The sequence below is a fragment of the Balaenoptera physalus genome (genome assembly GCF_965194825.1).
Source record: "Balaenoptera physalus genome assembly, chromosome: 5".
In the NCBI taxonomy this organism is placed as follows: domain Eukaryota; kingdom Metazoa; phylum Chordata; class Mammalia; order Artiodactyla; family Balaenopteridae; genus Balaenoptera; species Balaenoptera physalus.
In genome coordinates, this window is record NC_138884.1 from 2808321 (window position 1) to 3052113 (window position 243793).

At 40.2% G+C, this 243793-nt stretch overlaps 4 protein-coding genes, 1 long non-coding RNA gene and 3 pseudogenes across 11 annotated transcripts; 6 read left to right on the top strand and 2 right to left on the bottom strand.

Moving 5' to 3' along the window:
* Positions 1 to 85148: 85148 nt before the first annotated feature.
* On the top strand, positions 85149 to 85672 carry LOC309660800 (large ribosomal subunit protein uL14 pseudogene; annotated as a pseudogene). Its single transcript has one exon. The product of its transcript is annotated as a large ribosomal subunit protein uL14 pseudogene (transcript).
* Positions 85673 to 88022: 2350 nt separating this feature from the next.
* On the top strand, positions 88023 to 168301 carry RXFP1 (relaxin family peptide receptor 1; the record flags this gene model as incomplete). Its single annotated transcript, XM_082463171.1, has 18 exons — positions 88023 to 88296; positions 92016 to 92153; positions 115518 to 115616; positions 119611 to 119797; positions 125662 to 125733; positions 128818 to 128889; positions 134196 to 134267; positions 134357 to 134428; positions 135016 to 135090; positions 143678 to 143749; positions 145629 to 145700; positions 149543 to 149614; positions 152644 to 152715; positions 153716 to 153787; positions 155613 to 155842; positions 157970 to 158380; positions 159078 to 159296; positions 163494 to 168301. 18 exons carry the CDS (start codon positions 88023 to 88025, stop codon positions 163793 to 163795), a joined length of 2583 nt encoding a protein of 860 aa, XP_082319297.1. The 3' UTR covers positions 163796 to 168301.
* Positions 168302 to 168602: 301 nt separating this feature from the next.
* On the bottom strand, positions 168603 to 171853 carry LOC309660806 (renal cancer differentiation gene 1 protein). Its single transcript, XM_082461933.1, has 2 exons — positions 171502 to 171853; positions 168603 to 170125 (listed from the first exon to the last, which is right to left on the bottom strand). Exons 1-2 carry the CDS (start codon positions 171679 to 171681, stop codon positions 169970 to 169972), a joined length of 336 nt encoding a protein of 111 aa, XP_082318059.1. The 5' UTR covers positions 171682 to 171853; the 3' UTR covers positions 168603 to 169969.
* Positions 171854 to 172115: 262 nt separating this feature from the next.
* On the top strand, positions 172116 to 209540 carry ETFDH (electron transfer flavoprotein dehydrogenase). Of its 2 annotated transcripts, none has more exons than XM_082461740.1 (13): positions 172116 to 172332; positions 186834 to 186974; positions 187524 to 187753; positions 189735 to 189816; positions 190255 to 190373; positions 192625 to 192702; positions 198923 to 199069; positions 200257 to 200397; positions 201585 to 201728; positions 205181 to 205349; positions 207061 to 207243; positions 207516 to 207737; positions 209163 to 209540. In XM_082461740.1, the coding sequence occupies exons 1-13, from the start codon at positions 172299 to 172301 to the stop codon at positions 209324 to 209326; spliced, it is 1854 nt and encodes a 617-aa protein (XP_082317866.1). In that variant the 5' UTR covers positions 172116 to 172298; the 3' UTR covers positions 209327 to 209540. The 2 variants fall into 2 exon arrangements, with proteins under 2 accessions (XP_082317866.1, XP_082317867.1); XM_082461741.1 differs by lacking the exon at positions 172116 to 172332 and adding an exon at positions 172397 to 172628.
* On the top strand, positions 182049 to 184290 carry LOC309660796 (protein Hikeshi pseudogene; annotated as a pseudogene). Its single transcript has one exon. The product of its transcript is annotated as a protein Hikeshi pseudogene (transcript).
* A 344-nt stretch (positions 209541 to 209884) lies between the features above and the next one.
* PPID (peptidylprolyl isomerase D) lies at positions 209885 to 239651 on the bottom strand. 3 transcript variants are annotated; one of them, XM_082461829.1, is made up of 10 exons: positions 230186 to 230412; positions 228371 to 228511; positions 225666 to 225772; positions 223203 to 223391; positions 222215 to 222337; positions 221944 to 222050; positions 220143 to 220284; positions 218388 to 218474; positions 210989 to 211031; positions 209885 to 210263 (listed from the first exon to the last, which is right to left on the bottom strand). In XM_082461829.1, exons 1-10 carry the CDS (start codon positions 230268 to 230270, stop codon positions 210175 to 210177), a joined length of 1113 nt encoding a protein of 370 aa, XP_082317955.1. In that variant the 5' UTR covers positions 230271 to 230412; the 3' UTR covers positions 209885 to 210174. The 3 variants fall into 3 exon arrangements, with proteins under 3 accessions (XP_082317955.1, XP_082317956.1, XP_082317957.1); XM_082461830.1 differs by lacking the exons at positions 225666 to 225772; positions 230186 to 230412 and adding an exon at positions 239177 to 239651; XM_082461831.1 differs by lacking the exon at positions 225666 to 225772 and having other exon boundaries at positions 230186 to 230631.
* LOC309660831 lies at positions 230631 to 239154 on the top strand. Its single transcript, XR_014263658.1, has 2 exons — positions 230631 to 236190; positions 236987 to 239154. It is a non-coding gene; the product is annotated as an uncharacterized lncRNA (long non-coding RNA).
* Positions 239649 to 242222, top strand: LOC309661478 (mitochondrial carrier homolog 1 pseudogene; annotated as a pseudogene). Its single transcript has one exon. The product of its transcript is annotated as a mitochondrial carrier homolog 1 pseudogene (transcript).
* Positions 242223 to 243793: the final 1571 nt, after the last annotated feature.

Genomic DNA, 243793 nt, shown 5'->3' on the forward strand with positions numbered 1-243793 from the left:
TTATGGGATGGATTTGACAGCAATTGACGGCTGGGGGGGACCCCAGGGAGTGAAAAAAACCAAAAGAGTCAGGAGTGACTATCAGATCCCTGACTTCAGCATAGAGGTGATGCTTCCCCTGGGTGACGCCAGGACCACAAGAGGAGGAGCAGGTGGAGGAGGAGAGATGGTGAGCGGCTCTGAACGTGCTGACGCTGGGATGACGTTGGGATGACGCTGGGATGACGTTGGGATGCTGCAGGACAGGGCTACCAGGCAAGAAAGGAGCTCCAAAGAGAGGTCTCAGCCAGAGATCCTGACTCGGGACTTATCAGAAAATGGGTGGTAACTGAAACTAGGATAGGATGAGATTTCCCTGAGACCCTAAAAATACGATGTGAACAAGACCTAGGAGAGCACCTTGAGAATGAAGGTAGAACCCATTCAGAACATTTGCATTTTAAAGAGGAGCTGGTTGGGATAGGGGTTGGGTAGAAAAGAGTTCTGTTTCACACATACAAAGTTCATAAAGACTGAACATTTTTTTAAAAAAGCCTAGGTTAGAATTAGGTTCTAGCAGGCATCTTCCTGCTTCAGTAAAGGCCAGAGTAACGAAGGTCAAACTGGAGGAGTGACCACAAGTATTGATCTCTGCTGTTTATCAAGACCCTTTAAAATTGTTATAAAGGAATGAAATAGTTATAAACTCACTATAAACCTTGTAGCTGGAAGATACAGAGTTCCAGGAAGAAGCTATCTCAGAAAAATATTGCAGATTTGATATTATTCTTGAGAAATTATTAAGAACTTGTGAGTGTAACAAAAACAAATGCAACAAATTAGAAACACAAGTAAAATCTTCAGGAAAAAAAACAAAAGATGCCTAAAAAATGAAATATAATCAAAGCATAATGGGAGCCAGAGCAAAAGTAGTTACATAGCCATAACAAAGTAAATAGTATTTGCTGATTTTCAAGTTTCAGAATCCATCACTAAATAAAAGCAGAAGAATTAATTATAATTACTAAATACAATTTATGTCTTATCAACCTTAACAATTTAAAGTGAAATGCCAGAAATTTGGTGAAAGAGAGAAATAAAAGTTGAAGGAAAGTCACATTCCAATGTGGGGAGTCAAGAGTTATTGCCTATAGTATGCAACAAGAATTTAAAATACATTATTTAATTAATTATTTAAAACAGGCAGAATACTCTTTGACATAAATTGTAGCAATATTTTTCTTTTTGGATCTGTCTCCTAAAGCAAAGGAAATAAAAGCAAAACTAAACAAATGGGACCTAATTAAACTTAAAAGTTTCACACAGCAAAAGAAACTGTGAGCAAAATAAAAAGACAACCTACTGAATGGGAGAAGATAATTTTGCATTTTTCCAAAGAAGACATGCAGTTGGCCAACAGACGATGAAAAGATGCTCAACATCTCTAATCACCAGGGAAATGCAAATCACCACAATGAGATATCACCTCACACCTGTCAGAATGGCCATCATAAAAAAAAAAAAAAAAGAACACAAAACAAATGTTGGCAAGGCTGTAGAGAAAAGGGGACCCTCCTACACTGTTACTCTTAGCGGGAATGTAAATTGGTGCAGCCGCTAAGGAGAACAGTGTGAAGACTTCTCAAACAACTAAAAATAGAGCTAACATACCACCCAGCAATTCCACTCCTTGCTTTGTATTTATCCAAAAGAAACCCCAATGTTCATAGCAGCATGATTTACAATTGCCAAGATATGCAAACAACCTAAGTGTCCATCAACAGATAAATGGATAAAGAAGATGTGGTATATATATATATATATATATATATATATATATATATATATATATATACAGACATACATACACACATAATGAGATAGTACTCAGTCATAAAAATGGATGAAATTTTGCCATTTGCAGCAACATGGATGGACTTGGAGGGCATTACGCTAGGTGAAATAAGTCAGACAGGGAAAGACAAATTCTGTCTGATATCACTTATATGTGGAATCTAAAAAATACAACAAACTAGTGAATATAACAAAAAAGAAGCAGACTCACAGATATAGAGAACAAACTAGTGGTTACCAGTGGGGAAAGGGAAAGGAGGAGGGTCAATATAGAGGTAGGAATGTAAGAGGTACAAACTATTAGGTATAAAATAAGCAACAAGGATATATTGTACAATACAGGGAATATAGCCAATATAATATATAACTATAAATGGAGTATAACCTTTAAAAATTATGAATCACTATGTTGTACACTACTATACTTCAATGAAAAAATACATAATTTAAATTTATCTTGAGGAACAAAAGTAAAATAATAACTATATTGGCATAAAGTAAAAAAGAAATTGAGTAAATTACGTAAGTGAGCTGAATTTTATCTCTTATAGCAGAAAGCCGTGTCTAAAATTAAATCAAGTGTCTAAATCGTATTTAAAATTAATAAATCAAGTATTAATGGTATGTGTATTCTATATGCAGAAAGGCTGAAACTTCAAGAAGAAAGCATTGAAAAGTAGCTTCCTCTGGGAAGGAAGAAGTGTGACTGAGAGCTTTTCATTACAAACCCTTAGCTACTCTTTGATTATCAACTGCGTGCATGTTTTGTTTTCCATAAAAATTTTTTTTAATTTTACCATAATGAGGACTGTAAAATTCTACTCCCAACCTGTTTGTCTCACTTTATTTCTCATTTTTCTCTCTCTTTCTCCTTCTCTCTCATGAAATCTAGCTGCAACCAAAATTGACTATCCAACAGAAACTCATCAATCAGCCTATGTTCCCTCATATGTGCCGTGGAGGAGCTCTACTTGGTGCTGAAGACAATTAAATCCAGCTGGAGCACCATTTCCTTTGCCAGCAGAACTTGTCTGGTCCTCTTGCTTGCAGCTGCAAACACTCACACCACCACCACCACACCGCCACCAACTGTAGCAGCACATTTTTGAGAGCTGATGCCACTTGGTCTTTGGCTTAGCTTAGATCTGTAGCTTTGAAACTCTCTGCTACTTCTCAGCTACTGTGAGGTGTCTCCTGGAATTCAGCTCTGTGGAACCCTCTTCCCCTACTTGAGTCATGGTCTCCTCTGCTAACGTAACAGCCCACTTCACGTGACTGGTCTTCCCCCAACCCTCAGATGCTGCTGACTTTGCATAGAGGTCACCGTGTGACTTGGTGACTTCTTCCCCACCTGTCAGAATCTCACACATTCTCCCAGACCCACATCAAATACCAACTCCTCACAATTTCTTCTCTGTGCTCCACAGAACTTTGCTTCCTCTCTGTAATAGCAAAGGTCACCATGACTTATCACAGTTATTATTTATGTACATTTTTACACTTCTCTCAGTTTTAAATTCTTTGAGGCCCAGGACTATGTCTTGCTCATCTCTTCTCTAACATAGTAAATGGAATAATTCAAAATATATAATACTCATTAGATGAAAATTTAACTACATTTCTTTTGGTGAGTCAATTTTCACGGTTATGCTTTGGGCAATTGGGAGTTATTTTCTATAAGTTTTGTGGGGAAGCCTCTTTCATTTCCTTTGCAAGCATTTATTGTATGTTACTACATTATTATATTATGGCTCATGAAATAATTAAAGATGGTTTGCAAAATAATAATATTTAATGAGGTTAATAAAATGGAAAATGTAAGTGTGAAAAGGAATCATATATGCAAAACATATTTTCCCTGATTGAGCCTCAATTTTGTTGGGTTTTTTTTCAGCTTTCTAACACCCAGAAAGGGAAATACTAATTAATATCAACGTATATCTCTAAATATGCTCTAATCTGAAGATATTTGGAAACCTGGTAGATTTCTGAGAGAACTTTCCAACAGAATGAAAGATATATCAAAAGGTCTCACATATGGGTAATTGCAATCCCAGAAGCAGAAAATGGGGCAGAAAAAATATTTGATGAAATAATGAATCAATAATTCCCAAATTTAATGGAAGACATAAGTTAACAGTTTCAAGAAGCTCAGAAAACTCCAAGCAGGATAAATTCAAAATAAACGAATCTAGGCATACCACAATCAAACTGCAGAACCTCAACGTAAAGAGAGAATCTTAAAGCAGCCAGAAAAATACATAAATAAATAAAGAACAAATTACATAATTTGAACAATGATTCTACTAATTGCTGACTTCCCCTCAGAAGTTATGGCAACCAGAGTGAGTGGGTCAACATCTCTAAAGTGCTGAAAGAAAAAAATAGACAACCCAGAACTCTAAATTCAGTAACAATATCCTTTACAAATGAAGTGAAATAAGCACATGTCCAGATAAAAAGAAAAGTGGTGGAATTCATGACCAGCAACTGTGCACTAAAACAAAAGTTGAAGGAGATATTTTAGGCTGAAGAGAAATAATACCAGGTGGACATTCCAAACTTCAGGGAGGAATGGAGAGCATCAAAATTGTAAACATACATTCTAACATAATAGATGATTATTTTATTTTAATTTCTTTAAAATGCATATGATTTTAAAGTGAAAACTATAACACGCTTCTGAGATTTACAGCATAAGTAGATGAAATATACGTGACATAACACAATAGATGGGAAGGTAGTAAATGGACCTATAGAGTTGTAAAATGTCCCCATTTTACATGAAGTCAGACAATATTAACTCTGGGTAGACTGTGAAAGTTAAGGATGTACACTGTAATCCCAAGAGCAACCACTAACACTGAAAAGGGGTATAACTGAAGACCAAATTTATAAATTAAAATGGAGTTCCAAAGAATATATATTCAATTAATCTAAAAGAAAGCAATAAAGGAGGAACAGGGGAACAAAAAGAAAGAGGACAAACAGAAAACAAATAGTAAAAGGGTAGACCTAAGTCTAATCATACCAGTAATTGCATTATCGGACTAAACACCCCAATTATAAGACAGAGGTTATCAGAATGAATTTTTTAAAGACTCAAATATATGTTATTTTAAGGAGACACAATTTAAATGTAAATATGCAAATCGATTGAAATTAAATAGTTGCAGAAAATATGCCATGCAAAACTGTAAGCATAAAAAAGCTTAGAGTGTCTATACTATTTTTAGATAAAGTAGACTTCAAGACAAAGAATATTATTGGAGATAAAGAGGGACATTTCTTAATAATGAAAGAACCAATATATCAGAAAGATATAACAATCATAAGTGTGTATGTGCCTAATAACAGAGCTTTAAGATACATGAAGAAAAATATGAGAATTAATGGAGCAATGGACAATTCCAGAATCATCGTTACAGATTTTAACTTTTAACTCTCAACAACTAATAGAAGAATTATTCTAAATTTTTCAGTAAAGAATAAATGATACGATTTTTGAAAAAAGGCTAACACCTGATTAAGACAATAAAAAGACACGTACTAATGTTGTTGCTAATATCAATCTATGGAACAGTATTTACCAGTGATTAAAAAATGTGTATTATTGCATTTGTTTACACTTATACGTGTGCTGGTGTCTAATTACTTACTGCTGTTTTATTCTTAAAGCAATGAAGAACCATTAAAGATTTTTTTATTGAGATATAACTGACATATAACATTATAGTAGTTTTAGGTGTACAGCATAATAACTTGGTATTTGTGTATATGACCACCACAAGAAGTCTAGTTAACAATCAACACCACACATAGTTACAATTTTTTTTCCTGTGATGAGAACTCTTAAGATTTACTCTCTAAGCTACTTTTAAATATGCAATATAGTATTATTAACTTTAGTCATCATGCTATATATTGTATCCTCATGACTTATTTATTTTATAATTGGAATTTGTACCTTTTGACACCCCTCACCACAAATTTCATCCACCTGCCACCCCCTCCCATCCTTGGCAACAACCAATCTGCTCTATGTATCTATAAACTCAGTTTTTTTGTGGATTTGGGAGGGGGTTGTTTTTTGTTTCTTTAGATTCCACATAGAAGTGAGATCACACACTATTTGTCTTTCTCTGTCTGACTTATTTCAGTCAGCATAATGCCCTCAAGGCGCATCCATGTTGCTGCAAATGGCAAGCTTTCTTTTTGTTTTTCATGGCTGAATAATATATTTATCACATTTTCTTTAGCCACTCATCCATGGATGGACACTTGGGATGCTTCCATATCTTGACTATTGTAATAATGCTGCAATGAACATGGAGGTTCATATACCTTTTCAAGTTAGTGTTTTTGTTTTCTTAAGGTAAATACCCAGCAGTGGAATTGCTGTATTATATAGTAGTTCTATTTTTAATTTTTTGAGGAATCTCCATACTGTTTACCATAGTGGCTGCACCAGTTTACATTCCTGCCAACAGTGCACCAGGGTTCCTCTTTCTCCACATCCTCACCAACACTCGTTATCTCTTGTCTTTTTGATGATAGCCTTCTAACATAAGAGGTGATATCTCATTGTGGTTTTGATTTGCATTTGCCTAATGATCAGCGAACTGAGCACTTTTTCATGTACCTGTTGGCCATCTGTATGTCTTTTTTGGAAAAATGTCTATTCAGATCCTCTGCCAATTTTTAAATTAGATTGTTTTTTGTAATTGAGTTGTATGAGATTTTTAATATATTTTCGATATTAACCCCTTATCAGATATATGATTTGCAAATATTTTCTCCAATTGGATAGGTGACCTTTTCCTTTTGTTGATCATTTCCTTTGCTATACAGAAGCATTTTAGTTTGATGTAATCTCACTTGTTTATTTTTACTTTTGGCATCATATACAAAAAAATCACTACCAAGACTTATGTCAAGGAGCTTACCTCTTGTTTTCTTCTAGGAGTTTCGTGGTTTCAGGTTTTATGGTCCAGTCTTTAATCCATTTTGACTTAATTTTTGTGTATGGTGTAAGATGGTGGTCCAATTTCATTCTTTTGCATGTGGCTGTCCAGTTTTCTTAACACCATTTATTGAAGAGACTATTCTTTCCCCATTGTATATTCTTGGCTCCTTTGTCATAAATTGATTGACCATATATGTGTGGGTTTATTTCTGGGCTCTCTATTCTCTTCCATTAATCTATGTGTCTGTTTTTATGCCAATACCATATTGTTTTGATTACTACAGCTTTGTAACATAGTTTGAAATCAGGGAGCATGATGCCTCCAACTTTGTTCTTTCTCAAGACTGCTTTGGCTATTGGGGGTCATGACACCTTAAAGGCTTTTAATCAAGAGAGTGATATGAAAAAAATAGCATTTAAGAACAACCACTCAAGCTGCAATATAGAGAATGGATTGAAAGAGTTAAGACTGCATAGAGGAAGACCAACGTGGAGGCTGACACAATAATCCACACAATGGATGAGGTGCCTTCAATAAGAAAAGGGCAGTGGAATAAAGAGTAGATAAACTCAGTATATTGATAGGACAGAAAACTAACAACTTGTACAAAGAAGGGAGGCGTCAAATACCCAACTTCTAACATTGGCAGTAGGTGAGTGATTGTGCTATTTCCAATGTTTTACAGAAGAAGAGGCAAGCTAGCACAGAAGATGATGTCATCACTCCAGGACATGTTGACTTTTAGGAGCTGTGAACATAGAAATGTAAATATTTAGCTGGCTGTTGGATATAAGTCTCTGAAGTTTAGGAAGAACACAGGATTGTAGGTAAAATTTGGGGAGCCATCTGCATATGGAACCAGTTTTTAGCCATGGGACTTAATGAGGATTATATTACATAAAGAAGAGACTTACATGCAACCTAAAGGAATATCAACCTTCAAGAAATGGGTGGAGGAAGAGAATCCTCAAAGGGACTCAATAAAAAGGTAGAAAAGCAGAAAGGGACCAGGAGCATGGGATGTCACAGAAGACAAGGGAAAGGTGAACCGAGAGAGAGGGAGGGGTCAACACAGCCATGCTGCTCCAAGGTTTAGGGGATTCTGGAAGTCAATAAGGACTGCAGTGGGGTGGAGAATGAGTTGAGGGTGGATGTTTGAAATGACCACTACAGAGAATGTGAGAGCAAACTGACTTGGAAAATTTTTTTAATTGGAGTAGCTCTGAGTATCCATGTGAAGTTGGAGACCCTGAATATGTCCTGGTGCAAATCTACATAGTTATGCAATATTCTCCAGCAGCGAAGAGTAGAGACAGAAGAAAAGTAGTTACATGGTTAGAGTGATCCAAAACTGTGGTTTTTCCCAGCAGGTGAGAAATAAGGATGAAGGTTCACCTGGTTCGAGATTACCAAGAAAATGTTAGCCAAGGAATCTAAAATGAATAAAGAAAAAAGTGAAGAAGATGGACAGGGGAAGATCAAGGAACTAGATATTTAGTTATTAACAATAATCAGAGCAATACTGGCTGCTGGTAACAAACACCAATATTTCTTTTATTTTTTTTTAATTTTTATTTATTTATTTATTTTTGGCTGTGTTGGGTCTTCGTTTCTGTGCAAGGGCTTTCTCTAGTTGTGGCGAGTGGGGGCCACTCTTCATCACGATGCGCGGGCCTCTCACTGTTGCGGTCTCTCTTGTTGCAGAGCACAGGCTCCAGACGCCCAGGCTCAGTAGTTGTGGCTCACAGGCCTAGTCGCTCCACGGCATGTGGGATCTTCCCAGACCAGGGCTCGAACCCATGTCCCCAGCATTGGCAGGCAGATTCTCAACCACTGCGCCACCAGGGAAACCCCCTTTTTTTTTATTTGTTTATTTTTGGCTGCATTGTGTCTTCGTTGCTGCGCGCGGGCTTTCTCTGGTTGCGGCAAGCGGGGGCTACCCTTTGTTATGGTACACGGGCTTCTCATTGCTGTGGCTTCTCTTTGTTGCGGACCATGGGCTCTAGGCACACGGGCTTCAGTAGTTGTGACACGTGGGCTCAGTAGTTGTGGCTCGTGGGCTCTAGAGAGCAGGCTCAGTAGTTGTGGCTCACGGGATTAGTTGCTCCATGGCATGTGGATTCTTCCCAGATCAGGGCTCGAACCTGTGTCCCCTGCATTGGCAGGAGGATTCTTAACCACTGTGCCACCAGGGAAGTCCAAACACCAATATTTCAATGGCTTCATACAGTTCCATCACTTGAGTGTTCTTGATTAAGATAGGTGAGGGGTTCTACTCCAACAGTCATTCAGGGACATAGTTTAACAGATGACCTAATATTTTCAACATATGCTTTCCAAGGTCACCCCTGAGTAAGACATTCAGCCAGCACGCTGGAGAAAGTATGTTTGCTTCTTACCACCTGGACTTGGAATTATCACACATCATTACACTCTGGGTCCTTGGCAAGAATTAGTGCTGCCACCTAAAATGCAAGAGGAGCTAAGAAATATAATAACTTGATTGGCAGCCATTTGCTAGCAAAAAATATATATTAAGGAAGGGGAACATGAGTCTTTGGTACATTTGTCTCAGCCCCAAATTCCCCATAAGGTTGAAGGGTGTAGACTGAGACCATGTCCATAAGATGTCTAGCAGGATTGGTGGGTTGGTCCAAAGCGGGGTGTTTGTTTTTAATCAGAGGTGAAACAATTCATGATGTCCCAGATATATCCACAGAAGGCCAGCTAAAATGAAGTGGAAAGGAAGGTCAATGGAGGTGAAAAAGTCAAGAAATTTCTAGGAAATGGTACGGGTTGTCCATGTGGATGTCACCCAGGATAAAGGTGAGACTTAGGGTGGAGAAAAAGACAATAAGCTAGTTGGTTAGTCTTCACTGAATGAGAGGAAGGAGCAGGAAGGAGGTAAATGACAGCAACATAGAGGGACAGAGAGAGGAGTAGATGATAGGGTGAGCCTTACAAGGGCAGAGGTAAGATTCAGTCAGAAGGTACGATAATCAGCAAGTGGCACTAGAAAAAAGGAAGATGCAAGATGGGCTTCCAATGCCTCCCTGAAGTGAGAGGGTGCACAGGATCATTTCAAGTGGCTGCAGGGGAGCAGAGGCCACAAAATGAGAGTCGGTTTCTATTAAAGAAAAGAAGAGGGGCTTCCCTGGTGGCGCAGTGGTTGAGAATCTGCCTGCCAATGCAGGGGACATGGGTTCGAGCCCTGGTCTGGGAAGATCCCACATGCCGCGGAGCAACTAAGCCCATGAGCCACAACTACTGAGCCTGCGCGTCTGCAGCCTGTGCTCCGCAACAAGAGAGGCGGCGATACTGAGAGGCCTGCGCACCGCAATGAAGAGTGGCCCCCACTCGCCGCAACTGGAGAAAGCCCTCACACAGAAACGAAGACCCAACACAGCCAAAAATTAAAAAAAATAATAAATAATAAATAAAAAATTTTAAAAAAAAAGAAAAGAAGAAAGTAAAATATTCATTAAAGAAATAAAATATTGAGGACAGCTAGCAACTAAGTAATCTATTACCCCCATGCTGAAATTGTGGAAATTTAATGCACTGATTTGTTCATATTTTTTGGATATTGATCAGCAAAGTGTTCAAAACATGAATGAATACTCAAGCATATTTAATGCAAAATCTATACAAATTTATGTGAAAGATTTAATTTTCATTGGCACTCAGTGTCATAACATGTCGTGGACCAGTGCCTTTTTTGAGCCTTGGATATGACATCTATAAGATGCAATTAATTATAACTAACCCACCAAAGTCAGAAGCACGGCCCAGATGTTTCCTTGGGGTTTTTTTTCCCACTGCCAAAGTCTATGGTTCTACAAAATTATAACTAGGAAAAGTAAAAGGAGTCTTTCACTTGAGACCCAAACAGTAGAATCTTATAAACCTTTGAATTCTCAACACAGATGCATCAGACAGTCATGTAGCAAACATAAATAATACTGTCTATAATAAAAATTTTAACATTCTGATTTTTGACAGAAGAATCCAAACAATCAAAAGAATATTTTCAGTAGAGAGTAACTTTATTCATACTCCATAACAATATTTTCCTCTTTTTTCTTTCCTGGAACTCCATATTAAATGCAATCTAACAGAGAAGGCAAATATGTAAAGCAAAAGAAACCAGAAACTATCCTGTGGAAGTGAGAGGCAGGAGCCCCGATTTCATTCCTCTTGGAGGAAAATCAGAGCACAGCTTCTCACTCAAGGGGGTTCCTCAGAGCAGAGCTGAAGAAGGAAGCAAAAGGGGAAGAATCGCAGGAAAAGAGTCTTCTCAGGCAGCATCCTTTTAATTGCAATAATTGTTTCCCACTAAGACTTCTCTAAAACCATAAATCACTGATCTGCATATTACCAAACCTTAATCAATAGTTTGTGGTTGGTCTCACCTTTTTCTACCCATCTCAAAGCCAGGCATATCGTGGCTTAATCACATTTTTTTTGACCCCCTTATTTACATTCTGTATTGAATTGCCTTAAATTGTTTTGCCTAATTTTATCATGTGTAAATCTAATAAGCTTCTACCATAAGATCTCCATTTATTGAGGATGAAAAATATATAATTGTTGAATTGACTGAATTACCAGCATCCAATTTTCAGTTCTGAATTAAACATTACTATGTATGAGGAAAATATTGAAAGGATTCAAAAGATAGAAATACGGATGGAAATCGGTGGAAATTAAGCAAAGTGAAGCTGTTTACTTGGTCAATGAAAAGACAATGAGAAAATTAATAACTATCTTTGGGTGAGGGAAAAATACATTATTCATTAATAATTTTTTATTGAAGTTTAGGGTTAGTTTAGTTGATTTACAATATTGTGTTAGTTTCAGGTGTACAGCAAAGTGTTTCAGTTATACATATTATATATTCTTTTTCATATTCTTTTCCATTATAGGTTATTACAAGATATTGAATCTAGTTCCCTGTGCTATACGGTAGGTCCTTATTGTTTATCTATTTTATGTATAGTAGTTGGTATTTGTTAATCCCAAACTCCTGATTTATCCCTCTCCCGCTCCCATCCACTTTGGGATAAGTTTGTTCTCTATGTCTGTGAATCTGTTTCTGTTTTGTAAATAAGTTCATTTGTATTCTTTTTTAGATTCCACATATAACTGATATCATGTGGTATTTGTCTTTTTCTGACTTACTTCACTTAGTATGATAATCTCTAGGTCCATCCATGTTACTGCAAATGCCATTATTTCGTTCTTTTTTATGTCTGAGTAATATCCCATTGTATATATGTACCACATCTTCTTTATCCATTCCTCTGTTGATGGACATTTAGGTTGCTTCCATGTCCTGGCTATTGTAAATAGTGCTGCAATGAATATTGGGGTGCACGTGTCTTTTCTGATTAGAGTTTTATCTTTTCTGGATATATGCCCAGGAGTGGGATTGCTGAATCATATGGTAGTTCTATTTTTAGTTTTTTAAGGAACTTCCATACTTTTCTGAATAACAACTATACCAATTTACATTCCCTCTAACCATGTAGGAGGGTTCCCTTTTCTTCACACCCTCTCCAGCATTTATTATTTGTAGATTTTTGATGATGGCCATTCTGACTGATGTGAGGTGATATCTCATTGTGGTTTTGATTTACTTTTCTCTAATAATTAGCAATGTTGAGCATCTTTTCATGTGCCTGTTGGCCATGTCTATTTAGGTCTTCTGCCCATTTTTTCATAGGTTTCTTTTTCAATATTGAGTTGTAGGAGCTGTTTTTATATGTTGGATATTAACCCCTTGTCAGGTGCATTATTTGCAAATATTTACTCCCAGGGAATTCCTTTTTAATGAGAACTGACTGGATGCTTTAGTGCTACTCAGAAATCCCAAATCAGCAAACCCACCCATTTTCTGAATGGCTGCTTTCCCACTCCCACTCTAATAATATCCAAGAAAGAGACTAAAAGGCATAGATAAAGGGAATGCGAGGGAGATTACAGAGCAGGTGTGTCATTGGGAATGAGGAAAAGATAATGGATGTGGCAGCTCCTTGGAACAGGAAAGGATGTTTGATTCAGAGTGTACAGAGAGGGACAGAAATGCAGGGAGACACCCAGGATTCTAGAGAGCCCGGCTCAGAGAATGGTGCTGCCATTCACCAAGACAGAACTTGTAGGAGACAGAGGTGGAGGGGAAGAAATAAACAGTGATATTTGGGGGATAAGTGTGTTCCCCGTTGAACATACTAAAGGAAGGTGACTTTGGGACATGCAGTGGAAGTATGTGGAAGGCAGTCAGATATACAGAGCTGAATCTGTGCTGAGGACACAGACTCCAGAGTTCCTGGTGTGGCTAATGCCATAGGTGTGGTTGAAATTGACCAGGAAGAGCGGGTGAAGGAGGGATCCTCAACTTGGGGTCCATGCACCTCTATAGTTTCCAAGAGTAGTTTCAGTGGGTTCTTTTAATTCCCTAAAAATTTTATAAGATTTTGTTCATTTTATCAGGGAACAGGACCTATACCTTTCTTCAGATTCTCAAAAATCCATTACCCAGAAAGGTTTTGAACCAGAGATATAGACTGAGAGATGAAGATATCTAGGAATCATACCCTGAAGCTATGATGTTTATACACAAAGAGAATCAGGAGTCAAGATGGAGCCTGAGAAGGAGCTGGCAGCAAGAGGGTAGGAGTGGCAGAAAGATGCAGGGCTGGGTCCAAGGGAAGGAAGAGTTTCCAGTGTGAGGATACTCCATCCTGCCATTCAGGTGTAGCTGGAATGTCAGCTCTCAGCAGGGTCTTCTCTGACCACTCAGCTCAAGCACACTTGCGTGTGTACTGTATGTCTCCACCACTAAACAGAGAGCTCCTGGTGGTCAGGTACCCTGAGCCCCAGAGCCTGGTATAAGGAACATATTATAATTGCTGAGTGATCATTCAACTGACTGGTATTGGAGACCATCTGAAATTTTTTAAATTTAATTTTTACCTTTCCTTGTTCCAAAAGCAGATTACATTCAGTTGGTCTATAAACATTTTTTGATTGAATGACTAAATGAACAAGAGAGCAAACATCTTCCCATTTATTTCCTAACATTGCAAATAAAAACACAGAGAATACAGGGGGAAAGGAGGAAAATAAAACAGATAACTGAACAATAAAGTACCTAAAGGATTAGTCACTGAAATTTATACACATTAGTCAGGGGTTTTTAGTTTTGTTCATAAAATTATTATTATGTATGTGATGTCCACCTACTTTAATCTATAATCTATAAAGCTAGGAAGGAATAGACACAGCAGTTGTCAAAAATTAGTATAAGCCAAACTGTTTAATTCCAAAAGTCGTTATTATGAGCCATATACTGTGAAACATAATGTCCTAAGGCAGTTAGGCTATAAATGTTTACTGAGGAAAAATAAAGTCTGCTTTATCTGCCAATTTGAGTTACAACAACATTAAAATCATTACAAAATATAAAGTCATTTCAACGATATTTTTTCTCTTTTTATTAGGGTATAGTTGTTTTAGAGTGTTGTATTAGTTTCTATTGTACAGTGAAGTGGAGTTCCCCGTGCTATACAGCAGGTTTTTATTAATCATCTATTTTATACATATTAGTGTATATATGTCAATCCCAGTCTCCCAGTTCATCCCTCTGTCTGCCTCGCTTTCCCCCCTTGGTGTCCATACGTTTGTTCTCTACATCTGTGTCTCTATTTCTGCCTTGCAAACTGGTTCATCTGTACCATTTTTCTAGATTCCACATATATGTGTTAATGTATGGTATTTGTTTTTCTCTTTCTGACTTACTTCACTCTGTATGACAGTCTCTAGATCCATCCATGTGTAAATGACCCAATTTTATTCCTTTTTATGGCTGAGTAATATTCCATTGTATATATGTGCCACATCTTCTTTATCCATTCATCTGTTGATGGACACTTAGGTTGCTACCATGTCCTGGCTATAGTAAATAGTGCTGCAGTGAACACTAGGGTGCATGTGTCTTTTTCAGTTATGGTTTTCTCTGGGTATATGCCCAGTAGTGGGATGGCTGAGTCATAGTGTACTTCTATTTTTAGTTCTTTAAGGAACCTCCATACTGTTCTTCATAGTGGCTGTATCAAATTACATTCCCACCAACAGTGCAAGAGGGTTCCCTTTTCTCCACACCCTCTCCAGCATTTGTTGTTTGTAGATTTTCTGATGATGCCCATTCTAACTGGTGTGAGGTGATACCTCATCATAGTTTTGATTTGCATTTCTCTAATAATTAGTGATGTTGAGCAGCTTTTCAGTGCCTCTAGGCCATCTGTATGTCTTCTTTGGAGAAAAGTCTATTTAGGTCTTCTGCCCATTTTTGGATTGGGTTTTTGTTTTTTTGATATTGAGCTGAATGAGCTGTTTATATATTTTGAAGATTAAGCCTTTATCCATTGATTCATTTGCAAATATTTTCTCCCATTCTGAGGGTTGTCTTTTTGTCTTGTTTACAGTTTCCTTTTTGGTACAAAAGCTTTTAAGTTTCATTAGGTCCCATTTGTTTATTTTAGTTTTTATTTCCATTACTCTAGGAGGTGGGTCAAAAATGGTCTTGCTGTGATTTATGTCAAAGAGTGTTCTTCCTATGTTTTCCTCTAAGAGTTTTATAGTGTCCAGTCTTAGATTTAGGTCTTTAATCCATTTTGAGTTTATTTTTGTGTATGGTGTTAGGGAGTGTTCCAATTTCATTCTTTTATATGTAGCTGTCCAGTTTTCCCAGCACCACTTATGGAAGAGACTGTCTTTTCTTCATTGTGTATCCTTCTCTCCTTTGTCATAGATTAGTTGACCATAGGTGTGTGGGTTTATCTCTGGGCTTTCTATCCTGTTGCATTGATCTATATTTCTGTTTTTGTGCCAGTACCACACTGGCTTGATTACTGTAGCTTTGTAGTATAGTCTGAAGTCATGGAGTCTGATTCCTCCAGCTCCGTTTTTCTTTCTCAAGATTGCTTTGGCTCTTTGGGGTCTCTTATGTCTCCATATAAATTTTAAGATTTTTTTTTTGTTCTAGTTCTAGTTATTGGTAGTTTGATAACGATTGCATTGAATCTGCAGGTTGCCTTGGGTAATATAGTCATTTTCACAATGTTGATTCTTCCAATCCAAGAACATGGTATATCTCTCCACCTGTTTGTGTCATCTTTGATTTCTTTCATCAGTGTCATAGTTTTATGAGTCCAGGTCTTTTACCTCCTTAGGTAGGTTTATTCCTAGGCATTTTATTCTTTTTGTTGCAATGGTGAATGAGATTGTTTCCTTAATTACTTTTCCTGATCTCTTGTTGTTAGTGTATAGGAATGCAAGAGATTTCTGTGTATTAATTTTGTATCCTGCAACTTTACCAAGTACTAGATTAGCTCTAGTACTTTTCTGGTGGCATCTTTAGGACTTTCTATGTATAGTATCATGTCATCTGCAAACAGTGACAGCTTTACTTCTTCTTTTCTAATTTGTATTCCTTTTATTTCTTTTTTTCTCTGATTGCCATGGCTAGGACTTCCAAAACAATGTTGAATAATAGTGGCGAGAGTGGATATCCTTGTCTTGGTTCCTGATCATAGAGGAAATGCTTTCAGTTTTTCACCATTGAGAATGACGTTTGCTGTCGGTTTGTAATATATGGCCTTTATTATATTGAGGTAGTTCCCTCTATGCTCACTTTCTGGAGAGTTTTTATCATATGTGGGTGTTGAATTTTGTCAAAAGCTTTTTCTGCATCTACTGAGGTGATCATATGGTTTTTATCTTTCAATTTGTTAAAATGGTGTATCACATTGATTGATTTGCATATATTCAATAATCCTTGCATCCCTGGGATAAATCCCACTTGATCGTGGTGTATGATCCTTTTAATATGTTGCTGGATTCTGTTTGCCAGTATTTTGTTGAGAATTTTTGCATCTATATTCATCAGTGATATTGGTCTGTAATTTTCTTTTTCTGTAGTATCTTTGTCTGGTTTTGGTATCAGGGTGATGGTGGCCTCATAGAATGAGTTTGTGAGTGTTCCTTCCCCTGTAATTTTTTGGAAGAGTTTAAGAAGGATGGGTGTTAGCTCTTCTCTAAATGTTTGATAGAATTCACCTGTGAAACCATCTGGTCCTGGACTTTTCGTTTGTTGGAAGATTTTTAATCACTGTTTCAATTTCATTACTTGTGATTGGTCTGTTCATAATTTCTGTTTCTTCCTGGTTCAGTCTTGGAAGGTTATACCTTTCTAAGAATTTGTCCATTTCTTGCAGGTTGTCCATTTTACTGGCATAGAGTTGCTTGCAGTAGTCTCTTAGGATGCTTTGTATTTCTGCAGTATCTGTTGTAACTTCTCCTTTTTCATTTCTAATTTTATTGATTTGAGTCCTCTCCCTCTTTTTCTTGATGAGTCTGGCTAAAGTTTTATCAATTTTGTTTATCTTCTCAAAGAACCAGCTTTTAGTTTTATTGATCTTTGCTTTTGCTTTCATTGTTTCTATTTCATTTATTTCTGCTCTGATATTTATGATTTCTTTCCTTCTACTAACTTTGGGTTTTGTTTGTTCTTCTTTCTCTAGTTCCTTTAGGTGTAAAGTTAGATTGTTTATTTGAGATTTTTCTTGTTTCTTTAGGTAGGATTGTATTGCTATAAACTTCCCTCTTAGAACTGCTTTTGCTGCATCCCATTGATTTTGGATCATCATGTTTTCATTGTCATTTTTCTCTAGATATTTTTTGATTTCCTCTTTGATTTCTTCAGTGATCTCTTGGTTATTTAGTAGTGTATTTTTTAGCCTCCACGTGTTTGTGTTTTTTTACCTTTTTTTTCCTGTAATTTACTTCTAATCTCATAGCGTTGTGGTGGGAAAAGATGCTTGATATGATTTCAATTTTCTTAAATTTACTGAGGCTTAATTTGTGACCCAAGATGTGATCTATGCTGGAGAATGTTCCGTGTGCACTTGAGAAGAAAGTGTAATCTGCTGTTTTTGGATGGAATGCCCTATGAATATCAATTAAATCTATCTGGTCTATTGTGTCATTTAAAGCTTGTGTTTCCTCATTAATTCTCTGTCTGGATAATCTGTCCATTGGTGTGAGATGTTAAAGTCCCCCACTATTATTGTGTTACTGGCAATTTCCTCTATATCTGTTAGCATTTGCCTTATGTATTGAGGTGCTCCTATGCTGGGTGCATATATATTTATAATTGTTATATCTTCTTCTTGGATTGATCCATTGATCATTAAGTAGTGTCCTTCCTTGTCTCCTGTAACATTCTTTATTTTAAAGTCTATTTTATCTGATATGAGTATTGTTACTCCAGCTTTCTTTTGATTTCCATTTGCATGGAATATCTTTTTCCATCCCCTCACTTTCAGTCAGTATGTGTCCCTAGGTCTGAGGTGGGTCTCTTGTAGGCAGCATATATATGGGTCTTGTTTTTGTATCCATTCAGCAAGCCTGTGTCTTTTGGTTGGAGCATTTAATCCATTCACATTTAAGGTAATTATAGATATGTATGTTCCTATTACCATTTTCTTAATTGTTTTCGGTTTGTTTTTGTAGGTCCTTTTCTTCTCTTGTGTTTCCCACTTAGAGAAGTTCCTTTAGCTTTTGTTGTAACACTGGTTTGGTGATACTGATTCTCTTAGCTTTTGCTTGTTTGTAAAGCTTTTGATTTCTCCATCAAATCTGAATGAGATCCTTGCTGTGTAGAGTATTCTTGGTTGTAGGTTCTTCCCTTTCATCACTTTAAGTATATCATGCCACTCCCTTCTGGCTTGTAGAGTTTCTGCTGAGATCAGCTGTTAAACTTTTGGGAATTCCCTTGTATGTTTTTTGTCATTTTTCCCTTGTTGCTTTTAATAATTTTTCTTTGTCTTTAATTTTTGTCAATTTGATCACTATGTGTCTCAGCGTGTTTCTCATTGGGTTTATCCTGCCTGGTACTCTCTGCACTTCCTGGACTTGGGTGGCTATTTCTTTTCCCATGTTAGGGAAGTTTTTGACTATAATCTCTTCAAATATTTTCTCGGGTCCTTTCTCTCTCTCTTCTCCTTCTGGGACCCCTATAATGCGAACATTGGTGCATTTAATGTTGTCCCAAAGGTCTCTTAATCTGTCTTCATTTCTTTTCGTTCTTTTTTCTTTATTCTGTTCTGTGGCAGTGATTTCCACCATTCGGTCTTCCAGGTCACTTATCCGCTCTTCTGCCTCAGTTTTTCTGCTATTGATTCCTTCTAGTGTATTTTTAATATCAGTTATTGTATTGTTCATCTCTTTTTCTTTGTTCTTTAATTCTTGTAGGTCTTTGTTAAATATTTCTTGCATCTTCTCCATCTTTGCTTCCATTCTTTTTCCGAGGTCCTGGATCACCTTCACTATCATTATTGTGAATTCTTTTTCTGGAAGGTAGCCTATCTCTACTTCATTCTCTTGTTTTTCTGGGGTTTTATCTTGTTCCTTCCTTTTGGGACATAGTCCTCCGCCTTTTCTTTTTGTCTGTATTTCTGTGATTGTGGTTTTCATTCTGTAGGGTGCAGGATTGTAGTTCTTCTTGCTTCTGCTGTCTGCCCTCTGGTGGATGAGGCTACCTAAGAGGCTTGTGCAATCTTCCTGATGGGAGGGAGTGGTGGTGGGTCGAGCTGGGTGTTGCTCTGGTAGGCAGAGCTCAGTAAAACTTTAATCTGCTTGTCTACTGATGGGTGGGGCTGGGTTCCCTCCCTGTTGGTTGTATGGCCTGAGGCGACCCAACACTGGAGCCTACCTGGTCTCTTTGGTGGGGCTACTGGCTGACTCTGGGAGGGCTCATGCCAAGGAGTACTTCCCAGAACTTCTGCTGCCAGTGTCCTTGTCCCCACAGTGAGCCACAGCCACCCCCTGCCTCTGCAGGAGACCCTCCAACACTAGGAGGTATGTCTGGTTTGGTCTCCTATGGGGTCACCCAGGGTGCATTCCCCTGGGTCCCAATGTGCACACTACTTTGTGTGTGCCCGCCAAGTGTGGAGTCTCTGTTTCCCCCAGTTCTGTCAAAGTCCTGCAATCAAATCCCGCTGGCTTTCAAAGTCTGATTCTCTGGGGATTCCTCCTCCCATTGCCGGACCCCCAGGTTGGGAAGCCTGACATGGGGCTCAGAACCTTCACTCCAGTGGGTGGACTTCTGTGGTATAAGTGTTCTCCAGTTTGTGAGTCGCCCACCCAGCAGTTATGGGATTTGATTTTATTGTGATTGCACCCCTCCTATGGGGCTTCTCCTTTGTCTTTGGATGTGAGGTATCTTTTTGGTGAGTTCCAGTGTTTTCCTGTCCATGACTGTTCAGCAGTTAGTTGTGATTCTGTTGCTCTCGCAAGATGGAGTGAGCGCATGTCCTTCTACTCCGCCATCTTGAACCAATCCTCTCAACAATTTTAACATGATGCTACACACTCATCTCCAGTAAAACATATTATTTCTCAGAATTGTAGAAAATTACATTATTGAATATACATATATTTCCATACTTTTAATAGTTAAGCCATGCTTAATAATTGCTCTAAATAAACTACAAGACAAGAAGAAATTCCACCTTAGGCAAAGTATTCCACACTCTGCTCCCAGATATTCATAACAACACGAGTTAAATTTTAAAATATTATATTCACCTCTGAGATACAGATGTAACAAATACATCAATCTAACCATAAGGTAAAGGACCTGTACCTATTAATCAGTGCAGGTTAAAGATAATCTCTGCAATCAGTTTGTAAACCAACACATTTTTTTAAAGATTCATCTTGAATGAATAGCGGGGAGAGGTGGACAGCTTTATCTTCAAAGTGGCTGCTGGGTCCTCGTTCACATACAGACTCATAAGAGCCAAGAAAGGAAAAAGGAAAGTGAGCATCTGTGCAGTTTAATGTTGGTACAGGTACAGGGTCAGCTGCAGAATCTGCAAGGCCTGGTGCAAAATGAAACTTCAGAACTCCTTTTTTAAAAAACAGGGAAACCTCACACCAGTCAGAAAGGCCATCATCAAAAAGTCTACAAATAACAAATGCTGGAGAGGGTGTGAAAAAAAGGGAACCCTGCTAGACTGTGGGTGGAAATGTAAATTGATACAGCCACTATGGAGAACAGTATGGAAGTTCATTAAAAAACAAAAATAGAACTACCACATGACCCAGCAATCCCACTACTGGGCATGTATTCAGAAAAGATGAAAACTCTAATCCGAAAAGATACATGTGCCGCAATGTTCATTGTAGCACTGTTTACAATAGCCAAGGCATGGAAGCAACCTAAATGTCCATCAACAGAGGAATAGATAAAGAAGATGTGGTACATACGTGCAATGGAAGATTACTCAGCCATAAAAAAAGAATGAAGTAAAGCCATTTGCAGCAACATGGATGGACCTAGAGATTATCATACTAAGTGAAGTAACTCAGATAGAGAAAGAGAAATATCATATGATACCACTTATATGTGGAATCTAAACTAATGATACAAATGAACTTATTAGAAAACAGAAAGAGACTCACAGGCATAGAAAACAATCTTATGGTAACCAAAGGAGAAAGGTGGGGAGGGAGAGATAAATTAGGAGTTTAGGATTAACATACGAGCACTACTATATATAAGATAGATAAACAACAAGGACCTACTGTATAGCACAGGAAACTCTACTCAATATTCTGTAATAACCTATATGGGAAAAGAATCTGAAAAAGAATAGATACATGTGTATGTATAACTGAATCACTTTGCTGTACACCTGAAACTAACACAACATTGTAAATCAACTATACTTCAATAAAAAATTTTTAAAAATAAATAAAAAGGGCTTCCCTGGTGGCGCAGTGGTTGAGAATCTGCCTGCTAATGCAGGGGACACGGGTTCGCGCCCTGGTCTGGGAAGATCCCACATGCCGCGGAGCAACTAGGCCCGTGAGCCACAACTGCTGAGCCTGCGCGTCTGGAGCCTGTGCTCCTCAACAAGAGAGGCCACGAGAGTGAGAGGCCTGCGCACCGCGATGAAGAGTGGCCCCCACTTGCCGCAACTACAGAAAGCCCTAGCACAGAAATGAAGACCCAACATAGCAATCAATCAATAAATCAATCAATCAATCAATCTTTTAAAAAATAAATAAATAAATAAAAAGCAGAAAAGAGGCGCCATTAAGGGTAAAAACATATAAAGGCTTTTCCTCTCTCTCTCTCTCTCTCTCTCTCTCTCTCTCTCTGTGTATGTGTGTATGTTTTATTTGCTACTTGATGTTGTTCTGAATCAAGAAAAATTAATTTTTTAATTATTAGTATGGATTTTGCCATCCATCTTTATACTGTATAGTGCTTTTTTTAAACACAAATATAAGAACCTTTACCTTGTATGCAAAGTCACCAAAATTACATGATTTGTATTTCATAACTCATACATTAATACTTATCAAAACAGTGGAAACACTGCACAAAACTAACTGAACTGTTTTTATTTCACTTCTTGATCCAGCACATTCTACAGGTACTCTCTACCTTTGAATGCCTGACAAATCAAAAAGGACTGGAAAGAAAAGGAAGAGGGAGTCGCCCTATTTTTCACTTTCCTACTCTATCGTGAATTTCAGGGCACGTGGTCAGCTAGTGCATGGAAGTAACAAGAAGAAGGAAGGACTTGCTGGGGCCCCGGGTCATGGGTGCTTCTTGGAAGCCATTGCCTGCTTTTGAAGTTCGCCTGGTTCAAAAGGAGAGGGAGCCTCTCAGGGCTGTGTCCTCAGCCATAGATGTGACAGGTCAGCTTTGTCCCCCCTCTGAGTCTCACTGAACTCCCTTTTCCTAAATAGTGACCAAACCTTTCTGTTCTCAGTCTCTACTTGATTGGGGGAGGGAGAGAAATGACCTCCTTGTGTTTTAGAAACTTCTTTTTAAAAAAGACTCTCCGGGCCTATTCGAGAAATGCTGGGGTTCCAAGGTCCCTGAAGGAATGTCAGTAGACCAGCTACTCTCCACCAGAAGAGGGACATAGCTCAACGTTCAAGTGAGGGGTTTGCCTTCTGCAAGATGGGGGTTTGGTAGGATGGCAGGTTCTGTGAGTGCTGGACACACCTCGTCATAACATCTCAGGAGGGAGGAGAAGTTCTAATGCAGAAAGTAGACAGCTTCCGGGTTCCAAGCCTTACACACCTGTGTTTAAGAGAGACAGCAAATGTCCCCTGTGTTTGACCTCACAAATGAGCTGGGCTCTGAAAGCCCCATCACTGCCTCAAGCAGCAGTGATGATGCCTCAAGCATTATCAGCAATAATGTAGCAAAGAGCAATGGTAACTATGGTGACCACCCTGGTCATCCAGGGTCAGGAGGATCCCTGTACCATCCAGTGAAGGGAAGAATGGAGCCAGGTGGGTGTGGACATAGAACCATATTTAATTTATTTAGAAAAATAAAGGAATGTAACATCTCCTACATTGCTCTCATAACCACTTCTTACTTGAGCTAAAAACAAAAAACAAAAAACTCAGTCTATTTTTTTTGTTGAGATACAATTTACATGTAACATTATGTAAGTTCAAGATATACAACGTGTTGCTTTGATACATTTCTATATTGCTATGTGATGACCACTGAAGCTTTAGCCATGTGACCTCTATCCTGTCACATAATTACCATTTCTTTTTCTGTGGTGAGAACATTTAAGATCTAGTCTTGCAGCAATTTTGAAGTATATAATACAATATTATTGACCCTAATCACCATGCTGTACATTATTCAATCTCCAAAACTTAACTTATCTTCCAGTTGCAAGCTGGTACCCTTAAACATCATCTCCCCACTTCCCTCACCCCCCTAGACCCCAGACCCTGGTAACCACCACTCTACTCTCTGTTTCTACAAGTTTGGCTTTTTTTAGATTCTACGTATAAGTGATATCATACAGTATTTGTCTTTATTTATTCTTACCTTTTCAAATTAGACAATTTCAAATTAAATCCCAAGTCACACAAATTCTTCTAAGTGCAAAATTCTGAAAACTCTTTTAAATAGCATAGGTAGGTATTTAAATTAAAGTTCAGAACTCAACAAGGACACACCTCCTTATACACTAGACATACAGTAACTATTGCTTATATCATTTGCTGCTAAACAAAGAAAATGCATTCAGCTAGTAATCACAGCCTATTTATACAAAAGAAATCACTTTTAGTAGTTCAGTGGAAGAAGCCACACATTAACTCGGAAATGCCTTAAGACCTATGTACATTATTTGAATAAAGTAAATCAGTTTAGGTAAATTTGTTTGGTAAATACTTCACCGGGATGCAATATGACCTTTGGCAATATTCCTTGCTCCTATAATTATTAAAGTCCTTCTACAAGACACCTTCACAGTGACATTTGCTTCACTGCACTTAAAAGTGGCAATGTGACCTAAAAACAGGTGTTTAACTTGGAATTAAAGACACAGCAGGTCCAGGCTTGGATCCAACAGTAGAGCTTGGCTTTACATCTTCATAGCAGAACTTTTTAAAATCACTGGGCCTCAAATATTCCATTTAAAATGCAAGGTTTTCTTGTTAACACCAAAAATAAGCGATGTAAAATTAGTCTCTTGTATACATATGTAGTTTCTCCCACTGGTCTCTATGCTGCTGATTGAAAAGAACATTTAACATGCTTCACATCCCTTCACAGATTCCTAAGACATGTTTTCCCCAAATAAGCAATTAAAGATAAAATAGTTTTATTTTATGTCACTGATTGATCTTCTTCTAGACCACCTGGGTTTCTGGTTAGCACCTGGCACAAAGCCCTGTGACAATTTTTAAACACTTTCAAAAATTCATTTTTCTGAAAATTAAATAAACATACTTTTCCCCTGAGATCTTCTTGCATTATTACTGTGGCCTGTTTTCCAAATTGCCAACTTGAAAAGCTACCAGATGAGGAATTCCTATTGTTTAGTGCTCCATGTTGATGGGTTTTTTTAGCAACTGGGTTTTATCCACTCAAAGAAGGAACAGGCCCAGTGTTTGAGGACATAAATTCTTCATTATTTTTTCATGTCTCAAATGAGCCAAGAGGGGACTTCCCTGGTGGTCCAGTGGTTAAGACTCCACACTTCCGGGCTTCCCTGGTGGTGCAGTGGTTGAGAAACCGCCTGTCGGTGCAGGGGACACGGGTTCGATCCCTGGTCCGGGAAGATCCCACATGCCGCGGAGCAACTAAGCCCATGCGCCACAACTGCTGAGCCTGCGCTCTAGAGCCCACGAGCCACAACTACTGAGTCCACCTGCTATAACCACTGAAGCCCGCGTGCCTAGAGCCCGTGCTCCACAACAAGAGAAGCCACTGCAATGAGTAGCCCCCACTCGCCGCAACCAGAGAAAAACCCGCACACAGCAACGAAGACGCAACGCAGCCAGAAACAATAAATAAATAAAATAAAATCATAAAATAAATAAATTTATTAAAAAAAAAAAAAGACTCCACACTTCCAATGCAGGGGGCATGGGTTCAATCCCTGGTCAGGGAGCTAGGATCCCACATGCCGTGCAGCATAGCCAAAAAAAATTTTTTTTTATTTTTTTTTTTAAATGAGACAAGAAAGATCCCACTCCTTCTAGACCAGTGGTTCTCCAGCTTAAGTGTGTATCAGAATCACCTGGAAGGTTTGTGAAACCATAGATTGCTGGGCTGCACCCTTAAGTCTCTGCTTTGGCAGATGGGGCTGCAGCCTGAGAATTTGTATTTCTAACCGGTTCCCAGGCCCATGCTCTAAGAAACACTGTTGTAGACTGTTCTAGAGGTCTAATAAGAAACAAAAGTTGTTACAAAAAATAACTTTAAATTACTGCTAAAGAAATAAAAAGTCATACTTTTTTTTTAGGTAGTATTTTTTTTTATTGAAGTATAATTAATTTACAATGGTGTGCCAATCTCTGCTGTGCAGCAAAGTAACTCAGTTATACACATATAGACATTCTTTTTTTTATTCTTTTCCATTATGGTTTATCACAGGATATTGAATATAGTTCCCTGTGCTATACAGTAAGACCTTGTTGTTTATCTATTCTAAATGTAATAGTTTGCCTCTGCTAACCCCAAACGCCCACTCCATCCCTCCCCCACCCCCTCCCCCTTGGCAACTGCAAGTCTGTTCTCTATGTCTGTGAGTCTGTTTCTCGTTCATAGACATGTTCATTTGTGTCATATTTTAGATTCTACACATAGTGATATCATATGGTATTTGTCTTTCTCTTTCTGACTTACTTCACCTAGTATGATAATCTCTAGTTGCATACATGTTGCTGCAAATGGCATTATTTTGTTCTTTTTTATAGCTGAAAACACCCACATTTCTGACTCTAAAATTTATCTTATCATGACCTCACAATGTTTCTTAAAAGAATTTTAGTAAGTAATAATATTATAAACATCCATTTTTCAATTGTCAAAAATATGTCTCATGTTATTATACTGCATCTATTTTTACCTTCATATTTGTAAGTTTAAGCACAGCTATTTATTTTATTTTAGCTTATAGACAGTTTTCCAAAGAACATATGTGTATTTCATTTCAGAATAACACAAAATTAAAGACAATGTATTAACTTTAAAAAACAATTAAATTAAAATTGAATTGCATATGTTTACAGATTTTCCAAAAACTGCAAACTCTGACTATATATAGAAGTTACAATTTTCTAAAACCATACATGATTACATGGGTGTGGTTTGCTACCAATTATTTGTACTTCTTGTTAAAAACAAAGCCACATTTTTTTAAATTTCCAATTTGCACCATCTATTGTTATATCACCATTTATGTGATAATGTAAGAAATAACATTTAATCAAAAAATCAATTTCCTTTGGAGTCCTAAATGCACACAATATATTAGAGAATAAGTAAGATTAGCTCTTGTAATAAACTAGTACGCCACATTAGTTTCCTAAATCTTATGGTGTTAATTTTAAATTAACCTCCAAAGGAAATATTTTTCATTCATTAAGTTAAAGATTTGAAACTGCAAACTATTAAACATGTGTGCCTAAGAACTTAATTTTGATTGACTTTAGGCCCCGTATATTATGTTTATTTGAAGCACTTTAAAAAATTAACAACATATATCTGTTAATGCCTTTCACTGTTCAGCTCTCTGAAAACTAGGTGCATACTGACTAGTGTAGATAAAAAGAATTTTGCGGTGACAAGGGTAACTTCAGACAAGTTTACTTTTCAGGACTTTGGATTGTTTCTCTTACTGTGTCATTGAATAATCAAGCATGGTCTTAGTGACAGCTCTGCTCAGAAACTCACTCTGATGATGCTGGGAACACCAATTCTCCCAGTCTTTCAGGAGGATTTAAGGGACTACTATGAGTGTAGACTTACAAAGCATTTGGGCAAAATTAACAGAGATGAATAAATTGCTGAAGTTAAAGAAGAGTTTCTATTTATTTCAGAGAGTAAAAAAGGTGAATCCAATAATGGTCATCGAAAATATGCAAGTAAGTAAAGTTTGCCATCAATTGGCTAATTCGACATAATACACCTGAATTCACCATCTCTCCAACCCTACCCTTTCTAACCCTTTAATCATCACTATCTTCCCAGCTTCTCCCCTCCAGGAAATCCCCAGGCACCAGGTACCAGGTACCAGACAGTGTCTAAGGTGTCCCATCAGCTGGCTAACATCAGTCTCAGGACCAGAGGTCCAGCACACCAGGTGACCCATTCAGGGTCCACTTCCAGAAACTCACCCTCCTCCTGTTTGCCCTTTTGTTCTCTTTATTGATCATTAGTGTCCAAGAGTCTGCTGCTTTTAAGTGCCTATTTGATTCTTGGTGTTTTCAATCTGAGTCTTTATGATTCCACGATTTGCCTCTCGGTGCCATGATTGAAGATGCCGTTGCCCTAGCATCTCCTTTGCACCTCCCCTTGGTTCCTGCAATATTCCACCCAGAATATTCCTTATCCCCTTATAGCACATCTGGTAAGACATTTGATCCTAATAAGTATATGACAATTTGATGTGTTTACAGATTGACAAACTGTGGACAAAACTGAACTTCACATTTCAAAAGGTGAATAGTAACCTATAAACATGATAGGAGTGAGAAGTTGCCAAAATACATCTTTATCTTTATTAAATGTTTTACACCCAGACCCAATCGTGTGTTATGTTTGATTAGTCTGTGGAAGATACAATAGCTGAGAAATTCCCTGTAGCTCTTTCATGGCACGCTAACATCAGCAATAGCCAGTTATCTGGGACATAATTTAGAAATCGCGGGAACTCAGATTTGAACTCCAGTAACTGTAAGAGAGGATTAAATGAGAAATTGGAGACAACTTTTTGTTTTCACATACACCAACTCACAAAGCCTGACAATATCTTCATTCAATGTATACTAGGTAATGATCATTTGTTTACCATCTGTCCTTTCCTTTGTCAGTCTTTCTTCTCCTCAGTTCTCATCCCCTCCCTTGCCCTATTCCCCTCTTACCTATCCTCACTAACTCTGAACATGTCCTACGATGTTGTCAGCCTTGGTACTATTTCCTTCTACACTTACTGGCATAGAACCTTCCAGACTGTAGTAGACTCTGCATCTGCCCATCAATCCTACCCATCCTCCATCTTCTGACAATGTGTCCTATACTACCTTCTAATCATCAAGATAAACACAAAATCTAGTCTCAGATAATTATAAGGTCCTCTTCCCCTAGATACAGTAGTTAACTCAGGGCTGAACACAGAACCTAAAATCAGAAACCTGCACCAATATTTCTCTCACTAGACTAGGACGTGAGTCCTTGCTTTGGGGGTCATGAACCTGCACCTGAAAAGATAAGGACCAGGGGATACCAGCAGCCATTATTTCAACCATATGGAGAAAATCTGTTTAAAGTAATAAAGCAAAGAGAAGCAGAGACAAAAAGTAGAGTGAGAGAAAGTAAAGGAGGAAGAAACAGACAGAAACAGAGACAGCTATAGAGAGACTGAGACTGATGAGCTCAACTGAGTTGGATTTATGTCACTTGCACCCAATGAGTCCTGACTAATACAAAAATGGGGGAACTGGGTTGTCACAAGAGATGCTAAATGTGGACATGACTGAGTTGACAAGGGGTGGAAAGGAATGGTAAATCCTCAACCCAGACTGGAAACTTGGCAATTGAATTATTCAGCAAAAAAAAAAAAGCATCTGGTTGAACTACTGCCTGCTGTGTCTTAGGACTGGGGTGTGGTTTGCCACCTTCCTTTTTCCCAGCACAACCAAAGACCAAGGAAATGTGTATCAGGATAGAATCTTATCAGTTTAGGTCCCTGAGTGATCCACAATATGAGAATCAAACTTTTGCGGGGATGGCTTTTTACTGCAGAGCAACCTAGCATGTACTGGCTGATTCAGATATTGGTATAAATTGGGAGACTGGGATTGACATATACACACTTCTACTTATAAAATAGGTAACTAATAAGAACCTATTGTACAGCACAGGGAACTCTACTCAATACTCTGTAATGACCTATATGGGAACAGAATCTAAAAAAGAGTGGATATATGTATATGTATAACTGATTCACTTTGCTGTACAGCAGAAACTAACACAACATTGTACATCAACTAGACTCCAATAAAAATTAACTTAAAAAGTAAATTGGTAGTTAGATGTGGTGTGCTGTCATAACAACCAAAAGAAAATTTGTTACCCAAGGGGAAGGGGGTGAAAGGATAAATAAGGAGTTTGGGATCGACACGTACACACTACTATATATAAAATGGATAAACCAACAAGGACCTACTGTATAGCACAGGGAACTATACTCAATATTTTGTAATAACCAATAAGGGAAAAGTATCTGAAAAAGAATAGATATATATGTGTATAAGTAAATTACTTTGCTGTACACCTGAAATTAACACAACAATATAAATCAACTATACATCAATTTAAAAAATGATTAGGAAAAAGATTTTTTAATTTGAAGAAAAAACAGGAAAAAAGTCATTAAATTCAAAAAATACATGTAATGAAAGATCAAGATTTAAGAAAATTAATAATTTTTCCAAAAAAAAGAAAATAGGTGGGGTTGGCTTAAAAGCCAGGGGGCAGACAGGAAGGAAACTGTTGTCAGAAGCTGTGAGGGTGCTTATCCAGGGTTGAGTAGTGGCAAAGCATTTGGTAATATCGTTACCAGTGATAACCCGCAATCAGCTAGTACACCTAATGAATGTATAATCCTAGGAGAAGAGATTCTAGAAATGTAGTACGATGTATTGGTTGCTGTTGCCTATGTTCCACAAGATTTTATAAAAAACACATGAGCTCAGTAAAGAATTTGCCAGTTTGCAAAAAATAAGTGAAGGGAACTAGAGTCCAGCAATTCAGGATTTGACTGATTAAGACTCTGTGCTTCTCAACCACAACTAGTAAAAGAGAAAACTGAACAATTCCCTTAGTGACAAAGGTCAATCAAAATCAGCCTTGTAGTAAGGATTAAATTAAGGGTGTCGCCATGACATCCATTGTTAAAATCTTTGAAGGCACTAAAATATCTGAGTAAAGGTCCAACTAAGAGTGCGGTTTGGGAAATCCTTCCAATTGGACAAAATGGATCAGGGAAAAGACAAAGGAAGTTGCTGGTAGTAAATCGTTAAATGGAGAGGGGGGGGCATGGGGGCAAAAAAAAAGCAGCACAGCAAATCAGGGAATTAGGTTCACGAAATCTTTCTGAGAAAAGAACTAATATAGAGGTGGCTGTCGACACATGAAATTAATTGGAATCCAATAAGTAAGAATACAACCAAGTTCTTGAAAGGTTTGAATTGTACTACCACAAGGACTACTAGTCTGAGCTAAAAAAAAAAAAAAAAAAGACAGCAATTGTCCTGTTTATAAAGCATCCTTGGGGGTACCCAACAAACTGAAGGCAAAAAAGAGGTTGTGACCTCTGCTCAGCCCCAGCTCTGGACATTGAAGGTCATGTTCCTCAATGCCACTTTAGATGTGGAGAAATCAGATAACGAGGAAGAGGGACTTTCTGAGTGCAGACCAAGGGCCACAGTGGACAGTGGAGTGGGAAGCCCCCGAAACTGGGAGCAGACTCGGCTTAGTTAAAGAACATCCCCACCCTCAGAACGAGGGACCCAGCAGGATTTCCAAATCGCTACACTCGATCATCTGCAGGGTTTCCCGCAAACATCCCCTTTCTAACGAGAATGTTTATGGCAGTTATCTTGCCCTGGTCCACCACTGCTTACTGGGGGCAGAGAGCTTGTCTTTTTCATTCATAGATGTTTAGTCAGGAGAACCCACAGCTAGATATCATGTCAGAACTACCCACCCTGCATCACCCAGAGACCCTGAACTGTGCACTTCATACCTTAACTTCTGGAATGTCTCCCTTGGGAAAGATATTAGTTTATTAAGCCTACAGGGGATCAAAAAGGCAGATGGAAGATGTCATTAGTGCTGTTCATCAAAATATTTCTGCTCTCCTTCCAGGAAGGAAGGGTTGGATTTTCCTTCCCTTACCACTTTGAAGTCAAGCCAATGAAATGCGAGCAGATGTGATGTGTATCACGTTAAGAACCAGGGTGCAATTTGCATGTTCCCTTTTTCCTGCCTTGCTGATCATGGATGGGTGTGTCAATATGGACCCTCCAGCAGTCTGGTGCCTGAGAGATCGTGGTGATCAGAGCCCCCTGCTGACCCACGATGGCCGTATAAAGTGAGAAAGAAATTTCTGTCAATTTAAACAACTGGGATTGTGTTGCTGTATTTTATCACAACATCATCTAGTCTATACTGACCGATAGCCCTTCTAAAAGCAAAAGGAAAAAAAACCAAATAATTTTGTAAAAAGAAGTCTTTTCTGCAAAGATCATTATAGGTCGGATAATGTTATTTTTTCTGGCTTTGCAAAAATCCAACTCTGCGTCCAAATCAAGAGTTGGTGCCCTGAGTAGGAAGGGGAAATAACTACCTGGAAAAAACCAAAGGAATTAGGAAACCCTGACTTTCCAGCTTTTCTCCAAGATGCTGCACAGGACAGCCTCTGAGTGACGGAGGTAACGATGGCCCCTCCATCAAGCGCCAATCGCTGGAACGTACGTACCCTGGAATGGGGTGACAGATTAGCTCTACACATGGCCCACCTGTATTTCCTTGCCTTGAAGCCAGGTAGCAGCCTTCGAACTAAGGGTCAGGGACTCCCAAAAATGCTAAAAGGGAAAGCTGCAAAGGCAGTGCCGTAATTCATCAACCAAGACTCTAAAACCTCTGGTTATTAGCTAATGAGTGGTCCAAAGCTAAGCCTCTGGCAGTCCCCCAGAGGTCTAAGGGACTTGTGCTACCAGAAAGCCCAGAGCCTGGACCAGATCAGTGGTTCCCAAATCACGATCCATAGATAGGACCTGGAGAAGTTTGCACTTGTCTGCAGTAAAATGCGACACATAAAGACAATGTCATCACTTTTAATGAAACTAAACATATTCTACTGAGAGAACTCTTCTGTGTTTGAACGTTATATCTTCCTTAATTTTGTAGTATTCAAATGTCCTTACATTTATAAAATGATGGTGAAAGATAATGGTAAATATGGCTTTTGTTGTTGTTATTAGTGTTTTTACTTTGCAAAATTGTTTGGTAACTCTATGCTGTCCCCACTGTTTTTATTAAAATTCTAGTTAATTATAAAAGAATTCTTTTTATGTGACCATCAGATCCAAAACCTCCTGAAGGACTCTAGACCTTTATACATGTAATACCCTATGATTATTTTTAATACAATAAAGCATAACCTGATGGAATCTTAAAGAAACTGCTTTCACCATCCTCTGAAGCTGCACAGTCAGGTATAACAGTCATGACCACACATGGCTGTTGAGCACCTGAAGTGTGCTGGTCCAAATTGAAATGTGCTGTGTTGCATGTGTGAAACACACACCAGATTTAAAAGACAGTTACAAAAAGGAATAAGATATCTGATTCATAATTTTTATATTGACTGCATGTTGAAATGGTGCTAGTTTAGATACATTAAGTTAAATTAAATGTATTATTAATATTAATTTCACCTGTTCCTTTTTTTTTTATATGTGGCTACCAGAAAATCTTAAACCACGTATGTGGCTCATGTTTTATTTCCATTGGACACCCCGGTTCTAAGTCAAAGTGTGCTCATGATTAGCCATGATAAGATCCTGCCCTTTCTGGCAGTGGCTTGTTTGCGTGCCTTTGCAGTCAACTAGACCACAAGAGCTGACGTACATCTGTGACCCAGCAGTGTCACCTGCCTCACTACAGCCTCTACTCCCTCTCATCGTCTACATCCCATGGTCATGACACTCGTCTTCCTTATTAGTATCCTTTTGATTTATATCAATTCATTGCTCAGATATTAATATCAACATACAATATAAATCCTACTCTGCTATCTTAATTAATCAACCTAATGTCTGACCCTCTCCAACAGCTGATTACCCCATGGCTCTCCACTACCATTTCTTGTTATTTTCTGGCATAACCCATCCATTGCTGCTGTTTGCACATGCTTATCCTTTGCACTCACTCGTTTTGACTTGAAATGTTCTTTCTAGCACGCTCTATTGCTTCCTTGTCTCCACACTCACTACCCAGGTATTCTTCCCCAAAAAACCTTTCACAGTTGACCCACCTAGCTCTCTTTTGTCGTCTCCTTCACACTCTCTCATATCTCATTTACTATATTGTGTTCATGGGATCAATTTGCATTCCTTGAGAGATTCGGTAAAAAATATACTTCAGGTAATCCATATATGTGTATTCTGTCTCCATACTAATCTACAAATTACTTCTGTGTGTATTTCTTTTTATTGGAGTAAAGTTGCTTTACAATGTTGTGTTAGTTTCTGCTCTACAATGAAGTGAATCAGCTATACGTATATACATATCCCCTCCCTCCCCATTCCACCCATCTAGCTCCTCACAGAGCACTGAGCTGAACTCTCTGTGCTATGCAGCTGTTTCCCACTAGCTTTCTATTTTACACGTGGTAGTGTATTTATGTCAAACCTAATCTCTCAATTCGTCCCACCCTACTGTTCCCCCCCATGTCCACATGGCTGTTCTCTATGTCTACATCTCTATTCCTGCCCTACAAAGAGGTTCATCTGTACAATTTTTCTAGATTACACATATATGTGTTAGTATACAATATTTGTTTTTCTCTTTCTGACTTACTTCACTCTCTATGACAGACCCTAGGTCCATCCACATCTCTACAAATGACCCAATTTCATTCCTTTTTATGGCTGAATAGTTTTCCATTGTATATATGTACCACATCTTCTTTATCCATTCATCTATCATAGGACATGTAGGTTGTTTCCATGTCCTGGCTATTGTAAATAGTGCTGCAATGAACATTGGGGTACATGTGTCCTTTTGAATTATGGTTTTCTCAGGGTATATGCCCAGTAGTGGGATTGCTGGGTCATATGTTAGTTCTATCTTTAGTTCTTTAAGGAACCTCCATACTGTTCTCCATAGTGACTGTATCAATTTACATTCCCACCAACAGTGTAAGAGGGTTCCCTTTTCTCCACACCCTCTCCAGCATTTACTGTTTGTAGATTTTTTAATGATGGCCATTCTGACTGGTGTGAGTTGATACCACATTGTGGTTTTGATTTGCATTTCTCTAATGATTAGTGATGTTGAGCATCCTTTCATGTGTTTGTTGGAAATCTGTATCTCTTCTTTGGAGAAATGTCTACTTAAGTCTTCAGCCCATTTTTGGATTGGGTTGTTTGTTCTTTTGATATTGACCTGCATGAGCTGCTTATATATTTTGGAAATTAATCCTTTGTCAGTTGCTTCATTTGCAAATATTTTCTCCCATTCTGAGGGTTGTCTTTTCATCTTGTTTATGATTTCCTTTGCTCCGCAAAAGCTTTTAAGTTTCACTGGGTCCCATTTGTTTATTTTTGTTTTTATTTTCATTACTCGAGGAGGAAGGTCACAAAAGGTCCTGCTGTGGTTTATGTCAAAGAGTGCTTTTCCCATGTTTTCCTCTAAGAGTTTTATAGTGTCCCATCTTACATTTTGGTCTTTAATCCATTTTGAGTTTATTTTTGTGTATGGTGTCAGGGAGTGTTCCAATTTCATTCTTTTACATGTAGCTGTCCAGTTTTCCCAGCACCACTTATGGAAGACACGGTCTTTTCTCCATTGTATGTCCTTGCCTCCTTTGTCATAGATTAGTTGACCATAGATCCGTGGCTTTATCTCTGGACTTTCTATCTTGTTCCATTGATCTATATTTCTGTTTTTGTGCCAGGACAATACTGTCTTGATTACTGTAGCTTTGTAGTATAATTATAAGTTGGGGAGCCTGATTCCTCCAGCTCCATTTTTCTTTCTCAAGATTGCTTTGGCTATTTGGGGTCTTTTGTGTTTCCATAAGAATTGTAAAATTTTTTGTTCTAATCCTGTGAAGAAGGCCATTGGTCGTTTGATAGGGATTGCACTGAATCTGTAGATTGCTTTGGGTAGTATAGTCATTTGCACAATATTGATTCTTCCAATCCAAGAACATGGTGTATTTCTCCAACTGTTTATGTCATCTTTGATATCTTTCATCAGTGTTTTATAGTATACTGAGTACAAGTCTTTTGCCTCCTTAAGTAGGTTCATTCTTAGGTATTTTATTCTTTTTGTTGCAAAGGTAAATGGGATTGTTTCCTTAATTTCTCTTTCTGATTTTTCATCGTTGATGTATAAGAATGCCAGAGATTTCTGTGCATTACTTTTGTATCCTGCAACCTTACCAAATTCATTGATTAGCTCTAGTAGTTTTCTGGTGACATCTTTAGGATTTTATACATATAGTATCATGTCATCTACAAACAGTGACAGTTCTCCTTCTTCTTTTCCAATTTGTATTCCTCTTATTTCTTTTTCTTCCCTGATTGCCATGGCTAGGACTTCCAAGGTTATGTTGAACAAGAGTGGCAAGAGTGGACATCCTTGACTTGTTCCTGATCTTGGAGGAAATGCTTTCAGTTTTTCACCATTGAGAATGATGTTTGTTGTGGGTTTGTCATACATGGCCTTTATTATGTTGAGGTAAGTTCCCTCTGTGCCCATTTTCTGGAGAGTTTTTATCATAAATTGGTGTTGAATTTTGTCAAAAGCTTTTTCTGCATCTATTGAGATGATGATATGGTTTTTATTCCTTAATTTGTTAATATGGTGTATCACATTGATTGATTTGCATATATTGAAGAATCCTTGCATCCCTGGGATAAATCCCACTTGATCATGGTGTATGATCCTTTTAAAATGCCGTTGGATTCTGTTTGCCATTATTTTGTTGAGGATTTTTGCATCTATGTTCATCAGTGATACTGGCCTGTAGTTTTCTTTTTTCGTGATGTCTTTGTCTGGTTTTGGTATCAGGGTCATGGTGGCCTCATAGAATGAGTTTGGGAGTGTTCCTCTCTCTGCTATATTTTGGAAGACTTTGAGAAGGATAGGTGTTATCTCTTCTCTAAATGTTTGATAGAATTCACCTGTGAAGCCATCTGGTCCTGGGCTTTTGTATGTTGGAAGATTTTAAATCACAATTTCAATTTCAATTTCAATGCTTGTGACGGGTCTGTTTATATTTTCTATTTCTTCCTGGTTCAGTCTCGGAAGGTTGTGCTTTTCTAAGAATTGGTCCATTTCTTCCAGGTTGCCCATTTTATTGGCATATAGTTGCTTGTAGTAATCTCTCAAGATCCTTTGAATTTCTGCAGTGTCAGTTTTTACTTCTCCTTTCTAATTCTGTTGATTTGAGTCTTTTCCCTTTTTTTCTTGATGAGTCTGGCTAATGGTTTATCAATTTTGTTTATCTTCTCAAAGAACAAACTCTTAGTTTTATTGACCTTTGCTATTGTTTCCTTCATTTCTTTTTCATTTATTTCTGATTTGATCTTTATGATTTCTTTCCTTCTGCTAACTTTGGAGTTTTTTGTTCTTCTTTCTCTAATTGCTTTAGGTGTAAGGTTAGGTTGTTTATTTGAGATGTTTCTTGTTTCTTGAGGTAGGATTGTATTACTATATACTTCCCTCTTAGAACTGCTTTTGCTGCATCCCATAGGTTTTGGGTCGTCGTGTTTTCACTGTCATTTGTTTCTAGGTATTTTCTGATTTCCTCTTTGATTTCTTTACTGATCTCTTGGTCATTAAATAGTGTATTGTTTAGCTTCCATGTGTTTGTATTTTTTACAGATTTTTCCTCTAATTGATATCTAGTCTCATAGCGTTGTGGTCAGAAAAGATACTTGATACGATTTCAATTTTCTTAAATTTATCAAGGCTTGATTTGTGACCCAAGATATGATCTATCCTGGAGAATGTTCTGTGAGCAGTTGAGAAGCAAGTGTATTCTGTTGGTTTTGTATGGAATGTCCTATAAATATAAATTAAGTCCATCTTGTTTAATGTATCATTTAATGCTTGTGTTTCATTATTTATTTTCATTTTGGATGATCTGTCCATTGGTGAAAGTGGGGTGTTAAAGGCCCCTACTATTATTGTGTTACTGTCAATTTCCCCTTTTATGGCTGTTAGCATTTGCCTTATATATTGAGGTACTCCTATGTTGGTGCCTAAATATTTACAGTTGTTATATCTTCTTCTTGGATTGATCCCTTGATCATTATATAGTGTCCTTCATCTCTTGTAATAGTCTTTATTTTAAAGTCTATTTTATCTGATATGAGTATAGCTACTCCAGCTTTCTTTTGATTTCCATTTGCATGGAATATCTTTTTCCATCCCCTCACTTTCAGTCTGTATGTACCTCTAGGTCTGAAGTGGGTCCTTTGTAGACAGCATATGTATATATGTATCCATTTTGCCAGCCTATGTCTTTTGTTTGGAGCATTTAATCCATTTACGTTTAAGGTAATTATAGATATGTATGTTCCTATTACCATTTTCTTAATTGTTTTGGGTTTGTTTTTGTAGGTCCTTTTCTTCCCTTGTGTTTACCACTTAGAGAAGTTCCTTTAGCATGTTGTAGAGCTGGTTTGGTAGTGCTGAATTCTCTTAGCTTTTGCTTGTTTGTAAAGCTTTTGATTTCTCCATCAAATCTGAATGAGATCCTTGCTGGGTAGAGTATTCTTGGTTGTAGGTTCTTCCCTTTCATCACTTTAAATATGTCCTGCCACTCCCTTCTGGCTTGCAGAGTTTCTGCTGAAAGATCAGCTGTTAACGTTATGGGGGTTCCCTTGTGTGTTATTTGTTGTTTTTCCCTTGCTGCTTTTAATATGTTTTCTTTGTATTTAATTTTTGATAGTTTGATTAATATGTGTCTTGGCGTGTTTCTCCTTGGATTTATCCTCTATGGGACTCTCTGAGCTTCCTGGACTTGATTAACTATTTCCTTTCCCATATTAGGGAAGTTTTCAACTATAATCTCTTCAACTATTTTCTCAGACCCTTTCTTTTTCTCTTCCTCTTCTGGGACCCCTATAATTCAAATGTTGGTGCATTTAATGTTGTCCCAGAGGTCTCTGAGACTGTCCTCAGTTCTTTTCATTCTTTTTTCTTTATTCTGCTCTGTGGTAGTTATTTCCACTATTTTATCTTCCAGGTCACTTATCCATTCTTCTGCCTCAGTTATTCTGCTATTGATTCCTTCTAAAGAATTTTTAATTTCATTTATTGTGTTGTTTATCATTGTTTGTTTGCTCTTTAGTTCTTTTAGGTCCTTGCTAAATATTTCTTGTATTTTCTCCATTCTATTTCCTAGATTTTGGATCATCTTTACTATCATTTCTCTGAATTCTTTTTCAGGTAGACTGCCTATCTCTTCTTCATTTGTTGGGTCTGGTGGGTTTTTACCTTGCTGCTTCATCTGCTGTGCATTTCTCTGTCTTCTCATTTTGCTTAACTTACTGTGTTTGGGGTCTCCTTTTCACAGGCTGCAGGTTCATAGTTCTCATTGTTTTTGGTGTCTGCCCCCAGTGGGTAAGGTTGGTTCAGTGGGTTGTGTAGGCTTCCTGGTGGAGGGGACTGGTGCCTGTGTTCTGGTGGATGAGGCTGGATCTTGTCTTCCTGGTGGGCAGGACCACGTCCAGGGGTGTGTTTCAGGGTGTCTGTGAACTTATTATGATTTTAGGCAGCCTCTCTGCCAATGGATGGTGTTGTGTTCCTGTCTTGCTAGTTGTTTGGCATGCGATGTCCAGCACTGGAGCTTGGTGGTCAATGAGTGGAGTCAGGTCTTAGCGTTGAGATGGAGATCTCTGGGAGAGCTCTCGCCGATTGATATTACATGGGACTGGGAGGTTTCTGGTGGTCCAATGTCCTGAAATCGGCTCTCCCACCTCAGAAGCTCTGGCTTAACACCCGGCCTGAGCACCAAGACCCTGTCAGCCACCTTCTGGGAAGTCTGAGGTCTTCTGCCAGTGTTCAGTAGGTGTCCTGTAGGAGTTGTTCCACATGTAGAAGTATTTTTGATGTATTTGTGGGGAGGAAGGTGATCTCCACGTCTTACTCCTCCTCCATCTTGAAGGCCTTCCTCCTCCCTTGTTGCTTTTAATATTTTTCTTTGAATTTAATTTTTGTTAGTTTGATTCATATGTGTCTTGGTGTGTTTCTCATAGTGTTCAGCCTGTATGGGACTCTGTGCTTCCTGGATTTGGGTGACTCTTTCCTTTCCCATGTTAGGGAAGTTTTCCACTATAATCTCTCCAAATATTTTCTCAGACCCTTTCTTTTCCTCTTCTTCTTCTGGGCCGCCTATGATTTGAATGTTCATGAGTTTACTGTTGTCCCAGAGGTCTCTGAGATTCTCTTCAAATTTTTCATTCTTTTTTTCTTTATTCTGCTCCTGGGCAGTTATTTACACCATTCTGTCTTCCAGCTCACTTATTTGTTCTTCTGCCTCAGTTATTCTGTTATTGATTCCTTCTAGTATATTTTTCATTGCAGTTATTGTGTTGTTCATCTCTGTTTGTTCTTAATTCTTCTAGATCTCTGTTGAACATTTCTAGTATTTTCTCAGTCCATGCCTCCATTCTATTTCTGAGATTCTGGATCATCTTTACTCTCATTACTCTGAATTCTTTTGCAGGTGGGTTGCCTGTCTCCTCTTCATTGATTTGGCCTTGTAGGTTTTTACCTTACTCCTTCATCTGTGACATATTTTTTTGCTGTCTCCTTTTTTTTTTTTTTTTTTTTGTGGGTGGGATTGTGTTCCTGTCTTACTGGTTGTTTGGCCTAAGGCTTTAGCACCGGGGATTGTAGGCTGTTGGGTAGAGCCTGCTCTTGGTGCCAAGATGAAGACCTCCAGGAGACCTCACTGTGATGAATACTCCCTGGGGTCTAAGGTTCTCTCTTAGCCCAGTGGTTCGGACTCAGAGGTCCCACTGCAGAAATTCTGGCCCAGCGCCCAGCTTGTGAGCCAAGATCTCACAAGTTTTCTCTTAGAAAACTGAGAGATATGTTAGAAAGAATAAAAAAATAAAAATATAGATGAAACAACAACCAGAAGGTAAAACGGAAACACAGTAGTAAAAAAAAAAAAAAAAAAGGAGAAGAAATAAAAAGCAGGAAAAGGCCTTGGCTGTGGGAGCGGGACTTAGGCAGAGGCCAGTGGGCTAGTGGGCAGGGCCTATGCTTACAACCCACAGGGCTAGAAAATGCTCTGGGGGAGGTGGGTGTTGGAGCTTAGGCTCAACACAGCAGGAGAGGCCCAGGTGTGCTTCTGGCCTTGGAGGGCAGAGGACCAAGTCCAGGACCCCAGCAGGCTCACTGGGCCTGAATGGGTTCGGGAAACACCCATGGCGCCTCCCCTGATCCTCCAGTACTGGAGGGTTCCCCCCGCACTCTGCCTTTCCTCCTCTCCCCCCACCAATGCGGCCCAGAGGGGGACTTGGAGGGCTGGGGACCCAGCCTGGGAGACCAGCAGGCCTCCCAGGGCTGAGTGGGTGGGGGAAACGCCCACCATGCCTCCCCTGATCCTCCGATCCAGAGGTGGCCCCCTTCCTCCTACACCCCCAGGACCAATGTGGCCCAGAGGGGACCCCGGAGAACGGAGGACCAGGCCCCGGAGCCCCACAGGCTTTCCACCGTCGGATTGGGCAGGGGAAATGCTAGGCGCACTCTCCCCGATCCTCCAAGCCCCCGAGGGTCCCTCAGGCGTGGGAGCCCCTCACCCCTCCAAGCCGCCCCCTCAGGGGCACTGGTCCTGTCCAGCTTCCATATCTCCTCCCCTCTTACTCCCCCCATGTCCTACCTGGCTGTTCAGGGGTTCCTCCCGTCCCCTTGGGCACTGAGGCCCACCACCAGTGTCAGGCAGTTGCCCTCGCTGTGGGAAGACACATACTCCACGTCCTGCCCTGCCGCCAACTTGACTCCACCGCTACAAATTACTTTGAAGCAGAGTATTACATTTCATGAAATGACACAGCTCTATTGCATCTAAAACGTCAACTATTTGTTTTCCGAATGAGGCAAGTAAAGACCAGAGCATTTAAGTGACTTATCAGAGATTACACGTCTCATCAGTGGCAAAACTGGGTCTCTAACTCCCCATCTTCTACTGGTCCTGCTGGAACAAGCTGCCTTTACTCTTCTAATTTACTCTTCCTTCCAGCATGTGGGAGACACCCCTTGCATAAATCAGGTAGTCTCAAGTGCACCGGGCAGAGGTAACTGCCACAGACTGGGATTCTTAGGCTAGGGCTAAGGGCACTTAATCTCCTGTGCTGCTGACCCCACGGAGTGAAAAGCAAGCCAAATCACAGGCAAGTGAGCTGGGGTTAGAGGCAAGGCTGCTATGGTTGCAGGGGAGCTGAATGGAATCTAGAAACCTGAAGCTGGACTCTGATGACTGAGCATGTACAAAGGGTTTACAGGAAAGAGGCGAGGAGGAAGGATGCTCAGGGAGAGGGCAGGTGGCCAGAGAGGGAACAGCAAGTCTAGTTTCCAGATCCCACCCCCTCGCTCAATCAGCTGCACTGTACTGCTTCTTTCATTCTGTTCATCTTGCACTAGGTAGGCTCAATCTGGGTAGAATGAGCCTGAAACTTGAGTGCCTTCATTTACAATAGTGTGAGAGAACTAAGTAAGGCAAGGTTAATAATACTAAACTCTGGAGATAGTTTGCATTTAACAAATGCCATCAACTGGTATTTACTGAGTAAGATGATAGATAGATAGATAGATAGATAGATAGATAGATAGATAGATAGATAGATAAGATAGAGAATAGATTAGATAGATAATAGATTAGATACATTAGATACATGATAGATAAGATAGATAATAGATAAGATAGATAGATTAGATAATAGATTAGCTAGATAGATCAGATAGATATATGATAGATAAGACAGATAATAGATTAGATAGATAGTAGATTAGTTAGATAATAGGTTAGTTAGATAGATTAGATAGATACATAATACATAATAGGTGATATATAGATTAGGTAGATAGATAATAGATTAGAGACAGGATAGATGACAGATAATTAGATAGAGAGAGAGAAGATAGATGCATGGTAGATAATAGATAATAGTTAACTAGGTGTCGAGCTAGCTAACACTGTCCTCATCTTCACACTGTCAGTTCAGCAGAGGGTCACTTAATTCTGCTGTGTCCCTATTACATCCCTCAAAGGCAACACATGAATCCACATGGGACTTGGTTTACCATTTAATCATTGATTCTCTGCTAAAATGACATAATAGCTTCAGATCACTTCCATCTAGGGTGAAATTGTTTAGATTTTGTACAAAATATATTTTGAAAGACCTGTACCTATTCGTTGCTCTGTCCCTGGTGCACATTTTGCTTGATATCATCCCCCAGAAGTCATTTCATTCCAGAATTGTTTAATTAATGCTAAATTGAGACAGCTAAAATTGTCTTTTGATGTGGCTTAGCAATGATGAGTATCTCAAAAGTGTTGCCTGATTGACAGCTGTCAATTAGAAATGGATCCATAGGATGAACAATGTGACGGCATACATTTTAGCTCTTGGATTGCACTTATTTTTAATGTATGGGTTGGCTTACTGTTATCTGAATATCTCGACATCATGAGGCCCTAATTAAGATTTTTACCAACCTCTTTCATTGGGACTTTCCCAGGTCTACAATCAAACAAACATTTAATAAAATGACTGTTTCTACTGCTGAAAATGATGACGGCAAATAGGTTCAGAAGCATGGACCAAAGCCCTTAAATATCATTATCTAATTGTAAAATATGATACTGAAGAACATTATAGTGTATTTCAGTAATAGCGGGGTGGAAAAACCACAAGATTAGAAACTCGAATCTACGTAGTACAGACAGGTTAATAATGCTCATCTGCCTTGACTCACTGGGTTGTTCTGAGAAGTAATTTTCAAACAGAAGATCTTGTTACTATTCAGAGAGCCGCAATAAGGTTTCAAGAAGAAGTTCCAAAGTAAGAAAAGTTGTTGACTTCTATAAGCCTGTGTCAGCTACAGATGTGCAGTGGAAGCCAGGACGCACTCAGCCAAGCAGAGGCAATGACATCACAGATTCCATGGGGCTCACACTGCAGGTTGATCATTGAACACGTGGGCAGGAAGGGAAAGCAAGGCAGGGACAATGTCTGTTTGGGTTTTTTGTTTTGTTTTGTTTCATTTGTTCTCTATTTTTTTAATTTAATTTTTATTTTATATTATAGTTGATACAATGTTGTGTTAGATTCAGGTGTTTCACAGCAAAGTGATTCACTTATACATATACACATATCCATTCTTTTTCAGATTCATTTCCCATATAGGTTATTACAGAGTATTGAATATAGTTCCCCGTGCTATACAGTAGGTCCTTGTTGGTTATTTATTTTATATATAGTCGTGTGTGTGTGTGTTCATCCGAAGCTCCTGATTTATCCCTCTCCCCACCAACATCTATTTGTTTTTAAAACTTTTTAAAGTATGTCTTCAAAACTGCAAAACAAGAACTAACACAACATTGTAAATCAGCTATACTCCAATAAAATTTTTTTAAAAATAAAATTAAATTTTTTTAAATGGCAGAACAAGAAAATGAGAAAACACTTTAATTTAAATTTAGGTAAGAAGAATTCTGTTTCAATTATCTGGTAAAAATCAATATTTCAACATTGTTCAGGGAAGTCTTTTGCTACAGTGGAGTACTTCTCAAGGAGGAGCAAGTTTGCCCCCAGGGGACATTTGCCAATGTCTGGGAACATTTTTAATTGTCACAACCTGGGCGTGCTATCGACACCTAGTGGGTAGAGGCCAGGGATGTTGCTTAACAGACTACAGTACAAGGCAAAAGACAGCCCTTCACAGTAAAGAACTCTCTGGCCCTAAGTAAAAAATAGTGCCTGCTGCAATGTATGAAAGGGCTACTCTGATACGCTCGGGTTTTTTCCACCAACATGCCTATATAAAACTAATACTCCAGATTCACCGTCTTTGCTAGAAATAAGAAAAAAGTGTTATCCTGAAAAATCAAATGTCTAAAACTGTTCCTCAGGGTAAATAGCTATGTTACCAAAATCTAATATCATCTTAATGAAATGAGAAATTATCTTGAAGTTTTGCAGGGATAATTTGAGATTAAAAATACATTGCAAGTATATGTTGCTAAAGAGTACTTCCTGGCTGCTGGTCAATTGTGTATGTCTGTGACATCAGGCCAAATGTTCAAAGCTGACAAAATAACATCAGGATTGCATTGAAAACCTCTGTATTAACAGCTTACTTTATGCCAGACACTTCCCCAAGCAAGTTCCTCAGCTTTACTGTTGAGAAGCTTCTGATGGGTCTGCCCTTGACATGTCCCACAGCATCCTTCCAGGAAGCACTATTTCTAGAATAATTGTTTAAATTATTAACCACTTAAAACAATTCTAGTATTATTATAAACAATAAATATTTAAGAAACACTTATTGAACATGAAATGAGCACTCAAATCCAGTTAACCATAAACATTTCTACCAAAAGAATGGCATTTTCATTAAATAAATCTGCTGAATGAATAAGGAATTGTGAGCATTCATATACCTCATTTCTCATTTCATGGTATTAATTACTTCTACAGGAAAAAAGAAAAACAGTGTCAGTATAACTGTATAGCCACCATTTAGAAATAGGAGTCAATGATATATTGGAGTCAATGATAAAAAGTCAAGTAATTTAAATAGATTCTACATGAAGAGTAGTTAGGAGACTAACTTCAGAAACAAATTTCTCATGTCAAAGTGCTACCCTTTGTTCTAGCAATAAATGATCCCGTTGCAAAATAAGAATGACATAGCCTAGTTTAAAGAAAATGCATTCCTAATGCCATTTGCAGCAACATAGATAGACCTAGAGATTATCGTACTAAGTGAAGTAAACCAGACAAAGACAAATATCATATGATATTTGTCTTATACGTGGAATCTTTAAAAAATGACACAAAAGAACTTATTTACAAAACAGAAATAGACCCACAGACATAGAAAACAAATTTGTGGTTACCAAAGGGGAAAGATTGGGGGAGGGATAAATTAGGAGTTTGGGATTAACAGATACACACTACTGTATATAAAATAGATAAACAACAAGGACCTATTGTATAGCACAGGGAACTCGACTCAATATCTTTTTTTTAACATCTGTATTGGAGTATAATTGCTTTACAATGGTGTGTTGCTTTCTGCTTTATAGCAAAGTGAATCAGCTATACGTATACATATATCCCCATATCTCCTCCCTCTGGCGTCTCCCTCCCACACTCCCTATCCCACCCCTCTAGGCGGTCACAAAGCACCGAGCTGATCTCCCTGTGCTGTGCGGCTGCTTCCCACTAGCTATCTATTTTACATTTGGTAGTGTGTATATGTCCATGCCATTATCTCACTTCGTCCCAGCTTACCCTTCCCCCTCCCCATGTCCTCAAGCCCATTCTCTACGTCTGCGTCTTTATTCCTGTCCTGCCCCTATCTGCTCAATATCTTGTAATAACCTGTAAAGGAAAAGAATATGTATGTATATACATATATACACATATATGTATAACTGCATCACTGTGCTGTACACCTGAAACTAACATGATATTGTAAATCAACTGTACTTCAATAAAAATTAAAATAAAAAAGAAAATGCATTCCATGCAAATGTTCTTTACATTTGCATGCTTTTCCCCCCACTGCTAAAAATAATAAAAGTCATCATCCTATGAACAGCTGCCACTTAGTAACCACCCACAATGCTCTAGGACCCATGCCAGACATTCACTGTGCTCTGTGCTGGTCATCACATCTACCTGGCTGGAGAGATGTTTTCCTCCCGAGAGGCGAGGCTCGGCCAAGAATTAGCAACTCCACAACTCTCAAGAAGCAGACTGTGACTCAAACCCAGGAAGGTTTTACTCCACAGCCAATGACCCAGCGTGGTCTCCACCATAGTAAAACTCACAAGTTTGAGAAAATTTAAGATGTTTTTGTCATTCCTTTAGATTGTTCTTTGAACAATATCCTGTCCTTCAAATGCCTAAACTCAGACAACTCATAAAAGATTGCTGGAAGTTACACTTTAATTCTTGCCTTATAGCTAATTCCACAAAGGCATTTTTGCCCTGTGTAGTTCTGTTCGTTTCCCAGTCCCACGTCGTAGGGGAAAAAACACTTTGGGCTTGTGATGTATCTCCAAGCTCGATTTCTGTCTCTCTGGATGAGTTTGATCAGTTCAGACATTTGTCAGAGCTCATACACACCCTCCTTTGTAGACTGTCGCAGGGCATGCAAGCATGATGTTTAGAGTCAACAAGAAGAGCCTGTGCGTTCTCTGTCTGAAACTTTTCATCGCTGCTCAGCTTTGTCTGTGCATGTGTGCATGTGTGTGCGTGTGTGTGTGTGTGCCTGTGTGTGTGTGTAAAGAAGGATATTAAGACTTTAGAGAAGGTGGGTGGGGAGGAGAGATTCTGAGAGAGGAAGAAAGAGAAAAGAGGGAATGGAAAGAGAGAGAGAGAGTCAAGGGGAGAGGAGGGGGGAGCAGCTGCTTTGTAGCTGCTAAGATTGCAGACAGAAATAGCACACAACCACCGTGAGCCGATGCGACTCAGAAGCCAGGACCAAATTGTATTCACTTTCATTAATCAGTTTCTCTGAGGGAAGGAAATGACATCTGGTCCTGTCTTCCTCTACATCTTGATATTTGGAAAATATTGTAAGTATGCTCAGCATTTAATTTTGTCTACCTTAGGATTTTATGAAATAATCAAAAGTACAAATGTTTATTACTGACATGTATGCTTTTAAGGTGCAACTGCTTTGTCTGATAAAACTGTTATCTCACTTCAGAATGATTCTTCTGAATACATTTCTGGTATTTATATTAAAAACTAGAATACTAACATGCCATGTAAACCTATGCTTCGTAACAACCAATTGGTTTGATATTAACAATTGTTTTATAAGTCATGGTATATTTCAAGAGGAGTGGTCCTTAAAGAGATTGTGTTCAAGGAATGTGCCCATTGACACATCCTGGGGAGGTCTGTACATTTGCTCCCGGCTCCTGTGTGTTTGTAACGCTTCAGTATCCTAGCCCTTTGTGATTTGTATCATAGGTACGCCTCCTTAGGGAAAGATGCATTCAGAAAACTCCTGTTTTTATTTAGCACGGTTTCTCACTATTCCTTGAAAGAAAAACCAGGGAAAGCAGAGAGTGGTGAAAACCACAGACACATGAGGAGCCCAAACGGACATTTTACTTTGGCTATCATGACAGTTATTGCTTCCTCTCCGTACACATGTTTTGTTTTCAGAAAATCTGTTTTTTAATCAAAGGAAAGAGTTGTTCTTCATTAAACCTTATTGAAAGTTTATTAGGTAAATAGAAATAAAATGTTTTTCTTTCTTAGGTAATACATGATGAGAAAAGTCAAAGCAAATCAAGAAAGAAAACTTTCTGGGTCCCTTTCATACCTTGTGATGCTGGGAATTATTAAGCTGTAACAAATTTAGAATTCACAAGCATGTTTCCATTTCTCTGTCTCTTAAAAGTTTGCAGAAGTTTATTTACACTAAAACATTCTATTGAAGAATATCTCAAAGTAAATTTCAGTCCTAACTCTCTCAATTCTGATGGCATGCACTGCCCCAAAGTGATTTTTTTCCTTTATCTCCAGTCTTCCTGACCTCTTAGTACACCTCACTTTGTCAGTCAAAGATGTGGGGTTGCATGTAACCAAGGAAATGACTCCAAATCCTTGAGAAACATTCTAGTTCCTAGCTTTCTCCATCTCTGATCTTACTGCTGACATTCCCATTTTTTAACTAGAGGATGAAAAGTCAAAGTGCACACCATCACCAAAAACTGAATGTTTCTAATATAATCCAAGTGTTTTGACTTTTGCAGCCAACACCCTCATAAATCTATAGCATATTTTTCTATCTCCTCTCCCATTTCAATAAAATGAGCAGACTGAATAAGCCAGAGGAGTACTTCCAAACAGGCATTCTAGGATGAGGGATTCAAGGGAATGTAAAAGGTATTCAGGGCAGGTAGAGAAGCAACTTGGCTAATGTGTTACCAGTCATTTGGTAAAAATGTTCTATGTTTAGTAAAAAAGTTCTATGTTCTCTTTTGTCAATAAAAAATTATCTTCATGAGGAGAAAATAGGTAACAGTGATGAAGATGATAATGTTCAAACCCAACTTTTTAAATTTATCTTTGGACTTTTCAAAAATGTTGATAACTCACTGTGAGTACACAGGAACCCCAAGTCCTCCTCCCTCCATGCCTTCCAGAAGCAGAATTGGGCAAGCAAGACTCCTGGCTACATGCTGTCAACAGGGTGGGTGGGCTTGAGGGGCATTTGACGGGGGCCCCCAACCCAGCAACCCACACCCATGACTCACCAGTTAGTTTATCCCATCATCAAGCCCCACCAATGAGAGGATTTCCTGGGCATATAGCAGAAGAAGTCTACCACATAATGACAGCGTCTTAAATCTCCGTAACTAACCCCACGGTCGTTGTTAGCGGTTTGTTTGTTAACCCGCTCTCCTGCTGCCTTGAAAGGACAGTGTGCTATCATGGAAGATTTAAGGTGCTTGACCACACTGCCCTGTACTAGCGCTATACTCTTCCACAATGACTTACCCTCTGAGCCTTAGTTTGTAAAATGGCAATAAAGTCTTCTACCCTATCTACCACCCAGAGCCCTTGTGTCCGGTTCTTTATTACGTTAAGTGACCTCCCTGGATCTTCAGAACAACTCTATTAGGTAGATACAATTAAGCACATGAGGAAGGAAAGACCAAGGACATTCAGTACCTTGCTACAAGACTCAAGCTAATAAATGCCAAGATTTGAATGCTTTCGTAGTCTACTCTCTTTCTCCCAGACCGTGAACATTCTCAGTAGATATAATGTATACCACAGGGCTTTGAAAACGGAAAGCCCTTTATAGACCTAAGCAATTATCAGTCATCCTTTTAACCAAAAATATTTATCGAATGCCAGTTACTTTAATTAGCAGTAAGACTAAAGGGTGTCTACAGATGGTCCCCGCTCTGAAGGGTTCGAGTGGAGGAGAGAGAAAGTTATCTCGGGTCACCAAACTGTGAGACAAGGGCAAAAACCTAGGGGTGCACAGAGAAGGGTGACATTAAGATGCAGAAAAGATTTCCTTTCAGCCTTGAGAATTTTTTATCTTAAAAAATTCCTCCATCTATTGTCTAATTAGCTGTATTGTGCCAATGTTAATTTCTGAGTTTTGATAATGTACTCTGGTTAGATAAGATGGTTCCGTTAGGGAAAGCTGGGTGAAGGGTATATGGGACCTTTTGTACTATTTCTGCCACTTCTTGTGAGTCTAAACTAGTGCAAAATGAAAAGTTATAGAACAATCCCCTGGAAGAATTGTATCCTAAGTCCTTATCAGCACATGCTTTACTCATTACTTAAATGGTATCATCAAGCAAAAAACAATCATTTTACTTAACACTTTGTTTAGGCAGGGAATAAGTAAGGAAATAGGAAACAGAAGGGCCCAGACATGATCTTGATCCATTTTAGTATTTTGTCAAGGCCCAACCCATCTGGGAAGGTCCTCACTTTTGGATTCCAAGTGGCTACTTACAAGACCACCTGGTCTTTGCCTTGGGTCCCGGTACTGGCATATCTTCTAGCAACTGTCTTCTCTAACCACGAGGAAGGGGACAGGAAGAGCCTTTCCTGAACTAACCATCAGTATGGAAAAACCAGACCTTTAGTACTTGAAACAGGAGAATACTGGCATATTTACCCACCTCCAAAAGATGGAAGAAAAAACTTTCCAATATGCAGACTACAGAGTATCTAACAGTTCACCTAATATTTTTTAAGGTTGCTAACAATTTTATGTTGTTCTTACTATGAATTTGGAATCACATCTTTACATTTCAAACAGAAAATTAACAAGTCTGTGCAAATGCAGCACCATCATCTGTATAAAGATAAACAAGTTATTACATTTGTGAACTAAATCGTTTTGCAAGCTTAATTTCACGCATTAGGACAAACCTGTTAAACTGAAATGCCTGGAGTTGGGCATTCTAGTTAGGCTTATTTTTTGTCTGAAAAAATAAGCATTTTTTATTATACAATTTTTAGGTGTACAACATTATAATTCAACATCTGTATACACTGCAGAGTGGTCACCACCCCACGTCTAGTTACCATCCATCACCATACAGCTGACGCCCTTCACCCATTTCACCCAATCACCCCCAGCGCCCTCCCCTCTGGCAACCACTCATCTAATCTCTGTATCTGTGAGTCTGTTTTTGTTTTACTTCATTTGTTTGTTTTGTTTTTTCAATTCCACATATGAATGAAATCATACGGTATTTGACTTTCTCTATCTGCCTTACTTCACTTAGTGTGATGCCCTCCACGTCCATCCGTGCTGTAAATGTAATCCATGGCAGGACTGCATTCTCTCTTTATGGCTGAGTAGTATCCATTGTGGATGTGTACCCCATCTTCTTTATGCATTCATCCATCAATGAACAAAATCTGCACAGACCAGTTACTAGTAAGGAGATTGAAACAGTAATCAAAAATCTCCCAACAAACAAACTGTACACATTGGTACCATTTTAATGTCAAGTTCTAGGACTGTGGTTATGGATGTGGTGGTCGTTATATCTACCATTTATCAAGAGCTTTCTATGGACCACAAACTGTGCTAAATGCTTTACAAACATGATCTGACTTTACCCCTGTAACAACCTTAAGGGATATTCTCACTTCACAAAATAAGAAAGAGAAAATGAGAAATATTAAGTCACAAGCCTGGCATCACCCCTTAGTAAGTGTTGCAAAAGAGTTTTCAATCCAAGTCTGTGTCCTTGAATGGCCTACGCTAGTAAAACATGATTCAGTGCTAATGCTTTCTAAAGTTACAATATCTTAGAATTAAAACGGACCTGAACAGATCCCCTCCTCTAGCCCACTGGCCTTTAAGCACGTTAGATATTTTTCCATTTTGGAGATTAAGCAATAGAGAACTATTGACAAGCCCAGGGTCACAGAACTGGTAAATCCAAACATAAACAAAGTTTCCACTAGAGCAGGCTGTCCTTACCCCAGGGAAGTTTGAGAAATCCATGCTCCGCATTTATGCATGTTCTCCTATGGGCCGTTACCATCTGCTTTACATACACTTCTCATCGTGCACCGGGGATTGATGAATGAGGATAGATGTGTAAATAATGCGAATGAATAGAAAATTAGACTCAACCTGTACTGGTTCCAGGATTTTGCTTGGAAAGCACTTTTGCTTACGGCCCATGGCACAGAGCTTTACCCACAGGAAGTAGCAGTACTTAGTGACTTCATTCTCATCTTAGCTCACCTCTCCCGCCCCCTGGATATTTTCTCCCCTCGTTGCATCCACAGTCGCAGCAGCCCTATTTCCTGTCTCATGCGCAGTGGTCCAACACTCTCTCCTCTTCTCAGCTCTGCATCCCCACCCATCACCCTGGTCGGAATAACTAGGCTCCACCACTGAAACCAAAAGCTGTTTCCTTCTTTGGAAATAAACAGGGGCAAGTTGTGAGTATTTCAAATTTAGTTTTTATTCTCTATCACAGCAAAGATAAATGTTGAGCAGAAAAAAAAGACAGTATTAAGTGGGATCTCTGGTTATTTGTGCTAGAAACTGACATTTTCGTGTAAAATAGTTGTAGTTTATAATAATTTGGAGATTTGATTTTCTGTTAAATAGATTTTATAATTATTTCAATATTACCTGAATTAACTAGAGCCACCTTATTTCTTACGTCTTCTATAATAATGAATATGTCTTTTTAAAATATTCAGTGCTCTCAAAAAATGTGAAGATTATTTTGGGGAAGGGGGACCCTCGGCCTTTTCACTGGCTGTTCCAGGCCACACGGAGCCCTGGGCTCCGGTCACCTCTGGTCACTCTGCCAGCTCCTCTCTCCCCCTCTCCCTCCCCATCCTTCCTCCTCAACCTGCCCCCTACCCACGTTGCCCCAGGAGCTCAAGTTCTCATTCTACAGTGAAGAACAGCACAGACCTCTCTCCTTAGCCCCTGTCTCTAAACCTAAAATCCAGGCCCACCTTTAGTCAAGGTGTCCACATGATTTGCTACGAAAAGGGACAACAGATAATCGGATACATTCTCTAATCGTAAGGTTCACCCCTTTTAGAAGGCGGTTGAGGTTTTAAATCATTCTTTTTGTTTTTTGGTAGAGGGTTGAGTGTCCGCTTGAAGGTCACACCATTGCATGCTCTAATGCACTGAAAAACCATTTCACTGTACTATTTTCTCCTAACAGTCTTTTCTCTTGATTCTTACCTAATTCATTTGAAGAAACATTATATGAAGTCTCTTCTTCCGTCTCCAGCAGTCTCGGTCCTCAGTGAATCGCAACTTGATGAAACAGTTTCCTCTTATGTCCGTCAAGTACTTTTTAAATTTAAGTTTTATAAAATTAGACTTTTTTGAGTTCAAAGGATATGTAAAGCTCACAGCGTACAACACCCTCATTTTTCATGTAGGAAGAAACTGAGGCCAGATACCTGTGCTCCCTTTTGTTTTCAGCTTTATTATCCTTTACTCACTTTTAAACGTGAGTCTCCAGTTTCATATGTAGGACAGGGCTGACAGGATAGGCAAGAAAAATCAGAAGGGTAAAACATCGCCTTTAAATAGAAAGAACCTAGACTGGGGTTATTACATTTATTATCCACCAAAATCCTAGCCTCAAAAATTAAGATTTGGCAATACACTGACCTGTGTCATCATGTTTCACACACCCTGCCTGGCAGATAAACATTTTCTCAACCAAGGATAGACTGGGCAGAGGAGAGAGGGGCCTGATGACACCTTCCCAAGTCCATGCTTGCACTCAGGACCAACTTTAAGGAAAGGGGCTTTTCAAATTGTCAGAGTAAATTCAGAGCCCGTGGATGTCTCCACTCTCTGCATCCCTCGCTCCCATGCTATTCCCCAGACAACTATCTTGTCTTTAAAGATAGAGCGTTTTCATCACATGCCATGCCGATGAATGAATGGGGCCCCTGGGGTGTCCCGCTAAAGTGAAAGAGGCCTTGGGCGTGTGCTGCTGGGATGAGACTGAGATTGCCATGCAGGGGTCCAGGAGAAAACCTTCTACGTCCCAGGACTAGTTGGTAGACGATCAGAATCTCACTGCCTCTCGTTTCAAGACAGGTGCTTTCTTTTCTCTATCTTACCCTCCAATAGCTTGGGCACCAAATACCTATGTGTTTAACCCCTCCCATAACCCCTTCCTCCCTTCCACCCCCCAAATCATCATGTCTTCTGTCCCTGCGTCTACGCCGAGGCTGGTACCAGAGCGACGGGGTGCAGGTGAGACTCTGCTCCTATGAATAGAGGCCCCTACACTGGCTTCCCTCCCTTGCCTCACCGCAGCACAGACAACATTTCCTGAGATGGGCTCACGCGTTTTCCAATATCGTGGGACTTGAAGGGACGCTTACACAAGCCGTGCAAGGCATCTTCGCTGTTGCGTGATGCTCCCCAAAGGTATTCACTATTCACTCTTCAGTAGCAAGTAAATCCCACGCTGGTAGTAAACTCTAGGCTACCAGGCCAGTCCGATGTCCTACTTATCATGTGGGTTGAGACTATCTTTGCATTTTGGCTCCAGGCATGGAGAGATAAAGTGGAAGGTAAGCAAGTTTCCTCAGGTGCTCTCCCACTTCCTTCAAGTTCTGGTCCTGCTCTGTGTCCACTTTCTCCTCCTTTTCATCCCTCCCCCGCAGAATCTCAGCAGCGTCTCCCCTCCTGGCCTCCGAGTGGCCCAGATATTGATATTAACTAGATATTAACTAGTTCTAATCGACCAGTTCCTCCTTCTCCCCTTTTTTATCTGAACCATCCTCTCTATTCCTTTGGCTCACCACCCCTCCTGACAAAATCCACACGAGAGAATCTCTTGGTTCCAAATCTTGCAACCAGAATTCTTATTTCTACCCACTTCTTCTCCCTAAGATGCTCTCCTCATGAATTCGCACTTTCACAGAGGACAGTTGCCTATTAAACACACAATATGCACATTATACCCCATCCTCCCACCCACATTTTGCAGTTAGTTACCGGAATTCACGGACATTTTTGGCTAATTCTTCAGTATTTAGTGAGATGGTTCCAATACCTGATCCTTGCAGTGTTAAGGAAGTTACGACCCTGCAAATTTCTGTAGTTGCGGCCATTTCAACAGATACATCTTTCTTTACAGATTTCAAATTAAAATGTTACAGACCAAGATACGCAAATGGACATGAACTGACACATTCTGAACAAAATTTATAAATGTGTGTACCTGGATCTACTGGGAGAAATCAGAGAAGCTGAGAAAGGCTTTTTTGGAAGCCTTCATGCAGGACACATACTGCAAGTATAAATTAGTGAAATAACTGATTAAGTTCTGAGGTGCGTCAGGCGCTGAGAACACCAATCACGCCACCATCGAGTTCACTCACAAAGCCTCTGACCCTCGTCTTTCCTTTTCAACCTTTTCTCTCATCCGCTGCTGCTCACCCCAGCCTTCTGATATTTTAATAGGTTTTTCCCAGAGCAGGCTGGAAATGTTTGACTCATTTTTAATGGTCCAGAAGATTTGCCATTTTTACTTTCTTAGCTGTGGCCGATTTGTTGGAAATTGCAAAACTGCCTCATGGTTTATAAATGTTTCTGCGTTCTCACACATTTCAAACTTAGACGAGAAGACGTCAGCAGTCAGGCTGTCTGTTAGCTTCTCCTGACCTCCACTTAACCCCCCTCTTTGTGTTAAGATCAGGAGAGGTGGCTGGTTTGGCTACGTTAAATATAGATTTTTATTTCTGCCCTTTTGATTGCTGTCCTTACCCCTGATCTTCTGAGCTCACAGCACAACAATTTGTGCTCCCTGGAAAAAGGGATAGTTTTTGTTCGTTGAATTCAACAACTTTTCTCAGCAACTGAGCATTCATCCCCAGTGTTGACCTGAAATAATGTGGCAACTCATTTGTTCATCAAATCCAGTTTAATCAGAAAAAAAAAAAAAAAACCTGTACAAATCTTTTTGTAGTGCTGCTGGCTCTTAGGCATCTTTTTTCAAAGTTTCTAAGCTAGTTTATGTAGCAGTTTCCATATAATCTCATGATCTATTCCAGTCATTACCTCCGAGTGCCTTAGTTCAGAATCTAAGACAGATATAATGTATATCTTACTAGAGACACATGCATAAACACGAGCTAGAATTATTAAATTAAAATGAGAACAGATAGGTCAAGGCCAAGCATGTTATTATTCCTGTATCCCCTCAACAGTTTGCCTGTGGAATAGTCATCATGAATGCCTGAATAGACAAATGGAGAATGAATGTAGGACTGATCAAGAATGGAATTTAACAAGGCGGATGTTATGAAGCAAAGAAAGAATGATGCCACGTGGTATTGAATAAAAATTGTGTTTGCAGACAGAGAGCGAACCCTCAGAGAGGAAACCACCCAGCTGGCCGTGATGTAGACAGGGGAAGGAACAAGACAAGGTGTATGTGTTGGTGATGATGTTAATATAACCCTTTAAAGCTGTTATATGTGGTACAGGCCTGGAGTGGGCTCGTAGGTAAAGACACTCATCTAGAACAAGGGCACCCACCTTTATTCATGCCTCTGAAAGGAGCTAAAGAAAGCCCCTTACACATGATCTCCTAAAAGGAGTCTTATCAAATCCCATGGTCTCCTTTCTTGTCCACCAGTCTTCCATCCCCAGGAGCCTTTGCCTCTTTATACCCCGATTTCTGTCCAATCCAAGGCCGCCTGGACCCCCATCTTCCTCTCATTTCCCCATCACTCAGCCTCCACTCCCACTACACTCCCGACACTACACACACCTCTGCTGTTCTTGGCCACAAAGTTTCTTTTCTATTCTGACTCATTTTTCAGGAGAAAACATTCTTTGCCCTTTTTTTCCCCTCAGAACACCCATGGTGGAGGAGGAGTTCATAGAAGAAGGTCAAAAGGCAATGCCAGCATTCTCTGTCATGAAGTTTGAGGGTGGTGGGAAATGTTATGAACTATTACACACACACACACTCCAACAGTTTTGTTCCATCATTAGTACTAAGTATACCCAAACCAGATATCGTATATAATATCAAATTTCCATACTTTTAGGCCACAAATCTCATGTTAAGAGATCAACTGAGGCAAATTAAAATTTTTAATAGTTTATGTGAGCAAAAATGGATTTGAATTGAACAGCACCAAACTGGAAAGGGAAGTGGGAGACATACAGAGAAAGTTGCAGAGGCCAAGTGAGGAAATTGTTGCTTGGCTACCGCTTAGAGGTTAGTCAGCTGTTTGTGATCGGTTGTCCCAGCTCTTTGGTTTCATGACCTTGAGGGCTTTATGGGTTTAGGTTTTGGTTTGCTTACCTCTGCTGCCATGGCTTGAGGACCACCTCCAACTAAGGGGCTTCCTTGTTTACTTAATTCAACAGTCAGATGTGCAGAAAATGAAATTTTATGTTTCTGTGACTCAACTCAGAGCTCGTGACTCCTGCATAAAATAACAGGACAATAAACTTGCTAATTCGAAGTAGCTTGGTTTAAAAATCAGGCACTTTTTCTTTAAAATACAAACTTAATCACTTAAGAATGGTCTACCTGCTCCACCCTTTTCCAATTCTGCCCAAAAAGCTTTTAGGTTCCAGGGCAACATCGGAAACATGTTGTGGGGGCAGGTAGAGAGATGAATTATCTACGTAACTTTGCCAGCTTCTCGTGAGATGTAACTCGTTCCTCTGGGCGTGGGCATCGGCACCTACCCAAACATGTAAACACTTCCACCTTCTCCGGCTACCCGGCCAGATAACCCATGTTTCCCACCCAAGCAAGAGGCCGCTTCACACGGACTGTCTGCTCCTAGCCAATCTTCTCGGGAGAGCCTAGGAAGCCTCAAGGGTCCTTCCTCCTGTGTCAGGAAGCAAGGGAGACGTGGGGCTGACTCAGACCCACAGCCATCCGGGCCCTGGTGCCACGCAGAGCACGTGGCTCCTGCCAGAGTCACGCCCTTTCCTTGGGCTGCGCGTTCTAACCACCTCTGCTTGGGCAGCCCCACTCTCTGGTGATCCCCACCTCCCCCTTCCCCTAAGGAGCTCTAAATTCCAAGGGGACAGGAGGTTGTCACACGCAGCCCTCACCAAGTTCAGGGAAGCAAGCTTGACCTTCCCTACAGGCTGTGGAAAGGCTCAATGCTCTGTGTCCTTCAGTATTTGGTCTTGATACTCAGGCCAAGATGCTCAAATTCAAAAAAGCATACCAAGTTTCAAAAATATTCTCTCTCTCAAGCATCTGGCTTCACCGTTGGCTATTTTTTGCAGATGACCCTTCCACAAAGGTTCTTCTGTGCTCTACACTCCCTGAGCAACCAAGTACAGTCTACCTGCCTCCTATGAGTGGGGAGGGGTTAAAAAAAAAAAGAAAGGAATAACCAAGAAGGAAGTATATTTGGATACATCCTAAAAGCATGCAGCATTTGACAAGCAGGAATTATAAACGCAAAGCCACAGACGTTTGACATAATAATTACAATGACATACATTAGTAAAATATGAACTCTTTTGAGAATACGCAAAATATATAATATGAAATATTTAGCTGTATTTCCAACCGTGTTACGTGGACATTAATGAAGATACATGTTTGCTCCCACTTTTAAGAAATTTCTAAGGAAAAACCAGAATTTGCAAGACTTTCATAATGGTAGTAAATATGGTTATTCACTTTATGAGAGTGGTATCTTTGTTTGAGGTTTTTTTTTTAATCACCCAAAAAGGTGCCCACCCTATTCGGATTCTGACTCAAAATTCTATGCTCTTTCTGTGCTATTTCCTCCCACTTTCCATTCTGTTGCCCAGACTGGTTCCTCTTATTTCACTTACACCTACCTTTTGGGTGATTTTTGTTTTCAATCTCTTTTCCCTGCATTTTACCTAGCGCTTTCTTTTCCTGTTGTTCTAACCTACATTAATTACAATATTATAGACGAAAACACCAAAATATAGAAATGTCATTCAAATTGTGAAAAATTGTGTTTATCTATTAACTTTCTTCCACAAATCCTTTCTGATGGAATGTCTAAAACAACAGAGTTTGTGATAAATAAGAGGAACAAAGAGTAGTCTGTCATGATTCTCCCATCCTACCTAGAAGTTGCACCATCACAAACACGTCTCCAATGCGTTCCCAGGAAGCTACACTACATTTAAATTCATCCTGGGGAAACTGTTGCAAGTTTTTAATATGACTGATAACGTGATTAGATACAAGAAATGTGCTAGGCCAAAGTTGCCATAGTCTGATGATTAACATGAATTATTTATGTTATGTTATGGCTAAAGTTGTGAGTCAGTTGCCGTATTGACGTTATGATTAAATGATAACACTTGAAAGTGTTGTCTAATTAAATCCTCCCATGAACCATGAAGGGCGATGGCTCCTCCCCTCACCAGAAGAGGGACTCAGTCTCAAAGAGACTTGGGAATTTGCCAAGATCACAGGATCCTAAGTGCTTAATGCAGGACGTGAATTCACGTTTATCTGAGTTCTTTCCACTCGCCATACTAACACCAAAATCATGGTGCAGAGTTATGTATATTATCTCTCATTTTACGGAACAGATGAGCAAACTGACCAAGCAAGTTGAACTCAATTCAGATCTACCACTTACTGCTTCCGGGGGAAGAGGCGGAGGCAGGGCAGGCACAGGTGGAGCATGGGCGGGGCCAGACCTGGGAAAACTAGGAGGAGTTGGGTGGAGGCATTAAGAGTAGGGCTCAGGACAGGCTGGGAGATCCAGTTGGAGGAGCTCCCTGGAAAGACCAGGAAGCCTTTGTGAACCTCACTCAAGAATGACTTCAGACTTAGTGCATAAGCAGTTGGAAGGGAGGTTTTGCACAGAATGATATAAAGAGTTTTTTTCTTTAGGAAGTAACTCTGGCAACTTACCCAAAATAGTCTAGAATGTGAGAAACTGAAAGCAAGCCCTAAAGGAGTGTGGAGGTTGCTCTCCATCTCTAAAGAGGAAGCGGCTACGGCCAACACAAGTTGGCTGCTGGTTTTGACATTGCTTTCCTAGAACCTGAGTACATTTTCTCTAGGAAATATACATTATGAAATATACAAAATACATGTGGAATACAACACAAAGTTTTTGTTTAATACCCACGTGCCGCAAACTACAGAGCGCATGCGCCCTGGAGCCTGTGTGCCACAACTAGAGAAGAGAAAACCCTCAGGCCACAACTAGAGAGAAGCCTGCGCACCACAACGAAGAGCATGCGTGCCGCAACGAAAGATCCCACACGCCCCAAGGAAGATCCTGCAACTAAGACCAGATGCAGCCAAAAATAAATTAAATAAATAAATAAATAATGAATAAATCTTTAAAAAAAAAATAACAGAAAACACAGTTAACAAAGGAGCGTACAATGATGGACAGTAGGTGGACGAAGTGTCCATATACATGGTCATTTGAATCAAATAGAAGATACTGACTATCTCGAGGTACAGTCCATCCTCTTCAATCAATAAGTAACTTTGCAAAGCAGGGCTGTCAACTAAGAAAGTATTAGTTCAGTCAGCAACTCAAGAGGGACTTCCCTGGTGGTGCAGTGGTTAAGAGTCTGCCTGCCAATGCAGGGGACACGGGTTCGAGCCCTGGTCTGGGAAGATCCCACATGCCACAGAGCAACTAAGCCCGTGTGCCACAACTACTGAGCCTGCGCTCTAGAGCCCGCGAGCCACAACCACTGAGCCCATGTGCCACAACTACTGCAGCCCGTGTGCCTAGAGCCTGTGTTCTGCAACAATGAGAAGCCACTGCAATGAGAAGCCCGCACACCGCGACAAAGAGTAGCCCCCAGTCACCGCAACTAGAGAGAGCCCGCGCGCAGCAACGAAGACCCAATGCAGCCAATAAATAAATAAATAAATAAATCTTTTTAAAAAAAAACAACTCAAGAGGTTTTACTCAGCAGCTGTAACCCCCCCAACAGTGGAGAAGTAGCATATATAAAAATAATTTAAAATACTGTGTTCATAGGTCCAAAACCTAATAACTATAAGAATATAATTTTACTCTATTTTAACACGTTTACATTTTAATCAGTAACACTACCCATGGTAAGTTTGATGCACAGGTGTACCCTGATGACTTCATTTCTAGGATTTTCCTTTAAGAATGGCACAATAAGGATAGGGTGAAATGGTGCTGAAAATTTAAGGCGCCTCATTGAAAATGCATCAAGATACTTTCAACCCTCAACACATTTTTAATCTCCTTAAAAACTGCAGAACCATAGTCATACTATCTAGAGAAATAGCTTGCGCAGAACGTCTTTGAAGTCAGAATACATTGTACCATTCTTGCGGTAATTATTAACTCAAGTACTAAATTTGAGATACATGACTGAAAATGGGCTCTTTTTGCAAATACTATATACCTTATATAAAAACTATGCTAATGGCTTCTAACATGACACGAAATGTTTTAACCACATGTCACAGAAAACTAAAAACAAATACATTTATGAAAAGACAAGTGATTCACCTTCAGTTGGACCAAGTAATGTCTTTCTACTGAATAAATTACTTTCTGGTGCAAATTAAATGCACATTTGGAAACTCTATTATAAACTCTTTAAAAATAACAGTCAGAAAATTATATACATTCTGGAGTTGCAATATTGGCATACTAAATAGGGTATGCACTGATGGGCTGAAAGAATTCCATGCATACGGAATGCACAAAGTTTTGTTTATTGTTTCCCCAAAAAAGTAAATCCCATGCCAATTTAATCTCTTGTCAATTTAGAGAAACCTAGCTAATCTAGGAAAATAAGTTTGTATTTACTCAGTTAATGCAGATGTGTATTCTAGATTCTAAATCTAAACCCTCTTTAGGATTTTCACCATCATTTGATAACAAAGTACAGCTGTGATAAAAACAGTATTATTCCACCAACAGCTTTACTGAAAAGCTAGTCTTAATTTAAAATATTTCTCTCTTTATCCCTTTCTTCCTTTAATTTTCTCTTTCTTTCCTCCTTTCCTCCCCTTGCCCTAAAAAACAACTAAGGCTCCTTAGTCTGGTGGTTCCATAGACAATATGTAGATCCCAGAGTTGCTATGGGACTGTAAAGGGTTCATGTCCTTTGAGGAAACAAAGATTTGGTGGCTGATTATGCTAGGATCAGGCCCAGGATGCTTTGGAGGACTTTTTTTTATCTTAAAACTGGAAGTTTGTACTTTCTGACCACCTTCATCCAATTCCCCCTCCCCTCACCCCGTCTCCGCACCTCTGATAACCACAAATCTGATTTTTTCTTCTACGAGTTTGTTTGTTTGATTGTTTTCGAAGTATAATTGACCTAAAACACAATGTTAGTTCCTGGTACACAACATAGCATTTCGATATTTCTGTATATTACAAAATGATCACCATGATAAGCTCAGTTAGGCTATGCCACCATACAAAGATGTCACAGAGTTATTGACTCTATTCCCCACACTGTGCATTTCACACTGACGACTCATTTTACAGCTGGAAGTTTGTACCTCTTAATCTCCCTGATCTATTTCTTTTCTACCCGCCCCCCACCACCAACCTCTGGCAACCACCTGGTTGTCCTCTGTATCTATAACTCTGTTTCTCTTTTGTTATGTTTGTTCATTTGTTTGTTTTTTAGATTCGACATATAAATGAAATCACACAGTATGGCTTTCTCTGTTTGACTTATCTCACTTAGCACAATACTTTCAAGGTTCATCCAAGTTGTCACAAATGGCAAGCTTTCATGCTTTTTTTATGGTTGAGTAGTATTCCATTGTAGATATGTACCACATCTTCTTTATCCGTTCATCTATTTATGGTCACTTAGGTTGCTTCTATAACTTGACTATTGTAAATAATGCTGCAATAAACACAGGCATGCACTTTTCTAATTAGTGTTTTCATTTTCTTCAGATAAATACCCGAGTGGAATTGTTAGATCATATGGTAGTTCTATTTTTAATTTTTTGAAAAATCTCCATACTGTTCTCCATAGTGACTGCACCAATTTGTATTCCCACCAACAGTACATGAGGGCTCCCTTTTCTCCATACCCTTGCCAACACTTGTTATTGTTTGTCTTTTGATGACTGTCATTCTGGCAGGTGTAAGGTGAATATCTCATTGTGTTTTTCATTTGTATTTCCCTGCTGATTAGTGATGTTTAGCATCTTTTTATGTGTCTGTCAGCCATCTGTATGTCTTCTTTGGGAAAATGTCTGTTCAGGTCCTTTACCAATTTTTAGTGAGGTTGTTTGTTTTTTGGTGTTGAGTTGTGTGTGTCCTTGGTATATTTTGGATATTCACCCCTTATCAGATATATCATATGAAAATATCTTCTCCCATTCAGTAGCTGACCTTTTTGCTTTGCTGATAGTTTCCTTCAGTGTGGAAAAGCTTTTTAGTTTGATGTAGTTCCATTTGTTTATTTTTGCTTTTGTTTCCCTTGCCTAAGGAGACATATTCAAAAAAATTGCTAAGACTGATGTCAAAGAGTTTACAGCCTATGGTTTCTTCTAGATTTTTTATGGTTTCATGTCTTACATTTAAGTCTATAATTCATTTTGAATTTATTTTTGTGCATGGTGTGACAGGGTACTCCACTTTGATTCTTTTGCATGTAGCTGTCCAACTTTCCCAGCACCACTTAATGAAGAGGCTGTCTTTTCCCCATTTTATAGTCTTGCTTCCTTTGTTGTAGATTAATTAACCATATAAGTGTGGATTCTTTTCTGGGCTCTCTATTCTGTTCCATTGATCTTTGTGTCTGTTTTAATGCCAGTACCATACTGTTTTGATCACTGTAACTTTGTAGTATAGTTTGAAATCATGGAGCACAATACCTCCAACTTTGTTCTTCTTTCCCAAGACTGTGTTGGCTTTTTGAGGTATTTTGTATTTCCATACAAATTTTAGGATTATTTGTTCTAGTTCTGTGAAAAATACTATTGGCTATTTTGATAGGAATTGCACTGATTCTGTAGATTGCCTTGGGTAGTATGGACATTTTAAAAATATTAATTCTTCCAATCCAAGAGCATAATGTATCTTTCCATCTGTTTGTGTCATCTTCAGTTTCTTTCATCAGTGTCTTATAGCTTTCAGAGTACAGGTCTTTTACTTCCTTAGTTAGATTTAGTCTTAAGTATTTTATTCTTTTTGACTTGATTGTAAATGGGATTGTTTCCTTAATTTCTCTTTCTGATAGTTTGTTGTTAGTGTATAGAAATGCAAAATATTTCTGTACATTAATTTTGTATCCTGCAACTTTACCAAATTCATTGATGCGTTCTAGCAGTTTTTGGTAGTGTCTTTAGGATTTTCTATGTATAGTATCATGTCATCTGCAAATAGTGACAATTTTACTTCTTCCTTTCCAATTTGGATTCCTTTTATTTCTCTTTCTTGTCTGATTGCTGTGGCTAGGACATCCAATACTCTGTTGCATAAAAGTGGCAAGAATGGACATCCTTGTCTTGTTCCTGATATTGAGGAAATGTTTTCAGCTTTTCACTGTTGAGTATGTTAGCTGTGGGTTTGTCATATATGACCTATTGTGTTGAAGTATGTTCCATCTATACCCACTTTGTTGAGAGTTTTTATCATAAATCAATATTGAATTTTGTCAAATGCTTTTTCTACATCTATTGAGATGATCATGTGATTTATACCCTTAAATTTGTTAATATGGTGTATCACATTGATTTTGTGTGTGTGTGTGTGTGTGTGTGTGTGTAAACTTACTTTATTGTGATATTTGCTTTTTTGAGGGGGTCTGGAACCAAACCCACAATATCTCAAAGGCATGTCTGTATTTTTAAATAAAATCAATTGTGTTTGATTTAATTATTTAGTAGGAAAAATGTTAGCTCTATACCCAAAAGACTTCGATTAAATCAGTTAAATTATCCAGTGAATTGCCCATTTAACTCACTTAACACAGGACAGTCCTTCTCAAACTGTGTACAGGGCTTATTTGTGGCAAGGATAGGAAAAGTCACCCAACAAATGTGGCACATAATACTGAAACATCAACCTTATGCAATGATGTGAGTGGAAACACGTTTAAAGCCAGGAGATAATACAGAATATAATGTAAGATATAAATGAATTAGACAAACCTCATGCTTGTGTCAGTCACCAATCCCTTCCACACGTGCCATCCCCACCTCTGTGTGCTCATATTAAGCTTCTTTTGTCAATAGAAGTACAAACACAGAAAAATTTGAACTCTCTACTCCAAGAAAAAAAGGAAAATGAAGTAGGGGAGTGATTCAGTTATGGAGCTTATCCTGGTTATATAGAATACTATGTTTGAACATCAGCATAATCGAGGTCAAAGAACTATAGTAATAATTGCTTAAAACTTTCATCTCATACACATGTAAAAAAACATAAGTTTCATAAATGTCAACTCCAATCTGTTAGTAGAAGAGCTGTTAAATTAAAATGCTCTCTCATGAAAACATAGGTGATTTCATAAACATCTTCTCTATTTCATTTTGAAAGCCAAGAATATAATAATGCAAACAGTGCTCATTACACACATGTAACACACACACACACACATGCTGTGCTCCAACTGCATTTGTAACAGAGTGAAAAAAATTGCTTTTCAACAAATAGACAAATACAAATGAACATACAGATCATGAGAACCAAACTTTCATTCCTACCAAATTTCAACAAAGTATTCAAAACTTTTGCACCAAATCTCTCAAATATATATCCTAAAGTCTAGTGTTTGAGGAATGATAAGTTAAACAGTCTGATATTATAAAAAGAGCACTTAAAACTTCAGAAAAAACATATCATTTAAAAATTGATAGTGTTTTGAGAATGAATCATGAGAATTATATTTACCTGTACAATATAAACCAACATGGCTCCAAATTCATGCAATAATACTGGGCAGGTGGTATATTTAAATTATTGAGGATTACACACAGTCAAAATTAAGCATCAACAGAAGTTATTCTTTTTGATGTTGGTTATGTAATCTATGTCTCTTTTAATTTTAATATTTTTATATGCATTCTAATTAATGAAACATTTATAAGATTGGCAAAGTAAGAAAATTGATAGTGTTCAGTATTGGCAAGGGCAAGGAGATACAGATGGGACTGTCAAATTTATAACACAATTCAGCAATATCTGTCAAAATTAAAAATGCACACAGTTTGACATAGTAATTTTGCTACAGGTATTATTCTACTGTTTTATATATTCTTTCATAGGTATAATATGAAATATATACAAGGATATTCATTCCAAACTAGTCATGATAGGATAGGACTGGGAAAAAAATTTTATTGCCCATCAATATAGCACTGGTTAATGAATTATTCGTTAAAAATAAATAATATGCAGCTCAAAAAAAGAATAGTTCTAAACATACTAATAGGAAATGATTTCTAATATATTAAGTGAGAATCAAATTTTAGGACAATATGTATTAGACATAATTTTGGTTGCATTAGCAAATGCACAAATAAAATGTCTATAAATTCACAGCTAAATTTGGAAATCTACTTAATTTTTTTTAAATAAATTTATTTAGTTACTTATTTATTTTTGTCTGTGTCGGGTCTTCATCACTGCATGCAGGCTTTCTTTTTAGTTGCAGTGAGCGGGGGCTACTCTTCATTGCAGTGGATAGTCCTCTCATTAAGTTGGCTTCTCTTGTTGCAGTGCACAGGCTCTAGGTGTGTGGGCTTCACTAGTTGTGGCATGTGGGCTCAGTAGTTGTGGTTCGTGAGCTCTAGAGAGCAAGCTCAGTAGTTGTAGCACACGGGCTTAGTTGCTCCACAGTAGGTGGGATCTTCCCGGACCAGGGCTCGAACCTATGTCCCCTGCATTGGCAGGTGGATTCTTAACCACTGCACCACCAGGGAAGCCCTACTTAAGAAATTTTGACATTCCTTTTGGAGATTATCTAGAGGGCTGCATCATCCTTTCCCCCAGGCCAGCACAGCTCAGTGCCAAAAGGGATCCCCCTCCACTGGTGGGTTCTACTGGGCGGGCAGGAAGGAAAGTAAAGCAGGGTGAACCTCCAACTCTCCCAGCCTCTCCAGGTGCTGCATGAAGGACCTGCTGCAGTTTCATCCCACCCAGACCACTAGGGTGATGGGCATAGCAGAGGCATCTGGAGACAGCTGTCTTTGAAGGTAATGTGTCTCAAGGAGCCACCCAAGTGGATGCTGTTCTGGTTAGAGCTCCTTCCTGCACATCCAGATTCGTTCACATTTCCCAGGTACAACACGTATTTCTTTGGACTCAACATGCTTTCATATTCATCATGCTCTGGTACCTCCTAGTGTGAGAGGGTCTCCTGCAGAGGCAGGGGGTGGCTGTGGCTCACTGCGGGGACAAGGACACTGGCAGCAGAAGTTCTGGGAAGTACTCCTTGGCATGAGCCCTCCCAGAGTCTGCCATTAGCCCCACCAAAGGGCCTGTAGGCTCCAGTGCTGGGTCACCTCAGGCCAAACAACAAACAGGGAGTTATCACATTGATTATTTTGAAGATATTGAGCCATCCTTGCATCCCTAGGATAAATCCCACTTGATCACGGTATGTGATCTTTTCAATGTATTGTTGTTTTCAGTTTGCTAATATTTTGTTGAGGATTTTTGTATCTCTATTCATCAGTGATATTAGCCTATAATTTTCTTTTTTTTTTTCTTTTATAGACTTATTTTATTTATTTATTTATTTATTTATTTATTTATTGGCTGCGTTGGGTCTTCGTTGCTGCACACGGGCTTTCTCTAGTTGCGGTGAGCGGGGGCTACTCTTCATTGCAGTGCGCAGGCTTCTCATTGCAATGGCTTCTCTTGTTGTGGAGCACAGGCTCTAGGTGCACAGGCTTCTGTAGTTGTGGCTCGTAGGCTCTAGAGTGCTGGCTTAGTAGTTGTGGCACATGGGCTTAGTTGCTCCACAGCATGTGGGATCTTCCCAGACCAGGGCTCGAACCCGTGTCCCCTGCATTGGCAAACCTGTAATTTTCTTTTTTTGTAATATCTTTGTCTGGTTTTGGTATCAGGGTGATGCTGACCTCATAGCATGAGCTTGGAAGTGTTCCTTCCTCTGTATTTTTTTGGAATAGTTTGAGAAAGATAGGTGTTAACTCTTCTCTAAATGTTTGGTAGAATTCACCTGCAAAGTCATCTTTAACTCTTCTCTAAATGTTTGGTAGAATTCACCTGCAAAGTCATCTGATCCTGGACTTTTATTTGTTGGGAATTTTTTTATTACTGATTCAATTTCATTACTGGTAACTGGTCTGTTCATATTTTCTATTTCTTCCTGGTTCAGTCTTGGAAGGGTGTACATTTTTAGAAATTTGTTCTTTTCTTCTAGGCTGTCCATTTTATTGGTATATAATTGTTCATGGTACTCTCTTATGTTACTTTTGTATTTCTGTGGTGTGGGAGATATTTACAGAACCTGAATCCTAACTAGCTGAAGCCAGAGTCTGGAGAGAGGGGCCACATGCCACAACCATTAAAGACATCTTCACAGCACCTGCATTTAAAAATACTATTCTAAAAGTTTCAAATACATGGACAATTATTCATTCTCCTTTTCTTTCAACTCATATTTTTTTGAGTTCCTACAGTATTCCCAGCACCAATATAGACATTGGAAATCAATGGTGGACAAAACAAGAGAAAGCCCTCACCTAAGGAAATTTACATGCTGGTGGCAACCTTTAACTCCAAGAAGAAGTAAACTAATTAATAAAATGTCTCAGATAGTAATAAGCGCTGTGAAGAATGAAAAAAGAGGAGTGTAATAGGATAGTAACTAGCTAGGAGTTGAGTATGAAGGACCTTTAAGTGGAGTCATCCTAAGTCTAAAGGGAAGGATATTTATACTGAGGCCTGAATAGTGAGGAATAAACAGCCATGATACCAGGGAAGAACAATCCAGGCATCTAGGTAGGGGGAACAGCTTATCCAAAAACCCTAAAATAAGACCACACTTAGCCTATCCAGAGGACCATAACTGTAGTCAAATTAAGTGAGGCAGGAAGAGTGAAAAGAAACCAAGTCAGTGAATAGGAGTTCTTCATCTGTGGGAGGTCCAAAGGTGAGGGTAAAAAGTTTGAATTGTATTCTGAGAATAAAGAGGTGACTGTAGAAGATTCGAGAAAGGACATTGTGTGATCTAATTTATTTTTGAAAGATCCCTAGACTGCTGTATGGAGAACAGGTAGAAAAGAGGCAAAATGGAAAAAGAAGTTCAAGTGGGAGACACTGGCACTAAGATGTGACAGTGGCTGACCCTGTGGGGGAAGAAGCAGAGGTGAGAAAAGTTGACACATTTGGGAAAGCTGTGCAGAGAAGGTCACCAGCCCATGCTGAAGGATCGCAAGTGGAAGGTGAGCGGAAAGAGAGAGAGACTCCTTTACCCCTAAAAGATGAAGGAATGCAAAAGGAATTGTAAGGATCAGAGAGAAGCTAAAGCAATTTTCTTTTAAAGGAGAGAAGAATTCATCTACTGCTTCTCTGCTTGATAATTCGATTCTAGAGGCCACAGGTGAGCAACCATCATTTGTTGGTCTAGTGAGCTGGGTGCAGGTGGGCAGGTGAGCAGGCAGCCACTCAGAGTCAGCCCAGGTGGCAATAGCAATTTCAGAGGAAAGCTGAAAGAAGAGAAAATGAATCCTTCCTCACTGCTTAACCTGCAACCTGAATTAGCAACCACTTCCCATCACAGGCTTCACACTTCTTTTCTTTTAACTTTTTTTTAAATTAAAATTTACTTTTTTTTTTACACCTTTATTGGAGTATAATTGCTTTACATTGTTGTGTTACTTGCTGCTGTATAACAAAGTGAATCAGCTGTACATATACATATATCCCCATATCTCCTCCCTCTTGCGTCTCCCTCCCACCCTCCATATCCCACCCCTCTAGGTGGTCACAAAGCACCGAGCTGATCTCTCTGTGCTATGCAGCTGCTTCCCACTAGCTATCTATTTTACATTTGGTAGTGTATATATGTCCATGCCACTATCTCATTTCATCCCAACTTACCCTTCCCCCTCTCCATGTCCTCAAGCCCATTCTCTACATCTGCATCTTTATTCCTGTCCTGCCCCAGGTTCATCAGAACCTTTTCTTTTTTACATTCCATATATATGTGTTATCTATGGTATTTGTTTTTCTCTTTCTGACTTACTTCACTCTGTATGACAGACTCTAGGTAAATCTACCTCACTACAAAAAACTCAATTTTTTTTCCTTTTATGGCTGAGTAATATTCCATTGTATATATAATCCACATCTTCTTTATCCATTCATCTGTCAGTGGACACATAGGTTGCTTCCATGTCCTGGCTATTATAAATAGAGCTGCAATGAACGTTGTGGTACATGACTCTTTTTGAATTACGGTTTTCTCAGGGTATATGCCCAGTAGTGGGATTGCCGGGTACTATGGTAGTTTCATTTCTAGTTTTTTAAGGAACCTTCATACTGTTCTCCATAGTGGCTGTATCAATTTACATTCCCACCAACAGTGCAAGAGGGTTTCCTTTTCTCCACACCCTCTCCAGCATTTATTTTTTTGTAGATTTTTTGATGATGGCCATTCTGACTGGTGTGAGGTGATACCTCATTGTAGTTTTGATTTGCATTTCTCTAATGACTAGTGATGTTGAGCATCCTTTCATGTGTTTGTTGGCAACCTGTATATCTTCTTTGGAGAAATGTCTATTTAGGTCTTCTGCCCATTTTTGGATTGGGTTGTTTGTTTTTTTGATATTGAGCTGCATGACCTGCTTGTAAATTTTGGAGATTAATCCTTTGTCAGTTGCTTCATTTGCAAATATTTTCTCCCATTCTGAGGGTTGTCTTTTGGTCTTGTTTATGGTTCCCTTTGCTGTGCAAAAGCTTTTAACTTTCCTTAGTTCCCATTTGTTTATTTTTGCTTTTATTTCCATTTCTCTAGGAACTGGGTCAAAAAAGGATCTTGCTGTGATTTATGTCATAGAGTGTTCTGCCTATATTTTCCTCTAAGAGTTTCATAGTGTCTCGCCTTACAATTAGGTCTTTAATCCATTTTGAGTTTATTTTTGTGTATGGTGTTAGGGAGTGTTCTAATTTCATTCTTTTACATGTAGCTGTCCAGTTTTCCCAGCACCACTTACTGAAGAGGCTGTCTTTTCTCCATTGTTTATTCTTGACTCCTTTATCAAAGATAAAGTGACCATATGTGCATGGGTTTTTCTCTGCGTTTTCTATCCTGTTCCATTGATCTATATTTCTGTTCTTGTGCCAGTACCATACTGTCTTGATTGTAGCTTTGTAGTATAGTCTGAAGCCAGGGAGTCTGATTCCTCCAGCTGCGTTTTCTTTCTCAAGATTGTTTTGGCTATTCGGGGTCTTTTGTGTTTCCATACAAATTGTGAAATTTTTTGTTCTAGTTCTGTGAAAAATGCCATTGGTAGTTTGATAGGGATTGCATTGAATCTGTAGATTGCTTTGGGTAGTATAGTCATTTTCACAATGTTGATTCTTCCAATCCAAGAACATGGCATATCTCTCCATCTGTTTGTATCATCTTTAATTTCTTTCATCAGTGTCTTATAGTTTTTCTGCATACAGGTCTTTTGTCTCCTCAGGTAGGTTTATTCCTAGGTATTTTATTCTTTTTGTTGCAATAGTAAGTGGGATTGTTTCCTTAATTTCTCTTTCACATTTTTCATCATTAGTGTATAGGAATGCTAGAGATTTCTGTGCATTAATTTTGTATCCTGCTACTTTTCCAACTTCATCGATTAGCTCTAGTAGGTTTCCGGAGGCATCTTAAGGATTCTGTATATACAGTATCATGTCATCTGCAAACAGTGACAGTTTTACTTCTTTTCTGATTTGGATTCCTTTTATTTCTTTTTTGTCTCTGATTGCTGTGGCTAAAATTTCCAAAACTATGTTGAATAATAGTGGTGAGTGTGGACAATCTTGTCTTACTCCTGATCTTAGTGGAAATGGTTTAAGTTTTTCACCATTGAGAACAAGGTTGGCTGCGGGTTTCTCATATATGGTCTTTATTATGTTGAGGTAAGTTGTCTCTTTGCATACTGTCTAGAAAGTTTTTATCATAAATGGGTGTTGAATTTTGTCAAAAGCTTTTTCTGCATCTATTGAGATGATCATATGGTTTTTATCCTTCAATTTGTTAATATGGTGTATCACATTGATTTATTTGTGTATATTGAAGAATCCTTGCATTCCTGGGATAAACCCCATTTGATCATGGTGTATGATCCTTTTAATGTGGTGGTGGATTCTGTTTGCTAGTATTTTGTCAAGGATTTTTGCATCTATGTTCATCAGTGATATTGGCCTGTAGTTTTCTTTTTTGTGACATCTTTGTCTGGTTTTAGTATCAGGGTGATGGTGGCCTCATAGAATGCGTTTGGGAGTGTTCCTCTCTCTGCTATATTTTGGAAGAGTTTGAGAAGGATAGGTGTTAGCTCTTCTCTAAATGTTTGATAGAATTCACCTGTGAAGCCATCTGGTACTGGGCTTTTGTATGTTGGAAGATTTTTAATCACAGTTTCAATTTCAATGCTTGTGACTGGTCTGTTTATATTTTCTATTTCTTCCTGGTTCAGTCTTGGAAGGTTGTGCTTTTCTATGAATTTGTCCATTTCTTCCAGGTTGTCCGTTTTATTGACATATAGTTGCTTGTAGTAATCTCTCATGATCCTTCGTATTTCTGCAGTGTTAGTTGCTACTTCTGCTTTTTCATTTCTAATGCTGTTGATTTGAGTCTTCTCCCTTTTTTTCTTGATGAGTCTGGCTAATGGTTTACCACTTTTGTTTATCTTCTCAAAGAACCAACTTTTAGTTTTATTGATCTTTGTGATCGCTTCCTTCATTACTTTTTCATTTATTTCTGATCTAATCATTATGTTTTCTTCCCTTCTGCTAATTTTGGGGATTTTTGTTCTTCTTTTTCTAATTGCTTTAGGTAAAAGGTTAGGTTGTCTATTTGAAATGTTTCTTGTTTCTTGAGGTAGGATTGTATTGCTATAAACTTCCCTCTTAGAACTGCTTTTGCTGCATCCCATAGGTTTTGGGCCATCATGTTTTCATCATCATTTGTTTCCAGGTATTTTTTGATTTCCTCTTGGATTTCTTCAGTGACCTCTTGGTCATTAAGTAGTGCATTGTTTAGCTTCCATGTGTTTGTATTTTTTACAGTTTTTTTCCTGTAATTAATATCTAGTCGCATAGCATTGTAGTCAGAAAAGACTCTTGACATGATTTTAATTTTCTTAAATTTACCAAGGCCTGATTTGTGACCAAGATATGATCTATCCTGGAAAATGTTCCATGAGCACTTGAGAAGAAAGTGTACTCTGTTGCTCTGGGATAGAATGTCCTATAAATATCAGTTAAGTCTGGGTTGTTTAATGTATCATTTAAAGCTTGTGTTTCCTTATTTATTTTCATTTTGGTTGATCTGTCCATTGGTGAAAGTGGGGTGTTAAAGTACCCTACTATTCTTGTGTTACTGTCTATTTCCCCTTTTATGGCTGTTAGCCTTTGCCTTATGTACTGAGGTGCTCCTATGTTGGGTGCCTAAATATTTATAATTGTTATATCTTCTTCTTGGATTGATCCCTTGATCAGTATGTAGTGTCCTTGTCTCTTATAATATTCTTTATTTTAAAGTCTAATTTGTCTGATATGAGAATTGCTACTCCAGCTTTCTTTTGATTTCCATTTGCATGGAATATCTTTTTCCATCCCCTCACTTTCAGTCTATATGTGTACCTACGTCTGAAGTGGGTCTCTTGTAGACAGTATATATATGGGTCTTGTTTTTGTATCCATTTTGCCAATCTGTGTCTTTTGGTTGGAGCATTTAATCCATTTACATTTAAGGTAATTATCAATATGTATGTTCCTATTACCATTTTCTTAATTGTTTTGGGTTTGTTATTGTAGGTCTTTTGCTTCTCTTGTGTTTCCTTACTAGAGAAGGTCCTTTAGCATTTGTTGTAAAGCTGGTTTGGTGGTGCTGAATTCTCATAACTTTTGCTTGTCTGTAAATGTTTTAATTTCTCCATCAAATCTGAATGAGATCCTGGCTGCATAGAGTAATCTTGGTTGTAGGCTTTCCCTTTCATCACTTTAAATATGTCCTGCCACTCCCTTCTGGCTTGCAGAGTTTCTGCTGAAAGATCAGCTGTTAACCTTAAGGGGATTCCCCTGTACGTTATTTGGTTTTTTTCCCTTGCTACTTTTAATACTTTTTTCTTTGTATTTAATTTTTGATAGTTTGATTAATATGTGTCTTGGTGTGTTTCTCCTTGGATTTATCCTTTATGGGACTCTCTGAGCTTCCTGAACTTGATTAAGTATTTCCTTTCCCATATTAGGGAAGTTTTCAACTATAATCTCTTCAAATATTTTCTCAGTCCCTTTCTTTTTCTCTTCTTCTTCTAGGACCCCTATAATTCGAATGTTGGTGCGTTTAATGTTGTCCCAGTGGTCTCTGAGACTGTTCTCAATTCTCTTCATTCTTTTTTCTTTAATCTGCTCTGTGGTAGTTATTTTCACTATTTTATCTTCCAGGTCACTTATCCATTCTTCTGCCTCAGTAATTCTGCTATTGATTCCTTCTAGAGAATTTTTAATTTCATTTATTTTGTTGTTCATCATTGTTTGTTTGCTCTTTAGTTCTTCTAGGTCCTTGTTAAACGTTTCTTGTATTTTCTCCATTCTATTTCCAAGATTTTGGATCATCTTTACTATCATTATTCTGAATTCTTTTTCAGGTAGACTGCCAATTTCCTCTTCATTTGTTTGGTCTGGTAGGTTTTTACATTGCTCCTTCATCTGCTGCGTACTTCTCTGTCTTCTCCTTTGCTTAACTTACTGTGCTTGGGGTCTTCTTTTTGCAGGCTGCAGGTCGTAGTTCCCATTGCTTTTGGTGTCTGCCCCCAGTGGGTAAGTTTGGTTCAGTGGCTTGTGTAAGCTTCCTGGTGGAGGGGACTGGTGCCTGTGTTCTGGTGGATGAAGCTGAATCTTGTCTTTCTAGTCGGCAGGACCATGTCCAGTGATGTGTTTTGGGGTGTCTGTGAACTTATTATGATTTTAGGCAGCCTCTCTGCTAATGGATGCGGTTGCGTTCCTGTCTTGCTAGTGCTAGTTGTTTAGCATGGGGTGTCCAGCACAGGAGCTTGCTGGTTGTTGAGTGGAGCTGGGTCTTAGCATTGAGATATCTCTAGGAGAACTCTCACTGATTGTTATTACATGGTGCCAGGAGTTCTCTGGTGGACCAATATCCTGAACTTGGCTCTCACCTCAGAGGCTCAGGCCTGACACCCGGCTGGAGCACCAAGACCCTGTCAGCCACACAGCATCACACTGGGTCCTGAGGGGCTCTCTGGGAACAGGAAATTATGCCACCGCTTGGCCTCGGGCTCCTGAGGGATGACCTGGATGCTCCAGAGGCATCGTCCAGGGCAGGGTGAGAAGAGCTCCCACACCGAGGGATGTCCCCTCCCCCAACCCCACCTCCACAGTCTTCACTCTTAATTTCAGATGGCAGCGTAAACAGAAATAAAATGTCGGGCAGTTGACAACACAAACGAAATACCCTTAGTTGGCTATGTTCATTAGAACTCAATTGTGAATGATTTGAGTATGGGAGAGCTCTACAAAAGATTAAGTGGAGTATTAACTAGTTCCTGATAGACATAAGAAAAGAAAGGCATAAGCAACATTTACTTGATCTCGGAGAGAGTGTTAGCATTCAAGTGGACCACATGTGACTCTCAGCATCTCTGCCAATATTTGGCCCATGCTGCTTACAATTTCATGGGTTGTACAGTATAGATTCTGTTAAATATATTTTAGCACAGTTGTTAGTTACCATAGAAATTACCTGGAAATCAAGACCAGTGGATAAATGGATAACCAACAGAGACCTTCTGTATGGCACAGGGAACTCTGGTGAATATTCTGTAACAATCTATATGGGAAAAGAATCTGGAAAAGAATAGATACATGTATATGTGTAACTGCATCACTTTGCTGTACACCTGAAACTAACACAACATTGTTAATCAGCTACACTCCAATATAAAATAAAAAAGACCAGTGGACTTAAAAAGAAGGGGAATTCACATTTAATACATATGACTTCCATGAAAGGCAGTAAGGGGCTCTTTCACATCCATTAGTTTTGTCTAATCACACCAAAAACCCTGGGAGGGAGTTTTACTAATCCCCATGTTCTGGAAGAGGGAACTGAGAAGTGACAAGACCTACTGAGAGTCCACAAGGGCACATTGGGAACTTCCAAGACACCCTCCCTGCCCAGCAGCAGGCACACTCAGCCTGTGCTGGGCATGGGGGTGCAGGTGTAGGCACCAAGCGTTGGGGACTGCTGTGGTCTGCAGTTGTGGTAACTCCAAGAAAAGGCAGAATCAGGAAAACACTGCTTTCAGATTTAAATGAGCCTGTTTGACTTTGCTGAATAATACGTAGCTGTAGGGAAAAGCATTACAATTAAGCCCATGGTATATGTCATTCACAAAATAACAGCCACATGGGAATTCTAGAAAGGAAGCAGTGACCACTTAATCTGTAGCCTGCAGATGTGTGGTTTGCTAACAGCCCCTGCCCTGAGCTGCCCCATAATGACCTTTAGAAGCCTGCTTATTGTATATCCTCCTCAAAATGTAATAACCCCACTATGCGTCGTGAGACATTTGTGTCACGCCCAATAAAACTTTGTCCAACTCTCATAGCCTGTAAATGCCTTTGAAATTGTCCTCTGGGTTAAAGATGGAAAAAAATATCACTTGGAAAAATATTTTCAAAGATGGAAAAAAATATCAGTCCAAAATTAGACTCCAAGTCATAAACACACAGATGATATGGGATGACATATCTTATAAATAATATTTCTGGCATTTAAAATTCTTTGTGTCTCACACCCATAATTCTGAGAAAGTTTAAAGCACACATGCATCACACACACACACGGTGTCCAGGTAATTTCATATTTACTTAAAAACCATGTGGGTATGTGTCCAAATACCAGGCAGATGGTAGTACGTTAAATATTCTTCAAATAATAAAAATTCTAGGGAATTCCCTGGAATTCCAGTGGTTAGGACTCAGCGCTTTCACTGCCATGGCCCAGGTTCAATCCCTGGTTGGGGAACTAAGATCCCACAAGCCACGTGGCTCGGCTAAAAAAAAAAATCTAAAACCTGGAAACTTTACAAACCGTTTCAGCTACAAGAAGTTTAAACGATTAAAATATGTACCAAGCTTTTTTTATTGTACTTTGAAAAATTTCAAGCCTACAAAAGTAGTACAATGAATACCCATATACTTTCCTCTGGATTCACCCATTAATATTTTCCCACATTTGCTTTTTCTCTCTCACCAAACCCACACACATGCATATGTTTTCTTGCTGAATGATTTGAGAGTAAGTTGTAGACATCATGACTCTTCCCACCTAAGCACTTCAGCCTGGATCTCCTAAAAACTACATTCTCTTAGCCCCCACACGATAACTAAATTCAAGAAATTTAACATTAATAAAATAAGACTATCCAATATAACGTCCATATTCATAGTTCATCAATTGTCCTAAATATGTCCTTTATAGAAAAAAAAAATTTTTTTCCTAATCCAGGCTCCAGCCAGGATCACACCTTGCATTCAACATCCTCAGCTCTGTAGCTTCCTTTAACCTGGAGACAATGACATGAGTTTTGAAGAACGTGGGCCAGTTGTCTTGTAGAATATTCCTCAATTTGGGTTTGTCTGATGCAAACACAAGACTGTTACAGAAGTTGTCATAGAGATACACCAGAGGAAAGCTACCTGCTGTGTTTGGGGTCTGATCTCTTGGTAAAGCGTCTCCTCACATTTTCATTTCTTTTTCTTTAAAATTGTGACTCACGGGACTTCCTGTTTTAACCTGTCCCTTATTCTTCTAATTGTCCTCAGACAATCTTCAAACAAAGACTTGCATTTATCTAGCCTAACTTTCAAGGTCATCTCTGAAGCCTTAACCCTAACCCACACTTCCCCTTCCCTGGTTGGCAGTCATTTCCAGGGTTCCTTGACCCTCGGAGCTCTGACGTTCCCCTCCAGGTAGCGAGCCTGCATTGCTATTTTCATCCATCCCCTCTCTATCAGTGAGAAATGCACTCTACATGCAACAAAGGGAAAGACCAATCATCAGTGGGTTAAACAAATAAGAACTTATTTTTCTCACATAAACAGTCCAGCAGTAAGTGTTTGCTGGCACCAGATCAGCTGTCCAGCCATGCCATTAGGGTCCTCGGCTTTTCCTGTATTTCCCAGTCCACCATCCTTTGTGCTGGTTTTTACGTTCCAGGCTTATCTCCTAATTCATAGAAAGATGGCCACTGTCGCTCCAGACATCAAGTCCATGTTCAAAGCAGGACGAAAGGGAAGAGTGGAGCATGTAGCTCCATCTTTCCCTGTTAGCTTTCCCAGAAATTCCTTTAGAAGACTTCTGCTTCTTAGATCTCATTGGTCAGGATTTGGTCCCAGAGCCGTGCTTAATTAATTGCCAAGGCAGCAGGGAAAATGGGAAACAAGAGTAGCCTTATTGTTGAAACCAGACATCTCCTCAGCCGGGACTGAAGGCATTGAGAGGCAAAGGGGAATGGACAACACGTGGGCAACGTACAGATTCTCTGGCTCCTCCAACGCTATGTAGATTTACTCATTCCCTCCTGCTCAATTTTATTCTAGGTGCCTTCTCAATTTTTCTTCATTTATCTTCTCTCCCTTCTACGTCCCCTTGAAAAATGAACTTTCACACAGTTTTATTATCACCTCATCTTCCTCCTAGAGTCAAATAATATTACAACCATTGGAAGTGTCTCCACCTTTGACAGGTGAAGAAAGCTGAAATCCAGCAAGGTGAAGACGCTTGCCCAAATTCACCCGTCAGTTGAGAGGCACACCCAAGAATAGAACATAACTCTACTGACTATCAGCACTGTCAGATCTGCCACTCAGAATACATGGTACCTATGTTCCACTCTGCTCTGTTTGGACCCTCTTGCCCATACCTTGGGCATTGAAATATAAAATTCTCCATGAGGCTTCATCAATCCAGTTGTTTCTGGAAACTTCTCCAAAAAGGAAAAATAATTAAAGAACCGTATTTTTCCCTTTTTACTTTTTTAATTTACTCTCTAAATATGAAGGAGGGAGAAGTGGGGTGATAAACTATTGTCTTCATTGGAAATCATTGCTCCCCTGAACCCTGAGTCTGAATTTGTAGAGCTTCCATCTCCAATACGTCTGTCAAGTAGCAATGGGACCATGTCTATTTAGATGCATCATTCTTGTCTTTGGCCTTGTTGGGAAACATCTTGGGACACCCAGGGCAACACAAACATAAAATACCTTTATGAAGCAGCCAGCATCTCATCCCTGCACTGAAAGATTTAAAAGGGGGACAGCGCACCCAGAATAGAAATAGTCAGAGAGGGAGTCAGTTTGAAGGTGTAATTGACCTTGGTCTTGAAGGGTAAGACATAGCAGAAAATAAGATATGCAGCAAAACTGTCACGAGCCAAGAAAGGGAAGCACAAATATGAATGGTTTTTCAGGGGTCTTATAAGCAGGTCAGTGGAGGCGGTGGGGGAACCAGTAGAGGGCAGTGCTTAAAAACGCATGTTCTGAAGTCGGACAGACCTGATCTGAATCTCAGTTCTGCCACTTCCTAGTTCTGTGATTCCCCAAGCAAGTTACTCCTCTATGCCTTACCTTCTAAGCTGTAAGAGCATGATAATATTAATAACTACTCAATGGCTTTGTTACAAGGATGAAATAAAACAAGGTATGTAAAGTGCTCCGTGCTAGTGCCTCAAACATACTAAATGCTTAAAACATGAAAGAAAAAACTACTGATCAGAATGCAAAGGTCAATGTACTGGACTCTTAGGTTTAGGAAAGTAGGCTGTGGACAGTTGTGGAGGCTTTGGCTCTAAGGCTAAAGTGTAATCCAAAGGAAGCCAGGGCTTCCCTGGTGGCGCAGTGGTTGAGAGTCTGCCTGCCAATGCAGGGAACACGGGTTCGTGCCCTGGTCTGGGAGGATCCCGCATGCCGCGGAGTGGCTGGGCCCGTGGGCCACAACTACTGAGCCTGCGCATCTGGAGCTTGTGCTCCGCAACAAGAGAGGTCGCGACAGTGAGAGGTCCGCGCACCACAATGAAGAGTGGCCCCCGCTTGCTGCAACTAGAGAAAGCCCTCACACAGAAACGGAGACCCAACACAGCCAAAAAAAAAAAAAAAAAAAGTATACCAGCCAGACATGAGCTAATCCAGACTGGAATCACAGCTGAGAGAGGGGGAGTGGAAAGGCATTGCTGGATGGAAAGCCTGTTAAGAAGATGTACAACGGCCCTTGATTCATGGTCTTTATTTCTTGGCTGCACTACTAGTGTCATCAATGAACTGAGAAGGAATCAAATGGGATAGTTGGACAGTCGAGAAAAGAGTTGTGTCATAGTTTGAGGCCTATGCTAGGAATGTATAAATACAAAATTTAGAACTTCCAGCTATTCTGTGTGTTGGGAAGCATGTGCACTCATTCAATATATGCTCACTGGATGTTTATTATGGCAGAATACTAAACCCTAAGCAATGTTTATAATAACATCTCACCCAACTAAAGATCACTCATCCTAGAATCTCCAAAACTTTGATTCTTGAAAACCCAGGCATTAAAAAAAAAGAGAAAGAAGGAAATCTTGTCCTTTATCAGACCCTCGTTCATAGCTCATTTGCTCACTTTACAAAGAGGTCTACACATAATGTCTGAGTTTCTGCATTTTTAGCCATAGCAGATTTAAGTAATAAATTAGAAATGGTAATCAGAGCACTGACTCTATAGAGCAGATAGAGTAATGATAGTTGAAGTGACAGCTGATAAAGAATTGTGAAGGAAAAACCATAAAAAGTTGACAGGACTCCAAAAGCACAGGAGCCTGTGGTCAAAGTTATAGGACATTGAGTGCCCTCAAAGCCCCTAAGTCATCACTGTGTTACCAAGTCTAAGTTCATACTGCTGGCTGCATGACAGGCCAATAAATCGAGAGACAGGCTGTTGAGACAAGGAACAGCGACTTTATTCGGAAAGCCAGCAGACAGAGAAGATGGTGGACTTGTGTCCCAAAGAACCGTCTTGCCCAGGTTTGGATGCTAGTTTATCTTACAGAGCAAAGAGGGGGAGGTGAGGAGGTAAAGTGAAAAAGGTGACAAGTTGTTGTAAAACTTTCCTGGTTCCTCCAGACTCTGGAGAGGAGATGTGTTAATGTCTTCCTTCCTGCAGCCATTCACAGGTGGGCCTGGTCAGGATGTTTTCTGGGAGCTAAACACATGTATTTTAGCTTAACACTCAGGCCTGGGAGGCAGTGTTCCCAGAGATGGGCCACTGTGGACGCTTTAAGCTGTAGGCAACATCCCTTTAGTGACTAACTTGTAGCAAAAGCAATAGAACATAAAGGTTAAAGTAAAAGAAGCAGCTCCAATATGGAGTCAGGTTTGTTCTTCCCTGTTACAAACACAATAACCCAAATTCATAAAAGAAGGTTACTCTTGTGTTCAATAGATCTCCAAACCTTTAGAAATAAAGCTACGCCCAAAACTTGAATCAGAGATACCAGTATAGAATTTCTGACAAGTTTTTCTTAAAAAGGGAGATGAGAAATGAGGATGTACTTGGCATGGGGAAAGAAGTGTGTTTTCTTTTGTCTTGTTTTTAAGAAGGGAGACACAAGAGCATGTTTCAGGAAAGAGGTGAAGATGGACGATGCTGAGAGAGAAGGGAGAACCGCCGGATCCGTCCTGAGCAGGAGAGAGGGATGGAGGCTGAGCTCAGGGGAGGGACTGGATTTAGACAACGTGAAGGGGGCATGGAGGAGGTGGAGCTCACGAGGGGGGGGTGTCCATGCGGGGATTTGTGAGGCTCCTCGGGTGGCCTCAGGAGGTGCTGGAGGCTCAAGGAGAGAAGGAAGGAAATAATCATCTAGGAGATGGGAGAGTGCATGGGAGACAGAACACTGCCGAGTGGCATCAAGGCCCCTCTCCCATTTCACTGGAAGGAGGCGGCAGTGTGCATGGCACATTTGGGGACCACAAACAGATCTGTTCATGGGTCAATGCTGTGTAACTTCTGCAGTCAGACGGGAATGAGGACAGACAGTAAGAAAAGCATAATTCTTGGGAAACTGAGTGTCCAATTCATCTGGCCCAGCATAAGTTATGAGAAAGAACATTAACAAAAGATTTAAAATGAGAAACTGGACGAAGACAAGATCACGAAGGGATATTGAATACCTGGATTTTGTCAGGACATTGGTGTGTTTTTCTTTTTGTCTGGTTTTGGTTTTGGGTTTTTTTCAGCTTTGTTGAGGTATAGACAATTGAATTTTTCAAGGTTTTCTGTGTATATCAGAGTACACACATCGCAAAATCTCAAATTTGAAGTCTAAAATGTTCCTTTAAATGATAACTTCTTTTAAACATCTGTTTATGTTATTCATAGATTGGTGGAACTAGTTCAAACAGCCTGAAAATATTTTGTGACTTATCCCCTTAATTTTGGCAGAATATCCTTAAATTAGCTATCCAATTTTTCAAAACTTCCAGAGATTCTCTTAGTAACCCAATCCATTGTTTAATGATTCTTGTAGCTAAGAAACGATTCCTTATAACTAACTTGAAAATCGTCCCTGGCATCAGAGCACAGAACAAACGGCAGCCTTTTCCCCATGTTACCTGCCAAAACAACAGCAATCACAGCCTTTCCAGAGATACAACAGCTGCACTGGTCCCTCTGCTTGGTAATGCCCATCTACTTCTAAGATCTCATGAAATCAATTAGAAAATCTCCACTAGAAAATAAACAAGCCACAGACGTAACGAATTGCCTGTCCTGCAAATGAGTGCATGTGTTCACAGGCTGCTGACATGGGATGCTTTCCCATTGGTGCCTCACCAATGCCTAATTCTGAGTCTCTCAACCTGGGCACTACTGACATTTTAGGGTGATAAAACCTTTGTGGGGTGAGCTGTCCTGTGCATTGTGGGATACTTCGCAGCCTCACTGGACTCTACCCGTTCGATGCCAGTAGCACACCCCCAAGTGGTGATGATAAAAAATATCTCCAGACTTTGCCAAATGTCCCTTTGGCTGCAAAATCATCCCTGACTGAGAGCCACTGGCTTGGTCCTACCTCATTTCAAAAGGTCTAAAGAAAACCAGCTAATTACAATCAGTGTATTTTCATCTATTGCCTAAAAACCAGATTTTCATGCATTTGAATCATCTGTAAATAGCTTCAGATTATTTTTTATTTTTTTTATTGAAGTATAGTTGACTTACAATGTTCCAGGAGTACAGAAAGGTGATTCAGTTATACACACACACATATACATATATATTATTTTTCAGATTCTTTGCCATTATACGTTATTACAAGATATTGAATATAGTTCCCTGTGCTATACAGTAGGTCCTTGTTGTTTATCTATTTTGTATGTAGTACTGTGTATCTGTTAATCCCAAATTCCCAATTTATCCCTCTTCCAGATTATTTTTATTAAAGAATCGTCACTTTAAAAAAAAAAAGTCCAAATTTTCCCAAGGATATAAACTGAAGAGTAAAATCACACCTTTCTCTTACCATTATTGTCCCACTTCCCAAAGACAACCACTGGCAATAGTTTCTTGTTAGTATATCAGAATTTTATAAAGGATATAAATATATATCTTATACAAATAAAACCAGACTATATAGGCTGTTGTTCAACATACTTTCTGTAACTCAATGATATGTACTGAATATCTTATTATATTAGTAGGTGTATATCTACCTCACTTTCCAAAATGTTAAACTGAATATCTTATTATATTAGTAGGTGTATATCTACCTCACTTTCCAAATTGTTGAACTGAATATCTATATAAGAATGCAGAGTTCTATAATTACATTATATATTTATTTAACAACCCCCTATTACTACTGGTATTTTTATTTTGTTGTTGGATATCTGAAATAGTTATTGATAGCATTTAAAATAGAAACTATAAAATAAATGGGTTAAATATAGGGAAAGTTTGCCTTTGTACATGGTTTTTCGTATTTTGCTTTTGTAAATTTTGCTTCCTAACAAAGTATTTTAGCAAACTGCCTCTATACCTTTTATGCTGTGGGTAGTTACCCAAGAAAATAGGAATACTGCATATTTTCCTATTTTCTATTTCCTATAAATAAACTATAAAAGACTATAAAATAGACTATAAAAACGATTTCAAATGCTGGTAATAAGTCATAGGATCCAATGAGATGCTTATCTTAGTGTTTGCAAAAGCCATGGCTATTCAGAAACACTACAAACAATTAAACAGTACTCACCTCCTTTATTTGAACCTAAGTTAGCAGAACTGCCTCTAAACAGTGGCTGCATTGATTCCAGACTAACCATGCTGACATTTTCCATTTTAACGTTTAATGTTGTTACAGAATGAGGGTTATAATTTCACTGAGTTAGTGTTTTCCATAGAAAATGAGTTCCCTAGACACATTCGTAAGTGTTTGTGCGTTTCTGTCAAGGTCTGTCAAAAAGTAAAAGCTCAGTTTTATTCCATTAGTGATAAATCCCTAGGAACTTAGCTTCCAAGATATGTTTATTGAAACCCTTAAGATTTTCGTTCTGATAGAGGGATTCAAGATGTGGACACAACCCAGGTCAGATCATGTCTCCCCCAAAAAATGGTAACCAGCCCCAGCATAATCACCTCACTATATGGTTAATGAGGGCAGTTTCCTCAAAACCACATTATTAAAATGCTTCACTGTCCTTCCTCTTTGGCTTTGGCCCTTGAATCACTCTGGCACCCAATTAAGTCAAGGAGAAGCTATGATCACTGCAAAAAGTCTGGACCATCTTTCCCTTTTCTGTGCACTACAGTTCCCCCAGACCCACGAAATGCAGATACATATTTTTTAGTTATAAACGAATGACAATAATTCATCCTCCAGCAGAAAATGAAAGCCACTGATTTTCACTCAATACTGTGTCTCACTTGGCAACCAGTACATGCAACTGTTCATCTGTTTTTCCATCCACTTAATCTCAAAGGATTTCCAGGAGAAGGAAGAGATTTAAGTGCTTCATCCAAATATATTTCTGCTGTTGCAATTAAAATTATTAAGCATGTTTTCCAAATTGCTTCAAATTTTGACTGTGATATTTACCTGACTTCTTATGCATCGGAGTAACTTTTCAGTTAGGGTGCTTTTTAAAAAATAATAATTTATAAATTTCTTAAATTATGAGTGATTTTTGTATGAGAGTATTCAAATGAAAACAAACTGTAATCGCAAAAATTTTAATTCAAGTATCACTGAAAGCAAGATGCATTTATACCAGCATTAAGTACTAACTTATACCACGCTGACAGAGCTAGTGCCTCATCCCTGCCGTGTTGTCACCGTCATCAACTGCCCCCTGCGTCACGAGGGCTCTGCTAAGTGTTTTACTTCAGTTCTGAGTCTATTGCTACCCATTCTCTGTTGAAATTATTAATTTCCCGGTCCCAGTGCCTTACAAATTCCCACTGCAAAAATATATCCAGATATGTTTAATACTTGATTTACTGTGGTCAGAAAGCCTTCAAAAACTTATTTAGAGTCTGGCGCTCAAGATGCCGAAGCGAGGACGTGGTGCGTCCTCTGGTGCGAAATTCCGGATTTCCTTGGGTCTTCCGGTTGGAGCCGTGATCAACTGTGCTGACAACACAGGAGCCAAACATCTGCATATCACCTCCGTGAAGGGGGTCAAGGGACGACTCAATAGACTTCCTGCTGCTGGTGTGGGTGACATGGTGATGGCCACCGTCAAGAAAGGCAAACCAGAGCTCAGAAAGAAGGTACATCCAGCAGTGGTAATTCGACAACGAAAGTCATACCGGAGAAAGGATGGTGTGTTTCTCTATTTTGAAGATAACGCGGGGGTCATAGTAAACAATAAAGGCTAGATGAAAGGTTCTGCCATCACAGGACCAGTTGCAAAGGAATGTGCAGACTTGTGGCCCAGGATTGCATCCAACGCTGGCAGCATTGCATGATTCTTCGGTGTATTTGTAAAAGAAAAAAATAATAATAAAAATTATTTGCTCCACGTCACTCTTCTTGACACCACCTAACCCTTACCCCCTCTGTAAAATAAAACTACCCAGTGCAAAAAAAAAAAAAAAACTTATTTAGAAATGCATCTACTCCTAAGCCACGTATTTTCCCTGTGAGGTAAGCTTAGCAATATCTGCACTAAATCCCATTTTCTTAAACTTTTCTGTCTCATCTATTCACTCCTTATCTAAAAGAGCTTGCTATCACATTTAAGACTAAACAAACTTAATATAAAAATAAGCAAAAAAAAATGATTCAAATGAAGCCATTCATTGTCCTCCTGCTGCTGTTCTCTTCCTTTGCGCTTTGATGCCTGGTGTGTGCGTGTTGGCAAATTCACACACAGCCAAGACTAACATAAACAGAGAGATGAAAAAGTGTTTGCTTACTCCATTTAGGCCTCACATCCACAAATCACTGAATCTTCCTTATTTAGAGCCAAACAACATAGAACCATCTAAACAGAGATCCTCAGTGAAGAGTAGCTTATCAGGATTGAGGGATAGATAGAGTAAGGCATGTATGGCTTAACAGAGCAGCTCCAATATTATAAGTTTATATTTTGAAAAGCCATTCTTTATTCCTTTCTTAATAACTACAAAAAAATAATAGAACTGGACCAAATTGTCTTGGTTGCTATGGAGCCACAAAAGATATATACTCTTTCACACCATACACAAAAATAGACTCAAAATGGATTAAAGACGTAAGTGTTAGACTGGAAACCATAAAACTCCTAGAAGAAAACATAGGCAGAATACACTTTGACATAAATCATAGCAATATTTTTTTGGAACTGTTTCCTCAGGCAAAGGTAACAAAAGCAAAAGTAAACAAATGGGACCTAATTTAACTTAAAAGCTTTTGCACAGCAAAGGAAACCATTAACAAAATGAAAAGAAAACCTACTGACTGGGAGAAAATATTTGCAAATGATATGACCAGTAAAGGGTTAATATCCAAACTATATAAACAGCTCATACAATTCAATATCAAAATAACAAAGAACCTGATTAATAAATGGGCAGAAAACCTAAATAGACATTTTTCCAAAGAAGGCATACAGATGCTCAACAAGCACATGAAGAGATGCTCAACATCACTTATCATCAGGGAAAGGCAAATCAAAACCACAAAGAGATATCACCTCACACCTGTCAGAATGCCCATCATCAAAAAGAACACAAATAACAAGCATTGGTGAGGATTTGGAGAAAAGAGAACCCTCCGACACTGTTGGTGGGAATGTAAATTGGTACAGCAACTGTGGAAAACAGTATGAAGTCTTCTCAAAAAACTAAAAATAGAGCTACCATATGACCCAGCAGTTCTGCTCCTGGGTATCTAGCTGAAGAAAATGAAAACACTAATTTGAGAAGATACATGCACCCCAATCTTCATAGCTGCATTATTTACAATAGTCAAGATACAGAAGCAACCTAAGTGTATCAACAGAGGAATGGATAAAGAAGAAGTGGTACAATGGAATACTACTCAGCCATAAAAAAGAAAAATGCCATTTGCAGCAACATGGATGGAGCTAGAGATTATCATACTAAATGAAGTAAGTCGGACAGAGAAAGACAAATACCATGTGATATCACTTATATGTGGAATCTTAAAAAATAATACAAATGAACTTATTTATAAAACAGAAATAGACATAGAAAACAAACTTATGGTTAAGGGAAAGAAGTGGGGGAGGGATAAATTAGGAGTTTGGGATCAACATATATACCCTACTATATATAAAATAGGTAAACAACAAGGTCCTACTGTATAGCACAGGTAACTGTACTCAATCTTGTAATAACCTATAATGGAAAAGAATCTGAGAAAGACTATATATTATACCAATTACATATTCAATATTAAAACAAGTGGCCTTGAATTCTACTCTCACGATTTGCGTATTAACAAAAAAATAAGCTATTTTTTTCCATTTTAATATGAAAGTGCAAGAGTATATCATGCAAACTAAGGAGGCAAGAATCTGTTCGTGGCAAGACACAGAATTGTCTTTCCAATGGCAAATTAATATCCTTGCAGAATTCTACACCCATTTTTCAAGCACCTCTCTTTGTTGCACTGATATTTGTGAATTGCAATAAACTTGATAAATGAAAATAAACTGCTTACCGCCAGGTCAGAGAAAGCTCAGAACTATGGATATACATTAATGTAAAGCCAAGTTATAAAATGCATACAAGTTATTTTGGTCATTGAGAGCTTCTTTCCTCAAGAGTAAAGACAAGCTTCCTTCCCCTAGTCCAGGAAAGTTAAAATAATGTTTGTGGGAAGGACTCAGAGGTAAAGCTTTACTCTGGTTTTTTACTCCTTCAGTTGCATGGATGCAGCTAAGCCAGGTGATGCAGGCAATGAAGCTGGCAGGGTTGCCAGAGACCATCTTGCTACACTGAGCACATCGTACAAAGGACCTGTCTGCATGTCAGTCCCAACACTGTCTCCTTACCCTAAACTGGCTGTTTATTCCCCAGTCATCTCCCTTGGAGCTTTCAGTACACTGGCTGCCAGGGAAAGATGTGATAGCTTTGTGATGTTTTTATCCCCAGTTGATCTACGCAGCCCAACAGAGAACACTAACCCCACCAACTCTGAAGGTATGTGTAGGCTATTCATGCCTGAGGCTCAGGGAGCATGGCCTCCTGTACTGCCCCCTCCACCAGGCCCCCACCAGTCTTTCAATTACTCATTCAACCATCCTTGCAAATAAATTGCCAACATGAGATTTTTTCATATCTGGAAAGAGGCTGTGTGTGTGTGTAGAAAAGACACTTTTAAGTTCTTGATGTATGTTAGGAAAGCATTCTTTTTTTTTTTTTTTTTTCAAAATAGAGAAAATCTGACCTACCATGGCCTAAACAAGGATGTGTTTGTTTTTCTCACATAAGGGGGATGCTGCTTAACCCAATGATTTCAGGGCTGGCATTTCTCAGATCCCTGTGAATTTTCTTGGCCCCACAAGCATGCTTGTTTCCTCATAGCTGCAAGATCGCTGCTGCAGCTCCACACATCACATCATGTGAAAGGCAGGAAGAAGGTGGAAGGCATGGCAACTGCTGCATCCATTCTTGTGTCAGGAGAGCTAACCCCTCAGGACTTCCTCAGCAGGCTGCACCCGTGTCTCATCGCCAGAGCTGTGCCTCTTAGCCACTGAGAAGCAAGGGAGTTGGGAAAGAAAGTATTGTATTCTGTACGTAGGACCTGCAAACTAAACTGACAAGAGATAGATTAACAGGGAAAAAAGTTTACAAATTTTATGGATGTTACTATATTTAACTGTACATGCATGGAGTCTCCATAGAAAAGAAGTGAAAACTCGAAGAAGTGGTTAGACTTGAGGGCTTATATTTTAACAAAGACGATAAATTGTGGGAAAGTGACAAGAGAGGGAAGGGGGCGATTGGGCTTCTATAGGTGGTAAGTTGTGGGCAGGTAAACCCATGGAGAAACCAATGGAAGAGAGGCTTGTTTCAGTAGTTTGCTTGTGCAGACTCATCTCAGTGACAACTTTCCTTCTCTAGTGATAAGGGTTGTTCTCCTCCTGGTTCAGAAGAGAGCAGGGGAATACCTTCACCAGGAGAAGGGATTTTTACATAGCTTCAAAGACCCCCTCTACAAGATGCTTATTAATCACAAAGGCTAACTTTACAGTGGAGAAGTGTGGGGGACATCACCTTGATGAGGTGACCGAAGTGATCATCACCAGGAATGGGACAAAGCAGATCTTGCACTACCTGACAGGTTGACATGAGCATCTCTTCTGTGAATTTCTTGCCGAAGGTGCCTAACCTAAATCTAACTATGATGAAATGAACCAACATTCAGGAGCACTCTACAAAATAATTCAAGATAAGGAAAGACTGAGAAATGATTTCAGATCAAAGGAAACTAAAGGACTGTGACGACAAAATGCAAGGAGTGACTGTGAACTAGATCCTTCCACTCTGAAGGACATTGTTTGGTCAATATGTGAACCTTGAATGTGTTCTGAGATTTAAATGGCAGCAAGGGATCAATGTTCGTTTTCTAATTTTGATGGTTCTAGTGTGGAGAATGTCCTTCTAGTAGGAGAATGTCCTTTCTTATAGGAAATACACACCAAAGTTTTAGGGGGATGGAGCATGGTCAGGAACTTACTCTCAAATCGTTCAGAGGGGGAAAACACTCTTAATAATATATTTGCAACTTCTCTTTAAGTTTGAGATCATCTCAAAATAAAAAACTTATTTTTAAAATATCTCTAAGATTGCAAATTTATTTGTTGAATCAAAATGTTATGAAAATGTAGGACTAATTTCATGACACTATCATTAAAGAGCTATACCTGTTTCTAGGTCTTCCCTGGTGGTGCAGTAGTTAAGTATCCATCTGCCAATGCAGGGGACACAGGTTCGAGCCCTGGTCTGGGAAGATCCCACATGTTGTGGAGCAACTAACCCGTGTGCCACAGCTACTGAGCCTGTGCTCTAGAGCCCACGAGTCACAACTACTGAGCCCATGTACCACAACTACTGAAGCCCACACACTCTAGGGCCCACGAGCCACAACTACTGAACCCACATGCCTAGAGCCCGTGCTCCACAACAAGAGAAGCCACCACAATGAGAAGCCCGCACACCACAACGAAGAGTAGCCCCCCGCCTGCCACAACTAGAGAGAAAAGTCTGCACGCAGCAATCAAGACCCAAAGCAGCCAAAAAAATTAAATAAATAAATAAATAAATAATTTTTAAAAAGAACTATACCTGCTTCTAAATATAAATTTTAAAGACAGGACATAAAAGTACAATATTCATAAAAGTAAGTTAGAGAAGAATTTTCAAAACAGCAGGATGAAAACACAGGCAGGTATGTTTAGTTAAAAATGTCTTCAAACAGTCACTGTGACTGAAGCCTGACAATTCATCAAAGAATTTTTCTGAAACCCTTGATTTTTAAAGTTGGTTCTTAAAAAATTAATAAATACATAAAACAGTCTCAACACAGATCAATGTATATATATGTACACTGCAGGTCTCTGAAATGTGTGATGTTCTACCAATGACATCCTGTGGTATACAAATCCTGTGTCTTGACTCTGTTCTAATCAATTTGTTGAGAAGAGATTGATAAGTAATTTTTAAATAATTTCACAAGTGAGAACACCATGTACAAAAAGGTCATTATTAAATAGATTTGACTCTTTCCTTTATCAAATGATGTTCCCTGAAACAAGTAAGGACAGTCAAAACCTGACATAGGTGGATTTCTCCCCTAGGAGAATGCCACCTGCCTTGTTATCAAAATGTTCCACTGTATCTTACAAAGGAAACAGTCACTTTTATTCTTTTCACGTTTTGATGATAGACCACAAATACGTTTTTACACAATAAGCTTTATTGACTGTTCAAACTATTCTGTCATTTTTCTTTATAATTGACTATTATTACTATTCTATAAGGTCTCAATGATTTACAAACTTGGTAAAGATAATAAGCAACAGAATTATCTTGGATTCTGCAATAATCTTTGAAATCCTATAAATCTGAGGTTTTAAATGGCACAGTTAATCTATGTCCCTCCACACAAAAACCTGCACATAGATGTTAATAGGAGCTTTATTAAAAATTGCCAAAACTTGCACACAACCAAGATGCCCTTTCCTTAGGTGAATGGATAAACTGTGCTACCTTCAGACAAAGGAATACTATTTAGTACTAAAAAGAAGTGAATTACTAAGCCATGAAATGACATGGAGGAACCTTAAATGCATATTACGTAGTAAAAGAAGCCAATGTGAAAAGGTCCGGAACTATTTTATTTGATGCTACAGCACCGTGTCTTGCGCAGGACCTTGCCCTCGGGAGCTACCCCCCATGTGAGTGAGCATGAGCAGTGCTTTCCTGTTATCGCCCCTCCTCTTCTTCCCCCAGTGTCAGACCAGCCGTAATTCTAAGCCAATAGTAACAATGCAAGAAAGTCGTGATTTTTAAAATGATTGGATGAAATATTTTTGAAAGAGAAGAGGGGAATGGAGCTCCACTGTAAAGTATGGGCAGACATTTCATAGAAAAAGAGGGATGGTGAGGACATTCCAGGTGGGAAACGTGAGAAAAAGCAAAGAGCGGAGAATCCTGGCATCCTCTGGGGACACGGAAAAGAGCATCCTTTAGGGGTGGGGGTTCTTGGAAAATAGCTGGCGTCAGGCTGGGGCGCGGGGTGAGGCTGCATAGGAGGGTGGGACCCACCAGGATGCCAAGAAGGAAGGTCTGTGGAACGTGGGGGAGCCGCTCTTTGCAGTGCCTCGGGTAAACCTCTCTGCCCTCCCTCCTCACAGTGGCTGCCGGCAGCGGGCAGGATGTCTCGTGCGCCCTGGGCTACTTCCCCTGCGGCAACACCACCAGATGCCTGCCTCAGCTGCTCCACTGCAACGGCGTGGACGACTGTGGGAACCAGCAGGACGAGGACAACTGCGGTGAGCGCGCCCCGAGTCGCAGCTGGACGGGGTCGGGGCGCAGTAGCGCCAGGGGAGGGGGGACCAGGGTCAAGTCGCTGAGACCTCTCGGTGCGGAGAGAAACGGGAAACGAGAAAACGAAGTTGAAAGACAAAACATATGGCGCTGAAGGAAATCTTACATGTATTTTATTAGCTTAAAATAATCCATTCTTATAAAGAAGATGCGGTTTTATATATATATATATGTTTGTGGGTGTGTGTACATAACATATACACAGTGGAATACTACTCAGCCATAAAAAAACGATGAAATAATGCCATTTGCAGCAACATAGATGGACCTAGAGATTATCGTACTAAGTGAAGTAAGTCAGACAGAGAAACACAAATATCATACGATATCACTTATATGTGGATTCTAAACTATGACACAAATGACCTATTTACAAAACAGAAACAGAATCACAGGCATAGAAAACAAACTTATGGTTACCGAAGGGAAAAGGGTTGTAGGAGGGATAAATTAGGAGTTTGGGATTAACATATACACACCACTATATAGATAAACAAGGACCTAGGTATAGCACAGGGAATATATTCTTTTTTTAAATTAATTTTTATTGGAGTGTAGTCGCTTTACAATGTTGTGTTAGTTTCTGCTGTACAGCAAAGTGAATCAGGTGTACATATACATATATTCACTCTTTTTTAGATTTTTTTCCCCATATAGACCATTACAGTGTATTCAGTAGAGTTCAGCACAGGGAATATATTCTTTATCTTGTAATAAACTATAATGGAAAAGAATCTGTAAAAGAAAATATATATATTTACTTAGTATGACATATATATGTACAACTGAATCACTTTGCTGTACACTGGAAATTAACACAACATTGTAAATCAACTATACTTCGATTTAAAAAAAGAAAAATCCATTCTTTCCTATGTATTAGCTCAGATTCTGTGGGGCAGCAATCCTGGCTGGGCTCAGCTGAGATCAGCTACATGGTCTTCTCGCCTCTGCTGCGCTTTCTCGATGCCTCTGCAGGCCTCTGTGGGTTGGCTCTGTCCCCGTGCCTGCAACCTGGGCTGAGACAGCTGGGGACACTGGCCCTTCTGCCACATCCCTCCCAAAGCACGTCACAAGGCCAGCCCTGTTCCAGCAGGGGAAATGGAGCCCTCCTCCTGCAGAGAGCAGCTCAAAGCTAAGTGCAAGGAGCTCAGACAGAGGAGGGAAGGCTGCAGCCACGCTTGACACAGTTGGTATTACATTTGCTTTTCGCATAGACATTAATATTAACTCGCAATGAATCAAAGAGTCCCACCTGCATGACCTTAGGAAGGTCTGTCTTTTAATTTAAATATTTCCAGGAGCAACCATGATTTGTCTGTTATTTATCTTATTGAAACAGCAGCTGATATTTGAAGAAGTGATATTTTTCTACACTCTTGATTTTGTAGTTATGTGTGTATGTAGGGGTGTGTGTGTGTATGTGCCCTCTTGATTCAGGGATAGTTATTCAGGAGGTGGGTAAGCTTTCCCCCATCTCCTGAAAATGTAACTGTAGTTTATTTTGGGGGGAGGTAAATTATACAGATTTCTATATTTGGTCCTGAAGGATATTCATTACTCTGAATCCTGGTGAAGTTTAATAGAGAGAATATAACACTAGGAGAGACATTCAGGTCTATTTCTTCAAACTTAGAATTGAATTCTGATGACAAGCATGGGCATGACTCTTGTGGAGACAGTACTTAATGGGAAGCAAAATCGGGTTGGAGATGCATCCTCCGTAATCGTTTCTTCTTTCCCTCCTCTTCCCCATGCTCTTCCTGCAGTGTTTTCACTCTCTGCAGGTCTGCGACCAGGCTCTCCCTCTCTGTCCCGTCATTTCCATGTGTCTCCCCTTCTATTCCTCCTCTCTAGCTGCCCACCCGCATTCCTTCCTTTACTATCTCTCAACTCCCCTTCTTATTTTCATCCTTCTCTTGTCCTCCATTCTTTTCTTTTCCAAATCAAACCCACCTCAGTATTCATAAATTAGATTTTAATTACTATTTAGCTCACTCCATTAAGTTTATAAGCTGCTCATTATACAGATTTTAACACCTTTACTTCCAAAGAAAAAATCCAAGGAGTTGCTTTTAATTTCCAAGTAGCTGTAAAAACATTCCTGCCACGCCTACCCCACCCTTGGGCTGAGTTGCCCAGAAGGGTGGTTTTTATCTTATGGTCAGTGGACCCTGAGAATCCAGAAAATCTTCGGGCGGTGCGGGGGTCTGTAAATCCCCTGAAAACTATGAAATGTTGTGTATTTGTGTACATGTGCATTTTCAACAAGAAAAGTGTTCGCAACTTAACAGCTTTGCAAAAGGCTTAGAGTTTTTAAAAGGCAAAAAGCTTCCTTATTCCTGTCATTGGCTAAAACAGAAATCTCCTAGAAAAACAATTTCATCCCAAGCTGGAATCAGTTTCTCCCAACTAGCACTCTAAATCTGTCCATATAAAATCAGTAGTTGTGAGTAGTTTACGACAGTAATCGCAACAGCAACAAATTTCCCTTACCTTCTTTGATTTCTTTTTTTTTTTTTTTTTGACAAGGAACTAATATTTATTAAACACTTAATGTATACTAAATACCAACATTATACTTTAAATTTTTTAAATTTTATTATGGTAAGGGCACTTAACTGAGATCTAGCCTTTTAAATTTTGAAGCAATTTTTAAGTCGGCCGTACTGTTCTTCTTTTTTTTTTTAACTTCTTTATTGGAGTATAATTGCTTTACAATGGTGTGTTAGTTTCTGCTGTGTAACAAAGTGAATCAGCTATACATACACATATATCCCCATGTCCCCTCCCTCTTGTGTCTCCCTCCCACCCTCCCTATCCCACCTCTCTAGGTGGGCACAAATCACTGAGCTGATCTCCCTGTGATTTCTCTTTAAAATAGAAACAAAGTTGTAGCAAGATTCCTCAACCAGGCCTCAGAAGGTTCAGGCTCAGATCCTGGAACTGCCTCTTTCTGTCTGTCGTTACTTCAGCAAATCATTTCTTTGGGCTCAGTCCTGTTCCTTACTGTGAAATTGGAGTAATAAATTTATTGTGAGGATTAAGTGAGTTACAGGGGTAGAAATGCTTGTCATGTAACGCGCACGCAGTAAATCTGGGCAGACCAGATTACTGACTACCATACTTGGCAGTTACTCTGGAATTCACCTCTTTGAAATTCTATCCGAGGAATTGTTTACATTTGATTGGACTCCAAACCAGGGAAGTACTGGTTTGTAGGTGTGAAGGGAAGTATGAAGCAAGTTGAGACAAGGTAGTGTAAGCAATCTGTCCCCAAGATCTTGTTAATATATCATCTTAGGGATCTCGGACATGAGCAGGGAATGGTGTGTACTACTAACTTTTATGAAAAAGAAATATTCAGAGCATGGATCAAATAACTTAAGTTCTAGCTACATGTGCGTATAAATACCTTAAATATTAGCATGTGAAAATAAACAGCATTTGTTTAATCAACTATTACTAATCATTAAAAATACAGGTGACATTTGGAAAGCAATTAATATTTTAAAATGTAATTGGACGAAAAAGAGTATGCTCTTTTAAAATCTTTGTTATTCACCATTGTCGACATTTAAAAATCCCCACGTCCAATTTTGGAAATATGGGGAAAATCATAATCCACTCTTATGAAGACATGTCTTTGTAACAAATATTATGTTACACTGTTCCTGGTCTTCTTATGCCAGGATCACATAACTCTCCTGAAATTCACCTGGACCAGCAGATCCCCAAATGTAGTTCAGGACCAAACCCATCAGCGGCATCTAGAAAGTTGTTAGAAATGCAGATTCTCAGGCTCCATCCCAGCCCTACTGACTCAGAAACTCTGCCGCTGGCCCTGCAGTTTCTGTAAGCTCTCTGTGTCATTCAGATGCACAGCAGACTTTGAGAACCACTGACCTAAACCCAAGTGAGTAGGAAGTAAGGGATGCAGGCAAAATAGTAGCCACGGCAGAACTAAACTTGAATCAAGACTTCAGTATGGCGTGCAAGCGTTCTAACTTGCTACCAAACTCCATTATTACAATTATTATCAATTTTTTTTGTTTCTGTAAGAAAAGTTGACACTCTACTCGTGGCAGTCATCTGGAAATACCAAAAAATTGAACTACGCTCGAAACCTCAAAGATGGCCAGTTGACATGCTGCTGCTGTTCATGCGTGAAAGGGCTGGAACTTCCCAAGAGGGGCGTCAGACTTGCACACCATTTTTACAGTCCAGGTCATAAAAATTATGAGATGTAGCTATTTCTTCCTGCTTCTCATTACTTCAATTTCCTTCACTAGCTGTGGTTTCTTCCTGCATTTTATAGTATCTGGATAATTTATGCTCCCCCAGCTGTTCATTTTTAAGACATCATATTTAAATTTGGTCTAAAAGGACCAAGTCAGAAAGTTGGTCCTTTTCAGAATATGTCAACCTCATGCAACTTTGAATAAGCAGCATTAAATATATTTGCAATCACATAAAATACAATATCTTAGATATACAAGGAAAACCCACAGCTAAAAATCACTTTCAGAGTGATCATTTACAGCTTAGTATATTGTCAAATAAAAAATCTTTTTCTAATGGAAGGGGAGACTTTTTTCTTGGTTAGACCTTTTAAAAGAGACATCCTAAAAAAAGTAGCTCCGAAAAGCTCTCCCTTATTCCCTTAAGCTACTTAACTTTGACACCAATAGTAATTATTAAAGCGGAGAAAAAAGTCAAACTGAAATAGTGGTAATACAATTTAAGGAAGTCACTAAAAGAAAATGAAACACCATCAAATAAGTTAAACTGACTCCCCATGTACTGAACTATAATATAAACTAATTATATTTAGAAAGAACTGTTACTTTTGTATTATCACAGACATCTTAAACAAGTAGTCTAATTTGACTATAATTTTCCAGTTCTCTTAGAAAACCCAAAAACAAAAGAATATAAAATATTTTTAAAAAGTAAAATATCTCAGTACAAAAAGCATAAGATATCAAATCACTGAACATTTTTTATGGACACAATGCAAGGAAAAGTTTAAATCAAGTGTTTGATATAAAATGATTAAAGTTTTCAGTTGCATTCACAAGCATCCCTTCTTTCTAAAATATTTGAGCAATACAGAATTTATATATATATGTCTACTAGGCAGTTATTCTGGAGTTCACATCTTTTTCATTCTATCCCAGGAATTGTTTACATTTGACTGAACTCCAATCCAGGGAAGTCCTGGTCAAAATTGATTGCACCGTTTTTATAACTTTGATCTTTACTGATAAACTCCAGTATGGAAATGTACAAATATTTCCCGAATTATGCCATTTGATATAATTCCCATATGTTTCTGCCATGTATTACTAACCCATTTATTCATCTCCATGCAGAACTATCACAGATGCAATCAGAAAAGAGACAAAAAGGAAGTCTTTGAGTCATTACAGTAGTGTTTAGTGTGACAATGACAAACCAGAAAAGGAGGGACCGTTCACTGTTTCAGCTAAAACTCTTAGATACTTGGGAGAATATGTCTGGGTAAATACCAAGGGAAACTGATTACAAAAAGGTGTGAGACTCTCATTCAGGAATTATCTCTGTCGATTTCAAACTGAGTGCCAACTTGGCAGTAAAAGTGAAATATTAAAATAGCATCAGAGGGGTGGGACTCCGTCCCTTCCTCTGACACCCTCACATCTTACTTCCCTCGGCCTTCATTCTCTACTCTTGGAAAACGGAGATCAGCAACATTATAAAGAATGTGCTTTGAGATCTCATGACGGTCTATAGAATGCCCTAAATAGAATTTTGGCTGGGAAAGTGGAATCTTATAACTTGAGGCACTTTAAAAATAGCAAAGCATTGAAGACCTTCAAGATGGCGGAAAAGTAAGACGCGGAGATCACCTTCCTCCCCACAAATACATCAGAAATACATCTACATGTGGAACAACTCCTACAGAACACCCACTGAACGCTGGCAGAAGACCTCAGACTTCCCAAAAGTCAAGAAAATCTCCACGTACCTGGGGAGGGCAAAAGAAAAAAGAAACAACAGAGACAAAAGAATAGGGACAGGACCTGCACCAGCGGGAGGGAGCCGTGAAGGAGGAAAGGTTTCCACACACTAGGAGCCCCTTCGTGGGAGGAGACTGCAGGTGGCGGAGGGGGAAGCTTCGGAGCCACGGAGGAGAGCGCAGCCACAGGGGTGCGGAGGGCAAAGCGGAGAGATTCCCGCACGGAGGCTCGGCGCCGAGCAGCACTCACCAGCCCGAGAGGCTTGTCTGCTCCCCCGCCGGGGCGGGCGGGGCTGGGAGCTGAGGCTCGGGCTGCGGTCGGATCGCAGGGAGAGGACTGGGGTTGGCAGCGTGAACACGGCCTAAAGGGGTTAGTGCGCCACGGCGAGCCGGGAGGGAGTCCGGGAAAAGGTCTGCAGCTGCCGAAGAGGCAAGAGACTTTTTCTTACCTCCTTGTTTCCTGGTGCGTTAGGAGAGGGGATTCAGAGCGCCGCCTAAACGAGCTCCAGAGACGGGCGCGAGCCGCGGCGAACAGCGCGGACCTCAGAGACGGGCATGAGACGCTAAGGCTGCTGCTGCCGCCACCAAGAAGCCTGTGTGCGAGCCCAGGTCACTCTCCACACCGCCCCTCCCGGGAGCCGGTGCAGCCCGACACCGCCAGGCTCCCATGATCCGGGAAAAACTTCCCCGGGAGAACGCAGGGAGCGCCTCAGGCTGCTGCAACGTCACGACGCCTCTGACGCCGCAGGCGCGCCCCGCCTCCTCCGTACCGCTCCCTCCCCTCAGCCTGAGTGAGCCAAAGCCCCCGAAGCAGCTGCTCCTTTAACCCCGTCCTGTCTGGGCGGGAACAGACGCCGTCAGGGGACCTACACGCAGAGGCGGGTCCAGATCCAAAGCTGAACCCGGGATCTGTGTGAACAAAGAAGAGAAAGGGAAACCTCTCCCAGCAGCCTCAGGAGCAGCGGATTACAACTCCACAAACAACTTGATGTACCTGCACCTGTGGAATACCTGAATAGACAACGAATCCTCCCAAATTCAGGAGGTGGACTTTGGGAGCAACGATATATATTTTTTTTTCCCTTTTTCCCTTTTTCTGAGTGTGTATGTGTATGCTTCTGTGTGTGATTTTGTCTGTATAGCTTTGCTTTTACCATTTGTCCTAGGGTTCTGTCTTTCCGTTGTTTTTTTGGTTTTTTCTTTAGTATAGTTTTAGGAATTGTTATCATTGGTGGATATATTTTTGGGTTTGGATGCTCTCTTCTTTCTTTTTTTAATTACATTTTAATTTTTTTTAATAGTTATTTTTTATTTTAATAACTTAATTTTTTTCTTTCTTTCTTTCTTTCTTTTTTCCTCCCTTTTCTTCTGAGCTGTGTGGCTGACAGGGTCTTGGTACTCCAGTCAGTTGTCAGGCCTGTGCCTCTGAGGTGGAAGAGCCGAGTTCAGGACATTTGTCCACCAGAGACCTCCCGGCTCCACATAATATCAAACGGCAAGAGCTCTCCCAGAGTTCTCCATCTCAACGCTAAAACCCAACTCCACTCAATGACGAGCAAGCTACAGTGCTGGACACCCTATGCCAAACAACTAGCAAGACAGGAACACAACCCCACCCATTAGCAGAAAGGCTGCCTAAAGTCATAATAAGGGCACAGACACCCCAAAACACACCACCAGATGTGGACCTGCCCACCAGAAAGACAAGATCCATCCTCATCTACCAGAACACAAGCACTAGTCCCCTCCACCACGAAGCCTACACAACCCACTGAACCAACCTTAGCCATGGGGGCAGACACCACAAACAACAGCAACCATGAACCTGCAGCCTGTGAAAACTAGACCACAAACACAGTAACTTAAGCAAAATGGGAAGACAGAGAAACACACAGCAGATGAAGCAGCAAGGTAAAAACCCACCAGATCACACAAATGAACAGGAAATAGGCAGTCTACCTGAAAAAGAATTCAGAGTGCTGATAGTAAAGATGATCCAAAATCTTGGAAATAGAATGGAGAAAATACAAGAAATGTTTAACAAGGAGAACTAAAGAGCAAACAAACAATGATGTACAACACAATAAATGAAATTTAAAATTCTCTAGAAAGAATCAGTAGCAGAATAACTGAGACAGAAGAACGGATAAGTGACTTGGAAGATAAAATAGTGGAAATAACTACTGCAGAGCAGAATAAGGATAAAAGAATGAAGAGAATTGAGGACAGTCTCAGAGACCTCTGGGACAACATTAAACACGCCAACATTTGAATTATAAGGGTCCCAGAAGAAGAAGAGAAAAAGAAAACCACCAAGAAAATATTTGAAGAGATTAGAGTTGAAAACTTCCCTAATATGGGAAAGGAAATAGTTAATCAAGTGCAGGAAGTGCAGAGAGTCCCATCCAGGATAAACCCACGGAGAAACACACCAAGACACATATTAATCAAACTATCAAAAATTAAATACAAATAAAAAATATTAAAAGCAGCAAGGGAAAAACAACAAATAACATGCAAGGGAATCCCCATAAGGTTAACAGTTGATCTTTCAGCAGAAACTCTGCAAGCGAGAAGAGAGTGGCAGGACATATTTAAAGTGATGAAAGGGAAAAACCTACAATGAAGATTACTCTACCCAGCAAGGATCTCATTCAGATTCAACAGAGAAATTAAAATCTTTACAGGCAAGCAAAAGCTAAGAGAATTCAGCACCACCAAATTAGCTTTACAACAAATGCTAAAGGAACTTCTCTAGGCAGGAAACAAAAGAAAAGGAAAAGACCTACAATAACAAAAACAAAACAATTAAAATGGTAATAGGAACATGCATATCGATAACTACCTTAAATATAAATGGATTAAATGCTCCAACCAAAAGACATAGCCTAGTTGAATGGATACAAAAAGAAGACCCATACATATGCTGTCTACAAGAGACCCACTTCAGACCTAGGGACACATACAGACTGAAAGTGAGGGGATGGAAAAAGATATTCCATGCAAATGGAAATCAAAAAAAAGGTGGAGTAGCAATTCTCATATCAGACAAAATAGACCTTAAAATAAAGACTATTACAAGAGACAAAGAGGGCCACTACATAATGATCAAGGGACCCATCAAAGAAGATATAACAATTGTAAATATTTATACACCCAACATAGGAGCACCTCAGTACATAAGGGAAATGCTAACAGCCATAAAAGGGGAAATCAAAAGTAACACAATCATAGTAGGGGACTTTAACACCTCACTTTCACCAATGGACAGATCATCCAAAATGAAAATAAATAAGGAAACACAAGCTTTAAATGATACATTAAACAAGATGGACTTAATTGATATTTATAGGACATTCCATCCAAAACCAACAGAATACACTTTCTTCTCAAGTGCTCATGGAACATTCTGCAGGATAGATCATATCTTGGGTCACAAATTAAGCCTTGGTAAATTTAACAAAATTGAAATCATATCAAGTATCTTTTCTGACCACAACGTTATGAGACTAGATATCAATTACAGGAAAAAAATCTGTAAAAAATACAAATTCATGGAAGCTAAACAATACACTACTTGATGACCAAGAGATCACTGAAGAAATCAAAGAGGAAGTCAAAAAATACCTAGAAACAAATGGCAATGAAAACACAATGACCCAAAACCTGTTGGAATACAGCAAAAGTAGTTCTAAGAGGGAAGTTTATAGCAATACGATCCTACCTCAAGAACCAAGGAACATCTCAAATAAACAACCTAACCTTAAACCTAAAGCAATTAGAGAAAGAAGAACAAAAATGCCCCAAAGTTAGCAGAAGGAAAGAAATCATAAAGATCAGATCACAAATAAATGAAAAAGAAAAGAAGGAAACAATAGCAGAGATCAATAAAACTAAAAGCTGGTTCTTTGAGAAGATAAACAAAATTGATAAAGCATTAGCCAGACTAATCAAGAAAAAAAGGGAGAAGACTCAAATCAATAGAATTAGAAATGAAAAAGGAGAAGTAACAACTGACACTGCAGAAATACAAAGGATCATGAGAGATTACTACAAGCAACTCTATGCCAATAAAATGGACAGCCTGGAAGAAGTGGACCAATTCTTAGAAAAGCACAACCATCTGAGACTGAACCAGGAAGAAATAGAAAATATAAACACAATCACAAGCACTGAAATTGAGACTGTGATTAAAAATCTTCCAACAAACAAAAGCCCAGAACCAGATGCCTTCAGAGGTGAATTCTGTCAAAGATTTAGAGAAGAGCTAACACCTATCCTTCTCAAACTCTTCCAAAATATAGCAGAGGGAGGAACACTCCCAAACTCATTCTATGAAGCCACCATCACCCTGATACCAAAACCAGATGAAGATGTCACAAAGAAAGAAAACTACAGGCCAATATCACTGATGAACATAGATGTAAAAATCTTGAACAAAACACTAGCAAACAGAATGCAGCAGCACATGAAAAGGATCATACACCATGATCAAGTGGAGTTTATCCCAGGAATGCAAGGATTCTTCAGTGTACGCAAATCAAACAATGTGATACACCATATTAACAAATTGAAGGAGAAAAACCATATGATCATCTCAATAGTTGCAGAAAAAGCTTTTCACAAAATTCAACATCCATTTATGATAAAAATCCTCCAAAAAGTAGGCATAGAGGGAACTTACCTCAACATAATAAATGTCATATATGACAAACACACAGCCAACATCATTCTCAATGGTGAAAAACTGAAACCATTTCCACTAAGATCAGGAACAAGACAAGGTTGCACACTTAACACTATTATTCAACATAGTTTTGGACGTTTTAGCCACAGCAATCAGAGAAGAAAAAGAAATAAAAGGAATCCAAACTGGAAAAGAACTAAAGCTGCCACTGTTTGCGCATGACATGATACTATACATAGAGAATCCTAAAGACGCTGCCAGAAAACTACTAGAGCTAATCAATGAATTTGGTAAAGTAGCAGGATACAAAATTAATGCACAGAAATCTCTTGCATTCCTATACAGTAATGATGGAAAATCTGAAAGAGAAATTAAGTAAACACTCCCATTTACCACTGCAACAAAAAGAATAAAATACCTAGGAATAAACCTACCTAAGGAGACAAAAGACCTGTATGCAGAAAACTATAACACACTGATGAAAGAAATTAAAGATGATACGAACAGATGGAGATCAACATTGTGAAAATGACTATACTACCCAAAGCAATCTACAGATTCATTGCAATCCCTATCAAACTACCAATGGCATTTTTCACAGAACTAGAACAAAAAATTTCACAATTTGTATGGAAACACAAAAGACCCCGAAGAGCCAAAGCAATCTTGAGAAAGAAAAACGCAGCTGGAGGAATCAGACTCCCTGACTTCAGACTACAGTACAAAGCTACAGTAATCAAGACAGTATGGTACTGGAACAAAAACAGAAATATAGATCAATGGAACAGGATAGAAAGCCCAGAGATAAACCCACGCACATATGGTCACCTTATCTTTGATAAAGGAGGCAAGAGTATACAATGGAGAAAAGACAGCCTCTTCAATAAGTGGAGCTGGGAAAACTAGACAGCTATATGTAAAATAATGATCTTAGAACACTCCCTAACACCATACACAAAAATAAACTCAAAATGGATTAAAGACCTAAATGTAAGGCCAGACACTATCAAACTCTTAGAGGAAAACATAGGCAGAACACTCTATGACATAAATCACAGCAAGATCCTTTTTGACCCATCTCCTAGAGAAATGGAAATAAAAGCAAAAATAAACAAATGGGACCTAATGAAACTTAAAAGCTTTTGCACAGCAAAGGAAACCATAAACAAGATGAAAAGACACCCCTCAGAATGGGAGAAAATATTTGCCAACGAATCAACGGACAAAGGATTAATCTCCAAACTTTACAAGCAGGTCATGCAGCTCAATATCAAAAAAACAAACAACCTAATCCAAAAATGAGCAGAAGACCTAAATAGACATTTCTCCTAAGAAGATATACAGATTGCCAACAAACACATGAAAGGATGCTCAACATCACTAATTATTAGAGAAATGCAAATCAAAACTGCAATGAGGTATCACCTCACACCAGTTAGAATGGCCATCATCAAAAAATCTAGAAACAATAAATGCTGGAGAGGGTGTGGAGAAAAGGGAACCCTCTTGCACTGTTGGTGGGAATGTAAATTGATACAGCCACTACAGAGAACAGTAGGGAGGTTCCTTAAAAGACTAAAAATAGAACTACCATACGACCCAGCAATCCCACTACTGAGCATATACCCTGAGAAAACCATAGTTCAAAAAGAGTCATGTCCACAATGTTCACTGCAGCTCTATGTACAATAGCCAGGACATGGAAGCAACCTAAGTGTGCATCGATGAATGGATAAAGAAGATGTGGCACATCTATACAATGGAATATTACTCCGCCTTAAAAAGAAACGAAATTGAGTTATTTGTAGTGAGGTGGATGGACTTAGAGTCTGTCATACAGAGTGAAGTAAGTCAGAAAGAGAAAAACAAATACCGTATGCTAACACATATATATGGAATCTAAAAAAAAAAAAAAAAAGGTTCTGAAGAACCTAGGGGCAGGACAGGAATAAAGACGCAGACGTAGAGAATGGACTTGAGGACACGGGGAGGGGGAAGGGTAAGCTGGGACGAAGTGAGAGAGTGGCACTGACATATATACACTCCCAAATGTAAAATAGATAGCTAGTGGGAAGCAGCCACATAGCACAGGCAGATCAGCTCGGTGTTTTGTGACCACCTAGAGGGGTGGGGTAGGGAGGGTGGGAGGGAGATGCAAGAGGGAGGAGATATGGTGATACATGTATATGTATTAAAAAAATAAAATACCATCAAATTCTCAAACGCTATGAAATGTATTGATTACATCCAGACTTTTATTTAAAAGGAGCTCTTTGAGTCCCCAGATTAGAATTTGCCAGCACTGCCTGTGTATTATGAACAAATGGCTGTGCCATAAAGGGCTCCCTATCACGGTCATGCTGAGCCACCCTCATCCCAGGTGGAGGCAGGCTGAATCACTCCGCCTCGAAGACCCAGGTTCACACGCTCTCCTTGGCAGCCGCTGAGCATCACCCTGCTCTGCACTTTAACAGCCTTGTCCACAGGAAAAGGATGAAGGCATTGGTCCCGCTGTTTCCATATTTGTATTCCTTTGATCCACAGGGAAAACGGGAGCTTCCTCTAATACATTTCGGGTGATGCAGTAAGTTAGCATCTGCTAAAAATGTATGTCCACCCAGAACCTCAGATTGTGACCTTATGTGGAAATAGGGTCTTTGCAAACATAATGAAGGTGAGGAGTTTCTGGTTTCCCCCTGGTTCAGCCCAGGCAGACCTTTCCCCTCTCCCTTTCTGGTCCAAGTCTCTTGTCTGGTCTGGGAACAGCAAAGCCCAGCTCTTCTTTATTTGATTTTCCACCTCTATTGTTAGTGCTCAAACCCGGGCCTTTGACAATCAAATACTAAGAATTTGATTCTTTTGTTATCTGCAGACATCTGTGTCATCCCTTTTCCAAGGCAATGAAAGTGGAAAATTCTAGCCTCTTGCTATCGGAAAAGGGCAGGGTGCAAGGAATTCAAGGAAAAGGAAACTTTACTAATAACCCCGATTATTTGCCTGTCACTAATCTATGCGAATTAGACAAACAGTATTTATTTATGGGTAAGACGGTGATGACATACTTTTTAATAGGATTATAAGCGTGTTTGAAGTGTATTCAAAGATCCTTTTAATTTTTAACTGGGCCTGCTTTTAAAATTCTGGAACGCTAAATATCCCTTCATTTCCTTTTACACAGCTGGCAGGATTATGGCAATGCCAGGCAATTTGATGTAGAACTTCCCTGTTCTCATCTTAGAATGTTCCATTAAAGTTGGTAGTTTGTCTTTTTTAAGGTTAAAAAGACAGGAGGAAAAGTGACACAAGTCATAAATATGTGTATTGATACACAACTATGCATTGTACGTTCAAAAATGACTGGTTTTCTATTTATTATTCTCAAAATAGAGTTGGAAAAATGCATGTAGCTGAACCCCTGGCTTTTCTATAAATACAAACCTCGTTTTAACATCGAATATGTTTATCTATGTTTATCCAACAATGCTTCAGTGATGTTTGAGTTAGCTCCACAAAGACTTTCAGCTCAGAACGCTTCCTATGAGATAGGACACAAAAGGCAGTTTCTGTAGTGGCTTCAATTTCCTTTAAAAAATCCCCAGGATAATGTCACAGCCTTACTTTCTTCAGAGTTGCCTCTAAAGGTACTCAGAAATCGAGTCACAGATGTGAAAACAAACTTATGGTTACCAAGTGGGAAAGGCAGGGAGGGATAAATTGGGAGATTGGGATTGACATATACACACTACTATATATAAAATAGATAATCAACAAGGACCTACAGTATAGCACAGGGAACTCTACTCAGTACTCTGTAATGACTTATATGGGAAAAGAATCTAAAAAAGAGTGGATACATGTATATGTATAACTGAATCACTTTCCTGCACAGCAGAAACCAACACAACATTGTAAATCAACTATCATCCAATAAAAATTAATTTAAAAAATAAAATAAAAAATAAAAGTACCCAGAAAGAGACATATGTATTCCGTCAGCAAACAGCTATTGTCATTCAAATTCAAGGAGATCTCACACTACTGGTTTGATGAATTGGTCTGTCTGACCAGGCGACACCTCAAGGTCTATTTTAATGGCCCAGGGCACCTCTACTCTGGGGATCATTAATTTCTGAGGAAAAGATGCTCCACTGTGTCCCAAGAATGGGTGCTGAGAATTGAGGAAATATCTGAGAATCAGGGATGCTCTGCTTGGCATAAATCCACACTTTATAAATTAACCACATTGTAGCCAATAGGATTTATGCCTTCAGTTTCATGAACGTGTAGAGCATTTAACACACAGCATCATGGCACCCTTCTTTGTCCTGGCTTCCTCTCTGATAGAGGCATGAGTCCCTCGACTTTGAATACTCAAAATCCAAACATGAAAGGAACCCAGGAATGGCCCCTGCAAACCTACAGGACTGTTTGGGAGCCGTGCTCTGGCACAGCCGGCTGGTGAGAGGTGCAGAGTCCTGAGCTCCACCCCCAGAAACATTGATCTAGTAGGTAGGAATGGGGCCCAGAAATCTGCATTTTAACACAGTGGGTGAGTAACACCCCTGTTAAAGTTTTGAAATGATTCACTTCCCAATGCAGACAATTTTATTACCAAATTCAGAGCCCCTTGAAAGTGACTAATTAGAGTGTTTAATTCAAACGTTAGCAGGCATCAGGTCAGCTGGAGGGCTTGTTAAAATGCAGAATGCTGGACCCCATCTACAGCGTTTCTAATTGAAAGCCCCTGGAGTGGAGCCCAAGAATTTGCTTTTCTGTGAAGTTCCCAAGTGATGCTCATGCTACTTGCCCCGGATCTGCACTTTGAAAACCACTCATCTAGACTTTTTTTTTTAACTTTTTATCTTATATTGGAGTATAGCCAATTAACAATGCTGTGATAGTTTCACAACAAAGCGACTCAGCCGTACATATACATGTATCCATTCTCCCCCAAACTCCCCTCCCATCCAGGCTGCCGCATTACGTTGAGTAGAGTTCCCTGTGCTGTACAGTAGGTCCTTGCTGGTTATCCATTTTAAATATAGTAGTGTATACATGTCAATCCCAGACTCCCTCCCCTCCACCCGTCCCCCCTGGTACCCGTAAGTTCGTTCTCTAAGTCTGTGAGTCTTCTTGTGCAAATGCAGAAGCAAACAGTTCCCAACGTGTATTAAAAGATGGCATATAAAAGGGTTCAACAAAATTAAAGCTATTTCTTTAAGGCTGATTTCTCCTTTCATCATACTAGCCTGCATTATTAATTCCAAGTGGGGATACAGGATTCAGCATTTCCCAAGCATATTTAACCACAGAACTCTCTTCTCAAGAAGAATCCTGGGAAGCAATTTGAGGAAAGCCTAATATAGCACCGTCACAGCTATGCAGTGCTTGCAAGAAACTTGGACCTTTCCCATTCCCATCCAGACCTCAACCCTTGACACGTCACACACCCACCCCCGGCGCCAATGCCAGGGAATGTGAGCGCATGGAGGAGAGAGATGCATTCTCCAGAATTCAGATTGGTGTGTCTAACCCACTTTTCCATAAAACTAAATTATAACTAATAGTAGGTGCAAATGAAATAATGATTTACTATTTTATATACTTTAGGAGAGCTAGTAAAAGTCATGTTTTAACTATATTAAAAGTACCGGGCTTCCCTGGTGGCGCAGTGGTTGAGAATCTGCCTGCTAATGCAGGGGACACAGGTTCGAGCCCTGGTCTGGGAAGATCCCACATGCCGCGGAGCAACTAGGCCCGTGAGCCACAACTACTGAGCCTGCGCGTCTGGAGCCTGTGCTCCGCAACAAGAGAGGCCGCGACAGTGAGAGGCCCGCGCACCGCGATGAAGAGTGGCCCCCGCTTGCCACAACTAGAGAAAGCCCTCGCACAGAAACGAAGACCCAACACAGCCATAAATAAATAAATAAATAAATAAATAAATAAATAAATTTTTTTTTTCCCTGTTGGATGAATTTTATTTCCCTATTTTACATCTTTTTTTTTTTTTCACACACACACACTGTATTTTATTTTTACAAGAGATAAATAGACTGACACCAAGCATTGTACATGGATGACCACAACAAGAGCAACAATGATTGCAATTACCAAACATGAAACACACTCATACTATGTCATAATATTGACATTCAGTCCAGTAATCCTCCACTGTAACAGCTCCTTTACTTTGCAGTGAAAATTCATTTGTATATTCTTTGCCTCTGAGTCCTTGTGGGATTTTTTTTTTTTTTTTTTAAATTCAGACAGAAAGTCACAAAAATTATACTCATCCTCATCAGTTCACTCAGTCCCATGTAATTAATTGTTTTTTTTCATCTTGATCTTTTGTTAGCACTTTTATGAGTTCATCAGTTTTTCATCAGAGTTCTGAAAATGCTTATTCATTCAGTTCAGCAGTACAGTCAGTTACCAGAAACCTGTACTTGTCAGAGTCTTTTCCATGAATTTCTTGAAGATGAAACCCTTTTATAGGAACATATTTGCAAAATCATCAGAGTACACCCAGAACTGTCTGTAAATGACAAAAGACTTAAAAATGACCACGGTAAAAGATTTGATGAAAGTTCATAATAATGCAGTTGACAAGAAAATTAGTTATTTCTGAGATATACATTTTAAAGTAATAACTAGGATTATTACTTATAACATTATACCAGAACATATAAGATTTTTAGAAATTTCATGTAATGTCTGAAACATTTATATTAACATATTTCCATACATATTTCCATACAAATACAAATATAAGATTTTTAGGAATTTCATGTAATGTCTGAAACATTTATATTAACATATTTCCATACAAATAAATAAATAAATAAATAAATAAATAAATAAATAAATAAAATTTTTTTTTAAAAAGTACCTTAGAAGTCACTGAGGCAATAAAAATACATAAGTTAAGAAGATTAATTCCTATCATACTCTCATAAGGAGATAAAATACATATATAAATAGGCACAGTATGAAGCAGATTATAATAAGTGTAACAAGATATATGAGCAAAGTGCCCTTAAATTACGGACCACTTGCATTCATCTTGTTAACAGTCAGCAACTTTAGTAAGGAAAAGAAATCTGATCCTTCTGATTGACAGGATTTTTCTTTTGCTAAATCTAGCCGTCCTCCACTGCAACACGAGAAGGGCTCTAGTCGGAGAAAATCCCATAATGCAGTTCTTCCAAAACTTGTTGTAAGATTCCCCCAGGGCATTGATGGAATATATAGACCCCCAGACCCCATACTGACCAAATAAATCAGAGTCTCCAGTAGAGGAGCCTGGAGATCTGTGTTTTTGTTAAGTGCCCCAGTTCCCAAATTTTATTCTAACATCAGGGAGGCTGGGTTTTCTCTGAAGTGTCTTTGAGGACAGAGACCCATTCATTCATTCATTCACTGAATTAGCACATGCTTGTTCAGGCAGTATGCAAGACCAGATTTTTCTTGGTCTACGTCATTCACTCTTATTCAGAGCATCATTACATGTTTTTAGTTTTAAAAAAACCTATTTTTAGTAAATATATATACTTAATGCTCTTCATACAGCACTACCAACACATACTAGAAAACATATCCCCTAACACAATATCCTCTTGTACGGTGCTCTCTACTCTGTGATACCTCAAGAAAAATCCGAGAGTCAAATTTCAGTGGGATCATAAGTAAAGTATGAAAACCATTCTGCTCACTGCCCCATACATCCTTAAAATATGAAGGATATGGGATTTAAAATATAGAAACACATATTCCAAAAGCTGTTTTCTTAAAAATGCTAACTTTCCAACTTTGCAATTTTGGCTACATCTTCTGTGTTCTGTGTTCCTGCTTTCTGATGAGAGGAAGTAATGGGTGGGAAGAAGAAAATGCTTTGGGAAGGCAGGAAAGAAGGTAAATGCTAATTGCAAAGAAGCTTGTTTGTTTGAAGATGCTGCTATTTAAAAAGAGATCTCCCCGCAAAATATATGCTCTCACTTGGAGAAATATAAGCCGTCTTGTCCTGTTTCCTTCTGCATTCTCAAATTCCCCATCACCTCTCTTTCTCTTTTCCCTCTCTCTTCAACTCTGTGTGTGTGTGTGTGTGTGTGTGTGTGTTGAGGTACAATGAGGTAGAAAAGGAGAGAAAAGAATAAGATTAAGAAAGAGACAGAGAAGAGAAGTAGCATAAATAACTACATCACTTGGATTTGTTGGACTAAAGTGTTGCAACTACACCGTGTATAGTGAACCCCTTTAGAACAGATGTTAAGCACTGCACCACCTATTAATGGTAAGAATGCAGCAAATTGCAACAGTTCACTTGAAAAGCTCAGTTAAATATAGGGCCTGCTGAAGAATAAGAGAGAAGGAAAAGCAACATCTTCTGGCGGTCACCCAACCACTCTGTCTCATGAATGTCACAGCAGCAGTGAGACGCCACCCACGGATACAGGCCCAGCCCTGCGACGCAGCCCTCTCACCTGAGTCCCATCGCTGTGTTCTGAGGTCCAGGAGAATGGGTCAGGTCACGAATGTGAGCATGGGCTCCATCTGCCCCGCCCCCAACCAGGCCCTGGCAGGGTCCTTCAGACCTTTCCACCCTCGCTCTGTAGATACACAAAAACTCGCCTGTAAAAATAATCAGCGCCTCAACCTACCCAGAGCCAAAAGACTTCTCTTACCACGTGTTTCATCTGTAACGTTTATAAATGTATAAAAATTCATAACATTAGTATGAAAATTAATTTATTTTTAAATTTTTTTTTACAAATGATTCACAATACTTCCGTTGATCCATGGAAAATAATAATGATAAGCTTAAATTCCAGTTAATAACTACTTCTGGTTGTTAAATATTTTTTTGTATAATTCACACAATGCTGATGTAAGAGCCTCAAGAATGGAAATGAAACAGGCAATAGAACAATAAATAGGAAACAGATAGTAACAGTTAAATATTTAAAGACAATGTCATATAAAAGTTGGAATTTCTATAAGAGGAATATAAACTGATTCAATCATCTTTGGACCTAGAAAAGAAAACATTAAAATAATTGTATTATTTTAATTCTTTGGTTATTTTTAATAATTCTGTTTCTTAGTCAAATCACTTAAAGTTCTCAGAATCAGTCTTTCCATCTGTAAGTAGAGTTCACAATAATGACGAAATAGAGTTACTAGGAGAGTTGACAAGTTATTTTCTTCAAGTAAAGTAACTAGCAGGCCTCCAACAAAAAAGTAACCTGGTCAGACAGGGGAAGGGATCCATTTATGCTGGGCACAGAGGCTCAGTGGGATGAAGATTTAGGGTTTGCAAATTCAACTGAACACATTCAAAAGTCCCATTACAATTCTTAGGGTCCCTCTCTTTCCAAATCAGTGTCCTAATGTGCACTTAAAAGACAGGACAAAATGTGAATTCAGTTTATGTTGTAACCTTAGCAACCCATTGGATCAGATTCTATCTGAGTCCTGAGGTCCCAAGAGATAAAAGATTATCTTAGGGTAGTCATGGCCGCTCCCTGGTTCTCTGAATTTTCTTGAGCTGATGACATCATACCCTGAGCTTGTCATTTTCTTTCCTTAATCTCTCCAGGGCCATCTCCATAGTCATCTCATTCCACAGCCCTTGACATTTCCCATTTTCATTCTGATGAGTTACGATAGCATCCACTTTGCCAGAGTCTATCCTTCGAAGAGGCTCATAATCACAGGAAGCCAAGAGTGATCATTTAAACAACTTTTTGTGGTTGCTGTGTGCCATAAACTATGAAAGTACCATTTTGTAATGGTGACAGGACTACCGTTATCTTCAAAACCATCCAGGTCAGATAACCAGCCCAATCTTACTATCCTTGAGATTCTGTTATCTGCAATCCCTTCTGGAAGGAGGAAAGAGAAACCACTCTAGATTTTTTTTTTTTTTTTTTTTTTTTGCTTTTGCTTAAGAAAAAAGAGATTTCATACAGAGAAGAATGTGTTTATAGAATCATCATAAAGACAATAGAAGCAAGAGTCAGGGGTGGGGAAAACACCACCACAGTTGCAAGCATCTGCCCCATTACTACGGCTCATCAGCTCCACACCCAGGAAGCTGGAACCTGAGACTGGCCACGATAACTGCCCCACCTCTGCTAGGTACCCACAAGACTGGTGTCTACAAACTTCCAGTCTCGCAGGAGTGAGTCCCTTTGGTAGAAGCTTTTCTATAACAAGAACCTGAGCTGCTTGGGGTCTGGAAAACATAGATCTAAGTTACCGGCTTCTGAAGAACAAGGAAGCATTCTAAACCGAAGATAGAATGAAGAGGGAGCAAACATGCACTAAATCCGCAGTCGCAACAAGCTACCATCTCTATTTGCCTGAACAAGCCCATTCTTTCCAATGTCCTTCCTTTCCTCCTCTTACTCTGCCTTAGGTGCCACCTTCTTTACAATGTCAAGGGTCAAGGAGGCACCTTGACCTGGTTCCTGGGTGTTCAGAAGCTGAGATTTGCTGTTTCTGGGGTGCTTCTCTTGTCCGTGCAGTTACTGGCACTCAGCTGGAGTCTCAGGCTGACATCTGCAGTTGGCAAACTTGAGGCCCATCAGTCATCTCTGAGGTATCAAAATGATATCATTGAGACATCATAATAACATCATTGAGATATAATAATATCTTTGAGATATCATTATACTACTTTGCTACTGGTGTTTATTTTGAAATCTTCTGTAATAAAGAAGTTTTAAAACTAATAAGTAATACTAAAGGATGGAAACTGATATAAATACAATGTTTAAATAGTCTATCTTCTTTCCAATTTATTTTTAATGGGACTTTAATAGGAAGTATACTCTTACAAGCATACATAGCACTTACGTTAGAATACCTTTCCTTCCCCAAATGTAATATTCATGGAAGAGTTAATGAGCCATGAAAAAATAAGAAAATAACATGGAGATGGAGGAAAATTGTACAACTTATATTTAATAAGATATGAGCATATTCCAAAAAACTTAACTTTTCTGTTTTGAGCAGTTTGATAGATTGTAGGGACCATTCACCAATCCAGAGAATTTAGGAGGAATAGCAAGTTTATATGGAGACAGATAATGTGTTCCATTTGGAGAATGTTGTGTTTGAGGTGCCTGTAGTGAATTGATCCCATGTTACACAGGATAAAGTGCAAGTTGGAAAAATAACTTGGAAATCCTCTGATAAGAGTTAAAACCATGGATATGGTTAAGTCAATTTCACCAAATCCACACAACTAAACAAAATTGTACTATCTAGACTCAATCTCAGGTTTGAATTGTACATACATGGCAGAAATAACATAAAATAGATGCCAGATTTAATAGTAACTTAAAAAATAGGATAAACTTTTATCATTTCTATCACCTGTTTATATGTTTATGCATCCTTAAAAAGTCCCAACAGCATCCTGAAAAAATGTTAGAACCTCTAGAAAGGATCCCATTCAAACCCACCCCCAACCTGCAGTGGGATGAAGGCTGGTACCATCTGCAGATGACACAGAGAAGCTGGTCCTGCATCCCCATTCACATCCATTATACCTCCTGACTGGCCTCCTGTCTCGTTCAAAAATAACTGCAAGGTCATGAGGAATCTTGTGAAGAAAAAAAAATTTTTCCCCCCAAATGAAGACTTGTACTATTTTTTTTTCATTTTATTTAAAAAATGATAAGAGTCTAATATCAAAATCAGCAAATATAGAAGAGAAAATATGTAAGCACTCAAAGGATAATCACTCAACATGATCCGTGATACCACAGTGCGTTAAAAAAAAAAAAAAGAATGAGATTGTGCTGGTCATGTTATTTTTTTCTTTTTCTATTTAACAATCATGGCCAGCCATCTCCCATGTTAATGGATGTTAATCCATCTCCAACATCAGTTTACAGGATTGAAGAAGATTGAGGGGTTTATAATAAAGATGGTAAGAACAGGGTGCTGTGTTTCAGTACATCTAAAGTACTGTTTGTTACTGCTATATTTAAAATAGATAACCAACAAGGACCAACTGTAGAGCACGAGGAACTCTGCTCAATACTCTGTAATAACCAAAATTACTAAATTTCAAATTAGAATTTGAAAAAGAATAGATATATGGATACGTATAACTGAATCACTTTGCTGTACACCTGAAATTAACACAAGATTGTTAACCAACTAAACTCCAATATAAAATAAAAAAAAATTTTTTTAAAGTTCTGTTTGTTGAAGTGTGGTTCAAACAAACACTACGTGCTGAAGAATCACCTCTAATGCCTGGTAAAAATGGAGATTACAGGACCCATCTCAGGCCTATGAAATCAAGATCTCTAGGTGAAGGACCCAGAAATTCTCATTTCTGACAAGCTCCCAGATGATGTTTCTCTGTTTGTCAATCACTCATTATTTTTGTAATTAATTTTTATCAGACTATAGTTGATTTACAATGCTGTGTTAGTTTCTGCTGTACAGCAAAGTGAATCAGTTATACATATACCTGTATCCACTTTTTTTTAGATTCTATTCTCATATAGGTCATTAAATTATTTTAAAGAGAGGACCTGTTTTCCCCAACACAACAGAATATTTCTGTTCTTGAACTTTTCTGCTCTGTGATCTTTATTTTAGGTGACAACAATGGATGGTCTACGCAACTTGACAAATATTTTGCCAATTACTACAAAATGACTTCCTGGTATCCCTTTGTGACAGAAACATCTGAATGTTGTAAGTAATCAGAGGGACTGACGGTCCTTGTCTATAGGTTCATAATAAGATGCCATGTTCTTAAAAGTTGGATCCAACATATTTAAAAATTTATAGTTTTCTATTTGCAAAATTATAATGTTCTAGTAGACAGGCAGCCTTAATTTGAGGATTTTATTTTAAAATCACTCAAGGATCATAAGTGCAACAGTAATAAATCATGCCAGGTATTGTGAACAAAATTAATGTCAGTCCATCAGGGTTGCTATTTTTCATGCCCCCTTTTCACAATCACTATAAACTCTGATATAAAAGCAACTCTGATATAAAGGCAACTGAAAATAGAAGAGCAGAGAAGCTGTTTGGATTTTAACGTTTGTACGTGAGAAAGCTTCTGGAGTCTAAGCCATACCTTACAGCTACCAAAAAAGTCTTATTAATTATAATCGGCTACTTTTAGTCACATGCTGAAAACTTACAAAAACCATGGAAAGGGGCTGTAAGAGGGTACAACATTGAGGATAAACTATAATTTTTAAGATCAGGAAGATCTATATACATAACTCCTTTTAAATAAATGTTGTCTATTCTAATAAATTATTCAAATGTAAATGTGTGTCTTAAAGTTGTAATTTTAATCCTAGCTTTTCAAAACCTTGGTTAAAAAGCAGGGGTTGGGGAAAAGGGTACTTCACTGTATTTTTCCCTTTATGTTCTACCACAAATTGTAAAGCACAGCTTTTTAAAATTTTTTAAATATTTTTTTGTCCTCATTACTCAAAAGAGACTAAAAAAAACTGCTAGCAATCCCCACTTTAAGGGGGTATACATCCCTCCTGTAAGTCTCACACGTCACTCAGCAATCTATCTCAACCTCATGTTGTCTTCTTGTCAAATATGGAGATCAGATTGCTTGATCCTAAAAGCTTTTGGGAAAGGAAAAAGTTAACAGGTATAATTTAACTACTAATACAAGGCAAAAAACTAATGGATTAAGCCATATGATCTCAAAATGTAGTTTTTACTTTCTTGTTTTATTGTACATCCTTTTCTTTTCATTTCTTAAATTTTAATTTAATTTTTTTATATTTCACATTGTTCCCAAAAGGATGTTAGGCAATTTACAATAAAAATATGGCTACGAACAGACTTAACCCGTTAACATGACATAAGAGACAAAAATTCCATGGTGAGTGGGAAAAGGAATGGAGAAGAAAAATTAGATAAGGAAATCCTCACTAAGAAAAGTTACTGCCTAGTTCTTAATTCTGTAGTCATCAGGTCAAAGAGGGAAAATAATGGGCTACATAACTTTTTCGTAGTCTGGTCTGTAAAGCAAAAACAAACAAAGGGGGAAAACAGATCAAGTTAGCAAGAGAAATAAATTTTTGCCCGATGATGAACTCTGGGAGAAATGTGTCCTAAGTATACTTACATAAGAGGAATGCAGCTACACACACAAAAAAAAAAGTTTCAAAAAATACAAAGGCGATGTTTTATCAATTCTTAGTAATGAACAAATATATAATTTTTAATTAGAGTTTTCAAGAAAGATGGGGGGGTGGTAATTAATTATTCAATGTCTTTTTTCAAGCTTAAAAGCAGTGTAAAAATGAAATGGGAAGTGTAATGTAAAATTAAGGGGTGAAACTTAAATTAAGGTTCCTATTGTACTGCTTTATTATTTTTTTGTACTGCTGTTTTTAAATCAGATTATAATAAGGATTTATTGGAAATTTAACTGAAAATGGCTTAAAATACTTTTTGGCTGGATGAAAGAATGTGAGGAATTCGCATTTACAAAGTCACCTCTCAAGAACAATATCATGGAAAACATATCCATCATTAACCAATATATTAATAAAGTTTAAGTTTCAAGGATTTGGAAAGTATGGAGATTTGGAAAGAATTGTTTACTCAGCCATAATTTCACCACTCAGAAGCTACCAGCATTAACTTACTGGTGCATTACTCATCTTTCTTTATTTTAACATAGTTGAAATTTTCTATGCAATCCATTTTTAATCATATTTTCAGGTAGCATTTTAGCATAATCAGGTATCCATATTATAAACTTTTCAAAATACTCTATAAGTGACAATTTGTTTCATCCTTCTTTCCTGGTTGGATATTTAGGTGTCATTTCTTCATTTTTTTTCATTTGGAAAGAATTGTTTACTCAGCCATAATTTCACCACTCAGAAGCTACCAGCATTAACTTACTGGTGCATTACTCATCTTTTTTTATTTTAACATAGTTGAAATTTTCTATGCAATCCATTTTTATCATATTTTCAGGTAGCATTTTAGCATAATCAGGTATCCACATATAAACTTTTCAAAATACTCTATAAGTGACAATTTGTTTCATCCTTCTTTCCTGGTTGGATATTTAGGTGTCATTTTTTCATTTTTCCCTATCACAGGTAACCCTGTAATCAGCATATATGTATTATCTGAATTCAGTCTGCATAATAGAAAAGACACACTGGATTAATGACAACTTCACCGCCCTCCATTTTTACCTTTCATACTGTCCCTCTCGGGACCTTCGTGTTCCATCCTAACCCTCCGCATCCCTTCCCCACAACATTCACATTAGCAGAGGATAGAGAGAGAGAATCAGTCTTCAGAGCTCCATCGCCAGAATGGTCACTTACAACCATAAACCTGTTTTAAAGTTCTTGGCACAGACTCTGTTTACAAAACACACAAAACCTAAATTACGATCGTGAGCTCTCAGGATCCTGTAGGGAGTCTGCAGGGTTATTTGGGGGCAGAGGGAAAACACCTGTGGCCTCATATCTGAGCAAAGAGACACCTGACTATTTCCAAGGCTGGAGCCCACCGGGGGCATCACTGTCATCCCCCAGCTTTGCCTCAGGGTGCCTTCTTTGCCATCACGATGCTTTTCTACTCTTCAGAAGCTTTACTGTAAAGGTTATAGACTAAAAGTCTGCAAACAGACAGTTCTCACAAGAAGTTTTGTTTGTCCTATGATGATTTAAAATGTTTTAAGTTAGGCATTATTATTTTTAAGTAGGTAATTATATAGTAGGAAACATTGTCTTTCTGGCTTCTTTGAGGAAGTTGGTTGACTTGGCCACAGATGTTCCTGTTGTAATACAGGACAACAGTTAGGAGAAGCTGCCCCACTGGGACTCCTGGATGCAGTCTCTACCTGCTTTGCCTGCCCCTGTAGATATTCAAGGCTGTAACCTCTGCTCTAAGTGCAGAGTTCCAAAGTAAACGTAGAAAAGAACACACCTCATTGCTCTCAGGAATCGTCCACTCCCCATCAAGTCAGCAGTCAGATGATGTCTATTACTCTGAATAATAATCCCATTTCGTTGCTTAGCTATATGAACACACCACTGCAAGTCTCTAACAGACTTTAGAAATATCAGGTCACATCTTTAAGACTACCGCTATAGCCCCGCAAGGTAGTCAAAGGCGTACATTCCATTTCCTCTCTCTTTCCAACTCTCATCAGTGAGAACAGAATGGCTATGCATAAGAAATATTCACTTCCTCAAGTGAAGCTGTAGGCATCCTTACATCCCTACATAAGCCAAAAGAAGTCTTTTGAAGAACTCCTGAATTAAAAAAAAAAAATCTACCAGCACTATAGTTCAGAGTTGAGTTCTCTTTCTTGCTAGTTAAAAAGGGCTTTGTCTTCCATTAAAACTATTAATACTTTATTCTTAAACAGCAGCTTTAATATGGACATTAATGCCCATCACACCCTGTCCTGTCACCCTGGGACGTAGCTACTCTCCAAGGATAAGAAAGAGCGTATGACTTCATTCATTTTGCAACAAATGGAGAGGGGCAGGCTGCTATTTTTTTTTTTTTTTTTTTTTAATGCATGGGCTGGTAAATGTATATGTTTCCTTATCTTCAAGTTCTAGCATCATTTTAATGTTAAAAGCAAAACTTTGGAACCTTAATTTAAAGCTTTGCACAAATTGCTTACGTAAGACATGACACATTTTTGTATATGATTTTCTTATAGCTTTTTGTTTCTTTCTTTTCATTACCCTCCTGTTCCTGGTCCCTCATCATCCCCATTCCTTACTGCTTCCTCCTTATTCAGTGGTCGGTTCTGTGCCCATGCAATGTCTTTGCCGAGGTTTAGAGCTTGATTGTGATGAGACCAATTTACGAGCTGTTCCATCAGTTTCTTCAAATGTGACTTTAATGTAAGTAGAAAAGAATGGCTTCATCCTGACAGCCAGAACAACCCCTGTAAAATTGTATCATAATTCAGGTGTAATTGTCATTATTAATAATGCATTGTCACTTAAGATGATATCATTGTCCCTTGGTCAATTATAATGATTGCTGATATTTATTTGCATTTATTACATGATAGATCTGACTCTAAATTATTCTATATGTTCACTTATTTAGCCCCCATAACAATCTTATGAAGTGTTTAGTATCGCCACATTTTATCTAAACAAAAGATGCAATCAAGTGTATGTGCTACTAAAGAAAAAAGGCTACCAAATAAACTATCATAAAGAGCTTTCTTATTACAAGAATTGAAGTTTATTGAATGAGTCAATTTTTGACTTCATTGGAAATAAATTCTAATATGCTTATGTATAAATAAAAACATAAAACAAGTAAAATAAATTGGATAAAATATTCCAGAACTTCACATTTAAAATCTAACTCTTCTGAATCACATTTGACTGGGAGATTTGATGCTGGGTTTTTCCTTAAATAACTCAAATTTACATATGTAAAAGAAAATTACCCTCATAATAAGCAGTTTACTGACCCAGTACTAATTTGAATTCAACAATTTCAGCAACACAAACACACACATTTGGCTGAAACTTTAAAAAGAACTTAGTGGAGGACAGACATTATAATCCAATATTTTTGCTGAGTTTTTTGTTTTCATCCAGTTGTTTTAGTGCCTTATGGCTCTGACTTTTGTATATATGAGGACAAGATAGGAGTAATTCTTAAGGTTACAAATGTTGGCAAGTCTTGCCTTTTTCAACCCAAACCACATAACACTGCAGCTCATATGCTTGACATATTCAAGGAATAAGGAAAAGCTCCAGCTCAGAGCTCCCGTACACAGTGGTATCATCAAATTAACAGAATCTGGGGAGCTTACCCTATTGGATAATGAGCTGAGAACACCAGGCAGGTTAAACCACAAAGACTTGTTTTTCCAAAGGAGGTGACATTCCCACCTGTACTAAGGACAGCATTCTATCCTACCCTAGACTCACCATAGCTCTTTTTCATAGTAATTAGTCCTACTAGAAAAAAATAATAACCCCCCCCAAAAAAATCTGAGGTCCTCTGGAGAGTTTCCATGATTTAAATTCTGACTGGAATGGCTGGGTATAAAAATTTATGATGATTTCACTCTATTTTCAAAGAAAGAAAATGATCACCTGTACTGCTTATATCAAATTACTAGAAAATCCAAATCAATGAATACCCTAAGGCAGGCAACCTCATTTCTTGTTTTCCCATAAGCAGGATTTGAATACATTCTTCAACAATTTAGCTAATCTTTGTAAAAGAAAGGGAGAGAGGGAGAGGGCTGGAGGAATGGAAGTGGATATGGCAGTGACTAGGGAGAGAGTGTAATCCCCACCTAAAGGCATGTGGATTCAACTTAAAAAAGACTGTTCTGGTTTAACATACACACACACATACATACAGACATTCATAGAGAGATGTGTACAGGCCTGTGGGCTGCCAACTTGCAACCCTTGGTATAAAGAAAAAACTGGAATCAGATCCTCATGAACGATTGGGTACAGAAGGCAAGAGAGAAGGAGGGGTCCAGGATGATGCAAGGTTTCCATCCTGAGTAACAGGGGAAGACTTGGTGTCAGTTAGTGAGGAAGATTAGAACTCCAATTTAGATGTTTTTTCAATTGGAGATTAAAGGTCACCCCGTGGAAATTTCCAACAGGCATTTGGAAATGTAGGAATCAAGCTCAGGAGTTTATGTGTATAACACTTTATTAATATTAAACTTTGAAATACAAGAATCTATTATATTAAAAAGTATTTTGGTTCATCCTGTAAAGTGAGAGTAATAACAACACCTACCTCTTTCTATCTCAATAGGGTATTATGAAAATGTAGAGGATGCTACTTATGAAAATATTCGGCATCATTTAGAAAGAGGCAGCCTGTAAATTCTAGGCACTATTAATAAAAACTCAACTTCCTAAGAAATACTATTTAGGGGTCCCTAAAGGAGCCTCCCTTCCCTCCAAAATGACCCTCCCACTCAGGGGCAATTAAGCTCTCCTCTTGGGTTCTCTCATAGACCCTCATTGGTGTCTCCTTTAAGTATATCAAACATTCTTCCGCGTGCTGTAGGGTTGGGGTCTTAGTCTTCTCCACCAGAGAAAGGGAAATGCCATAAGCTCCGTGGTTATGGCATTTCATTTCCCTTTCATTTCCCTTTCCCTTTCATGGCTCCGTGGTGGTCTACAACATGGTTTTTCTATATAACCTCCAAAGTTCCTAACAGAGTATAATAAGCTCTAAACAGTGTTTTTGAGTTGAATTTACAAGTAAATCGTTACAATAAAAAATAGTCCTGGGCTATAAGACTGAAGTTAGTTTGCAAAGAAAAATCTTTATTTGTAGATAAAATGTGTTACTTGTCATCCAAATAGAGTATAAGCTTCTTAAGGGCAGGGATATTATCCTTTTTTTCCCAAAGTGCAAATGGAAGGCATTCAACCCGTGTTTGTTGAGAAAATGAGTGAATGAACGCATTTTTGAGAGCACAGTAAACTTTCATCAATGTCCTTAAACAAACTCAAATATTTGGCAGTTTATCTTTACATGACACAAATATTTAAACAGGATATAAAGCAGAACTGAAGATCCAAGCCAAGTGAGAACCATTAGTAGAAAAGGGATTTTCAATTAGCTAATATAAGGAATGAAAGAACATCTGGTGATAGCCCAGCAGCTAAGAGTGATTTCAAGAGAAGATTACTAGTTAATCAACCTTGGACATTTATTCATTAAAAAATCACTAAGTGACAGGTATGTATAGTCTAGGACAGTGTTTCTTAACCCTTTTTCTTTTCATTATCACCTCCCCTTCCTGAGGCTTTTTAGACATTTTTTTTGTCCCCTCCTGGGATGTTCTAATACTTCAGATATACTATGTGTATGCTTACATATACTAGTTCTTTCTTTATTTGCATATACATCCATTTTATTGGTTATGTAGACAATAAATACCATTAAACGTCAAAGACGGAGCATTCAGGTAATTATCCTAAATATACTAGTTCTCTATCCATTAAAAAAGTAAGATTTTCTGCTGTACAACAAAGTGAATCAGCTATATGTATACATATATCCCCATATCCCCTCCCTCTTGCGTCTCCCTCCCACCCTCCCTATCCCACCCCTCTAGGTGGACACAAAGCACTGAGCTAATCTCCCTGTGCTATGTGGCTGCTTCCCACTAGCTATCTATTTTACATTTGGTTGTGTAACACAACATTGTAAAACAATTATACTCCAATAAAGATAGTTTTTAAAACTACCATGCAAAGATAACCAATAAAAATAAAATAAAATAAAATGATCTAGTTTTCTAAAAAAAAAAAGTAATATTTTTTCCACTCCCTAAGAACCTATTTTCACCCCAAACAATAACAGCAATAATACCGTGTTGAGAATACACGGTTTTCTAGACTCTGGAACAGTTTGTTTCTCAAAATTTCAATAGTTTCCAAAAATGTGCTCTAGGGAGTCTGAGAAACTATTTTTCTTTAAGAAGGATTCATTACCAAGTTCAAGCAACACTGGTCAAAACCAACACAGCAACTAACACTGTTCGTGTCTTTTGTATGAACCTGTCTCCACTGAGTCCTTTATGTTAACCAAGTGTTTCCTAGTGTTTATTCCACAGTAGGTCAAACTCCTGACAATGACATCCATTGTTCATTTCTCAATGAGCATCTGCTCCATCGTAATAGACAAGGATAGCAATAATAATGGCATCATATTATTAGAGGTCCCCTACTCCAAATCCATTCTTTTACTGTTAAAGAAACTGATATGGAAAGATTCTGCATGGTTCATGCAAGGGCGTCCCAGCTTCAATGGTTTGGATTTTTTGCTTGTTTTATTTTGTTCTTACCATATTACATTGCTTTTCTTTTAAAAAGTAAAGGTTAGGTCTTTTCCAATACAACCTCAAAATTATGTGAACCTGGCTTGTGTCAAGCTGCTTATCAAATTATGATACAAGGGGAAATCTTTCTATACAATTTATTAGAAATTGCATTGGGATCACTTATTGAATAGAGATGGTTCAACTGTATGGACCAATTGACAGTTTCCTTTCCAACTAATTTTTAAAGGAAGCAAAGGTAGTGGAATGTGAGAACTAAAATATTGAAGAATATAAAATTATTTAAGGTCTTGAATGTGTTTTAAACAAGAAAACACTATTCTTGTCACTCAAAAACTGAGATGCTTTCCATTTGCTAAATGAAAATAGAAAAGGAGAACATAACTGAAGATTATTTTCCCAGTTTTATTATTTCAAGTCTTTTTTGTCAGAACTACAATGTTGTAACTTAAATTTAAGAAAAGATGACTATCTCTAATAATTCAAAATCAAAAGTTAAACCTAGTTCAAATGGTGCCATGAAGAGAGGGAGTTCCCAAGATGGTGAAGTAGAAAGACCCTGAGCTCACCTCTTCTCATGGGCACACCAAAACCACCACTATCTGCAGAAGAACCATCCAAGAAAAAGACCGGGACCTACCAGAAAAGATCTCCTATAACTAAAGACAGAAAAAGTAACCACAGCAAGATGGGTAGGAGAGGCAGAGTCTCAGTATAATTGAGACCCATAACCCCAGGTGGGTGACCCACAAATGGGAGAATAATTACAATTGCAGAGGTTCTCCCCAAGGGGTGAGAGGTCTGAGCCACACATTGGACCCTCCAGCCCAGGGGTCCTCCACCAGGAAGCCCCCAGAACATTTGTCTTTTTCCAAAGAAAACATACAGATGGTCAACAAACACATGAAAAGATGCTCGACTTCACTGATCATCAGAGAAATGCAAATCAAAACCATAGTGAGATATCACCTCACACCTGTCAGAATGGCTGTCATCAAAAATACAACAAATACAAATGCTGGAGAGGGTGTGGAGAAAAGGGAACCCTCCTCCACTGTTGGTGGGAATGTAAATTGATACAGCCACTGTGAAAAACAGTACGGAGGTTTCTCAAAAAGCTAAAAGTAGAGCTACATGTGATCCAGCAATTCCACTCCTGGGTATATTCCAAAGGAAATGGAAATACTAATTCGAAAAGATACATGCACCCCAATGTTCATTGCAGCATTACTTACAATTGCCAAGATATGGAAGCAACCTAAGTGTCCATCCACAGATGAATGGATAAAGAAGATGTGGTGTGTGTATACACAATGGAATATTACTCAGCCATAAAGAGAATGAAATTTTGCCATTTGCAACAACATGGAGGGACTTGGAGGGCATTATGCTGAGTGAAATAAGTCAGAGAAAGACAGTTACTGTATGATATCACTTATATGTGGAATCTAAAAAAATTTTTTTAAACTAGTGAATATAACAAAAAAGAAACAGGCTCACAGATATAGAGACCAAACTAGGGGTTACCAGTGGGGAGAGGGAAGGGGGAGAGGCAAGGTGGGGGTAGGGGATTAAGAGGTACAAACCATTGTGAGCTACATCACAGTATTTTATAATAACTATAAATGCGGTATGGTCTATAATTATGTTGTATACCTGAAACTAATATAATATTGTAAATCAGTTATACTTCAATTAAAAATTAATTAAAATAAATAAAATAAAAATACCTCTCAAATAAAATCTCTTTAAAAATTTTTAAATGATATTATGAATACAAGAGTGACATCATGAAGCAAAATGTTTCCTGAAAACTAGTGCTAAAGTAAATAAAGTTTATAATTATTCACAATGTTGTTAAAAGTAAAGAAAAACCCTTTAAGTAAGAACCAAAATGTACATTTATTTCAGGTCACTCAAGTGGAACTTAATAAGAAAACTTCCTCCTGATGGCTTTAAGAAGTACCACGATCTTCAGAAGCTGTAAGGAAAATTTTAATTCTTAGTATTGAACTGACTAACATTTTTTGGCATATCTGTTTCTTCCCACTTCTGCAGAGACAAACACTGCACCACTGCTTAAGTCTAACACCTCTTTGGGGAATTATTTAGCCATTAGCTGCAGACTACCAGGTAACATTTTTTTCCGTGAGTAATTCTAGAAGCTATCCTACAAAAACCTCAGAAACCTATCCCCAAAGAAACCAGAGTACATGTGCTATGAACCCTCTGACCACACTCCCCCCAAGTGAAGATACTCAAGAGGTTTTACTCTCTGCATTTCAATGTCCATCTTACAGAAAGATGTAATGACCCCTTACCAGAGCTGCCCTCAAGATTAGGTAGAGAAGGGACTTCCCTGGTTGTCCAGTGGGTAAGGCTCCACGCTCCCAATGCAGGGGGCCCAGGTTCGATCCCTGGTCAGGGAACTAGATCCCACATGCCACAACTACAGATCCTGCACGTGGCAACAAAGATCCCCTGTGTTGCAACTAAGACCCGGCGCAGCCAAATAAATAAATAAATATTAAAAAATAAAAAAGATTAGATAGAGAAGAATTTTCTTCCATATGTTTGCAAATTCAATCTCTGCCTAAGATAGAAAGTCCTTGTGGTTTGAAACCTCCAAGCATGTTTTTTAGGGACTTAATTCCATTTTCACATCTGCCTCATTGGTTGAGTTTTATCTGAAATGCTAGCTTCTCTTCAGTCTAAGATTACCTATATACTCACAGAATCCATAATGGCCCAGGGGATGGTTACCTGTTATTTAGGTCAACTTTGAGGCTAAATCATATTGTCATAGGCTTAAACTGTTGGGTTTAAATATTCTGTGCCTGAATCACACTATCTAGAAAACGTCTCAGAATTCCCAGTTTCATTTTCACACCTACACTGGTTTGGGATTTGTTTTTACACTAGAGAACCCTGGTATATAGATATCATCTATCTGTACTTTTTCTTTAAGATAATAAAGATAGAGCAGAATCAGAAGAAAAATTTATCCACTTTGTTTGATGAAATATTCTCAAAGCTCAGATTATCTGCAGAAAAATATTTCACATCAGAAAATTAAATTCTAATAAAAATGACTTTTCAGAACTGTATTCTAGACATTTATTAATCAAGTGAGAAGAGCTTTTCAAAATTAAACCTGATACACAAACTTCAAGAGGATACTTCCTTACTTTATTTTCTGATTTCTGGAGCAGGAAGAATTTTTCTGATCTGTAGCACCACCTTATGTCCACATGGTTTAAAAGGAGTCAGGGCTTCAACTCTAAACAACAGGATTCAATAGTTTAGCAATTTTACACAGTGAACATTGAATTAATTCTTGAACAACCAATTTGTTCCACGTAATAGATCAAAATAGCCTAATTATCAAAAAAGTTCTAATTGGTGATTAGAGATGTACTTTGGCTCCACCTCCAGGCAATATAATCTATTGCTTAATGGAAAATTACAGTAGTTAGAAATAAATGAATAAATACTTGTCAAAGTTTTTCTGTTCATTAGTGAGAAAGATGCATTACCTAGTAAACGATTGGACCACAGCATGTTCTGTGAGAGTGTTAGGTGTATAACAAACTTAACATTTTACAATTAAAGTTAGGTTTCTTGCATGCTGGAGAAATAGGGACTCTCCTTTAGTCAAAATTTCTAATTCACTGAGAGTTGGCTCATACTGGTTTATCCCTTATCACTCCTAAAATCTGAGAAAATTATACATAAACTCAGCAAACCCTGAAGAACAATGGTGACCTGCATCAGCAGAAGAAATAAGACTTGAAGCCCTTACTTTTGCCCTGTTCACAACCTGGGGCCAGCGTACGTAGATGCGCAGAGCTTAAATGGGTGTGTGGGATGCAACGGCTTCTGCTGCAGGTTCTGTTTCCTTTGACCTCCTGTTAACTCCAGGCCCAACCTCCAGCATGACCTCAGTGAACTCCACAGCCAGCATTCTTCCTTGGCCTTCCAAGCTAATTTATCTTCTTCTAGACCTGATCCTTTTTTGTTGTTTGTTTTTTAATCTGAAAACCAACTGTTACTGTTTTTACTTCTTGTTCCTGGAAATTTTCTTTTAGCAAAAATTATACTTCTAGTTTTGGAAGTTTGGGGACTCTTCCAGGCTAAAAATAAGATACTAATATATGCTTCCACTAAAACTTGTCCCACCCTCTACATTCTGGAATATTGTCAATCTTCTCGGTCGACCTGATTCTTTCTATTTCTGTTTTTCTCTTTTGTCATATATACTCTTGATAAGTTTCCTCAAACAGTTTTTGGAGCAAAACTTAGGTGTCAAATTAATACAATTCAAGTTGACTAGCTTGGCCAGTTTGTGGTTTACATGGAATATGGTTTGCGGTCTTAACGATGTCACAACCTTGTAGTTTTGCCAGCACTGTGTTGAATACTGTCAAGTTTGTAGAATTATAGCAGAAAATGTTAAAAAGTTAAAAAGGCTTCTAGGCTTGTTTGATTAGTGAGTGCATTACTATGCACTAAAACTAAAGTTTCACTCACTAAAAATTCAAACATTAAATTTTAGCTATCATGTGTCTACCTTTATAACTAGAAGTTCCAAATAAAAACTAGCCTAATCATATGTGAACTTAATTGAGAAACAAAGTGACATGATGATACCCAGCTCCGCTAAATTATTTTGTTTACCTTTTTTAATTTTTAAGAATTTTTGACATTTCCTCTTTCATTTTCTTATTTTTGTTTTTTTATTTTTTTAAATTTTTATTGAAGTATAGTTGATTTACAATGTTGTGTTCGTTTCAGGTGTACAGCACAGTGATTCAGTTATACATATACGTGTAAATATATGTATTCTTTTTTGACATTCTCTTCCATTATAGGTTATCACAAGATATTGTGGTAAAATACGCACAACATAAAATGTACTGGCTTGACCATTTAGTGTACGTTCAGAGGCCTTACATACACCCGTATCTTTGCAGGGCTATCACCGTCATCCATCCGCGGAACTCTTTTCACCTTGCAAAACTGAAACTCTATTTCCTTACGTTTTCCTTTTAATAATCATTTTCACAGGTGCCTGCAAAACAATAAGATTAGATCCGTATCTGTCTATGCTTTCCGAGGACTCTACAGTCTTACTAAACTGTAAGTACCAGCGCCAATTAGTCTGCCCGTCCGTGGTGGCCTGACCCATCCCACCCAACACGGCCCTCCCGCCCACGACAGTGCCCAGGGGACGTGCAGACAGCGGACGGTGCAGCACAGCACTGGGGCCAAGGGCATGGGACCCTGAGCCACACAGGCTGCTGTCCCAGTCCTGACCTCACCACTCACTGGGTGTGTGAACTTGAGAACTTAATTTCCTTTCTAAGCATCAGCGCCCTCTACCGTAAAATGCAAACTACAACAGTACCTACCTCAGGATTGTTGTAAGGAACGAATGAGAAAATCCGTGGGAAGAATTGGGCACACTGTGCCGGGCACGTAGTAAGAACTCAATATACATTAGCCGTGGTGACGGGAATGAGGATTGAATGAACTTTATCAACATGAGAAAGCCTGGTGATGATTAAAATTTATGAAGGAAAAAACCCAAACACTTCTCCAGTTACTCTTTTCCCACTAATTCTGCTTTTACAAATACATAAAGCACGATAAGTTTAAAAGAACAAAGCTTGTTTTCTTAATTATGGTAAAATATATATAACAAATTTACCATTTTAATCATTTTTAAGGGTTTCGTTCAGTGGCATTCAGTACATTCACACTGTTGCACATCTATCCATTTCCAGAACTGTTCACCTACCCAACTAAGACTCCACACCCACTAAACACTAACTCCCCACGGCCCCTCCCAGCCCCTGGCACCCACCAGGGTACTTTCTCTCTTTATGAATCTGACTACTCTAGGGGACCTCACAGAAGTGGAATCAGGTAATATTTTCCCTTTAGTGTCAGGCCTTTTTCATCACGTCGTAAACTTAGCATAATGCCTACAAGTTTCATACATGTTGTAACATATATTAGAATTTCCTTCTTTTTGAAGACTGAATAATAGTCCATTGTGTGTGTGTATATATATATATATATATAATACCACATTTTCTATATTCATTCCTTGATGGATGGACATTTAGGTCGTTTCCACCTTTCGGCTATTGTGACTAATGCTGCTATGAAATTTGCTGTACAAATATTTGAGTCTCTGCATTCCATTCCTCTGGGTGTACGCCCAGAAGAGGAATTGCTGGGTCACATGGCAGTTCTACGTCTGATTTTCTGAGGATCCACCATCCTGGTTTCCACAGCATCTGCACCGTTTTACATTCTCATCAGCAGTGCACAGGGTTCCAATTCTTCCACATCCTCAACAACCCTTGCTATTTTCTGGGATTTTGTTGTTTTGTGTTGTGTTGTTTTTAATAACAGCCATCCTTATGGGTGTGAAGTAGTATCTCATTGTGGTTAAGAGCTAAGCTTTTTAAAATAATCTTTCTCAAAGGTCCATTTCATTGCATTTTACCAGGCAGCTGAAACTTACCACCTAGAAGTTATTGAATGGAAATGTAATCCAAAAAATCACATTAATAAACAACTCCCTGTATTTCTATTTCTGGCCCCTTGCCTTCTATCCTACCCCATTTTTTTACTCCTTAACCCAAGAAACTCTTTCCGGTCAGATTCCTCACTGGCTGTATCAGAGTTTGGGGTTGAGTCAAGAAGGCCACCTAATCATTTACTAGCAGAGAAGGTCACCGGAGACCCAAAGTCTTAACAGTAACCCTGGTAGCTATGTCTATCCTTTCCCTGCTCTCTCGTGTCTTAGCAAATTACTCAAAGTCAAAACTGGACTCGTCCTCATCACGCTTCTGACTACCTTTCTCTACAGCCTCTCACGAATCTATTCAAAACTTGCTGAACAGCGTCTGCTTGGTTTAATGTTCAATGGATGTGGAGGAGGCTCTTGAGAGACAGTACAGACTGGAGAGTAAACTTAAGTGTCTTCCACCTGCTCCTTGGTTTTTTCCTGGCACGAGAATATTGTCTGGGTGTTAAAATGTCACACGGTTCTGGTCTTTCATGGGTAAACATCAGATACTGCTCTTCATTCATCCATAGACATTCATTACCCCTCATAGTGTGCAAGGTCTTCAGCGAGACACCGTGGGGGGCATAGAAAGAGAAGTCAGACCTGCTGCCTTCCAGCTCCTTATGACCTAGCATTTCAGGTAGAACCCTGTGCTTCCACCGGGGAGAGGCACCCACTCGCTCTCTGGAAGCTTACAGTCTACGGTGGGGAAACAATGCCAACATACACACGACAACTGGAGAATGGCAAGGGAGTTTACTTAACTAAGACTTAGACCTATGTTGTTCAGACCACAACCGCTAAGATGATTCCCGAAAAGGAGTGATTATTTTGGGTCCAGAGCAGTGAAGGATGACTCTGAAAAATGAAGAGGATGTGGCAAATCAGACAGCACAGGGCGTGGGGGGCGTGGATCAAGTACCTTTCTAGGGGATTTCTAGTGGCTCTTAAGGGAACCCCTGAGGTGTTCAGGGCAAGTGTTGAAGAGATTCTTAACATCTTCCTGTGTCCAACTGGGCTCCAGGCTTGCAAGGGAAGGAAGTGGCTCTAATATGGGGTCTTATCCTTTGCTACTCACAAGAAAAGTCAAATCTGATGGGGAAGGGGAGATTCCTGGAAGGACAGATTTTACAGGATGTCAGCTCTAAGATCTGTCAGAGTAGCAGAAAGAGAAATCAGTGAGGTCCGTGTATCGGGGAAGAGGAATTTGACCAAATAGTTGCATGAGAATCACAGGCAGTGAGGAAAAAGAACAGGAAAGAAGCTGAAGTGGGAGGTTGAACAGAGACCCCGTTCTACTAACATGCACCAAGTGTTCCTGATGTGCCCGGCTTGAATGTTCAACAGCCCAGTGAATTAGGTACTGGTGTTATGTCCGTTTTAGAGTTGGGGAAACTGAGGGTTTCTGAAGTTGCTGTTTGTTTCAGGTCACACTATTAACAAGTAGCAAAGCCAGGAACCAAACTGTCTGACAGCAGATTCAGAGCAGTGAGTTGCTGCACTAGAGAAACTGAGACAAAAATAAACACGCAAGACATTTTCTCTGCCATTTTAAGACAAAATGGAAGGAAAGGAATTTTGCACACATTTGAGTCCAGTGCTTTTGCTACCATTGGCAACCTTAGGTATTTTGAGAGTCTCACCTCCACTTTACCAAACCAAAAGGACAAAGTTAAGTGGAATTAGAGTTTTCCAAATATTTCCCTTTCTTTACCAGCTTCTGTTGGGCTGTGTGTGGTTGTGTGTGTGTCCAAAAGTTTTCTTCAGGAAAAAAAAGAAAAAAGGCCACATAAAGACTCTAAGGCCGGGGCTTCCCTGGTGGCACAGTGGTTAAGAATCTGCCTGCCAATTCAGGGGACACAGGTTCTAGCCCTGGTCCAGGAAGATCCCACATGCCACGGAGCAACTAAGCAGGTGTGCCACAACTACTGGGCCCACGTGCCACAACTACTGAGCCCACAAGCCACAACTACTGAAGCCTGGGCGCCTAGAGCCCGTGCTCCGCAACAAGAGAAGCCACCGTGATGAGAAGCCCACGCACCGCAACGAAGAGTAGCCCCCAATCGCTGCAACTAGAGAAAGCCCGCACGCAACAACGAAGACCCAATGCAGGAAAAAATAAATAAATAAATTTTTTAAAAAAAAGACTCTAAGGCCTCTATAAAAGAAGAGAGGTGATTTTGAAAGTTATTAAAAGCTGGTGTTTGCTTTTGGAAGAAAACAAAGAAATAAACACGTAAGAGATCAGCATAAGAGAAGAAAAAGTCGGTTCACTCTGCAGAAGAGTGAGAAGTAGTCGGGTCGAAGTACAATGGGTCTGACTCTCCAGCAAGGCATTCAGTGTCTTTTCTCCAGAGCAGGTCCATGCCTGCCTCCAGGAGCATCTCTTGCATCCCCTCACAGCCTCTTCCCCGTGACCCCTCACCTTGTCACCCTCACACCTCTCACCTTTGCATAAGCCATTTCCTCTGCCTGGAATCACTCCCACCCACGCTTTGCTTTGTGAATGATACACCTCATCCAAGGCTCTCCTCAACTGAGCCTCCTTTCTTTTTCTTTTCTTTTTTTGTAATTAATTTTCATTGGATTATAGTTGCTTTACAATGTTGTCTTAGTTTCTGCTGTACAGCAAAGTGAATCAGCTATACGTATACATACAGCCCCTCTCTTTTGGATTTCCTTCCCACTTAGGTCACCACAGAGCATTGAGTAGAGGTCCCTGTGCTCTACAGTAGGTTCTCATTAGTTATCTATTTTATACACAGTAGTGTGTATATATGTCAATCCCAATCTCCCAGTTCATCCCACGCCCTCCTTTCCCCCTTGGTGTCCATACATTTATTCTCTACGTCCATGTCTCTATTTATGGTTTGCAAATAAGATAAGATGTGGCACATATATACAATGGAATATTACTCAGCCATAAAAAGGAATGAAATTGTGCCATTTGCAGAGACGTGGATGGACCTAGAGACTGTCATACAGAGTGAAGTAAGTCAGAAAGAGAAAAACAAATATCGTATATTAATGCATATATGTGGCATCTAGAAAAATGGCACAGATGAACCTATTTGCAGGGCAGGAATAGAGACCTCTTTCTTTAACACTCCCTGTCCCCTCTTTCCTCCAAGCTCTGCTTCCCCAGTCCCAGCAGAGGCCGGCACCTCCTCTGCTGAGAAGTCAGAGGAACTGTATGTTCTTGCTCTTTTCCCTCAGCTGCTGCAATAACTACCTGCTCACATGCCATCTTCTACTAGATGCAAAGCCCCTCAGAGAAAGCGATTCCACACCTAGCACAGTGCCGTAGTGTAGGGGCTCAAAACAATTTGATGAATAAATGAATAGAGTGAGTGAGGGATTGGCTGATGCTTGGTTGATTATTGGGAAATGAAAAATTAGACATGAAAAGGTAAGTGATAAAGAACTTTCAGGGCTCCGAAGGCAGGGAAATGGCCTGATGAGAACAACATATAAGAAAATGTAAGGGCTTCCCTGGTGGCGCAGTGGTTGAGAATCTGCCTGCTAATGCAGGGGACACGGGTTCGAGCCCTGGTCTAGGAAGATCCCACATGCCGCGGAGCAACTGGGCCCGTGAGCCACAGCTGCTGAGCCTGCACGTCTGGAGCCTGTGCTCCGCAACAAGAGAGGCCGCGACAGTGAGAGGCCCGCGCACCGCGATGAAGAGTGGCCCCCGCTTGCCGCAACTAGAGAAAGCCCTCGCACAAAACGAAGACCCAACACAGCCAAAATAAATAAATAAAGTGAAAAGAAAATTTAAGATGGACAATTATTGTTCTTCCTTTCCTTGTTATATGATATCAAGAAGGTATCAAATTTACTGTAGTTATTTCTCTTTTTTCAGGTATCTCAGTCATAACAGAATAACCTTCTTGAAGCCGGGTGTTTTTGAAGATCTCCACAGACTAGAGTGGCTGTATGTTTAATTTATGTGGCATTTTATAGTATTAGTCTTTATATTCGAAAAATATGTAAATGAATCCATTTTTTTCTTCTGGCTGGCAGGATAATTGAAGAGAATCATCTCAGTCGAATTTCCCCACTAACATTTTACGGACTAAATTCTCTTATTCTCCTGTAAGTACTAAAAATTTATGCAAATATTTCAACTGAAGGAAAAGGCATGAATAAAAATTACTGCTTTGCATTTAACAATATGACATTTGGAATTAAAACCCTAAAAGGGAATTTTCAACTAAAAACCATCTCCTAGTCATATCCTATGAGGCTATTTTGTAGTTGTAACAGTTTTATAAGATCTTCCATCTTCTAGAATGTCAGCCCATCAAAACTGAACACAGCCCCACTGCCATGTTTTATTGAAATATTCTTAAGCACACCAGTACTATCCTATATTAATCTTGGTAAAGAAAAATAACGTTTGTTTAAAATCACCTCCTTTTCAGTACCCACTATTGAAGGGCACAGGACTTTTCGTCAGTTGCTGGTGCTACTGCTTCCTCCATATGATGACTACCATTTGTCTAATTTTATTACTAACAAGCACTTAAATATATCAAGACTTAACAGAAAAATATTTGAGTGAGAAGACAACGAACTTAGTAGATGTTCACGGCTTCATAAGAATAATGATAAAACCACGTTTGACTTCAGTTGAGAAAAGAAACAGAAAAATGAGACTCCTTTTTGTTTCTCTTTTTCAGAGCACTGATGAATAACGTCCTTACCCGCTTGCCTGACAAACCTCTTTGTCAGCACATGCCCAGGCTGCACTGGCTGTAAGTTGCTGTATCTCCTCTTTTTTAAAATTTTTATTGAAATATAGTAGTTGACTTACACTGTTGTGTTAGTTTCAGGTGTACAACAAAGTGATTCACTTATACATATACATACATCCACTCTTTTTCAGATTCTTTTCCCATATAGGTCATTACAGAGTATTGAGTAGAGTTCCCTGTGCTATACAGTAGGTCCTTATTAGTTACCTATTTCATATATAGTAGTGTGTATATGTCAATCCCAAACTCTTAATTTATCCCTCCCCCCCTTTCCCCTTTGGTAACCATAGTTTGTTTTCTATGTCTGTGAGTCTCTTTCTGTTTTGTAAATAAGTTCATTTGTATCATTTTTGTAGATTCCACATATAAATGATATCATATGGTATTTGTTGCTTTCTGACTTATTTCACTTAGTGTGATAATCTCCAGGTTCATCCATGTTGCTGCAACTGGCATTATTTCATTCTTTTTATGGCTGAGTAATATTCCATTGTATATATGTACCACATCTTCTTTATCCATTCCTCTGTTGATGGATATTGAGGTTGCTTCCATCTCTTGGCTATTGTAAATAGTGCTGCTATGAGCATTGGGGTGCATGTATATTTTCAAATTAGAGTTTTCTCCAGATATATGCCCAGGAGTGGGATTGCTGGATCATATGGTAGCTCTACTTTTAGTTTTTTAAGGAACCTCCCTACTATTCTCCATAGTGACTGCACCAATTTACATTCTACACCAACAGTGTAGGAGGGTTCCCTCTATCTCTTCTTACAGAAGACAACTAACTTTTCTGGTTTTGCCTAGTTCATTTCGGATGTCAGGTTTTTTCAAATGGTAGTTGTTAATATTTTTAGCATGATTTTCTTATTAAACATCAATATTATCTAAACTAACTCCTCTAAACTCTTACCAAAATAAAACATCTCCAAAAAACAAAACATACTTTGGAGGCAGGAAGAAGGAAGACAGAAGGGATGTTATGATATCTATGTAACATCACCCCTTCCCCCTGTCAATCTGTTCACCTGTTCATTTGGTACAGAGAGACTAAGCCACTTTAGTTTCATTGCTAAATTCTGTGTAATAAGAATATGATACTTAGACTTTATTTTTGAAGTCTCATCACAACAGAATATGTTTCACAGAGTTTTTTACACAGTAGTTTTGTTTGTGGTAATTAGCATCACTCTACCTATGCAGAACTCAATTACCCAGTAAATGTGTCTATTTAAAATACAGGCAAAAATGAAGAAATAAATCCAACATACTTCTTTAAAAGTTCAGTCAATAACCTGCATATACTCTGTATATGAAAATTCCCTCTGTCTTTTATTTTGTAGGAAATTCCCAAAAGTTTGGTTGTTGGAGTTCTAAGCTCACAACAGACTAGAAGAGCCAACTTAAAAGTAGGAGGGGGAGTTAGAAACATTTATTTTAGTAAGTAACAATTTGCAACCTGATAATAAAGCAGGAGCAAGAAATGCTATAAAAAGCAGACAGAGTAACTCAAAACACACTAGTTTGGAACCATCTAGGGGAAGAGAAACATCCCCCAAATCATTAGTAAGTCCAGAGGGCATCTTGATACAACGGTGTAGTACCCTCAGTAATGACGAACTAAGTCATCAAGGAAAGGGCAAATTAAGTGCAATATCCTTTGTGGTGATTAAATTTGGGCTCAAAAGAATTCATTAATGGTTATTACATGCTCAGTGATCCAAACTTAGTAATGAAGTAAAATTTATTAATATTTATATTTGTAAATTAAAAATTCATGCATTGAGACCAGAAGCAAATGTGGGAGATTTTATGCCTATACAATAAGAAATCTTTCCTTTGCTTTTAAAAAGGTAGCCAAATGTATATTTCAGAAAAAAATAAAAAATGATTAGGATTTATTACTAAAGACGTGGACTTTTTAAATTTTTGTTACTAAAATTATAATCTTTAAATTTTAGCTATCCAAAACAACTCACTCCACATGCATCCCTGAGAGTGAATGTTGTCCCAATTTTAATGCTAGTAATAATTTTTGCTTTATAAGTATTCATTTTTTTAAATTCGTTACAATATCTTTACCTTGCACGTGAACTTTCACTTAGCAAAGTATAAACTAGAAAATCTGTTGGATGTGTCAGCAAACATTTGTTTAACTATGGTTAAGTAGAAAAATACAAATAAAGCAAAAAGAGATATGACAGCCCAGGAGAATATATTTGCAAGATATACAACAGACAACAGATTAAAACCTTTAATATAGTTCTTTCAAAGCAATAAAAAAACTATAAACACCACAATAAAAGATGTGAAATTCAAAAAGGAAGGAATATAACTAATAAATAAGCATATGAACAGATGGGGCAATAGCCAAATATGAGCTAAAGAGCAAGAAGGTAAAGTAAACTTTTATCTGGGGATGAGACAAAGCAAGTTTATATATAGGCAGAAGAAGCTAATGTAAAGAATTTGTAAACATGGAAAACAGTGAGGATGCATTATGGAGCAAGGTCCTGGAAGCCGTGGAAAGGATGGACAAATAAGGTGGAATATACACACACAGGTGCAATAAAGATGAATGCACCTGCCCTGCTTCAATCGACATGGCACAATTTCAAGATCATAATATGAAGTATAAAGAAAAAGTCACGGAAGGATACATATTATATATGACAATTCCATTCCAACAATGCTGTGCTGAAGCTGTAGACAGCCTCAAGACAATATTGCTCCCACTCTACCAATGAGAAAGAACTTTACAATCTACACAGTCTTAATTTTCTCCACCCTGTCAGTCATAAGGCAAGCAGGTAAACTGAATTCTAAGGAGTGACCAAGAGAGACGGGACATATACAGTATACCACCTTTGGCAGAGCACAAGGTGAAGAGTTGACCCTCACAGAGCAGGTACAAAGAAAACTGCTAAAATTTTAATAAACCTCTAAAGGTTAAGTGTGGGCTAGTGTAACCCTTTGGAATACTGGGAACCCCACACTCAAGGGAGTCAGCTATTCCTAACAGGCTCTTTTTCTCTGGCCTCCACCAGCTCATGGAAAAAGCTGGGAGTAATTAAGGAAACCAGACAGAGTCTTCTTTGGTGGCATGCAGGCACAAACCCCACCTCCTCCCCTAGACTCTTCCCTCTTAGGAAGCAAAAGCTTTACACCATGGAGAGAGGGACAGAAAATCTTCCTGCAGCCAGGGACCGTGCATAGACCCACTGCTTCCAAAGGAGTGGTAGCAGTCAAAGCTCTCTACTCCAGCAATAGGGACAAATAAACCTCTCCAGCCCAGGATCCTGCACTGTTGCAAAGTGGGTTGGGGCTTCTGGGGCATGTGGGACAACAATGCTGAGAAAGCCCCATCCCAGAAAGAGCAAGAGAAACAATCCTTGTCAAATTATAAAGCAATCAACAGAACTAGGCCCAGAGATAACTCAGATGTTACAACTACCAAACAAGGAAATTAAAATACTTATGATTAATCAGTTAAATGACATAGTGGGAAAGGTGGGCAAAACATGCACACATGGAAAATGTCTGCAAAGAGATGGAAGCTTTAAAGAGAATCAGAGAATTACTTCAGCAGGCTGAACACAGCTAACAAAAGAATCAGTGACCTTGAAGATAGGTCAATAGAAAGCTTTCATTTAAATCAAAAGGAGAACGGAGCATAAAATGAAGACAGAACAGAGAATCCAAAAGTTACAGGATAATATAAAAGTTTCTCAAAATGCGTTAAAGTGGTCACAGAAAAAGAGAGGGACAACAGGACAGAAGACGTTACCAAACAAAACTTGAGTCTGCTAACCAGACACACAGCAAAGCCAATCTACTGGCACCAGATTTTGGTGAAGGAAAGTACAGCATTTATTGCAGGTGCCAAGCAAGGAGTATGGACAGCTCATGCTCAAAAGACCCAAATTCCCTGATGGTTTTCAGGGAAGGGTTTTTAAAGGCAGGGTGAGGGAGGGGACTGCAGGGTGTGTGATCAGCTCATGCACGATTCTCTGCTTGGTTGGTGGTGAGGTAACAGGGTGATGTTATGGGAATCTCAATCATCAACCTTCTGGTTCCAACCAGCCTGGGGTCTACGTGCTGGTGATCAGCATGCCGTTAACTTCCTCCACCTGGTGAGGGTTTTAGTGTCTGCAAAACAACTCAAGGATATGGCTCAGGGTATTATCTATTGCCCTTGAGGAGGAACTAAAGGTCCCTGACTTTGCTTTATGGTTAAACTATTATATTTTGTCTTGCTTGACTGTTTTCCTTTGTTTCACCATTTTCTCACCTCTCTGATTAAATCTGCTCTTTGGAACTCAGGGAAGGCCTAGGAGGCTAAAGCTTTTCTACAAACAAGAGGTGGGGGACACAGGGTCCTGCTCATTTTTCAAAGAAATATCTGAAGAGATAATGACCAAGAATTTTCTAAAATGATGTAATACAACAAACCAAAAAAAATCTAAGAACCTCAGAAAAGAAAACAAGCAGAAGTAGAAAAGAAAAAAAAAAAAAAAAACTGGACAAATCATAGTCAAACTGCTGAAAACCAAAGATAAAGAAAAGCAAAGAAAAAAGCTTGAGGCAACCAGAGAAAACAGAGATATTCAAGCTGTAAAATGAAGATAAGAAATGCAGCACTAATTTTTTTAAAAAGCTGGAGGGGCTGTGTTAACATTGGAAAAAAAATAGCCTTCTGAACAAAGACTATCACCAGGGATAAAGAGAAATATCACAGAATGATACAGGGCTCAATTCAGCAAGAGCCACAATAATCTTAAGTGAGTAAGCAGTTTCAAAGTAATAAAGTGAAACCATAAAACTATAAAGAAAAATAGCCTGGTGTCAAGAGATGTCATTTAAAACTAAGAAATCTACCAATATGTGGATATTTGATATTCCTAAGGTGAATATTAATAAATAGCATATAATTGATCAAAATCCTATGGTGAGAGAGAGAGATGAAAGAAAAGGCAGGAAGACAATATATACTAATTTCATCATTTCTTATAATAGGAAATTGATAAGTGCTATTGTTATTCTCTAAGAAAGAGAAGATATGGTATATTGGGTAAAGTTATAATTATAAAGGTTACCAATAGAATATACAAACCTTTTTCAATGTTAGAAGAAATAAAATTTTTAAGCCATTTGTTGAAAGATTTTTTAAGCTATAAAACCATATAATAATATTTTTAAATAGCAGACTAAGGTAAGATACATTAGTCAGATCGATAAACATAAGTGGGCTAAAATTACCTACTAAAAAGAAAAACAGATTTTCAAGTTGGCTCACAGAGCAAAACCTAACTCAGTACTATGTACAAAAAAGTGCAGCTGTAACTAAGTGATTAAGAAAGATTAAAAATAAAAGACTGCTCAAAAATATGCCATGTAAATGCAAACCAAAGAAAGCAGGCATCATTTTTTATCTAAGTAGGTAGAAGTTTGGCCAATTTGCATTAAGCAGTACAAAGAAGGACATTTAAATGCTGCAGTGTGCAATTTCCAATACAAGATATTATATTAGGAGTATATATATGCACCAAATAGATTCATATTAACAACCAAAACAAAAGAAAAATAGACATACATAAGTGGTAAGAAATAATAATCCACCTCTTTCAGTCCATGAAAGATCAAGGAAAACCAAAAAAAGGATATGGAGAACTAAATAACACAGTTAACGAATTAACTCTAACTGGTACATATCAAAGTGCAAAGTCCCTTCTCGATAACAGAACAGATTTATCTGGGGCAGCAAAGTGCCCAGCTAAAATACTACATTCCCAGACTTCCCCATGTCTAGACAGAGCCACGTGGCCGAGCCCTAACTAATGAGGAGGAAGATGTAGAGTGTGGAACTTCTGGGCAACCTCCTTAAAGAGAAACAGGCAGACCCTCCCTTTCTTTCCTTATCCAGAAAAGACGGATATGATGGCTCAAGCTTCAGCAACATCTTGGAACACAAAGACAAGGACCTGTGGACAGTGAATATGAAAGACCTTAGGTTTCTAACAACTTGGTAAAACTACCAGACTAGCCTTGGGCTACCAACCCTAGATTTTTTTTTTTTTTAAATCCTTGTGTAGTTACGCTGTTACAGTTGGGTCTCTGTTCTATGTACCTGTGCTTAATCCTAATAGATATAAACTGAAAGTGAAGAACGCCCAAAAAACATTCACCAGAATTGACCATGTATTTTAGGACATACACGTTCACAAACAAAACTCAGGAAACGTGGGATTAGCCTAAAGCAGAAGGAGGGTCATCGCATCCTGGGTGTAGGAGACCAGGTGCACGTACAGGTAAATCACGGATGTCGGGCAGAAAGGCGAAGGCTTTCCCCTCCTTCATCACCTCAATTTTCTCTGTGAGATAGGAGCCAGAAAAGTACAGGAGGAAGTAGAGGGAGAGGAGATTTGCGTGTTTACAAAGCCCCTAGGGGGATGAGAGAGAGAATTGAGAGGGCAAGATTCTTGGTGTTTTTATTTTGTTATTGTTGTTCTTCAGATCCAAGAACCAAATTTTCATTTTTCAGCCAGTTCTGCCATGTATAGAGGGAAACATAAAGTGGTTAGATTCAGAGGATCATTAAGTTGGAAAAGTGATCCAGGCATTAAGTAAGCAAAACACCCCCTCAGGTCCATTAGAACTTGGAGCCCTGGCACAAGGAACAGATTTGTATGCCAGACCCCTGCATATCAAGAACTAAAACCTCTAATTTTAGGAAGAAAGCCAAAGCAAATTCACAAATAAAGATTAAAATAAACTCAACATTGAACTTAACAATTTAATCAAAAGTCCCTAGTTTATGCCTCTTACTGACTTTTACAAATAGTAAATTAATATTAACTTAAATGTTTTTGCTACCTTAATAGAAAAAAAAAAAAAGTTACAGGTGTAACTAACAAGAAACTAACATCAAGAAATTTTGTGAGGCTTAGGAGAACGTCACCCCCTGGTGGTAGATTCGTGGTAACAACAACAAAATAGGAAAAGGAAATGAACAGTCTGTGTCAATGACAACCTTCGTTATGGAAGGCCAAAAAGCCTTGGCCAAGCCTAATGATCAAAAGAAGATAGTACTACAAGTGTTTCATTTCCAGTTTAATAGAATAATGGAAGCTTTTCTTTAGAAGGGTAATCTAGAATCAAGATTTAAGATTTTAACACAACATTCCATATGTACAGAAATCCCGTCTACAAAAACCTTGTTATAGTATATGCCCTACTTAGATCACTATAGTAACAAGAAGCTGATTCTCTGGACACCATGGATTGTGAGCTTAAATTTGAAGTGTTTTGTGTCCTTCAACGAGTAAATTTGATTTTGCAGTCTGATGCAACAGAGAAAAGCCCTATGCCTGACTTCAAATATATCTCTCTTCTTTGCTCTTCTCTGTGATAAATACACCCTTTTAGTCCATTGACTTGATTTCTAGAACCCTTACATGCTGGCCTTCCAGATCTTCCAGATAGACTTTGATTTGTCAGCATCCGTTTTTACTGCAGTGCCAAAATAAAACTGAGTGTCCCAGATATAGCCTCTCCAGCAGAAAAAAATAGGCATGTCCGTTAATGCTACTCATGTTTCCTGCATAGATTTTAGTAGCTGTGTCAGACCTCAGCTCATATATTTTAGTGGCAATTGTTCCTGAATGGCTTTACATGGCATGGTGACTGGTAAGCTAAGTGCTGGGGTAAAACGAGTAGACTTAAGAGCCAGCATCTGCTTCTGAAAGTGTATCCCTGAGCTCGGCTTACTCTGTTCTATCAACTTCCACCATAAACCCTACGACAAGATAAAAGACAGGCAATAGAAGAACGCCTTCATGAAAACCATGAAGCAGAGACAATAAAACATCAACTTTTTGACAAGTTTGCTGCTCAGACCAGACTCCCGTTGGTGACCTAGCATCACACAGCACGGGAGTTCAAGTCAGGTCTGCAAGCAGCGCCCTGAGTCGGGAGTGGAGAGCCAAGGGCAGCTGTGGGTCTCCCTCTGCACTGGCCTGTGTGGCCATATAATAAAGCAAGAAAGCATGTTCTCAGTGGTAAAAGGTTATGGAGAATTTTTTCTGGGAGTGTCTAGGCAAGGGAGGTAGAGGTTAAACATTGTTTTGCGGTAGCAGCTTCTGCAGCAATAGTAGAATCTTCTGCAGGCTGTAGCAGATAGAGTCAGGCCACTCAGAGAAATGCCATTGGTATCTCTGGACGGGTGTTTAATGCGGATCACTACGTGCTTTCTGTTTATATAGCTGGTCGTTACCACAACAAAAGCTTTCCATGTGCTTTTTTCATTCTCTTCACATTCCTTAGGATTGCATATGTACCCATATGAACACCTCATACAGACGTAACTCAAAACATTTTTACTATTAACACAGAAAAAAAGAAACATTATATATAAATATATCATTTCGGCTATTATGTAAGTGGCTACACTTACATTATGTGAGAATCCCTATGAAATAAGCAGTATGTGGGAAAAAGATATTTTACTAGAAAACAAATCATTCTTAACCGACTGACTTTTGTCTGTGATTAAAATTTAGCTTTATCACTTTTTATTTTTATATTTCAGGGACTTTGAAGGCAACCATATCCATAACTTAAGGAATTTGACTTTTATTTCCTGCAGTAATTTAACTGTTTTGTAAGTAATGTTTTGTCCTTTTGAAGTACCGTTTTATCTCTTTACAAGTAAAATGAATCATTTATGCGAACAGAATCTAGCATAAACATGCATAGTAATTACAGCAAATGTTCCCTCTCAACTTGAAGTTTTTTGAAAAGGAAGCACATTGGCAAAATGACTGAAGTTCAAACCAGGCATAACCACAGATTCACAACATACATAGGTGATCACAATGGTACTATCTTACGTGAGACCTGCTTTTCTCCACCTTACGAGTAAGACCCAATTTAATGGAAAAAGAATTTCTCATAAACCACCTAGAATCTGTCCTTGGATCTCAGTGTGAGAAACACCAAATTAAAGTCTTAATCTATAAAAATTATTACTGCAAAGATCGTGGGGGGAAATTAATTACAACTTTTAGAAACTGTAGAATGTTCACATCCCTGAGGATGTAACTGCGGACACCAGGATAAACCTTAGAATGTTATCGAGTGTAATTTCTCCTTATACTCCTCTCTGGCTTATTTTAAATTCAGGGTGCCTCTTCCATAACAGTGAGGGATACTGGGGCTTCCTTCAGTATAAAAATATAACTGCCTCATTTGCAGTTTATTCTTCCAGGAGAGTATTTTTCAAATTGTGGGTTGAAACTCACAAGCAGGTGATGAAAGCAATGTAGTATGTCCCGAGCCGCATCTTGTAAATGAAATAGAATGGGATTGAATTGAATAAAAACATCAGAGTGCAATTCAGATGATTAAATGTATTGTTCCATGAATCTTGGGTTGTGTGGGTGTATATTATGTCCCAATGCAAAATGCATTTTTCTACTGTCGGTTACCATGTGAAAAGTTTGAAAATCATCATACTCGAATATACAGGACCCCTGTGTACGGGCAATGTAATAGCTATCACTGACACAACAAAAATTTTTACCCAGTTATGCCCTCTGCCCCATTCCAGTGGGCTCAAAGCCACTGAAATGTGTGAACTTTTCTGCAGTGAGTTTAGCAGTCTTCAGATGTAGGATTCTATCAGTCATGCAAAACAGTTCATGGTAATTGCCCAAAGGAAACCAAATTGCACTTAAAGGACACAGGCCAAATAAATATCCAAAAAATGTAGCCCTTCTTTTCTATTCTACTTGTATTTTTGTTTAGAGAACCCTCTGTATGAAGAAATCATTCGTGAGTTTCCTCTTGGCAGATGCTTGTGCTTTTCTGGTCCAAGGATGCTGGGAGAAAGTGGTAACGGTTTGGAGTGCTGAGAGGAAATAAATACTTAAGGATGGGACGAGGCCAGCTTCCAGGCATGTCCCACAATGCCTCAAGAACTAGAAATCCTTTAAAGGTTTCCTGTGAGTTAGTCCTTTATGCGATCTCATAACACGACATCAGGGCAGAGATGAACTGTCAAGACTTACAGTCTCATTCAGCATCCCAAACTAGAGATCTTCTGAGTTGGTCCAACTTAAAGTAGACCTCCTGCAGCATCTCCACCCTAAATCACATCAACTGCCCAATGTGCACCAGTGCTATTGTGTGGGAGGTATTTTGTTCAACAGACACACCACGAAGCCTACAGAGGCGACCCTAGGACAGCTCCCCGTGCAGATGCTCAGTCTGTATTCTCAGGAGTCGGGGTTTTCACTCTTCCCTAAATCACTTAGAAATTTGAACACTGTTTTACTTTTATCATCATTGAAAGATCTGCGAAATTTAAGATTAAAGTTATTACAGACTGGGTAATTTATCACGCTACTTCAACATCTCTTGATGTGAAAAGTGCACTCCACGTAATTATCTTTGTTTTTGCAGGCTGTTAATCTCCTCTCCAATAACTCACCTACCAGTTACCTCTGGAAGCTACAACATCCTTTTCTTTTTACTTTCAGGGTAATGAGGAAAAACAAAATTAATCACCTCGGTGAAAATACGTTTGCACCGCTCCAGAAACTAGATGAATTGTAAGCTCAATTACACATATATTGATAAGAATTTTCTTTCTACTGTTCCAGTTCATAGTTGTCACACGTATACATTTTTATACATTTAAGAAAGATTTATTTTTCTCTTTTCCTAGCACTATTTCCGCATACCTTGAGCCACAAAGGAATTCTGATAGTTTAAAAAATATGTGTAAAGGAAAACTATAAAATAAATATTTGAGGAAAGTGAGGTAAGGGAAACATAGCTGTGGAGAAAGAATAAAGTCTGGGGAGATCAATAAATAAAATACATCTTGCACCACTCTAACCCACTGCTGGAGAGGGATAGCAAGTTTATCTTTAAGTTTCCTAGAGAGTTAGGATTTAAAAACCAGGAGATAAAAAGACACCACTCTGCTGATTCTGAAACCAAAGGATAATCTTGGATCCATGAGGAAATTAGACACTACCATGGGTAACATCCCAGACTGTAATAATGGAAAAGAGAGCTATTTATACTGTCCCTTTTTTAAGATCAATGACAGTTCCAAAGGACATTAAGACAACTCTCTGATAAATCAAAGCCTTGTGGTCCAAGCACATAGGAGCTGATTGTCCAAATAAAATATACACAGGACAATAAATGAAGTACATGTCCTTCAGACAACTGTTTATTTTTTACCATTAATTTCTTCAATTGGGTTTTTTGCTAAAGCTTAGGCTAGCCACCAGTTTGATTTTGTGAGCTCTAGAAAGAATCTGGAGTATGGACAGAAGGTACATGTTTGACAATTAACTGGGCAGAACTTTGATTCATTAAAACTTGTCCATAAAAATTAAAGAATGTAACTAAACTGTTTCTCGGGACACCTTACCTGCAAACTAAGACAGGTGGAGGGAATACATATGCCACAGACAGAAACGTTCCTCGGGAAACAATGTAGCATTCTGCTCCAAAACATCAATAAACAAGCCACTGAAACCCCGGCGTTTTTCCATGACCATTAGCTTGAAACATTTTTCAGTAGACGGTACCAATCATTCACAAAACGCACAAGAAAATCTCAGTAGATATCAGAACCAAGCACCTGCTGTAACAGCTCCCAGTGTCTTGAAGTGAACCATACCATCAACACATAGGAAATTATTTTATTCTCAGTAGTAGGGAGAGGTGCATGTAGGTGACTCGAAAGGTAGTATCTAGCCATGAAAATACAAGGTAGTCGAGGGGTCCATACTTTTCCTTGTTTTATCCTACTTGCCACCGCGATCTGAACACCAGAAGGCAATTTCTGCCAATCCTGACTTGCATGGTGGCGCTGAGGTGGAGGTTCTAAGTATCAGTAACCAGGAGTGAGCATGGGACACAACAGCTTAGTCCGTAACCAGTGCTAATGCAGGTTCAGAGGTAAAGGAAAGAGCAACAAAGGGGCACAGAGGGTCACCAAGGCCGAGAATTGGTCCTGCCTAAACCCTGCCGAATCCCATACCCAACGCTGGCTTGAAAAATCGGATTTACGGGAATGAAAATGGCATGTTTTCTAAGAGCTGACGGCTTTAAATGAGTGGGTCTACACCTCAAATGAGTGACTCTCCCTTTGAGAGAGGGTTCGGACTACACTCTGTGCCCCTCCTGGCTTGATCCCACTGACAGAGTTAATGAGGGTAAATAAATTGTCAACAATCAGGATTCACTTCTCACAGTAGACTTTAAAGAGTTCTGATGGCAGAAACTCTTTGCTACGTGCTTGATTTACTTTGTGCTTTTAAAGTCAACTACTCTAGGTGATAACGTGTTTCCTGAGCCCATTCAGAAATGGACCTCAAGTCCAGTTAAGTTTAGACCAACTTTCCTAAAACGAAACTGAGAAAATGGTCTTTTTACACATCACTTAGGGTCTAGGCCAAATGGTTCCCATTACGTGATTCATGATAAAAGAACTATATGTCAGAATTGGCTCTAATAGCCAAAACAGCACTCCCACCAGAAACAGCTGAACATGATATTTCAAGATTTAATATCCTAGTGGACTCTTTTAAATCTGTTTTTCACATTGCCTCACTAACACGATCAATCTTTTACTTGGCTTCCCATACAAAGAACTGGAATTGTGCCACCACTTTTACCTAAATATGAAGCAGGTCCAGTCTGTTAATGGTCTTCTAGGTAGGGATACAAAGAATAGCAAGCCCAAAATTAAGCTAGATGCTGGAGAGCCCAAGATGAATAGGTACAGGGCTTGCACTGAAAGAGCTCACATCCTTCAGAAGAGGAGAACGTATGTACAGAAACAGTTTTAATATGATGTTATAAGTGCTGTACGTGTTATCCATGCTACATACGGGAGAACAGAGAAGAGACCGCCTAACCTCCCTGGTCACAGAGGAGTGACATGTGAGCAGAATCTTTTTTTTTTTTTTTAAGTATAGTTGATTTACAATATTGTGTTAGTTTCAGGTGTACGGCAAAGTGATTCAGTTCTGCATACCCATTCTTTTTTCAGATTCTTTGCCATTACAGGGTATTACAAGATATTGAATATAGTTCCCTGTTCTGTACAGTAAATCCTTGTTGTTTATCTGAGCAGAATCTTGAAGGATGAATAGGGAGTTCACCAGAAGGACAAGAATGAAAGCTTATTCCAGGCAGAAGGAAGCGCCCGTGCAAAAACCCAGAGGTTGGAATATTGAGGTGCCTTCAGGCCCTGGTGAAAGTCATTTTGACTGAGTAGAAAGTGGTAGGAAACTGAGCTGGAAAGCTAGACAGTGGCAAGATATTTAAAGGCTTTTTTATATCACACTAAGACGTTTTGATTTTATCTTCTATGCAACAATGAGCTATTGAAGGATTTTAAGAAAGGGATGAAATTTTAGAAACATTCCTTTGGTTGTCAAATCAGACCATCTATCTTCACAGACAATTCACCCATGAAAACATAAATAACAAAAACAGCCCCAAGGTTCAGTTTACAGTATAAAAATAAAACATTTACAGCGAAGACATTTATAGTATTGATTACATTAGCTACTTTTTAGTTTTAAAAACTCAGTCTAAATCTATCTTGCCCTTCCGAGTTGAATAACCTAACTTTTGATTTATAAGCACTGCAATAACAAATAGATCTATTCCCATGCTTCTCCCTGTAGCAACTAGTAGGATTTGGAGATGCACAGGGAAAGCAGTTAGGCTTTCTCTTAGTATCTCTTGATGACATTGAAGAACTCAAGCCTGTTGAAAGATGGTCTTGTTTAGAAGAATCTGAGGCCTTTCTCATGAGAGTTGCCACTGTCAAAGCTACCGTAAGAGCTGCTACTGTCCGAAATCTTCTCACAACTAAGCTACAAGTTCATACCACTTTAGGCAGCCCAACCTCTATACGTACATGAAGTAACATACGAAATATCCCGCCCCAGGTGTGTATGAGATCTGGTGTATATCAGCTGTGGAAGAAACTGGAAACTGAAATAATCCACTTCCAGCTGAAAATTATAATACACCCAAGCAAAGGAAAAGATTAAGGTCCCAAAGCATATTTCTACTTTAGCAAAGGAAGGAAGGGAGGGAGGGAGGGAGGGAGAGAGGAAGGGGAGGAAGACGAGAAAGGAAGAAGGGCACAACACATATATTAATTGAATTAGAAAATTGTATCTATTAGAATTAGATCAAATACCACCAAGTACTGTCTCTGAGTGAGCAATAAAATGGGATAAAATATTTTTATCTTTTACCATCTCACTCCCTTTTTAAAGTTTTGACTTCTATTAATTAATATAACTCACTAATGGCATTGTTTGAAAGTTGTCTAATGTTTTTTAATAAATTACAGAACTATGAGTAAAGTCTTAAGGAAATAATATGACATTTGCAATTGTTTCCCTAGGGATTTAGGAAGTAATAAGATTGAAAATCTTTCACCACTTGTCTTTAAGGATCTGAAGGAGCTCTCACAGTTGTAAGACTGATACGAATTTTGTATCTTTATTTTTTATTTTACTTTAAAAAATTGTGATTAAAATATACATAAGTATGTATATTTACCATTTTAACCATTTGTAAGTGTACAACTGTGGCATTAACTTCATTCACATTGTTGTGCAACCATCACCACCATCCATCTCTAAAACTTTTCCATCTTTCCAAACTGAAACTCCATACATATTAAACACTAACTCCCCATCAACCCCTGCCCCTCCAGCATCCATCACTCTGTTCTGGTTCTATGAATTTGGCATCTCTAAGCAACCCATAAATCAGTGGAATCATACATATTTGTCCTTTTATGACTGACTTATTCCACTTAGCATAATGACCTCAAGGTTCATCCACAGGTTGTAGCATGTGTCAGCAGTTCTGAATATTATCATTCTGAATAACAATCCGCTGTATGTAAGTACCACATGGCATTTATCCATTCATCCATTGGTGGACACTTGGGTGGCTTCCACATTTTAGCTGCTATGAGTAGTGCTGCTATGAATGTGGGTGTACAAATATCTGTTCAAGAGCTTGCTTTCAATTCTTTGGATATATAACCCTAGAAGTAGAATTACTGGATCATATGGTAACTCTATTTTTAATTTTTAAAGGAAACACCATACTCTTTTGCATAGTGGCTACACTATTTTATATTCCCACTATCAGTGCACAAGGATTCTAATTTCTCCACCTCTTTAACAACACTTGTTATTTTATATTTTTTGATAATCGCCAATCTAATGGATGTGAAATGGTGTTTCATTGTGGATTTGATTTGCATTTCTCTAATGATTAATGATGTTGAGCATCTTTTCATGTGCTTATTGGCCATTCGTGTAACTTCTTTAGAGAATACCTATTCAAGTCTTTTGCCCGCTTTTAAACTGGGTTGTTTGGGTTTTTGTTGTTAAGTTGTAGGCGTGTATATATTTTAGATATTAAATCATTTTCAGATATATGATTTACAAATGTATGCTCCCATTCTGTAGGTTGCCTTTTCACTCTGTTGACAGTGTTTTCTGATGCACAAAAGTTTTTGATTTAGATGTAGTCCAATTCTTGTTTTTTTTTTTTTTCTTTTGTTACCTGTGTTTTTGGTATCATATACAAGAAGTCATTGCATAATCCAAAATCATGAAGCTTTTCTCTTATGACTTCTTCTAAGAGTTTTAAAGTTTTATCTTTTCTATTTAGTCCTTTGACCCATTTTGAGTTAATTCTGTACACGGTGGAAGCTAAGGGTCTAAGCTCTTTTTTTTTTTTTTTCATGTGGATATTTATCTGGTTTTCACAGCACTATTTGTTGAAAAGATTGTCCTTTCCCCATTGAACAATCTTGGCACATTTTAAAAATTATTTGACTATATATACAAAGACTTGTTCCTGGGCTCTCCATTCTATTCCATTGTTCTATACAACTATCTTTTAGCCAGCACCACACTGTTTTGACTACTATAGCTTTGTAGTAAGTTTTGAATCAGGAAGTGAGACCTCCAACTTTGTTCTTCTTTTTCAAGGTTGTTTTAGATATTCAGGTTCCCTTGAGATTCCATACGAATTTTAGGATGGATTTTTCCATTTATGCAACAAAAAAAAATCATTGGGATTTTGACAGAAATTACACTGAATCTGTAGATTGCTTTGGGTAGTATTAACATCTTAACAATATTAAGTCTTCCAGTCCCAAAACACAGAATGTCTTCTTTAACTGATGTCTTCTTTAATTTCTTTCAGCAACATTTTGTTTTCAAAGTGCAAGTCTTTCACCTTTATTCAGTTTATTCCTAAGTACTTTGTTCTTTTGATGCTATTGTAAATGGATCATTTTCTTAATTTTCTTTATGGATTGTTCATGGTTAGTGTATAGAAATGCATTTGATTATTGATTATTGTTTGATTATTATGTGTTGGTTTCACATATGGCAATTTTGTTGAATTTGTTTATTATAATAGTTCTGACAGTTTTTGTGTGTATGCATGTGTAAAATCATTAGGGTTTTATGCACATAAAATCATGTCATCTGTGAACAGAGATAATTTTACTTCTCCCTTCGCAATTTGGATGCCTTTTATTTCTTGCCTAATTGCTCTGGCTAGGACTTCCAGTAGTATGTTGAATAGAAATGGCAAAAGTGGGCATCCTTGTCTTCTTACTGATTTTAGAGGAAAAGCTTTCAGCCTTTCACCATTGGCTATGACGCTCACTGTGGCTTTCCTATATGGCTTTTATTATGCTAAGGTCATTTCCTTCTGTTCATAGATTGTTGAGTCCCCTTCCCTTCTTTCATACAACACATTTCTTCTTATTGCCATCCTTCCTCTCTTCCCTTTTTTCTGTAGTCACCACCCCTCCCCCACCCAACTAATGGTCTAATCTGCAATAAATTTCTTAAAAAGTGAACCTGCCCTGAGAAGTTCCCTTTAATCAACAATTCTTATTTCAAGGTGTTGTTTTGCAAAGATTCTGAAATTTTCTCCATTTACACTCAGCTACACTGTCATTCTGACCTCTGTTTCTTTGTTTCTAACTATAGAGCCTTTTACTTTTCATTTCATGCCTCACAAATTGCTAACACAGTATGCCACTCTTTGACATGATTTATTGTAAAAAGCATTCAATGTGATTTCACTAATTCAAGTTTTGACTAAATGAGATTCTTCTTTCTTTCATTTAAACCACACCTGATAATAGGCAAAACCTGACGTGGTGTGGCTTCCCTTTGGGTACCCTGCTGCTCCTCTGGTGGGACCGTCTCTGGACCTCCCCACCTTCGTGCTTACGTTCTCTCAGCTCTGTCACTAACGCACTTACTGACAGCCGTGCACTGGCCTAAGAGTTCTGTTTCCATTAATTCATTTGAATGTCCAACGAGCCCTAGGGGTCAAGTGACATTGCTGTACTTTTTTTGTTACTGTTTAAAAGTAACCCTAAGTCAAGAGACACACTTTCTCTTTACTCAAAGACTTTTTAAGTATTGACCTATTGCTGCTCTTTTTTTAAAACAGGAATCTTTCCTATAACCCAATCCAGAAAATTCAAGCAAACCAATTTGATTACCTTGTCAAACTCAAGTCTCTGTAAGTATACACCTATGGGGATAGTTTTATGATGTACTTTTTATTTACATACTAATAGCTAATAAATTCTATAAAATAAGATTGATAGGATCTCAAATCAGAAGCTTTAGTCCCAGGATATTGGTTAAACTCCAGAAAAACATATAAGATGAGTGCTTGCTGGGCTACAAACAGATAGCTATTAGTTTAATCTTTCATATTTATAAGCTACAAATTAGATAATGATTAATCATTTCATATATTTCTGTAATCACCAGAAGCTTATATTGGATTGTTTGCTTGCTCCTCTGAAAGCATCTATGCATATTTATTCCTTCATTAGCACTGGGTATCTAAGAATTTATTATAGCCATCGTTATCCCAAGATGGAATGTTCTAGATGATATAAGTCATTACTTGCAACACACACACACAAATTATGTTAGGGTCTAAGAATTGCCTTAAGAAGGTAAGCTTCAGTTCTTTTAAGTGTTCCCTCAGTAAAATGGCGTTTTAGTAGAAAAACATTTATAATTTAAAATTATTAGAAAAACTTCAAGAATGTAAAATGCCTCTGCTATTGCAATATTGTCTAAAAGATAATGCTTGTTCATTTATTTCAAAAATATATATTGAGTAATTACTATGCAAAAAACATTGTTCCACTCACTATTAGAAGACAAAAAACTCAAATAAGCAGGATATATACATATAAATAGCAGAATCAAAAAGGCATTGGAGAGAAAAAAATGGGTTATTATGGGATCATATGAAATCATGTGTGTGAAACTTTTGAAAATTGTAAAGCATTGTAGAATTTAAAGAATATTTCATTCAATAAAAAAAATTTTTTAATAAAAAAATTTTTAAAGGAGTTGGGGAAGTGCCTAGGGAAGGTTAAGTATGAATGTTTGGTTCCGAATAAGTGTTAACAGCATTTTATTAAACTGTCCGTCACAAAAACTCATTTTATTATACCCTGCATAACATATTTGTTTGATAATTAATTTGATATTTTTAGCAGCCTAGAAGGAATTGAAATTTCAAATATCCAACAAAGGATGTTTAGACCTCTCACGAATCTCTCTCACATGTAAGCAGATGTTTTTTCTTGTTCTTCACCTTGATTTTAGTCTTTCACGTTTCCACATGTATTGTGCTAATACCTCCATACCCAATGCATCCAATCTATTAACATTTTCTACTGATTAATTTGCCTAAACAATAATTAACTCTTAAAGCGTTGGTATTGGGTGGGGTGATTTTTAGTTTTCCATGGTCTGGCAGAATGAAAGGAGTTTTGTCTGAATGTCAGACAGCAGTAGTGTGGAGGGAACCCACTCAGGCTTGTAAACTCTCCCGAGCCCTGATGCCACTCACTGATAGTCATGTTTGTCCACTCAGCTAGTAATTTGTGCACATGGCACAAATGCGACCAGATGAAGAAGTTACATAAACAACATAAAATAATTACAAATAATTCATGTAAATGGAGGAAGGGAAGAGAGAAATCCTCCTCAGTGAAAATTGCCCACAATGTCAGGGCATGATGTGCAAGGGTGTACGGATAAAATGGTAAACCATGAAAAATCTTTTATTCAAACAGTGTGTCTCCTCATGCCATCAATTACATGCTTCAGAAACATTTTCTTTAATTGAATGTAATATATAGCAGTATATATATGAAATATATTAGAATGGTCTCCATGCCAAGGTAATTAATTCCCAATAATTTAGAAAGTGTCATGGCAGTCACCACCACTCTATAATCTTGCTTGTATTTTAAATCTAACAGAGGATACTGGGGGTTTTTTTCCCATAGTTCCTCAGAGAGCACGCTTATAAAAGTTTCCTTGGTTGCACACAACATAAAACACTCTGACTAAATTAAACAAAGCAGAGTTTATTGGCAGAAGATGGTGTAGGTCACAAAACCCAAGAAACAACTCAAGGAGCAGAACTGAATTGGGCAGAAACCATGGCAGATCCTGGGATCCAGGCAGCAAGAGTTAAACAACAGGACAATATACTGTAATTGTCAAGTTTTTATCTTGTATTACTACAACTCCTTATACTATAAAGATCACTTATATTTTTTGCCAGAGTACGTCGCTTTAGGGGCAAAGAGATCTAATTTAAATCCTAATTTCTGCATTTACTAGAAAATTTCCTAGCAGATAATTTGCCTCCATTGAAGAGTCACCTTCTTCTATGGTGATACTGACATCAACCTCATGGAGCTGATTTGATAAGTTATTCTTGATACTTGGAAGACGCTCAGTAAATGGTGCTGGTGTTGGTGGTAGCACAGTAGTAATTACTGATTATCCCGGTGGTGTTTTATTAACAAGGGAGGTCTCTCTACTGATGAAAGAATTCACTCAACACATATTTATCGAACACCTTATTATGTACCAAACTCTAGTGTGAGGATAAGCATGTTAGCAAGTAGCTACAGATCACACAAATTCTATACTAGAAAAGCCATAGAAGCACAGAGGACAAATTCTCTTCCCCTGGGTTTGAAAAAGGAAAATCAGTTGCAGCAACCGTGGGAGTTATGTAACGGTGGATTTATTAACACGTGAACTAAACACTGAAAACCCAGTAACAAGTTTCCTTGGGTGGATTGTCCTGAGCACATGCTAACATTTGATTTATATTCTAAGACATGTCTAACACTTGTATGTTTATTACGCCTTTTTGCGGCTCTCACCCACACATTCTTTTAAAAACCAAGTTAATGAGAATTAAACTTAAGGTTAAATCTTCAGTATCCCTAATGTTTTACATCCATTCCTCTGAGTCTCATATTAAGATGTTTTCTTTCTACTGAGAGAATGTAGAAAATAGATATTGATGTAGAGTGACACGGACTTCAGTTTAAAATCTTCTTTTCCCTTCTCTTTGCACATCAGCTATTTTAAGAAGTTCCAGTACTGTGGTTATGCACCACATGTTCGCAGCTGTAAACCAAACACTGACGGAATCTCATCTTTAGAGGATCTCTTGGCGAGCATTATTCAGAGAGTATTCGTCTGGGTTGTGTCTGCAGTTACGTGCTTTGGAAACATCTTTGTCATCTGTATGCGACCTTATATCAGATCTGAGAACAAGCTGCATGCCATGTCAATCATTTCCCTCTGCTGTGAGTATTTCCTGGCTGAAGAGGAATTACAGTGTCAAAATATATGAAAGTGTTGCTATTAGACAATAAGTAAGGAGAGCGGTAGAATTATGAGATTTTTAAAATTTCTCCCCTTCGCTTATATGTTGTTTTCACGTTCGCTACAATGAAAATAAAATTACTTTAGCGATAAGAAAGAAAATAAGTTTTTAAAATAAGAAAACTCAGTCACCTTACACAGATTAATGAAGGGCTCATTCATTAATTTTTTTCTCATAAAGAAGCTTTTGTTCATTTGCTTTCTTCTCTGAAGGAAGAAGAAAGTGAATTTAATATTATTAAATAATTTATTTAAAATTATAAGATATTATAAATAATATCTTTATTATTTAATAAAATAATAATATTTTATCAAAGCATGTAAAATCTTTTACTATAATCAAATTGGACCCTTTCATGGTTCCAGAGCTGTGTTTATTCCTTGTTTGAATGTCCAGTTCATGGATGCTGACTTCAAACGTTGTTTTTCTGGTCTCTGAGCTCCTACAGTCTTTTCCATTCATAATTTGAAATATTTAAATAAGAAAGTGTTTTAGGTAGTATTAAATTTTTTAAGTTTTTGAAACGTGATTGCAAGGTATTATGTTAAATGAGGAATACAAAAATAAATTAATTAATTAAATAAAAGCAAGAAACCAGTCCTCAAGGTGTTTATAATCTTGATCAAGTGGCCTATAATTTACCCATACTCCCTCAAGCAAGCATCAATCTATATGATGTTCTACTTCTTTACAAGTGCTGTGCCATATCTTACCCTCGCCCTCACTCAAAGTATAATGTCGAACTGTCTTTTCATTGCAAGCTACCCAAGAAACAGAACTCAGAAATGGTTTACTACTTTGTATTGTTAGCTACACAATTTTGAGTTTGCTCTATTTCCCTGATAAAGGCTAGAATATACCTTTAAACACTGAATAAACCTCAGTGTTTAAAGATTAGGGCCAGCCTAACGATGTATACCGTGATGTGACTTTAGGATCGTTGTATAGAATGCTTGCGCGGTCAAAAAAAAAATCTCACCTACTCTCTGATATGTAATATTTGCTAAAGAAGCAAATACACCAACAAGTGTATCACATTAACAGCTGATGTGGGGGATGGAGGAGTCTGAAAAGAGACAGAGAAAGATGTTCAGATGGGAAGAAAGAATCAGAGAGAACAGTTTTTCTTTGACCACCCCTGGGTGAGTCATTTAAGCCCCTCAGAATTATACTGACTACAGAGCACTTCATAATTATTCACATCTTCAAAATGACAGACCTCAAAATTCATAGTCATTACTCTGTCATAGCAACTTCTGGATTACTTTCTCTGGGATTTTGAATGACTTAAGTTTCTTAAGCTGGGAGAATTTCCATGGAAGAGATGAACCAAATTATAACATCTCGATCTTGTCCCTAGTTGAATGCTCATGCATTTTACTCATTTACTCAGCACTGCTAGGTGATGGGACTAGAACAGAAAACAAAACAGACATGATCCCTGCTCTTACAGACTGTGTGTTAGACGAAAACAGAGGAATGATTACATAATTGGCTGCAGAGGATGCTGTAAGAGTGCTTAGCAGGGAGAGTTGATGAAGTGGTCCTTAACCATAAATGAACTCTTAGAATAAAACTTCCCTCCCCCGCCCCCAAGACAGAAGGAACTTGGCTATTTGGGGCTAATATTAAAAATATTTCTGGGGCTTCCCTGGTGGCGCAGTGGTTAAGAATCTGCCTGCCAATGCAGGGGGCACGGGTTGGAGCCCTGGCCCGGGAAGATTCCACATGCCGCAGAGCAACCAGGCCTGTGCACCACAACTGCTGAGCCTGTGCTCGACAGCCCACGAGCCACAACTACTGAAGCCCACCCGCCTAGAGCCCATGCTCTGCAACAAGATAAGCCACCGCGATGAGAAGCCCGCGCACCGCAACGAAGAGTGGCCCCCACTTGCCGCAACTAGAGAAAGCCCGCGCGCAGCAACGAAGACCCAATGCAGCCAAAAATAAATAGATAAATAAATTTTTTAAAAAAATTTCTGCTTAATGATAACTCCATCTTACCTATTTATTTCTCTAAATTTGTGAAATTCACTAATCCCTGTAGGTGCCGACTGCCTGATGGGAATCTATTTGTTTCTGATCGGAGCCTTTGACCTGAAGTTTCGAGGAGAATACAACAAGCACGCACAGCTGTGGATGGAGAGTATTCATTGCCAGCTTCTGGGGTCCCTGGCCATTCTGTCCACAGAAGTATCAGTGTTACTTTTAACATTTCTGACAGTGGAAAAATATATCTGTATTGTATATCCTTTCAGATGTTTAAGACCTGGAAAATGCAGAACCATTACAGTTTTGATTCTTATTTGGATTATCGGTTTTATTGTGGCTTTCATTCCACTGAGCAATAAGGAATTTTTCAAAAACTACTACGGCACCAATGGGGTATGCTTCCCTCTTCATTCAGAAGATACAGAAAGTATTGGAGCCCAGATTTATTCAGTGGCAATTTTTCTCGGTAAGAAACTCTGTATTAGAAGCCCTTTCATTCAAATGCTAGAATAAATCACAATCTGAATTTCATTATGCCTTTTAATATTTACAACTTTCTACTTCAGATCTTCTAACCAGAATGGACATTGAGGGTGGATTGTATCAGAATCCCCTAAAGGGATTATTTTTTCTAAATTACCACTTCATCATATTAATTCTTATATGATACACTTTAATAAAAGACAAGATGCTAAACACTTGCATTTCATGCAATCACCCTAATAATACTAAGCAAAACATATTTTAACTCTTTGCCTTTATAATATGAACAAATTCAAAGTAGCCACACAAGTCTTTGGCTTGGGAGCAGACAACCAAGTATGCCCTCTTGTGAAAAATATTCTCAAAATATAACAAAGTAATTGAATTACCAAAAAAATTAACACAAGAGAGATTAATTTAATAAGCCCAAGATAGTCATTGAATCACTATAATCTAATTTTAATATGCCATTTTAAAATTAAACATCTCATCATTCTTATAGCTTCAACAATACTTAAATTTTTTAATTAATGATTTTTGTGCCTTAGTAATTCTTACAAAGAACAAAAAACACATTGTGGTCTTTGTATCTTCTCCTTTACAATAACAGCTAAGGGTATGTTTGCTTGTTCTGAAAGAATGTTCTTATTCATTAATCATCATCTTTGTGTTCTTCACAGGTATTAACTTAGCAGCATTTATCATCATAGTTTTTTCATATGGAAGCATGTTTTACAGCATCCATCAAAGTGCCATAACAGCAACCAAAGTACGGAATCAAGTTAGGAAAGAGATGATCCTTGCCAAACGTTTTTTCTTTATTGTATTTACCGATGCATTGTGCTGGATACCCATCTTTATACTGAAATTTCTCTCATTGCTTCAGGTAGAAATACCAGGTATGAATTTTTTCTTCCTGTAAAGAAATAAAAAAATCTGTCCATTAATATTTGCCTTACATATTTAGGTGATTCTATGTTGGGTGCATATACATTTATAATTGCTATATCCTTTTCTTGCATCGATCCCTTGATCATTATGTAGTGTCAGTCTTTGTCCCTTGTAACAGTCTTCCATTTAAAGTCTATTTTGTCTGATACGAGTATTGCTACTCTGGCTTTCTTTTGATTTCCATTTGCATGGAATACCTTTTTCCATATTTCTTCCTGATACACTCTTATAAGTTTTTATGTTTCTAGGAATTTATCCATTTCTTGTAAGTTGTCCAATTTGTTGACATATAACTGTTAGTAGTATTCTCTGATGATTGTTTGTACTTCTGTGATATCAGTTGTAACTTCTACTTTTTCATTTCTAATTTTATTTATTTTGATCCCTTCTCTTTTTTTTCTTGATGAGTCTGGCTAAAGATTTAGCAATATTTTATCTTTTCAAAAAACGAACTCTTAGTTTCACTGATCTTTTTGACTACTTTTTAGTCTCTATCTCATTTCTTTCTGCTCTGATCTTTATTACTTCCTTCCTTCTACTAACTTTGGGCCTTGTTTGTTCTTTTTCTAGTTCCTTTCGTTAGAAAGTTAGGTTGTCCATTTGAGATTTTTTTGTTTCTTGGGGTGTCCCTGAATCACTGTAAACTTCCCTCTTAGAACTGCTTTGGCTGTGTCTCATAGATTCTGGAGGGTTGTGTTTCTATTTTCATTCATCTTAAGGTAATTTTTTGTTTCCTCTTTGATTTCTTTGTTGACCCATTGGTTTTTTAGTAGCATGTTGTTTAGTCTACACATTTGTGTTTTTCCACTTTTCTTCCTGTAATTGGCTCCTAGTTTCATACTATTGTGGTTGGAAAAGATGCTTGATATGATTTTAGCCTTCTTAAATTTACTAAGACTTGTTGTGTGGCCTAGCATGTGATTTATCCTGGAAAATGTTGTATGCACTTTTGAAAAGGATGTGTAATTTCCTGTTTTTAATGGAATGTTCTGTAGATATTTATTAAGTCCAACTGGTATAATGTGTCTCTTAAAGCCACTGTTTCCTTATTGATTTTCTGTCTGGATGATCTAGCCCTTGATGTGTGTGGGGTATTAAAGTCTCCTACCATCTTCTAATACTGTCAATTTCTCCCTTTATGTCTGATATTTGCTTTACATATTTAGGTGCTTCTATGTTAGGTGCACATATGTTTACAAATGTTATATCCTCTTCGTGGGTTTACCCCTTTATCATTATATAAGTGCCCTTCTATGTCTTTTGTTACATACTTCTCTTTAAAGTCTATTTTGTCTGATATGTATATTGCTAACCCAGCTTTCTTTTCATTTTCATTTGCATGGAATATCTTTTTCCGTCTCTTCACTTTCAGTATGTGTGTATCTTTGCTCTGAAGTGACTCTCTTGTAGCTAGCATATAGATGGGGCTTGTTTTTTAATCCATTCAGCCACCCTATGTCTTTTTATTGGAGCATTTAGTCCATTTAAAGTGGTTATTGGTAGGTATGTACTTATTGTCATTTTGTTACTTGTTTTCTGGTTGTTTTTGTAGTTCTTCTCTGTTCTTGTCTTCTTTTAGCATCTTCCCTTGATTTTCCTTAGTGTTATGTTTGGGTTCCTTTCCCTTTTGTGTGTGTGTATCTATTGTTGTTTTAAGGTTTGTAGTTACCATGCCATATATATATATATATATATATATATATATATATATATATATATATTCTGTCTTCCAGGTTGCTAAGGATTCTTCTGTTTCATTCTTCTGTATCACTTTACTGTTGATACCCTCTAGTGTATTTTTCATTTCAGTTATTGTATTCTTCCGCTCTGATTGGTTCTCTTTTACATTTTCTGTTTCTTTGTTACAGTTGTGGGCACCTCTTGTCCTTTCCCAAGGCGGGTGAACATTTTTATGACCATTGCTTTAAATTCTTTGTTAGGTAAATTACTTATCTCCACTTCTTTTGGTTTTTCTCCTGGGGTTTTATCTTGCTCTTTAATTTGGAAAATATTCCTCTGTCATCTCATTTTGTTTGGCTTCCTCTGTTTGTCTCTGTGAAATTAGGCAAAACAGTTGCCTATCCTGAGCTTGACTTGTGTCCTTATGTGGTAGCACCCCTATGCGGTCTGCACATGCCCAGTGGCTTTGGTGGAAGAGCTGAATCTGAAACAAACAGGGGCAAGGGTTTTCCTGGGGCATGTCAGGCCCATCGCCTTGGTGGGGGTTTGGGGGCTGGAGACGAAGGGGCTAGAGTCAGAGCCCCATGTGAGCCAGGGCTTCTCCTGGGTCACTGGCAGCTGCTGCCTTGAGGGCTGGGGGGCTGGAGCCAGAGCATGGCGGGGGCTACAGCTTCTCCTGGTGCAAGCTGGAGCCTGCCATGTGTTCAATTTTTTCCACAAATGCCAAAAAACATAGTGACTATGGGAACAAAGGAACAATGATTCCAATAAATTATACTCACTGTGTTGAAATTCTGATAATCCCATGCTTAAGATGACCAGAAAGGAACACAGGTCAAAATGATTATCAAATAATTACTTCATTTCTTTTTTAGAACATAAGAAATTTTTCTTCCTGAAATACATAGCAATTTAGGGAACATTACTCCAGAGTGTGAGAGACAACAGAAGAAGGCACTCTTGATCTTTAAAAATAAGGCACATCACATTCATTAGGATGGCTCTTCTCAAAAACAGAAAATAACAAGTACCAGCAAGGATGTGGAGAAATTGGAACTCTTGTGCTGGTAGGAATGTAAAATGGCACAGCTGCTGTAGAAAACAGTATGGTGGTTCCTCAAAAACTTAAACATAGGATTACCATGTGACCCAGCAATTCTACTCCTGAGTATATACACAAAAGAATTGAAAGCAGGGAATCAAACAGACGTTCATACACCCATATTCATGACAGCATTATTCACAGTAGCCAAAATGTGGGAGTGAAAACAACCCAAGGGTCCATCAACGGACGAATGCTTAAAGCAAATGAGTTATATACACACAATGGATTATTATTCAGCCTTTAAAGGGAGGAAATTCTGATACATGCTACAACATGGATGGATTTTGAAAACATTACGCTACTGAAGTAAGTCAGTCACAAAAGGACAGATTCTGTATGATTCCACTTATATGAGGTAATTAGTGTAGTCAGAGTCACAGAGACAAAAAGTTTGTGAATGGCGTTGTCAGGGATTAGGGGGAGGAGGGTGGGAGGGGTGGGTAGTGTTTAAAGGTACGGAGTTTCAGTGTAGGAAGATGAAAAAGTTTTGGAAATGGATGGTGGTGAGGGTTGCACAACAATGTGAATGTAGTTAATGCCACTGAACTGTACACTTAAAAATGGTTAAAATGGGAAAGTTTATGTTATGTATGTTTTACCACAATAAAAAAATGTATAAAATCCTGTTAACTGTATGTATACTGCAATATATATTCACACCTTAAAAATTTATAAACATACAACTTTAATTTTGCTTTATCCCATGATTGGTCGTGATAGTGCCTTACATTTTATAAGTAAAAGAGGGAAGAGAGCATAAATTAAATTATAATAAAAATCTGAGTATTAGGTAGTTGCATATATACTGCAGTAATTTTAAGATAAGGTTAGGCAAAGATGTTTTTACCGAAATAAATATCTAGTCAAAAGCCTAAAAATGCATACCTGTTTTTCAAACCAAATAAATAGCAGAAAAGAAATCTATTAAAGCTAAGTCTATATATTCTGAGAAATATTACATGTACTATCTAATAATTAAAACACTTGAAAAGGTATGATTTAAATACTAAACAATATTGTTTTTCCTAAGATGGAATCATATCCGAGTAATATATAATCACTTGGTAGAACACATTTCTACCCAATAGAATACTTTTGTTGATGTATTCAAGAAAAGCTACTTAGCAAAACACCTGGTTTTTGATAGTGTTAGCTCCTCCCTCAAACACTGGCACCCTGGAACAACATCTGGAAACACATATATACTTGGTATTTAATTATGTGACATCAAGGGGAAAAAAATTAAGACTCAAAAGTCAGTGTGGGGGGCTGGGGGGAGGGGCGGGGAAACCAGGACAAGGTATGTCCATACCTTGTAAAGATCCATAAACACTCAAGGAATTTCATTTTTCTCTTCCAGGTACCATAACGTCTTGGGTAGTGATTTTTATTCTGCCTATCAACAGTGCTTTGAACCCAATTCTCTATACTCTGACCACAAGACCATTCAAAGAAATGATCCATCAGTTTTGGTATAACTACAGACAGAGAAGATCTATTGACAGCAAAGGAAGTCAGAAGACATATGCTCCATCGTTCATCTGGGTAGAAATGTGGCCCCTGCAGGAGATGCCTTCTGAGCTAATGAAGCCAGCTCTTTTCACAGACCCCTGTGAATTATCACTCATTTCTCAATCAACTAGACTCAATTCCTATTCATAACCGACTGAAACCTATTTCTACACAGAGAATACTGTGGGATGCTTCATGATGGATTTATTAGTATAAAATAAATGCCACAAAATAATTTATAATAACGGCTAAAATAAATTAGCTTACATGGACATGAGGTTATTTGGGAAAAAATCAAAATGACTGATGCCCATGTAAAGGGAAATAAATTATATTGATAATGTGTATATACTGGTACATATTTTGGATAGGAAACTAAGAGAAATCTACTTCAAGGTTCATTCATTCTTTTACCATGCATTTATTGAGTACCCATTGTGTGCATAGCACTGCAGTAAATTCCTGGGAGTAGACAGTATAGAATCTTTTCAATTTGCAATGTTAAATTGTATTTAACTACAAGAATATAAAAAGTCCATCTGCAGCTCCTAGTTTAAGGTAGAGCTTTGTCTGTCTTGCTTACCAGCAAAAGTAAGAATCACAGACACTCTTAAATAAAGGTTTACGGTTTTGGAATAATCAGTATACTAGCATCAGAGAACATGTCTGATTATTAGCAAAGTACAGACATTTTGTTTTAAGAACTCATCTTACCTCTCTTCAAGCCTCTCTTGAGAGCCAATAAACATATTTATTACTATGAAAAAAGAGCTCTGATATTAACTCAAAACAGCACCTCTCTGTCACTTCCTTCCCAGTTGTCTTTTTGCTTTAAATGAGCACCATTATATGAGATCATAAAAAGAGAATAAAAGTATGGCAAAGGAATGAATCAGAAAAGCTAGAACAAGGATAGACATTCAGATCAGTGGAACAGAAGTGAGAGTCCAGAAATAAAACCCTCATATTTAACAGTCAGTTGATGTTCAACAAAGATGACAAGACAATCAAATGGGGAAAGAACAGTTTTTTCAACAAATAGTGCTGGGACAACTGGATATCCACATGCAAAATAATGAATTTGGACCCCTACCTTACACCATATACAAAAATTTACTCAAAACAAATCAACGACATAAATATGACATGAATCACTTAGAAGAAAATATATGGGAAATCTTCCAAACCCTGGATTTGGCAATGGAGTCTTAGATATAACAACAAAAGCATGAGCAACAAAAGGAAAAAAATGGATAAACTGGACTTCATCTAAATTAAAACCTTTTGTGCATCAACAAACATTATTAAAAGAAGTGAAAAGACAATCTTCAGAATGAAAGAAGTTTCATTCATACATCTGAGAAGGTTTTAATGTCCAGAATATATAAAGAACTCTTATAACTCAACAAAAAAGATAAGCAACCCAATTTATTAAATGGGCAAAGGACTTGAATAGACTTTTCTCCAAAGAAGATTCATAAATGGCCAATAAGCATGTTCAATACCACTAATCATTAGGAAAATGCAAATTAAACTATAATGAGATAACACTACACCTACTAGGAGGGCTATAATTAAAAAAAACAAAAACAAAAACAGAAAATAACAAGTATTGGCAAGGACGTGGATATTGAAAACCTTTCTACATTGCTGGTCAGAATGTAAAATGACGCAGTCACTGTAGAAAACAGTTTGGCGGTTCCTCAAAAGCTTATCATAGTATTCCCATATGATACAGCAATTTCATTCTTGGGTATAAACCCAGAAGAAAACAGGACTCAGATACTTGTATTCAGATACTCATCATAGCATTATTCATAGCAGCCAAAAGACGGAAACAACCCAAGTGCCCGTGAACTGACGAACAGATAAACAAAATGTGGTGTATACGTATGACGGAATATTATTCAGCCATAAAAAGGAATAAATTCTGACACATGCTATAACTTGATGAATGTGAAATAAACCAGGCACAAAAAGTTCAAATAACTGTATGGTTCCATTTACATGATATATCTAGAATAAGCAGATTCATAGAGACAAAGTAGATCAGAGGTTACTGAGGTGGGAGGGTTGGGGAGATGATGCCTGAGAAGTAGAGGATCTTCTTGGGCAAAAAGAAGTTCTAAACTTGATTGTAGTGCTAGATAAACAACTCTGCGGTTATACGAAAAGCCACTGAATTGTACACTTTAGATGGGTGAATTTTATGGTATGTAAATTATATCTCAATAAAGCAGTTAAGGAAAAAGAAAAAAAGAGCTATAATGCACTGATTCAGGACCTGAACTTCAGGGGGAAAAGATCTGCATGTTTTACTCTATAGGACATTTTTACTCTACAGAGAAAGTCATCAGGGGATGAATTTACCTTCTGTTCATGTGGTCGGCAAGTTCATCAGATACTTTTTGGCTCTGAGCTACTGAAATTTTTTCCTTTCATAATTTGAAAACATTACACAGGAATAAAATGTTTTCGGGTAGTTTTAAATACCCCCAAAATGTCTGAAACATGAAAATACTGGAATCAAAAACATAGCAAATTTATTGAATATATAATTATATAGATTTCTTTTGAAAATAAACTACCCAAACTTTAATTCTGTTAAAAACATGGCTTGTCTGAGTCATTTCTGTTCTTACACGGAATGATACCAATATGTTTTCCACATGAAGAATGTGGCAGACTTTCAACAAATGTATATATATATATATATATATATATATATATATATATATATATTACATATATAAAGAGATTTATTATAAGGAATTGGCTCATGTGATTATGGAGGCTGGCAAGTCCAAAAATCTGCAGAGCCAATGTCCTAGTTCAAGTCCAAACGCCAGAAGCTCTGCAGAACCAGGAAAAGCTAATGTCTCAGTTCAAAGGTCATCAGGCAGGAAGAGCTATGTTTCCAAGGCCTTCTACTGATTGAATGAGGCCCACCCAGATTATGAAGGGCAATCTGTTTTACTCAGGCTACCAATTTAATTGTTAATCTCATCCAAAAATGCCCTCACACAAGCACCCAGAATGTTTGGCCAAAATATATGGGTACCCTGTGGTCCAGCCAAGTTGACACATAAACCATCGCATGGGAAGAGTAAATAAAATCACAACCTTGAATATTAATAGGTCTAACCAAAAGCTCGGTAGCTAGGTATGTTATAGACAAGCATATTAGTTTTGGTGTTGGAGGCCCTCAGGCAAATTATTTCATCTCAGCCTGTTTTCTATTCTGTAGATAGGAATAATATCACTTTCCTCAGAGAGCTAATATGGTTACATGAAATAATGTTTATAAAGCTCCCAGCATACTGTCTGATGCATATTTCATACTAAGAACTTTTGAAACTAAATACACTATTTTAATGCTAAAAATTCCATCTTATTGACTTCAGCCTCTTGAGGCTTTTAAAAGTTTACATCAGTCAGAATAATAAATTGTCCTCTGAGGTTTGTATAGAGCTGGCAATGAGCTACTAAGTTTAAAATTTTTTCTGAAGTTTTAAAGAAATGTTTATGCCCTGAGCTCTTCCCCAATCTCTCCCATGAAGCAGAGCAAAAAGAAATATAAAACGGGATGATTTTCTTTAAAAGCCACTCTTGAAAATAAGATGAACTTCTCTGTGGACCCTGCTGGGCAACAGAAACTATAAGCAGAGCGGAGCTGCAGGCCTGTGAGCTCCGACATTAGCAGCTATAAGTTTGGTAGAGGAATTAACTCAAGTGTCCACAGACAGCTCAGTGCCTGAAATCAGGGTTAGCCCAAGCTGATGGCAATTACATTAGAAATCAACTAACATGCTTTTTCTAACTTAAAAGAACATACATGGTGGGGGCAGGGAGAGGAACTCACACAAAAACCAAAGTAGTACAGATCACACTCATGACACAGCCGAAACAGGGGAAGTTACAGGGAATCTTAGCTTGAGATCAAGCAAATAGACCAAAAGAACAGAATAGAGAGCTCAGACCGAGGCATTTACATGGCAATCGAATGACATGTAGCATTTGAGACATGGTATTTGGAGGAACAGCTATACACATACAAAAATAAACATGCAAAACAAGACCCGAAAATTAAACCATAAGCAAAAAGAAATTCAGGTGGATTAAACACGCAAACATTAAAAACAAACTTTTTTAACTTTTGGAAAGACATACAGGAGAGCATCTTTATGACATTTCCTAGACAAGACCCAGAAAACACTATTATGAAAGATTGGTGAGATTAAATTAAAATGAAAAACGTTTATTCAAGGAGACTCTATAATCAAATACAAAAATAAACCACAGACTACAAAACATAGTTGAAACCTACATAATGGATCATTAGTTAGTATTCAAAATATGTAATACCTACAAATCCATAAGGGAAACACAAAACATAACAGAAAAATGGACAAAAGGTATAGTCTGGGAAATCAGACCGCATTTCCTCAATATGCTGGTACCTACACAAGTCAGCACTATTCAACGTGGGAGAATCTACAAGGCCACGGGTATCATCAGGCGAGAGAAGACCACTGGGGCCCTCTGGAGGCTGGTTACTACAGACACAAAATAGTACAGTTTTTTTTTTAAACTGAAGTATAGTTGATTTACAGTATCATATTAGTTTCAGGACAGTACTTTGTAGTGTTTTGAAAACATGCATACGTATTAAAAATACAAGAACGCAAACTAGAATATGCACCACCTCTAGGACAGTGGTTATCTCTGGGGAGAGAAGAAGGGGATGGGATCAAAGAGGTAACAAAGCAAGCTTCAAATGCATCTAACATTTACATACACGCATAGATCTGAAGAAAACATACCAAATGTTAACATTCATTAAATCCGCGTGGTGAGAATACACTGGTGCTCTTTAAATCATTCACCTTTCCTGTTAGGTTTGAAATATTTCAGTAAAAAGTTTTAAAATAATGAACCCAAAGAAATGGAAATAACATTTGGTTTGAACAAAAGTTTATTTTTGTATATTTTAAAAATTGCAATTTTCATGACACATAAGAAAAACAGTTTTCTAATATCAAAATAAGCATCTCTTTGGTATAGGAACACACCATATGTGTTATCCTTAGCTTAAAAAAATTAATCAAGAACCATGACCTAATATGGTAAACAAAACTATCCTTTGCCCATCCATGTGTCCCCTTTCACAGGCCCATTGTGGGGCTTGGGAATATAGTTCTGTACATACCTCCTTACCTACAAAGAAGTAAGATACTGTATCAGAGGCATCCAGAAGTTACATAGCAAGAGAATTAGTTGGTTCAATCACTGACATATACGACACAAACCCACCAAAAAAGAGAAAGAGAGAGAGAGGCAGCGCAACGTAAGATACAGGACAAGTAAAATAGGACACTGTCATGAAGATCAAATAATAGGAAAATAATTGCATCATTTAAATTTGATGCATTTTTTAAAAGTAACTTGTTTAGAATTATTATATTTAGAATTTAGAATTATCACTTGCCAAGCTCCAAAAGTAATAATACAGAGCGACAATTTTGATAAGGCACTTCAAAGAGAGCAAACATATAACAACATCAAATATGAGAAATAGCCATAAAAGCAGTTTACCTTAGAAAAAAAAAATAGGCGTTCTTTCAAGACAGGTTTCAGTAAAAGCTTTTTTGGAAAGCATGATAGAAGGGTGAAAAATATTTATCATATATTTTAAAAAGCTGTCACCAGTTAAAGTTCAAAATCCTGTTTTAAAAAAAAGATACCATTTTCCTTCAAGTCAATGAGGTTCTGACTCAAATATCTTTTCGAGAAACAATTATAATCTTCATGCTAAAAACAGGAAGAAAAAACAGCTTTTAATTACGTTGTCAACTCTTATTCATCAAACATTTAGTGATTGTTGTGTAACAGACTTCTAGCTGCTGGAAATATAGAAGAAATAAGACACAATCGTTGGTTCTAGGGAACTTAGCCTAATGGAGCTGAATCTAACATTGGTCCATATAATAAAGCTCGACTTCAAACTCTGCCATTTTTGGTATCGTCTTGCAAACTGAAGAGAATAATGGTCCACCTAGTTTGCTACTGGTGGCACTGTGGCGTTATTAATATTATCTACTGATTAAATTAACCTCCACAGAAGAGTCTTTGAAAGTTTAGAGAACAGAAAGTGTTTAAAGATAAACGGGCCAACATCAAAAATAACATCATATTCTGTTTTCACAAAACGAAGAAAACCAAGAACAATGTCATCTTCTGTACACAGAACCGCCGGTGATCATCCTGTCCACACGGCACACGTGCAAACATCATAAACGAGGCGGTACGGTCATTACAGTCAAATCAGTTGTCAGGCTTCAAGGAATCAGAGCCTTCTTTCAAGAGGTCCCGCCATGTTTTAAGGAAACGTGCATTTTCTGTACACTTGAAGGCAAGCTCTTCCACTTGAGCTGATACTGCAGATGCAGCTTCAAGAAGTTTGGTTAATGAAAATGCTGCCTGAAATTTAAAAAAAAAAAAAAAAAAAAGTCAAACAATAGAAAAAAAAATTTTTTTTAATTCTCTCCGCATCTTATAAACCAACCTGAAAATAACTTAGAACCTCGAATCCAATGCCCAAGTTATTTTCTTTAAAAGTAAAAAAATCTACAAACTAAAACATCAGCTCTTTCGTGGAACCTAAGAAATTCTTTCTTTTCTTTTTTTTTTTTTTTTAAATTTAGTTGCTTCTTTGCTTGCATCGGGTCTTAGTTGCAGCAGGCAGGCTCGTCCTTGGGGCACGCGGGCTCACTAGCTGCCAGGCGCCGGCTCTACAGCGCGTGGCTCAGATGCCCAGGTGGCACGCGGGATCTTAGTCCCCCGACCAGGGCTCGGGCCCGCCTCCGCTGCGCTGCAAGGCGGATTCTTAACCACTGGACCACCCAGGAAGTCCCAGAAGTTCTTCTATATGAAGTAAACTTTGAGGAAGTATGTCTGCGAGAAAGATAATCCGTGACGGATGAGACAGGAGCAGTCAGCATTTTTTTTCGTTGAAAATACACTAGAGTCTCATTTAGCTCAACAAGACGACTTGGGTCCGTTGACACCAAGTACCAGAAGTATCTGAAGGTCTTCTTATGACACAGCTCTTACTGATACGTGGGTACCAAGGGCCGTGCTCCACTGTCTTCACCTGTGAACGCGGCAGACCGTGAAAACGCACAGACCAAAGAACAGACCCTCACGTTACACATCCGCACTGCATTCTACGCGCTCACTTGGAACCATACTGCTCAGCAGAGACAGAAACTGCGGCAGCACTCTCGCCATCTTCTAGAACAACAAATACCCACTAAGCAACGAGACATTAACGGAGTTCACTCCGCAGTTTGCGATCTGCACGGGAGGCTCTCCCAGTTAAGACACACCCTACACTTGACCTTAAATCCTGAAACCGGGACCGCTCGGGGAGGCGGGGTCTGGAAACTGGAGGTTCAACAGAGCCGTCCACACCCGGCATCCCGGCACACAGCCCGGGGAGGGGTCTCTGCCCCGTTAGGGGAAGCCGTCTGGACCCCCGGGCGGGGAGTGACCCGTCCTGACTGGGTCCGCCCGGACAGATAATCGCCTTGTCAGCGGGCTCTGGGCAGGCGGCCCACCGGGACAGGGGCGCCTAAAGTCCCGGCAGAGGGATCACGGCCTGGCCCCCAGCCCCGCAGCCGAGGTGGGGCGGGCGATGCGAACTGCGCGGTTTCGGGTTACAGCGCCGGACGGGAACCCGGCGGCCGGGCACGAAGAACCCCCGGCGCGGGCGCGGCGCGGGAGGAGTGCCCGGGACTCCCGACGCGGATCCTGAACACGGGCGGGACCGGCCCGGACCCGCCGGCCGCACTCACGTCTCCGATCTGCAGCTCCACCTCCTCCAGCGGGTCCACCGGCCGGCCGCTGTTCCTGTTCGGAACCGGACGGCCCAAACCCCCCGGGGTGCCGGGGGAAGATGCTGAAGACGCGTCTGAAGACGAGGGAGAGGAGGGCGGCGGCTGCGGGGAAAGCCGCAGCTCCTCCGGGTCCGCCATGGGGCGGGCTGGGCGGTGGGACGGCACCTCGGCGGCCGAACCGATACCAACCGACTTTCAACCGCTCGCGCCTAAAGCCCAGCGGGCCCGCCTCCTCGCCGCTCTCGGCCCTGGGCCGCGAAGCCCTGTCACTTTCTCGGGACAGCCAATCAGGTGCCAGTGAGTGCGCCTCGGACGGCTCTACGCTCCCGGAGCAGAAGACGACACCTCCCAGGGTGCCGTGCGCGCCGCTCCGCCCCACCGTCTTGGCACTGCGCGCGCGAAGCACCCTGGGATCGGTGGTCTCGGTCCCCCGGAGCTCCAGCGGCCTCCGCGCGCCCGGGTGACAGGCCGCGCCGCCTGCAGCCGCGGGCGGCGCCGGGACTTGGGGTCTCTTCCCTTGCCCCCTCAGTCCGTGACCCGGAAGCGCTGCTTTCGTCGCGTCTCGCGCGGCGTCAGTGCACAGCAAGAGAGAGGCGGGAGCGCCGTGAAGGCGGAGCGGTCGCTGAGGAGGGAGGCGGAGACTCCGGGCGTGCAGGCGGGCGATGGCGCCCCCCGCGGCCTAGAGGTCCCGCACACGGGCGAGCCGAGCCCGAGCTCCTCCCGCGGCGTCCGCCAGCGTACCGGCTGCAGTGAACATGCAGGTGCCGCTGGCCAGGCTGGCCTGCCCGGGTGAGCGGGGTCTGCGCGCGCGGGTGAGGGGAGCGAGGTCGCGGGGCAGCCCGGGCCCGCGTCGTTGGGTGGAACCAAGGCAGAGGGCGCGCGGTCAGCGCCCGGCGGACCCTGGGTTCCCCCCTGGCTTCCTCCCCGGCTCCCTCCCCGGCTCGTCCAGCTGCAGAGTTGACAACTAACTAGGCCAGAGGTCACGGGCGGAGGAAACTTGTCAGCACGGCGCGGAATCTCCCCGAGCGCCGGTGCTGAGCCCCCTGTAGAAGCCCAGGCGTTGTCTGTCGCCGAGTTGGAAATGGGTAAACTAACATTTGCACAGCTTTTCCCCTTGGTCTTCAGCTGGCTGGCGTCTTGGCAGCCGTCCTACTCCTTTCTTAAGAATTTGAACCGTTCTGCCACCAGCATTAACTTTCAAATGCTGCCAAGTGACCAGAGTGGATCTGGGGCCAGGAATTTTTCTGCGTTGCCTGAAATTAACTCTAGGGCTTGTCGTCTCGTGGTTGCCCCTAGAACCGTCAGGATGACTTGGTAAAATACCTCTTTACCCGCCCCCCACCTTTCACTTAAAAAAAAAGTAGAATGATGCAGCGGGATGGGTTTTGTTTTGTTTTGTTTTACTTAAGAACAAAAGAACGTTTAAAAAGTCAAAAAAAAAAAAAAAAGTTTACTCCAGGATATTGAATTCTCCCACAACGGACTTAGTTTTTATCTTTAGTTTCTTTAAATTAATTTGTGGTTATAGAATAAACAGGTGTACTTATTGCAAAGTCAATGAATTTCATGAAAGAATTTTGTCAAATTCGGCCATCGTGGATTAAATAGTTAGGATTTCATTTAAAGTTTCTATACCTCGTGCGTGTATTACTACACCTAACGGATAAGTATTGTTGACTGAAAAAAAAAAAAAAAAGCACAATCTAAAGGTTGCGAATTATGTTTTATTCGCAGACACACTGAGCACTTAAGCCCAGGAAACAGCCTCTTCAGACAGCTCTGAGGGACTGTTGTGAAGAGGTCAGGGAGAAGCCAAGATGCAGAGGCGTGTTTGCAAAAACAAACAAAAGCAAAAAACAAACAAAAAAAAGCCAGGTAGTTGGGATATCAAAAGATTACTGCTCAATAGTGAAAACCAGATATCTCAAGTGAATGAATCTAGCATTTTGCCAGGTATGGGAAGATGCAAGAGTCTGGGCTCATTGAACTCCTTCCTTTGATGTGCACCTCAGCTACCTGGGGCCAGTGTCCTGCTTCTCTCCATCCTGAATCCCCCCAGGGTGCACAGCTGGGGCAGTTGCAGTGGCTGAGGGCTCGATGGCTCCAACATCCTTTGTTTACTGAGATGGCAGGCGATATTCTTTGTCCACAGTGCCTCCTCTTAGTCATAAATTTGACCAATGTTTGGGAGTCATTTCATGACCAGTTTTTGTCCCGTGGCGCTAGGAGGGCTCATTCCTAGATCAGGCGAAGATTCTGTTGATAGGCCACCCAATGTGTTATTTGGGGGATCGGGCCCTGTTGGTAATCTAAGATTCTCTGCAACGCCTGTCTTACTAGTTTATGACGATCTAGGAGCTGTTTTCCCTTGTTACTTCTTCCCATATCTAAAGTTGCACTGTTACAATTATTCTAGAGTTATGTATGTGATCAACTGTCTTAAGACATCATTGATTTTGTTGGAGGCCTGGTTACACATTGGGTAATGCGAGAGAAAGCAATCTTATAAAATAGACAGGATATAAGTAACACAGCTAATAACATTAATAAGGTCACAGTGCAGCAGAGAGAGGGACAAGTCATTAAGTAATTTGAAACTAACGAGAGCAAATTAAAACAATGGTTAGTATAACTAGTTGTAATCTGGTCGAAATAAGCCATCAAGTCCCCAGGGGAGCCAGCTGGAGAAGCCAAATTCTGGCGGGATCAGGTAGAGAGAAAAAGAAATGTTTCATCTTCGTTTACAAAGGTATACTTAATCAACCTGTGGGTAAGTGTAAGAGGAAAGGTTTTCCAGCTCAGTGGTATGATCTAAAAGTTGTCAGAAACTTGTATTTGTCAAATAGTCCTTTTTGTAAATCTTCTTGAAGCTCTTCATTATATAAAAGCATCAGAGTAAAATAATGATTGTCTGAAAACGACAAAAGACTTAATATGGCATGGTTAAAGATCTGATTACAATGCAATTGACAAAAAACTTGGATATTTCTGTGACAAACAACATTTTAAGATAATAACTAGAATTATGACTGATAGCATTATACCAGGACATATCAGACTTTTAGGAATTCTTTACAAATTTTGGAATATCTATATGAATGACATCTAACCTTAGAAGGTATTATCACCACTTATTTGACAGCGTTTCCCATGTAAGTTAACGTAAATAAACTTAGTTTAAAATCTCTCTTCGAGATATCTCAGGATTCCTTTGAAGCATCTCAGAGTTAGCTGGAGGTCAAAAGAACTTTAGTTAGAATTTTCCATTTGGGAAGTTTGTCAAAAGTATCAAAAAGGTTTCAAAACACTTGGTCAAATAGGATCATAGGTCACTGTGAAACAACACTTATTCACTTAACGGAAGTGACAAAATACTTCAAAAGCAAAAACAGATCACTTAGAGGCACGGAAACTCAATCTCTTATCAAAAGCAGTGAAAACTTTGTTCTCTTAACAGAGAGAGGAACCAAGTCCAGTCCTACACCAGCCTACTTTTAATACCAAAATCCATTTACCTAATTAAATTTAATCTAATCCCAGCCTGACTATGTCCAGAACTCCTTTTCAGGGCTCCCTTTCTGCAAACCTTCCACAGCTTTCTGTGTTCATATTAGTTTGTTCCTTAATTTTTTTATCCAGAAGTAAATGTCTCTAGGACAAAATCACCCTTCTTTTTCCAACAAATTCATTTCTATTCTTCATATCTTCTTTTGCTGAGAACATACATCCTACTTTCCTAGCACACTGAATTGTTTCCCTTAATATTTTTAGTAGCTTTGATTACATATTAGTTTCAACCCTTGAAAACCTTAATCTTTAGCAAAAACTGAAAAGGAGCAAGTGATTGTGAACTGTTTGTTCACAAACAGCATCTCCTGATTAGAATATTCTGTAACCTCTAGAAACATACATCTTTCTCATAGCATCATTTCTTTCCTCAGTGTGGAACAAGGCATGTGTCCAATAAACCCGACATCTTTAGTTTCCCTCTCGTAAGGAGACAAAAGTAGGTAGATTTAGACCTCTTTAGCAATTACGTTCCAGTATTTTATCTTATTTGAAATAATCTGGATATTCAATAAATTCCCATCATTTAACTTGTCAAAACTCAAATTACCAAAAATCTGAAGAAACTATTTTAAGATAGACATACCCAAAACATAATTATTCCTGGAGTTCACCTGAAAACTCTTATCTCATTTACCTTTATTTTGTAACTTATGAAAATCATACTATTTAATTTTTTTTCTTGTTGACAAACTCTGTTACAAATAACATGAACTTATGACCGTCAGTAAACCTAGGTACAATAAAAGTAAGACAGGTCTGTACTGATTAAACCAACAAGCTTAAGATAGCTTTAATATCAGATATTAATTTAATATTGAATATTTCCTAGATCATGTGAACCCAAAATTCACTCTGGCCAGTTTCTTTTATATTTAGAAATATTTAGTTTGTAAGTGCTTATTTTAAGTCAATTAAATAGAGCACTTTTATAAGTTTAATTTTGATAATATTTTCCAGAGTTTGAGACATCTCATATGTAATGTACACCCAGACATATAAACAGACAAAACTAGAGATAGCATAGCTTCACTCTAAAAGCTTAGTTATGAATCAGGTATTACCGTATAAACTCACTAGTTTATAAGTAACAGTTGGAATATGTTAAATTTGTTTGCTCAGATGACCAAGGCTTCACTATTTGTGGAAAAGACTTAAGATTTGTATTTGTCCTTGATAACCCCTTAAGGAGGCTCTGAATTAGATTTTGATTGAGGAAACTTTTCCAACAGTTTGAGTTTAAAAAGGCCTTTTCCCCCTTTTTTTCCCCTTGGTTTCAGGTTTTACCTGTTTGAGCTAATTAGGCTCAGTCTCGGGTCTTTGTGTGCTGTATTTACATTTCTGATTTGTAGAGATTTGAAAGATAATCTGCTCCTAATTCTCCAAAGAACTGATCTGCCACCTAAATGATATTAACAGATTGATTTGCCCAAATATGCTTACTTTATTTGCTTTTGTATCAGAGAGAAGATTTCCAACTAAACTGAAAATCAAGAGTTCCATGTTCTACAACTTTAGGATTTAATTTATCATGACTTCAAAAGCTTGCATAAGGCATTAACAACGGCCCTCTTTTTGAGTGCACAGGGTAGACCCAGAGCAAAATGTCTATTATTATTTTTATTGACCCCTGAATATTAGTTCCCAGTTTTTACTTTATATTGTATGGGCTCAGGTAACCCTGTTGGTTTCCTTTCATATGTTTAATATTTCATGAGGGCCAGATTCATATGCCCTGTCTTATAATACCAAGTAGAGGAAGCCCAGTGAAACATGTCTATACCACAATATAATTCAGCAAAAGAGATGTAAACATCTTATATAAAGCCTATTTAAATGTACCAATTTTTATAAACTTTCATCTCAATTCTGTCAACTTTTATACCTTTAACTTTGGTTCCCATTAGGACCCAATCAACAAGCTTTGGTCATACAAGGAGTCCTAGAAGCTTTCTTTCATTCCCCAACCATTTTATCTATTTTGTTTAAAAGGCTCTGGGGTCCCTAGTGAGGGGTTGAACCAAGAGACTCAGGCCCTTTTGTCAGTCTTTTCACTTGATTAGTTGGCCTGTTGCCCCAAGTAACTGTTGGTCAGGTATCTAAATGTAATTTTCTTCCAGCCTTTTAAATATATATGTTTTTTAAACTGGGTAGAGTGGACTTGTTTGGGGCCCTTTAATGTTGGGAACCAATAGGGGGTCCCTTTGGCCCATCATCCTTAGGTAGTGTTCCATCAAAACCTTTTAATCCCACTAACATCCATTTTATTTATCCCATTTATTAATAACCATCTGTAGATTTCTTTATTTGGGGGGTTCCAGTCTCTAAAATTTAAACCTTGTCAGGAAGAAGTCTCTAGACTTTTCCCTTCGGTGTTTTTTTAACTTCCATGTTAAACTAGTTTACATTAATTAGCCTAATGTTTTTATTAGCATCTGTAAGACCCATTGCGGGGAAGCAGAGACCACAAATAAGTCTTCCCAAACTGTTTTTTTCTTTGTTTGTTTTAAAGGAATTCTTAGGTTAATCATTATATATGTCTTTTTCCACCTTCTAATTTGTTTTTTTCATGGGTACCAATGAAACAGCTGCTCACTGTGAGAGCGCTCTAAAATTTTACCAGTTTAGAAATATCTCCAATTTACAGGATCCATCATCTGGCCCTTAATGAGGTATATCTTAATAGTGACTCAAACCAATAAAATGCTTCCCAATAGGAGAGCGTGGAGGGTGCCGCCTAAACAAGATCCAGAAGGTTTACTCCCCAAAATAGTCTAAGAAAGTAAAGGCCTTCGTTGAACAGGCTGACACGATGAAGGTTAAGATGGCAAAAAAAGTCCCTGGGAGTTGGCACAGACAGAAGACTGCTCGGAATCCCAGTCTGTTCGATTGGCTGACAGATGTACACCGTTATGTTACCTTCCGGATGGCAGAGACCAAGTTTAAAAGCACACACAACACGGAAGATCAGGTAGAACATTTACATCTCAAAGACACAGGAAGGGAAATGCAAGTTCCCCCTAGAAGGACTTTTGTTACTTTAAGGTCAGAATTCTGAAAAGGTGTTTTAACAAGCCGGTTTTCTCTAACTTACCTGTGGGCACAATAAAAAAGCCCCATCTTTGTCATTTTCGAGGCGAGATTTCCTTTAATTCCCAATTAAGTAAGTACTTGTAAGTATAAGGTTTGTACGCACATAAACCTGGCTGGAGTCTTAGTTGGAGGCAAAGATATTAGGCCAGGCTCCCACCTCATCACCCAGTCCGGAGCCCCCAGGGTCTTTCAGCCAGGCCCCCCACCCCCAGTATCTTTCAGCTTGGGAGCCAGGTGCCTGTTACACACCGCCACATAAAACTGGATCATCAACCAATAATCTGGAGCTCTGAGAACCAGGGGACACTCACCCAGATTCGTCTGGAGTCTCTCAGGAGGTGGGTGGACAGAAGAGGCCTCTGCTGGTACCAAGGCTCCCGTTCCTCAGAGAGTTCAGGTGAAGGAGAGAAGTCAGCTGTAGGTCCCTTAGTGGTCGCCAGACTGTCAGCTGGGGGATAGAAGAGCACAACGTAAAAGTTGAGAATTATGTTTTATTCAACAGACATTCTGAGGACTACAGCCCGGGAGACATCCTCTGAGACAGCTCTGAGGGACGGCTCCAGAGACATAAGGGAAGAGCCAGGATCTGGAGGGGTTTTTGCAACAATAACAACAACAAACAAAAACAAAAACAAACAGGTAGTTGGACCATCAAAAGATTACTGCTCATTAGGGAAAACTAGAAATCTCAAGTTAATGAATTTAGTGCTTTTCTCTGTATAGGAAGATGCAAGAGTCTGGGCTCACTGAAATTATTCCTTTGATGTGCACCTATACCATCTGGGGCCAGTGTCCTGCTTTTCTCTATCCTGAACCCCCTCAGGGTGCACTCGGGGGCAGCTGCAGTGGCTGAGGGCTTCATGGCCTCCACATCCTTTGTTTACTGAGATGACAGGTGACTTTCTTTGTCCACAGTTTGCTTTATGTTTTTTGGAATATCAAAGTAATCGGACGCTATCTGCCCTACTCAATTTAGTTGAAATCATTCTTGGGTCAAGTGCTATCCAAATTCCACCCAAATTACCATTTCTATTTTCATTGAGTATTTAAATCATTGCCATTTCATAGCCTGGTGTTAGCACTACTGGCATCAAAGAGATGGACATAGAAATGCCATCTGTGATTTTGTATCGTGATATTATCAGTTCACTGGACTTTTTGACCTCACTTCTTTACCACAATTCAGCCAGTGTGTCTAAGTGTTTAAATCTCTTAAGTATCAGATTTTTTTCAGAAAAGGGGTAAAGGTTGTGACTTTTTTTTTTTAACCCCTCTGGAGGAGATCAGACTACCCAGTTCCAAGTATTTTCAAGAAAATCATTAGCTGTATGAATAGTGGAATTAAAATTTTGTCTGATACCAAATCATCGGTTTCAGAACCAAATAATAACTTCTATACACTAAACTACAATGCATCATAAAACAAATTTGTTTTTTATAATAAGTAAATATTCTTTTGAATGATGATAATACTATATTTGAACACTGGAACTGGGCTCTCCTATAATATCTCTATCATTTTTTCAAGATTTAGGATAGATGAAGGGATAACTAGGTTTTAAAAATTATTCCCAATATTATAGTTTTTATTATGCTATTTTCCAGTAGAGAAAATTAGTTACCTTGACACTTTTTTGAGTGACTGTCAGAAACATATTTTTAGTGTTTAAAGGCTTTAGGCTTCAGTCGCTTCAAATCTCTTCCCCTCCTGCATTCATCATAATCTTTAATTATTGATTGATGCTAGGTTTTTACTTTTAAAAAAGTCATTTTACTGGAAAGAATGAAACATAAAAATATATCAATTATGCAGTGGGGTGCTAAAGAATTAAAATAATTAGCCTATGCCAGGCTGACATCTCTCCTTTTAATCAGAAAAGAAAGAAAACAACTTGTTTTCCCGTTCCATTACTTGAGAGACCATTTCAAGTCCAATTGTAGTCTCAGAGTTGACTGGTGTTGGGAGGATTGAGAGGGGGATTGGCTGGGATCATCTGACTTGCTCTTTCTCTGCTGTAAGTGGGGATTGTGGTGCCCCACGTATCTCATAAGGTCATGAAGAGGACGATGTGGTATTAAAATTGAAAATTCCTATGTGCTCCATACGTCCATGAAAATGCAAATTTTATTATATATTACAAATCCATGCAAAAGCCTTTGTTGATCTTTACTATTTGTTGTTCCATATTTAGAAATTTGTTCGTATGCAGATAGATGCTTCATTCTATTGATAAGATTGCTCTATAACCCAGGAATTTGTTTTAGGAAATTAACACCAGAGATTTGCAGGTACCTGGATGATAGTTAAAATTGTAATTAGGAAGGTACCTATCCCATTAACTACTGTGTATTAGCCACTTGCTTTGTGTAAGACATTCTAGATCCTACACCGTAGTATTTCCAAGGCAGAGATTGACCGTAAACTTCAGAGCCGGTGGAGTGGGGAGAGTTCATAACTTACTGAATTCAAACACAAAGTAGACAGACTCCAGAGCCTATTCACTTAACTGCTGCCTTTTTCTTGTCTTTTTGTTTTGTTTTCAATTAATAAACTTTATTTTATTTAGCAGCTTTAGGTTGAAAGAAAAATTGAGTGGAAGGTACACAGAGTTTCCATATAACTTTCTCCCTTTCCCCGTTACCATCTTGCACTGGTGTGGTACCTTCGTTGCAATTGGGGAGACGTTATTATTAAAGTTCATAGTTTACATTAGGGTTCACTCTGTGTGTTGGACAGTCTGTGGGTTTTGACAAATGTGCAATGATGCGTATCCACCATTAATTACATTGTCATACAGAAGAGCCTCGCTGCCCTTCCTCCCTCTTCCTGAACCCCTGATACCCACTGGTCTCTCACTGTCTCCATAGCTGTGCCTTTTCCAGAATGTCCTAGAGTTGGAATCATACAGGATGCAGCCTTTTCAATATGCGTTTCCATTTCCTCCGTGTCTTTTCATTTTTTAGCCCTGAATAATATTGCATTGTATGGATGTACCACAGTCTGTTTATCCATTCGCCTATTGAAGGACATCTCCCAAGTTTTGATCATTATGAATAAAGCTGTTATAAACGTTCATGTGAAGATTTTTTTTAAATCTGGATGTTTTGTTTTATTTTACTGTGATAAGAACACAGCATGAGATACACACTGTTGACAAAATTTTAAATGTACAATGCATTATTGTTGACTAGAGGTAAAGTGTCATTCAGGAGGTCTCTAGAGTTTGTTCATATGGCTTGACTGTGGTTTTTTGTGTGGATGTTAATTTTCAACTCATTTTGGCAATTGCAGTTGCTGGATCCTACGTTAAGAGTATGTTTAGCTTTGTTAGAAACTGCCAAACTGTCTTCCAGAGTGTGTGTACCATTTTGCGTTCCCACCAGCAGTGAATGAGCGTTCCTGCTACTCCACATCCTCTTAGCGTCTGGTGTTGTCCACGTTCTGGGTTTTGGCCATTCTAATAGGTGGTTAGTGGTATCTCGTTTTAATTTGCAACTCCCAGATGACACAAGATGTTCAGCATCTTTTCTTTTTTTTTTTTTTTTTTTTTAATAAATTTATTTATTTATTTATTTATGGCTGTGTTGGGTCTTCGTTTCTGTGTGAGGGCTTTCTCTAGCTGCGGCGAGCGGGGGCCACTCTTCATTGCGGTGCGCGGGCCTCTCACTATCGCGGCCTCTCTTGTTGCGGAGCACAGGCTCCAGACGCGCAGGCTCAGTAGTTGTGGCTCACGGGCCCAGTTGCTCCGCGGCATGTGGGATCTTCCCGGACCAGGGCACGAACCCGTGTCCCCTGCATTGGCAGGCAGATTCCCAACCACTGCGCCACCAGGGAAGCCCAGCATCTTTTCCTATGCTTATTTTCCATGTGAATATCTTCTTTGGTGAGGTGTCTGTTCAGATCTTTAGCCTGTCTTTTGAGTTGTTTGTTTTCTTGTTGAGTTGTATGAGTTCTTTGTGTATTTTGTATGTCAGCCCTACATCTGCTATGTGTTCTGCAGATATTTTCTTCCAGCCTACAGCGTAGCTGTTCATTCCCTCATGTTGGCCTTTTGATGCTTTTGATTTATGATTCTAGCCTGCCTTTTCACAGAGAATTACACTTAAAAAAAGCACTAACCTGTTTAATAATATCATGAGTCCATCGTAAATAAGTACTCTAATAAAGGGAAATATAAAAAGGACTGATAGTCAGTCAATAAATATTTGTACCTATATATAGGCTGACACTGGGATCTAGCATACAAAAAGAAAAAGAAATACTTTAGGAGTATTCTGTCTTCTGGGAAACACAGACAAATAAACAAGACGGTTATGTTTATATCATTTTTTGGTCATATAGATGTATTAAATTTTTAGTTAAGTGATCTTATGATTTTTGAGATTTTTTTGCCGCACTTAGAAAAACCTTTCCAAATTCAAGGTTCTTTAAAAAAAATTACAGTTGTTTTCCCCATAATCTTTTTTGTGTGTGACTGTAAATGTTCTTTTTTAAGCAACAGTTTTATTGAGCTACAAGTCACACACCATACAATCACGTCATCTGAAGGATACGATTCAGTGGTGGTTAGTATATTCACAGAGTTGGGCAACCGTCACCACAGTGTGTCTTAGAACGTTGCCATAATCCCAGAAAGAAACCTCGTACCCATTAACAATCACTCCTCAGCCCCTCCAGCCCTAGGCAACAACTACCCATCCACTAAGGGACATTCGGGTCGTTTCCACTGTGGGGCTGCTGTGAATAACGTACCTATGAACATGTGCAAGTTTTTGTGCAGACGTATGTTCTCTTTTATCTTAAGTGTATACCTGAGGAAGGAGAGGTCAGAGGTCACGGGGGCAGGAGGCGTTCCCGCCGCTGGCCTAGTCGCTGTGTAGCAGAGGGGTAGGCACCCTCCGCCACGTTCTGGAAGGTTCTTGGGTTCGACTAGGGCAGCAGCGCCAGGACTTCGGGTCTCTGCTGGCTGAGTGGAGCCGCCACCGTGTTTGGCCGCCTGGTGGCGGGGAGGCTGGTGCAGACAGCTGCACAGCAAGTGGCAGAGGATAAATTTGTTTTTGACTTGCCTGATTATGAAAATATCAACCGTGCTGTGGTTTTTATGCTGGGAACAGTCGCATTTCCTGAGGGATGGAAGGATCTGTCTACTTTTCCTATCCTGATTCCAATGGAATGCCAGCATGGCAACTCCTAGGATTCGTCACGAATGGGAAACCAAGTGCCGTCTTCAAAATTTCAGGTCTTAAATCTGGAGAAGGAAGCCAGTACCCTTTGGAGCCATGAATATTGTCCGAACTCCGTCTGTGGCTCAGATTGGAAGTTCAGTGGAATGATTGGCAGTCTGGCTCAGACCTGTGTAGGTGACGCTGCTGTGTCTGCAGTTGACTCGTTCACTCAGTTCACACGGAAGATGTTGGACGGCTTCGACGGTTTCGCTTCGTCATTCGATGTCTCTCAGGCCCAGGTGACACCAAGTCCATCTGAGGTGTTCATTCCGACAAATGTGGTTCTGAAATGGTATGAAACTTGCAAAGATGACTAGCACAGAACCCTCTCTTTTGGAAAACATAATTTGAATAAAATAATTTTTAATGGAAAAAGTGTATACCTGTGACTGAGTTATATGGAAACTGTATGTTTAACATTCTGAGGAACTGCCAGACTGTTTTCCAAAGTGGCTGCACCATTTTACTCCCCCGCCAGCAGTGTACGAGGGTTCCAATTTCTCCACATCCTCACCAGCACTTGTTATGTCTTATTGATTATAGCCGTCTTAGTGGATATAAAGTGGTATCATGTTGCGGTTTTGATTTGTATTTCTCTGATGGTTAATGATATTGAGCATCTTCTCATGTGCTTATTGGACATTTGTTTATCTCCTTTGGAGAAACATCTATACAGATTCTTTGTGTGTTTTTAATTGGGTTGTTTGTCTTTTTATTATTAGAAATGAGTTCTTTATATATGCCAGATACAAGTCCCTTATCAGATATATGACGTGCAGATACTTTCTCCCCTTCCATACGTTATCTTTTCCCTTTCTTGTTGGTATCTTTTAAAAATAAAAAGTTATCATTTTTATGAAGGACAGTGTATCTGTTTTCTCTTTTGTTGCTTGTGCTTTTGGTGTCCTAGCTAAGAAACCATTGCCTAATCCAAGGTCACAAATATTTACACCCTTTTTTTTTTGAGATAGCACGAGGAGTTCCCATACACCCTTCACCCAGCTTAACTTCATATCCGTAGAACAGTTAGTAAGAAATTAACATTGGTGCAGTACTATTAACTGAACTACAGACTTTATTCAGATTCCTTTTCTGTCCAGGACCAAGTCCAGGGTCCCACATTGCTTCAGCTGTCACGTCTTCTCATATCAAGTCTACTTCAGTGTGGTAATTCCACTGTCTTTTCTTGTCTCTCATGACCTGGACACTCGCAGTGTGGACTGGTCAGGCATTTTGTAGGAGGTCCCTCGATCCGAGTCTGTCTGGTGATTTCTCTCGATTAGACTAAGGTTGTGGATTTGGGGGAGGTGTAGCACAGAGGTGAGGAGCCCTTCTCACCACATTACATCATGTGATGCCAGTATGTCTTATTGCTGGTAATGTTAGACTTGATCACTTGGTTAAAGTGTCTGTCATATTTCTCCACTGTAAAGCTAGTATTTGTCCCTGCCACACTCACCTTGTTGGAAGCTAATCCCTAAGTTCAGCCCACACTCAAAAGCAGAGAATCAAATAATTTGTGGATCTATCACCATAATCTTTTTTTAAATTAATTAATTAATTTATTTTTGGCTGCGTTGGGTCTTCGTTGCTGTGCACAGGCTTTCTCTAGTTGTGATGAGAAACTCTTCGGGGGCTACTCTTCGTTGTGGTGCGCGGGCTTCTCATTGCTGTGTCTTCTCTTCTTGCGGAGCACGGGCTCTAGGCGCACGGGCTCAGTAGTTGTGGCTCACGGGCTTAGTTGCTCCGCGGCATGCGGGATCTTCCCGGACCAGGGCTCGAACCCGTGTCCCCTGCATTGGCAGGCAGATTCTCAACCACTGCGCCACCAGGGAAGTCGTCACCATAAACTTTTATACTTTGACTTTTCCTGTTAAAATCATTGATCAAATGGAATTCATTTTCATATAAGGAGAGAGGTATACTTTTTTCCAAATGTTCTACCTGTCTCTGACCATTTAATGAGGAACTGTCTCTTCTTCCTTATTTGAAATGGCGTCTTTATCATATGACAGATCCTTAAGTGTATTCCGTCTATTTCTAAACTCTTTATTCTGTTCCTTTGATTATTCCATCCCTTCTCCCATAACAGACTTTTAATTATTTAAGCTACAAATATAAGTTTTTATATCTTTCAGGGCTGTTCCCAAGGTGGGATTCTCTGCCCTTCTTTTATTAAGGGAAGGATCGCCGTGGAGAGGAGTACCAGAGAAGGGAGTGAGAAATTGAAGATACAGGAGTTAGGGGGGTCTTTGACGTAGGAATGTCTCTAAGAAGATGGGGAGGGTTAGCCTCGCCATCCAGGTGGAAGGATTACTCTAAGTGAGGAGAAAAGACATCTCGTTATTATAACCTGAGAGAGTGAACACAGGACGGACACAATACAGATTACATTAGACGTTCTTGCCAGGAATTGAGACAGTTCCCACCTAATTGCTTCTGTCTTTCTGTGAGGTTTGATGTGCTTGGTTTCAGGTAAGGGAGGGAGGAGATAGAGGTGAAGGTTTAAGGACGACAGAGGTTTAATGAGCGTTCTTGCAGATAAATCTTTGCACACGTCTGTTTATTTCCATGAAATCCTATCTGCTAACTCAGAGAATAGATACATCTTTGAGGCTCTCAGAAGATGCTGCTCTATGGCAGGGTCCACTTAATTTAAGAGGAAGCTGACCGTAAAATGCAGTTTGCCACCTCGTCCCGGCATAACCATTAGTACTGCCTCTTATTACTTCCAAAGTATCCGGTTTAGGTGATAAATTACATGGTCATCCTATTTATAGATGAAGCTTGACATGAGGTAAATTGAATAAATTAGTTTATTAGATACTTTTAAAATGTTATAATTTGAAAACACTGCTTTCTGAGGAAAAGCCAGCTGAATTCACCTAGGAAAGAGACAATTCACAGCTAAGGGCTCTGCAGCGTAGATGTAACCATTGACTGACAGTCGGCAGTGTTGACGTGTCCAGAAGATATACATGTTTCCAAAGAGAAGGCATCACGTGGACTCGTACAGTTTCAGGTCAAGGTGGTACCGTAGTGGGGGAGTTCCCTGGCGGTCCAGTGGTGAGGATTCGGCGCTTTCACTGCCGTGACCCTGGGTTCAATCCCTGGTTGGGGAACTGAGGTGCCGCAAGCTGCGTGGCGCGGCCCAAAACAAAACAAGATGGTACCTTAGTGATCACCTGGTAGCCCTTTACTTTTTCGAATGAGGAGACTGAGATCTATAGCAGTTAAGTGATCCGTTTAAGGTTTTAGGGTAATTAACAGAGAACCAAACAGAAGCCAGATCTGATCCCCAGTCGTAGATTTTTTTTTTTTTTTTTGCTTTAAAAAATTTTTTTTCAATCTACTCCTGAGAAAAACGAATTAGAAAAATAATACTGTTCATGATTTTTGTACAGCATACCAGTGCTTTCATGCCTTACAAATTAAGAAAAATTATCTACCTCTGTGTGCTGCAAGATGGTCTTCAACTTCTGTGGTACCTCGAATCACTACCCACTATACTGTTCATCCCCGGGATAAGGACAAGCGATGGGAAGGTAAGTAGTCATTTCTGTAAAATTGTTGAGACTTTTCTAGACAGTTTGTATCATTTTGTGGAGGTAAATACTATATTTTTCACGATAGTGTAAAATCATCTAATAATATTTTATAACTTTACAAAATCTGTTACATATTAATATTTAGATAAGCAAATGCTTGCAAACTTATAATAATAAATCTCAGTAATAAAAGTTGGTTTATGGAAGCTAAAATAAGATACGTCCTCGAACAGAACCTAAGAGAACAATAAACTAAGACAGTAATGGACTTAGTATAATTCTCATGGGAAGCAGAGGGGTTATTTCTATAAATAATGCTCTAAAGGATAGTGGGTACTTGTAACCCAGCCTGTAATTTTATCAGGTAATAGTCATCCCAGAATTGATATGTGGGTTTTTTTGGAGTATAGTTGATTTACAGTGTTGTGTTACTTTCTGCATTACAGCAAAGTGAGTGGAATCTGAAAAAATGGTACAAATGAACTTCTTTGCAAAGCAGAAATGGAGTTACAGATGTTACCTATGTTTAAACCCTCTCCCCTCCAGGGGTGAACATGGAGCGGTTTGCAGACGAGGCAGACGTGGTAATTGTGGGTGCCGGCCCTGCGGGCCTCTCAGCAGCCGCTCGGCTCAAGCAGCTGGCGGCCCAGCACGAGAAGGACATCCGCGTGTGTCTGGTGGAGAAAGCTGCTCAGATAGGCGCACACACACTCTCGGGGGCTTGCCTGGACCCACGAGCTTTCCAAGAGCTGTTCCCAGACTGGAAGGAGAAGGGAGTATGAAAAGTAGTTTTTTATACCCAGTCTCGTCTTTATTGCATCTCTGTTTCCAAATGAAAGGAATGTGGAAAACCTTTCACCCAGTTCTGTCTCTTAGAGGATACTTGTAGATAGGTTTTTAATTTTAAAAGGGCCAAAAAATTTGAATCATATCAAATATAGTTAAAATTTTAAGCTATTAACTCATTTTTATTTAATGCCTTCTGCACATAGTATTTGTGAACTGGATTTATGAGAAGGTATTATCTTGAGAAGATCTTTGAATAAATACAGCTTTTTGATTTTGAGGGTATTTCCTAACTTGTTCCATAGGTGTTTATATCATTGTTCTTAATAAAGTGTTCTATAACTTTTCTGGGACATTGCAGTATCTAAAGCCAAGGAGGATAATTTAATCTAATTTTCTAAGGAAATACATTAATAAGACCCCTTATAACGCAAGCAGAAAAGTCACTGGTATGATACACAGAGAATCAAGTGCTAGTTTTACTGCAGTCATCATTTGTATGACCTTGGTTAAAATATTGTACTCTATGCATCTCAGTTTTTTTCTTCTGTAAGATGGGGGGTTTTTTTGTTGTTATTTTATTTATTTTTGGCTGCATTGGGTCTTCATTTTTGCACGCGGGCTTTCTCTAGTTGTGGCGAGTGGGGGCTGCTCTTCGTTGCGGTGCGTGGGCTTCTCATTGTGGTGGCTTCTCTTGTTGCAGAGCATGGGCTCTAGGTGCATGGGCTTCAGTAGTTTTGGCTCGTGGGCTCAGCAGTTGTGGCTCGTGGTCTCTAGAGCACAGGCTCAGTAGTTGTGGCTCACGGGCTTAGTTGCTCCGCGGCATGTGGGATCTTCCCGGACCAGGGCTCGAACCCGTGTCCCCTGCATTGGCAGGTGGATTCTTAACCACTGTGCCACCAGGGAAGCCCTGTAAGATGGGTTTTATTACACCTGTTCAAGGTATTCAGTGTTAGAATATTTAGTATCTGTGAACATAGTCTGTAAAGATGGTTAAAAAGCAAAATTCATCTGAGTAAATTTAAAGATCAAATGGGCTTTATTCAGTGATTCTGGGCAGCATCCCATCTAGCACACAGAAGGAGCTCCAAGGAGCAGCGGAAAAGGAAAGGTTTTTACAGGCAGAAAGGGCGTGGGGCACGGAAGTCATAAGCAGAAGGGTTATTTCAGGGTATTCCCTGGAGGTCCAGTGGTTAGGACTCTACGATTTAAAATTAAAAAAGGGGGGGAAAGAGTTAGTTCAGGCACTGTCGCCTACCAGGCGGGGCTCCAGGTGGTGCCTCACGAGGGCTGGTAGAGAGGCCGACGGGTAAGATTACATTCCTTGGAGAGGCCGGGACTGAATGAGGTTAAGGTCAGGGCTGGGTTTGCTGACGTGGGGCTTGCTTAGCACAGGGACGATGCTCTTCTTTCTAAAGCAGTGAGCTCCTGGAAACTAGAAACGCTATAACTTTGCCTAATTAACTTTCTCTCTTCAGTGTTACATCAAAAATAGGTATCACTGAATTATTATTGACACAATAGCAATTCTAATAGAAGAAGTTTTTCACATCAAAGCCTTATGAAGCCAGGCAGAGCCAATCCATTCCATACCTGTTAATTGCCTTTATCCGGAGGAAAACTAAAACTCTTCTCTTTCCATGGAGCAGGAAGTTACAGCAGGTGCCTAGGCACCTCCCACAGAGGCAGGGAGACAGGAAGACAGCCCCCCTGATGTTCACTTTCAAAGGTGGCTCCAGGGCCCCCAGCAAAGACCTTCCTGGGATGCAAACTGGCTTATTTAGGTTTAAAAAGATTCCCATGCATCTCAAAGAGACAAAGGATTTACAGTGTCAAGTTCTCCAAAGGAAGTGATGGAAGAAACGGGAGGAGGATAGTTCTCTTTCCTTTTTGACACAGTAGTTTATGATTTGTATTTACCTCACAAATATGAACTAAAAAAGTCCTTCTCTCTCCTCCTTTTGCTTCCAGGCTCCACTTAACACTCCCGTAACAGAAGATAGATTTGGAATTTTGACAGAGAAACATAGAATTCCTGTGCCAATTCTCCCAGGTGAGGAATGATAAATACTCATAGACTAACAGAATTCCACAGCTGGAAGGAGCTACATTTCATCGGGTGGAATCCCTTCCTTTTACAGATGAGAAAACTAAGGCCCAGAGACTCGAAGGACTTAACCAAAATTTCACAGCTAGCTTGTGGGGAAGAAAGCAGGCCTAGAGCCCAGTGCTTTTGTCTTCCAGTCTGGAAGAACTGAGATAGTCTTGTAAGGCAACCAGGAATTTTTAGTCTGTAATGTCGTTTTCTATGTAATTATTTGAACTCTAGACCAGAATTGTTAGAAAATAAATTGAAATAATGGCCATAAGATGATGTGTGTGTATTTATGTAGAAATTAGACACTGATTAGAATTTCTAAATTAAGTATTTCTGTTTTTGAGATGTCAGACTCTAAAAAGTCAGACTTCTAAACCAAGCATGTATCTGTAGGTCTCCCAATGAACAATCACGGCAATTACATCGTGCGCCTGGGACACCTGGTGAGCTGGATGGGCGAGCAGGCGGAAGCCCTGGGCGTGGAAGTGTACCCCGGCTACGCGGCTGCGGAGGTTTGTGCAGCCCTGTTCTTAGTGCTTATAGGGCGCGGTCTCTGTTTCTCCTGAAAAGCAACCACGATGGGTACAGAGGTAAATAGATGTATATTTTCAAAAAGCCATAGGATTTTAGAATTGCAAGATCAGAAGAAATCTTAGCAAGAACTCACCCAAGAGCACTTGAAGTCCTTGTCGCCACATCAAGTGACTGTCCAGCTTAGGACTGAACACCTTCAAGGATGGAAAATATCTCCGATGTTTGGTTTGTTGGTGAGACTCCCTTCCTTAAGTTGAGGAGACGTTTATTTACTGTTTTATACCGTGCGGAACAAATCTGTGCCCTCCTCCAGGGAGAACTCTCCAGTTATAACTATGCCCTGCTCTCCTTCCCCACCTTCGCAGGTGGCTTTTCTCTTCCCAGTTGAATAGTCCCCATTCTTGCAGCCACCACATTACATATTTCGAGTCCCGTCAGTATTCTCCTTGCCCTCCTCTGACCGCATTCCCATTTTCTTCCCTTTCTAAGTGGCACCCAGAATGCCTGCACTACTTCAAGCCTGCTGTACAGCAGGGCCATTACCCTCTTCATTCTGGAAACTGTTCTTCCAGTAATTTCCTCAAAATAACTCTTTTGGCAGCCACATTGGACTGTAGCTTCTCACTGAATATTATTGGGGAAATTATTAAAAATAAAATCTCCTGCCAGCCCAGAAAAATCACCTCTACATACTATAAACAAGAGTGAAACAGTTTTTTTCTTGCCAAGACTGCAGTGCAGCTACAGGCCATCTGCTAGGGAGGTCGCTGAGACAGAAAGAAATCTCACCCTTTTACAGAGTCAGGCAGATACAGTGCATTACATGCACGTTAATCGTCTCTATCCAGAGGACAAATAAAGCGTCCTGTATCTTTGTGACAAGCGGGAAGTGACAACGCGGAGGCCAGCACAGAGCCCAGACTCTTCCCCCAGAGAGAGGGAGACCGGCCACCATCCTCCTCCATGGTCACACCTCAGATGTGTCCCCGAGTACCCAAGAAACACATTGCTGACATACAGACCTGGCAGGAGTCTTAGCTTTTAACATGACTCCCATATATCTAAGAGAGACAGAGAAAGGGTTTACAGTTAAGTTTTCTAAAGGAAATGCTAAAAAAAATCTGGATGGGAGAGCGAGTTCTCTTGTTTTTGGCACAAGTGAAAATTGAAAAACTTTATTTTTACCTGTACAGTATATAAACCAAATAAAACACATGGTCCCTGCATTATTACACTTGCCGCTACTGATTTCTGGTTTCCCAGTTCATGCACATGCATTTGGTTTTGCATTTCTCCCAATTAAACTGTGTTCGACAGGAATCAAAGTCACAAGTAGGTGTTTTGTAGCATCCACGATTTTCACTTTTTGAGTGTAACTGCACACGTGTCCGCACGCGTGCACTCTCTCTCCCTCCGTGTCTCTCTCTGTCTCTCTCTGGTGCCCTGCAGCTCTCCTCTCCTCCCCAGGTTTTGTACACCGAGGCCGTCTTCGGGTCCAGGCCATAGCCACATACTACTGTGGATTTGTTTTCAAGGTGTCACATCCATTGCTGCTGGTTCTTGTTTCGCCTCTCCTCTCCCGTGCTTTCTGCTGAGATTCTAGTGTACAGTTTGTTCTTTCCTGTCCAAAGAGCATTTTCCTCCGGAGGAAACAGAAACCAAATAAGAGAGAGAATTGTTATTTCTCATCTCCAGAATCATACCTTTGACCAGTTTTCCCTCTTCTTTGTGGTCCAGAAATAAACTTTAATCACCCTTGGGCTGCCTTCAGCCCCTCTCTGTTTTGTCTTGTTGTTTGGTCTCTTGGTTTGGGGTCTGGGCTCACTGGGGACAGAGGCTTCCCCGACACTGTCCTCAGCCGCCCACCTGACGGTCCAGCCTGTCACGGGCCCTGACCCCAAGTTCTGTGCACATGCCTTTGACCCCTGAACTCGGCAGAGGGCTTCCCGCTGCATCTTCCCGGCTCCTTCGTTGTCCTCTGGCAGCTCTCCCTGTTCTTCCTCACCAGGTCGGGGCATTTCCTTCATTTCCAGCTGTTTGAGCTGTGTTCTGTTCTGTCTAGAAGGGAGTATCTTAGAAGCACATCGCCTTTTTTGCTGGAACGTTCTTAAGCCTTTGTCTCTATAACCTTGAGAACAAGTTCACCTTCTAAAAATTGAAGGCTGTTTATTGTTTCTTTGCAAGCGGTTGTGAATCCCTAGGTGATAACCAAACGTGTTTTCATTCTAGGTCCTTTTTCATGAAGACGGTAGCGTGAAAGGAGTTGCCACCAACGACGTAGGGATACAGAAGGATGGTGCGCCCAAGGTATGCACGTGAACAGTTCTGCGTGTCGCAAACTGACAGTGAAAGAGAAAGAATCAACTCACACGCAATAATTTAGTCTTGCTACAAACTGCACATTAATTAAGTGCATGTTAGAACATTAGTTATTAATGTGGAATTTTTCTCATTGTTAAAAAATAGAGAAACATCTTTGAACTAACCATAATTTAGGCAAGTAGATATAACATGTTTAACAATAATTTTCTTAAAAGATAAAAACATGACATACAAATATAAAACAAACATGGGTCAAAGATTTTATTTCACTCATTAATTAATGAGGGAATCAGTAAGATGTTACAACCAGTTCAAGGAGAATCAAAAACCATGCACACGTGGGTCAGCGGCTGGGCCACCTCCACGGTTTCCACTTCTGTGGACAAGAGTCATTTGCATTATTACTGTCAGTAATGCTGATGGAGTCTTTGACCGGATTTTGACATCTTTTGGTAAATGCAAAACTGATTGCCTTCATCCATTTCAAAATAGGCCTGGATGGCCTTCTGGTTTTCACAACTTGTTATTTTTGCATTTGTAAAAGAAGAGCTCCTAAGACATGGATCTCACGCTCTGTAAGATCCCTTGGAAAGGACAAGGAAAAAAAATACCTTGCTTTCCTATGATAACAAGAACAAAACACAAATTAACATCTTGATAAATTAACTTGCCTATTCATGTTTATTTGTGGATTGTCTTAATTTCTCAACTAGATTAGAACCTCCATGAAGGTAGAGCTCATGGAGGGTTACTCCAGGGCTAGCAAAGCTCCAGGCAGTGCCGGGGCCTCAGTAGAGATTAGTCAACTCCTGGTTAGTCCTCGCTGCCATCCTAGAACAGAGCTGGGCGTCTAGTCTAAGCCTCCTCCAGCAGACCGTCCTGCTTTTCACTCCTTCCTGCGTAGAGATAAGCAAGTGCCAAAGCTCTCGAGTCTTACCTGCGTCGTCGTTCTCCTAGTGGCTTGGCTGGCTACACCAGAATCGCATGCGGCCTTGGGGCTCAGCCTGTCCTGTGGCAGGGCCCAAGAAGCTGTCTTGTAACAAGCCCCAGGGATTCTGATGTATAGCCAGGTTTGCAGCACCTGTCATCTCATCCTGCTTCTCATAGTGTGACGTGTGCCCGCAGCACAGAAAGCCAGACTCTGACAGCAGGAGTTTGCAACAAAGTGAGAGTTTATTGCAGGGCGCCCAGCAAGGGGGTGTGAGACAAGCCTCTCAGATCCACTGCAGCCTGGCCTTTGGGTTCGGGGTGTTTTAAAGCAGAAGAATAAAGAAGCTGGGAAGAATCATCGTCTCGTGACATTTCTTACTCTGTTTCGGGGGTCAGGGTGCCTCTGGCTGACGACGCTCTGGCCGGGTGGTCCACGCCTCGGGGGTCTGTGGACTCATCTTGCCCTGGAGAAACAGCCTGAGTTTGTACGTTAGTGATGAGATCTCCAAGAGCCATTTTAGTACAGTGACTGTGTTATCAGTGACAGCCATTGTAGTCATCGGGCTCTAGTTGACTGGTGTTGAGTGAGCACAGGATGAGGTCAGAGGGCACAGAAAGGGAACAGAGTTCTGGATGGAGAGGAGTCATGAACTCAGTAAGGGAGCTCGGGCTTAAGGGAACTCAGTGATGATAAAAGAATGCTGTCTTTCCTATATTCTTTCCTGTGTTACGGCTGTTCTTTTCTGTATTATGATCATTTGATTATAAATTGCACTTTATTCTTTAAAAATGTCCATATTTAATATTACAACAACATTGAAGCACGCAAATTCTTCCATTCTGATAGTTCTTTTTGTGTGTGTATTGTCAGGATATTTGTTCAAATGTATATTTTTGTGTCTTGCGCTTTGTAGTTGTAAAAACACTCATATATTGTATTTATATAGATATAAAAGCATAGAAGAGTATAGTGGAGTCTCAGTAATTCGAGTTTGTAAATTTCTTTTTCTTTTTTTTAAATTAATTTATTTATTTTTGGCTGTGTTGAGTCTTCGTTGCTGCGCACGGCTTTCTCTAGTTACGGCGAGCGGGGGCTACTCTTCGTTGCGGTGTGCGGGCTTCTCATTGCGGCGGCTTCTCTTGTTGTGGAGCACAGGCTCTAGGCGCGCGGGCTTCAGTAGTTGTGGCTCGTGGGCTCAGTAGTTGTGGCTCGCGGGCTCAGTAGTTTTGGCTCGTGGGCTCTAGAGCACAGGCTCAGTAGTTGTGGTGCACGGGCTTAGTTGCTCTGCAGCATGTGGGATCTTCCCGGACCAGGGCTTGAACCTGTGTCCCCTGCATTGGCAGGCGGATTCTTAACCACTGTGCCACCAGGGAAGTACCCCTTTCTTTTTTTTTAATTTATTTTATTTATTTTTGGCTGTGTTGGGTCTTTGTTGCTGTGCGTGGGTTTTCTCTAGTTGCAGCGAGCGGGGGCTACTCTTTGTTGCTGCACGCAGGCTTTTCATTGTGGTGGCTTCTCTTGTTGCGGAGCACGGGCTCTAGGCGCGCGGGCTTCAGTAGTTGTGGCATGTGGGCTCAGTAGTTGTGGCTCGTGGGCTCTAGAGCACAGGCTCAGTAGTTATGGTGCAGGGGCTTAGTTGCTCTGCGGCACGTGGGATCTTCCAGGACCAGGGCTCAAACCCGTGTTCCCTGCATTGGCAGGCGGATTCTTAACCACTGCACCACCAGGGAAACCCATGCAAGTTTATTTTCATCCGGCCGGTGGGGTGAGGAGAAGCAGGGATGGATTCTGTGTGCTCCACCATTGGCTCCGTGGGTCCCGGCGTGGTCACGCTTCCTCCTGCTCTTGCACTGAAACATTCTCGTCGCTCAGACACCTCCGCCTGGTGGTACCCAGTTCTCTGTCCTCTCGCTTGGCCCCTGGTGGGCAGTGCTGGCACAGCTGAGTAACTCCTTGCTTCCTGAACGCTGTCTGGACCTGGCTTGTCACTCCACCTTCTCCTGGTTTTCCTGGTGCTTCGCGGCCCCTCCCGCCGCCTTGCTCTCGCTCTGCGCCCGGTCCTCGGAGTGTCCAGTGGCAGCGCTTGGAGCGCGTCCCCCCCCCCCCGAGTCCCAGTGCCCTGCGTCCTGCTGCTCATTCAGCAGCTCTCATCTTAGGTCTCGTGGGCATCTTACTGCCACAGCTCTGATGTGGATGTCTTCACGCTTCGGAGGTTAGGTGACTTGCCCAGGGCCAGGCCGCTGTTAGGTGGTGGAGCCAGGGTTGGGGTAGAGGCTCCAGAGCTGCCCCTTGAACACGAAGGGGCGTATTGCCTCTAAGAGGAATATTTTAGTTCATTGAGGTCGAGTTGTTTTGTAAGTGGTGCTGAGTAAACTGCATGTACATCTGGAAGCTTAGACCTTCATTTTTTTAAAATTCTGATGATTTCTTAAAACAATAAAAAAATTAGAAACCTAGGTTATAATTACAGCCTAGGTGTAGGGTAGATAAACCATCCTATAAAGGCAAGAAATTAAAAACCTATAAGAGGCAGGCCTTTTTTAACTATTTAAAAATTAAACACTTCTGTATACCAAAAGTACCAGTGAGTCTGCAGATAAGCAGGAGATCGGGGGAGAAATTTTGACGACCCATGATGTCAAAGAGCGCTTCTCCACTGACAAGAGGAAAGAGAGCACAGTAGAAGAACGGGCAGAATCTTACAGAACGAAGAGCAGATCCCGGTGAGCAGTAGCCGCTGGCCAGCAGGCAGGTCCTCTGATGTCTGTTATCCGGGCCCCAGGCTCGCGTGCCGGCTCCCCAGCCCTCCGCCAGCGCCCGTGCCCTCCTCACGGCACACAGTCGCACTTAGGCCTTGCACGCCCGCATAGTTATTTATACTTAGCGCTGCCTCTGTGCCTCGCCCCAGGGAAAAGGACAGTGTTTTTCTGTCACCTCTGTCCCAGTGCCTAGCATACCAACTGGCACACCAGAGGGGCTCAGTTAATATTTCTTGAATCAAAAAGAAAAAGTTGCTGAAAAGAGTAATCCGGAAAATGCAAATTAAAATAGCAGTAAGTTAGCCAGCTCTACACATAGCAAAACCGTGAAAGGAACGGTTATACTGTCACTAGCTAGAAATAGGAAAAGGGTCTTCTTATACGCTGTGGGTGGAAATGTGAATTGTTCAGGCTTTGGGGAAAGCAATCTGGGAACATCCCGTAAAATAAAAGGAGGTGTGCCCTTTGATTGTACACTGCCACTCCTGGGAACCTAGCTTACAGGAATAAAAGCACCAGTGTTGTAAGGATACATACACAGGGTGTATGTTTTATGACATTGCTTATCATCGCAAATAAACTGGAAACAGTGCATTGCCCATTGGCAGAATGGCTGGATAACCTACGGTGTTCCCGCACGGACTACTGCCTGCCGCTAAAAAGGAAGATTCGAGCCACACAGTGACTTGGAAAGGTTTCCATGAAGTATTATTATGAGAAAAGTAAGACACAGAAAAGTCTGTATTATATGATGCTACCATTGTGAAATGAATCAGGAACCAAAACAGTTGAGGTGTCTGTGTAAATACCTCAGTCCACAGGTGCGTATGTGTATATATTTGGGTAAAACTTGGCATGCTAGGCTGTTAACAGGGTTTATGGATGAGTGAAGTATAGTAAGAGGAAGGAGATGGGAACAAATCCAAAGGTACTGAGCACAGTCACTTACAGGACGTGTGTGCACATGTATGACGTTGGTGAGCTCTGCACAAGAGACACAGAGTTACCAACAAACGTGAAAGATGTTCAGACTCTCTAGTGACTGAACGTATGAAATCAGTAGTGAAATAGTTCTTACCACTTAGAACGAAAATATTTTGCATCAAGGATATCAATCTGAGCCGTGCTTATAATAGTGAAACAGCCTGGAATAACCTAAACGTCCAGTTACTGAGAGCTGATTGAGAAGGTAGGAATCTATTCAAGTATTAAAAATGAATGCTTAGGACTTCCCTGGTGGCGCAGTGGTTAAGAATCCGCCTGCCAGTGCAGGGGACACGGGTTCGAGCCCTGGTCTGGGAAGATCCCACATGCCATGGAGCAACTAAGCCCGTGCGCCACAACTACTGAGCCTGCACTCTAGTGCCTGTGAGCCACAACTACTGAGCCTGCGAGCCACAGCTACTGAGCCTGCGTGCCTAGAGCCCGTGCTCCGCAACAAGAGAAGCCACTGCAGTGAGAAGCCCACGCACTGCAATGAAGAGTAGCCCCCGCTCGCCACAACTAGAGAAAGCCCCGTGCGCAGCAACGAAGACCCAACGCAGCCAAAAGTAAATAAATTAATTATTTAAAAAAATGAATGTTTAATTTGGTGTATATTGCCTTAGGCAAATCACTTTATATTGTATAATGTGAAAACAGTTATAAAATGCTTTGTCCGTGTAAACCATTTTTTTGTATGAATGTGGCTGTGTACACACAATACCTGTAAACGTATGAATGGAGAAATATTGGGAAATACATATTTCATAAGAGACTCCTTATTATTCTGCATTCCTTTATTCAGGAGCTTTACTGAGTACCTACCATGTGCCAGATATAAGTGCAAAATACAGAGAGCAAAAGAGAGAGAGAAAGACTTTGTAATTGCAGCTTATTTTTTCCCCTTGGAAATTAAAATGGAAAAAGCAAGTAGCTGCAGAGCATGTTAGGAGGGTCCTGTCTGTGTTAGGAGGATATAAATAGACTTTTTTTGTAGGTTTTTCACTCATGGAAATTTCCTGGCATGATTCACAAGAAATCTATTAATAGTGTGTTTTGCTTCAAATCATGGGACTGGAAAATCAGGAACAATGGGGAAATGGCCTTTCACTTCAAAAACATTGTGTTTTAGTTACGTAAGCTTCAGGTGTCAGCATTATCATCCGCCATCTGTACACTAGACGGCGGTGAGCGCCCCGAGCCTGGCTACCCCCTTCATGCACTTCAGCTGCCCCCCTTCACTCCTCACTGTACATGCATTTGTAGGTAAGTGTTCGTGGGGGGGTGAGAGTATGCTTGATTTGTTTTTTTAATTCATACAAACTTAACCATTCGATCAATATGACAAAGACACAAGGTACACTGTAAAATTTACATTAGATTCCACTTACAACAGTACTTAGTTCTGTTACTGAAATTATATATCTGCACCTTCTCTTCTATACCTGAATCGTAGATCAACTCAAAACTGACCAGAACGTGAATATTTTTAAAATTGTCAAACATTGCAATTTAACGTGTTCCCGTTTCTTAGACAACTTTCGAGCGGGGGCTGGAACTACATGCCAAGGTCACAATTTTTGCAGAGGGCTGCCACGGACACCTGGCCAAGCAGCTGTACAGGAGGTTCGACTTGAGGGCCAGCTGCGAGCCCCAGACGTATGGGATCGGGCTCAAGGAGGTACTCGAGTTTGCTGGTGTGACTTTCATGTGAAAAGATGAAGCTTACATTCATTTGTATTGTCGTATGGTTTATAATATTGATTTAATTTTATAGTTATATTTTTCACTAACCTGAAATGTTCATAATGACTGAAAATATTAGGGATATTTTTCAAGGGGCTGGAGAATATTACTAATCAAATTATACTGTTACCTAAATTGTGTCTGCATGTTCTAGTTGTTTTATCAAATGTTGATTGAAGTAAGTCTTGAATTTGAAAATATTTGTAATATTGATTTTTTTCATGGTAATGCCATCTGCCCTAATAGGATTTGACCTGTTATCCAATGCTCTTTGTAAAATGACCACATCCTACAAGAATTGTTTATTCAAAATTATAACGTAAAGATAATTTAGGTTATGAAATATACACTCAGCCACAGTATATTGACCTGCAGCCTAAAATTTAATTAGGCTGAGCGTTGTATATTTTCTCAGTTTATCCAAACCTTAGGTCTATTAGCGTAAAAGTTTCATCATAACTCTTTGGTTAAAAATCTTTTTAGGGTAAAGCTCAGAAAGTTTCAAATTCTATATATAACTAGATTCATTATATTGTGAATAAGGGCTTAATTGTTTTGGTAGACTGTACATAATTCTATGTGATGGCACATAATATCTGATTTTTAGATAATATTTCCTGTGGAAATTGTTGTTTGCAATTTAAAACTTAACCATTCTGAAACAGGATGATCAGTTAGCTTCAGTCGGGGAGCGGGTGGTGCAGGAGGGAGCACACTTTTTTTACTGAAGAATAACATCTGTCCCGTAAAGTAACAGATCCGAAGTGCAGGGCGCAGCTCACGTTCATGAGGCGAACACGCCCGTGTGGCCGTCACCGGGTCAAGGTGTAGGTGGTTCCCAGCACCCCATCTCTTCAGCGGCGTTTCCCACAATCGCATGAACGCCTTACCCGTCTGAGAACTTAATTAATGTCTTACAGAGTTCCTGACCTGTTTCTTTACTCCTGTCATCCTGCTGCAGTTTGATGTCATTTTCTGGGATATTTGAAGTACTTTTTTGTGTGTTTCTCTTATTTCTGCTTTTCAGTTGTAACTTTCATAAATAAGACATAAAACTTAGCAAGTTTTATACATGTGGTGACATAAAACATCTAAATAATACTCTGGGACTTTTTTTTTAAGTTATGGATTATCGATGAGAAGAAGTGGAAACCCGGGAGAGTCGATCACACTGTCGGCTGGCCCCTGGACAGACACACGTATGGGGGCTCTTTCCTCTATCACCTGAATGAAGGGGAGCCCCTCGTAGCGCTCGGCTTCGTGGTAAGTTACACTCCGTGACGGGAAGTTCCACTCTGAGAGCCACTTGGTCTTCGGTGTCACAGAACCAGGGCTTTGCATCTGGAGAATGTAAAAGGCTTCTCGTTTAAAGCTTCCTCTCTGCTTTTATCCACATCTGAAGTGCTTATGGCCACTGTAGACAGTGGTCTGCTTCAGCTCACGTAGCCGTAGTACCGTAGCTGCTACACGCCAGGCCCTGTGCTGGATGCTTCCCTGGGAATCCTGGTCCATAAAAATCCTGTGAAGTTGGTCTAGCGTTATTTTACTGGTGGGAAAACTGAAGTCCAGACAAGCTAAACAGCCTTCCCAGACACACGCACTAAGTGACAGAGGCAGGATTCATGCCCGAACCTGTCTGACCTGAAGCCCGTGTCCACTGTGGCACGCCACTGCAGGAAGTGCGGTCCGCACTGGGTTTGAACCTCTAACGAAAACAGGACCATTTCCTCCCTTTTGGTCGCTTAAACATCTTTACAGTAAGTTACATCTTGAACATTACAAGGAATGGAAAAGTGATGTGAGTTAGTGCACCTTGCAGTTGCGGCTTTATAGTTCCAGGTCGTGATTAGACTTGTGTGTGACACGTTGTTACATTTATGCATTATTATTGTGTTCAGTGCATCGCTGCGATTTAGTTTTATAGTGACAATCTTTTCAAAGCAAAAAAGGTTTGGTTATTTCAGCATTTTGGTAAAACTCTAATCTCTAATGTTTTTCACCTTCTTTTTTTGTAAGTGCGATTACATTCTTTTTCTTCATTTTTGCCTCAGTAGTACTGCATCGAGCTTATTAGTTTATTTCTGGAGTTGGTATTGAGAAATGAATGATAAATTTTTACAACTCCTTTTGTAGAAACATAATGTGCAACACTTACCTACAAATATTTTTCTAATTTGGACTTTGATTTACAAAGCACAATGATTTATTAATACGTTCTAAATGTTTTCAAGTTCTGCCAATTATAAACACATGGCATCCTTTTGTTTACCCTTTCTTTTCCAAACAGATTTTATTGGGTTATTTATTTAAATTTGGGTCATTGCATACATTTCTCCAAGTACTTTGAGTACAAGCAATTTAATGTACATGTTCTCTGGTAAATATTGCTCACATTTCAGCCTGATATAATTTGAAATAACAATGTCTAATTTAAATATAAACATTTTAAGGTTGGTCTAGACTATCAAAATCCGTACCTAAGTCCATTTAGAGAGTTCCAGAGGTGGAAACACCACCCCAGCATCCAGCCGACGTTGGAAGGTGGGAAAAGGATTGCATATGGAGCCAGAGCCCTCAATGAAGGTGGCTTTCAGGTAACACTTTCCACGTTTTTAATCCTTATTTCTGTATTATAAATTCAACGTTGAAACATAAGGTAACAACTTTAGATAAAGGATAGAAGATTATCTCAGGAAGAAAATTTAAGTAACTAAGCAAAGCACCCTAGTATTTATAAAACTGTACCACACCAGAGTTAAATGACACCATGAATTTAGTTTTAAGGATATATTGATTTCTAGAGAAAAATTCATGGGCTTTTTTGTTTATTGGTTTGTCTTTAACCAGAGTATTTAAACTATGTGATCCAAGATCTTTTCCTTTATTCCTTTGCTGCCAGGAAACTCAAGGACAGATGTAGTTTTCAGCAAAGGTAATTAATTAATCTCAACTACCTGGTGTCACCCATGCCCTTTAGGTGGCCTCTCTTAAGTTTTTACCCTTAATTGTCCTATTTTAGTATATGTTCAAAATAAATACTATCAAGTGCAGTTAATTTATTAAGTATTTAGTTATTAAACAAATAATTTATTAAGTATTTAGTTACTAAACAATGAAACAAGAGCTAGATGGCTAACTATGATAAAAGCTATTAGAACTGTTTTGGAAATAGTATTAGACAGGTAAGATGATCTAGAAGTCAGCTCTAAAACTTGTACCAAACGGTTTGGTCAAGTTATTTAACTCCTTGGGCGTTAAGGGATCATCTGTAAAATAGAGATGATCCCTTCTGTCTCTAATATTCTAGGAATCTAGAACTATTGATATTTTAGAAATCTGATATCTTTTTGTTTTTAATCTGCTGTAAAAGTAACAAATAGATCATAGAAAATTGGGGAGAAAAGTTGACTTAACCTTTAAAGTGAAGTTCTAAATACATTCATAAAGTCAAGTAAAATCACAGCTAAATTATGAATGTCATCACTAGAACTCTAAAATAACACTGTCCCTAAGTTCCGTTGCTGCGGGGTTACCTCTCATGAGGTTGTTTTTATTTCTGGAGCAGTTATTCGTTTGCAATAATATTTGCTAAATTTCCTATGTTCAAGCCCATTAAGCTTTTCTGAATAATGTGCATAATACCTATTGCCAGCCTAATTCTACTCTCTAGCTTACAGTGTAAAGGCTTCTGTATATTCAGTGGTACGTGCAGACTCGTGTTTATGACACCTGCCTCGTGTGCTTCAGCATCTCACATGATCTTTAGATGAGCAGGAAGAGATGACCCCACACACACAATACACTTCTTACCTAAATTTTCTGATTTAATTAGTCAAAGATTCAGAAACTTACTGCCATTAAGTTTTTGAAGACCCTTCAGAGACAAAAATTTGGAACATCCAATTTTATTTTGCGCTAACAAGTATTACATGACTTTTTAGTTTCTCTTTCTTCGGTCTGTACCAAAGCTCCCCTTTCCTGGTGGGTTTCTAGTATTTAACCCCTGTGTTTTTGGGGGGGGGGTTCTTTTTTTTTCTTTTAGTGCAGGGAAGTGTAATTTTGTTTTGGTACAGAAATAGTTTAGGTTACAGAAAAGTCCTAGGAAAAGGAAGTTATGAGACTGATGTTACCAATTGTCAGGTGGAAGGGTAAAATCTGTTACTGTAGAACTACTCCAGGCCATACCCATCTTCTTCAGTGATATGGCCTGGTTCCTCATTTTAACCCCCGTTTTCTTGTTTGTTTGTTTTTTAAATTTATTTTATTTACTTTTGGCTGCCTTGGTTCTCCGTTGCTGTGCGCGGGGCTTTCTCTAGTTGCGGTGAGCGGGGGCCACTCCACACTGCAGTGTGCGGGCCTCCCATTGCGGTGGACGGCCTCTCCCACTGTGGAGCACGGGTTCTAGGCGCGCGGGCTCAGTAGTTGTGGCGCACGGGCTTAGTTGCTCCGCGGCATGTGGGATCTTCCCGGACCAGGGCTCGATCCCGTGTCCCCTGCATTGGCAGGCGGATTCCTAACCACTGCGCCACCAGGGAAGCCCTAGCCCCCGTTTAATGGAAGTCCCAGAATACATCTCTCTGTGCGACCTTTCCTGGGTCCCCCACGTCCTTAACAAGACGTCCAGCTGCCCACACAGCGTGGGATCCTCCCAGAACTGAAAGACACACATTTCCCTTGGGCCATGACATTTTTCATTCTTGGGACTTAAGCGCCCACTGGGAAGAATTTGCACTAGCGATCCGTGCCCTCCTATTAAACGGCAGTCTTCTGGCTCCTGAATCAGACTTAGGATTAGCGGGGCCACAGCCTGATGAGAGGAGCGCTGCCATGACCCAGGTTCCTAACCGTTGCCTCTGTGTGCAGCTCCTGGCATTCCAGAAAGCCCTCCCCCGTTGTCTGCTCTGCGGCCCGATTTCACGCTCTCTCATCTGCGTGGTTCTGATGCTGAGTTTGGTTGGAGAACAGCAGTCACACGGGCCCGCCTTCTTGTGCCAGCATTGCTTTTGCTTCTCACCGCCCCTCCCTCGCAGTTAGAACTCTGTAATCACGGGAGCGCGGCCACAGCCCCTCGGCGTGGCGGCTGACGGTGGCGGGCTCCCCGTTGACCTCCTCTCCTTAGGGTCCCTCTCAGCCCATCGGCCAGACTGTCACCACCCACCACTTTCTCAACAAAGACCCGTGGCTACTGTAGGGAGCCTCCAGGAGGAAAGAGCAACTCCACGGCTCTCTTTCCTTCCTTTCCACTCCGCAGGTGACGGTACCGTCTCCTTTCCACTCCGCAGGTGACGGCACCGTCTCCTTTCCACTCCGCAGGTGACGGTACCGTCTCCTTTCCACTCCGTAGGTGACGGTACCGTCTCCTGAGGGGGGCAGTCTGTAACTTAGCTGCTGCATCGTGGGGCTAAACCAAAACCGTCACCCACCCTTTAGTACGTTGTTTTCCGTCAGAAGTGTATACTGAGGCCCAAACAACCATCTTAAAGTTTATTTTGGAAATTCAGTTTGTTCTTAGGTTAATTAAAATATATTATTTAAGGTAGTGGCTAATTGTGGTGATGCCATGATTAGAACCTAGGTTTCCCTCCCTGGACATCAAGGTAAAACAAGGAGGTATGAAGAGTTAAGATAACATCCTTTGTAAATCATGTGTTACCCACAATGCGTGTAAAAGCAGGTCACAATTTAGATAACAGTCGTTCAGGTTCAGAGAGTATTTTTAATTATGACATAGATATGTATAAATAAAAACATCTTATTTAAATGTTAATGCTCTGGTCTTAACATCTGTCTCATGTAGGGAAGTCGTGGGGAGGGAGGTGGAAAAAGTCTTAACAGAAAAAGAGCAATAGTTCTGATCCTCGTTTTTAGAGGAGGAGAAAAACTGCCCTGGCTCTGATTTCTCTCTTCACTCGTATTCATTTTCGTGTAATTTTTTTTTTTTTTTTGGTTTTTCCCTACAGCTTTCAAAGAGGCTGTAATTTGGTGTATTCGGTTCTTTTTGTTTAATTTGAACTAACAGATGCACTTTGACTGTTTCTCTCCTCAGTCTATACCAAAACTCACCTTTCCTGGGGGCTTACTAATTGGTTGTAGCCCTGGTTTCATGAATGTTCCCAAGATCAAAGGGACCCACACAGCAATGAAAAGTGGGATTTTGGCAGCAGAATCTATCTTTAATCAACTAACGAGTGAGACTCTCCAATCAAAGACGATAGGTAAGAACTTCCATTTATTCTCAGGTTCTTCACGGGGACGTTTAAAAAGAAGCTATGTAAACATACACTCGGTGTACAGACAGAGGATGACTGGATAGAGTTAGGAATCTTGGCGGTCTGGTACGTTGATTGTATCGGGCATTGAAAGATGCCTCGTGTGACTGTCGCTCTGCACACAGCGCCGAGATGCCAGCTGGGCCAAGCACACTGCAGCCTGCGCGCCGTCAGGGAGGGTTTTAGGGCCGCCACGTGCCGTTTCATGAATGGCAGGTAGAGCGGCCCGAGGTGTCCCGCCCCCTGGAAACAAGTTCCACGTGAGGGTCCCGCCTCGCATCGCACAGGCCCACGTGGACCCTCGCGGGCGCCCCCCGACCTTCACTGCAGGGCAGGCAGCGGACGCACCTCGGCCTTCACCCCTGTCACCCTCCATCGCGGACACGCTTCCTGGGTCCCGGGGGCCCCCGGCTGGCGGCCGGCCCCGAGCTCCCCGCACCTCGGCTCGGCTCGCTCTCCGGGGCCTCGCGTGGACCTCGCCGGGGAATCGGCACCGCGCGCGCGCGCACAGGCGGGCGGCACTCTGCCAGCCCCGCTGCCCGCGCTGCTGCCTCCCCGGTGTGCTGCACCTTCCGCCCGGCTCACTGTCTAACGTGCTCGCTGGTCAACCGCGCCGCCTCGGGCGGAGCACTCCTCCGGGGCAGGGCCTTCGCTCCCTGTGGCCACACGCCCCAGCAGCAAGCCCGCAGATAGCCGACAGACAAGCCGTGTGCCTTGGGGTCGGGTGACGCGCTCCTCCAGGTAGCCTGTACCTGCAGGTGTGCTCGGAGACGGGGGCCCTGCGGGGGAGCAGGAGGGACCTCGGGGGCCAGAAGAGGCAGGGCCGGTGCCTCAGAGCTCCTCACCGAGCCCGCGTCCCAGCCGGGCGCCGGCCCCGCTTGCACCGCGCACGTCGGCCCGGAGCAGGCAGGTCACCGGCACCAGGAGGAGGGAGGTCACGGGAACCAAGACGTCCTGGTAGAGATCAAGTGCAGGGCCCCAAGCTCTAGGTGCTGCCACCTCCTAGGGCCACCACAACCGAGCACCACGAACTGGGCAGCTTTAACCGGGAAGGTATTCGGAGTTCCGCAGGCGAGCACCTCGCAGCTGTGTCCAAGTCTCCAGCTTCCGGGGACCCCGGGCTCCTGGCAGAGCGCTGCCAGCCCCTGCCTTGTCTTCTGTGTCCGCGTGGCATCCTTACAGAACGCCAGTCATTGGACCAAAGGTCCAGGCCGCTCCAGCATGCCCTCATCTTAACTCGCTATACCGGCAGCGACCCTCTTCTGACCAATTCTGAGACAACTAGGGGTCAGGACTTCAGAATACCTTTCTGGGCGGTCACGGTTCAGCCCGTAACAGGTAGAAGTGTTTCAGTGATCAGCTCCATAGGTAGCATAAACTCTTAGCTTCCTTTTCAGGTTCACTGAATTTTGAAACTAATTTTCCATGCTACCAGTATGGCCTTACTGCCTATTAACAACCTATCAAATGGGTATCTTTTTGGAAGATGTCAGCATTTCTACATGAAACGTTCTTCAAGTGTGGTCTCATATGACCACCTGCTTTTTATAACTATGTAAAAGTCATCTGTTATTTCGGTAGCAAAGTACCTTGACGATAAAGTGTTTTATACTCCTTGAGGCAATTTCACTTAACATTTCATGTTTTTCATAAAAAGGACTTGATGTAACTGAGTATGAAGACAATTTGAAGAAATCATGGGTGTGGAAAGAGCTATATGCCATCAGGAACGTCAGACCGTCCTGCCATGGCGTCCTGGGTGTGTACGGAGGGATGATTTACACTGGAATCTTCTACTGGATATTCAGAGGGATGGAGCCCTGGACCCTGAAACATAAAGGTAATTCCGGCCTGAGTATGAACGTTAGTCCTTAGGAAACGGGATCCAGTAAGTAGGGGAAAAGGTGACCTTTTACACTTTACTGTTTTAAACTTGCTTTCTTAGAGAAATGATGAATTCAGTATCTTTAGGAGAACAAGGTATCATTGTTGGAAGAGGGCTAAAGTCTTAATTCTTCAGTATAATATTTACAGGCTTTTATTAAAATGTCTAAGGAAGTACTTTAGAATTAGATACATTTTTACTAAAAACCTTCCTCAAAACTTGGGAAGGTTCTGACTGCGATCAGCTCAAGCCAGCCAAGGACTGCACACCTATTGAGTATCCAAAACCAGATGGGCAGATCAGTTTTGACCTTCTGTCATCCGTGGCTCTGAGTGGCACCAACCATGAACACGACCAGCCGGCACATCTGACCCTGAAAGATGACAGTGTACCTGTAAACAGAAACCTGACCATATACGACGGGCCCGAGCAGCGGTTCTGCCCTGCAGGTCAGTACGCGCGTTTCCATCCACTCCTGAAACGTCAATAGGAGGATATGCTTGAAACACGTTAGAAATAGCCTTCCGTTTTTTTAAAGAAATTTCTCCTTCTATTGCTTTCCACTCTGAAATTGTAAATGACTCCCATCTCCAGCTTCCTTTCGGAAACTCATTCTTCTTATGTTTCTACTGTAATGCTAGGGCAGTAGGGATTTCTCGTTAAGCCTAATTCAGATGGCATTTCTCAAAAGCAGCCTTTCTCTGTTTACCCTCAGCACAAGGTTAAGGGTTACGGGAAAAAGCACCAAACACCTCTTTCCGTGTTCACGTGACTTAAAAAAAAATCATTTCTGTCACGGCTGCTCCTGTCTGTATATATGTATGCTCACATACACACACACGTATACATTATATATGTGTATACAGCCTAGAATACTAGATTTTGGCCACATGCAGCTCAGGGAAATGGTCCCGGACTTTAAATCCATCACGGATACTGTATCTTCCAGTGCTGAGCTTTCACCTAGAATTACAGTAGGAACTGGGTCTCGAGTGCTGGTAGAACGGCATCCAGCTGTGTGAAAATCAGACATTCTGGACAGGAACTAGAACATTCGCTCTGTGAGGGAGGGGCCTGGACCGTCTCGTGACTTTATCTTTTAACCATCTCTGTCATCCCACTGGGTTGTAAGCTGAGGGTAAGGGCTGACCTAATTTGTCTGTGCAGTCGTGGCGCACATGTATACGGGCAGATCTCATTTTATTGCACCTGGGAGATACTGCTTTTTTTACAAATCAAAGGTCCCTGGCAACCCCGCGTTGAAGAAGCCTACTGGCGCCATTCTTCCAACATTTGCTCACTCCACGTGTCACATGTAATTCTTGCAAAATTTCAAACTTTCTCATTATTATATTTGATACTGTGCTCAGTGATCTTTGACGTTAGTACTATGACTCGCTGAAGGCTCAGATAGCATTTTTAGCAATAAAGTGTATTTTAAGTAAGGCATGTACATTGTTTTTTAGACATAATGCTGTTATTGCATGCTTCACAGACTGCAAAGTAGCGTAAATATAACTGTTACATATGCACTGGCAACCAAAAAATTCACATGACTTGCTCTATGGTGATAATTCACTTTATTGCGGCGTCTGGGTCTCTGAAGTATGTCCATATATAACATCACACCCAAAAAGTGCTCAACCTCGAGTTCCCTTGTTGGTGACGCCAACTCAACCACATGCTGCTGTACCTTCTGCTTCTGTCATTGTTAATGTATACAGCAGCAGATGCACACACCCAGACCTCTGTGATATTCTGTGGGTAAACATTCAGTCCACAAACCCTGAGGGTTTCTGTGGCTAATTTCTCCAGGACTTCAGCCTCTGCTTTAAAGGCAGCTACTGCACGGAGTTGCCTGTGTTTCCTTACAGGAGTTTATGAATTTGTACCCTTGGAACAAGGTGACGGATTTCGGCTACAGATAAATGCTCAGAACTGTGTGCACTGTAAAACATGTGATATTAAGGATCCAAGTCAGAATATTAACTGGGTGGTGCCCGAAGGCGGTGGAGGCCCAGCATACAACGGAATGTAAACTGCAGCCGGCTTCACCCGCACCAGTCTCTCTAAAACGGACGGCAAGTTAACTTCAAATGTTTGGAAGTTCACAGGTGTCAAAAAGGCTTAAATATATTTTTGATCAGAATGTTCATAAAATAATTATCAGTGAAATAATTTTATACTGTACCTAAAACAACTGTCCCATAAAAAATTATGAATCTCTCTCTTAAATAAAACGTTATAAGTGATGCAGCATCTCCTTCTCTCTCCAAGTCTTCTGAGATTCGGAACACTACTGGCACTGCTGGCCTCCAGTGTACATTTGACTCATCAGGCTCAGCACTTGTGGTGAAGTGTATCTCCTAGACCAGAGGTTGGCATCCGGCCCACCACTCTTCTTACACAGTTTTACTGGAACATAGCAGTGCCTCCTGGTTTACGCACTGTCGACGGGGGCTTTTGAGCTCCAAGTGCAGAATTGAGTAGCTGTGACAGACTGTAATGTCTACCTGACCCTTTAGAGACGTCTGCCAGCCCTGCACACACGTCACAGAGAGATGCATCAAAGAAATGAGAAAAACAACACACATACTTAAGTTTTCATCTGTTTATTCAAACAAGATGTGTCTAGGAGTTTAAAATACAGTGGACACCATTATCCTCTGTAATGCAGAGAGCCATTTAAAATGAGTTCAACTTCACCATATTTTGTAACACTGGTCTATTAAGAGTGAATCCCTACCTGTATTCCTAGACTGCAAACAATGGGAACTGAAGTCTCAGAGGGAACACATTAGGGATCACACATACTAGACAAGACCCTTCAGCTGTCTTACTCGCTTTATACAGTCAATGCATACTGAAGCAAAACTGAATTCCTTATTAAGCAAACATTTTTGCGTAAGCTGCCTTCTCTTTATCTTTCTGTGCCTTTATCTTTTGCTTGACTTTGCGCAATTCCGCCTGGATAGCTGCAAAATAAATATGTAATATGAGTTATTTCTCAAAACATCCAAAAAATTAGGCTGACCAGCAAACTGATGCTTTAGTATGATAAAAAATGATAAAACTCTTCAAAGAGTAACCGAGCCCTATTAACAGAGTATTTATTTGGAGAAAGTGACTACACAAACATAAAAACCACAAAGCACAATTTTAGGAGACTGTCCACCGAGAAAACTAACTGAATTACACACAGATGCGCCTTCTCCCTTCCATGAGAGGGGACCCCACTGAAGTGCCTCCCCAAAGACCTATTTCCAAATCTAGACCTAGAATCACCATTTATACTTGGTTTATTTGAAAAACAGGCTTATTTTTGTCACAGCTTTCCAAAACTTTCCTAAAACATATTCAGTAGCTAGAATACTTAGGTCATGGCCACGTTCAGCTTAAGAAATGGTCCCAACACTAAATTTGCCCTAAATACTGTGTCTTCTAATGCTGCTCTTCCATCTAGAATTACAGGACAGCAGAGCAAACAGTCTTCAGACACGTGGAAAGCGGCTGGAGTGTAAGCTGAAGGCAGGGACCCTGACGTGTGCTTTCTGCAGCATGACTGCAGCCTGGCCTGTAGCAGGCGTGCTGCAGTATCTGCTGGACAAATCAACCTCTACGTGGCAAAGGGTGTGCTGGTTCATGAGGATACATTCTTAAGGGACAAAATGAACTTCCACTACAGAAACTGCCAACTTACCTTTATCCTCTGGTGCTATCTCCTGAGCTTTCTTAAGATCAGCCTTTAATTGGAAAAAAAAACATTTAAAGAAATATTAGGTTATGAGTTATGAAAGTGGTTTTTCTTTTAATTAAAATGTAAAACAGAGAGGAGCTTCAAGATGGCGGAAGAGTAAGACACGGCGATCACCTTCCTCCCACAAATACATCAGAAATACATCTACATGTGGAACTGCTCCTACAGAACACCCACTGAACGCTGGCAGAAGACCTCAGACCTCCCAAAAGGCAAGAAACTCCCCACGTACCTGGGGAGGGCAAAAGAAAAAAGAAACAACAGAGACAAAAGAATAGGGACGGGACCTGCACCAGCGGGAGGGAGCCGTGAAGGAGGAAAGGTGTCCACACACTAGGAGACCCTTCGCGGGCGGAGACTGCAGGTGGCGGAGGGGGAAGCTTCGGAGCCACGGAGGAGAGCGCAGCCACAGGGGTGCGGGGGGCAAAGCGGAGAGATTCCCGCACGGAGGCTCGGCGCCGAGCAGCACTCACCAGCCCGAGAGGCTTGTCTGCTCCCCCGCCGGGGCGGGCGGGGCTGGGAGCTGAGGCTCGGGCTGCGGTCGGATCGCAGGGAGAGGACTGGGGTTGGCGGCGTGAACACAGCCTGAAGGGGTTAGTGCGCCATGGCGAGCCGGGAGGGAGTCCGGGAAAAGTCTGCAGCTGCCGAAGAGGCAAGAGACTTTTTCTTACCTCTTTGTTTCCTGGTGCGCGAGGAGAGGGGATTCAGAGCGCCGCCTAAACGAACTCCAGAGACAGGCGCGAGCTGTGGCTGTCAGCGCGGACCCCAGAGACGGGCATGAGACGCTAAGGCCGCTGCTGCCGCCACCAAGAAGCCTGTGTGCGAGCACAGGTCACTCTCCACACCGCCCCTCCCGGGAGCCTGTGCAGCCCGCCACGGCCAGGCTCCCGTGATCCGGGGACAAGTTCCCCGGGAGAACGCACGGCGCGCCTCACGCTGGTGCAACGTCACGACGCCTCTGACGCCGCAGGCTTGCCCCGCCTCCTCCGTACCGCTCCCTCCCCGCGGCCTGAGTGAGCCAGAGCCCCAGAAGCAGCTGCTCCTTTAACCCCGTCCTGTCTGGTTGGGGAACAGACGCCCTCAGGCGACCTACACGCAGAGGCGGGTCCAAATCCAAAGCTGAACCCCGGGAGCTGTGCGAACAAAGAAGAGAAAGGGAAATCTCTCCCAGCAGCCTCAGGAGCAGGGGATTAAAGCTCCACAATCAACTTGATGTACCTGCACCTGTGTAATACCTGAATAGACAACAAATCCTCCCAAATTGAGGAGGTGTACTTTGGGAGCAGAAGCTATTATTTTTTCCCCTTTTCCTCTTTTTGTGAGTGTGTATGTGTAGACTTCTGTGTGAGATTTTGTCTGTATAGCTTTGCTTTTACCATTTGTCCTAGGGTTCGGTCCATCCGGTTTTTTTGTTTGTTTTTTTACTTAAAAAAATTTTTTTCCTAATAAATTTTTTCTTATTTTTTATTTTAAAAAATTAAAAATTTTTTTCTTAATAATTTTTTATTTTTTTATTTTAAAAAATTTATTTTAAAAATTAAAAAAATTTTTTCTTAATAACTTTTTTCTTATTTTTTATTTTAATAGCTTTATTTTATTTTATCTTTATTTTATTTTATTCTCTTTCTTTCTTTCTTTCTTTCTATTTTTTCTCCCTTTTATTCTGAGCCGTGTGGATGAAAGGCTCTTGGTGCTCCAGCCAGGTGTCAGGGCTGTGCCTCTGAGGTGGGAGAGCCAACTTCAGGACACTGGTCCACAAGAGACCTCCCAGCTCCACGTAATACCAAATGGTGAAAATCTCTCAGAGATCTCCATCTCAACATCAAGACCCAGCTTCACTCAACGACCAGCAAGTTACACTGCAGGACACCCTATGCCAAACAACTACCAAGACAGGAACACAGCCCCATCCATTAGCAGAGAGGCAGCCTAAAATCATAATAAGGCCACAGACACCCCAAAACACACCACCAAACGTGGACGTGCCCACCAGAAAGACAAGATCCAGCCTCATCCACCAGAACACAGGCACTAGTCCCCTCCACCAGGAAGCCTACACAACCCACTGAACCAACCTTAGCCACTGGGGACAGATACCAAAAACAACGGGAACTACGAACCTGCAGGCTGTGAAAAGGAGACCCCAAACACAGTAAGATAAGCAAAATGAGACGACAGAAAAACACACAACAGATGAAGGAGCAGGGTCAAAACACACCAGACCTAACAAATGAAGAGGAAATAGGCAGTCTACCTGAAAAAGAATTCAGAATAATGATAGTAAAGATGATCCAAAATCTTGGAAATAGAATGAGGAAATACAAGAAATGTTTAACAAGGACCTAGAAGAACTAAAGAGCAAACAAACAGTGATGAACAACACAATACATGAAATTAAAAATTCTCTAGAATGGATCAATAGCAGAATAACTGAGGCAGAAGAACGGAGAAGTGACCTGGAAGATAAAATAGTGGAAATAACTACCGCAGAGCAGAATAAAGAAAAAAGAATGAAAAGAATTGAGGACAGTCTCGGAGACCTCTGGGACAACATTAAATGCACCAACATTTGCATTATAGGGGTCCCAGAAGAAGAAGAGAAAAAGCAAGGGACTGAGAAAATATTTAAAGAGATTATAGTTGAAAACTTCCCTAATATGGGAAAGGAAATAGTTAATCAAGTCCAGGAAGCACAGAGAGTCCCATACAGGATATATCCAAGGAGAAACACGCCAAGACACATATTAATCAAACTATCAAAAATTAAATAAAAAGAACAAATATTAAAAGCAGCAAGGGAAAAACAACAAATAACACATAAGGGAATCCCCATAAGGTTAACAGCTGATCTTTCAGCAGAAACTCTGCTAGTCAGAAGGGAGTGGCAGGACATATTTAAAATGATGAAGGAGAAAAACCTACAACCAAGATTACGCTAACCAGTAAGGATCTCATTCAGATTCGATGGAGAAATTAAAACATTTATGCACAAGCAAAAGCTAAGAGAATTCAGCACCACCAAACCAGCTTTACAACAAATGCTAAAGGAACTTCTCTAGGCAGGAAACACAGGAGAAGGAAAAGACCTACAATAATAAACCCAAAACAATTAAGAAAATGGTAATAGGAACATACATATCGATAATTACCTTAAATGTAAATGGATTAAATGCTCCAACCAAAAGACACAGACTGGCTGAATGGATAGAAAAACACGACCCGTATATATGCTGTCAGCAAGAGACCCACTTCAGACCTAGGGACACATACAGACTGAAAGTGAGGGGATGGAAAAAGATACTCCATGCAAATGGAAATCAAAAGAAAGCTGGAGTAGCAATTCTCATATAAGACAAAATAGACTTTAAAACAAAGAATATTACAAGAGACAAAGAAGGACACTACATACTGATCAAGGGATCAATCCAAGAAGAAGATATAACAATTGTAAATATTTATGCACCCAACATAGGAGCACCTCAATACATAAGGCAAATACTAACAGCCATAAAAGGGGAAATCGACAGTAACACAATCATAGTAGGGGACTTTAACACCCCACTTTCACCAATGGACAGATCATCCAAAATGAAAATAAGGAAACACAAGCTTTAAATGATACATGAAACAAGATGGACTTAATTGATATTTATAGGACATTCCACCCAAAAACAACAGAATACACGTTCTTCTCAAGTGCTCATGGAACATTCTCCAGAATAGATCACATCTTGGGTCACAAATCAAGCCTTGGTAAATTTAAGAAAACTGAAATCATATCAAGTATCTTTTCCAACCATAACGCTATGAGACTAGATATCAATTACAGGAAAAAAATCTGTAAGAAATACAAACATATGGAGGCTAAACAATATGCTACTAAATAACCAAGAGATCACTGAAGAAATCAAAGAGGAAATCAAAAAATACCTAGAAACAAATGACAATGAAAACATGACGACCCAAAACCTATAGGAGGCAGCAAAAGCAGTTCTAAGAGGGAAATTTATAGCAATACAAACCTACCTCAAGAGACAAGAAACATCTCAAATAAACAACCTAACCTTACACGTAAAGCAATTAGAGAAAGAAGAACAAAAAAACCCCAAAGTTAGCATTAGGAAAGAAATCATAAAGATCAGATAGGAAATAGATGAAAAAGAAATGGAGGAAACGATAGCCAAGATCAATAAAACTAAAAGCTGATTCTTTGAGAAAATAAAATTGATAAACCATTAGCCAGACTTATCAAAAAAAAAAAAAAGGGAGAAGACTCAAATCAATAGAATTAGAAATGAAAAATAAGAAATAACAACTGACACTGCAGAAATACAAAGGATCATGAGAGATTACTACAAGCAAGTGTATGCCAATAAAATGGACAACTTGGAAGAAATGGACAAATTCTTAGAAATGCACAACCTTCCGAGACCGAACCAGGAAGAAACAGAAAATATCTACAGACCAATCACAAGCACTGAAATTGAAACTGTGATTAAAAATCTTCCAACAAACAAAAGCCCAGGACCAGATGGCTTCACAGGCGAATTCTATGAAACATTTAGAGAAGAGCTAACACCTGTCCTTCTCAAAACCTTCCAAAATATAGCAGAGGGAGGAACACTCCCAAACTCATTCTGCGAGGCCACCATCACACTGATACCAAAACCAGACAAAGATGTCACAAAAAAAGAAAACTACAGGCCAATATCACTGATGAACACAGATGCAAAAATCCTCAACAAAACAGTAGCAAACAGAATCCAACAGCACATTAAAAGGATCATACACTATGATCAAGTGGGGTTTATCCCAGGGATGCAAGGATTCTTCAATATATGCAAATCAATCAGTGTGATACACCATATTAACAAATTCAAGGAGAAAAACCATATGATCATCTCAACAGATGCAGAGAAAACTCTCGACAAAATTAAACACCCATTTATGATAAAAACCCTCCAGAAAGCAGGCATAGAGGGAACCTTCCTCAACATAATAAAGGCCATATATGACAAACCCACAGCCAACATTGTCCTCAATGGTGAAAAACTGAAACCATTTCCACTGAGATCAGGAGCAAGACAAGGTTGCCCACTCTCACCACTATTATTCAACATAGTTTTGGAAGTTTTAGCCACAGCAATCAGAGAAGAAAAAGAAATAATAGGAATCCAAACTGGAAAAGAAGTAAAGCTGTCACTGTTTGCAGATGACATGATACTATACATAGAGAATCCTAAAGATGCTACCAGAAAACTACTAGAACTAATCAATGAATCTGGTAAAGTAGCAGGATACAAAATTAATGCACAGAGGTGTCTTGCATTCCTATACACTAATGATGAAAAATCTGAAAGAGAAATTAAGGAAACACTCCCATTTACCACTGCAACAAAAAGAATAAAATATCTAGGAACAAATCTACCTAAGGAGACAAAAGACCTGTATGCAGAAAATTGTAAGACACTGATGAAAGAAACTAAAGATGATACAAACAGATGGAGAGATATATACCATGTTCTTGGATTGGAAAAATCAACATTGTGAAAATGACTCTACTACCCAAAGCAATCTACAGATTCAATGCAATCCCTATCAAACTACCACTGGCATTTTTCACAGAACTAGAACAAAAAATTTCACAATTTGTATGGAAACACAAAAGACCCCGAATAGCCAAAGCAATCTTGAGAAAGAAAAATGGAGCTGGAGAAATCAGGCTCCCTGACTTCAGACTATAGTACAAAGCTACAGTAATCAAGACAGTATGGTACTGGCACAGAAACAGAAATATAGATCAATGGAACAGGATAGAAAGCCCAGAGATAAACCCATGCACATATGGTCACCTTATCTTTGATAAAGGAGGCAAGAATATACAGTGGAGAAAAGACAGCCTCTTCAATAAGTGGTGCTGGGAAACCTGGATAGCTACATGTAAAAGAATGAAATTGGAACACTCCCTAACAGCATACACAAAAATAAACTCAAAATGGATTAAAGACCTAAATGTAAGGCCAAACACCATCAAACTCTTAGAGGAAAACATAGGCAGAACACTCTATAACATAAATCACAGCAAGATTCTTTTTGACCCACCTCCTAGAGAAATGGAAATAAAAGCAAAAATAAACAAATGGGACCTAAGGAACCTTAAAAGCTTTTGCACAGCAAAGGAAACCATAAACAAGGCCAAAAGACAACCCTCAGAATGGGAGAAAATATTTGCAAATGGAGCAACTGACAAAGGATTAATCTCCAGAATTTACAAGCAGCTCATGCAGCTCAATATTAAAAAAAACAGACAATGCAATCCAAAAATGGGCAGAAGACCTAAATAGACATTTCTCCAAAGAAGGTATACAGATTTGCAACAGGCACATGAAAGAATGCTCAACATCATTAATCGTTAGAGAAATTCAAATCAAAACTACAATGAGGTACCGCCTCACACCAGTCAGAATGGCCATCATCAAAAAATCTAGAAACAATAAATGCTGGAGAGGGTGTGGAGAAAAGGGAACCCTCTTGCACTGTTGGTGGGAATGTAAACTGATATAGCCACTATGGAGAACAGTAGGCAGGTTCCTTAAAAAACTAAAAATAGAACTACCACATGACCCAGCAATCCCACTACTGGGTATATACCCTGAGAAAACCATAATTCAAAAAGAGTCATGTACCACAATGTTCATTGCAGCTCTATTTACAATAGCCAGGATATGGAAGCAACCTAAGTGTCCATTGACAGATGAATGGATAAAGAAGATGTGGTACATATATACAATGGAATATTACTCAGCCATATAAAGGAACGAAACTGAGTTGTCTGTAGTGAGGTGGATGGACCCAGAGACTGCCATACAGAGTGAAGTAAGTTAGAAAGAAAAAAACAAATACCGTATGCTAACACATATATATGGAATCTAAGAAAAAAAAAAAAAAGGTCATGAAGAACCTAGGGGCAAGATGGGAATAAAGACACAGACGTAGAGAATGGACTTGAGGACACGGGGAGGGGGAAGGGTAAGCTGGGACGAAGTGAGAGAGTGGCATTGACATATATACACTACCAAATGTAAAACAAATAGCTAGTGGGAAGCAGCCGCATAGCACAGGGAGATCAGCTCGGTGCTTTGTGACCACCTAGAGGGGTGGGATAGGGAGGGTGGGAGGGAGGGAGATGCAAGAGGGAAGAGACAGGGGGACATATGTATATGTGTAACTGATTCACTTTGTTGTAAAGCAGAAACTAACACACGACTGTAAAGCAATTATACTCCAATAAAGATGTTAAAAAATAAAATAAAATAAAGTAAAATTTAAAACAAAACTTTACCAATGCTTGGTCGTATTCTTTTAGTCCTTGCCATCCTTGGGCTCTACGGTACAGTGCTTTGGTATTTGCCGGATCTATTTCAAGGGCCTACAGAAAGTTATACAATTAATATTTTTATCTAAATACCGAGTACTAAGTATACATGCTGGATTTCCATTTACTGCACGTCAGCTCCAAACCGACCGTTCACTGTTCTGTGTTAAGGGCGCTGGGCCCCGAGAGCCTCCGGTCACACGCTGCTTTGTCAGCAGAGGGCGCCCAGTGCCCACGGGCGAGGGACCCACTTCCCTTCCAGGTCCCCGCGAGCTCCCCCAAGCTGCGGGGCATGCAGTGAGGCACAGCCCCCGTCCCCGACGCGCCTGGGTCTCGGCCCAGGGCCTCCATGCAGCCCAGAGGGAGCAGCTGCTGCTGCATCACACACATCTCTGCACGTACACGTACACGTACACACCTGCAGTGCCAGGTTCTTCAGCGTTCCCTCTCCTAGCCAGCCCTCGCTACTCCAATCCGCCCCTTACATGTATCTGACAGTAACCTTTCTCTGTCGGAATTACTGTGCAGTGGCTATCTCCCAATTGGGCCCTAGCTGATAAGAGAAAAGCATTCTGAATAAAAATCTGTATACACTCATTTCGTTGACATCTAGGGGTTTTTCAGGAGCGTGAGTAACTTTTAATAGGTTTCTCCTCTGAAACATTTTAAAAATAGTGTATAGTAACATCTTTTAAAGGTCAGTATTGAGATTTTGCTGAAAAGGGTATATGCTACCTGCCTCACAAAGGTCAAAAAGCGATCCAGTGAAGAAGGATCTCGTCCTCTGTCGCACGCTCCCTCCTAATAAATACATTCTCATTCCTTATTCCACCTACCCCACTAAATTAGGATCTCACTTTATTTACACTTGCTCAGGCATAGCTGATCTTTGTGACCTAGATTAATGTGCAATATACATAAAAATTACTAGAGGCGGTCTTTCTAAAATATATGTTTTAGTTTGGAAAACTGTTCAAACACACTGTGCAAGAAGGAGGCAGTCATAACTGCTCTATTTAAGGAAGGCAGGCTGCCACCTTGCCGGCTTTGTCGGTTAGCACTCCCGGACGTCCCCGTGAAGGCAGGGGACCTTCCTGTGTGTCCCAACAGCACGCACTGTCCCTGTACAAGTCCTGACGACCCTACGTTGAAACTGACTCCTTCTCCTGCCAAAAAAGTTCCTCGAGGGGAGGGTCTTTCAATTAAAACACCGAAGTGTCTGTTAGCTGCTTAACCTGCTCCCCACACCGCGCTAGACGCTTTACGTGCATTACACACGGTCTTCACGACAATCCCAGGAGGAAAGCAGTATTTCCATCTGGCGTATAAAGAAATTCAGACTCTACAAGTAGGAACTTGCTCAAGATCGCAAAGCGATGACGCTCTGCTAACAACCTCGCCGGCCACAGTCGCAGTCATTCCTAGCGCTGTCTTCCTATAACCGGCACATAGCAGGCGCTCAACAGTTACGTGAATAAATGAGCTGAGGAAGAAAGTGTCTTCAGAGAAATTAAGTGATATAGTGTTATAAGCTAAATGAATGGTTTGAGAGGAAGAACTGAGGCCCAAAATACTTAGAGATCAAGTGACTTAGATTATGTTTCACTGGGTCTCACTAGGTCCTCCGCAATAAGATAACAGTAGTGTCACATAAAACTGCTTTTGTTCGAAGTAGTAAGTCATCATCCAACTCTTTCAAAAAGGTAACATCAACAGACTTACCTCCAAACAGCTGTCGACTGCTCCCTGCCAATCGGACAGCTTCAGTTTGCAGGCGCCGATATTCAGCAGGCAGCTCAAAGCGACGGGCTGCAGCTCTGCTCCGCCTGCGTTCTCAGTAGCAGCCTTCGAGCCTTCCACATACCTGGAGAACACATCGGTACAAGCAGCAAGCAGCCCCGTTAAGACTTAACTCTGCTCTCCTCCACTCGGTCAAAACGTGCTGTGTCAGTTCTGATATAAAAGATCACATGCTAATATTAACGTTCTTAATGACCACAATCTTTTTATTAAATGCTTTCCTTTAGAAGATTTTTTTTTCACTTGTTCCAACTTCTTTCCCAAAATGTTCAAAGAAGCCAACTTAAGAACAATCCCCAAACCTAGAGATTATACAGTAGGAACACTTCTATTTGTAAAGCTCAGGTTTCCATCGTCCACTTTCCAGTGTAATTAGGTTTGGAACCAAGGCTGGCATTGTGGGACGGGGACTGGAATGGGGACAGGTGAAGAGCCCTGTGGTGGTGCTTCTGACTTGTCGTTTACTGTAGTTCCGAGCTGTTTACTGAAAAGGGCCTGGCCCCCAGAAATTGGTTTCTGGAGTCTGTCCCCCACTGAAAAGAATCAGGGCTCCTTGGAGAAACTCAGATCTGGACACAAGGTTACATATAAGATGGGTCTGGACCATCTTGTGGCAGAAAGCAAGAGCTGACAGACTAACAGAACAGTCAAAGGGATACAGGAAAGGGGCTCCCACCGGACAATCGGGAAGGCTTCAAGCATCAGAAAGAACGACGGTAATAGTATAATTCGTTGAATTGATCAAATACTACAGTAATACTTTAAAAAAAGGAGGGGGGGGGGGTCTTTCAAACAGAAGAATGCCAGCTCGAAACTGCAGAATGACTGAGAAAATCGCAGTTCTGCAAGCGTCAGTGTAATAACTGATTCAGGCAAAGGGCTTCAATGATGCTGAAACCACTGGATGAAAGGCTAGGAATGCGATGTTCACACAATCTCACAGTTATCACCTCACAGAGGACTTACTATTTACAAAGGGGAAAGGTACTTTCATAACAGAGACATGGCTAACGCCACTTTAACCACGTGCCAAAACTCAAAACGGGCGGAACTGCCATGTGCCTTCAGGACATGGTATCATAGGAAACATACACGTCACCTATTCAAGTCCTTGCTAAAATATGTAACCTCAAACTAATCTTGAGGAAGCAATAAACACACACAGAAGGTATTCCGTAAGACAACGGGCTTCGACGCCACAAAATGCAAATGACTAAAAAACGTGGAGATTAAAGATTAGAGGAGCCTTAGAGACATAAAACCAAAGGATACAATGGATACTGGCGTAAAAACAAAACAAAAAAAAATTGAAACAACTGGGGACCTTTGAATATGGATGACATAATGATATTTGAGAGATGTTTTCATAGTCTTAATGCTAAGTAGAAGAGTGTCCTGGCTTCTCAGGAAATGCTTGCTAAAATATTGAGGGGTAAAGTGTCATGGTATCTGCAACTTCCTTTCAAAATGATTCTGCAAAAACAAGTGTGGCAAAACTTAAAAACTGGTGAACACACGTAAAGGTACATGGCTATCCATGTACTATTCTTTTCTGTGTTTTGAAATTTTTCAAAATAAGAATCTGGAAGCAACCAAAGAAATGCAACTATTTCAATACACCTGGTTACTCTGCAAGTAATATGCCAAAAATAGAAAAAACTCCTGAATTTCAGTTAATTCAATTTCAAGTTCTTACAGCAATTTATTAAAAATATTTTATTACCTTAAAACTTTTGTGTATTTTTTAATGGCCATCTCCCAGTTCTGGGATTTGAAAAAAGTATTTCCAATGTTTTTTAAGTCTTCCGTTATTAATAAAATTTTATCTACCTGTATAAAAGAAAGAACACGAATATGTTGGGTTTGAGTATGTAACGCGGTTTAGCGCTAAGTTCTATCATTGAGACAGACTGATACAAAAAGCTCAAAATTTTAGTGCTAAATATTTTTAGCAGTTTAAGTACTTACACTTTAACCCACGTGAAAGTACTCACATCCTTTACATCTATGTCTGCATCCTCGGGGAAGTCTGGATGACTGTCACCAGATCCATCCTTGGGGAATATTCCCCAGTCGTCCCCTCCCTTCAGCTCTCCGCACTCTGCAGTAACGCACAACTGTAAAAACAACCCTGAACTGTAGACGCGTCTACCACGTTAACGGCGACTTCACAAAGAGTCTGGGTTTACAAGCTCTCCAGCTGCAAGGCGCGGGCAACGCCGTGCAAGCCGCCTCTAACACGACAGGCCGGCGTCGGGAGGCGCACCTCCCCGCACACTCCGGGGAGCGCAGCGGCGTCACTTCGCAGCAAACGCACTTGCTGCCGCTATCCAGAGCTCCGCGCACCCAGACTCAGCGGAAAGTGTCATCACTCCCCGCGGACCTCTCCTCACGTGCGGCACGTGCCTGCGACTCACTGACCACTGTTCCCTTTGCACACTGAGTGGCGGCCCCCCTCCTGCAGGTCTGAGCCCCCAGTTCCACTCACAGCCCTGCCCGTGAGGGTGGGTCTATGGTGGCCGCGTGGATTCACAGACGTTTAGAACACAAGCATCTGTGGAGTGACATAATCCAGTCTAAACCCTTAAATGATTCACGTAGGATGAGGAAACGGGCCAAGGAAAGTTAAATAACAAGAGCAAGCCTAAAGCACAAGTTAAACGGCAGAGAGGAGACCAAGGTTTCCTGGTTTCCTGCTCTCTCTGTAGTCGTGTACACACTGACTCAAAGCTTTGCAGGTCTAGGAGCGTTAAGTTACCAAAATCAGCAAGACTGATGCTGAAATCAAAACAACCTCCTTTTAAACTGCCCTCATCTCTCCCAGTGTAGAAAACAGCTTTGAAGAAAAAGTGGCAGGTCCAGGCTTCTTTAACAAGAGCCGTCCTCATGTCTTTCAGCTAACCATCATCTGAGCCTTTTACTTACGTTTCCTAAGACGGCAGCTAGGATAATGAGGGTATTACCCTGTCACTTGGTACTCACTTTGGCAGGTTTTTCACCTTTCACCTCCACGTTCTCCAGAATCCTTGCCACACCCATTCCTTTAATCACCTGGCCAAACACCACGTGTTTGCCATCCAAGTGAGGGGTCGGAGCCATGGTGATGAAGAACTGAGAGCCGTTTGTATTGCGGCCTGCGTTCGCCATGCTCAGTAATCCCTCCTTGTCGTGCTGCAGGAGTAAGCCATCGAAGAGAACCAAGGTTAGGGTTGCTGTCTGAACTACTCTCTACCAGCCACTCACAAAGCGAGGGTGGACCGCAGTACCATTTAGACCGCACGCTGTCGTGTAATCTTACTTCGTACCAACTGTGACCTTTAATTCACAAAACGTGGGATACTTAATCACTTTTTAGACTTTAAGAAAAGCTTATGAAACCGAATGAAGTAACAGAGACAATCGTGGGGGGCAGGGGTGGTACTTCTAAACCGGCCGTATTGAGAAAATGCTTACGCTTCATCTTTAAGATGAAGATCTAGTAATTCGGCTTTGCCCTTTCTTATGACGGGGGCGCTTTTTTCTGAAAAGCATTCAACAGGGCTCCCGCTCTCAGGCCTACATTATGATTCTTCCTTTATGATTCTTTACACTAAGAACAGCGAGGGACATTCAGTTTAGGCTGGAAGTTCCGTTAGGGCCTTTCCTACTCTCCAAGGAAGCCAAATATTACGGCTTTCATCCGGGTGAAGCACTTCTTCAGAGAATGCCCAGAAGGAACCGCCGTGTACCTCCCGAAACCCAACTTCTGCCTTGGCCCAGCCTGTTCAAAGGCTCTGTGGTCCCACTGTCTTCCTCCTTCCACCTGACCCTGAGGCTTCCTAAACGCACTCCTTGTTGGGCCACACGTGAACGCTCACGCTAGTCCTCCCGCCTAAGGTGCCTTTACCCCTCAACCTGTATCTAGCCCTGCCTTCCAGGCCACCAAGCGTGTAGAAGGCAAGAAGAACTAGATGCCCTTGCAAAAGGCCCCCTTGCTTTTTCTCCACATGTCCACCACATAATCTTAGTGTTCAGCCTTCTGGTAGCTTCCCTTTCTCCCTTCCAAAAGTTTGGTGCTTTTCCCATGATATTCAATATTATTAACCTTATTTCCTCAGCCTCCTCACACCTTCGTCCTTCCTCACTCACATCCCTCCCTCAAACTGGCATCTGTATTCTAGTTCCTTCTAACCAAATCTCAGCCACCTTGCGAGGTCCAGTTTGCCCAGCTTAAGTACCCATTCCCCCTCAGTGTCTTCCCTAATATATATCATACTTCTTTCCTACAGCATACACAAAGAGTCACAATCAACTTAGCATTTACTAGCGTATTATTATATTATTCTCCAGTTGTCCTATATGTTTTAATACTGTCTTTCTGGCAAGATTTTTAATTCCTTATCATGAAGGCGTTTAATTTTTCATAAACTCTGGCGCCAGTGACCAAGCCAAGCAATAAACTGTTTAAAAGACTGATGACATTTTATTCTCAAATTATCCTAATTACCTTGTTCATATTCCTCATTTCCAAAAAAGTCACTTTACTTTTGTACTTACACGTCCATTCTTATAACTTGAACGATGCAACACACCCCGATGGGGACAACTTGGGACAAGGAAGCTAAGAGGGCAGAGGCACCCTGACGTCCTTTAGGGGCCTGGACGTTCACCAGATCTGCTAGTCTGCAAATCCCCTGACACCCCAGCCATCAGCGATGCTTTCGCTGCTCTTCAGATTTAAGCATGAAGATGCACAAGTTACCACCCCTCTGACAAGCACATTTCTCCTGGAAACAGTTTTGCCATATGGTGGCCACCCTTAAAAACACATTGGCTTTACTGAAGTATATAAACCTGGATCACAATGAAATAGCTGTTGCATTCTTGCCAATAAAATCACTACTGGATGAAATTTTTTCGTATTTAAGATGTATATTTATGGGGTTTCCCTGGTGGCGCAGTGGTTAAGAATCCGCCTGCCAATGCAGGGGACACGGGTTCAAGCCCTGGTCCGGGAAGATCCCACATGCCGCGGAGCAACTAAGCCTGTGCGCCGCAACTACTGAGCCTGCGCTCTAGAGCCCGTGAGCCACAACTACTGAGCCCACGAGCCACAACTACTGAGCCCACGAGCCACAACTACTGAAGCCCGCGCACCTAGAGCCCATGCTCCGCAACAAGAGAAGCCACCGCAATGAGAAGCCGGCACACCGCAACGAAGAGCAGCCCCCGCTCGCTGCAACTAGAGAAAGCCTGCGTGCAGCAACAAAGACCCAACGCAGCCAAAAATAAATAAATTAAATAAATTTATTAACCAAAAAAGAGATGTATATTTACAAGTATGATACCTTTCACAAGTAAAGGAGATCTGAGCACATCTGAGGCATTTATCCTAATTCAACAAGTATCCCAGACACATAACAACCTTTATTATCAGCAACAAACACGCATTTTTGTCTACTTTACCTTATAATGGAAATTTTCATCTTCAAATTTTCCACCATAAATACTTTCTCCACCTGTCCCATTCTGATTTGAGAAGTCTCCACCCTGAATCATAAATTTCTTAATAACTACAAAAAAGGAAAATCACCATTAGAAGCCACGGACGACTGCAGCAAAGCTGACTAATGGACATGTCGTAATGAGGACAGCTGCTCTCCTGTCTTTCCCCACCCCCGTTCGCAACTCCAGACTCTTAAAAGGCTTTTCACACTCTGAGCCGCAGCTACTCCTACTCCCTGATGGCCCACTAACACTCAAAGAATCAGTTCATATGGCACCTCCCCTATAAAACTGTCAGACCCCAAAACTGGAACTCCTTATTCTTCTCCAACAGCATCTTGATTGTACCTCCCTTTTATCATATGTATCATAATGATCTGTCTCTCCCAGCAAACAATTAAGTACAGCAACTCCTTTTTTCCTCCTTGGTAACCACGTGCACGGCTGGGCACATAATGGTTACTCAAAAATGCTACTGAATAAACCAAGTATTCCCAAGAGGTTTGTTACACTGTAATCCAAGTACTTCAGCAAATATCACTTAGTAGCAAGGGTCCCCAGGAACACTGCCGCGCGCTCAGAGATTTCCCAGGACTCACGGAACTCAGTATCTGTCTGTATTACACGGATGTAGTAAGTAAGACGACACAGCTGGATGATAAAGAGAGAAGATACAGGCAGAGCCTGGAGGAATCCAGGTGTTCCCTTATGCTCCCTCGCTCCCACGAACGGTCACAGGGCACATTCCTCCTCCCCCCCCAGGCAAAGAAAGGCAGCAACATGTGCACAGTGTTTCTCCCCAGGAGAGCCCTGTAGAGACTCAGCACCCAAGGTCTCTGCTGGGGCTGACCCTGCAGGCACCGTCTGCCCAGCAGGAAGCAAAATTCCAGACTCCCACAGGAGAGCAGTGTCCAGAGTAAATCAGACTGCACAAGGCGTCGAGGCAGAGCAAGTCACCTTCAGGGTTCAGAGCGTGCTTCAAGCGCCACGCCCCCTGACTCCAGGCAATGGCCACCCCGCAAGTAGACTCTTCTAAGGCCAGCAGCCCCAGGCCTGCTAAGTTACCTCTTTTCTACACACCCTTTATTAGCATACGGGCACTCCTCCATTTATTGCGCTTTGCAGATACTGTGTTTTTTTTTTTTCTTTACAACTTGCAAGGCTTGTGGCAATCCTGCATAGAGCAAGTCTATCAGTGCCATTTTTTTCAAAAGCATTTGCTCATTTCATGTCTCTGTGTCACATTTTGATAATTCTTGCAATATTTCAAACTTTCATTATTATTTGTTATGGTGATCTGTGATGAGTAATCTTTGATGTTACTACTATAATTGTTTGGGCATTTTTTAGCAAAGAGTATTTTTAGATTAAGGTACATACTTTTTTTCCAGACATAATGCTATTACACACAACAGACTACAGTATAAACATAACTTTTACATGCACTGGGAAACAAAAAATTTGTGTGACTTGCTTTACTGCAATACTCGCTTCATTGCGGTGGCCTGGAACTGAACCTGCAGTATCTCCATGGTGTGCTTATATTTTGGTATTTTATTAAACGTGAAAGTAAATCAACAGTTTAAGTATTTTAAAATCACTGTTTTTTCTTAATCAAGTTTTAGAAAAATTTCAATACTCAATTATAGTTTAACTCATTTGTTTCTTCATTAAACAAATATTTATTGCGGGCCTACTCAATAACTATACTGGATGCTAAGGACAAAATGGTGAGAAGATACAGTTTCTGAACTCATGGAGCCTACAGTCTATTGGGGGAGCCATCAAATAATCACTGAACAAAGGTATGACTACACAGTGTGAAAAGTCACCTTTTCATCACACATCACACCAGGTGTCCAAGACACGGAATCTTTAGGTTGGCTGCAGTCTTCCCAAGCAATCCTGCCCAAGAAGTAGGCATGACTTTCTGCCACCAGGCAGTCAAGCTACCCAAGCTCTGTCTGTTTACCACGGCCACACCCTGGTGAAGCTCGGGTAGTCCATTTCTGTAGAAATAAACCTTAGTACCCGCCCATAATTAATTCCACCTTCCACAGCCCAACCTTTATGACACTGAGCTATCATCTCAGATGTCAAAGCATCCTTTTGGAAACGAACAGTAATTTTTTTTTTTTTTTTTTTTTGCGTCACACAGTTTGGAGGATTTTTTTTAATTGAGGTAAAATTTACATAGCATAAAATTAACCACTAACCATTTTAAAGTGTACAATTCAGTGACATTTAGTACATTCACAGTATTGGTAATTATCACCTCTGTCTAGTTTCAAGTTCTTTTCATCACCCCAAAACGAAACCTTGTACAAATTAAAAGCAGTCACTCCCCATCCCTCTACCCCTAGCCCCTGGCAACCACCAATCTGCCTTCTGTCTCTATGGATTTATCTATTCTGGATATTTCATATAAATGAAGTTATACAATAAGTGACCTTTTGTGTCTTGCTTTTATCACTTAGCATAATATTTTCGAGGTTTGTACCCATGGTACCATGTATCAGTACTTCATTACTTTTTATGGCTGAATAATAATCTATTATATGTAATTGTTAACTCTCACCCTCTACTTAGTGTTTTCTTCCCTAACTCCTAAAGAACAGGATTCAATCACCTATACGGAGAACCAGATTCAGAAAACGCATACGTACTTCGATGGAAAGGACATCCTTTGAAATGTAGAGGTTTCCCAGTGGTGGGTCCAATGCCTTTTTCTCCTGTACACAATGCACGAAAATTTTCTGCAGTTTTGGGTACAATATCTGCAAACAATTCCAAGACAATTCGACCCACTGAAAGGAAAAATGAAACTGTGTCAGTATGCAAAACAACCAGCTTAATAAGCAAATGGTAAAAGGAGAGTTGGTAAAATTATGGTGACTGAAATACCAAGTTCTCTTTTTTGGTCATTTTTCTAATATTCAAATTCAGTCTACCTCATGTTAAGTATCATGTATCTAGATGAATTTGAAACAATTATTTTACTACATCTTACAAAGGATCATCAACACAGCAGCCAGAAGAGTAGCACCATTTAAGGACACCATGAACTAGGAATGGTTTTCATTTGATTAATTTCTCTGACATGTGCTCATAACTTCCCATCATCAAGTAACCAACAGGAGAAGATGAAACATCCTGAGGGGTCACCTTGGCCATGCTGCAGGTACAGCTGTAGTCTTTGTGCTCTGTGGAACCTGCCCAGTGCTGCCTCTGAAGCAAAATCTGAAAAGTTCACATTCTAGACAATTCCTAAGGCAGGTAAAAGATAAACCTGGCACTAAATTTCAAAACAAAATGAATGTACTGATACATATAAGTGTGTGTGTGTGTGTGTGTGTGTGTGTGTGTGTGCGCGCGCGCGCGCGTGGTCAATGGAAGAGGATCACCTCCGCACCAGTAAGCAAAGGATGTTGCAGCCCTCGAGCCCTCTCATTACAGCCGCCTGGACGGCGAGCCCTGCGGGAGCTCAGCACAAAGACCAACGGGCTGCCCAGTGCCAAGCCCACCGAGCCCTCAGCCGCTGCAGCCAGCCCAAAGGTGCCCCCTGAGGAGACTCAGGGTCAGAAAGCACAGGACGCTGGCCCCCGGCAGCCGAGGTGCACGTCCAAGGAAGGGTTTCAGTGAGCCCGGACTTTTGCATCTCCCCATACACAGAAAAGAGCGGCGTCCCTTAACTTGACATGTCTGGTTTCCTCTGTTAACGGTCACCTTTTGATGTTCCCACGACCCGGTTTTTGTTGCAAGAACTCCCACATATCCCAGCTCCTCCCTTAGCCCTTCACAGCAGTCCTCAGAGCTGTCTGCCAGGCTGCACCCCGGGCTTAACGTCCTCAGTTTTGCCCACCAAATAAAACAAAAATCCGTAACTTTTATACGGTGCTTTTTTTTTTTTTTTTTTTCCAGCCAACAGTGTGTATCCATAACCGTCCCCCCGGTCCCTGAATGCGGATGTCTCCTTGCTCACACATTCAAACACACCGCGAGCAACTCAGCTACAAAGCAATGCGCTGATTCACCAGGTCTCAGGCGCCTCCGAGCTGCCACCGTAGCCTAGGCAACCACACCGCCACACGCACCTCACTTTCCCCAACGCCGACACAGAGGCGATGGCCACCGAGCTGAACGGACCTCTAAGTTAAGAATCCGTAGCAAGGAGGAAAAAACGCAAAAATCGCTTTAATTTACAGATATCGCGTTAACTGCTGATACACGTCTCGTGGCAAGAGACACAGGGAGATGGGAGCCCCCCGAGACGCATAACCGGGGTTTTCTGAATGTCCCCCAAACATAAAAGCAGGTGGTGGGGAAGGGCGGCCAAGTCGGGCGAGACAGACCCAAAGGCCGCCACCACCCCCGGACAGAAACTTCCAGAAACTTCCGCACGCCCCACGGCACCGGTACAAGGTCGCGGGCCCGCCCCAGCCTCTGGGACCCCGACCCCCGGAGCCCCGCCTCCTCCTCACCTCGCTCCCCTCCGACGTCCACGTCCAAGAAGACTCGGGGGTTACTGGGGTTGGACGGCTTAGCCTGGGGGGACGGGTGCGACATTGTGGCCCGCAGACGCGTCCGCGAGCGCCTCGGAACACCCCGTGGCCGCCGCGCAGCCTGAACCCCAAAGCCGCTGCGTCTGCGAAGAACCGCGGCGCTGGCGAGCCGCTTCCGACAGGGGCCCGGAGGCCTCGGCTCGACTTCCGGCGTCTCCGCCCGACTTCCGGCATCACAGCCCGACTTCCGGCGTCTCCGCCCGACTTCCGGCGTCTCCGCCCGACTTCCGGCGTCTCCGCCCAACTTCCGGCGTCTCCGCCCAACTTCCGGCGTCGCCTCCCGACCTGCGGCGGCGTCTGCCTGCGCTCCCGGCCGTGCTCGCCTGGCCGTGCTTTCTCTGCCCCCGCTCCTCCCTCTTTTCTCGCTCACTGAAGCCGCAGCCCCAGTTGTTTCTGTCCCTGTCGCTCGAGCTTCATGGCTCTTCCTGCCGTCGTGGCGTGGGGGAGAGCGTGTCGGACGGCCACGCCCCTTCCAGCCTCCGGGCCCCGCTCACTGGCGAGGGGCCGCTTCTGTGAAGCTCCGTCTGTCTGGGAAACGGGGCAGGAAATGCCCAAGTCCGGGGGTCTGGGGCAGCCTGGCGGCGGCGCGTCCCTGCTCCCCGGGCCGGGCCGGGGCGGCCGTGTTGTGCTTCGATCCTCGCCCGGCCGTGGGAGTGAGGCGGGGGCCGGGCGGAGGGTTCCCGGCGCCGCGGCCTTGCTGTCGCCCCCCGGGCAAGAATTGTCTTGTCTTTTCCTCTTTCTGTCCCCGACGCCTCTCCCGGTGTCTGGCCTTGAGAATGTTTATGAGAAAATGTTAGCAAGAGCGTTCGTCTCCACGTGCCTTTGTGGACAACTCCAGAAGGGCCGCTCCATCAGCTTCTCGCGCTGACCGTTTCAAACTCCGGCGCCTTAAAATGACCGTAGGGGCCTCCCTGGGGGTCCAGTGGTCAAGAACCCGCCTTCCAGTGCAGGGGACGCGGGTGCCATCCCTGGTCGGGGAGCTAAGCTCCCACGTGCCGCCGGGCAAACGACCCAGCGCAGCCAAAAAAAGAACAGTTACTGTAAAATGTTAATTTCTTATGAGTTGATGTCCTTCGGTTTCATGGTGTTTATCCGTTCTGTTTCCCTGAAGATCCAGAAGGGCTCAGCACATAACCTCTGGGCCCCTTGATAAATAAGAGTCGATATAAACTGTTCCCTAACCCAGTCTCATTTCCGGTTGTAAACTGGTAACTTGAACTTTGCCTCCAAATATCAAAGGATACATAAAAATTAAAATTTTTATTCTGATTTACTAGCTTAAAAGCAGCTTTTAGCTTATTATTCCAAAAATTGTCACTTTTACGCCGTAACCTCATAACCATTCTTACCAAGATGAATATCCTGATTAACTAGGCAGCATAACTAAGCACTTCTACTTGGCTGTCAGACTTTGGGGGGTTCAAATTCAATCTCTAATAGATACTATCCTGTGACTCTGGACAAATTACGTAGCCTCTCTGCCTCAGTTTCCTCATCTAAATCTGGGTAATAATATGTATATTTTAAGGCTTTTATAGGATTAAGTGAATTATCTAGGTGCTTTAGTATCTGACCCACAGTAAGTACTCAATAAGTGTAAGCAATTACTAACCATAAATAGCCAATACTTTATTATAATAATTACTAATATCAGCATATTTAAAAATGAAGTTAAAACTGCAAAGGTGCTTTGAGGCTGCCTCTGCATTCTTAGAAAAGAGAACGTGATTCTTCCTGTTATTACAGGTTTCTGGGTGTAAGAGACTAATCCAAATGTTACTCTCACTGTGTCTAGAGTTCTCACAGTAAAGTAACAGCTTTATATAAACTGTCATATTCCTCGAATCAACCCGAATAACAGAATCATACCTTTGAAAACCTCTCCAGAACTGATCTCTAGTGAGAAGATAAATCCTAGAAGACAACGTGTCACTCTGCTTAGTTAAGACAGGGCTTCTGAGTTCTGAAGTCTTGCCCATGTGTAGCTAGAACAGAGCCAAGACTATGCACTATCTGTAAAGGCTAAGGACACAATTTCATCCCAAGAGAGGGAAGAATATTATTCCGAAGAGCCTATTACTGTTTCTGTCTGTTCCTCGTTAAGTGTGGCAGGATAATATTAACAGGTTGCCTCCTCCAACCACTATTCTCTTGCTGTTTCTGTGCATCACTCCACCCCAAACGAGCAGCGAGGCATTCTGTGCTTATTGCTTTAAGGGAAGATGTGACAGCAAAGAAAGCGTCCTTCCTGGCTTTGGTGTTGCAAAAGGCTTGGCTTTACAGGAACAAAAAAGACTCCTGGCAGAGCAAGAGATTTGGATAAAACATGTTTTGTAAGAGCCTGGCTTTCCACTCGCAGAGAAAACTAAAACAAACCCATCTCCTGTGCTGGGGACCAAGGAGGCTGTGAGTGGTACAGAGGGGAGAGAAGGAAGGGAGCAGTGGGGGCCGGTCTCCACTGTCCCCGAGATCGGGAGTCTGAACCAAGCTCCCCAGTCCCATCCCTGGGACACTGCAGACCTCCATAGTTGGGTTTGTGAGATCCGAGAGCAGGAGGAAGGTGTGCCCAGAGACCTGAACACAGCCCAGGAAGGCAGTGGGCCCAGAGAGAGAATATGGCCTCATGGGACTCATGGCGTGAGTAGGTAGATGGCAACTAGACGGACTCTCAAAGACCTCCTGTGCCCTAACTGGGAATGCGAGCAAAACGGTATCCTTGTATATCCAGGTGTGCCCGTGGAAGAGGAAAGACACGCCCACACTTCAAGGGAGCTTGCAGAAGGGAACTCTGAGCCCAACAGAGGCTGGGGAAACTGATGACTGTGTTAAGATGCTGAGTTTCTCACTGGATGCCCATGTAGAAAATTGGCACTGGAAACCAGAGGCTCCCAACCTAAACACTCGTCACCAAACTAGACATTCTCAAATTCAGATCCAACCGCGGGGGTGGTGGGAGATACCAGGAATTGGCAGAGATTATGGTATCACCAACCCTTTGGAAGAGGCAATTCAAAACTGAACTTAAGGTGAGTTATAGAAAAATAAACTTGTGTTTGTACCTTCACATGGGAATAGGCTGTGATAAGGACCCAGACCAGTTTGAAGTAACACCCAACCCCACTGTCAAAGGTAAGAAATCAGGAAGAACACCAGGGACTGGGGAGAAAGCTCAGGATCTTAGATGTTAAGAGTCAGCCTCCGACAGCAAAATCAGAACTCGGGGAAGAGGTCCACATGCAACTCTCTAAGGAGACAACATGAATCTGCTCCTAGAAGGAGCGCTGGTGTTGATGAGGCGGTAACGTGTCGGAGAAGGTCCTAAATGAGGACCACTGCTCTGAACCACTCAGAGAAACGGCTGCTTCCAGTACAAGGTCAATCATTAAACATAAGAGTGGAAAAGCAGCGCACAGGCTCTGCCTGCTAGGTGTGAGACTCTAAGGATAATTGTAGGTCTTCCGAGTGGGAACGTTGAACCAACGGAAGACAGCAGATGCCACCAGGGGACAGCAGAGTCTCTGCCATGAGCAGAAATCATCCCGCAGACAGAAATGGTGCCATGCGCTCTGGGCCTGAGGACCCCCATGTGACAAGATCCATCCTCCAGGAGCTGGAGGTGATGCGACCAAAAAGGGTATTGATGACCGGTGCACAGAGACACCAGGTAAGAGGGTTTATGTCTACTCCTTTCCTGAGGAGTAATAAGATTCATTCTGTTTTCCATTGCAAAATGTGTATTTCTCCGATAGACCAAAACCAATGATACACTAATGTGAACCCCAAAAACCATTGTTGAAATCCTTAGTATTCCTTCTCTCCGAAGAAGAATGTTCACATTCATCTACAAGGACTTCCTCAAAATGGATTTCATAATTATCACAAACAGAAAAAACACTAACCAACACCCGCTGCTCATTGCTGTGTGCCAGCCTCTGTGCTGAGTGCTTTACATAATTAATGTTATTTAATCCTCAACATAACTCTGTGTCATAGGTGATCTTAACATCCTATTTTACTTACCAGGCAAATAAGTGCTAGCCAGGTCCCGAAAGTTGCCTGATGTGGCCTCCTAAGCCAATTCACCATGTACTAGAAAGATGGCACCTGACACTCTATCTTTAAACCTATAAGATTTAAACACTGTGTAAGAAACTCCAAGATATTTAAAGGGCCCCGAGCTCCTTGTGACATCAGCACTGGACTTGGTTTATCCTTCTATAACTTGGCTTTGACCTGGCATCTTAAAACAGTTTAGGCTTCTAGACCTTTTGTAAGTCATTCTCTATCTATAGAATGTGAACCGAGGCAAATAATACACTTTTCCATAGAAAAAGTAAATAATAAAATTTCCTCCTAATCACTTCGCACAGAGATTAGAGAGTTGGTGCCAGTCTTCTGGCATCTCCATGAATTTCCCTAATTCGGGGCAGAGATTGAAGGCAAAAGAAACTAATAGACATGCAAGTAACAAATCCTGGTGACTGACTGAAGGGTTACCCTAAGTAGAAGCGTCTGTATAGAGAAGGTCTGTTAGGCCCTTTTGATTGACAGAGACTTTTGTAATATGTTGAGGATTTAGGATTATCTCTAAAGAGGCAACGTAGGATTTTTAGCAGGGTTAACATTAAAAGATTTGCATTTTTAAAGATTACTCCGGTTCTAGCATGGAGAACAAAATCAAAGGAGCTGTAACAGATGGAAGGAGGGATGTGCACCACTTAGTAGTGGTGAGAGGTGACTCTAGTTGTGCAACGACGCTGATAGTAAAGATGGATAAAATTGATAGATGAGAAAGCCAAATGGGGAGGGAGGTGTGAAATCAACAGCTCCAAGCAATGGATTGGATATGGGATGTGACAGAGGACGGAGGAAGGACCGACCACACCTGGAGATGGGGAGGCTATTTGCGATTTATGGTGGGAAACTGGAAGAAGATAATATTTGAGCAGAATATCCTAAGTCTGGTCATGGATACATTGAGTTTGAGGTACCCTTGAGACATTCGAGTGGGGGTGTTGAATAGTTAATTGGATATATCATGGGGGAGGTCTAAGATCAAGATGGAAATTTAGGGGTCATTAGTATACGGGTGACAATTTCATGGGGACAGGTGTGATTTCTGGGGGAACAGAGCAGAGGGTGAGTAGAGAAGAGGTCCGAGGGCAGAGCCTTGAGGAACCGCAACATTTAAAGGCCCAGGAGAGAAGGATATGTCTGAAATGGAGGCAGAGAAGAAAAGTCGGAAACACACCAAGGAAAGAATGTGGTGTCTGGGGGCTCCCTGGAAGTCCAGTGGTCAGCACTCCGCGCTCTCACTGCCAAGAGCCTGGGTTCAGTCCCTGGTCGGGGAACTAAGATCCCACAAGCTGTGCAGCGCAGCCAAAAAATAAAAAAAACAGAATGCGGTATCATGGAAAGAAAGAATGTTTCAAGGAGAAAGTGAAAAGCAGGTTGACAGGTAAACGTGGGAGGTCAAGTAAAAAGAGGACTGAAAACATCCACTGAATATAGTGACCACGGAGGTCTTTGATGACCTTGCTCTGGCATTAATAATCAATGGTATTACATCGCTAATGGAATAATTTGGGATTACTAATATCTTAAATTCATAGTAGTAACATTTATTCCCAATAATCTTAACATTAGTTTTAATGTCCTTAAACTTACTGAAAATGATAAGTACAGTATAGAATTCCTGTAAACATTTAAACGTCTTTGGAAAAAGAGGGTTTTTTTTCCCACAGCGTGATCCAGTTCCTTTGGCAGAATGATTTGTGGGAATTAAAAGAACTAACGTTGCTGAATATCTACTGTGTGCCTGATGCTTTCACGTGCCTTGTAAGCATCGTCTGCATCCTAGCGTCCAAGTCAACCGTTCTAGATCAACACTGATGGCTGGTGGTGACAGTCTGAAGTTCAAAAAGGTGAGTTGTCACATGGAAGGTTTTGAGTCCTCTTTCCTGTACCACATCCCACCAAAGTTGTGGTGTCCACAACTGAACTCTCACCTGCAAGTCCCCACACTCAAATTACATTCTCCTCGTGTCGTACCTTCCCTATTTTTTTTAAAAGTATCATGGGCTAGAAATGTTTAAGCTCTCACTCTGCAGAAGCAGAAAGCGTCTGGCAGGCAGCCGGTCCTCAGAAATGTTCCTTGTCACAATCTGTCGGGTTCCCTCTATAACATTCTCAAATCCACCTCCCTTCTCTTCAGGAGCTTTCACACTCAGATGGAATTGTCATTGATGGGTCTGCCATCTCTAGGTTCCCCCCTAATTTATAAGAGGAGCATTAAATAACATGATGGATGGAGTTCCTGATAATACCAAAACACAGACTCTACTACTCCCCAAGTCTTTTTCTTGTATTGACCCTCAAAAACAAGTATACAAAGGAACATATTGTTAAGTCATTTTTACAGGTGGCCAGAATAGTACTGTCTATTGAGGGGTATAGATTTCTAGAATTCAAATTCGAAGGATGGCTATGTTTAGTGAAATCAGGGCTTAGTGCTTATCATGTTCTTTTTGCAATTCCTGCTGACGGTTACGTGGTATCAGCTAGGCTTTTAACAGGCTCTGAATTGTGGCTCCATCATTGAGATGACAAGTGACAATGTGAAATGAAGGGTTTCTATGCTGTTGATAGGAGAGTCATTCGAGTGCCCTGGATAGCAGACCAGTGTGAAGCAGAGAAATGAGCTTGTATTTTTGCCCACAGAAAGGAATATCTCACCTTGCTAAGAAGAAAGTTTTCGGAGAGGGTTATGACTTTTCTCAGATCGCAACAATGGATCTATTTAAGTCCTGGAACTCTGCTGGTTGCCCCAGAAATCTGTACTACAAAGCATCATCCAAAAAAAGAGTCAACCTTGACTGTAAAACCTGTGAGGCTGGTGTTTGAATCCCTTTTCACAGAAGAGGAAACCAGGTAGAAGAGGCTAAAGAACATGTCCCAAGGCTATGCTGTCAGAGCTGTCAGGCCGTGAAACATGCTGGCTAGGTCACCAAGAGCATTGCTCTTTCTCTATCTGGATGTTTGGGAATATCTGCCAATAAAACAGTTTTGTTTTTATCATTAGTGATGATAGTTTTATCCTTGTTGCTTTTGAGAAAAAATTAGCCAGCCGGTTCAGCTGCTTCTTGAGTATTCCCTTAAAAGTGATCAGTGGACCATGCTGTTGGAAGGAGGCTGTGTGTTCAGGTCATTAAAAAATAACAAATCTTGGACTTCCCTGGTGGTGCAGTGGTTAAGAATCCACCTGCCAATGCAGGGGACAAGGGTTCGAGCCCTGGTCCGGGAAGATCCCACATGCCGCGGAGCAACTAAGCCCGCGTGCCACAACTACTGAAGCCCACGTGCCTAGAACCTGTGCTCCGCAACAAGAGAAGCCACCGCAATGAGAAGCCCACGCACCTCAACGAAGAGTAGCCCCTGCTCGCCGCAACTAGAGAAAGCCCACGCGCAGCAACGAAGACCCAACGCAGCCATAAATAAATAAATAAATAAAATTTAAATAAGTAAATAACAAATCTTTTAAGCTTCAAATGGAGAATTTAGATCATAATTATTTAGTACACAGTTGAATTGGAATGGGATCTAGGAAAACAGAATTCCTCTGTACTCAGATTCTTGAGGCATGCTGGATGAGGACCCTATTCATTTGAGTTTGCTTTTATATCTAGGAAAATACTCAGATATAATAAAGCGATAATACTTGCTGAAGTATTTCCATTAGTAGTATAACATCTACTGAGAAAAACTGTCTTTATTCAGCCGACATTACTGAGTACCTAATACCTGCCAGGCCTGACATGTAGTTATAAGAAGCAGAAATAGAATTGCTGTTTTTAAGGGGTTCACTGTCTTACAAAAGAGACAAATCATTATAATATACGTATAATGTGTATAATTTGTGTATAATAATGCGTATACATAATAACACGTATGATACTCAAGACACTGTGGGAAAACAATGGGAGCTTCAACTTTGGAGATCGCTAACAATTTTATAGGCGAGACACCATTTGATCTAAGTCTTCTTACATTCCAGAAAATACTTCACCAGCCTAGAGGGACACCTGCTAATATTATACATGTAGCGTGGCCTAAAAACTGTTTACGTCTAAGAAATTAAAAACCAGACAGAGAAAAGCTGTTATTCCCAAAGTATGGGGGAGAACACGGTGGAATGGTAACAGTAGAACATCCGATAAGAACGAGACCTAGATGCTCAGTTTATTGAGGAGAAAGGTACTGCATCCTGATGGTCTAAATACGTGAAAGTCAAAGAGAAAAAGAACTCTCCGTGTATTCACAGTTCGTCCAGATTTGCTCCAAACTCAGAACTGAAAGCAAAACTCGACTATAAATAAACAAATAATTCCAGAGTACGTTCAGTGTTTTCATTCCTTATTCAAAATCTAAGAATGTTTGAGAGACGCTTAAGTGACATATTATCTACCCAAAACTCTCAATTGCTCAAAGACTAACTCATGAGACATTTTCATTTGTATATGGAAAACGTTTCCTCCTAGTCATGTTGTTTGCCTAAGTAGAATTATTTTTTTATAATTAATTTTTATTGGAGTATAGTTGATGTACAGTGTTGTGTTAGTTTCAGGTGTACAGCACAAGGAATCAGTTATACGTATACACAGGTCCACTCTTTTCTAGATTCTTTTCCCATAGAGATCATTACAAAGGACTGAGTAGAGTTTCCTGTGCTCCACAGCAGGTCCTTATTAGTTACCTATTTTACGTATAAAGTGTATCCATATCAGTCCCAATCTCCCAGTTTATCCCTCCCCACCCTTATTCCATAACCATAAGCTTGCTTTCTACATCTGTGGCTCTATTTCTGTTTTGTAAATAAATTCGTTTGTGTCGTTTGTTTTCGATTCCACTTACAAGCGATACCATATGATGTTTGTCTTTCCCTGTCTGCCGTACTTCGCTCAGTGTGACAGTCTCTGGGTCCATCCGTGGTGCTGCAAACGGCCTTATTTCGCTCTTTTTTACGGCCGAGTCGTATTCCGTCGTGTATATGTGCCACAGCCTCTTCATCCACTCCTCTGTCCACGGACACTTAGTGGATTTTCTAACTTACCGGACAGCAGTGTCGGGGGAAGGTGGAGCCGGACCGGGAGCCGAGCCGGGCGGAGCGGCAGCAGGCGGGGCCGGGCTCTGGGAGCCGCGGCCCCGGGCGCCGCGCACACCGCACACCGGCGCCGCCCTTGGCCGGCGGCACAGCGGCGGGCGGGCAGCGCGGACGGCGCAGGCGCGGGCCTGGGCCCCGGAGACGGCGCCGGCCGCCCACGCTCCTTCCGTGGGGCTGCGCCCGGGAGTGCCGGTGCTCGGCCAGCCGCTGCTCTAGCGAAGCTGCTCGTCCCGGGGGGTCGCGAACCGATGCCCGCCCCCCACCACTGGGACCAGCGTGCCGGAGAGGAAGGTCCTCTCCCCGCCGAGCGTCTCCACCCGAGCCGAGGACCCTGCGCGGTGGCTGGGAGGGAAGCTAGGGCTGTGCCGAGGCCTGAGCCCCCGGCTGGCGCCCACCGCCCTCTGCACCGTGACCCAGGCGGCGTGCAGAAGGTTCTCCCTCCGGACGAGATCGAGCAGGTTGCCGTCAACGTGGCACGAAGACGTCTCTGACGACGGTGGTGAAGGAGACCTCCTGCCTGATGATGAGGATGCAGGGCGTGTCCCACATGCTGGCCCACCCGCTGCGTGGCATCTCAGCGCGCTGCGTGGTCCAGTTCGTGGGAGGAAGGCCAAGTACAGCGGAAAGTTGAGCTCCATTGGGAAGATTTTCACAGAAGAGGGGCTGCTGGGATTCTTTGTCGGCTTGATCCCTCACCTCCTGGGAGCTGTGGTTTCCTTGCCGGGCTGTAACCTGCCGGCCCGCTTCCTCAGTGCCTACCTAGTGGGTGACAGTGTCGGTGACACCCCAGGGGGGCTGGGGAACGACCAGAATCCAGGTTCGCGGTTCGGCCAGGCCCTGGCCATCCAGAGCCACCCCAGATTTGTGATGGGGATGGCAGTGAGCGCGCTGGCCTACCCCTTCCTGCTGGTGGGCGGTCTCATGGCTGTGAACACCTGCAGCCTGGGCTCCCGCCTCACTGCTCAGTGTTCGAATCCGGATCCGCTGCTGCAAGGACCCGAGTGTGCAGGGCCAGTGCTTCCGAAGCTCCAGCCTGCTTCTCTGCCGGGTGTCATCAGGATCATACGTTGCCCCGGAGTAACCTGAATCACCTAAAAACACACGCTGTCTCAGCCCGGACACCGTGGGTGAGGCCTGACCATCGTGGGACACCTGTAAGATGACCAACCCAGCAACACCTAGATGTGCTCCAGGCCAGCTGGGCTTCAGTGTCCGTATGTGCCATGCGTCTGTCCAGAAGCAGGGGCTGGGTGGCAGTGAGACCGCGTCCAGTGGATTGGTCACTGTGAGGCCTGGGGAATTGGGGCAGAATCCCCTTACTTTGCAGATTTCCCGAGTCTGCCTCGTGCAGGGGGCCAGAGAATGGCTCGTGGAGCCTGAGGTTGGATGAGCAAAGGCTCGTGAGGTCAGATCCCAGCCCCCATTCACAGCCCTCGGGTCAGCCCCAGCTCTCATCCTGCAGCTCAGCTGGGAGCTTCGTTCTCCTGCTTCATAAATAAGGTGTGATCCCCTTTCAGGAGCCACCGGTGACTGCTCAGAATGCGTCCCCCTTGTCAAATGCTCGTCGGTTTCATGGTGACGCCTCCTGTGCAGGATATGGCCACCTGTGCGGTTGTGAACACCCAGATGTTAGGTAGATGAGTGTCTCTAGTCCTATCCAGTTGGAAGTTCCTAATAAGATCTGACCCTTTTTCCCTCAAATAAATGCACTGGTGGTGATTTCGAAGAAAGTAAAATAAAATAAAATTGCCAGGTATTTTAACACCGTTTATGAGAAATGTAAATGGTAACAGACCCAGATTGTGGGACTGCATGGGCTCAAAGAAATGCCTTTATAATTTATAGTAAGGCAAATATTATTGTTTAAAATTATTTGTATATTATAAAATTTATAGTATTTAATTTTTGAACAGGTGATTTTTAAAATTCTCTACATATCTTTTAGTGGAAGATCATCAATTACCATTAAACTGAAATTTTAAATAAGCACTAATATGTATCGCATGCTGATGTGTCACCAGTGTTCTATATACTTTATATCAATTTACTTTTTAAGAAATGATTTACAGGGCTTCCCTGGTGGTGCAGTGGTTGAGAATCCGCCTGCCAATGCAGGGGACACGGGTTCGATCCCTGGTCCGGGAGGACCCCACATGCTGCGGAGCAACAAAGCCCGCGAGCCGCAACTGCTGAAGCCCGCGCGCCTAGAGCCCGTGCTCCGCAACAAGAGAAGCCACCACAGTGAGAAGCCCCTGCACCGCAATGAAGAGCAGCCCCTGCTCGCCGCAACTAGAGAAAAGCCTGCGCACAGCAACAAAGACCCAACGCAGCCAAAAATAAATAAATAAAATAAAATAAAATTAAAAAAAATTACATGTTCAAAGAATATAATCAAAAAATGAAAAAGGTATAGAGTGAAAAGCTTTCTGGCCACTGAAGAAATACTTCAAAAATTTCCACCAGAAAATTCCAGCTTTAGGGGAAATCAATGCTACCATTTTCTTAAGTGTTTTTCTTGAGCTTTTCTGTGATTATACAAATATATATATATATATATATATATATATATATTTCCATCCCCTGTTTTTACACACTGTTCTACACCTTGCTTCTGATTAGCAGTATATCCTGGTAATATCTCATTCGACGGCATAAATATTTCCTTGTTCTTTATTACAGCATGGTACTTGATTGCATGAGTCCATCGGAACAAACCCTTATAGATGGAAATTTAGGTTTTTTCCACTCTATTCTTACTGTAACAGCACTGCAATAAATATCTGCTACAGTTATCAATTTGCTCATTTACAAGTACATCTGTTCAATAAATTCCAGCTAGAGGAAGTGCTGGTCAGAGGTATGTGTGTGCCTTTGATAGATATTGAGAGATACTGTAAACTGTGTTATGTGGGGGCTGTATCGATGTACGCCCCCTTGAGCAGTATACCTGTCTCCACCAGACTGTCACCATCAGAGGTGTTATTGATCTTTTTGATCTTTGCCAATCAGATAGGAAGTGCCATATTTTGCTTTAAATGGATTTTCTTATTAATCCCTATAACAATAAGTACTATTATTATCACCATTTTATATATGAGAAATTAAAGCTTACAGAAGTTGGGATACTTGCTCAAAGTTACTCAGATAAAAGTTGGAAGAATCAAGATTAAACTCACCCTTGTCTGTGTCTTAAAACTCCTAACCATTAAGGAACACAGCCAAAATGTCTTGAAACTTAAGTTATATTTCTTATAATTATTTTTGATGATTCAGAACTTAATTCAAAAGGTGCAGAAGGATTTTGCAGTATCTTAGTGTCAGTATTATCACTATAATTATCACTGAACAATAGATGTGTGTCCTAGTTTAAAAAGTATCCTTGTAGATAGAAGGCAGGTAAACTGGCTTCAGTGGTCTCATGTGCTATCACGAATTCTGAAAAATTTCACCCCACCCCCCAAAACTTCAGTCCTCATAATCCACACCCAGTGGCTTGGTTTCACAGCTAGTTGAACACAGAGGGATGAACTTATATTAACTGAAATAAAACTTCATTAAGCCTAGGATGCTGATGTCACAGTAACATGCTTGAAACCTGAAAGATAACACGAGGATTACATAGCACCTTTCTTCTCCATAGTTCAAAGTGCTTTGCAAATATTAAGTTCGGGTCTTCCTCACATGTTGATGGAGTAAAGTCTGCAAAACAACCAAAACCATGTGACTATTCCCTGTCACCTCCTGACTTTATTGGAGAGATGGCATGTGGGGTGGAGAAACCAACTAGATGGGAATCATGTGCTCACAGCATTCCAGGCTGCAATTTGGAGACCTCACGTATGCTGGTACTGGTGCAGGTTTGACTTGTTTGCAGCTCTCAGTGGCATGTCAGAGGTCTCTGCCTGCCTGGAGAGGTCTCACAAAGAGGAACCACTGTCACCACAAGCTCAGCTCAGAAGCCATGAAGTCTGCCCAAGAATCCCCTGGGAGGCATTTCATGTCAACGGAGAAAACATGAAGCATTCAACAAACGGTGCGGGGCAAATGGGGGACCATCTGAAAAAGCAATAAAGTCGGACATGTAATGCACATCTTGTACCAAAATGAATTCCAGATGCATAAAAGATTTAAATGTAAGAGAAAAAAAGTTATCTCAGATGGGAGAGGGGTTTTATAGTATGACGCAATACTCAGAACCCATAAAAGAAAATATTAATGAAATAGACTTCCAATTTTTAAAAATTCTGCATAGAAAAACCCATCATAAATAAAGTCAAAGACAAATGACAAGCTGGGAACATTTTATTCTGTAGACTGAAAAAGAAATGCACAATGTGAGAGTTGTGAGCTAAGTTTTATTTGGGGCA

Excerpts from the sequence above, each read along its gene's own strand:
- LOC309660806 (XM_082461933.1), bottom strand. The coding sequence starts at position 171,681 with ATGGCGGACCCGGAGGAGCTGCGGCTTTCCCCGCAGCCGCCGCCCTCC. Across the intron at positions 170,126-171,501 it reads TGGAGCTGCAGATCGGAGAC|GCAGCATTTTCATTAACCAA; the intron begins GTGAGTGCGGCC and ends TTTAAATTTCAG.
- ETFDH (XM_082461740.1), top strand. The coding sequence starts at position 172,299 with ATGCAGGTGCCGCTGGCCAGGCTGGCCTGCCCGG. Across the intron at positions 190,374-192,624 it reads CCGGCTACGCGGCTGCGGAG|GTCCTTTTTCATGAAGACGG; the intron begins GTTTGTGCAGCC and ends TTTTCATTCTAG. Across the intron at positions 207,244-207,515 it reads CTGGACCCTGAAACATAAAG|GTTCTGACTGCGATCAGCTC; the intron begins GTAATTCCGGCC and ends AAACTTGGGAAG.
- PPID (XM_082461831.1), bottom strand. The coding sequence starts at position 230,440 with ATGCCGGAAGTCGGGCGGAGACGCCGGAAGTCGAGCCGAGGCCTCCGG. Across the intron at positions 222,338-223,202 it reads AAGGTGAAAAACCTGCCAAA|TTGTGCGTTACTGCAGAGTG; the intron begins GTGAGTACCAAG and ends TTGTTTTTACAG. Across the intron at positions 210,264-210,988 it reads GATAGCACCAGAGGATAAAG|CTATCCAGGCGGAATTGCGC; the intron begins GTAAGTTGGCAG and ends TTTATTTTGCAG.